Source organism: Protopterus annectens, chromosome 12.part0 (genome assembly GCF_019279795.1).
Source record: "Protopterus annectens isolate FY-2018-M chromosome 12.part0, PAN1.0, whole genome shotgun sequence".
Lineage (NCBI taxonomy): Eukaryota > Metazoa > Chordata > Ceratodontiformes > Protopteridae > Protopterus > Protopterus annectens.
In genome coordinates, this window is record NC_056746.1 from 967,029,093 (window position 1) to 967,317,450 (window position 288,358).

Consider the following 288,358-nt stretch of genomic DNA (forward strand, 5'->3'; position numbering starts at 1 on the left):
AAACAGACTGATATAAGCTAGTAACATCTAACATCCAGAAAGCTGGAAAATGCTAGTTGGTTGGGGATCTATATATATATATGTATATATATGCACATTTCAAGGATTACTTTCAGCAATCTGTAGTTATAGTGTGTAGTTGATAGGATGTATACTTAATATAATACATCAAATAAAATAGTTATATAATGGTGTTAATGCATTGTATGTCACATATGATGGTACTAATTTTATCACTTTTTTTACTCTTACCCCAACACATATCTCTTTTTTTTCTATTATGTGTCATCAAAATGTCTCCATGTTATCCATCTGTAACAAATTACTGAATGCCTCACAGCACAGTGAGCTAGACCAGTCCCAGTGGATCAGACTGCCTTCACTCCACTGACTCCAGCACCAATGGCCAGCACATTTGAGACCCAACCTGTCAGCACCACCTCTGCTGCCCCTGCACTACCTGCTTCCCCAGGTAGTACTGCCCTGTCAGCTGGTGTTGTGGTACCCTCCGGAAGCAGTGGTAGAGGTGAGGATTTCATCACCCACAAGAAGATGCCAGGGTTGGTGCATAGGGTTGTTCACCACACCATTGGTGTACTCCTACACCAGATGGAGGGGCTGCTCTCCCTCATGGTACATAGGAGGAGAAGACATCAAGCACTCCACCTGCCAGTGGAGTAAGGGGACAGTGATGATAGTCCAGTGGGTAAGGATTAGATTCTCACTGTCTCCATGTTTGATGGGCATGAGCCTAGGTTGTCCACTCTCTCACACCCGTCATGGTGTCCCCCAACCTTTTGTGTCCCTAACTATCCCTTTGTCTTGTCTTGTTTGTTTGCAGTTGCTTCCTCACCTACTGACCTGACCCAGAAATACCAATGTCCCTTACCTAACATTCTTCTCTTACTGAATTTAAAAATATGGGCACCCCCCTAAAAAAATATTGGTCCATACATAGCTCTCCATTTCGCACACTTGTCTTCTTGACACACTTGATTTGGTCCAATTGGCTATACAACATGATTACATTGTTGTCTCTCCTCTTTCTGGATGTGACAGTCCAAATTCAGCTAATATTCTGCACATATTTTCAGTTTACACTGTTGAAGAAATGGATAGCTATGGTTCTTTATTACCTCCATCCTGCGCATTCCTGTATTGCTTTCCCTTTGTTCTTCCCCCTGCTTGCTCCCTATTTCACCACTTTCCTGTTTATCATATTTTAACATCTATAATCTGGTCAAAAATAAAATCATACACAACACACATCAGTACCAGAAACAGCAATGGATACCTTCCCTTTTTGCCCCTGTGTTTAGGTGGAGTTGGCATTGCGCACCATGCTAAGCGACAATGAGCAGCTCTACAATGCTGCAGTTAGCTCCATGCAATGTTGCTTAACCCTGCTGCACTATATCAACACAGAGTAACATATGCTGAATGTACTATAAAGAATAATGTCATTGCATTATCACTGTTTATTTAAAAGTATTACATACACCTGGATTCGAACCCAGTGTCATCTAGGCTCAAAAAGAAAAGTATCAGTGCCTTTACAGCTGCTGCCACAGAGTCAGCTAAGCAGCAGGTATGGTTCATACACTCAATACTAACTCTCAGAATTTTAGCAGTGAGGCTCACGTTTGTGCACTGCTTAACTACAAACAAACAGGGAAAGTAATGGAAATGTGTATCTCCCATGACCAAATACTTTGCCAACCATTGTACAAACCCACTGCTTGCCTCTGCTCTATACAAAGTCACTAAGAGCATGTATTAGTGTTGTTTTTTACTCTTCATGTCATGAAACTACATGTGGGAACATAATAAACTGAAGACCCTATCTAACAATATGTCACATATTATGATGCAGCCATGTGTTAAATAACCCCATGGACTGCAACTCTGGTCTTTCAGCACTTGTTCACAAAAATATCAAGTATAATATACAAATTAATAAAAAATGTGTGATGTGCAATGCACATCAATATGGTAACATACAGAATTAGAACTATCTTCACAGTTGAACGTGCCTACACATCCATAAACTGACCCTAAGAACTATCGACCAATAAGCTTAACCGGCCTTCTCTGCAAGACTATGTTAAGAATTATCATGAACCTTATCCACAAGGACATAGGCAACTTTCAAAGTCTTGACCTGACCCACTTTGGCTTTGTCAAAGGTAGATCTTGCTTATTAAACCTAGTGGTATTTTTTGAGAATGTTGTCAAAATCCTGGATAAAAGAAAAACAGTACATACCACCTATCTTGATTTAGCCAGGGCCTTTGACAGAATCAGGTTTCATAGAAAAACTCTCTCATCGGGGGATTAACCCATACTAGTTTACCATTATTAGATGGGTAGCCAACTGACTTACTGACAGAATGCACACTGTCAAAGTTGGAGAGGCCACATCCATCAGTAGACCAGTTACCAGTGGAGTACCACAAGGATCTGTGCTAGGCCCACTACTGTTTGGAAACTATTTCTCTGAATACCAGGGAATGTAGATTACCTCTGGCTTACCACATTTGCAGATGTCTGTAAACTGGGAGCAGTCATATAGAGTCCCCAGTGATGTAAACATATTACAGAAAGGGCTGATACGCACAAATGATTGCTGCCAAACTCATAGACTGAAACTTAACACAATAAAAATGCCTCATTGTCCCCTTTGGCAAAGAAGAAGGCCGTGGTAATTATGATATAGATAGCACCCCTCTAAGCTCAAACTCGGTGGTGATTGACTTGGGAACACAGGTTGATAGCAATCTAAACTTTGATCAACATGTGTCCATCATAGTAAGAAAAGCATTCTACATTGTGCACCTCATAAATAAAGGCATCTCATCCAGGACCAGGGAGGTTATATCTCCACTGTACTCCACCCTTATCAGATCAGTAATTGTGTATAATTCTCCATTTTGTATGTACCTCTCCAGACAACTGCAGCAACTGGAGTGACCACAGAGGCTCTGCCCAAGAGAATCCAGTGCCTCCAAAACATGACATACATGGAAAGACTGAAAGCCCTGTCACTGTACTCAGTATCATAGGGGCTGCTGAGAGGCAACCTATGCCTGGCCTACAGAGCAGTCTTGGACCCTGCCCTAATGAAAATTCTGGACATCTGCAAATCAAATGGGACAAGAATAACTTGCTCCAGGGATCTCAACCTAGCCTGAGACATAAACAGAACATGCTGAAGAGACTGCTATATCTCCCAGCAATTGCTGCTCCTCTGGAATAGGCTCCCACTCCATGTGAAGTAGATTTTCTCAATGACCCTATGCAATGCAACCTAGACAACTGGATGGGTGACCATAAATTCATCCCAAGGGTGGCACCTATGTCCCACATGGACAGAGAAAGGTGAAGCTGATCACAAAATCTCTCTGATAACAATGACAATCTAACTAAGGTCAATAAGGGTACTTGGGATTTTATACAGCTAGGCTTGTGTGTGTGTGTGTGTGTGTGTGTGTGTGTGTGTGTGTGTGTGTGTGTGTGTGTGTGTGTGTGTGTGTGTGTTTAGCCAGAAGTTCATAAGTGTATATCCTACATTTGCCACTCCAATCCCATGAATTGAATGTATTTTCACACTTGCACATGCCTACACATCCAGTGTGTGTGTGTGTGTGTGTGTGTGTGTGTGTGTGTGTGTGTGTGTGTGTGTGTGTGGTGTGTGTGTGTCATCCACTGTATGTTGTCCTGCAGCCTTATAAAAGTCAGAGCTTTGTAGTCTGTATACATAGGTAGGGTCTTCTGTTCTCACTGCTGTAAACTGTGTGTGTGTGTGTGTGTGTGTGTGTGTGTGTGTGTGTGTGTGTGTGTGTGTGTGTGTGTGTGTGTGTGTGCGTGTGTGTCTGTGTGTGTGCGTGTGCGCGTGTGTGTGTGTGTGTGTGTGTGTGTGTGTGTGTGTGTGTGTGTGTGTGTGTGTGTGTGTCTATTTAGCCAGAAGTGCATAAGTGTATATCCTATAGTTACCACTCCAATCCCATGGATTGACACGATTTTGACACTTGTACATGACTACGTATCTATTTCATGCAGACCTCCCAACATCTTCTCTCCAACATCCATTGCTGATGTCATCCACTATAAGTTGTCCTTCAGCCTTGTAAAAGCCAGATTTGTGCCATGGTGCTTGCCTAAAGTACTAAGGTCTGTAGTATGTGTACTTAGATAGGCAAGGAGTTCTGTTCTCACTGCAGTCAACTGTGTGTGTGTGTGTGTGTGTGTGTGTGTGTGTGTGTGTGTGTGTGTGTGTGTGTGTGTGTGTGTGTGTGTGTGTGTGTGTGGTGTGTCTATGTCTATCTAGCCAGAAGTGCATAAGTGTGTATCCTTTAGTTACCACTCCAATCCCATAGATTGACAGTATTTTGTCCCTTACATATGCCTACACATCCACTTCATGCAGGTCTCCCAATGTCTTCTCTCCAGCATCCACTGCTGATGTCATCCACTGTAAGTAATTATATATACTAACTCCAAGGATGCACTACAGTGAAGGATGCTGAACTCATACGTATAACATATTTGAACCATAGGTATAATTGTAACAGCACTTTTGTAATTTATGCAGCCTTATGTCAATCCTGTGAAGGATTTTACATAGGCAAGACTATTAAGGCTTTCAAAGTGCATGTTTACCAACACATTTATGATATTAAAAAGGCCAATGAAAAAATGCCTTGGCATTGCATATTAGGAAAAATCCAGACCATTGGTTCAAATTTATTGCCTTTGACCAAGTTGTCCTTAATAACATGGGGGGTCTACAGGAATTATTTCTTGAATTTAGAAAATGTATGTGGCAGTTAAGATTTAATGCCAACAACCCACCTGGGTTAAATGATATTATTTCTCTTTCTAGTTATTTAAAATTAAAAGCTGAATATTAATTTTGATAGTGTTGAAATGCATTCACTGTTACAGAGTATTAATATGGTTACATATTTAATAAGGGGAGAATGCAATCAATATATGTATTCAAAAAAAATATTTTACAGATTTTCATGGTAGTTATGCAATGCTGAACTGTTCAGGCTTTCCTGTTTGCTTTTTTTATACACATTGGTTAGTATAAAGAATAGACACACTTTTTAATTCTGTTGTTCTAATATAGTTTTATGTCTTTATACACATTTCTATTTTTAATCATATTGGGTTGTAATGTGATTTTGAATTAGATAAGTGTAACTTTATAAATGAAATTAATGGGGGTCATGTGATGGTGCCTGGCTTTAAAAGGAAGTGATGTTGTTATTTTATGTAGTCTGATGAAGTCAAGTGTATTTACTGATGAAAGCAGTCATTCAAGGGTTTCTTCCTTCCAATACGTGGAGTTTTTCTTATTTTTTTATTCAAGTCTAGTTTGTGTTTTTGTTATTGGTCTGCCCTGTCATGAAAAGCGGTTCACAGAATGAAGGAGGTACAAGTGGTTCTGTTAATGACTTGATACATGCCATTGGGAACCTTTCAACCTTAATAATAGGGCTGACACAAAAACCTATTGGGTTTGGACTCAAACTCAGCCCTGATTTACTTTTGAGCCATAATAGTGGTGATTCTGGTGGTCCAGGAAGTTGAGGGTCTCAGATTTCACCTTCTTTAATCACCCCTGCACTACGAAGTCCGGTTTGGAACAGCCAGACACAAAAAAATGTGAATACATTGTCGGGTAGTGGAAGAAGCAACAATGAACTAGGTTCAGCCAATCAGGTGAGTGAATTTCACGTATAGGTTCATAGGTGCATAGGTAGGTACTAGGCTATCAGCCCAAGGGCCTAAGTAAGCCTAGCCAACAAGGTTCCCTGGCTTACATCACCCAAGAAAGATAATTCCCTGTGCCCCTGTTGAGCAGAGCCACAAAAGTGATCCTAGGAGTGTATTTCCTATTTCCCATTCACTCATCAAGATTTTTCTTGAAGAGTGCTAATGAGGAACTTTGCTTGACATAGATGGGTAGCTTGTTCCAGGGTACAGAAAGTCTCTGGGACAGGAATCTATCCCTCCAGCATGTCCTGTTTATTGTGGTGACAAGATTTATGTCCCTAGAGCATGTAGCTCAGAGGGACTGGGATTTCTTTAGGTGTAGCATGTCCAACAGCTCTGGGTTTAACATAGCTTTATATGTTAGGCATAGAGCACCTCTGAGTAGGCGATATGCTACAGAGTAAAGCTGGAGTTTTTTTGAGATGGTCAGTGTAGGGCATCTGTTTGAAGTCAGTAATCCTCTTTGTGAGGTACGTCTGTTGCCTTTCCAGCTGCTGCAGATGTCTTGTGAGGTACATTCCAAAAGGGGCTTTGTACTCTATAATGAGTGCCGAGTAGAGGGGAACAATGACCTCTTTTTTTCTGGACAAGAACCCTTTTGTGATGAGGTTTGCCACATAGAAGGATTTCCTGACTACTGTGGTGATATTATTATCAAAGGAGAGACTTCTGTCCACCTGGGTCCCAAGGTCTCTTATCACACATTTGGCATTAAGTAGACTACCATTTATGTGGTAGTTCATGGGCACAGAGTTTTTGGCATTGAGCTTGAGGCCATGCCTCTGACACCAGGCATCTGTCTCAATGAGGCCCTTCTGTAGGATGTCCACATCATTTGGGGACTCGACTATGGCTCCTAGTTTGCAGTCATCTGCAAATTTCGTTAGCCAGATGCCTTCTGTGTTAGCCTGCACTTCAGAGAATTAGATACCAAACAGGAGAGGTCCCAGGACTGAATCCTGTGGTACTCCACTTGTCACTGGTTTGAAGTCAGATTTGGAGTCTGCAACTTTTACAGTGTGGGTTCTGCCAGTGAGCCAGCTGGCAACCCATCTAGGCAAAACCATGTAGGGATTTATACCTAGTTTAGTGAGTTTAGCTATAATTGCAGAATGGGGGATGGTATTGAAAGCCTTGGCGAGGTCAAGATAAGCTGTGTGAACCACCTTACCCTCGTCTACGACTTTGGTGACTGCCTCAATGAAGTCGATCAGGTTCAGAAGGCATGATCTGCCTTTCACAAACCTGAACCCGGTTGGGTCCAGAGTTTGGAGGTTACCAATGTCTTTGTTTATGAGTTCCATGATGATACATTCCATGGCCTTGCAGCCCAGGCTCATTAGGCTAATAGGGCGATAGTTCCCAGGATCAGTGGTGGCTCCCCCTTTGTGGAGTGGGACAACTGTTGCTGTGCACCATTCAGTGGGCAAAAAGCCTGACGTGAGACTATGATTGAACATGGTGCTTAGGTGGGGGAGCCAGTTTGTTTTGAAGTTCATGTAAAATGCAGGCTGGGATGTTGTCCGGTCCCATGGATGCTGTGTTTATGGTTTTAGAAAGTGCAGCTTTTACCTGCATAGATGTGATTACAGGGACTCTGCATTCTTGCTGTATAGATATGGGCCTTTTAGGGGGTGACGGGGGGGGGGGGCATTAGCACTTAACCTATCTGCCAGGATGTTGGCGATATCAGTTGGTTGTGTAATTTTCGTGCCATTGTGCTGTAACTCAGAGCAGATCTGGGTGTTGGCATTGAGATTCTTGACATAGCTATAGAATGCTTTGTTGCTGCCCTTAGAATCAGTGGTGATTTTGTTTTTGTAGCAAGCTTTGGAGGATCTTATAAGGGATCTCAGCTTCTTACTGAGGCTGATCAGGGAGCTCCTCCACTCATGGGAGTTTACTCTTTTTTGCAACAGTTTCTTCCTTCTGTTGTAGAGTTTGTTTATGGCAGGGGATCACTAGATTGGCTTCCTTTTTTTGGAGGATAGCATCTTGGTTCTGTTTGGGATAGCACGATCCATGCACTCGTGTAAGTTCTTATAGAGTGCATTAGTGTAGGATTCAGCAGTCGTAACTGTATTGTCCATCTGCATGGTTGTCATAAAGTTCACCACTTCTGTCTTAAGAAGCATGAAGTTGGCTTTGGAGAAATCTTTTACCATGGTTTCCTTAATGGTGGGTGGGGGCGGGATGTGGATATCTAGGGTGATTAGCTTATGGTTGGATCTGACTAATGAGGAGTTGACTTCAGGTGTGGAACACCAGTCACTCATGTTGGTAATGACTATGTCTAGGATATTGTTGCCCCTGGTGGGGGTGGGGATAAGTTGATCCAGGGCATTGGAATTTATGAATTCCAGGAAGTGTTGAGTGAAGGAGTTGGTACATGAGTAGTTTTCCCAGTTAATGGTGGGGTAGTTGAAATCGACCATTATTAGGGTGTTTGGTTGACCCCTAATATTTTCCAGTATATCAAGAAAAGAGGAGGGGAAATCCTGGGGCATGATGGGGGATTTGTAGCAAGCTACAATTTGGATTACAGTTTTGCCCAGAGTTAGTTGCACTTGGATAACCTCGGATGCATTATGCTGCGCAACTAGCCTGGAGGTGTGGATATCCTTAAGGAATATGGACACACCTCCGCCTTTGGTGTTCTGGTCCAGGTTAGATGGCCGAAAAGTATGGTATGAGTTATAGCCTGATAATGCAGGGGTGTTCTCTAGAGCCTTAAACCAGGTCTCAGCCACTGCACAGATATCGATGTTCTCCATTTTAAGGAGTACCTCAAGTGAGTGCATTTTGAGATTTAGACTTCTAGCATTGAGTAGCATTACCCTCAGTTTCTGCTTGCCTGTTCCTGTTATAGTGGTGAATTTGTTATTTGAACCTTGCCTAAAAAAGGCATTATAGGGGCAGCAAGAGCCTTAGTCAGTATCCAGAATCCCAGGGGCGACAGGTTCAGGCCATCTCTGGCAAAGCATCTTGGTCTGTCGACCATGTGGTCCCAGGCAGACAGATACTGGATCCCCTTAGAATGACACCAGAAGCTTAGCCAATTGTTGAAGTCAATCATTTTGTCCTTGTACTGCAGTATCATTCTGGGCGATGGCAGGATGCTACTTAGGACTAGGGTCATACCTGCCCGGGCTACAAGATCGGAGAACTCTTCCATGTCTCTTTTCATGTAGTCCAGGGTGGTACATCTCTGGTTGTTCACACCGACATGTTCAATGACAGAGACATATTTGTACTTGTAGAGTATCGAGCATTATGGATTGGGGGAACAAAGGAAATGGACTATCTTTCAGTAATGCTGTATCTACCTTTTCTTATGGCACAGTGGAACAGCAATTAAAGAGTTTGCAAGCCAAATTATTCAAGTTAAAAAAACGCAAGTCGAAAATGCTTATTTGAGGGAATGCCTGGCCAGGGAACATATACCTAAAGGTTTAAGATGCTAGAAATTCCCAAATGGTCTTGTGGAAGGGTCAGAACTGCACCAGGAACTCGACATTTTGTTTAACCGACAAGGATGCCAGTTAATAGAAACAGTGGTAAGGGACAATGAAAGAAAATTAAACCAATTTAAATTAACTGTGAACAACCTGAACAAACATATTTTAAATGATTAAGCCTTTTGTACTAAACAAGCTGAATACCAAACAGTATTTGTTAATGTGGATAGACAAATTAATGTTGTGAGGGAAAAAAAAAAGATTAAAAAATTGGCTAGGGACATAAATGAATATGAAAATGGTTGTGTTTTCCCTCTCCCCAAAAATAGGGGCTCTCACAATACTAACTTTACAAATGGTGGTGTTCAACAGAATACTGATATTATTGAAGACACCCCTGCTATGACCAGCGAATATGAAGCTCACATTGCCCCTTTAGGGGAACCCCCCAGGAGATCCAAAAGGATCCACAACCAGAGACAACAGGATGCCAAAAGGGACTGGAACAACATGAATGGGCGTTACCAACATGGACAGAGAAATGGATATTCGGGAGGGGGTGGCAGGGTACAGAGATGTTTTTAATACCTGAAAACAATGAAATTGAACATGAAATGTGTACTGTTGTAACTAATGAACACAATGATTTTATGATTTACCACTATAGTAGTCAAATATTTACTGGTGAATGGGCTTCTCTATTTGAAAAGGGCATGAATTTTGTACCATTAAGAAATGCTAATATTGATAAATATCTCCTTGATTTAAAATTATATACTAGGAAATTAAATCTTAATTGTTTTTTTCAGAAGAATGGAACTTATAAACCGGTTGAAAGTTGTAAACGAACTAGTACATTCAATCCCCCACCACGCCCTACTATTCATTTATTTGAAAATATATGCATGAATGATATAAGGATGCTGTTAAACAAATCAAAAATTATCTCATTTAACTTAACAGAGTGTGAAACAAGGCTTTTTCAGAGCATTTCCTCCAATAAATCCATTAGAATTATGAAGCCTGATAAGGGAGGAGGCTTGGTGGTCATGGACCAGCAAATGTATACAGGTAAAATGTTGGGGATTCTGTATGGGGACTGTTATGTGGAAAGCTCTTTGAATGAGTTTAACATAGCTAAGATAAATTTTGATGTTATTTTGAACGGCCTGTTATTTAATTATCAGATAACAGAGGAAGAACTTAGCTTTTTAACTCAAATGTACCCCAAAACTCCAACTTTATTTGGAATCCCCAAGATTCACAAGAGCATCAGTGACCCCAGCAAGACCCATTGTCGATGCAAAAGCATGGAAAAAAACACATTTGGATAAATTTCTTGACTTTCATTTGAAATCTACGCTTTTTGGTTACTAACACATATTAAAGGACTCTTGGGATTATTTGAACAAAATCAAGAAAGAATTATACAGTGATAAACTGATTGTGGTTACCATTGACATAAAAGATTTGTTTAGTGTAATACCACATGAAGAGGGCCTTGACTTATTTTATGATTTTTTTATGTAGTAACACCAATATAAGCCATGAAAGAATACTAATGTTTAGGACCCTAATGGAACTGGTACTAAACAACAATTACAGCATATTTGAGAACCAATTATTTAAACAAATAACAGGTGTAGAAATGGGGGTGGCTTGTGCCCCCCTGTTTGCTAACATAGTATTGGTACAGTGGGAACTCACTCAGGTATTCACCTCAGATCTATTCAAGCTTTGTAAACTCTATGGGAGATTTTTGGATGACATATTAATATTCTGGGAAGGCAGTGAAGATGAATTACTTACATTTTTTGAATACTTGAATTCTAGCACAACCTTTTTAAATTTCGCTATGGAACAACGTAGTGACAAGATTAATTTTTTGGACATTCTTATTTTAAAGATGAAATAGGTCAGTATTTTAAAATTACGATATACAGAAAGCCCACATATTCATTACCCTGCTACAATACGAAAGTGGACATCCTGACTTTCAGAAAAAGTCACTTGTCAAAGGCCACTGTGTTAGACTGGCACGTATGATTAGCGACATAGAAATTTTTCATGAAGAGAGGGAAAAGGTAAGTGGTATGTTACAACAAAGAGGGTGCCCCAACTTTACTGAACCAGTTCTTAATGAGGTCACAGAAAAAAGGTTAAGTGGACATTTTTTTCCATTACTGGGGACAGATGTATCTGGTACTGTCACTCCTATTATTAACAATTTGAGTGAAGATATACTTGGGACCCAAGATTTTAGTAAGGCCCTTATTTTAACTTATAATCCACTCTTTTATGACATCAAGGACATACTAAATAAGAATTGGTTTATTTTTAGAAAAGATCAGGAATTGTTAAAAAATGTGGGCGAAAAGCCATGTGCTGCATACAGAAAAGATGCTTGTTTTAAAAACCTACTTGAAAAAAATACAGAGGGTTATAGAACTTATGGAAAAGGGTGGATGTCTAAATGTGGTCATTATACACAGTGTTCCAACATTTTTGAAACTGACATTTTACATATTCCAAATGATGGTATAACATATTTGAACCATAGGTTGAACTGTAACATCACTTTTGTAATTTATGCAGCCTTATGTTAGTTCTGTGAAGGACTTTACATAGGTAAGACTGAAAATGCTTTCAAAGTGCGTGTTTACCAATCCATTTATGATATTAAAGAGGCCGATGAAAAAAATGCCTTGGCATTGCATATTAGGAAAAATCCGGACCATTGGTTCAAATTTATTGCCTCTGAGCAAGTTGTCCATAACAACGAGGGGGGGGGGGGTTCACGGGAATTATTTCTTAAATTTAGAGAATGTATGTGGCAGTTAAGATTTAATAAAAAAACAAAGCTCGGCCAGCAGATCATGGCAAGCTGTACAAATTTATCAGCTTGTTTAAAGTACGACCGGTTTTGGCTCAATTAAATATTAGCCTTCTTCAGTGTTAAGATAAAATGAGAAATGTAGTGCCTTATATAATGAACATACAAATTAATGCTGAGTCATGATTGGTTCCTTACAAATGTTCATTCAAACCAGGTGCAAATAATGCCCCTAACTTAATTATCCATTTTTTTTTCCTTTGAATCCAAAAGGCTATGCCATCCAGCTTTGTTAGCCCTGTTTACCATGATTTTGTCAATTATTGTGAATCTGAATGTAGCATTAGGATGTTTGATTGTATGCTTGTATAATGCATTACTGTTTTTTTTATTTCTTATCCCACTAAAGTGTTCTGAAATCTGGATCCTGAGGGATCTGGACGTCTGTCCAACATAGAAGGCATGACAACTACAGGTTGATAAATAAGTAAGCCAATCTGTCCCAAAATTTGCAAAAAATGGAATCTGAAAAACATTACCCGTATTGCTACTGGAAAAATCCTTAGTTTTATTCATAGCCTTACAGTGGGTACACTGGCCACAAGGTACACAACCTGTGAGTAAGTCCCCAACTATAGTCGGTTGTCCAGAAACCCCTGAAGAGGAATGGCTAACTCAAGATGTCACTGCCTTTTGCAGATTATTGAACTTAAGAATGTTTTACAAGGATTCTGATAACCAGACATGTGAGGACAGGTTTCGGTATCATAGATCTAAGTTTATAACCCCAATGCACACCAATGTTCTTATGTTCCAGACTGCAGTTTTGAAAGAGTTACATTATAGCTCTAGGGAACATGTATGTAAAGCAAATAATCTCTCAAAGACTGAACAAGCAGCTTTACGTGAATTTGTTGACAATAAGGACTTGGTCATCTTATCAGCAGATAAGGGGGAGCAGCGGTGGTTATGAACTGGAAACAGTATAATGAGGAGGCCATGAGACAATTGGGTGATGGGCACTACTACATGAACATGTCCCTTGACCCTACTCAGAAATTCAAGAAGGAAATTGACCAGTTTTTGGCCCTAGCTAGGGAGAAGGGCATCATCTCGGATTTTGATTTACAACAACTAATGGCCCCGGATCCAACAAATCAATACATTTACTTCCTCCCTAAGATACATAAAGATCTGCATCACCCACCAGGTAGACCTACTGTCTTGGGTAGGGGTTCTATTACTGAACCCCTATAGCAATATTTAACTTTGAAGCTACAACCTCTACTTAAGTGGTTATGTTCCAGACTTCGTGACACCACTGGATTTCTCCAGATTATAGCTGATACACAATTGGAACCTGGCTGGCTACTCTGTACCCTAGATGAGTCGGCACTATATACAAATATACCTCACTGGGCAGGCTTGGATGCCCTGGAATACTGGTTGAAAAGGTCAGGTCTTTACCTCCCAGGTTTAAATACCTTGATTATCAGGCTTGCTGAACACATACTAACTAAGAATGTCTTTTTCTATTGTGATCAATGCTTCTGGCAAACTAAGGGGACTGTTATGGGGGCTTCTTTCACCCCCATTTACTCAGATTTATTCATGGCATATGTCAAAGATCTCAATATCTTTGATAGCTCCCATAATATTTACCTAAATGAAATTGACATCTGGATGAGGTTCCTGGATGATTGCTGGATGGTATGGAGATCGGGTGAGAGTTATCTGAAGGAATTTGTAAGTTACCTTAATGAAAACAAGTAGGGTATTCAATTTACTGCTAGTTATCATTCCTATAGGGTCATGTTTTTGGATGTATTGATTACTAGGAATGCAGATCATACCTTAGAAACACAGGTATATAGGAAATATCCCCAATGCAATTCCCTTCTCCATGCCTCCAGCTTTCATTCACCTCACATCTGCAAAAATATAAGTCCCAATTTCTTAGAATGAAACGCATTTGTTCCAAGCCTGATAGTTTTGTGCATTATAGGGATGACGTTATCAATAGATATAGGGACAGAGGTCATCCAATGGGTTACGTCTTGAGTGCTAGCAATACGGTCTCTTCACTAGACAGGATTGATACATTACAATACAAAGAGCAAGGGACCAACCAACAATCTGTCATCTGTCTTGTGACAACTTATGGTAGGAATACAGAGACGTTACTTAATGCTGTTCAGAGACATTGGAACATATTAAGAGCAGATGATTATTTTTCTACCATTTTGGGGGACAGGTGTTCGTTCTCATTTCGCAGGGGGAAGAAACATTGGGTTCTAGCTGAGCCATTATAAACATATCAACCACTCTTCGGGGGTTTCTGGACAACAGACTATAGTTGGGGACTTACTCACAGGTTGTGAACCTTGTGGCCACTGTACCCACTGTAAGGCTATGAATAAAACTGAGGATTTTTCCAGAAGCAATACTGGTAATGTTTTTCAGATTCCATTTTTTGCGAATTGTGGGACAGATTGGCTTATCTATTTAGCAACCTGTAGTTGTCATGCCTTCTATGTTGGACAGACGTCCAGACCCCTCAGGATCCGGATTTCAGAACACTTTAGTGGGATAAGAAATTAAAAAAACAGTAATGCATTATACAAGCATACAATTAAACATCCTAATGCTACATTCAGATTCACAATAATTGACAAAATCATGGGAAACAGGGCTAACAAAGCTGGATGGCATAGCCTTTTGGATTCAAAGGAAAAGAAATGGATAATTAAGTTAGAGGCATTATTTGCACCTGGTTGGAATGAACATTTGTAAGGAACCAATCATGCCTCAGCATTAATTTGCATGTTAATTATATAAGGTACTATATTTCTCATTTTATCTTAACACTGAAGAAGGCTAATATTTAATTGAGCCGAAACCAGTCATGCTTTAAACAAGCTAATAAATTTATAAAGCTTGCCATGATCTGCTGGCTGAGCTTTGTTTTTTTTATTTCGCTTTGAGCCGTGCAGTTGCCGTACGGGCAGGAAATTATTTCAGTTTGCAGTTAAGATTTAATGCTAATAACCCACCTGGGTTAAATGATCTTATTTCTCTTTCTAGTTATTTAAAATTAAAAGCTGAATATTATTTTTGATAGTGTTGAAAAGCATCCACTTTTACAGGGTATTAATATGGTTACATATTTAATAAGAGAAGAATGCGATCAATGTATGTATTAAAAAAAATCTTTTACAGATTTTCATGGTAATTATGCAATGCTGAACTGTTCAGGCTTTCCTGTTTGATTTTTTTATACACATTGGTTAGTATGAAGAAAATACACACTTTTTAATTCTGTTGTTCTAATATATTTTTATTTCTTTATACACATTTCTATTTTTAATCATATCGGGTTGTAATGTGATTTTGAATTAGATAAGTGTAACTTTATAAAGGAAATTAATGGGTGTCATGTGATGGTGCCTGGCTTTAAAAGGAAGTGATGTTGTTATTTTATGTAATCTGATCAAGTCAAGTGTATTTACTGATGAAAGCGCTCATTCAAGGGTTTCTTCCTTCAGATTTGTGGTGTTTTTCTTATTTTTATTCAAATCTGGTTCGTGTTTTGGAAAATGGTAAACATGGAAACTTTATTGAAAACAATCAACTTCAACTCATTGCAACAAAATAGCATAAATAAACATAAGGGCAGTGTACCCACTCACCCTTGGATAAGCAGCACCCCCCCACATGCTCACTTATCATTGCAATAACAAGGCAGTGTCCCCGCTCACCTTAGCATATCACCAATCCAATCCATCCACCCAAAGTATTCCACCATCAAATTCTTACCACCTCAAAATTCCAATTATCCTCATGAGGAGGAACAGAAGAGGGGCAAGCCTGTCCCTCTTCTCCACCCACCACACCATCACCAAAACAGGACGGGCAGGGAGGGCAACAAGATCACACCAAATGTGCCTCCCAACACTAAATCCCACCTCAAAAACCTTTAAGACCCACCCATTAATCCGACCTCACTTCCTCTCCCAGCTTCCTACTTACTTAACCCTTTCCTACTTGCTCCCTATGCACTCACTTAAAACTTATCTTACCTACCTCCTTACATCCCAGCTTCTCCCCCACACCCCACATTAAAGCTGTCCTGTAACAACTTCGTCTGTTCCCAAACTTCATTTGTCATGGCCCACTTTAGAAACCACACAGACACCCACTGAGCTTTGATGACCTTTATTGTATTGAATAATAAAATGATAAACATGGAAACTTTATTGAAAACAATCAACTTCAATTCATTGCAACAAAATAACATCAATAAACATAAGGGCAGTGTACCCACTCACCCTTGGATAAGCAGTGTCTCCCACTTGCTCACTTATCATTGTAATAACAAAGCAGCGTCCCCGCTCACCTTAGCATATCACCAATCCAATCCATCCACTCAAAGTCTTCCACCATTAAATTCTCACCACCTCAAAGTTCCAATTATCCTCATGAGGGGGAACAGAAGAGGGGCAAGCCAGTCCCTCTTCTCTGCCCACCAGCCTGAAAGGGCTGTTCCCCCTCACATAATACCCCCTTTCACTAAACCCTCCAACATTAACCCCAAATTTAAATTAAACAAATCAAGACAGAATTCACTGAGATGAACCTCATCTGCCCTGTATCACATGGGATCCCTGTCCTCAAACTCTACATGCTGGATAGTATGCACCCTCATCTTTTGTTAAATATTTTGCCAATATAAAATTAACGTACTTCTGAGCCCTCGCCACTGCGGAAACATTGTTTTGCCTCCCTCCAGACCAACCTGGGAATAATCTCAGACCAAAGCAAAACTACTGATGGATAAAGACTTCTCAATGCTAAAACATCCATGCAAATATGATCAACCAACTGCCTTTTTGGAATTCTACCAAAATCATTTCCCCCTAAATGAAGCAATAAAACGTGTCAATCCCCACTGACTCTGCAACATGGTAAATACCTACAGTATCTGACTCCACATAAACCCTCTAATACCATGCCAGGTAACCTTCAATCCGAAACATTTCAAACCCATATTCATTCCATTGCGTCTAACCGCCGAATGCCAAGCTGCCCAATATACAAAAGAATGACCCAAGATGATGACCCTTCTTTCACTTAAAAAAAAATAAATAAATTAGACTGAAACTGCTCAACCAAATTACTTAATGTAAGTCAAAAATGCATTGGAAGACCACCACCCCACCCTCTCGATAACTTCAATTGAACTTCCTCCCTTCTCTAGATCAGATCTAGATCAGATACCCTGCCCATTCTGAAAAAATGATAAGAAAACTTGGCCCTTGTAGACCAACACTACTAAGAGCCCTTCTCATCATTAAATTCAATTGCTCACCCGGCAACGGTTTACCACCTACTGATGTAAAAACTAACCCCTGAACTTTACTTCCTATAGCCAAACACAACCTCTTTCCCCACACCACAGGACATCTCCAGCTTGACTTAACCTCTTCCAAGACTATCGGTGTCCCTCTCCCTTCCTGATCCATCTTCGATGACCTCAGCCTAATATGCACTACCCAGTGTAATATAAGCACATCCTTCCATACCAAGGAACCCAACTCAGACACATGAAAAGCCCCACAATACACCCATACGCTTGCCATACTCTACATCACATAGTCATCCAAACCTTAGCAACATTCTTAAAATCCCAGTAATCACAGGCCATCTCTTATCTGTAGCAGGACCTTCAACTCTATCCCAACCGTTCAATACTCGCGCCACTCTCCATGACCTAGTCCAGTCCTCTAATCTAGCCACCCAAGCAAATGCTCCAATAGCTGCCAATGCCATCCTCACCATTTGAACTGATTTACCCTGCTTCCTCAGCATGGCTAAATAACAGGGCAACAAACTCTCAGACCAATCACACTCTTCTTCTGGTAGCTACCTCACAAAACCACAAAATCACACAATGCCCTACTGTAAGCTCTCCTTGTAGATACTGCACATGACTGTTGCACCAACCCACTGAACACTATTGCCCAATCTGCCAAATCTCATCTGGTACAACTGAGGGATGCCTTGCTGCTGGTTGGAGCCACCTGCTGAAATCTGCAAAACTGAAAACAAGACAAACTGTCAGCTATCTTGTTCTTAAACCCCAACACATGCAAACCTGTAAATGAAAAGTTAATCAACAAGCTTTGCAACATAAGTTTACAAAGAAACAATAACAAATCAGGGGATTTAGCCATCTTAACCTGTAACACTCTCACCACTGCAATATTGTCTGAATTAAAAACCACCCTCCTTCCCCTCAAACAATCCTGCATTACCACAAAAGCTGCCCAAATTAGCATCAGCTCCAAAAAGGCAATGTCCCATTTCCAGTCTTCAGAACAATGAGCAGGCCATGGCACCGAGAACCACTGCCCCGCAAAATAAGCTCCCATGCCCAAACACCCAGCTGCATCTGTAAAAAACTGCAGATCCCTTGACCTACCTAATCCGACTGTCAAAATGTGATCCCATTAAACTGATGTAAAAACTGTGTCCACAAAGCTAGATCCTCCCGAGCTAACTTATTGACCCTTACTCTGTGGTGCTTACTCTTCCCACCTTTCAAGAGAAAAGTCCACTGACTGGCAAAATGTATGCCCTGGATGCACTGCCCTGCAAACAAAATTTATCAAGCCCAAAAATTCCATCACATCCCTCACATGAACCTTATTCTTGGACATCACCCAGGTGATTTTCTCCCACAGCTGAACGACCTTTTCTCTGGCAAATGAAACAAACCCTGGCCTGCATCCATTGACAAACCCAAAAAATCCAGCATCTTCGCAGGACCTTCTAACTTATGCTTAGCCAGTGGTACTCCCAAAACCTCACACATCCTCACAAACTCCTGCATCCCCACCTGAGCCCCCTTTCTTCCTTCACCTACCAACAAAAAATCATCTAGGTAGTGAACTGCTTGCTATCCTTCTACCCTACATTGCCATATCCAATGCAGTGCTGTGCTAAACTTCTCAAAAGTACAACACACCACTGCAGACCCCATAGGCATGGCAGTGTCAAAATAAAAACTATCACCCACCGCCATGCCCAATAATGGCCAATCCTCCTCCCGCATCGGCAACAAGTGAAAAGTCGGCTCAGTATCTACCTTAACCAGCCAAGGATCCTCAAAACTCCTAATGATGTGGACCACATCATCCAAAGATGCATACGTCACTTTAACCTCTTCCCCAGGGATGAAATCATTAACAGACTTGCCTTCAGGATACGACAAATGATGAATTAAATGAAACTCACCCTGCATTTTTTTGGAAACCAAACCCAAAGGTAATACTTTAAATTGAGTAAAAGGCGGCCAATCAAATGGACCCAACAATCTCCCCACCTGACATTCCTTTTCAATCAGGACTTGTAATACATCCTCCTCCTTCTCACAGACTTCAAGTTTTTCCCCACCTTACCGTCATCCACCAAAGTAGACTTAATCGAAAACCCCCTGGAAAAAACCCTCAATTAATTCCCCAGCCATAGCCGGCAGCAGATAATGTACCAGCAACTCTTTCAAAATCTGAACCTTAATAGGTGAATTGGTCCCCTGCGTGTCCCCTACCTCCATGAAAGGACCCCACCTTTGACCACAAAAATTAGCCCTGCCGCATACTCCTTGCAGCACCATGTGAGGATCACCCCAACCTCTTGGAACTGTGAAATAGGATGCCTGACCACCAAAGTGACTGTCACCCCTACCACATTGCATAGCTGCATGTGCCTCCATACACTTAGAACAAGCATGGGAAAATCTGCAGCCTATCCATGAACACATCCCTGCATTAAAAGCCCAACATACCCCGGTACCCCCTTCCACTGACTGACCCACACTGTTACCCAAACCAAAGGTGTACATCATGGTGGAAGGGCAAATATCTGGGTGTCTGACTTCCTAATGCATGGATTTGTCAACAACCTTTCATTTACTAAACTTCTGATTGTACTAAAGCCATGCTTTACCAGGCCGTAAATGCTGTGCCTCCCATATAGTCAAAAAATAGGCCAAGAGTGGAAGGGCCAACAAATTATCCTTCCCCAAACACACTGCCATGTAGTATATAAATTCCAAGACCCAATTATCCCATGTCCTCTGCTGAAACCTCCTCACCCACTTGCGTCCTTCCCATTAGCCGTGTCTGCTTCCATCAAACACTGAACCCCATCCACATCAATTAACTCAAAAATATCAATAAAGTTCCCTTTCCAAATCTTCTCCTTCACTACAAGCGATATGTGCGGAGTTAACAGAATAGGTGCTCCCTCCTGCCATAATGCCTGCGTCACCAACCAATCCCCCGGACGCGACCCAAAGTCTGACCCTACCTCGTCTAGATCACACTCCAAATCCTCCTCTAACAGAGAATACGTATTATCAAAACCCAAATCCAGATCAGCTAGAGCCTCCAAACCACTACCCAATGCAGTGTCTTGCACACCCCCACTCAACCCCGAACAATCACTCCCCATAACTGCCCCTACAGCTTCTACCCCCTCCAAGCCTGGTGAATTATTACCTGTCGAGGCTGAAGGTGCTGCCACCGGCTTTACAACCATCGTTGTCTTCTTAGCCATTGCCGTCTGTCTGGATCTCTTTGCTCTTGATGTCTGAGTTCTGGTCCCCGTCTACTGCTTTCTTTGAGTATTCGGACCCTGCATGCTGGATGTCAGAACATCATTAGGCATCTCTCTAAACAAGTCTTCCGCTTGTGCCACGATACTCGCCCACTTCTGCCTCAACACTTCTGCCATGATTGCCACTCACCCCAAATGCAGTACCTGAAAAGAAATAAACAGTGGAAGTGCAGGGAACCCACACGCAAAAAAAAAAATCAGTTCAACATGTGCAACTAGTCCACCAACACATAAACTACATTCTTATGCAACATTTTTTACAAAATAACCATTCCTTTCAGCATTACTTAGCAATTTGTCAGCTTTCCTATATGATCCAGTACCATGCATATCTGTACTAAACAAATATATTAAATAAATCTAAAGTAAGACCATGTACAAGATTTTTTTTTAAATATATTCAGAATGCCTCCATCACATCAAGACTTCTCTTATCTTTGGCTGCATTACCTCATGCAGTTTTAAATTCCCTTGCATCCCAAAATAAACCCTAATGTCTTGATATCTGCTTCTTTAAAATACCTCCCTCTCATCTTCAGCATTTCACCCATCTTCTGCTTCTATTTTTATTTATAGTCAACCCTACTGATCTCAAATTCTTCCTTTATTCTTGCAGAACAATGTCTATCCAAATAAATTTTTCCCATCACGTCATATTATAAGCATAAACCAATGCCACTCATAATTTAGCACCTTCCGTTACTTCCTATATTATGTTTTTTTTTTTTATAAGACCCTATGCAGAGAGAGTCAACTGCACCACGTTGCCTCGTCACTGCCCTCCCACTACTCACTAATTCCTCTCTCTAAACACCCTGCCTGGCCCTACAACCCTCTGATTACTATTTCAGCAATAACTTCCCTTATTTAATTTTATTTATTTATTTTTTTTAATTTATCTAAAACTCCAACTCCCTGACTGATTTAAAAGAGTGGCATTTGTGGTGGAATTGCGCATGTGCAGTAGACACCTAGCGAGGAGCATGCAGTACCAGCTCCTTCCTTATGCAACAAACCCACTGACCACCAGGGAAACCACTAAACCTCCAACGAAGAAGCAGCCATGGACCCTGGGGCCCCCAATACCTGCACAACTAATGGACACAAGGAAACCCAGGGCTAAAAGGGATATTACTCTCTTTTTCTTTTTTCTTTTTTTTAAAACGGATCTTCCACATCACTGCACATGTGTAGGCAATGAAAAACTGCCCTGTACGGCTGCAGAAACTCACTACCACCAATGATAATCTACTGAAGGACCCCTACCTACTGACTCCATCCTCACTGCATCTCCTAGACCTGGCTAACCCACCGGAGCAAAACATAGCCCTACCTATGGAAAAGAAGCTTCCGACCAGGACATCACAACTGACCACCAGCACACCACCCACAGCTGCTTGAAAACCGACCGCTGCCACACCAGAGAACATTCCAGACCATGCTACAAGTAAGTCAATTTAACACTATATCACCAACGCATCCTAACAAACACACTCACCTTCCCTCTTAATTTAACCTAATTCTGCACGCTAACTGCCACAACATGCACACATCCCCTTGTTCTCTCCATTTTTCCTTTTCCCTCCACTTTTTTTTTATATAACGCATGTCCCTGCCCCTAAACCTATTCTCACCTATCCCTCCCTGTACGATTTCTCACTCACAATGCCACAAATCCCCCTTTGCTCCCACCATTCGAGAGAAAAAAAAAACTTGCGGTAATCATGCCTCCCTTGAACAATAGTACTCGCCTGTTTGCTAGGAAACCACCCAAGGCCTACCTTACTCCCACCTTAGGTCATCTAGGATGTGATCCTGCCTCAACAACAAGATCACACCAAATGTGCCTCCAACACTAAATCCTACCTCAAAAACCCTTAAGACCAACCCATTAATCCTACCTCACTTCCTCCCCCAGCTTCCTACTTACTTAACCCTTTCCTATCTGCTCCCTATCCTCTCAATTACAACCCATCTTACCTACCTCCTTACATCCCAGATCTCCCCCCCCCCGCCCCACATTAAAGCTGTCCTGTAACAACTTCATCTGTTCCCAAACTTCATTAATTAGTTTTGTGAAACCATATAAGTTCATGCTAGATGTAGGGGAGTTCATAGGTTCATAGGCTCATAGGTAGGTACTAGGCTATTGGCCCAAGGGCCTACATAAGCCTAGCCAGCAAGGTACCATAGCTTACGCCACCCAAGAAAGTTATTTTCCTGTGCCACTGTCCAGCAGAGACACAGAAGTTATCCCCGGGGTGTATTTCCTATTTCCCATCCACTCATCAAGATTTTTCTTGAAGAGTGCTAATGAAGAACTTTGCTTGACATAGATGGGTAGCTTGTTCCAGAGTATAGTAAGTCTCTGGGACAGGAATCTATCCCTCCAGCGTGTCCTGTTTATTGTGGTGACAAGGTTTAGGTCCCTAGAGAGGGTAGCTTGGAGGGATTGGGATTTCTTTAGGTGTAGCATGTGCAACAGCTCTGGGTTTGACATAGCTTTATATGTTAGGCAGAGATCACCTCAGAGTAGGCGATATGCTACGGAATAAAGCTGGAATTTCTTGAGGCGGTCAGTGTAGGGCATTTGTCTCAGGCCAGTAATCCTCTTTGTGAGGTACTTCTGTGGCCTTTCCAGCTGCTGCAGATGTCTTGTGAGGTACATTCCAAAAGGGGCGTTGTACTCTATAATGGGTCTAATGAGTGACGAGTAGAGGGGAACAATGACCTCTTTTTTCCTGGATGAGAACCCTTTTATGATGAGGTGTGCCACGTAGAAGGACTTCCTGACTACTGTGGCGATGTGACTATCAAAGGACAGACTACTGCCCACCTGGGTCCCAAGGTCTCTTATCATGCATTTGGTGTTAAGTAGATTGCTGTCTATGTGGTAGTTCATGGGTACAGAGTTTTTACCAAAGGGGATGACACTGCACTTTTTGGCATTGAGCTTGAGGCCATGGCTCTGACACTAGGCATCTGTCTCAGTGAGGCCCTTCTGTAGGATGTCCACATCATTTGGGGACTTGACTATGGCTCCTAGTTTGCAGTCATTTGTGAACTTTGTCAGCCAGAGGCCTTCTGTGTTAGCCTGTACTTCAGAGAAGTAGATACAAAACAGGAAAGGTCCCAGGACGGAAACCCTGTGGCACTCCACTTGTCACTGCCTTGAGGTCAGATTTGGAGTCTGCCACTTTTACAGTGTGGGTTCTGTCAGTGAGCCAGTTGGCAACCCATCTTGTGACGTAGGGATTTATACCTAGTTTAGTGAGTTTAGCTATAATTCCAGAATGGGGGATGGTGTCAAAAGCCTTGGCGAGGTCAAGATAGGCTGTGTGAACCACCTTACCCTCATCCACGGCTTTGCTGACTGCCTCAAAGAAGTTGATCAGGTTCAGGAGGCATGATCTGCCTTTCACAAACCTGAACTGGGTGGGATCCAGAGTTTGGAGGTTACCAATGTCTTTGTTTATGAGTTCCATGATGATACGTTCCATGATCTTGCAGACCAGGCTCATCAGGCTAATAGGTTGATAGTTCCCAGGATCAGTGGTGGCTCCACCTTTGTGGAGTGGGATAACTGTTGCTGTGTGCCATTCAGTGGGCACAAAGCCTGATGCGAGGCTATTATTGAACACGGTGCTTAAGTGGGGAGCCAGATCGTTCTGAAGTTCATGTAAAACGCAGCCTGGGATGTTGTCCAGTCTCATGGATGCTGTGTTTTGGCTTTAGAGAGTTAAAGTTTATTTCCAACCAACTGACATCCACATCACCTAGTAGTCTTTTTTCTTGTGGAAATGTTATGGATATCAAACTTAGGATATATTCCAATATAGCTTTATTGTCCCCAGGAGGATGTAAAGGACAGTAATACATATTTGTTTTATATTTGTTCATTTTGAGGAAAGACATAAGAAGCTCTGCTGAACATTTTTAAGTTTCCTTTAGAACAGTTAATAGAATAACAGGCTTCACAATAACATTATCTAAACATTAAGTATGGAACTCTAATATCTAGTATTATTGAATAATTGTAATCCTCAGTGAATTACCAGAAAAATTAGACATTTTACAAGGGCAGGGAAAAAATACGAGATAAAAATCAAGGAAGTTGTGTAAAATCAGGAATAGTTGAAAGGTATTGATTCAGTGAGTAAACATCCTGAGTAATCCATTCTTGCTTTTTATCTTACTTTATGCAGAATTAATGACCTGATGCTTCTGAGGCAATATGGAAGACTGAATATACAGCAGCAAAATAGATTGTGTCCAAACTACTGATAACTGATCCATTGAAAAACAAATATATAAGTATATGGCAGAACCCTCCACACCTCACAATTCTAAATGTACTAACTCTGCAATCACACAACAGTAGATAATCTCATCTCCCCACATCTCTATACATACAAACTTTGAAATGATGTAACAGCAAGGTAGGAAAACCTCATCTCCACTGCTAAACATTCTCAATAAAAAAGGCAAACACCTTCTTCTGAAACAAACTACCTTAATTGGTGAACTATGTGGTTAACACACATGCACATGTACACACACACACACACACACACACACACACACACACACACACACACACACACACACACACACACACACACACACACACTAAAACACACAAAGATATAGATGGATAGACAAATAGAGAGATGTATAGACAGAGAAATATGTAGATAGATGCCTAAAAGTTGGTATTTTGTTAATTAAAAACTGGCAACTAAGAGAATAAAAAGTAAAAGAAGTACTGCAAATGCAGTACCCTAGAGCAACAATAAGAATTATTTAACATGCAAGATGATTTAGGCAAATCATTACACTTCAGAGAAGTATTTCTGGGGAAGGCAGCCTTCCAGCTACAAGTGCAGGTCTGTGCAGTGAAATCAGTGGATAGGATTCAATAAACCATACACGGTTCGCTAAAACCACGTGTGCATCGTGCCATGATAGTGCATCAATTTGCATACACTAAGTGGCTCTACACATCCCCTTTTCACTTTGTCCACAAAAGCATACCATGTGCAACACACTGATGAGGTCATCATTTCAATAATGCACTCTCACACCACAACATTCAGACCTCTCCTCTGACATGTGCATATAATAAATTCACTTGTGTGTAGATTGTGTCAATTGATAGGTAGGGAGTTTGAATACAGCAGTGTGACTCTTCTGATGGTGTGTGTGAATGTAAATGGATGCTGCAGTGTGTTAGACCTCTTAGTATGGATTACATTTTGAATTTCACATAGCTGTAGCAGTCATTTTTGCACACACATCTCCTTTGCATGACACAGTTGATGTCATAATTTTAAAGATGCAGTATGGCTCACATGCACTCAGATTTCTCCTGCGGAGTATGCATATAATACACTTGTGTGTAGGTTGTTTAAGTACATAGATAATTTAATAGGGAACTGCCATCTGTGGTTGTGTGTTTCTTCCTCTTACTGTGCAGATTAGGCTGCAGATGCATATATGATCTATAAAGTGGGCTGTGCAACCACTTTTTAGCAGAAACATAAAGGTTATAGCACAATGGTGATGTCATCCATTGAAATATGCAATATCACAGCTGTCAAACAAATCTGCAGTTGCCTTTGTGTTTCAGCAAACCTTTATTTGCCTGTGATGTTAGCTATATAGTTAAAATCCCAACATCACTGCTTACAGTCAATGTACATGTTGTTAACAGCATTGTCACCCACATGTGCTATATTCTGGTGTAGCTGTTGTCTCCTGTTACAAGAATTTATTCTACATTTCCTTTGGAAAGGCTGTACTGAAGACCACTGCTGTCATTTGAACAGTGAAACACCTCCTCAGGACTGAAGACATAAGACGATATAATATATGTTGTTGCCTAAGTAAGGCATGTGATCCAATATGAGATTATATCCACATCAGAAGTAATTGTTGTTCTGCCATCAAAGTGACAACAGCAGTAAGCTACAGGTGTGTTTGGGTATATTTAGCATCAGGCAATGTTGTCTGACATACAGCAAAATTCTTTCCAAGTAATTACAGGGACACATTTTCCTTGATTCATACACATGATGTAATGCTTTCACATAACCATACATATGACAACTGGCAATGTTCTTATACCATGGCACATTCATTGCTCCACTATGCTGCTGATTTACTCAATGCTTAGACAAATGTTCAAAACCAGCATTGAGTGACTGTCATGATTTGTGTCCTTAACTGCTCTGCATGAAAGACATCCTCCCATTATACTTTGCACATATAGAGAGGCAGAGGCCTCCCCCATCAACTTTTAGCAGATAACATTTATGGGCAGATAAAGTGCATATGATTGAATGACCTTGCATAAGTGGAGTTCAGCAGCTGTGATAACATTTCCATCATGGCAAATATGATTAATAGCTGTCTTGGTATTTGGAGGGGTTGCGCAGCTTAATGTTCAGTTATAGCATCATGATTCAATTTGTGTGAACATACTGATGTCACACAACAACCATTACATCAGATCAGTGTTATCTCCTGATATGTTACACAAACGTGTGAATGTAGCTGTGGAAGTTGGAAATTACATATTTGTTCTGCCAGTATAATGGTGACAGTGCAGCCTTAGCACATGCAGTGAGTACTGTGGTGTACACATGTGTGCTCTTGTTCTTGTTTGGCATGGGTACAGACATACAGAGAAGCCATCCTTGAGCACTGAACATTGATATAGGACTGAGCACATTTGTGTGCATATACTCCTACAACTGCCATTAGTCTGACATGCTGATATGACATTCATTATCAGGTATCCTTTCTTAATTCACACATTAGCTTAATTTGCTTGTCACAATACCCATTGTTACCTCCTGTGGCAGATGCTGACAATGCACAGCTCTGGGGAATACACTGCATTATGGTGTGTGGTTTGTATCTGTTGTTATCTGTCAGCACAATAACTATGTCAGGCAGGGGTGCCTTACACAAGGGTACCATGTAACAGACCTACATATGGGATATATAACTATTATAATTTTGAAGTGCATAATTCCCTTCAAGGGTGATCCTCCTTGTACCTCTGTTAGGCCTCTTTCTGTAGCATACATAGTTAATACACAGATCAGTGCTGACATTGATGGCATGAGTTCAGTTCCTGCAAAAGGCGATTGTGGCTTCTGAGCCATTCCTATTTTCCTCAGGTTATATCCCATTATATATGTACTGTACTTGCAAACTGTCATCTTATGTCAGCATGTCAATGGTACTCATATGTCATGTAATTCCCCTCTTGTTGTAATGTGATTTTCTGTAACTGTCACATCCTATAATATCATGTCTGCCTTTTTTACCTACATTTGCTCAGGAATGGTGACCACTGTTATTTATTCTGACATACATATTGTGAACATTTATTATTACATGGTTGTCTTTGTGACATAAGCACCTTCATGTCAATTATCATAGTAGAACATCAACATTTACCTTCTCCTCTTACATACATCTGTGTACATCTATTTGATTTCTGTGCACATTTTCCTTGGTACTCTTTTCCATATGTTAAATTTATGTGCAGAGTACACTCAGTACACTTTCCTGCCTGTGTACAGCATGCATTATTTGCCTTATGTAGCTCTTCATGCTGTCCACATGAGCATGCTTAACAGGTTTGCTCATAGACAAGCCTGTTTGTGTACTGCGTGTGCTCATACTACTCAACACACTCTCCTAGCCACTAACACTGTTGCTGGCCACGGAAACATGCTTGTATTCATGTTAGGACGATGAGCAGCATGCATATGCAAATAGTGCTTCTGCTCATCGAGTAAACATGTAAACATTGTGCAGGCTTCAAGCAAAGCCTGCACAATTGTTCATAAATCTCAGAGTCAGTCTTTACATATTTGTTTACTACTTATTTGGCAAATGAGTATTGTGCTAATTCCAATGGATTTTTTTCAAATATAACTTACAATGTGTGTGATAGCAGGTACCACAATAATATTTGCTAGTATGTAAAAGAGTGACAGTATGAACAAGACCATTCCAGAGACTAAAACAGCATATAGTATTCTAAAATGAGAAATGCAGAACGAAAGTTGCTAAAAGTTAAACAATATGTTCCTTAACTGTTACCATCATTAAATGCTTAGTAGATTTTTCTTGGTAATTCACCATCTAACGAAAAGCTTTTCTTTGGTAAACCTAAAAGAGTTTTCTGATCATATATCAAATACAGATTTCTCTGTGAAATGCTTCCTGCGTTGAATCTTATCTGCTTTGAAATGTGCTGTGTTTCTTAGTGAAACACACATTATTTAATTGCTTACAAAGCCTTGAGATTTTCATGCTTGAAGTTTAGATTAAAAAAGCTTCAGCAATTCATCACTTATAATTATTGTACCCTGACCCACACATGTTTTGCTTGTCTAAGTTAATGATACAAGCTTATTAAAATCAAGGAAATGGGCAATTACACATTTATTTTACATTTTGAACTTTACAGAGTACTTCTGAATAAATGTTTTCATCATATCTGTTCCATCTTAATTTTTCTTTCTTGTTTAGCTTTAGAAACTTTTATATCCTTCTAATAGTACTGTGTTAACTCATTCACTCCAGTTCAGCTGTTTTGAGTGTGTACCTGTAACTCCCAGTGGGTGTGGTTTGAGCCTTTAAAAAATGAAGTTATCACCTTACAGTTCTAACAAATACTCATTAACAGAGGTCAGATAACAATACAATTCTGTTTGCCATCATGTATGCTTCAAGATTTGTATGTAGCATGGTTTTGGAATTATTAATGCAAATATGAGCAACCAATACTTGACGCCTAGAAGCGCAGTAGGAGTTAACTGCATAAACACCTGTTGCACTTTTGGCAGTAATGAAAATGACAAGGATACAATATATAACCTGCTATCAACAGAGAGTATTTTAGTAGGAAACGTTTGGTGGACATGAAATTCCCCTTTCTTTATTACTGCACACCACTGTTTTTTTTTTCTCTTTCCAAGAAGTGACTTTATTAAGGTCACTGTTTATAAAAAAGAGTTTTCTGTATGACTAACTAACGTGTAGGTACTCCCATGTCTTAGCCGATAGTATACACTTAATTTCATTCCTTGTCTCTGTCTTATCTTGTAAAGAGGAATATCACCATAGGTGAGGTCATGACTTTCCCCTAAAAGAGCACCATGTGAGTTGTTGATTTGCACAAAGGATAGCCAGTGTTTCATGTAGTCATATTATGTGCTGCCACTTTGTATTCGTGACAGTTCTTGCAGTCTGGGATGACTTTTAAACTCTAGAAAATGTCAGGAAGCAGGAAATATCTTGTAACATTCATTGCTCTACACAATACAAGAAAAGTGAAACAGGCAACATCAGCCATAATGAAGTCTGCTATAAAATGACATTGCATAATACAATTTTCAGGTTTTAATTTTTATTCATCCGCATATTTTTCTTTCTTTCTCATTGATTTTATTAATCAGATATATCTGCCTTTTGCAGTAGTTAACCAGGATGACATTTTTAAAATAAAATGGGAAGCTCATCTCAGTTGTCCAGAGAATTTCCTTACAGATGTCATTGAAAGGAATCATTGCTTAATTAGCTCTCATAGCTGCATGGCTGCCAAAATTAGAACCGTGGAAGGTGTGAGGAGTTCTGTTTCAGCTTCTGTGTCTATCTGTGCCAACGTGAATTTGCTTCTGTTTATTTTTTAGATATTTCCCTGATGTTTTTGTCCTCCCACTCAATTTATTGCCAACTGACTGAGACAGATTTCTGGGACCATCACAGTAAAATAAGAGATTTTTTTTTTTATTTATGCATCACTCATTATTTCCTCAGCTCCTCCGCAAATAATTCAGAAGAAGGAGACTAATGAGTGCTCCATATCTGTCTCTTTCCTGATGTGGACATCTCTTCATTACTAAGAAATATGATTTTTCATTGTTCCTGAAAAAATGTCTGAAACTTCTGGAATTAAGATTAAGTAATAGACTCATTTCAGATTTTCACTGAATTTGATATTTTGTGCCAGAACATTCATTCAACGAACCAGTAATTTTTCTTATTCTCATTATTTGTAATATCATCATTTCACTTTATTAACTGATCGGTACTTAGAAGCTAATGATTTTACATATAGTTATACATACATACACACACTCACACACACACACACACACACACACACACACACACACACACACATATATATATATATATATATATATATATATATATATATAGGTCTACTTTGTTTGCTAGAAAACACATTTCACTGAAACTCATTTTGTCGAAGCCTCATTTAGCTGAAAATGAATTGCCTGAGCACTATTCACTGAAAGCTCACTTCACTGAAAACTAATTTGACTGAAACTCATTTCGTGTAAACAGGTATATGCCCTGTTCCCCACTGTAGTGTGATCCTTGAGTTAGTGTATATAGTTAGGGTGGTATGTGGGGGGCACAGCTCTCCACATTGGGAATGGGGGGTGCGGCCCCCCATATAGTTTAGGTATATATTATTTTTTGGAAAGAGTTATTCATTTGACTTGTAAGAATCCATGTCTATGGTTTACAGCATTTAAAATAGGTGGCTGCTATGCCTCACACATCACCCAATGTGGGGGCCACCCCCTTATCATCAAAAGGGAAGAAAAAAGCTTTTTATTTAAATTCTGCTTAAATATTTAAATTTTCACTTATACTGACATGCTTTCTTTTTGTCCATGGTTTAGCCAAAAAAAATATCACTTTGCATTTGTTTTAGTTTGTTCTAGGAACTTAGTCTTGTAGCTTCATTTGCAGTTGTGTGAAGATTGTGTATTACTGGAAGATTTTATCACTGATTTTACAATATATTGTACTTCTATTTCCATGTGCTGAATCACATGTAAAAGGTAGGTGTCTTTGTATTTTAAACCCAGTTTGGGGCCTCATTCTTGTAGCTTCTTTTAAAGTTGTGGTAGGACTGTGAGCTACTGACAGATTTGAGCCTTGTTTAATAATTTATTACAGCATTACTGGTGAATTTCTGCATAGTTTGGTGCCTTATTCTGTGGGAGGATTGCAGAAGTAGCATCATTGTGAATTCTGCCCAGGATTTGTGATTTTGTGCTTTTTATAGTTGTATATACCTGCTGAAAGTTGAATTCCAGTTGTCTGGTGCCTTAATCTGTGATGAGATTGCAGTAGTGGCAGTATCGCAAGTTTTGCTCCAGGATTTGTGCTTCAGTACTTTTTATAGCTGTATATGCCTGCTTAACGTTTCATTCCAAAGCCTTTCTGCTTACCTTGCTACTGTTTTTTTTTCCCATTCTTCCAGTCTGCCTCACTGAGACATTAAGGTAAAAGTTTATTAATTTCTAATCATAGGACTAGAGCTACAGTTTGAATTTTTGTTCACATCTGAAATTCTAACTATAGGACTAGAGCTCCAGTTTGAATTTTTGTTCACATCTGAAATTCTAACAATAGGACTAGAGCTCCAGATTGAATTTTTCTCCAAGTCTCCAATCCTTTTCTTGCTGTGGTTTTAAAAGGCTAAGTCTCTGGCCTCTATCCTTTATGGTAATCTGACTACCAAAGTTCCCACCTCCCCCCTTTCATTGTTATTGTCTGTTGTGTAACCTATTTATGTATTTTCCCACCCACTGTTTTCCATATATCCACAATGCTAAATGCCTACCTAGCAAACCAGTATTGCAGATGAGTAAGCTTCACTTACTATAAATTGTCGTCTGCTCATTTTTCCAGAGCTCCCATCTGCTTTTCACCTGTGCTACACTCTGAGGGGTTCCAGAGTTAATCCTGTTCCATCCTTGGCAGATAAGAGATTTATTTTATTGTCTTTCACTTCAATTAACTGTTCATTTTGCTTTATTTGTTGATTTTTCCTTTAAATCATTCTAATGGTCCCTAATACTTGAAATTGCCTTGTCAAATAGTTTAATTTGTTTTGTGGTAGCTTTACCCTCGCAAACAATCTTTCTTGGTGTTATTACATCAAGAAGTTAGCAGTGCCCTGTACAGACGCAAATACCCCAAATATAAACATATCTATTAAACTTCCCTAAGAAATGAAATCTATAACTTAATATGGCTAAAACAAAGCCATTGCATGCAGACAATCTTAGAACTGCTAATTTGCACATTAAACAGCACTACTATCACATCTCAGCACAATCTGACTTAGTCTAGTGCAAATCTACAGAGACCACCCAAGACGACCTCTATATAATGCAGCCCATCCAAATACAGGTCTGGACAACATGGATATCTTTCCTTCCCTGGAATTAATCCTGGCTGTTGCACGCTCCTGGTCCTGGTGCCTGTGACTGCTTTCCCAGCTCAGCATCCTGCCTATTTCAAATCCAAAACCTAGAGTCTACCTGCCTGCCGGCTATGGACCCCTTTCAAAATAACCTGAACTCCCACTGGACTGCTATCCTAGCATCCTTCCAGTAAAGAAGTAAACATTTCCCAGCTCTGCATCCTGCCTATTTCAAATCCAAAACCTAGAGTCTACCTGCCTGCTGGCTATGGACCCCTTTCAAAATAACCTGAACTCCCACTGGACTGCTATCCTAGCACCCTTCCTGTAAAGAAGTAAACATTTCCCAGCTCTGCATCCTGCCTATTTCAAATCCAAAACCTAGAGTCTACCTGCCTGCTGGCTATGGACCCCTTTCAAAATAACCTGAACTCCCACTGGACTGCTATCCTAGCACCCTTCCTGTAAAGAAGTAAACATTTCCCAGCTCTGCATTCTGCCTATTTCAAATCCAAAACCTAGAGTCGACCTGCCTGCCAGCTATGGATCCCTTTCAAAATAACTTGAACTCCCACTGGACTGCTATCCTAGCACTCTTCCAGTAAAGAAGTAAACATGTATGTGTACTCCCTAAACTGGCAGTAAAGCAATATGCTTGACATTTTTTACTTTTGGTGATTAAAAGCTCGCTTCACAGCCAGGACAGCCAGCAGCCATAGCCCCTCTCTACCCTGTAGCTAGCATACTTTCTCTTCTCACTAGCACAAGCCCCTTCTCCTGAATATTTTCTCCCTTCCCAATTCCTTGATCAGCTTTTCTCGCAGATAGAACTTCCATTGTAATACATAACCTGTCCACTAGGTGGCACCCTTATTTCAGTCAGTCCCACACCTTATTTATTTAGCCCTCTGGTTTATAATATTAATACATCTCAACTCGGTTATTCTAAGCCCTGCTCTTAACATACTCTCAGCTTTAAATCCTACTTTTACAATTATCATCTAGCTATTCTTTAACTGGCTCTACTACTGTATTCCCAGTTATCTATACATAACTAAACTTACCTTAATAAACCTCTTCCACTGATTGTTCCTCTCGAGCTCTTTCCTTCTTTTGTGTTTGGCTCTATACTTATCTCTGACATTCTCATTCCCTGTTTGTCTACATCCTTTCCTCGCCACAAGGTTTCTATGGCTATTCTCTCATTTCTCTGTGCTTTCCCTTCCCCCTATCCAGTCTTTTACTGTTGGCTTATCTCTTATTTTAGCCTTCTGACTGCGGGAGGTCTATTTCCCCGCCCTCTTTATCTGCCCTCTCTGTTACTCCACCCCCCTTTTCCACCCCCTACTCTCCCTGTATTTTATAAATATTAGTGACTCCTCTAGGCACCATCTTTCCTTCCCTTGAATTAACCCTGGCTGCTGCGTGCTTCTGGCGACTGCGACTGCTGTAAGTGATGTATTGTACCTTCCCTGTACTTTTTAGCTGATTTCTCAATGTAGTAGCATAGAAGCGTGTTTTAAATGCTAATTTTTGCTTCAGCTACACAAATGTTGGATTTCTACTGTTGCAGCCTGGTAACGTGTTTTACTTATTAAGTATTAGAGTCTCGCCAAGCTGTGACTTGGTTCAAGTGCTTAGAAGTGTTATATTCTTTGTGTATTTCTTGCTAAAGTTTTCTAGTTCTCTATGTGCTTTGAATCGCTGTAATACTGTTCATGATTGCTAAATAACAGGACTTAATGTGCTAGACTGCATAACACCAAAAAGGCTGGTCAGTGTTTGCATCACCCACGTGGAGCTACTAGAAGCAACAAAGTGCGCAAAGGTGAAACTTCCAGTGCTACAATTGCTGTTCAGCAAATAATTTTAAATTTCCCATATGTTTTAGCTATTTGAAGGGGTCTTTGTCTAAACTGCATCTATAACTACTTGGTGAAGATTTTACACTTGATTGGAAGGCTGTGGAGTCCATTAAGCATGACGCCTTTCTTAGCATTCTAGCCCTTTACCAGGAAACGCTGTACAGCTACATGTACTACTCCTCTTATTGACCTGAATCTAATATTATGTAATAAGGTTTTACTCCAGATAAGTAGGCTGTGGAGCTATCTAAAGCACCATGCTTTCCTAGCATTCACCCCATTGAGGAACGCTGTGCTGCCAGGAGTACCACATCTTTTCCTTCGTTCATTACAGCACCATGCTTTATGAACACTTCCAGCTCAACAATGAGAAATGCTGAGCTGTTATGTCCGCCTCTTCATTTAATCATACTTGATTTTAACTTTAAATCAAAAGAATAACCCATAGGAACTAGTTCAGTTTTCAATATTCCCGATCCCACTTATGCCAAGCTACCTCTGTGAAAGAATGCTAATAAGGATTCTATAGGGGAACTAAATACTAACTTATTTAATATGGCTAAGCTTTGAATAGCCTCTAAGAAAGTGCATAACTTCCATTTAGCGTTTTGCACGTGGGCAACACAAGACAGCAGCCTTCCTATTAGTTATGAAAGAAGCTATATTTGGAAAGTAACTCTGCCTGAAGTTCTTGTTTGGTGCACTGCTTAAGGTAAATGTGCCTATTAGTATTGAAATAGTACACATGGTCAAAGTTAAATTTTTGCTTCAGCACTAGTAAAGCTGGATGTGCATATTATTACTCCTGTAAATACTGTACCCCAGGTGCCTACTAGTCAGCCTGCATATAAAAAGCCAATATAGTTGGTAGAATTTGCCTACATTAATATATCTTTATCTGAACAATGGCTCAACAATATCACTAAGATTCTCCTAGTAGCCTTATGTTTAAAGACGTAACAAGGGCTCTCTTGCAGTGTATTGACTGTTTGTTTTAACCTACATTTATAGCTTTTAGCAGTATTGAATGAATGTAACTTGATTTTTGTATTGAGAGTTTGTTTTAACCTACATTTATAGCGTTTAGCAGTACTGAATGAATGTAAATTATTGCCATACCTGCATAATATAACTTCCTGTACTAAGTTTACTTCTTTTTTTCTCCCTCTCTTTCAAAAGCTCCCAGCTGTGCATCCTGCCTATTTCAAATCCAAAACCTAAAGTCTACCTGCCTGCTGGCTACGGACCCCTTTCAAAATAACCTGAACTCCCACTGGGCTGCTATCCTAGCACCCTCCTATGAACTTATGAACATGTATGTGTACTCTCTAAACTGGCAGTAAAGCAATATGCTTGACATTTTTTACTTTTGGTGATTAAAAGCTTGCTTCACAGCCAGGACAGCCAGCAGCCATAGCCCTTCTCTACCCTGTAGCTAGCATACTTTCTGTTCTCAGTAGTGCAAGACCCTTCTCCTGAGCATTTTCTCCCTTCCCAATTCCTTGATCCGCCTTTCTGCCAGATAGAACTTCCATTGTAATACATAACCTGTCCACTAGTCCACTGTCCCTTATTTCAGTCAGTCCCACACCTTATTTATTTAGCCCTCTGGCTTATAATATTAATACATCTCAACTCGGTTATTCTAAGCCCTGCTCTTAACATACTCTCAGCTTTAAATCCTACTTTTACAATTATCATCTAGCTATTCTCTAACCTGCTCTACTACTGTATTCCCACTTATCTATACATAAAAACCAAGAAGACGGTGTTCGCAGCAACTAGATAATCAAAATGGAAAAAAATCAGCTTACGCCTCCCGCTATGTAGTCTTGGGAACCCGGTACAAACTTCTTCAATGGTTGTAACCAAAGCACTGTAAAAATCACTTCCAACCAACGAAAGCAGCAGCACTCATAAAAAAGATAAATCCACAAGTATATTAGTATAAAAATATATGTGTGTCAACTTTATGAATGTATGACACACATATATATTTATAGTAATATACTTTTAACACTAATACACACACATGAATATTCTTTCCAAAAAATGTTTTAATGTTATGTTGTTTTTAGTTTCTATTGTTTTTACTGTTAATAATTTTATAAGTGGATGAATCAATTAGACGCATTTTAATATGACTGCCTTAGCGCTACATATTAGCAGTATGCTAAAGGGCACAAATGTCTTTGGTATGGTATGTCTTTAAATTTGTATGTATTTTTTGGCGCCAAAAAAGTAATTTAAACTTGGCTGAACCAAAGTAGAAGTTAGTTCTGATGAAGCCTGCTATGTATACAGGTGAAAGCGCTTAATTAACTAACTGTGTCGTGTTTTAATAATAAATTGTGGATTTATCTTTTTTATGAGTGCTGCTGCTTTCGTTGGTTGGAAGTGATTTTTATAGCACTTTGGTTACAACCATTGAAGAAGTTTGTACCGGGTTCCCAAGACTACATAGCGGGAGGCGTAAGCTGATTTCTTCCATTTTGGTTATCTATACATAACTAAACTTACCTTAATAAACCTCTGCCACTGATTGTTCCTCTCGAGCTCCTTCCTTCTTTTGTGTCTACCCACTCCGTTCCCCTACCCTACCTCCATATCTCACCCACCCCCAGGGGTCCTACCTTTAGTCATCACATACCCCTCCCTCCTACATAATTACCCAATAGCAGCTCCTTTCTCTTCCCCCTCCCTCTCCACCCAACATAGGAATTTTCCCTCCCTTTTCCTCCCAATCATTACATTCTCACTTAAACTCTCTTCACGTCTTCCTCCCACCATAAACAATTAAAGCCCTCTTCTCTCTCCTCCTATACCTTCACTGCTTCACAGACATCCTCCTTTCTCCTTATCCTCTTATACCATTCTCCTTTTTTTCAATATGCATTTCTTAAGTCACCACTCTCTCTACACCCCTTGCTTTCTCCTTGTCTTCCTAATTCTTCTCTACTACACCAGCTCATTCTCCTTCACTGCTTATGTAATATTACCTACAAAAATAACCTCCTCACAACCCCACCTTCACCTACAATCCTTCTCACATTTCTACTCAATCTCTTCTTCACTTATACAGCCCAACCCACTTCACCTATTCCACCTTAAAATCTTTTCCTCTACAATTAAGATCCTGTCTCCTAAACTACTCCTGGATTTTACAACACTCACACTATTTAAACTCAAACGGCTAAAGGATACATCCTTCAACAATCTAGCCCTTGCTGGAGATATCCACCCCAACACTGGTCCTAGTCCCCCTACTTGCAACACCTACCCCCTACCTCCTTCCTCCTCCCACAACACCCTAAAAATCTTTACCATGAATGCCCAGAGTCTTAACAACAAAGCTCATCACTTTCAAGCTTGGCTATGCCACATCCAATCAGACATCTTAGCAATCTCTGAAGCTTGGCTCAAATCCCATATCTCAGATGCTGAGATCCTACCCGCAGGATTCAATATTCTCATAAATTACCGACCAAATAAGAAAGGGGGTGGCTCTGCCTTAGTATACTCACCTTAATATCCCCCCAAACTCCAATTCCACATTTCCAGAACACAGAACTGACTGCTGGACTACTAAAAATGAATAAACACAAAAATATCTGCATAATAGCCCTTTATATCTCTCCTGGTAACAATAGCTTTACCCTTGAGGATATTCTCCTATGGGCCTCTACTGAAATTAAGTATGAAACGTATATTTTAGGAGATGTAAATATTGACTGGAACAAAATTAATAGCACCTCTCCCTCCCTTTCCATCAACCTCTATAACTTCTCTTAGATAATTCACCCAGTTACCCGACCTAACATAGTAAATCCCTCTGGTTCCACTTTAGACTGGATCTTAGTCTCTGATCCTAATAAAATAACCAACTCTGGCACAACTCCTGATTCTATCAGCGACCATTTCCCAGCTTACATTCATCGCTCAATGACCTCTTCCCCTCACCAGCACCAATATATTTATACCCGTAACCTCAGTAATTTCAACCCCACATCATTCTCAAACAATCTCAAACAAATGAATTGGCAAATACTAAACTCCCTTCCTCTTGACAATGCTATAGAACACTTCAACTCTGTCTTCCCAGATACTCTAAACTCCCTTGCCCCCTTAGACACAAGAGGGTAAAAACTAATACAGCTCCTTGGCTATCCAAATATACTAAGAAAATTATGCACCAAAGGGACAAACTTTGGAAGCTCTACCAAAAAGATAAACTTCCCAATACCCTTGATCCAATACAAACAGCAATGTAACCTAACAAAACAGCTAATAACCATGGACAAAAAGTCCTACTACATCAAACTCTAGTCCAGCAACAACAAAAACCCCAAGCAATTCTGGAAATCAATAAACTCACTGCTTAATCCAGGATCAAAAAATAATCCTTGTCCTGACCCAAGCAAATCGGATCTTGATCTAGCCTCTGATTTTAACTTATTCTTCTTAGAAACTATTTCTGACCTGTCCAAGACCTTCCCCAACATTAACCCTTCAGCCCCTCTCTTCCTCATCAAACCCCACTAATAACTCTCACCCCTTATTCGACTTCAAACCTGCCTCTACTAACTCCATAAAAAGACTTCTATCCAAACTTAAACCATGCTCTAATGCTCCTGACAACATTCCCTCTGCCTTCCTAAAATGTGCTGCTGATGCCTTAGCTCTCCCAATCAGTATTATAATCAACAGATCTATTAAGGAATCTTATGTCCCCAAACTCTGGTGCTCAGCCTATATTCTTCCCCTTCATAAAGGAGGCAAAAACACCAGCATCTCTAACTTCTGCCCTAGCACGCTGCTTTCTCCAATCTCTAAAATCCTTGAAAAGTGCATTCACCTTCAACTTATGCCTTACCTGGCCCAAAACAATTTTCTTACACCTACACAACATGGTTTCCACCCAGGTCATAGTACTATAACTGCTCTACTCTCTTTCTTAGAAACAGTCAATCTAGCCCAAGACTCTGGACATCTAGTCTCTACTGTTCTGCTCAATCTGTCCAAACCATTTGACACTGTTTCACACAAACAACTTCTTTATCACCTCTCAAAGCTCCATCTCTCCCCAAACACTAAATCCTGGTTCTCCAGTTACCTATCAGATAGAACTTAGACAGTCAAATGGAAGTACTCTTCCTCTTCCTTCTTACCTACCCCAACTGGCGTACCATAGGGATCTATCCTAGGGCCCATGCTTTTCAATATCTTCATAAACAACATTCATGCTGCCATTCCTGATTCCAAAATTATTCAATATGCAGATGATTCTACCTTAGTCTGCTCTGCCTCTAACCTCTCAGAATTGCTGTCTAAAACACAAACTGCCTTCTCAACCACAAAAAATTGTATGCGCCAAAACCACCTCTCTCTCAATGCAAACAAATCAAAAATTCTACTTTTCCCTTCCACAAAGTCTTTCTCCTACAACAAAAATGCCTTCAAAGTGCTAAGTCAGACTAATTCAGCTATAGAAGTGGTTTCTTCCGCTAAACTACTTGGTATTATTATTGACAAACATCTCAAGTTCGATATCCTTATTCAATAAAATATTAAGAAAACCCAGCAAAAGCTAAGTATGCTGTATAGGAACAATCGCTTCCTCTCTTATACTACTAGGAATACTCTAGCCACCACTTATCTACTGCCTTTCTTATTATATGGAGCCCCCCTGCTAACTAACCTATCCTCCTCTATTTCCTCCAAACTAGAAAACTGCTATAATAAAATTTCAAAATTTGCTACTAAATCTAAACTTTCTACCCATCACTGCCTTACCCTAAGATCCCTAAAGTGGCTTGAACTCCCAAACTACTTAGACTTCCTCCAACTCACCACTGCACACAGACTTGTATACCACCCAACTAAGTGTCCAGCACTAACTAATATCCTCCCCCATTACACCCCCAATAGAACTCTCAGAACCGAGCATCAAAACCTAATTGCTATTCCCAAACCCAAAAGTACAGCAGGTCAACTTCTCCTTGCTGTCTCTCTAGGCAAAAAATGGAATTCCCTTCCTCCCTCTCTAAGAACCATCCCGAACTTAGAAAACTTCAGAACTCAGCTTACCAAACACTTGGCCACAAAATGGAAATGCAATTGCCACCATCCAACCTAATCTTCCTTAGTCCATTCCCCTGGGGGGTTTTGCCCCTCAGGTTCCTAAGCCCTCAACAACTCTTCAGCTATGATCCTGGGGGTTTTCCCCCTCAGGTTCCTAAGACCTCAATAACTCTCCTTCTACTATGCTCCCACAAGCATTTTCTAAGCTCTCCCTTCTCCATTAGCTATCAATACAATAACAATAGCTATCGATAACCTCAATAACTCTCCTTCAGCTATGCTCCCACAAGCATTTTCTTTGCTCTCCTTTCTCTATTAGCTGCTTATTTCTTATGGTTCAACATTGTAAATATTGTATATAGCTTTCCATTACTAATTTATTTTCTGAAATTGAGCATGTATAGTGTATCCTCATTTTACTTAAAAGTATGTATATTAAACATCTTCTCACCTAATATCTGAGTGTGCACACTAAAGAAAATGTATAAACAATAAGTCCACACTCAATGCTTTTCTGCTTATTATGCATATTTTTCAAGGTACTTACTTGTAACTGTTTCCATATTATGTAAGACTGACATCCATGTATTTCTGTACCTTATTTGCATTATGTATCTTGGAGCTTTTCTCCCCGGGCCTTCACTGAAAATGGGTCACTCTGACCCAATGGACTTCCTCTGTAATCAAACTGGAAATAAATAAATAAATAATATGCAATTTCCAAATGTCTCCATAGCTAGAATGGTAGGTATGGGCATCCTGAGACAATGTAGCAATTATTTCATGTTCACAACCATTAATCCTCAAAAAATCTAACATAGTATGTGAGAGATCCCTATATACTATTTCACTGGATGCAAACACCTCACTTACAAATAAGGTTGTCATAAAATACACACTACAGGGGTGTGTGGCCAATATGGTGGCTAGTTAACAGCATAGTTTCTTTGCTCTGCTATCTAGAATATATTTCTAAAAGGAATTATCAATCATTGGAGATAGAGAACATATCAATTACTGAGTTTGTCTTCTACTAGAACTTTGGAAGTCTAAATTTTAATTTTGAACTTCTAACATTTTAAATTCCTGTCATTCATTAGCAGAAAGGGCTTTGACACTGCTCAAACATAAGTTTCTCTAAGAATAATTCTCAGGACTCAACTTAAAAAAAAGGTGTTTCAATCATTACTAAACAGTATTCATGATTTATCAAAAATATGGACAAAACGGACAACAAATGGAACAGCTACAGGAGATTGTTTTACTTCAGAAAGCTCAAATTGCCAGTATGAAGGAATCATTAAATACTATACATGGCAGACTGACTGAATAAGAACATCAGGTGGAATTTTTACTTAAGCAAATTACTTCACTACTTAACAGATTCGATTATCTTGAAACGAGACCCAGAAGGAATAACCTCCATATCTATGATCTTCCTGAAAAACTTGAAGGTGATATTATGGTTAACTTCCTCAATTTTTGGATTCCCAGCATTTTAAAATTACCAGAGTCCTTTTTCCTTTAACATTGAGAGAGCACAAATATCTTTGGTGGTTCCTTCTTTATTCAGCATGGCAAATATTAAACCAAGATCTGTTACAGTAAGATTTTTCTCATTTCAGGATAAAGAACTGGTTCTAAAAACAGCCTGGTCAAATTCTCCCATAAAATTCAATGACAGTATAAGATTTGACAATGACTACTCCACAAAAGTAGTCTCCAGAAGAAAGGAATCCATTTTCTTAATAAAAAGAGTTAACAAACAAACAAATTAAATTATACTTGGTTGTTTTCAGATAGACTTGAAGTTTTTCTTTCAGGTGGAACAAAAAGCATTCAAAACCCTGGACTCTGCTTTATCCTTCTTAACAACGAATAACATTTTAGACAAAATGGATGATATGACTTGGTTCTCTACTCTTTAAAAGACTAATTGAGAAAATTGCTTGGAAAACTACAGATATGAAGAAGAAGAAGAAACTAAAAGACAAATAAACATTTAATACATTCTTTTTCATATTCTGCATAATATTCAAAAGTGTAATCTTTTTGTTCTTTTTCAACATATACTAATACTGCTGTGATACCTCTGAATTATTTAAAAAAGGGAATCTAAGCTTAAACTCATCAACCAAGGTAAAATAATTTCTTCTTTTTTTATTTATTTTTTTATTCCTTGCATATATCATTATATTTCTATAATACTTGTTTAAATATATTTACTATCTTTACTGATAAATGAATTGGAGCGCTTTCTGTGTGAAGTCTGCATGTCCTCCCCACAGTCAAGTGATGTTAAAGGCATGCAGGTAGGTGCAAGTGTGAATGGGTGTGCATTCATTGAAGGTTGGGTGTCTGGCTGGCAACTTGTCACTGTAAAAATCCCCTGCCAATCATGAGTGGACCGGAGTTCCACTGTGGCGACCCCTAACCGGGAAAAGCTGAAAATCTTTATTTTATGGATAAATGAAGATAAAACTGGGTTTATAAAAGACAGGAACACTTTTGACAACATTAAAAGAATTCTTACGCTACTAGACTGTATCAATCTCACAAAAAATAGTATGACTTTAGTGAGTCTAGACATTAATAGTGTCTTTGATTCAGTTCATTGGGATTATTTATTTCATGCTTTAGATTAATGTAGAGTCTCCCAAGATTTTACTCAATTGATAAAATAATTATATATCAAATCTTTAGTTTATTAAAAGATTGGGTCATGCTTATCCAGTTCCATTGATATTTCCAAAGGTAAAAAACAGGGATGCCATTTATACCCTTTGTTGTTCGCTCTAGTCATTGAACCTTTTGATAATTATATTAGGGTGAATACAGATATTAAAGGTATTTGTTTTAATAATAGCTTAGTTTTCAAAATCCAGTTGTTTGCTGATGACATTTTACTAACTTTGAATGATCATAGTAAGCATTTACAATCTTTCTTTGATTCCATAGATCTTTTCCAAAGAATTTCTGGACTTAAATTTAATGAATATAAAACTAAGATATTACCCATACATTGTAATAAGAAAAATATAAATAAAAACCTTGCTAAATATGTAGTTTTTGACAATGAAATTAAATATCTAGGAGTTACATTAACAAAGAATTTGAATGAAACAATAACAATTAATTTTAATAAGATCATAAATAAAATTAAATGTCTCATGAAGAAATTGAATAAATTATTTTTTTACTATGGAGGAAAAACTTTTTTTTACTTAAAATGATTATTTTTCTAAAAATGTTATATCTTATACAAGCAATTTCTATTCTTCCTCCCAATGAATATATACAACTTAATAGGTTAATGTTAAACTTCCTGTGGTACCCTAATAAATCTAGAATTGCATTAAATCATCATTTGAAAGATTGGGAGACAGGGGGAATTCACTTTGAAATGCATGCTTTATCTTCTGTCATTAAGACACTGACATTATGGCTAAGTTCATCATATTCAGCTAGATGGAAGCAAATTCAAGAACATTTTTGGCTATAATCAAATTATTCACGGTTCTCAAAATATACAAAGATTCTGACTAATACGTTTTATTTGATGGTTAGAATTTTATTCTAGATAATAAAGTTAATCATTTGTATTCCAAAAATATATCACTAACACATTAAATACTTTCAAAAACTATTTGAATAAGAATCCAGCTCTTGAGGCTTGGTCATTCTTGCTGTTCCTTATAGCATGTGCACAGAGTAATATTGACATTTTGACATTAGTAAAATGACTATACTCAAAGAGAAAACCTTAATATATTGGCATCAACACATATATTCTGGCAAAGTTCTTCAAAAGAATCAACTCATGAATAATTATAATATAGAAAATGAATTGTGGTTGCTAATACAAGAACTAAGACAATATATTATTAATAGATTAGAGTCAATGTATCATAGGTTCATAGGTTCATAGGTTCATATTAGGCTATCTGCCCTAGGGCATTTATAAGCCTAGCCAGAGTGTGTTTGGCTTTTGCCACCCATTTTAAATTAATTTTGCTATGCCCTTTTTCGAGGTTAGTATACTGTGCCTCTGTCTAACAGTGACACAGAAGTGATACCCGGGATAAACCTACGATCTCCCATCCACTCATCAAGATTCCTCTTGAAGAGAGTCAATGAGGGACTCTGCCTAACCTGGACTGGGATTTTATTCCAGAGTGAAGGGAGCCTCTGGGTTATGAATCTGTCCCTCCAGCATGTCCTATTTATTTCAGTGCTGAGGTTCAAGTCTCTCGAGTGTGTAGCTCGATGGGATTTGGATTTTTTGAGGTGCAGCATGTCCCTTAATTCCGGGTTGGACATGGCCTTATACGTCAGGCACAGGTCACCTCTGAGCAGGCGGTATGCTACTGAGTAGAGCTGGAGTTTCTTTAACTGGGCAGCATATGGCATCTGTTTGAGCCCTTTGATCCTCTTGGTGAGGTACTTTTGGGGTCTTTCAAGGTGCTGCAGGTGTTTGGTAAGGTACATCCCAAAAGGGGCATTGTACTCAATTATAGGCCTGATGAGGGATGAGTAAAGAGGCACGATGACCTCCCCTAATCTAGATGTGAATCCCTTCATGATTAGGTGGGCTATATAAAATGTTTTTCTAACCACTTTGGCCACGTGGTTGTCAAATGAGAGATTGCTATCAACTTGGGTCCCCAGGTCCCTAATTACTTCTTCTGTACTTAATGGATTACCACCTATGTGGTCATTTGTGGGCACTTTGTTTTTGCCAAAGGGGATGACTATACACTTTTTGGTATCCATCAATTAGACAAAATATTCCTAAATTTATACAATTTTTGATTGCTATAGGCAAACAAATAGTTCACGGAAAATATTATTTATCGAAAATGTATAAAGTAATCCAAAACACACAAATATATTATAATGAAAGTTACATGGATTATTACAAAACTATTAATAATCAATTTCTTGAAGGAAAAAAGGAAAAAACTAATTTTGATTTCCTCAAGGCAAACTTCTCTTTCATTACAATGGAAATTATTCTCTTGGAAGTTTATTCACAGAATTTATATCACTCCTTATAAAATGGAATTAATGTTTAATCAAGAAATATGATGTATATGTAAACTGAAATTGAATGCTAACTGGCAACACATGTTTTATGAATGTAATCTTCTTATGTTATTTTGGAAAGATATAAATTATTTTTTGCAACTGTTTTTAATGATAATTTTCAGTTGACCAAATCCTTGGTTTTGTTTAATGCACCTATAACTAAGTATGTCCTCAGATCTAAATTTTCACTTCTGTAAATTCTATTAGCTATTTCTCATAAAATAATTACCACAAATTGGAAAAGTGAGACTTCTCCTACTTTCAAAGTGTTCAAGAAGTTGACCCTTAATGTCTCTCAAATGGAAATGGCTACTATCAAGTTAAGAACAGAATGAATCACCTCATGTCACAACTCTTGGATAAAACTTAAAGAAATACTGGAGAAAACTGACTGTAATATGGTTTGAAACTGAACTTTCTTTGGAATAATGTTGTCTATTTGTTCATTTAGACATCCTTGCAAATATTCTTTTGTTGTTATGAAGGTTTTCTTTTTCTTTTCACCTTTTTGTTCCTTTTCTGGGCTAGTTGATAAATTCATATGTATGATTCTATTTCTGAATCGAGATATGTTATATGAATTTTAAACTCTAAATAAAATATTTGAGAAAAAACACACACTACATCCTCCAGGCAGTGTCCGCCACCCACATATATTAACCTATGCTGAGGCACTATAAAGCAATCTTTCCAATCATTCTAAGTCTATAAACAGCAACTTCTGTCCTTAGCAATCTCAGTAAAAGCAACCCCAAACACCACACACATGTACCTACACCCAGTGGAGCCCCAAGAGCAAAGCCCATAATGCAAGCCAACACATTACTCAGCACTCTTGTCATAAGGGACTCCATTGTGTGACACACAGATGTCCCACTCACCAGACTGAATAAGAAGATAATGGATAGTTGCTTATCAGAGCCAGGATCCACCAAGTTATGCACACACTCAAGTCACTATAACACAAGTACCAGTATGATTCTGTTATAGTCCATGTGACTGTTAATGACCTGAGACATGCTTCCATAGATTATATGAAAAGAGACATTATTGATCTCTCTGAATATGTGTTTCAGGGATTTATTTGCCTTGCATTGAGCAGCATGCTAACTTCATCAAGGATGATGCCACAGTATGAATAAAAGATGGTTGACTTCAATAATTGGCTTAATTTCTGATGTCTTTCCAGGGAGATTGAATATTTGTCATTATAGGAGGACATGGTTGACAGACCACATTGCTTTGGAATGGATGGTCTACACTTGTCTCCCCAAGGCTTCCAAATATTGGCTAAAACATTATCCACCCTTAAAGCCTCTTATAGGCAATGCCAAATTGACAAACTTACCAACATAGCAAATACAACCCAAAGAAATCTAAAGGTATTACTGGTTAATGGTTAGAGCCTAAACAAGAGACTCCACACCCTACAGGCTGTCCTTACTCTGGAGAATATAGATATCAGTGCCATCAGTGAGACATTGTTTAAATCCATGAAAAGCACTCTGGCAGAGCAAGGTGTCAGTACCTTCCACACATTTAGACCATCAGCTGCACAGACAGGGACAAAAGGTGGTGGAGTCTCAATCTATATTAGCAGCAAGCATAACTCTGTATTGGTTAAAGAGGATGATGCCCTGGAATGTATCCATGTGCAAATCACCATAGACAAAGTCCCATATCATATCCTAGCAAGTTACAGGTCATCTTCTATGTCCCTAGAATCCCATGGCTCATACCTAGACTTACTGGAGACAATCACCATTAAAAAAGCACCCTATTCATGGGAAACTTTAACTACCCTTCTATAGACTGGGAAACATACACTGTTTCATGCTTGCAGGTTGTTCAGAGACCTATACAACCATATAAATGGATGTAAAGAGGCTGCTGTACCTACTAGAAGTTAGCCCAAAACAAACACTAAAAATAAGCCAAACTGATGGGATCCTCACCTTAAAAGGGTATATACCAAAAGGAAAAAAGTCATAGCTAAAATTAGGAAAAGCAACTTTCATAATGATAGGTGCTCTTTAATTAAACTAAACACAAAACTAACAGGGCCAATTGCAAGCTCAAGATAACCTCAGAGGCTAAAGAAAACCACAAGGCCTTCTACAGCTATGTCCAAAACTTCAAAGGCAGCACACATCAGTATGGCGAACTGTTGGTCAATGGTACCACCTTCACTCAGCAAACTGGCATAGCAAATTTGTTGGATGATAAGTTCAGCTCAAACTTCATCCCCCACTCCTCTCTGCCTCCCTCCTCCATGAACTGTCTACTAGCATAACCACCCAACTATAAATGGGGAGCATGTCCAGATAGTACTCACTAAGACCAAAAACACAGCCATAGAGGACCCCGGCAATATCCCAGGATGCCTCCTAAATAGCTAGAAACATGACTTATCAGGACCACTTAAGCCACTTTTCAACTATAACCAAAAATAGACTTTGCACCACAAGAACGGAGGATTTCAATGGTTATCCCACTTCAAGGGTGAACTATCAACTGACACAGAATCTACAGACCTATTAGTCTGACTAGTCTAATATGCAAAGCCGTGTAACAAAATATCATGGAAATGATAAACAAAGACATAGACAAATTTCAGACACTGGCCGCAACCCAGTTTGGCTTTGTCAAGAGAAGCTGAAGCCTACTAAACCTGGAGAACTTCTTTGAAAAAGTCGCCAAGCCAATGGATGAGGGAAAAATGGTTCATACATCCTACCTAAACCTGGCTAAGGCAGCCGATGCAATACCACACTTGGGTATAGTTAACAATCTCACCGAACTGGACATAAACCCACACATAACTCACTAGATTGCCATCTGGCTCAATGACAGGACCTAGGAAGTCAGGATTGGTAATACCACCTCCACTAAGAGACCTGTCACTGGCAGCATGCCTTGCTCCTAACTGCCCTCTACTTCTTGGAGGTAAGGCTACTGTCAAGGGCATTTGGCTGACCAAGTTCACAGATAAGTGCAAATTGAGAGTTATCATAGATTCCCCCATGACACAAACATCTTACAACAGAGTCTAACACAGACAAATGACTGGTGCCAAAAGCCACAGAATAGAACTCAATGCCAAGAAATACATTACAGTGGCTTTTAAAAGTCCCCCCAGGCTAATTCTTCCATCAATAAGACACCCCTAAGAGTTGATCCAGTATTCAGGGATCTGGGAACATATTTAGACATTCTGTGAAAATCTTAACAATTGAGAGGTATGGGCATGGTAGTAAGAAAATCATTCTATTTTTGCCCAACTTATAAGTAAGAATATGACCTCCTTGGACCTGTATGCCACTTTATTCAGCCCTTATCTTTCACATCACTGAGTATAATACTCAAATATGCATGTGCCAGACATATGCAACAATTGGAACGCCTACAAAGGTTCCTTACCAGGAGAATCTAAGGTATAAACACATTGTCCTAAATGGATCACTTTAAAGCCCTATCTCTGTACTCTGTATCCTACAGGTTACTGAGAGGCAATCTATGCCTGGCATAGAAGACATCTTCAGATCCAACTCTGATGGACCTTTTGCACATCCATAAAACAAACATTATTACAACTGCTAAATCCAAAGATTTAAATTTTGCTTGTGACATAAATAAGAAATGTTGGTGAGAGAAATATGTGTTTCAGAGGATCCCCATGCTCTAGAACAGGCTCCCCATCTATATGAAGCAGAGTCCATCCCTCACCCTATTTAAGGATAACCTTGAGAAATTGATGGGAAATTGGAAATTCACCCCACGTATGGTCCCCATGTATCTGATAGACAGAGGCAGACAGCAATGCTAAAACTTATATCTCTTCCACATAACCTCTAAGAAACCTCCTAACTAACACACTCCCTCCAAATACATACACATGCTACATAGGAACACAGCTGGGTTGAATTGTACAACTATGCTTATAAAGGTCCTGATGGTCATTAGCCTAGTATATACCTATGAACCTATGAATCTATCAGATATAATGAGGCTTGGTCTGAAAAATACTTTCCACCTTGATTAGTTTAATGGAAGAAAGTTACATTGTTTGTTCCATGTTGTAGTCATTTTTAACTACTAAAAAAAAAAAAAAAAAAAACAGCCACTAAGTTATTTGCAAAGATATTGAGGGTTTTAAAGAGTTATCATGCAAGTCTTTAATGAGATGTAGTTTAAAAAAGTGGCAAATCTCAATTCACAAATTAGTACCTATTCAGATGTGACAATGTAAAATTGCTACAAGTATTTTGTAATGGCAAAGGATTTTCCCTGTCCTTTGACACTGCATGTCCTTAACACTGGAAAAATTAAATAGAGTGATATGAGGCCACAAAGTCTCATTTGAGAGTAGAGTGGGGACTTGCTTGTAGACATATTACATTTCTATATTCAATAAAATGTGTATTTGAACAACCTACTTTGTTAAACTGTCATTCAGCAACTTCAAGTCCAGGTTTTGTAATGGACCTGTTTTGGTAAAACGTGAAAGGGTACAGTTCCATAAATGAGTCATCTCCAAATAGCTTTGTGTATGTTACTGAAAGAAATAAAAAAGTTTGAGCAATACAATTTTGCTGAAAACATGTGAGAGAGATATGTTTAGCTGAGAATAAAGTATTTAGAATGTTTTACCTTTAGAAGTGGGCTTACGTTTCATTAAATCAGTAATTATAGTCAAGGCACAATTTAAGAATGACAGCAAAAATTCCAATATCAATAATATCAGATGGATATTTATAAGTAACTTTCATAACAAAAAGATAGGAACATCACAGTCAAAAATATGAAAGGGTATCTGAAATAAAGTCAGCTCTTGCAAGATGTTTACACTTTCCTTATGCATCTATGGTGCTGGAGGAGAAACATCCAATATAGGGGGATGTATATACTTGTCTCATGCATAATCTAGAATTTAGTTGAATATAAAAATGTGCCTGATGTAGAGCTATGAAAAAAATACTGGACCTTTGTTGTAACATTGATAGTACAGTAATGGAAAACAAGGAATGTGTTGCATCTGATATTATTAGTCAGTTATTTGGTAAAATACTTTCTCAAACAAAATGGAAGATGTTGATCAGGGATTGGCATTTAATCATCTTGGAGACAGACTTAAGTGAAATGACCCATGAGCGTACTGCTTTAAGACATTCAAAAGTGGAAGTTAGGTCACTGCATTTTCATATCCTAATGGTAAGGAACTGACAAAATGTATTATCTACCATCATTAACCAGTTTTAACGAGGTTCCCATGGGAGATTGTGTTTAGAATATCAAAAAGCATGTGAGAGCAAGCTGTGATTATTCTTGCTGAATACTACAAAATGTCTGTGAAATGAAGAAAGGAAAAACATAAATCACCAGATATGTCTTACATGTTGCTACTACAGAGATGATCCACATTATATTTGTATCACTCACTATTTTAACACTGCTCCAGTTGTCACAAACTACCACTGCAGTCTTAATTTATTCCATACCTATAAAAACACAGGTATTCAAGACATGCTATATAAAACCACTCATTTATCAAACCATTTCACAGCTTTCATTTCAACAATAGCTGATGCCCTACCTCAAATTCTGCCTCACCAATTCACTATATAAAGAAAATATATCACAACTAGTTTATTAAAAAAACACCTGATGCAAAAGCACATACTATTATTTAGGTCCTACCTACTACAACAAAACTATTCCAGAGCATGGAGTATGCCAGATGTATCCGTAATAAAGTCTCAGAACTTCACTCTTGAATAACCTACTACAAACCACATATATTGGCAATTACTGAAAAATGTCTAAAATCTACAATTAGACATGAAGAACTCCTACCACCATGTTGTCATATGATTCGATAGTACAAAGTTTGCTATGTACAGTTGTATACCCCCAATTTGATAACTCTGAAATGTTACTTGAATATGCACACATCTCTGCAGTCATCTTTCTTTTATATATATAATATATATATATATTATATATATATATATATATATATATATATATATATACACACACACACACACACACACACACACACACACACACACACACACACACACACACACACACACACACACACAGATACATTTGAAAGAATATTATCTTGGTGAATAACTACTGCACAAAATTATATCTTTATACTAGGAGGTGTCAACATAGACTAAAGAGAGTACAACAGTTCAAAACCTATACAACTATTAGACTATCTCAACTTATTTACCTGACTACAAGAACAGACAGGTCTAGTGAAAAACAAACCATTTCAGACTTGTTGCTTACATCCAACACTAATACCATTAGAGGAGCTCCATCCTGTCAAATTGCATGAGTGACCACAGCCCATCCTGTGTTACCTTGAAAGATTTGAAATTAAACAGGTCTGATATCACTATATCTGGTGTAAAAAGATATTCCAAGAATCTTTACTAAACTCCCTAGCTCCAGTCCATAAAAATACAAAATATAGAGCTGTACCATGACTATCTTATGAAATAAAACAAACATAGAACCTAACATATACAGCACTGAAAACTAGGAAAAAAAGGCAGTGCAAATTCCATCCTCCAACAATATAAGCCCCTTAGGAACAAAGTTTAGGATATGACAGATTAATAATAATAATAATAATAATAATAATAATAATAATAATAATAATAGTTTGTGATAATAGAAGCTACTGCCAGCCATGCCAGAAGAAGTAGGGCAGTGGATGTGTGACTTGTGCTAGCACAGCTAGCTGGAATTTTATAAATAATTATATGTCATTTGTATATCAAACTGATTTGTACATATGCTTGTGTTGAAAATATATTTGTGAGGTTGGCCTGCGTTAAACTTAAATCTAGTGGTTTACACCTTTTATTCACCTCATAAAAGAAATATGATTCTCAGAAGTTTTTCTTGCTCAAGATTCTTACAGTTATAAAGGCTTCTATATAGCCAAAATCTGCCAACTGGATTGGACCTGAGGTTACAATATTAGTACAGCTCTCTACAGTATCATAATCACATTTAACTGTGTGCTTATTCACCCTAAGAGCTGTCAGCAAAAGATTCTGAGAAGTACTGTTTGATAGTGGCATCTATGACCATCTCACACATGTTCTTGTCCCCATAGTAATGAAGCCAGTGATTTTTTTTTTTTTTTTTTTTGCATGTAACTGCCTAAATGTGTACAATTAGTGGGGCTACAACACCTCTTTTTGTATGTAACTGCCGTAATCTCTACAATTAGCAGAGCTATAACACCTTCTAGTCAAAGGTGTTATTAGATGACATCCATATAGACCCTCTAGTCTTATTCAGCAATATGACAAAGCTGTTAACCAGGTTCTGCTGTACAAATACTCTGTACTTGTCTTCACTCTAACAGAACTTCCTTGGCACTGAAGCTTGAGGTTACAGTTATAACAAAATGTTCTCAAAAGCTTGTACAGTTTGCTGTCTACAACTATTACATAATCAGGAAACAATGTTACAGACTTTAAATTGTGTGCATATTTATGTTCCTATGTCTGGACTGATTCAGAGTTATACTTGTTCCTGTCAGCTTTAATTTAAATTAGCAATCATATTAAACTGTTAGTTTTCAATTTCTAAACATCAGCTTGAAAATAGTAACTTTTTATATAAATAAAAGAATCCAACTTACTTAAATGCAGCAGTCTGAGTGTTTTAGCTTTACTTAAGAAGTTTGAAGCTAAGGGTGCATCTCCAATACTGTTCCCTACACTTCCTGTTGGATGCAACATAGAATGGACCAACAGCTTCCAGAAGACTTTGGGAAGACAAGGCAGTTTAAAAACAGCTTGAGGGTCATCTTGACATAAGACAAAGCTTCACCTCAAATTTAAACAACATTCTTTGAGTAGAAAATGGCTTAGTGAGGTAAAAAAGGGAAAAATAAAGCTAAAAATGGTGCCATGTTTATTAGTGGATGTTAGTGTAACAGATGCTCTAACATTAATAAGACATTAAAAAGAGTATTTAAGGTTAAATAAATGAAAAAAAAACACAGATTATCTAATGTAATTAAGTTACTGTGACACTTTATATTATGTAGTTGGTTAAACAAGCTGCATTAGTATTTTAATAAAGATTTATACATGTATGCAGCATGGACCCCTCCCTCAACTCACCTAAAGAAGAGGAGGAGTTGTCATACTTTTCTTCTCTTCCCTGACAGTCACTCCCTACATCATCCCCATACCTCAGTTTTCTACAGCTGAACTAACCCTGGCCCTCCTAAAGATTAATAACCATAAAAACATACTGATAGTTGCCATATAAATGCCACCAGGTAACAATATCCCTATACTTGAAGATATTCTTTCTTGGCTTTCATCTAGTATTTCCAGTGAAAAAATTATTCTAGGAGATGTTAACATTAGCTAGGAATCCATCCACTCAGCCTCTTCCTTCCTCAACATAAATCTATATGTTTTTTCTCAATTAGTTAACTCTCCCAACCAACCCAATAAAGATATCTCTTCAGGCTCTATCCTTGACTGGATACTAGTTTCCCATCCCAACAACATGACAGTGGCAACCTGCCTGACTCACTTAGCGATCAGTTACCAGCATTCACACTCCGCTCTCCCTCCCACCCACTCCTACAGCATAACTATATCTCCACCTGTTCCCTTACTAACTTCAACCCTCAAACCTTCTCCAACACCCTATGATAAATAAACTGGAACCTTCTGAAAACTCTTCCTGTGGACAACACTGTTGCATACTTTAATTCCTCCTTCAATAATATACTCAACAGCTTCGCTCCCCCTAGAACTAAAAGAGTCAAATCCAAAACAGCCCCATGACTTTCTAAGAATACCATAAAGGTCATGCCCACCTGTGATAAATTATGGCAATGTCACCAAAAATCTAAAACACCAAACTCCCTTACCGAATTTAAACAACTTTGAAATTTAGTTAAAAACAAATTGCCTCCAACCAAAAATCTTATTACTCCAAGCTCTAAAACAATCATAAAATTAATCCCAAAAGATTTTGGAGCAGTATCTCCACCCTCCTAAGCCCTGGTAGCAAAGACAACCATTGCCTTGATCCTAATGCACCTGACCATATCATAGCCTCCAACTTCAACTCTTTCTTCATTAACTCAACCAAACTAACCACATCCTTCCCTAAAAACTGCTCCCCCTTCTACTTCTCCCCCTCACACTCCTCTCCCTCCTCAGCTAATACTACTTTTCCCCTCCCTTCTCTCTCAAATCTATCCCTGTCAGCACTATAAAAAAAACTTCTTTATAAACTAAAACCCTGTTCTAATGCTCCTGATAGCTTACCTTCCCACTTTCTCAAACTAGATGCTGAGGGCATTGCTCTCCTTATCTCCATCCAAGAATCTTATGTGCCCCACCTCTGGAAAAAGGCCTTCATCATTCCTTCCCATGAAGGAGGTAACAACACTGACATCTCCCACTTCTGCCCCATAGCCATATGTTCCCTTATCTCAAAAAATATTTGAAAAATGCATTCACCTTCAACTCTTCCTTCTTGACAATCATCTCCTTACCCCAACACAACATGGATTTAGACCAGATGCAAAGCACAAAGCAGGAACCAGTAACAACAAGTACAAACATGCTGGAGGGATAGATTCCCTTCCCAGAGACTTCCCTTATTATGGAACAGGGTCCTGATATACATAGGACAGAGCCCCTCACTATCACTCTTCAAGAGGAACCTTGATGAGTGGATGGGTAACAGAAAGTTCACACCGGGGATCACACCAACAGCACTACTAGATAGGGGCCAAGGGTACTAGCTGCTAGTACAAGGGTCTAGGGAACTACTAAAGGGGCAGTGAATACCGCACAACGTGGCTGGGCTAATATATGCCTTCAGGCAGACAGCCCAGTACCAACCTATGAACCTATGAACAATACAAAAGCTGGTACTGAAGACACCAGTGAGCCAGCTAGAAGTTTAAAAATGTGTTAGTAATGAACCAACAAGATTAAGTGCTTTCGTGACTCACTGCTTCACTCTTACCTCTCTTCCAAATGGGAATGTTCCTGCTCCCACCCCTCCTAATCTCTATACCACACCTTCACCTCCATCTTGTATACCTTCTGCTATTCTGCTCCAAACACTAACACAACCTACCCTTTCCCACCTCTCCCAACTCTTTCATCTGCTATTATTTCTTTTTTTTTCTTTTGTCTAAGTACAAACTTAATAACTTACCTATAACTTTAATATCCTATATAAGCCATTATTGTTATCCAATGATTTTACAGTCATAATACTCTGTTTTAATCTTGTAAGCAATTGTACATTGTATTATTTTGTTTTATAATTGTTTTGTCTGTATCCATGTATATGTATTCACATGGAGCTTTTCTCCCCAGACCTCCATTGAAAAAGGGCTCAATCTGGCCCAATGGACTATCCCAGTTAACAAATTGCAAATAAATAAAAAAATAAATAAACAAAAGAAGCAGCTACACATATTAAATTTACTAACAGTACCTTATTTGGAAATCAACTCAGCTTTGTTTTTGTTTTCTTTTTGGGTATAAATTATCTCAGTATGCAATAAGATTAAACTTTTTTAAGCAATTCCTTAATATTATTGTTGTTAGTTAACTATTTGTTCTGTGCATTAAATGATATTTAAACAGCTTTTATTACCATAATGGTGCAGTAAGTATGAATTAAGAGACATTAATCACTAACAAAAAAAAAAAAGAACAAGATTTGATTATTTATTTACCAATTGATTTTTTGAGATTAATTTGTTGTGGCAGCTGAAGTCTCAGTTTTTTGTTTCTTCTTTTTGACATCATTCCATGTATTTTTCTCAGATGTTCTCTTTAACTCATTAACCCCGACTACTGTCTCATGGCACCTCTGTGGTTACATCCGAGCACATTGTGAGACGATAATGACTGCATATTGTTTCACACGAGTACCTTCTACAAGCGCATGTAACTTTGCCCTCTTATTTTACCTCCACTGTTGAAGATTAAGTTGAAAAAGTAACTTAAATTAGTCAGTTACCTTGTCATCTTAAGTTTCAGCATGAACGTTCATGGTGTTCACATTTGACGTTTCTAAGAAAACTGGCTTGCAATGCACTCTGTATTTTTGTCTCAATGGCAAGCCGATTTATTTTGCCTTTCATCATGCAAGCGGTGACAGCCAATGGGAGTCCAAGCAACCACTTCCCACCTCCACCCTGACCTAATATTTCTGAGTTCTGTCTGAATAAATAGAGGGTCCAACGGTAGATATTCCCTTTATTTTTCAGTTTTTGGTGGAATATACTCTTGGATCCCTCTATTTATCATGCCAATCAGTTCACAAAACCAGGGAATATTGCCACAGTCATGCTCTAGGAAGAAACAACTACTGTTTGTTTTGACCTCCAAGCCTTCAGAATACTAAGGTAAGACAGCTGTGCTGTTCGCAGGCAAATAATGACAGCTAATTCAGTTGCAGACCTGATATATTTCCCAAAATCGCTGCTACTGCAAAACTCGTTATTCTGTCAACATTCAAATATTGTAAATGCCTCTAGTTTTATCCAGCTTTCTAGCTCTAAGAAAAGTGTGACAAACTGTTTATTCTATCAATGTACTTTGTACGAACAATATTGTCCCTACTTTTGTCCTGCTTTCATTTACTTCTAGTCCTCTGTTTGCTCCCACGTTACAAGGACTCAAGTCTGTAGAGTATCTTGCAATGGGCATAGCCCTGGCAAAGTCTGCATTGTACTGTTTGGGTAAGCCATGTACTTTCCCCTGCAGGGATGGAACCAACTTCTACCCACAAAACGTTTGAAACTGCAGAGGTTGTTAATGTTTTGGACTGCATCTGGTAGAATTACAGTGTGTAAGTACTTGTCCCATGCTATAGCAATCTTGCTTCTTACCCCTCCCTCTCATACAGCTTGCTATGGGTTTTACGAAAGAGTTATAGAAATTTTGTTTACCGGTCGTGATTGTTTTGAATCTATGTGTGTTGTTCTCTTTGTTTTTTAACTGCTGGGGTGGGGGTTGTTGATTTGTGTCCTACGGTCCTTTTCCACTGTGAATTTTGTGAGATACCTGGGTTTAAAGATGTGTAACCATTATTTTGCTATTGTATTGTCATCTAGACCCGTGTGTCGCTGAAACATCAGACATGACTAGAAGTGTTTGGATAAATAGAAAACAATATAGTAGCATGTGTATCTTTAAAGGTGACAATCACCCTTTAATATTATGAGAAAGTGCAGCTATTAATTAACCCCTTGAACTCTGATAAAATGACATTTGTTTATGAAGCTAATAAGAGGTTGCAAAGCCAATCGTACTGCCGTATAAAGTGAAACATTATGCAAGCAGCAGTAACAGAAATGCGGTGCTTAGGCTTGTTTGACTGCTAAACCTTGACTGTTTTTTACCGATGTAGGCGGGTTGAGATTTTCCTGTTTTGAAGTCCTGGGCAGCACTTTTTTCACAGGGCTGTTAATGAGTGTGGCCAATAAGCAGCAGCGGTTGATGCCAGTTAATTGTTAATGGGCAGCATTATGTCTATTTCAGAAGTAGTGGATGCCCAATGTGTATATGTGAACAGTGACAGATAATATGAATGTACACGACAACATAAAAATCATGAGTGGACTGGTAATTCACTGTGGCTATGCCTAACCAGGAAAGCCAAAAGAAGACGCTTTATCTGAAGCGGAAATCTGTAGGGCTAAGTGTGATACACCAGCTTTTCTTACAAAATTGCCCATTCTATGAGTGTTTAGATGGGGTAAGAGCTAAACTTTGAGTCCAAATTAGTTACATTTAAAGGAATGATTGCCTTTACTTGTTGGTTGAAGTTGGGCTTGTTAGCGGAACACTGAAGTCTCAGGCTTCTTGGCTGCAACCCAACTGGATGTCATCCAGGATAGCAATAAGACGCTTACAGAGAATTCCAAAATAAATCACTCTAACATTAGAAGTGTCTACTATTTCCGGATACCCAACATCTCATGAAGGACAGTGGATATTCCTAACATGTAAACAGATAATTTTGCTTTTGCCTACTAACAATAAGGGATGCTACTTTATCTTTAAGTCTGTCAGGAGTGTAAGACAAAGTATGTAACATCCTTTCAACAGAGATCTAGCTACAGTTAGGTGCCTGGGGCAGCTGTGTAAGGCACAAGATGTCTGGGGTGTAATTCTTAGTACTGACATTCACTTTCTGAATGCTGATACTGTATTTACCTAAGAACTTCAGCACTCCATGTGGTGTTGTGCAGTACAGGCATTTAGAAATGAGTGATTGTTTAGCATTTTCTGTAAGGGCTAAAGCCTAAAGCTTCATTTAGCTCTAGCAATCTGTTTGTTAACATTGTTTTTTTGCTCTTCAGCTTAGAGTTTTGGACTTTCAACTTTCTTTACACTGTGTAGTCTGGAACCGGAAAGTGACTCATACTCTGATTAGAGCTAAGGAATAACCTCTTCTCATTTGCCACTGATGAAATTTTGTCTCTAAAATATGTATCTCTAAAGACCCAAGTAAAACTGCAATGCCTAACCCCCAAACAATCTCCCTTCCCCATTATACTCTAGTTTGTTCTCTTGGAATTGTAGTTAACTCGCTGTTGGAACTGCATACCTCTCAACACTCCAATATTTTGCAGAATGGCCAGAGTTATACTTCAAATTTTTGTAATGGTCTTCAAAATGTTGTGCTTTTCTAGTAAATTTTTGAAGACTGAAGTCACTAAATGATAATGTTTCCATTTCAGACTTCTTATCCTTGAGAAATGCATGCTAATACAAAACTGTTATCCTAGCAACTTTCTAAGTTTATAAGAGAGATATCTGTTGCTGACATCCAGTCCTTGTTCCCCCACTATTTTTGGCTTTGTCCAGAATTCTTGTACTGATGGGTTGAGAGGTATTTGAGGTATAGCTTTGTGATTAGTGTCACTTTATAAGGAGATTTTTCATGTCTTCTAGGCATTGATGACTTTGCTGTTATATAATGTTTTATCTCGTGTTATAGTCTGTGTTTTTATATTTGAAATGACCCCCTTTAAATAAGAAATTGGTGTTTATTATAGGTGGACATTCCTACTAATAGAAGATTTGTAATGTAGATATTTAAACTGATATGTTTGTACCCCTGACTTGCTGCAATATGTGTCATTTTTTCATTTGCAACAATAAGCAACAATAAGCAGTTTTCGGCGGGGGGGGGGTACTTTAATACATTCAGCTTCATAATTTAGGCAGTGCAAGCGTTATAGGCAAGGACCTGTTGTAGTGAATATTAATTTTGAATATTTTCTATATAGGAGGTTATTTTTCTTCAACAAATAAAAGAAAAGATTTCATTCAGTGCGCTTTATTTTTTCTATGGTGGCAGTTACTTTTATGGATACATGGTCACTGGTCACTTTAGTTAAAAATGCTAGGCTAAGCTTTCCTCCTGGGGAAAGGATCTTTTGTGTACTTGGTCGTGTGTTCTATTTATCTTATTATGATTATGTCAGGCCTTGTGGCTCCTGTCCATACCTCATGAGACATATTGTTAGTTAATTGACATTCATGTAAATTGGCCACAGGTGTATAGGTAGTCTATAATTTGGTGTACCGTATGATGGACTAGCGCCTGATCTAGGATTAGTTCTCTATGCCTGCTGAGTGCCAAGATAGACTCCTGTTTCCTTGTGATTCTGAATAGAATAAAACAGTTTCTGGAGAATGAAAGAATGTCATGCTGCTGTTAGGTGCACATTATTTCATTCCTTTTCTAAAATTCCAATATTTTCCTTACTTTTGTTTTTTGTACACTGGATAATTCCTACTCTGTCAAACACCAGGTATTTAGCATGACTATGCCCTGACCATGGCTTTGTGGGGAATTTAATGATCCTGTCTACTTTGTCTACTTAACCTGATCAACATCTTCAAAAAGGTCACTGAGGCAATTGAAGAAGGCAAATCAGTGCACACTGGACCTTGGAAAAGGCATCCAAAACCATCTCACACTCAAGCATCACAGATAAACTATTCCAGCTAAATGTTAATCCCTTTGTAACTTGTTGGTAAGCAGATTGGCTCACAAATAAAACATGGGAAGTAAGGGTGGGTTGGCTGTCCATTCTCCAAAACACATCATTAGTGGAGTAGCACAAGGTTCAATCCTTGAGCTACTTTTATTTGGCATATATTTCCTGGAGGTCAAAGATAATGTTAAGGGTCTGTGGCTGACCAAGTTTGCAGATGACTGCAAACTTGGTGCCATCACAAGCTCCCCAGAGGGCAGAAGAATCCTACAACAAGAGGGTCTGTAGCCAACAAATAGCTGATGCAAAAAACATAATCATACCATTTGGCAGGCATAACTCAGTTTGTAACTATTACATCAATGACTTCTTCTGAAAATTAATCCCATATTTAGAGATCTGTGAATTTATGTGACCCCCTGCATCATAGAGACGGACCTATAGCTTGCAAGTAAGTAATATGAGATTTGGCTTATGGTCATTTGAAGATGGAGAAGCTCAGGTTCATTGTCCTGTTTGACCAGCCAAGACATGTAGTATTTTAATGTAAATTCAGACACCTCCACCTTTAGTCCCTGTCTGTATAGTGGCTGGTCTAACAGGTACAGTATACAAAGGAAACATGATTTGACTATTAAGTCCTTTTATTTTTTGACAGTACTTGGTTCTGCTAGCCATTTCTGTATGATTTTGACCTGTGAAATATTGTGTTACTACTTTCTGGTATTTGACATAGCATATATTCCATTACGTAGTTAGGCCACTAATTCTAGCAACATTCCCTAGAATGAATTTCTTAGAGATGTCTGCTGACTTACTTGCTGACTATTACAAGCATGGAGCTACCATATGTGTTGGGCTTTTTTCTTAGCTTTGTCAGTCATTTGTGGAATTTAGCTGGGAGGAAGGGCTCAATATACAAGTGTTATACTATTTTCTGAATTACTCAGGTCTTCTTGCTGATGATAATGAGTCTGTGTTACATAGCAGCTGCACAAGGTAATATAATGAATGCCTACTCAACAGGTTATGTGCAGCAATTATCACCTGTGTCTGAGCATGCGTAACTTTGCATGTCATTATCACGTTTCAGGCAAAACTCTCACTGTTACTCACATAAGCAGAAGTCGTTATCACATTGTTGAATGCACAAGCCAGATTTGGGTTTTTCTGTGAAGTCATTTTGCTGAGTTACTGATTATAGTGTGGTTCTTTTACTATGTATTATATGTTTAAACCTAGCTTTGTGGGTGATATCTGTGAGGCATATTTCAGCTGTTAGAGTACTTGCATATCTATTTGGTGAGCTACCCAGGGTCTAAGGTAGCTGGGGACTCTGCCCCACAGTTTGAGGCTAGAATGACAATTGACAACATAAGAAAAATAAATTATGTACTTGCCATAATGTTCCATCTGTATTCTCCTTGTCCTGGGAAGCTATCTGACAAGATAAGTGTCAGCATGGGTCTGGGAGAAGAACCTTTTAAAGGTTAGCTCTGTCCATTAGAGACATTTGTTTGTATCCAATTGTCCAAGATGCACTTGAATTGGGTTAGGGACGAACTCTGCTTCACATGGATGGGGAGCCTGTTCCATAGATGCAGTAGTCTCTGGGATACATACATATCTCTCCAGCTTCATTTTGGTGCATGATCTTACCAGGAAGTTACTGGAGGGATTGTATGGGGACTGATTGTCCATACCCTGCTTTTTCTATTTACATCTGCACTCTCTGTGCCCCCTTGGTAGTTAACAGCCAAGCCCTAATACACCAAGGCTAGGAAAGTTCCTTTTCAGAGATTTGTGCCAACTGCTCTTGTGTTGGTGGGTGCATCAAAGGGGGGCATACCCAGCCACCACAATCTATGATCCACCTGGATTGCACTTGGAAACTTGGAGACTTTTCAGCTCAGTCCCATAGTGCTGCTGTCCTAGGTAAGCAGGGCCTTGGGGGTGCCACTGTGATGCAATGTTTCCCTCCGAGCAAGGACACATGCAAAAAGACAACACCTGGGTCATTCTTGGTCTTTTCACATGTTGTCTTGGTGTAGCTGTCCACTCAGTCTCCCTCCCTTCAGGTGTAGTAATTGTATGCAGGTCAGGGCAAGAGGCTTTGCATTAGCTCCCCCCTTTGACTTCTTATGGCCATTGCCAAAAGGACACGTGTAAATGGAAAAGGCAGCGGTAAGGCAGAATGCTGGCATTACATGCAATCATGAGTCATTGCTGCTACCAGTAGTCTGAGTGGGTAGCCAGCACCAGTATGGGACACTTCAGTCGCCCATGAGCTGAAGCCCCATGCCTGTCCTTGGCATATTAGTGGAGTGGCAGCCCTTACCCTGCCTTTTTCATTTACATGTGCCCTTTCTGTGCCCCCTTGTCAGTCATTGTGTGTAATTTGGTGTTTTCAAGGGCGGTAGGTATGTACCTCTGCAGTGTCATCACCACTTATGTACCTTATGGAAAGAATAATGCCCTTGTGGAATAGGAGTGAAGATTTGGATGGGCTAACCAGGTAATGCATATGATATACATATTTGGTAAATAACTGTGCAAGGGAGCATGTCACTGAGCTAAGTAATACCTCATTTTGAAGACAGTATTAATAGTTCCAACATGGTAAAAGAACTGTGTCTGTATGTTGTACACATGTACACATATTAAAGTTTGATTAGGACTTAGGTTATGGAAATTATGATTTTTTTCATATCTTGGTAAATAACTTTGCAAAGGAGCATCTGAATGTGCTAAGTAATACCTCATTTTAAAGAGAGTATTTATAGTTCCAACATAGTAAAATAACTTTGTCTGTATGTTGTACACATGTACAGATATCAAAGTTTGTTTAGGACTTAGGTTATGGAAATTATGATTTATTTCATATTTTGTTAAATAACTTTGCAATGGAACATGTCAGTATGCCAAATCATACCTCATTTTGAAGACAGTGTTACTCCCTACAACATGGTAAAATAACTGTGTCTGTATGTTGTACACATGTACAGATATCAAAGTTTGCTTTGGACTTAGGTTATGGAAATTATGCTTTTTTTCATATTTTGGTAAATAACTTTGTAAAGGAGCATCTGAATGTGCTAATTAATAACCTCATTTTAAAGACAGTATTCATAGTTCCAACATGGTAAAAGAACGGTGTCTGTATGTTGTACACATGTACAGATATCAAAGTCTGTTTAGGACTTAAGTTATGGAAATTATAATTTTTTCATATTTTAGTAAATAACTTTGCAAGGGAAATGTCAATGTACTAAGTAATACCTCATTTTGAAGACAGTGTTACTCCTTTCAACATGGTAAAATAAGTGTGCCTGTATGCTGTACACATGTACAGATATCAGTTTGTTTAGTCTTGTAGGATTATGAAAATTATACATTTCCAATGCTTCTCATTATTATGCCCATATCTTTGCAGGGGAGCATGGTGATGACACAAATGATGCATCATTTTGAAGCTGACATTGAACCACACAACTTGTATACTGATATGTGGCCTCTGTCTGTTAGGTGATGAGATATTATGCTTTGTTTATTTATCAGTTATGAGAAATATTATATTAATCATATTTCTGTGAATATCTCCATAAAGGAGCATCACACAGTAATAGTTAAGGTATCATTTTAAAGCTGACATTCAGAAAAAACAAATTAAATACAAATTGTATGGGTCTACATGGTACATTGACCAAGATATTGTGCTTTGCTTTTTGAAAAAGGTAAAAAATATGCACAATATCAGCATTCCTTGCCAAATAATTAATAATGACTTTGGTACACACTATCAACATTTACACTGTTGGAAAGGTCAGTGTCTGTTGAACAACTTTCACATTTACATTTTTAATCTAGCTCTTATAGTTAAAGAGTTATGAACATTTGTTTTCTGTATGGTTTTTCAAATGTATTTTCTGAAAATGAGCTCAGGCTGCACTGTTGTTCCTATGGTGGAATTAAGCAGGCAGCATTTTCTGAGCTGCTCTGGAGTGAATGAGTTAAAGAACATAGGGAAAAGTACATATCCCCTGGTATGGTCATTAGGTTACTGTTTGTTATAAAGCTGATAGCTTCACCCAGGTTATTAAAGATTCGTGTACCAGAAGAAAGGTGCATTTTGATTTTTGCTGGATACAATATTTGGGCTCTGATGTTGTTTTGTTTCAGATGTTTAACCAGTGGCCAACATTTCTTCCTCATTTCCAGCATTCTCACAGAGCAGTCATTGTCAAATCTGATGGGGTGTTGGTTAAATTTTTAATGGGGCTTTCCTCCAAGCTGTTTTTAACACTAGTTCCTTATCAAGAGAAGAGAGAACTTTTACAACAATAGATCTCAGTGTTGCTGTGGGGGATGTGGTCACCTGCTTACCAATTGCCCTATGAGCTCTTTCTATACTAAATGAGAGCCCTTCTTTAAGTCTAAAATTTTAGAAATCCTATTATTCAAAAATAAAATCATGTTCTCACCTTCTGTTTTCTTTGGTATTCCGAATATTTGAATATTGCATCTTCTATTCTGAGTTTCAAGGTAATCAATTTTATTCATTAGCCATATGTTTTGTTTGAGAAGAAAGTCTGTATGCTGTTCATCCTCCTTTAATCTTCCATCTATGTCGGTTATGGCTGTCTCCATGTCCATTATTTTATTTTGATGTTGTTGAAAAAAGGCCTCTAAAAACGTTAGAACTATTCTCACTTAAATTCCCCAGCTTTTGTTGGAAGTCATCTATCTTCAGTGTTAGTGACTGTAGAGTAGAATACACCAGCTGTATTTCTTTCCTCAGTGCAGTAGCAGATTGTGAAGAGTTGGAGCTGTTCATTTTCCTTCAAGTTTAGTTTCAAATAATTTGACAGGAATTGTTTGGAACAAAAACTTTAACGTTTGTAAAGTTAAAGTTTAGATTATTAGTAACTAGATTTTATAAAATGTAAGTGTATATATTAGTATAATTCCTGTCTATTAGATTAATAGTGCTTAGCTGGCCATCTAGGCTCTGCCCCCCCCATTTACTTTCTAATGTGCTCAAACCCCCTTCTTTCACAAATCAAAACCTCAAAAAGATCCTCATTACTATTCCAAAGCATTTCTTCAGATTATTACTAATTATTTCTTCTCCTTATTAGACCCACGTTTGAAACCATCCTGGGTATTCCTACACTTCTCATATGCCCCACATCCTCACTTACCCCATTTCATGTGCACTTATTAATAAACAAAGTATCTCCACCATACTTGACCAAATAAGTACCTTCCTTTCCCCTAACTTGTCTGATATTACCACAATGCCATAATCTTGGATCAACAAAACAGCTCTAAATGTCAACACCTCCTCACCTATTACAGTTATGATTATTATGCAAGACCAAGCATTAGAAAAGGAAGAGGTTGTCATTTACACCACAACAAAATCATCTAAAAGCCATAGTCATTGCTAGACCCAATACCACAGCACACAAATATCCCATCTGGGCACTTCTAAAGGTTCCCACTTGGAAATACAAACCTTTACTAATAGCAGCAGCCCACCTTATTCCTCTTTTCTTTCTTTCTTTATAATTCATGCAATAATCTCAGCCACTAACCAAAATAAAAATCAAAATAAAGACATCATTATCTTAGAAGATTGAAACCATTAACTTCTCAGGCTCCCAATCAAATGGCATTTTTGAATTTCTAGCCAATGTCTATTTCATGCAATTAATCTTACCAACAGCTACTCAGTTCTTATCCTACTAATCATTAATGAGCCAGTAACAGTCTCAGATCTATCCATTCTCCCTCCTAACTTTCATAACCACTTACCTATCATCTTTTAAACTAAGATCCATTCTATTACATCTCCCCCTAAACCCATGTCTTTTGGCCCAAATTCATCCAAAATACCAATAACCTTTAATAAGTACCTATAGTCTTTTAACTGTTCATGCATAATTGCCAAATAGGATCACAACTCTGCAGCAACCTCCCTAACTCAAACACTCCTCCAACTGCAGGATAAATTTTGCTCTAACTGTATCCCCTCTCCCCTCCTTCGACTCCAGCTATCACACAAGACCAAGTTCTAAAAGTGCTATCAAAAGCTAAAATATTACATCTAAGGGTCCTGATGCTATCTCTGGATGCATCTTAAATAGCATGAAGCCCAATTTAACCACACCCCTAGCAACACTGTTGAGTCTTAGCCTCCATACAGGTTTTGTCCCAAGCAAAAGGAAAACAGCTACAGTCATTCCCTTGCATAAGGGAGGACCTTCCACAGACCCAGGCAATTACAGACCCATAAGTCTGAACAACCTCATATGTAAAGCCATGGAAAGACTTATCATGGAATTAATAAATCAAGACATAGGGAACCTCCCAAAACTGGACCCATCTCAGCTTGGATTCATCAAGGGCAGGGCAGGTTTTCTCGACCTGGTGGATTTTTTTGAAAATGTCACCAAAGCAATGGATGAAGGAAAAATGGTACAGACTGCATACCTCATTCTGACCAAAGTTTTTGTCACAATTCCCCACTCAGCATCGTATAAAAACTAAATGAACTGGGAATAAACCTCTATGTCATCTGCTGGATTGCTACCTAGGATGCAGATAATCAAAAGAAGGGAACTTACCTCCACAAACAGATCAGTCACCAGTGGAGTTCCCCATAGTTCTGTGCTGGAACCTCTCCTGTTTGGCATCTACTTTTTTGAACTATATAGCAATATGTACGTATCCTTTGGGAAGTCATCTTCCACAGGGAACTACCACATTGACAATATGCCCCTAACAGGTGACCCAGTTGTTCAGGAATTGGGAACTTATGTGGACAGTGACTTAACTTTTGACCAACATGTGACTGTCACTGTAAGAACATACTTCTATATTGCACAGCTTATGAACAAAGAGCTTGTGCCTAGATGTAGGGATGTCATTATCCCCCTTTACATAGCCTTCATTAGCCAATCATTGAATATAATGCCCCCTTTGGCATGTATCTGTCCAGACACATGCAACAACTGCAACACACATAGGGATACCATTCTAAAAGGATACAAGACCTAAACAACATGTCCTACATGGACTGACTCAAAGCTCACTATACAAGGCATCCTCCAACTCACTACTGATGAATTTTCTGCAAATTAGCAAGTCATACAGCACTGGAAATACACTGCACAGGGATATAAACCTCTTGTGAAATATCAGCGCAATGATTTGAAGGAAAAGATATATCTCACAGAGGATACCACTGCTCTGGAACAGACTCCTCATCCACATAAAACAAAGTTCAACCCTGTTCATGTTCAACTTAGATCCATGGATGCCTCCTGTACTGCTAATGGACTTTAGCATTTCCTAAATGCTTTATTCCATGCATGAGTCCCCTCAAATTATCTATGGCATGATCAAAGTTATTCTCATTAAGGGTAATATATAATTATTGACCATGGGATGGGGAAAGCCAAACTATAACAAAATGGGATAGGCTATTTTGAAAACAAAAATGTCTAAGCTTAAAATAGCCTGCAAGGGCAGCTAACCTATTACTTACATATGAACCTATACATTTTTACTGCTGCACTTCACCTTTTTAAGCATCTCCAAACATCCTGGTTTGCCAGAGAACTTAAATCAGTTCTCAAGTTAAGAGAAAACATGGAAATATAACCCATCCCCTGACATCCATGCAACCTTTACATTATGAGTTAAAATTACTGTATAGGTGTAAAACCTCTGATACTTTAAGAAAAATACACCTAGACATATTTGTAACTTACTTGAAAATATTTCCTCTGATACCCATCCTGACTCAGACCACCTGTTCCTCTGCTTCATCCTTCACTGCAGAGACATTCTCATCCAGCCTCTTCTTCACCTTTGCATAACTCAAAACATACTTGGGGATTCAATAAACTCCATGTAGGCTTAAAATGAAGCCTTCATGGAGTTTGCATGTTTGTGGGATGAGCAGCAATGCTAAATTCATATGCATGCTGCACATTGCGCTTAACAAAAATGAACATGGTTTTGTGGCCAACAACAGTGTTTATGACCAGGAAACCATGTAAAGTGGCATGAACACCTACAGACATGCAGACATGTTTACATATAGGTAAATTAGTTCAGCACAATTGTGCGAACAGCCACAATGACTACCAGGATTTAGTATAAAGCAATGCATAAAGGCCGAACACATTATAGAAAAGTGTATGCAGGTCAAAGTATTGTGCAAACCTGTTTTAGGCATACTGAAATAAAGTTTTGGTGGTGATCATCAAGGGTACATAGACTGCATTATAAATAATTATTCTGGGGATGTGTGTGTATTGAAAAAGGCCACATACATGAATGTTAGGAATGAAGACAGGGGAGGACAAGCGAAAAATGGCAATATACAACAGACAAGTGCATGTCAATGTACGTACACCATAAAGGTGAGCCAGTTGTTGCATGAACAGTATGTACATACTACAGTACATACTGCAGTGTACACCTCCTGTGTGTGGGTATAATTATATTATCGCACAGTTATTGTATATTATGTGACTGTCGCACATGGTCACAAATTAATAGATATGATTGGTTGTGATATAAACACCCTGACATAATAACTGGAAAGGACATTTATCAAGGATGATATATACAATAGGGGTTATGTGCATACTGTGAAGATGTGCAAAATGAGTTGCTTGCGTATGACTGTAATGTCAGAATAGGTCTGAACCAAGTGGAACACATAGCAACAGGCTCATGGACAATAATAGCCAGAAGTATGCACAATCATGGACAATATCAGAATAATATCACAATTAATTTGTGTCATTGACATAAAATATGTGATAGTGAGTTGCTATACATGGTTCTGCATGACAACACTTGTACAACTATCATGATTTGTCAGTAATCTATAAAAAGAATCAAGGACATCTGTCTCAAACATTAACAGCATTTGGAGGTCTTGAGAGGGACACTGTTACACCTGCAGTGTAAATTATGAGCAATCCTGGTTAGCTGACAGGTTATGCATGACATATATATGCCACAATCCACACTTGCATGAATGTAACTCATAGCACCAATGTTGTCATTCAGTTATGTATTTACTGTGTGCCAGACAACACTTTACAGCTGATGATATTAGCAGTGTCTGTTGAGAAGAAGATGGTTGAAAGTGTGTCTCACATGCTGGTCCAAAATGGTCTCTTGAATATCAAGCAGGTGAACACACACTACTTGTCTGCAGCAAGAGTAGAACTCCTACCTATTTATAGAGTATAGTACTTAATGCAATGCCACAGAACACATCTATTTTTATAGTGTCAGACAACACTTTATAGCTGATGATGTCAGCAGTTTCTGTTGAGAAGACGATGGTAGTCAAAGTGCCTCACATGCTGGTCTAAATCTTGAATGTCAAGAAAGTGAACACAAACACACAGATACCAATTTACTGCATTGAGAGTAGAACCTCTACCTTATCATCTACAGAACACACTACTTAACACAAGTGCCACAGCACAAGTCTGGCTTTTATAGTGTCAGACAACACTTTATAGCTGATGACATCAGTAATGTCTGTTGAGTCTGTTGAGAAGAAGATGGTAGTAGGAGCGCCTCACATGCTGGTCTAAAATGGTCTCTTGAATATCAATCAAGTGAACACAAACACACACACACACACACACACGCACACACACACACACACACACACACACACACACACACACACACACACACACACACACACACACACACACACGCTGACCGCAGTAAGAGTAGAATCCCTGTCTACAGAACACCACATTTAATGCAAGTCCCATAGCACAAGTCTGGCTTTTGCAGTGTCAGAGAATACTTTATAGCTTATGATATCAATAACAGCTGTTGAGAAAATGGTAGTAGGAGTGTCTCACATGCTGATCTAAAATGGTGTCTTGAATGTTAACCAATTGAACACACACACACACACACACACACACACACACACACACACACACACACACACACACACACACACACACACACACACACACACATACACACACACACACACACACACACAAATGAGAGTAGAGATCCTACCTAACTAGGTACATCAGCTAGAGAACTCAGTACTTAACACATGTGTCATGGCACAAGTCTAACTTTTACTCTACTGCTGGACAACTTATAGTAGATGACATCCTCACTGGATGTTTGAGAGAAGATATTGGGATGCCTGTATGAAATGGCTGGGTAGGCATGTAAGACTGTCAAGATATGAGTTCTGCTTGTGACTGGATTGATGATAGTAGGATACACACTAATGCTACACACACAGACACACACACACACACACACACACACACACACACACACACACACACACACACACACACACACATATAGAGACACACACATATTGTGACTGCTGTGGTCATTGTAGTGGTGCCTACAATGCTGTCCAATGTGCGGAAGGGTCTATATCACATTATCAAACTTTTAAAAGTTCGTACATCATATGGTTGACACCATATGATTGAACTTTTAAAAGTTCAAACATTTCAATGGAGATCTCTACAGTGTGGAATGGGAAGATTTCCCTTTCTTGCACTGTAGTGTGATCTTGGAGTTGGTATATTTAAAGAGCTGGGGGTGTAGGGGAGCTTGCCCCCCTACTTACAATGTTCAGGTAGGTTTTTTTTCTGTTTATTTTTTTTATTATATTTTCAAACATTTAAAAGTTCGATCATATGATGTCAACCTTATGATGTTCAAACCCTGTGTGGAATGCCAGTTGCACTGGAGACAGCCTTAGCTAGAATATTCCAAGCCTCTGATTTGTATTGAGACCAGATATAGTCCCCTTGTAGTAGCCTATGGCTGTGGTGCTTTAAAATGAGTACAATGAATATTCTGGGCTCCTCCACACCCCATTTTGAGCCCTAAATTGAACACCTTCTCTTCTAGCTCTTGCCATGTCTGTTCAGGTCAAAGAGCAACAGTTAGAAGTTTTCCCACAATTTGTGTTATCTCATTTTATGGTTAGTGAGCAAACCCACACAATGATGCTAACCGCATTTGTTGGATGTTAAGAGCAGAACAACAATGCCAAACAGAGAGGAATGCAGTTTATGAAATAGAAAGGGTAATGTGACATGTGCCATTAGTTTATGGGTTAATTGTTGCTGTAACTGTTAGTTGATTTAACTTTGCAGACATGTATTGGGTGTATACATTTTATGAACTGACACATTTTTTGTGTGGCTTTACACTCTGATAAATTTAATTTGTGCAATGTGGAATTCAAACCTATGTACAGTAGACAAACATATTCTTCCACGTAGGTGTTTTTTCAGCCTTACCATGGAAGAAGTGTTTGTCAGACATGCTCATTAATTATATAGACACACTATAGAGTGAGTGGTTAACTAAATATGCATGTGATCTAAGAGGGTTCTGATTTATAATTTCATGTGTATATGAAAACAAACCAAAATACAGAAGAAGGACAAACCAAGAAGAAACAAAAAACTTACTAAAACCATGAAACTCACAACCAAATTTTATTAATAACCACAAATAAGCGCTTTTGATCTGCAAAGTTAGAACTTCATCGGATAAATAATTTACACACACCCCTCCTTAAATATATTAATTCAATCATGTAACCCTATTAAAGGAAACTTAAAACATGTTCTTAAAATATTCTAAAACATTTAAAGCTATACAGCCTGTCCCTTACCCAACATATCCAATATTATATTCAGCAATTCAAACCAGTACATAAACAACATATGCATACATTAAACATATAACATGAAAATAATCTTATTTGAAATAATGAATTTATCTTTTCAATGCTCTCAATTTCAATAAGGGAGCAATGGATATATAATCATTCAGCAGCCGGCCATCTATAAGCATTTGTGGTTATTCTTAAAATTTGGTTTCTAGTTTTGTGGTTTTAGTATGTTTTTTGTTTCTTCATGTGTATATGACTATCATTGAAGTATGAAGTCTATCTCTGGCCAGGAAAGACACTTTTAAGTAAAGAAACATAATTGTCAGTATACCCTCAATCAAATATATAATTCGGGTTTATATTAGATAAATGAAAGTTTATCTTAGCGAACGCTCTAATGATCGAAAATCCCAAACCTCGATATGCTTTTTGTGAGATTGTGGTACAGTGAAAATCAAAATATTTGCCCTTTCCTCACTGTAGTGCGATCTCGGAGTTGGTATATATATTTAGTGGTGGGTGTGGGGGGCACAGCCCCCCACAATAGTGAGTTTGAGGTCTGGGATTTTCGATTATTAGAGTGTCCACTAAGATAAACTTTCTTTTATCTAATATAAACCCATATAATTCATATGATCTCCAATGCCATACATAGTAATTGTTATTTATAATTATCTTTATATTCTTCTTTAGTTTTTAAAAGTGAGTAGATATGCATGAATAAAATTTGGAGTGTGCTAGATTAGAATCCTGGCCTACCTATATTGTGGGCATTCACATATACAAAATACTACAGGGTAGGTTTGGCTACAAGTGTATGTTTTACAGCCATTACTATGCAGAGCGGGTCTTGCAACTGAGACCTTGTTTGTCATACCTGATCATTAGTTACACATATACATTAAAGAGTTGAGTGTAACCATGTATGTGTGTGTGTGTGACATGAAGGTCCAGAAAATAAAAGTTTTAATGTAGAACCATAATTCTACTGATACCCACAGGTACACATTTAATATATATGACATCCTCTGTATGTTCAATGCACCTGCTATGCATATTTTTTGTATGTGTAATTATTTTTCTAATGTGAATTTTTATATAAAGTGAAGTGGAACAGCAGTAATAAAACTTTTGATTTTTCTGGATTAGAACCCATTCTCACCTGCATTGTAGCCTTTAGCTTACACATTGTTTACTCTGTATGTGTGCTGACCACCTCACAATGCAGCTTAATGTGCTTATGCTGTGGAAGACTACACACACTACATGTATCCATTTTGAAATTGACAAATGTCTGCTTGTTGTCTGCAGGTGTTCTAGACCTGCATGTGTTGTGGAAGCTTGCTGACTGCTGCACAACATCGCTTAGTATGTGTGTGCAATAAAAGACAAAAGCTGCAACAATGCATTCTTTTTTAAACTGACAATGTCTGCTTGTTGTCTGGGCCATTACACTATGTTTGCACAGAGGTGAGCAATGCAAAAATGAAATTAGCAAAGCTCAACATGCATTATTATTGTAAAATGTGCTTGTTACTTTTCAGCACTAAAAGATAGGCATAGAAATTGAACCTTGATCTACACATACTATGTGAGGTGTGATTCATTGTATTTACCAGATGTGCTACACAATGCACACACTTGATTCACAGGCTGTCTTTATTACAGAAGCAACTTTCATTAATTCTAATTTATTACACTATTTCACTGCATTTGTGCTAAGCCAAGTCTAGCCAAGTATTTCACCCATTTTCCTGCAAAGTGAGCACCTGTTTTCCCTGTCCAGCAGGGACACAGGTGGGATCCCAGGAGTATATTTTTTGTTTCCCATCCAGTTGTCCAGGTTCTTCTTAAAGAGGGCTAGTGAGGTACTCTGCTTGACATGGAGAGGGAGTCTATTTCACAGATGGGGGAGTTGTTGGGACACAAATCTATCCCACCAAGTTCTATTAATGTCACAGACCAGGTTAAGGCCTTGCATACAGGTTGCACAAGTGCAGTTTGCATACAAGCAAGTCCCATTTCCACCACAGTATTATACAAATATATAGCATTTGCGCACTCTCAGTTGTTTGTATGTGTTGCTTACATATTTAATGGAATGAATGATCACACAGCCATTTATGAGTATTGTTTGCATCTGTGCAGCTCTGCCTTTTCTTTATATTGTGTTCATTCTTTTCTTATCTGTGCTGTACTCTCAGACATGCAGTCTGTAGGGCATTTTGTATCCTTAAAATGTTTGAGAATATTACATGACAGTAAACACACTTTTCATTAAAGGAAGGGGAGTTTGTCTATTAATGAATAAAAACTGAGAAATGTGTGCTGAAAACATTCATTTCACAGCTTGCTACAATTACGTCTATATTTTGTAAATGTATCCTGTGTGACACATCCACTGCAGGTAAAGGAATCTAAATTGTTTGTTACGACCAAAAACAAAAGTATACCAGTGAATAACAGCTCTACTTTCCACCATACACTCTTTAATGTTTGAACAAAATTCTCTTAGTGCCTCGGCCACAGCCTTTACAGAGTAAAAAACTTTTCATACTAAAAATCACTCATTTTATACCTCATCTTAACATAACCTATTTCAATTAACCAATTAAATACAAATTGATAAAATACTATCCAATCTATTCTTAAAGTAAAAACATCTTTACATAAAACTTTGCCAGTTACATTCCTTGTTCAACCCATTGGGTTGCAGAGTGTTATATTTTATTATGAGAATGGATTCCTTTCTCCTCAGTGCATATTTCAACAACTCTACATTCCATACTGATATAATATTTGTTCCAAAACAGTTACTTTCATACTATTAATTTCCCCTTTATGTACTTTATTAAAATGTTCCGCTACAGGACTTATAACCTTATTATTTCTCACATCCCTTACATGTTCCTTTATTCTTTCTGCTAGACTCCTCTTAGTTTCCCCTATATAATATTTATTACATGAGCAGCTTATATTATAAATTACTCCCTTACTTAAACATGAATATGTTCCCAACGTGTCAAATCTTTTCCTTCCTATTTTTTCCACTTTGGTTGTAATATACTGACAAATTGAACATTTTCCACATGGAAAAGTTCCCCTTATCGTCAGATTATTCAATTTTTTTTCTTTTAAATTGTTGTTGCATATTCCTTCTTCCGCCCACTAATAACTCACAGTTGCAATCCATTAGCAACAAACACTGAGGTAGTGCCTACACTATGCTTATATCTGCTACATGAAGTCAAACATTTAGGATTCATCAATTCTAATGTGATCACACCTCATTTGCATCTTCACCATGCTCCGAGGCCTGAATCTAAACCATAGGAAGGAAACCATGTAGCTAGGGAACTTGAAGGTGAGGGGACTTGTGTATTTGTAGAACACAAGGGATTGATATTCCTTTTGATTTATCTGCACAGAAGGCTTCTGATAATGCCAAAATATTATTTTATTTTTCAAGTACATGCTTGATTTGCCAGCATGTTACAAATAAAACTTTTATATATATATATATATATATATATATATATATATATATATATATATATATATATATATATATATAAGTTTTTGGCTTGCATGTACTTTCACAGATAGACAGCCTTATTAACTGTCATCACAAATGTTATTGTTAAAACTGGTAATCTTACAGTTTTTATCTTATTTTTATGGAGATGTAAAATACTATAATGTCAATGATTCACAGGTGTTATGCATCTTAGATGGCCTATAGACACTGCCAGGGGACTGCTGGGCATAGTGAGAAGTGACTAGCAATCATATGTAATTGACTTTTGTCGTAAATGTGTACAAATTTTGTGAGAACCGTGTTGAAACATTCATAACAAGTGAATTATGTGTTATTTATCGGATTGTACAAACTGCCATTTTCCTGTTGTTTTGGGGGTGGGGGAGCCAAGTACTATTTGTGTGTTGCCACAGCAAAAGTTGGGTTTCGAGATTTTTGCTCTTGTAATGTTACAGTCATCCTGGTATTTCTGTGGTAAACAATATAATACTTCATTGGTATTCTTTAGTTTGGAACAAGCATTGGTTTGTGTGTGTGTGATATGTTACAAACACAAGAACTTTAAATGACACACCTTATGTTTAGTTACATTAGCAAGTAACAGTATGCAAGCGTCTGACATTCATTTATGTTCTTAGACATTTATTTTTATATTCCATGTTCAACACTTACCTTGATAGTCCAGCAATTACAAGTGTTTTACTTTGGGGCTGAGTCTGTGTGATGCTAGAAGTACACAGTCATTACATGGGTAAGCAAATGTTGTGGACACTGCCTGGCATTAATGCTACTGTATGCATGTGCATAGGATGCAGGTTTTACCCTCTTAGCTGGTGTGCATGCATGCTAATTGTTGCCTCTTGGAAAGGGAGATGGCATATTGTGCATGCCTATGTCTACCTACACCCACAGCGGCTGTTGCTTTCCCCTCTGACTGCTCACTTCCATGTGGCTGTGGTGACAATATCAGTTGTGGTGGGATGTGTGTCCCTTCCCCTTGATGTTCCTGTTCCAGCTGTTTTTTCAGAATAATATTGTGAAGGATGGCAAAAGACAGTGAAAATTTCAGCACACGTACAGGGATTGTACTGCTGGACTCCCCCTGATATATCTAGGCACCATAACAGTGACTTCAGCAACCCAAACCCTTGCTCTATGATAGTTCTTGTTTCAGCATGTGCCTCATTATAGCATTGTTTGGTGGGTGTGTGCATTTCTGATGGGCATCATCAACCATGGCTCCAGTGCATACACTGCATCCTCCAGTAAATGTCCCTAGGGGGATATCCTCCCCGGAAAGCCTCTGATAGAGTTGGAAGTTGTGCCAGATATGTGAGTTGTGGTAACTGCCTGGGTTAAAAATAAACAAAAAAAGGCAGACACTGGATTTTCAAGTATAAAAGGTTAGCACTTTCATCAAGTTTTACTCCACTCAACGTCTTCAGAAGCTGTATACTAATAGGTTTTGGAATTTGCAGAGGAAACTTACACTAAGTGTACATAATTGCTTTATAGCTTGTTGAATAGCTCCTCCATCTTGGATTGGTTGATTAGCATTCAATTCAGTTGCTTATGTGTAATTACCATGCCGAGATGTTTACCGTGTTTCTGCAGCTCTACACTTTGTGTAAAGCCATTTACTGAACACAAAATGGTGCGTTACCATGAAGGCTTTATTAAATCCACTCCATAGTGCCTGAGATCTGGAAAAACAGTCCTTATTAAACTTTTCTCTAAACAACCTAAGCCCCAAAACACCTGTTCTATTCCTTTTCTACCCACCCATTGCACACTTTTAGAAAATATATGGTTCTGGTCAGGCTACAGTACAATGACTGCTTTGTTGTGCCCTACAGATAACACCCCCTTCAATATGGACAAAAGCAACCTGGCAGAAGCACTCTTCATTGTCCTCACTAAGGCCTTTGACATTATTGATCACAAACTCTTCCTCCATTCACTTCTAGACCTTGGCATTTGCAACACAGCTGTTACCTGGTTCCATACCTTTTTGACAAGCAGGTTATTCAGAGTCAAAACAGATTTCTTCCTTCTCTTAAGCTCCCCCACTCATAATGGGTATACCCCAAAGATCCCTCCTAATCTTCTCAATATTTATTAGCAAACTACTTTATGACCTCCCTAATCTGTCACTCATTCTTTACATTGATGATATGGTCATTTTTAAGTCTAGACCCAATCAATCAGTAATTTAAACCCAGGTTGAAGAAGGTCTGCTTTCTCTTAATACTAAGCTTTTAAAGCACAAATTACTAATCTACCCCTAAAAAAACTAAATGTATGCTATTTAGTATTCCCCTAAACTGACCAGGTTTCCTGATTTTATCATTAATATCAGCTAAGTGCCTCAATATTGCTTAATGGCACACCATCAAAAACATCCTTCGAGTACCTTGGTTTGTTGTATAACCAAATACCAAATCTCTAGACCCATACAGAAAAAAAAACAAAGATGAAATTAATGCTCTCTTCTCTTTTAGGCAAGGAGCGTGTCACCATTTCTATCTATCTATCTATCTATTGATCTGTCTATTCTATCTATCCATCCCATGCTACAGCTAAAGGCATCCATCTAGCCCAGCTTGAACATGGACAACCCACCACAGCCACTGTATCTAAGAAAAACTCGACATTACAGAATATTAAAAGCAACATTTGTCTTTTTATTACTAACTGCCACTCTAATGAGCACCACTGCCTGAACTTCAAAAAAGCCAAATGGCCCCCAGTGAGCTCCCAGCACAGAGTACAATTTCTCCTAACTAGACATTTTGCTTTACTGCAGGTCACATCACTAAACATTTGTCACCTGGCATTGCCACTGTGATAGAAATATTATTAATAAATGTGAAAAATACTTTTCAAACTGTATCTTCTACATGTAATATTTCAGTAGCAATACTGATGTTCTACTGTAACATTCAGCAGCTGCTTCTCACCAGGCACTTCTGCTCTAATGGAAATATTATAATTTTCCTTAAGTTTTTACTATTGTTTGTGTATTTTATCAACTTTGTGAAATATTTCACTTGGGCTGCACATATAAATGGTCATTCATGACAAGTGTGCTTCCTGATAAACAAATATAAATACACAAACAAGCAAATATGCTCATAAACATGTCATGCTGAATACAAAAAAAGAGAGAAATTGACATAGAAATCAGAGAAAAATTATGATAGTAAGTCTTGAAGTAATGCAATTATTATTATAGAAATGAATGATAAATGCAAGTCTACCAGTGAAGCAATTAGATAACCCCAGGACAACGACAAGCCCTTAATTTGGAACTTCATAGTACATCAGTTGTTGTTGTTTGTCTTTCGGCTTTTCCCGGTAAGGAGTTGCCACAGCGGAATTCCAGTCCACTAATGATTGGCAGTAGATTTTTATGAAACGTCGAGGTGCCAGCTCAACGCCCAATCTTCAACGAAGGCATGCCCATTTATGCAAGCATGTCTTTCGAACGCTACCCAGCCATGGGGAGGACATGCAGACTCCACACAGAAGGCACTCCCAAGCTCAGCTGAGAATCGAATGGTGAGAACCTCTTGCTGTGAGGTAACAACGCTACTGCCATATTGTGATATAATGGAATTGCTATGAAATGTTGTTTAAGTAAATAATAATAAAAAGTACACTGAAACAGCTAGGCTTAAAATGACGTCTTGCTTGATAGCCTAGTAATCTCATATGATCCTATGGTAGATGGCATATAAAAGGGGGAGAAAAGGAACACAAAAACAAAGAGTGAACAAATGGTTAGGGAATGGATTGAGTAATGGCAGTATGCCAGCTGTCAAATGGCTCAGACAGACATTACTGAGATGCAGTAGGTGGTGGTTCTGTGTCTGGGTGGTTGGTAAAATTGGCACACCCATCCCTGGTGGCTTGAGGGTATCAACCAGCCAGTCCAGTGAATTCAATGCCCACAGTAGGAAGGGCTGATGTATGACAACCTGGTATGCCATTACCCGGTCAACTACTACCTCCCCAATACACTCCAAATGTAGGTGAGTCAGTGCAGGTGACTGGAACAAAATACCTGCCTGGAATGAGCTGAACTCCTTACTCTCTGGACCATATAGGCTGTGTACCTGTAGATCTATAACTGTTATCACAGAGATGGTAGATCATTGCAACAGGACTGTCTCTCCCTCTCTGTCTACTCTGCCCTACTCTGTCTAGGGTATGCAGCTATTGATTTACAATTACATGTGAGATGTGGTAGTCATACCTCTCAGTTGCTATGTTTAGGCATAGCACTATGATTTTGGCCCTCAGATTTAGCCTTGTTCCTCCTAGATTTATATTCTCATAAAGTTAGACATGTGTATGAGTGCATACTTTATTAAATACATAAACTAAGTGTATACAAAGATTCAGTTTCACTAAATATATAGGTTCTAGTATATAAAGCCCTACTTTTGTTAAAAATAATAAAGTTATCCTCTTTCTGAACTTCTGCTATCATTTTCAAAGGTCAGTGCTATGATTTTTGACGCCTGGAGCTTGAGAGATGGTCCACTTTAACAGAATGCCCCCCCCCCCCTCGTGTGCCTTAGTCTGTATAAAACACTACTGTTATATTTACTTATGTGTGTGTATGTATGTGTACTCCTCCTTGTTTGGGAATTGTAACAGTGCTGTATGCATGGTTGCAGTACTTGTCTGGACAGCTGTGAACACTAAAGTGCCCCCCCCCCCCGTCACAAGGTATGCTCATCAACCATGGGTACAACCACTGGGAGCACCCAAGCATGCTACCATTGAGATTACATCCCTGCTCCCTGTGTCATCCATGTGTACATGTAAACCACCATATCAGCTGTTAAGGAAGCTCCTATCTTATACAGCTTCCAGTGGACTCCTGTGTGTCAAATGCCACAGCCACATGTCCACCCTCTACTACTACTACAGATCTTGCTAGCCCCCGTGATACCCAAATGTTCAGCTTATTTGTGCCCACAATTGTTTTCATATCCTTGTCCAACCCTGCTTTGTGCTGATTAGCAAGCCAGCATATGTGTAATATTGTTAACCCACTACACCCTGACATCACCTTCCCACTAATGTAGTCTTCAGTATTCCTAGCTGTACTCAAGTCCCCATGTAATTTATATGGCATCATAGCTTGCAGGATGGGCACTGTCTCTGTCTCTCTGATATCTTGTGAATTATATATTAACAGGACATACCACTGCTTCAGAGATTACTTGTAAAACCTAGGTCAGGACAGCAGGTTGAGGTCAGCACCTATTCAGTGTCTTATGAGGATGTTAATACATAGTTTTAGTCATGGTCCCAGGACATATTAACACTATCTGTATCCTGGGTGGTCCTGCACCATTCATTCAGAGTAACACTATGGCCTACCCCACAATGCTGTTAAATACAATGCACAACATAATGGGCCACAATGCCTGTATATGGAGGATGCCCTGTGACAGCAGTAGTGCCAATGCTACCATTGGGAAAGTGCCAGCAGATGAACTCTCACATGCAGACACTTACTGTATGATGGACTACCAATAATTCAAGGCTACAGTCAGTGTCACAGCCTGTCCAGGATAATGGGGAAGCTCTAGGTATCAATCAACAAATGTATAAGGCTGAAATATGGGCACAGTCCACATCTATATACACTGACCTAGACATGACTGCTGTGGTGCTAAGTCTCTGAGAGGACATGGACAATACCATGATAGCATTAATGTAGTCTGTGGTGGGAAACATGACACTCCTGGTACCCTGCATGCAGATGTTAGCCTGTGCTACTATCAGTGGGCTGTAACTCAGTATTTTCCATGATGTAGGTGTGTGTGCATACTTGTGGTGGCTTCATAGGATGACTACCATAAGAAACAAAGTCAACGCCTACAATGGTAGACATAGTACCATACCTAACCCCTTACCAAGGGTCACCATGCTTTGTGCACTCCATGTAGCACCTGTTGCATGAGTTCTGCCAAATCTGTCTCTCATGGGTCATCTATACCATGTATTTCTAACCATCACTGGAACCCCCACTCTACCAGCATTTAATGTTTTCCCCAAATCCTGTTATCAAACCGTTGATGCAGCAAAAGCCCACAGTGGGTCTTTCTCATGGTCACATGAAGAAATCATTTATGATACTGAAGATGTGTCTCCCTGTGATCCATGTTTTTGCCTCTGTTGATAAGTAACCCTCACCCCTGATTATGTATACAACCATGTGCTCTTGTGTTCCTAGGTATCTGAGCAAATGATTATAGCTGCTGTACTCACCACCTTCTCTCCTGTTAGGCAAGTAGAACTGTCCGATGAACAGTATGACTTGATTATGCATACCCAGCATGGTATATATAACTCACTGCGTGCATCATATTGTCCTGTGTGACAGTGCATTGTTACTGTGTACTTCTCAAGGTCCACAGTGATGGACTAGATGTTGTTCCTTTGTCTGTGCTGCTTATACTGGATTCAAGAGTATGAGGAACATTGAGGAAATGATCATTTCTTTCTATGAAAAATAGAGGAGTAATTTTGTCCATTAGATTCTTCTTAGAAGTGAGGAGAGCTCACTCTGTCTTTGCATTGAAGAATATTAGTTTCTGGAGAAATTTCTGAAAATAAGATAGGCTAGAGATTGCCCTTGGAAGCACTGGTGACTCTGCTAAGTTATGGGCTTGTGTAATGGTGAGTAGAAACCTGCCTACCCATTTTATGATTAAATCTGCTGCATAGAAAGAAAGACTAAACTGTTTAAGTTTGTGTTTTACATCAGGCTTAGTTACAAGACCTACATTTGCCTCTAGGGATAATTGTATTATGAGCCCAGAGCTCCTACAAGAATCAGGACACTGAAATTAACTCTTGTAATGGTTTGACTTTGACAATGTATTTTGCTTGATTTTTCATGGCATTTTCAGTGATTGATTATTTCTTTCAGTAAAGTTACTACTACATTTTAAACCTTATAGACTGGGCTTGTGTTGATCACTATATATCTAATATATCTATACCAGTTTTTACACACACACACACACACACACACACACACACACACACACACACACACACACACACACACACACACACACACACACACACACACACACACACACGCACGCACACACACACACCTATATATAAGTCTACTACTTATTTTCAGATTTCAGATAAATACTGAATTATTTCTGGTCATGGTGTTTTAACTACCATGCTTATGATAAATTAATTTTATTTTACATCTACTGTTCAAAGCCATGGTTATAAATTAGTTAAATTTCTATTTTTACACATTTTCTGCTTTTTGCTTTAACATATTTTTTAATTGATTGATTGGGAAAAGTTAGTACATGTATGGCATTTACTGTCAACACAATGGATAGAATTATTCTAATATCTAGTATGAAGAGCGACATCCTCGGTAACAGCAGGACTAATGTCAGTAGGCATTAGTACAGCTCAGATCTCTTTTGTCATGCATCAATGAAGTATAATGTAGGCATGGCCCCAAGCTACAACATTAATCTTTCAGTAGGCTTTTAATTCAAAACTATAATTATAAATTTTTATTTGTCCTCAAATGTTTCATTTTCTCTGCCAATCCAGATTCTAGTTGTTTTGGATCTTTTTAGTTATTTTTGTACAACTATTTTCCATAGTGATGTTCCCTTCCCATGGCCATTTCTGATGGTATTTTGCTAACCCTATTAAGTTATTGAACCCTTTTATGAGTTGTATTTCTTTTCTTCAACTTTCTGCCACTTATGAAAAATGTATTTTCTTTTTCTTGGGCACTTACTTTCAAGTGTATTTCAACCCTCTTTTCAGTCACAGTGGACAGTGGTTTTAAGTCTTATGAGTGGGGTTAAAACATCCCACCATGAGATAAGCATCAGGCTTGTCTAATTGTTATGGTGAAGAACACTTCTTCTTTAATGAACCATTTGTAAAGCATTTACCCCACTACATTTCTTAACAGGAACAATCAGCTTAAGTTGCGTATGTATGAAAAACTCTTTTGTGGCTTGAACCTAAAGACTCTTCCTTGAAGCTAAAAGCTACCTGCTTCATTGCTGATATCTACCAAATCTCCCAGGAAGCATAAGTTTCACAAAAATACCAAAGAAAAAATGGTAAAAATACAAGCTACTCTCCAAGATCAAAGTTAGAAGAAAAATTGCTGATTTTGTAGCTAGAACTATTTTACATGTTAAGAATATGTCCCCTGCCAGTTCTCAAAATCAGAGAGTTTAACACTATTGAATGACAGGAAGGTAAACCAAATTCTAAGCCCTATGTTGACCTTGAAGAGATCTTCTGCTAACCTTTCCTGGAGTTCAGCTATAACAAGTTTGTGGATGCCTTGTAATCAGATGTTGCTTGCTGTTCCTGCCCCCAGTCTGCTTCTATTGCAGACCCAGGCCATTTCTCAATGCTATCACCAGTAAATGGATCTTCCAACTATATCTGACCAGCATCTTTATCTCATTTCCATTCAGGAGGTTGAACATCAGATGTCAATGACAGGGTCAAAGACCGCATGGCATTGACTGAGTTGCTGATTCTAGTGCTGTAGCACTCGAGGCAATTACTATAATATTGGTGTTTCCACTGGTGTCAGTGCTGTTTGCCCTGTTTAAGTGAGTTCAAATGAACTTCCTGGCTACAAGATGCAAGATGAGAACATCAGTGCTACATTTGATTCAGATTGTGTTTGTATCAGTACTGTGTTAATGGGTCTTGGACCCATGATATTTGGCAAAAGGGTTCTCACCAGTGAATATGCACATATTGTTGAACACAACACTGACTATGCAATCCACTTTTGTGTCTCCATCTCTAAATAGGGAGACCAGCCTCTTCAGAATCACGTGGCTGTTCTGTTTTTTCTACACCGGGACAGAGAGAACCAACAGCATTGCAGCATTTCCACAATGCCAAGGCATATGTGTTATTCCTCTTTGTCTTTAGTCTCATCCTTTCTGAAGATCACAAGGAAGGCTGCATGTAAGAGGAGGCCCACTGACTTCCCTGTCAAGTCTCCCACATCAGACATTTCTAAAGATCACAAGGAAGGCTGCTTGTAAGAGGAGGTACACTGACTTACTTGTCAAGTCTCCCACATCAGACATTTCTAAAGATCACAAGGAAGGCTGCATGTAAGAAGAGGTACTCTGACTTCCTTGTCAAGTCTCCCACATCAGACATTGACAGTGAGGAGGATGCAGATTCCACGTCATCCATCATGATGACTTTAGATTTGGGGAGGTCTTATTAACAGTGCAGAAGAGAAATGATAGTGCATGGAATCTATCTCGTGCCTCTAGAGAATGATGCAGAACGACTTTAGTCTACCAAGCAGTCAGCATTGGTCATGCTGCTTACTCAGGTTTTCCAGATCTGTTGTCATGAAAATTCCACAATTTTTATTTTGATTAAGGCACACAAAAAAGGGTTATTTTCCTGTCACAACCAGACTTCCATGTGCAGAATTTTGGTTAAGAAAATAGAAGAGAATGTGTAATAGGTTAGGATATACAAGGGAGTCACATGCCTACATGTGTCATTGCCTATCTGATGAGAGACCTGAGCTGATAGATCATAAAGAAGAAGCCACTGCTTTTGCAATATCTACCTGGGATAAGATACCAACAATATGGACATAACCCAAATATCAGGATCTTCTGTTACAGTTCATAAGTTCATAATTATAAACAAGTCTAATGACCACCAGTGCCTTTATAAGCCTAGCCATACAATCCAACAAAATTCTGCCCCTGGGTATCATAGGCATTTATTAGGAAGGGGTAAGTTAGCTAGGACATTTCTAGAGGTTATGCAGGGGGGTATGTTGACCCATGGTGGTGGTGCTGCGGTAGCATTTTCACCTCACAGTAAGACGCTGTCCGTTTCGATTCTCAGCTAATGCGTCTTCTGCATTGAGATATGCATGAATGGGCGTACCTTCATTGAAGGTTGTGCATCAGGGCTGGTAACTCGACACGTAAAAATCAACTACCAATCATTAGCGGACTGGAATTCCGCTGTGGCAACCCTAACTGGGAAAAGACAAAAGACACAACAACATGCAGGGGGGGTATGTTAATTTGGGCATTACTGTCTGCCTCTGTCTGTCAGAGACATGGGACCCAGACCTGGAGTGAATTTCCAATTTCCCATCCATTGATTAAGATTACACTTAAACAGGGTTTGGGATGGACTCTACTTTGCATGGATAAGAAGCCTGTTCCAGGCATGGGGATCATCTGAGACATATATGTTTTGCCAACATGTCTTATTTATGTCACAACCAAAATTTAAATCCTTGGATCTAGTCATTCTGATGCTGTCCATTTTGTGGATGTGCAAAAGGTCCATCAGAAATGGATAGCAAAAGGTCCATCAGAGCTGGATCCAAGGATGCCTTGAATGTCAGGCATAGATTGCTTCATAATGATCTGTAGGAGAAATTTATTGTATGAGGTTTAAACTGCCATGTTTAAACTTCCAGAATACTTTTTTCTCTGTTTGAGAATGTTTAATCTGTCATCATCAGCACAGGAGAAAATGTATTCTCTTAACAAACAGCCAGGATATTAACAGTAGTTTAACTGTGACAGTTTTTAAAATGCAAATTCACAGGTGACACACAGTCTTTGCCTGAGACTTATAGAAAAATAGTGTATATTGTAGTACCAATTAGTGGCCTTCTAAAGGGTGTGTGGATTCAAAGACAATCAGTTATGTGTTTCTTCTTAGCTGTTAGCCACAACTGAAGCGAACTCCCAGTAATTAATGCTTGCATGAGTGTGCAGCACTTGTCAATCAATACCAGCCTTTGTGTAGATGAATTTCTTACATTGGTTTCATCCAACAAGACATACAGCCCTTAACGTCATGTACTGCTTTGTCCAAAATGTAAATATCATAACCTTTGGAAGCAAAATTTGGTTGAACTTTATCACATTGGTTTAAAAATCTTGTTCAGTGCTGTGTAACATTTTTAATCTAAGAATATCATAGGTTCATAAGTTCATAGGTGTGTACACGGCTAAAGGCCCTGGAGCCTTTACAAGCCTAGCCCATAGGATTACCCTGGCGTCGTGCCACACGAACTTCGTTCTCAGTGCCTCTGTTGAGTAGAGACACTGGAGTGATCCTCGGGGTGAATTTTCTATTTCCCATCCACTCATCAAGATTTCTCTTGAAGAGGGCCAGTGAGGTGCTCTGTTTGACATGTATGGGAAGTCTGTTGCATAACATGGGCAGTCTCTGGGTTATGAACCTGTCGCTCCAGCTTGTTCATTTGATTGTGGTAATGAGGCTGAGGTCTCTGGAGTGTGCAGTGCGGAGGGATTGGGATTTCTTTACATGTAGCATTTCTAACAGAGCTGGGACAGACATGGCTTTGTAAGTCAAGCAGAGATTGCTTCTAAGTAGGCGATAGGAGACAGAGAATAGTTGGAGTTTTTTGAGTTTGTCCATATAGGACAAGTGCTTAAGGTCTAGGATCCTCTTTGCGAGGTACATTTGTGGCCTCTTCAGTTGTTGCAGGTGTCTAGTGAGGTACATGCCAAATGGGGCATTTGTACTCAATGACTGGCCTAATGAGGGAAGAGTAGAGGGAAACAATGACCTCTTTCTTCTTGGATGCAAACCCTTAGTAATGAAATGTGCCACATAGAAGGACTTTCTGACCACAGTGGCAATGTGGTGGTCAAAGAGAGGTTGCTGTCAACCTGTGTTCCCAGATCTCTTATAATGCCTTCTGTGTTCAGTGGACTACCATCAATGTGGTAATTCATGGGAACTAGGTTTTTCCAAAGGGGATGATGACACATTTTTTGGCATTGAGCTTAAGGGCATGGTTCTGACAGTAGTCGTTGGTCTCAGTGAGGCCTTTCTGTAGTTTGTCAACATCACTTGGGGAGTTAGTAATAGCACCCAACTTGCAATTGTCTGTGAACTTTGTCAGCCAGAGTCCCTTCATGTTGGCCTGGACTTCAGAGAAGTAGATACCAAACAGGAGAGGACTCAGGACCAAACCTTGTGGGACTCCACTCATGACAGGTCAGCAGTCTGACTTGGAGTCAGCTACTTTCACACTGTGGGTGTGGGTGAGTTTTTCTATGATTCCTGAGTGGGAAATGGTACCAAAGACCTTGGCCAGATCAAGATAGGCTGTATGCACCACCTTGCCTTCATCCACAGCTCTGGTGACTGGCTCAAAGAAGATGACCAGGTTGAGCAGGCATGATCTACCCTTCACAAAACCAAACTGTGTGGGATCCAGAGTCTGGAGATTCCCTATATCCTTGTTTATTAGGCCCATGATGATGCGTTCCATAGCTTTGCATATCAGACTCATCAGGCTAATGGGGTGATAGTTCCCAGGATCTGTAGTCGCTCCTCCTTTGTGGAGAGGGATGACTGTAGCAGTGCGCCATTCGGTAGGGACAAAGCCTGAGGTGAGGCTGTGATTGAACAGGACACACAGGTGAGGTGCCATATCATTCTATAGTTCATGTAGAACACAGCTAGGGATATTGTCAGGTCCCATAGAAGCTGTATTCTTGGCCTTGGACAGTGCAGTTTAACCTGTGCAGCAGTAATACTGGGTGCCTGGCAATCTATTGATTTTGTGATTGGTCCTTAGGTGGAGGAGAGAGGGGTAAAGTTGGCACTGAATCAGTTGGCCAGTATATTGGCAACATCTGTTGGCTCGGTATAGGTGGTACCATTGTGCAGTAGCTCAGAGCAAATCTGGGTATTGCTGTGGAGATTCTTAACATAACTATAGAAGGCCTTGTGGTTATCTCTACTATCTACTGCACTTCTGTTTCATAACTAGCTTTAGAGGATTTGATGAGGGATCTCAACTTTTTGTTGAGGCTTAAAAGGGAGTTTTTCCAGTCTTGGGACTTCACCTTATTCTGCATCAGTTTCCTCATTCTCTTGTAGAGTTTGTTTATGACAGGGGACCACCAGATTGGCTTCCTTTTTTTGGAGGACAGCATCTTGGTTCTATTGGGTATGACGAGATCCATGCATTTGTGTACGTGTTCGTACAGTGCACTGGTGTATGATTTGGAAATCATGCAACTATTCTCCATTTGCATGGGTGCCGTGAAGTTAGCCACCTCTGTTTTTAGGAGCCCAAAGTTAGCTTTGGAGAAGTTTTTCATGGTGGTTACCTTTGTAGGGGGGGGGGGGGGGTGGATTTCCAAGGTGATTAATTTGTGGTTGGATCTAACCAGGGAGGAGTTGACTATTGGTGTAGAGCAACAGTCTCCGATTTTAGTAATGACCAGGTCAAGGATGTTGCTACCTCTGTTGGGGGTAAGAACGAGCTGGTCCAGGGCATTGGAATTAATGAATTCCAGGAAACGTTGGGAAATTGTATTGGTACATGAGTAGTTTTCCCAGTTAATGGAGGGGAAGTTGAAGTCGCCCAGTATGAGAGTGTTGGGTTGGACCCTAATATCATGATGTGGATTTAATAATTAACATTTTTAGGGTATCAGTCGTGGGATTTAAATGCACATTTTTGTACATATTTTTCAGTAAATAGCCATATTTACCTGAATTAAAATCAGATTAAAAAATGAAATTTTATTCATAAATGTGTCATTAGTATAGTTAAATTCACAAGACACTGTATGCTACCATTCAGCAAAAAAGGCCACATAAATATCCACCATGTCCCAGTCTCAGCAGACAGTCTATGTAGCTACCCCAATCAAATATGCAAACAAAAAAAACATACTATAAAAGAATAAGAGTAGTGAAGTGGAAAAAACATCACAATCCTGCTCTTACTACTCGAAAATGAGATTTCCAGCACACCCCCAAAGATGACATGATCCAAAGGGCAGTTTTTGCTTATTTCAGTACTGAAAAGCCATGAATGCTATGTTAATGAATCTCATTATCTCTGGCCAGCATTGTGCTAACTTACTAGAACTGGCTGAACTTGTTCTGCTTCACAGCTCTACCTGTATGATAGGCTCAGAACTGCAGGTATGGAGGCTGACTGCAGCACTAAGCCTGCCATATAGATGGTGCTGCATGACTATGAGACCATCCAGCAAAGCAGATGGCCTTAGGGTGTGGTGAATGGTGAATGAAAACATGATAACCAGCATAGATGATATGCCTGCATTTTCACAGTCCATAACTTGGGACAGTCATGCAGAGTCTCTAGTATACAAGAGAATTAACTCGATTTTAACAAAATAGACTCTGCGAACCATCCCCCAAGAGTTTGAGGATGACTCACACTGCACCCAGCCATCCATGCACATTGTCCCAGGCCCCACCTCTTTTAGCTCCTAAAACCTGCACTACAGCTTCTACTGTGTCTGGAACTTGGTTCAGCAGATAGTCTGGCTTCCATCAGGTACTGCCTGCAGTACCTAGTCCCACCTACAGTAGGAGCTACTGTATCTCAACTCCTTTGCAGTGGTTCAGTGGGCATCTGCAATAATTCAACCTTGTACATTTGCAAACCTTGCCAATGTAAAATATTAAATTAATATAGCATAGCAAGCGTGATTCCCCTTTTAGAATCAAGCATAGGGCACTGGCAGTCCCCATTAGCATAGACTGAATGGGAACTGGCAAAACCCTAGTTTTGGTGTCTGGCATGTAGTTACTGTTTGGCATAGTATGCCAAGTTCTTTTCAAATCTGTCCTTATGTGTAAACAATTCCTATAACCATCCACTTTAAATATGGTATATTTGTTGTAAATAAATCTCCATCAAATTTAAAGCCATTATTGGTTACAACAGATGTAATCCTTTCTATGATAAATGCAGTGCAAGATGCTTCATATGATGGCATCTTCTCTAAAGTGTACCTTCAGGTTCAAACATCAGTGTCATGTAGCATGCATGTATAAAGTACTTTTACATTTCTAGTCAACCATCTATACTTTTTCTGCTAGGATGTTTTAGAAGGTTTATCAGTCACTGTGGTACCATCCCTAACATAGCTAGGTAAATGACTTATTGTAAGTCACAGTTCAAAACTACCTAGAATACTGGTGTTCTTATTCAGTGAGCTTCTCCATAGAACAACAGATTTTATGAGTGGGGAGTGTATACTGTTACGCATTCTAGGTAGGCCCTAAAACAAGATAAATCCAGATGTTCTTTATGAAACAAAAAATAAAAGATTAAAATAATGAAAGTACATTGCAGGTCTGAAATTTGGACATAATTTTTTTCCATTGATGCATTCATTTAAACACACATATTTACACACTTGGAACTGAAAGACTAGCCCAACAGGAGTGAGACAGATAATAGGTGTAGTGGTGTCACTGCTACAGCTAATCTTTATTTGAAATTGTTTCTGCACCAGCTGTGTGGCAAAGGAAAATGAACTGGATAAGACATAGCTTGCCAAGTACTTGTCATATTCTTGATGATGTAGTTATTGTAGAGGTGAGAATGCACATTGTCTTTGTCCAAATCTGAAGTGATGTGACATTTTCGCAGAAAAGCCAGTTCTGCATTATTGAAACTGACATAAATGGGCTGCTCAGACAAGTACAAAAACTGGTGCAGCAAGCTTCAAGGTATTACAAGGTGAAAGGAGTCTGAGGCTGCCTTGGAGCAGAAAATTACTGTAACCAATTTCTTCACTAAAGTGGCAACAGGCTACAACTGCTTAACTGCATGCTAATAATAGAACAGTGAAAGTGGGTGAAACTTGTAAAGCTCCTTTCTCTTTAGTAAAAGAGCTGATCAGTTCACAGTATGTGCTCACACATAGAGACTGTACTCCTACTATCATGTGTTATAGGGGTTGCACTGTACTGCACCCCAAATGATGAATGAAAACCCTTGTGTATTTTTTAATGAATGTATTTATTTATGTACTGCTTTTGTTTACCTGGAAAGTCTGATGAGGTGAAATACCGCTTTTCAACAGAAGTCTTTGGAAAAATGCTCCAGTAAAATAATATAGTAAAAAGACAACAGAGTAGTACAATAATAATGCAATTTTCCAAAATACAGATTCTCTAGAAAATACAGTAAAAGAAACAGATGTTGCTTACAAAATATAAACACAGTGGTATTATTAACATTGATTTAGAAAACTAACAAGTAACAGTAGTAGTGTATAATACACTGATGAAGCTTCTGTTTTATGATAGTTGAATTTAGTAGAGTGCAAAAATCATCCATTAGTTAAGAAAGTCCACAGTTTTGTATGGGTGGTAAATAAATCACATATATATCTATCTATGTTGCTGTCATTTTAAGTTGGTGACTTAAATATTGGCATTTGTTGTTGGTTTCTGTCCCACACAAAGGAATTTCCCCATAATGTGAGTGCTGCTGTACTGTTTTCTATTAAAAATGATATAATATCAGTGCACGAAAATGAATATTTAATGCAGTTGCACTTCAAGAAGAGTGAAATAAAAATAAAACCTGTGGAGACAAGACATCTCCCATATAGGAAGGCCCTCGATAACTAGTTCTATGATGGGCAGAGGCACTCAGCATGATCTAGTATTCACCATGGTTTAGGAATAGGCCTTGCAGAACCTGACTACATGACAAAAAAACTTAAATTGTATTATCAACAAAGGTATAACTGATAACACCTCACTCAGATTTAATGTGTTTTATGAAAGACACATAATAGTTTGTCTTTGGAAAACTTGATTCACTAACGGAGCTTGGATGAGGCAAAGAGCCTCGGTTTCTATACAACAAATGTCAGCACTTTCAGAAACACAGTGGCATACAGTATGTTAGTTGATAGAAAGATTCCTGCACATTGATTTTGTGTAAAAATACAATGGAATATATTTTTGCTAACAGTAGTATTCAAAACATCCTATCAAATGTAAAAGCAAATGTTGAATTGCAAATTATGAGCATGGCCTGCCCTATTGAACCACTGTGTACACAGTGATATAGTGTTGAAAGAGATAGTGTAATGTTTGCATATGTCAGGAAGCAGCAGTCATATATAGCTGGGACCAATGGGAGAAATCTTAGACCATGGAAAAATTCAGAGATGACCTATCCATGTGCCTGTACTAGTTCAGGAAATTACCCCTATATATTACTGGTCTGGCAGCTAAATACTGAGCAAATCAAAGGAGATGGAAGCAGCTGAAATAAAAATCAGAGATTAAGATACACCTAGCGATGTAGATGCCTGACTGTGCAGTAATTAAAGTGATGTATTATCTGATTAGCAATTCAAAGAGGGATGTTTTACAAATGGTGATATTGCTAATACCACAGGCAAATATCTGAAGCTCCAGGGAACCTAGACGTACACACCAGTGGCTTGCAGACGTTCAGATGTTTACTCTGAAAACTGTGCAATCTGAACCTTGAACTATCTGCCTTATTCATGTTGTACTCATTCTCTAAGTAAAATAATAATAATAATAATAATAATAATAATAATAATAATAATAATAATAATAATTGGGTCAGGCATGATAGCAGTTTTTGAACTATTAAACCAGATACAGTGTGGAACAAATACAAACCAGTGAGGTGAATATGATACCCTAAATGCATTAGCAGTTACTGCCTGTATTAATACTATCCTAGACAATATAGGAGCCCAGTCCTAATCTACAAACTCTGCAGTGTCTGTCACCATGTCCCTGCAATTTCAGTACAACCTCACTTCTCAGTCGCTTGCTAATGCTAGCATCAAACAAAAAAAAGTTTTTTATTTTCTCTTCTAATGCGTTTTTTCTGTTTTCTTTTCTGGTCCAGAAGCATAGCCCTGTTTCCCTGGTGAGGGAGTTGTCAAGTGAAACCTATAGCTCAGGTTTTACATAATTCATCTCCTGCCCTTCCCAAAGAATTGCTGTTTTACTGGCTTTCAGACAAGGTTTTTATGTCAATAGTTAGTCCTTCTAGCCCAGCTACAACACAATGCATTTAAAAATATCAATATTTCAGTGGCCAAATTCTAAAGCAAACATGTCTTTACATAGTCTTAAGACCCTTTGGATACACTGTCCACTGATAAGGATGTTCTATGGGCCAGAAGAGTGTACCTGTTGTAGAAATCACTCACCCTGTTCATTGTACCCTACTATACCTAGTGTAAATTATGGGCATGTGACAACTTATTGAATAGTGCTATACTGAAAGTCATAATTCTGAATGCAAAATGTTGAAACTTTGCAATGTTGAACTCACAATACCTATTACTAGCATACATGTACTACATACACTGCATCAGTACACACACACTCAACAAAGAATTATACTGCCCTGTCAGTGAAAATCAGAAACAAGTGCTGATATGGCTCCTGCAAGAAGGGGAGGAGTTCTCATGTAGAGGAGTTGGTAGTTTTATTTCAGTATTTTAGCATTTCAGCATCAACATTGTACATTCAGCATTAATCCTTTCAGTGGATTGCTTACCAGTAAGTTGACATGGGCCCATGAATCTCCATACAATAAACATAATTTTTTTAACTGATTAGAAAAGCTATAGCCTCATTATATACTAGTAACATTTGCAAAATAGTTCTCTGTTAATACAGTGAAGCCTGTGCTAAATATAAAACTAGAGAGGAGATTTGATACATGATCAATCAAAAAAACACGTAATGCACCCTTCTGCTAAACACACTTACAGGTCCACCTACACTTCCTATGTGAGGATCAAGCCCCCAACATTATATATATTAACTCTATAGTCAAACAACAGTGAAGGAATATGAAATTCCTCATTTAAGCATGCGTACAGAAATTTCACAGAGCACAAGTATTCAACTTTTAACCTTATTTTGCTTTGACTCGCTGTAGCCCTTCTTACGTCTTAAAAACAACCTAGCTACCTATGTATTAATGTTACTACCTCCATATATACTATTTCAGTATAGTAGTGCTTTTATCTTTTACTTACCTTTCAGAGTCTGCGGACATTGCATTGGTCCCTGTCCCTTAAATAATAGAGTCTCTGCCACAAGGCACACCTCTGCAAACTTTTTTCACTCAGATTGTTGTCATTGTGCAATGCAAGCACATTTAACATGAAGAGCCTCACTGCATATTAACTTTAACTTACCAAGTGGTCACTGTCCTTTCACATGACCATTACTGTGAGCCAGTTACTTTGTAGCCATAGTTTCTTGTCTACATTCAGTAAGTGAAAGAAAATCTATTCCATGTGTGCCTCTTTGTTAATTGTTGAGCACCAGCTATAAACTAATTGCTCTCTGCAATAAATGGCCTGAGAGTGAGAAGCCTGCTATGCTCTGCCCTGCTACACTTGGCTTAGATCTGATCCCCTCCCCTTCCCCTTCCAACACTCTTCTATCCTACTTTTCAAGTACAGTTATCCAAAACAACAGTCATTTACTCACAAATTTGGTATTAAACATAAAATCAAGCAAAAATTCCTCTACCTGCACCATCACACCTCCTCAACCATAAAACATAATGGTGACATCCACCCAAACCCAGGCCCAAGTCAGCATATTTAGACACTAGACAGCACATCCCCATCAGCTCCTTTATCATTAACAATGAACCTACAGTCCCACTCTGTCCTTCATATATATCATATCAGCTTACAATGTATTTATAAAAAACTCCCTAAAGTGCATGCATGGCTAGCACTGCATACTCCATGACATCTGCCACAGAAACTTGTCACAGCCAGGAAACAAAAAGTGAAGAAATTGCTCCATCAGGCTATAACATTATCAGGAAAGACAAGAGGCAACAAGAAAGCTGGCAGTGTCACTCCTATCTATAAAAACACACTAGATGTCTCAATTTTTCACCCACCTTATAACCACACTAAGTAAATATAATAAAGCGACAGCCAGATATCAACCTTCAACCAGATCCTAACATCCTCTCCAAATAAATTATTATCATCCTATGGTACTCAACCATATAGCCTAAGGGAGCACTTACTAATCTACACTATAAGGTAGTGAACTGTTAAATTCAGGGCAAACTACATAACCAATACCAAACACACATAAACAAAATTATACCATAGTCAACCAATTCAATACCCACTTTATACAGACAGTACATTCATTAACCAACCAGGTAACTAATCAAACTGTTGATGTCCCTATTCAATCAAATAACCTCCTTCAGCATTTCTTCTTCCAACCAGTTCCCATGAATACCATCAAAAAATACCTGAAAAATTAAAGCCTACTACAACTGCCCCTGGCAATCTGCCTGGTGAATTTTTGAAATAATAGCTGAGGCTATTGCATTTCCAGTTTCTATTCTGATAAATTGGTCCATATCTGAAAATAAAATCCCCTCACTATGAAAAAAATCATTCATTATTCTATTGCATAAGGGTAGAATTGATACAGATCTTTTAAACTCTAGGCCAATTGCCATTTTATATTCCATATAAAAAATATTAGAAAATTTATTCACACCTGACTTTTCAACTATTTAATAGATAACCAGCTTCTGACTTTAATCCAACTCAGCTTCAGTCCTTAACACAGTGCATCTACTCCTTTGCTGAATTTTGTTAATACTTTCAGCACACATAGAAATCCTGTTAGCTTATTCTCCACCATCTTCCTAGACATATCAAAAGCTTTTGATACTGTCTCCCACCAGAAACTCTTACATAAATTTTCATACTTAAAGCTCACCAAGTGTTCATTGCAATGGTTCCATAGCTACATTCATAGGTTCATAGATTAGTACTGGGCTAACTGCACCTGTGAGACATTTTAATCCAAGCCAATTATCCCATGTGAGAATCAAACCTTGCACTTTGTGCCTGTAAGGTAAACACCTTAACCATTACTTTTCAAAGGGAGTACAAGCAGTAAAATAAACAAATTATTTCTCCAGCGTCTTAACTGTAATACTGGTATCCCACAAGGATCTATACTAATGGCTTCTACAATGCTACATAATATGCTATCCTAGTTCAGTAAACTGATGACAGCCCTAATCTGCTCTGGCAAATCTGTCTCAAAACTCCAAGCAAGACCTCACACAACAATTATTCCTATCAAATGAAAAATGGCTAAATAATTCACAACTACTTTTAAACTCGAAATAAAACTAAATTACTGCACTTTACCCCAAAACTCATTTCTGCCAAAACAACAGTATTCTCAAAAACAACAGTATTCCCTATAGCCTCTGTCAACACCAAATTCATATAGCAAGTAAACCATACATAGCCAGAAATCATATAGCCTCTACTTTCTTACTGCCGTTGCTCCTCTATGATGCACCAATCTTCACAAACATTCAAGTCTCACAAGTGTCCAAACTTGAGCAGAGTTATAATAAAATTACCAAATCTGCAGTAAGCTATAGCAGTAGAACATACCACTGTCCAACCCTCATGGAATTAAACTCATTAAAACTATCACATCACCTAACTCTTCCTCAGCTAACTACAATACACAGACATGTCTATAAGACAGAAAATTGCCCAACCCTTAACTTAATACATTACTCCCACAATAGAGTTTATGTCCTAGAGAAAAATCAGTAATCACTATAGTGAAGATTAATCTACATTAAAATAATATAACTAAATTATGGAACCACATCACACTACCAATTGAATGGTTTTAGAATGCAAACTTGTTTAAAACACAACCAAAACTTCACCTATCATATCAATGGATCTGCTCCTGCATATCTCCAGGATGGGTCCACTTCACATAACTGAATCTCAAAATACTGAATTTCATTTGACTGAGATCACAATACCTAATTTTCAAAATACTGAAAACTCATTTGACTGAATCTCATTATACTGAAAGCTTACAATCCTGAATTTCAAAATACTGAATTCATCAGATGACTAATTTAATTTGCACGCTTTTGTATTTAGTCTTGAATAACAATGTATTTATTTTTAATGGTAATCACTATTTACAGAAGGTTGGCATGTCAATGGGCACAGCTTGTGTCAACAGCTACGCCAACCTTGCTTTGGCCAGTTGGGAGCATGACTTTGTACTTAAAAACAATGTTTTTATGGACCAAATTTTATATTGTAGGAGATTTGTGGATGATGTGTTTGTTTTATGGGAAGGACCTTTAAGCCTAGTAAAAGGTTTTGTAGATAATTTACACAACACCTTTTTTTAAAGTTTACAGACACTTGTTCACATCAATCTATTAATGTTTCTGGATGTAGCCATCAGTAAGACAGTAGGTGGTAGACTTAAAACACAATTTTTTAAAGAAAGAATGCAAAAAGAATAATTTATTACACTCTAGTAGCATGCATCCTTGGCATGTACCACACAATGTAGTAAAAGGGACAGGTAATAAGAACTATATATTGATGAAGTTGATTTAGATGAAGCACTAGGTGATTTAAAATGAAGTTTTGTAAAGAGAGGATACAACAGTAATGATAAAACAGTAATGAGGTTGATAAATGCATAGAAAAACTGCAGTCAGAGAGAAAAGGCTTGGGGAGACCATATTTTTCGAGCCCATGTAGACATAGATACACTAAAAAACAGAGATCTAGGAAAGAAATAATGCTATTTCTAACATACTCTAGTAATATTAATGTGATCTGTGATGTTATTAAGAAACACTGGCCTCTTCTGACGTCAGATGAGCAAGTAGGAACGGTATTGAGTGAGAAACCCAGTTTTACATTCAGGAATAAGCCATCCTTGAAGAGACAGTTATGCTATAAGAACATGAGGGATGTATATATCTTCCTATCAGATCGTGAAGGGACATTTACCTGTAGGAAATGTAAGGCTTCCAGGTTTATACATATAGGTAACAAGTTTGTGCACCCTATGCTGAATTTTGTTATTGAGACTTCCCTTTATGCCGACTGTCTAACTAAGGACTTGATCTACTTTGCATACTACATGGTATGCCATGTCTATTACATAGGGAAAACTAACAGATGCTTGAAAAATAGAGTGCTAGAGCATGTTAATGACATAAAAATATGAAAATTACAAATGCCCTAGGCCAGCATGTACTTGACAAGGGACATAATCACGGCTTTAAATCTTTAATATTAGAAGTCTTGGTCACAAATTCAAGAGAGGGAGACTTTAAGAACTTAACCGAGGTGAAAGGACAAGAGTGGGTTATACATTTGAACAGGGATAAGTCCCCCAGGCTTAATGACAGGGTCTCTTTGAAACCCGTTTTGAAAGCATGACACCTTACACACTGAAGGTTTCTCTGTTTGTTGCAACCTGTCTGAGTAAATGAGATGCCTTAATTAATGCTGCCTGCTGATTGGACTTATTAGCATAAATGAACTTAGGCTGTGTGTGGTTTAAGTTCTGAAGAAGCAGTTGTATAATAGACTATGAAAGCGCTTACCATGTATTACTGCTTTTATTGTTTTATGGTGAATTAAAGTTTTTTATAGCACTCCAGCCATGGTATACTGTATTTCGTTTTTGGAATTTACTAGCTATTGCATATTTGAATATGTTTGCTTCACTAATAGCTCGTTTGTGTTATTGTTACAGAACTTTATTCTAGTTACAGCAACAGAACAGTAAATCATGCCTGTTGACAATTAGATTCTTTTTATTTATTTATTTGTAACTTTGTGCTACTACTGCATGTGGGCTCTCTGTCCATCCATCAGCCCATTTTTTCCCTTTGCCAGGTAAAAAGAGAAAGGCTATCATCTAGGCAATCAAAAGGTGTGGTTTGAGGTTTTTCTGTTTTCTCTCTGGTTGTAATGCAGCCCTCACCCAATGAGATGCATAAAGAGGCTATGCAATTAGCTCTCCATGGAGGATGCCTCCCTCACTTCCACAAGGGTTGTTCTCTCCAAGCAGGCCTACCCTTCCACCATGACATGATAGGTGGTCTGTACAGACTTCACCAGGGTGATCCCACCACCCTGCCTTCTTCCAAGTGCACCTAAATTCACCCTCCTCTTCTGGAGAAGCAACCAGGCTATACCTCTTCATTTATCCCCACCTGCCTATCTCCTCCAGAGACACAGCCATCAGTAAAGCTCTATTCCTATGTAACAGTGTGGACTCCTTCTCTCTGCCACAGAGCAGGGTCATAGGTTCATAGGTTCATAGGTTCATACTAGGCTATCTGCCCTAGGGCATTTATAAGCCTAGCCAGAATGTGTTTGGCTTTCACCACCCATTTTAAATTTATTTTGCTATGCCCTTTTTCGAGGTTAGTATACTGTGCCTCTGTCTAACAGTGACACAGAAGTGATACCCGGGGTAAACCTACGATCTCCCATCCACTCATCAAGATTCCTCTTGAAGAGAGTCAATGAGGGACTCTGCCTAACCTGGACTGGGATTTTATTCCAGAGTGAAGGGAGCCTCTGGGTTATGAATCTGTCCCTCCAGCATGTCCTATTTATTTCAGTGCTGAGGTTCAAGTCTCTCGAGCAAGTAGCTCGATGGGATTTGGATTTTCTGAAGTGCAGCATGTCCATTAATTCTGGGTTGGACATGGCTTTATATGTCAGGCACAGATCGCCTCTGAACAGGCGGTATGCCACTGAGTAGAGCTGGAGTTTCTTTAACCGGGCAGCATATGGCATCTGTTTGAGCCTTTGATCCTCTTGGTGAGGTACTTTTGGGGTCTTTCCAGTTGCTGCAGGTGTCTGGTAAGGTACATCCCAAAAGGGGCATTGTACTCAATTATGGGCCTGATGAGGGATGAGTAAAGAGGCACGATGACCTCCCCTGATCTAGATGTGAATCCCTTCATGATTAGGTGGGCTATATAAAATGTTTTTCTAACCACTTTGGCCATGTGGTTGTCAAATGAGAGATTGATATCAACTTGGGTGCCCAGGTCCCTAATTACTTCTTCTGTACTTAATGGATTACCACCTATGTGGTAATTTGTGGGCACTTTGTTTTTGCCAAAGGGGATGACTATACACTTTTTGGCATTTAGCTTGAGGCCATGGCTCTGGCACCAGTTGTCTGTTTCTATGAGGCCTTTTTGGAGGATGCTTGTGTCGGCTGGAGAGTTGATTATGGTGCCCAGTTTGCAGTCATCTGCGAACTTGGTCAGCCACAATCCTTCCGTGTTGGCCTGTACCTCCGATAAATATATACCGAACAAGAGAGGTCCCAGGACTGAGTCTTGTGGGACACCACTTGTAACTGGTTTGGAGACTGACATGGCTCCAGCAATTCTAACCATGTGGGTTCTGTCCTTGAGACAGTTTGCAATCCATCTAGTGACATAGGGGTTTATATTTAAGCTGGTGAGCTTATCTATAATGCCCGAGTGGGGTATTGTATCGAAGGCTTTTGCGAGGTCCAGGTAGGCTGTGTGGACCACCTTCCCCTTGTCAATGGCCTTGGTGACTGTTTCAAAGAAATCAACCAGGTTTAAGAGGCAGGATCTGCCCTTAACAAAGCCGAACTGGGTAGGATCCAGTGTCTGTAGGTCCCCAATATCTTTATTTATGAGGTCCATGATGATCCTTTCCATAGCTTTGCAGACCAAGCTAGTCAGGCTTATGGGGTGATAGTTTCCAGGATCCGTTGAGGCACCACCTTTATGGAGAGAGACCACTGTTGCTGTACGCCACTCATTGAGCACATATCCTGTAGTAAGGCTGAGATTGAACAGTAGTTTTATGTTTGGGCTTAGCTCTTCTTGGAGTTCATGTAGGATGTAGCCCTGGACACCGTCTGGTACCATTGATGCTGTGGTTTTGCTTTGGAGAGGGCAGCTCTTACCTGAGCATCTGAGATGTCAGGGGGGCAGCACTCTGCTGGGATAGATATTTGCCCTTTTGGTGGGGGGGTTTGCGCTGAACCTGTCAGCTAGGATGTTGGCAATGTCTATGGGTTCAGTGTATTTTTTGTCATTTTGGACTAATTCTGAGCATATCTGGGAATTACCACCCAGGTTCCTAACATAACTAAAGAAAGCCTTGTGATTATCCTTAGTGTCCTGTGCAATTTTTCTCTCGAAGCTGGCCTTAGACAATTTTATGAGTGCCTGTAGTTTTTTGCTAATACTGATCAGTGATGCCTTCCCTTTTTGGGATTTTGCTCTATCATTTAGTAGCTTCCTCCTTCTATTGTATAATTTGTTTATGGCTGGGCTCCACCAGACAGGACGTCTGCCTTTGGAGGATTGGGTCTTGGTTTTATTTGGGATCGCATGATCCATGCATTCCTGAAGGTGTTCATAGAATGTGTTTATAAAGGATTCTGCGGTCTGGGCCGTATTTTCCACAGGCCAGGGGGCTTTGAAGGATTCCATCTCGGTTTTGAGGAGTGTGAAATTTGCTTTAGAGAAGTTTTTCACTGTGGTTTTCTGGGCAGGGGGTGGGGTCGGGATGTGAATATCCAGTGAGATTAGTTTATGGTCTGATCGTACCAGTGAGGGATACACTTCTGGTCTGGAGCATAGAGTCCCCATGTTGGTGATGATCAGGTCCAGTATGTTTTCCCTCTTTTGGGAGTGGTAACAAGTTGTTCCATAGCATTTGAGTTTATAAATTCTAGGAACCTTTGGGCTAGGTTGTTGGAGCTAGAGTAATGCTCCCAGTCTATGTTTGGGTAGTTGAAGTCACCCAATATAATGGTGTTTGGAGAGAACTTCATATTTTCCAGTGTTCTTAGGAAGGCTGAGTGGGGTTCCTGGGTTTGGGAGGGTGGTCTGTAGCAGGCTATAAACTGGAAGGCAGTTTTACCCACTGTTAGTTGCACATGGATAGTCTCTGATGTTTCGTGCTTTGCCACCAACCTGGAGGTGTGGGTATCTTTGATGAATATCGATACTCCCCCTCCTTTTGTGGTTCGGTCCAAGTTTTGGGGCCGAAAAGCATGGTATGAGGTATAACCTGGTAGTGCTGGGGTGCACTTGGGAGCCCTGAACCAGGTTTCTGTTACTGCACAGATATTGATGTTCTCCATGCTAAGGAGAGTTTCGAGTGCGTGCATCTTGAGGTTTAGACTTCTGGCGTTGAGTAGCATTACTCTTAGTTTCTTATCCCTTGTGATACCTATGGAGGTGGGTTTGTCTTTTGAGCCTTGCCTAAAAAAGGCACTATGGGGGTAGCAAGAGCCTTTGCCAATATCTGAAAGCCCAGGGGTGACAGGTGCAAGCTGTCCCTAGCGAAGCATCGTGTTTTGTCGAGCATATCATCCCAAGCTGACAGGCATTGGATCCCCTTTGAATGACACCATACAATCCTTTACTGGTAAAACCAGTAAGCACTTTCATCTCTACAATGAGATTTCATCAGACTCTTCTTTGAGATTTTATTCTAGTCATACTTCATTTTTCTTCATAAATTTGTATTTTATTTACCAGCTGCCTTTGTTTGCTTTTCTGATCAACAATTGTTTGTGATTATTTTCATTTAAGTACTTACTCTGTTAACAAATCTAAAATAAAAATAAATAAATAAAAATGGTGCTCAAGTGTTCCATCATGAAGTCTTACTCAAGTGCTTCATGCTGACAGAGAGCACACATCCTTTTAAACTTCTTATTATGCTTAGCCATTGCCACTATCAAAGGAAAACATTTTAGATCACAATTTCAGGAGGCAGGTTATGGTCTTTTTAGTGGAGTGACACAAATTTATACACTAGACTGACCCTAATTCATGCTAAGTTACTAATAATAATATCATCCTTGTGTTCATATGGATTTACAGTAGGTGGTAAGGTTACTATCTATATCCCAAAGACATGTCTTAGGTGTTTTGGCTATCTTTCATATTGCCCTTAATGTACTTAGCATGTAAATGTAACTCTGTAGATGCATGTCATGACATACTGGCATCCTTTCCAAGATTTGTTTTTTTCCTGCTTTAAGCTCATTTTGTGCCAGGATACGATCTGGCTCCCTCAACTCTGATTTTGATAATGTATATAATCGGAGAATAAATGAATGAATGAAAGTAAAGTGAAAGTAGTAACTGTAATCTTGAGAAGAATACAAAAAATGAAGGATAAATATGCTTTTTAGTTAAGGTCTCCTTATATAACAGTGTTTTAAAAGTTAAGCTGATTAATCTAGACTAAGCTGCTCCCATGCTATGTTCTGAAGATGCAGTGGTTTCATAGATTAGTACTAGGCTAACTGCCTTGTGAGCCACTTTAAGCCTAGCCAATTATCCCCTGTGAGATTCAAACCCTGTACCTTGTGTTTGTAAGGCATTAAATACCTTAACCATTAGGCCACCCTCCCAACTCTTGGAGTGCAGTGACAGTTCAAATCCAGACCTATGTAGTAATATCTCATGTATATCAACATTTTCTACTGTGTATGTCATTTGTTTCTTTTCCTCATTTCAACTACCTCTCCCTTTTCTTTTCTTTTTTCTTTTTCTTTTTTCTTTTTTTTATTGGCCAGTGTTTGCTCGACGTGCCACTTAGCACAAGAACGGGAGACAGAAAAAAATGAATTTCAGGTCTGACTGTGCTTATCTCATTTGTATGAAGCACAGCAGTGTGCAAATTGGACAATTGGACCACCCAGAAATCAGACAGGACCCAGACAGCCAAAAATATAAACTGCATGCATTCAATTAATACTACTGGGCATCGTGCAAACCTGATAAGTGATGTTGCACTGCGGTTAACAATGAGACCTTAAGAATGATTTGTAAATTATGGAATGCTATGTAAGTATTTCTCTGGCAGCAGGTGTTAAGTTTAGGGCTGGAATACAGATGGTCCTGGGTTCTAGTACAAGGTGTACAACCTTTGTCTTACTGTTGTGACATTGCAGTTTATAGCAATAAACTGCAACATAGACAACAGCTTTCACAACCTTCTTGTGGCAACAGATGTAAGTGTAGGACTGCCATACACATGGTCTTTGGTTCGAATATAGCATATTCTATAAAATTTTGCTGTTGTTCTACCTCTCATTATAGTCACTCTCACGTGTAACACTTGACATGGTGTAGCTGATATTAATTATATATATATGAGGGCTGAGGCATTAGTATTGTATCAGTTATGTATTAATTTATCCATGTACTATCACATTTATTTTCAAATGTATGACTGTGGGTATACTGTGTACTATATTCCTTTAAGTATATTTTTGCTACCTGGACTGTCATGGCCTTCACATTTGTCTAACACACACATACACAACTGCCTATACAACCAATAACATTGAATTTACTTTGCTTGCTACTGTTGACTCCACTTATCATCGGACAGACATGGTGCTCGGAGGTGCACACTGCTGAACACCATGTCTGAATGATGGGAAGTGAAGCACAGCATTTTCAAACAGTGTGCACTCTCCCAGATGATTTCCTGGAATTAGCAGGAAGCCATCACTCTCCATTGCTCTTGATCCATGGTAGACATGACAGGTGTTTCTGCAGAAGGTGTGAAATCTAGGGCATAAAGATGGCTTGTCCAGGAGTCTACGATTTTTATTGCACTCCTAGTTAAACACCAAAGTGCCAGGCTTCTGCAGGGTGACTATTCTGGCTTCCAGTATAAATCCAAAGTTTGGTATAATTCAGCACAGGCTGTAACCAGAGCCCCTGGTATCCTGCACACTGGTGACCAATGTAGACATCACTAAAATGACCTAATGTGGAGGAAGAGGAATACCCTAGATGTTTGGATCAAGGAATTTAGGACTGTGGACATCCCACATCTGTGTAAGTATCAACTACAGACAGTACTTGTAAGACTTAAAAGCTGAATATAGGCAAGACTGATATTCATAATGGTATTTTGTTCTGGTGTCTTCTGTTTTTCTACAGCCGCCATGGACTGGGAGGTCAATGTAAGAGACCATGGGGCTAGATTGGGAAGAATGAGGGAAGCATTTGATATGGGAGGTCAATGTAAGAGCCCATGGGGTTAGATTGGGGAGGATGAGGGAAGCATTTGGTATGTACGCAGTAGAAGAGTAGTGTTGATGTAGCATTAAAAGTTAAAGAGAGCTTTTTGGTGTTTTATAGAGTTGGATCAAACTGAGCATGCATATCTCAACTGTAAAAGCAAGTATGCACATGCTAAGGAGTGCTTGCTGCAATCTGTAGTATAGTGTGCATCTGTTAGGAGCTAGTAGTCTTAAAAGTAAAAGTTCCCTGTTAGCAGGGGTAGTCTTAAAAGTAAAGTTTAAGATAATAGTCAAATATTGGTATTAATGGATTGCATGTCACATATGAAGGTACTAATCTTATCTCCTTTTTTTTCTCATCACAACCCTTGTCTCTCTTCTTTTATTTTATTTTATTTCATTTTATTTTTTGTTGTATTTTATTAAATATCATTAAATTGTGTCCTTGTCTTCCATGTGTATCACATTACTAAATGCTCCACAGCACAGCAGGGTAGGCCTACCCCACAGGTTCTGCCTGCCCCCCATCCACTGGCTCCAGCACCATTAACAAGTATGTCTGGGAGCTAAACTGGCAGCACCACCTCTGCTATCCCTGCACTACCTGCCTGCTCAGGTAGTCCTGTCCCAGAGGCCGGTCCTGTGGTACCCTCCAAGAGCAGTAGCGGAGATGGTGATTTTATTATCTGTACCGATATGCCACGGTTGGTGTGTACAGTTGTGCATCACATTGTTGGTGCATGCCTATGCTGCCTGGGGAAGCTTTTCTCCCTCATTCTATGCAGTAGTAATAGTAGGAGGAGAAGGAGACATCAAGTACTGCAGCCAGCGACAGAGTGAGGTGACAGTGATGACAGTCCAGTGGGTGAGGACACAGTTCTCATTTTCACCCAACTCAACAACCATGAGTTCTGGATGTCCCCACCCTCTCCCAAATCATGGTGTCCCCGAATCTTTTGTGTCCATCACCATCCCTGTCTCTTGTCTTACTTGTCTTGCTTGTCTACAATTGCTTCATCACCTACCCAATTAACCTGACACAGACATACCTACATCCTTTCCCCAACATTTCTCTCTCTTGCAAGAAAAAAAGGGGCACCTGACCCACAAAAAAAAAAAAATTGTCCCATACATGGCTCTTTGTTTCACACATGTATCTTCTTGACACTCTTGATTCGGTCCAATTGGTGATACAACATGATTGTGTTGTGCTCACCCCTCTCTCTGGCCATGACAGTCTAAATTCAGTTAATATTTTGCACATATGTTCACTTTACACTGCTAAAGAAATGGATAGCTATGGCTCTTTCCTACCACTATCCTGCATATTCCTGCCCTGCTTTCCCTTTGTTCTTCCCCCTACTTGGTCCCCATTTCATCTCTGTCCTGTCTTCCCCATTTCTTTTCTTTAATGCATTATTGCATGATGGTGCACATCATGCACCAACAAGCAATAACGTTAATGTGAATATATTAAAAAGTATTATAAACAGCAATATTTGAACCCAGTACTATCTGGCACCAAAAAGGAATGTATTACTGCATTAATTGCATTAACATGTGGTGCCACAGAGTCAGTTAAGTAGTAGGTGTATTCCAGAGACTCAGTACTAATTGTCAGACTTTGTTTTTCCCACTGCTTGCTCCTCATTTCACCACTCTCCTATTTACCCCATTTTAATACATTCAATCTGGTCAAGAAATAGAATCACATCCAACACACATAAGCAACAGAAAAAGTAATAGATCCCTTCACTTTTTTGGGCTCCATGTTTGTGAGGAAGCATGCATCACATACTAATATGCAGTGACGGTGAACGGTGTGCCAAATTGCTGCTATTTCCATGCAATGCCGCTTAACACAATTCTGCTATGCCACCACACAGCAACGCATCTTGTATAACAACTGATGTCATTGCATTATCATTCTGTAATGGAAAGTATTTTACAACAACAACAACAAGATACACCTGTATGCAAACCCAGTACCATCTGGCCCAAAAAAGGAATGCATCAATGCATTAACCTATGCTGCCACAGAGTCATTTAAGTAACAGGTGTAGTTCATAAACTCAGTACTGTCAGGCTTTAGCAATGTGACTCATGTTTGCACACTGCTTGCCTACATGCAAACGTGTATTTTGCAGTGACTGCATTTTGCTAACCATTGCACAAACCCACTGCTTGCCACACTATGGAATTTCCTGTGTATGACATGAAATTACATGTGGAAATATTACAAACTGAGGATCCCATCTAACAGTATCACATATTTAGAATACATCCATGTGTTTGTACACACCCCCAACACTGGAATCCTGGGGTCTCAGTATTTTTTCCACACATATATCAACCACACTATAAATTTTAATATCAAATGCTGTGTGACATGCAATGCACATCAATGTGCACATCAGTCTGGTAACATGCAGATCTACAACTATTGACCCATATGCCTAAAAAGCTTTATCTGCAAGACTAGTGCAGGAATTAGCATGGACTATATCCACAGGGACATAGGTGACCTCTCACACACTTGACCCTACCCATTTTGCTTTTGTTAAGGGTAGATCTTGCTTATTGACACTTGTAAACTTCTTGGATAGTGACCCTAAAGTCCTGGATGAAGGATAACAGTACATAATGCCTATGTTAAGTTATCCACAGCCTTTGACACTATCCCCCATTCATGTCATAGTGAAGATCTCTCATCTGGGAATTAGGCCATACATTACCAGATGAATAGCCAACTGGCTCAATGGCAGAACACACACTCTCAAAGTTGGGGACTGCGCCTCCACCACTAGTCCACTCACCAGTGAAATACCACAAGGATCTGTGCTGGACCCTCAACTGTTTGAAAAATACTTCCCTGAGGCACATGCAACAGTAGATGGCCTGTGGTTTATCAAGTTTGCAGATGACTGTTAACTGGATGCATTCATATACAGTCCCCCAATGATGGTAACATATTACAAAAGGGGCTGACACAGACTAATGATTGGTGCCAAACTCATGGATTAAATCTTAAAGCATACAATGACTCCTTGTCCCCTTTGTCAGTGGTACCCCTGAAAAGTATGATATACATAGATCCCCCCCCCAAGCTGAAACACAGTGTTGTGAGACTTGGGACACATGTGGATAGCAATCTACACTTTCATCACTATGTGCCCATAGTGGTGACACACAATCTTCATTGCGCACATCATACATATGGACATTACATCCAAAACCAGGATAGTCATACCTCTGCTGGACTCTACCCGTATCATACCAATAATGGAGTACAGTACTAACATCTGTCTGTACCTTACCAGACACCTGCTGCAATTGGAGAAAACATAGGGTTGTGACTGGGAGAATCCCAGGTCTCAAAACATGACACACATGGAAAGATTGACTTACCTGTCACTGTACTCAGTATCTGCAGTCTGCTGAGAGGTGACCTATGCATACCCTGCAGACCAGTCTCAGACCTTGACCTTCTGGAAATGATGGACATCTGTAATTCAAATGGAACAAAAATAATTTGCCACATGATTCTCAAGCTAGCCTGTGACATAAACAGAACATGCGGAGGAGACAGATATATCCCACAGTGATTCACACGCCTCTGTAATAGGCTCACACTGCATGTGACGCAGTGCTCCTCAATGACCTTGTTCAGTGCAACCTTGAGTACTGGTTAGGTGATTGTAAAGTCATCTCTGGGCAGGCAACTATGCCCCTCATTGACGGGGCCAGTTGGTGCTGCAAAACACGCTCTGCTAAACGCGACCATCCAACTATACTCAATAAGGGTACTTGTGTTTTTACACAGCTAGGCTTCTAAACACCCTAGTGCTGTTAGGCTAGTGGCTTCATATGAACCTATGAAGGTATGTGCCTATGTAGGCCTCCCAACCTGTTGTCCCACACAGGGCCTACTGATGTCACCAAATAGGTAGACCAGTGTATGACATATGTGGCATCGCACTAAGTTGACATGTGTGACATGACATATATCTCAGGTCCAGTGAGCAGGTCAGTACATTGGGGTGTCTGCTATGCCCTTTTCTACCCAGTAGATAAGTGACAGACATCACAGATGACATACACATGCTGTGTCCAAACAGCTGCCTGAAGGGTCACAGCTAGTGAGCAACCACTGACTCCAACTGTGATATTAGTGTAATACAAACAGTATCAACACCTCCCAAAAACTACTGCCACAGCAATGACAACACCTGCATTGACAAGAAACATGGAAGGATTTGTTGAATCAGGAAACAGACACACCACCCAAGCATAATGTAGACATTACACTTTATATTCAGACCAATAAGTATGTGACCTGTGTCCTGGGGTAGAGGGTATGTGGTACATTCACCAGCATGTGGTCACAGTGCTGACTACTCCCTTGAATGTAACACAAGTACTGCGTATGTGAAGGACATGCACATCAGAGGGAATACTAACATCATGGTTCCCAACCTTCATCACACCAGTAACTGAGTACAATGCACTCTTCTCCATGCACCTCCCTACACATCTTCCAGTGACATGTAACTGAAGTGCACCACTTTTGTCACAGTGCACTGCCACACAGCTTATTGTCCATACCCAGGTATTCTTTCTGGGGAATATACATGACTGTCTGATGGTGCAGAACACCAATCATGTTGTTATACCAGATGCATGTGTGCTACCTGCTCACCTTATGCACACACTGCATATATAGGTGTTTGAAAGCATTAATGGCATGTACATCATTTGTGACAGTGTGAATTGTACCATAGATATATGCCATGCATACAAGGCAACTAGCCTGTAGTGCCCATACTGTCACATACAGGTATAGCAGCGTCCCTTCTAACACCTCCTGTAGATATTACAGTACCAGGACAGTGTGCTTAGTTACTCACCTAGAGTGTGGATGTATCATACTAGCTGTCCAGTGTGTGTGCAGACTCATCTGTTATCACTCCACATTACATATGTTATGTCAGAGGTGTGGGATTACTGCTGGTATTATTCTGATATTGTCCATGATTGTGGCTGGTTCTTGAAATGTTTTCCATGATCCTTTACCTATGGCCAGCTTGCTGGAGACCTCTGCTGAGAGTACACTCACCTTCAGGTATATCAGTTTGCACAGCTTTCACAATATGCACCCTACCTCAATTGTATGTCAGATCTCTGACAGATTTCCTCTGCATTATTCATGTAAGAATGCTTATCTCACACAAACACCCTCCCTATTGTTATGTCACCTTGTGAGGCATTCACAGACAAAACATTTTACTGTACAGTCCATATTGTACCATATAGATATGTGCTTGGTCTGCTGCTGCAATCATCTTGCATTGACATGCCCTGCTCTGCTGTACATGCAGGAGTTTCACCTGTCCTCCTTCCTTATTTTCATTCCTGCAATTCATCTGTGTGTGTCCCTATTCATTATACACAATTCCCCTCAGTGATCATTTTACATGGCAGTCCATGTCCTGTTACAGATCATTAACACAGCTTCAATACAGAATGCCAGGAATGGGATATCACAACACTCTGTACTGTAGGTAAACAATCCTTCACATTCATAACTTTCAACTGCCCAGATATTGCCAGGATGTCCAGATGTTTTCCTTATCAAGTATGTGGCTTTCTGCCATATCACTGGGATGATCTCTGGACTGATGTGACCCAATACTACATACATTTAAGTGCATACATCTCAGCTGTCCAGATTTGAGCAGAATGTCCAGTTTTGTCTCATATTTGTGATCTTTTCCTCATAGCATGCTTGTTTCTGGCAAATCATTGGCATATCATTGCGGAATGAAGACAGAAACTGATGAGTGAGATTTGAGTTTCAAATTTCATGCTTTTCAGAAAGTTCATGCTAATGTATTGCCTATTAATTCTATCAACTTTCTAAGTTTGGAAGTACAATATTAAAAATCTGTCCCTATTTTTGGGCCTTTGTCTCTCCCCATTATGTATGCCTTTGTCCCTGTATCTTGCTCAAAGAGGATGAGTTTCATTCTGTCACATGTCTATGTGACATCTATGGTGAATATGTCTCTTTAACTGGTTAGATGTCCCCGTATCATGTTGGCCTTTGTGGAGATATGTTGCACTAACAGATTCACAGCTATCTGTAAAAGCCTGGTGGTCATTGTGGCATCCCGCTGAAATCCATGGACAGTAGGTGCTCTGTTCTACATGGAATTGATATCCACATTCACTTACATGGTTTTCTGGCCGGCAACACTGTTGCCAGCCATGAAACCTAGTTTAGGCATGACAAGCTTCATTAATATGCATTGTGCGCTATTATGTGCTGTGCACCATCACTCTAATGTAAACTCCATAAAGGCTCTGTGTGAAGCCTACATAGAGTTTATTGAATCATGGGGACTGTCTTTTTTATTTCATGCCAATTTTGTTTCTGTTGCCAGATGCCACGATGATGTAAAACGCAGAATCTGTGTATGTTTTCTATAGAAACACACATTTCTTTTATGTACAGTGATGCAGACTTATTGATAGACTAATGAGCTGTCTAAAATCTTTACTCAGAAGTATATTACTGTGATTGCATTTTCATCAACATAACACACCATTAATTTCAGAACATATTTTTTTCTGCACATAGTGCTGATGGTGCTTTTACTTAAAACAGAATTGTTTTGTTTTTGCAGCATGTAAAGTAATATATAATTGGATTCCAATTTAAATGACCAGAAACAGAGGGCATTAGAGGGTGTATGTTTCAGAAAAAGAAAAAGTGTCTACAGATGAAACGGGAGAAGATTTATAGAAACAAGCATTTCTGTTAATCTGAACAGACTGATTCATAGTTCTTTCATGTTACAACTCTAATTTGCTGTGCAGAAGTTGCTAAATTACTTCAGTAAAGCAGAGATGGTTGTGAATGTTTTATGTGCCTCTACATCTTCAAATTAATATATACAAACAAAATTATTCACAGCATTGGCCAAATATGAACTTAGTAACAAGAAACACTTGAAAGAGTTTGCTGTTAAGTTTAAAGTAATTAAAGCACTAAACAATGATGACCATTACAAAATAATATAAAGCAAAACCATTATTACTTTTTTTCTGAACTGAGGCCTTTCAGATAATTTCCATAGCAACCAGTGCTGCTTGAAAAAAAAGTGGGTTAAATCTGGACTGCAAAACATTGTATTCATACAGTAATTCTGAGTTTAATAATTACTGTAATCCTACTGACAAACACTAATAATAACAAAATGTGAATGATTTTAATGATGGTTGGTAAATTAGGAATAGGTCTACTATTTGAAAAAAAATCAAATTAGTATAATAGTCCCATATATATATATATATATATATATATATATATATATATATATATATATATATATATATATATATATGCAGATAGAGAGAAAGACAGACAGAGAGAGAGAGGGATATGGGTCAATGTTTAATCATCAAATTAGTGGGGGTGTGGGGACACAGCCCCCCACATAAGTAGTGTCCGGTGTTCACCGAATACTCCTTATGTGGACTGCTGTGCAACCCAACCAAATGCTAATTATATATACCAACTCCAAGATCGCACTACAGTGGGGAAAGGGCAGGTTTCTTTATACCTAAGTTAATAAGTAAGTACTACATCCCACTTCCTTTATGTTAGCCAACTATCATTGTTCGATGTAAATCTTCATGATGATATGGCCTTTCGATTAAAGGAAGTTTTGATGATTAGAATTCTATGAATGGCTGCTTGATGAATGTGCCATTTGATGTGTAACTATAGACCCGATATAGATACATAGCTATATCTAAATCTAGATGTACACACACACACACACACACACACACACACACACACACACACACACACACACACACACACACACATATATACATTTATATATGTGTATGTGTATACAGTACCCCATCATTGCAAGATTATCCATCCTACAGTTTATAACTTAAAAGGTCCTCATGTCTCCTTGCTAAAGTTGTTTTAAAACACCTCTTTTGAGACTGCCAACCTTTACCCTGAGTAAAACAACAGATAAAATGCTGTTGCTCTTTTCCCACCAGGCTTATTTTTTTTTAATTTTCTGATCCACAGCACTTATTTTCCAGAATCAAAGCAAATGTTTTGAATGGAAGATAGATTCTGTAATTCCTTGTTCTCTGGTCAGCACACCTGCATTCTTCATTTATTATTTAGCCATACAACTTTAAATCACGTATTTTTTACACAGTTTTCTTTTCTAGCATGCTGATATGTTATAAAAAGCTAAAACCATATAGCAGAGGCAGTCATACAGACATACACATCTTGCTATGTCATGGAGTTCTGATAAGGTTAGAGCATAAGAGAATATCTAAAAATTTTGATGTGGCTTTTAGTGTGGAGGATTGAGGCCATGAGTCCTTAATAAGGAACTTTCTGTAGTGCAGGGTTTGATTCCCTTAGTCTCTGTTTGCCTACTATGTGTCTCAGTAAGTCACTTTAGACAGTGCTCTGGTGTAACTGAGCTAGGCTCCTCAACAATCTCCTTAACTGCATACCTAGTAAACATGGACCTATATCATGTCTTCAAAATCCTGACAACACAACATCTTGGCTAGGTATTGCAGGTGAATATATATTGGCTCAATATGTGGACAAGATACTCTTTCTCTGATTAAATTAAATAGCATTGAATTTCCAGTTTATTTTCATTTCCATCCTAACTAAGCCAGAGCAACCTAATCACATTTGTGAGTCAAAAAAGCATGAAACAATACATTTCCATTCTACACCTGTAAAATAAACTTGGAAGCACAAAATGAGCAGACAAGCAATGAACTGCAAGATTTAGTAGCTTGATGTTGACTGTTTTGGGAAGTGCATAGAAGAATGGAGGGGGGAAAAGCAAGCTCCTAGTTAAAAACAGAATGTGGTACATGACTGCAGAAATTATATTTTATGGTGTGCAGGCCAGCAGATGGAGTGTAAAATATGTGTGTGTGTGTATGTATATATATATATATATATATATATATATATATATATATATATATATGCAAATTAGTTGTGTTACCCTAATAATAGTGCTAACACTAGTCAGAAACAACAGAAACAACTGTACTGCATAATAAAACTGCCAACAGAAACTGATTCACATCATGGTTCAAAATTGTGCTAGCAGTAGAGAATACTCTGTATTCCTACAGAAGCAAAGATCATGATCCCATGTCACTGTGGTTAGCAACGTAAACATGAGATGCTCAACCACCATATAATAAACACACACACACACACACACACACACACACACACACACACACACACACACACACATACACACACACACACACACACACACACACGCACACACACACACACACACACACACACACACACACACACACACACACACACACACACACACACACACACACACACACACACACACACACACACACACACACACACACAAACATAGGTAAGCAGCTGCACAGACAGACATACACACATATTTGGCACACAAGTTAGGTCAGATTTCTGTAATTTTACCCATACAGAGCTGCTGCTCCTCTTTTTAGCAAAGCAACATCACAACTACATTGATATACAGAGGGTTGGCTTTACATACAGCAGCAGAACACATCAAGGGCCCCTTTTACATGGCAGAACCTTTATTACATTAGTCATAGAGTATGATTCCTAAATAAGATGCACATGAGCAATTAATTGTATTGGCATGGGTAACAATCACAGTACAGTCATATATGTTTCTAAACCTTATATCTATGCTTATATCTGTGTAGCAGTCAGGCAGCAGTGAACAACACTGTATACAACCATCCCCAGCATGCTACACAAAACAGATCCATTCCCAAATACATGACTATATGGGCACATAGATGCCTTTCTGGTGTAGGTGTGACTCTTACTATAGATACATATCCTTGTAGAGAATTGTGTGTTCTTGAACTATAGGGTACACTGGTCAGAGGTGTAGCTAGGATGAGGTGAAGGGAGGAGATACCCTGAGCTTAAGGTGTCAGGGGCACCACTGGTAGATGCCAACAGGTGGAAGTGGAGTACTGGCATTCAGAAACTGAATGTTGATATCGGATGTGCAGTCATGGCTGAAGCAATATGGCTTCAGTGATCCATTTGTGGTATTTGGAATGAATGTAGCAAGCTGCTTGTTACATTTGCAGCATGAATATTGCTACAACTATTCTGAAAGAAGAACCTTTTTTGCTGTTGTGCTTCAAACTGGAAAACTGAAAGATGTTTTTTGATCTCTTTTCATTTACTCCTTGACTCAATGGAGAAAACCTCTTTTTTTCTTGAGTTCAGGTGAGGAGTGCCAGATCAAGGAGCTATACCAGGTGCCACAGCAGCCAGCTATGGCTCTGGTACTCACAGCAATGCTGTGTATCACCTTCAGCCACAGAATCCCCCTTGCAATCACTTGCATTGTTGTGTTATAGAAGGTGCACAGATTATAATTTTGTATCCATTCCCCAAATCACCATACCACACAGAGACTATGCAACTATAAAGTAGATAGGCCCACCCTGCTGTGCCCTCCCTAAGTCATTTAATAGTACTCAATAAACTCTGTGTAGGCTTCATGTAAAGCCTACATGGAATTTACATATGTGCACGCTAATGCGAAGAGAGCAGCAGCACTCATTGCATATTCATGCCGCGCACTGCATTTAAATGTAAATAAGCAAGATTTTGTGGCTGGCAACAGTGCTGCTGGCCAGAAAAACACGTAAGTGAACACAAATAGCAATCTTGTTTAAATCACAGCGCTGAAGGTCCCATGCCACAATGATTGCAGGGCATAACAGGTAACTCTCAATCTCTTATTGCAAGACATCTGCACAAAGACCAAACTATTGGAGGTACAATGACCTAGAAATAGGGACATATTTGACATATTTGCTCTTTAGAAATGTGCTTGAATAACCAGGGGGGTTTGTTAAGATACATGTTCTGAAGGATTTTAAGTCTGAAACTCAAATGTATGTAATTAATGAGTCACATCAGTCCAGAGATCATCCCCAATGATATGGCAGAAAAATACAAATTTGATAAGGAACACAGCAAAAGATATAAAGGCAAACATCTGGACATTCTGTGAAAATCTTGACAGTTAAGAGGTATGATTATTAAGTATATGGTCCAAAGACGGTACAGGACAGTATATCTACAGTACAGATTATTGTGAAATCCCATTCCTGTCATTCTGTACTGACGTTGTGTAAATGATCTGTAAGGGTACATGGACTGCCATGTAAAACAAACACTCAGAGGAAGTGTGTGTGTACTGAATAGGGACACACAGATGAACTGTAAGAATGAACATAGGGAAAGAGGTCAAGTGAAACAACTTAATGTACAGCAAATGAGGACAGGTCAATGGAAGAAAGTTATAGCAGCAACACCAATCACATATCAGTATGGTCCAGTAGGGACTGCACAGTGAATATGTGTATTATGTGACTGTCAAACAAGGTGACATAGCAATGGAGCAGATGTCTGTGTGAGATAAGCATCCTTATATGAACAGTGCAGAGGACATCTATCAGGGATGTTCTATAGAATTGGGGTAGGGTACATTTTGTGAAGCTGTGCAAAGCAATTTGCCTGCATATGAGTGTAATCTCAGCAGACGTCTCCAGCAAGTGGGATACAGGTCAAGGCTCATGGACAACATTAGAAGAAGCATGCAGAATCATGGACAATATCAGAATAATACCACCAGTAATCCCACATCTCTGACATAACATATATGATTTAGAGTGATCAGAGAGGGTTTTGCACATATACACTTGTACAACTATAATGACCTGTCTGCACTCTATGAGGGTAATCATGCGCACTATCCTGATATATATATATAGCACAATCATCACTGGAACGGGTATCACACGTGCATCTTGGATAACAGCTTGATGGGGTTTACACACCATCAGACAGTAATTTTTATACCACAAAAAGACACCTAGGTATGGCCAATAAGATGTGTGACAGCTCACTGTGGCAAAAGTGGTACTCTTCAGTTACACATCACTGGAAGATGTGTAGTGAGCTACATGAAGAAGGGTACATTGTGCTCAGTTATTGGTATGATGAAAGCTGTGAACTGTGGAGGTATTATGGACTGTAATGTGGCTGTCCTTCACATACTCAGCAGTTGTGTCACCTACAAGGTAATAGTTAGCACTGTGGACACATGTTGGTGCACATCCCACATACCATTTACCCCAGGAGACAGATCATATGCCTATTGGTCTGATTATTATGGGATGTGATGTCTACATTATACATGGATTGTGTGTTTGTTTTCCTGACATAACAAATCCCCCCATCTTTTTCTGTCATTGCAAGTGTTGTCATTGCTGTGGCAGCAATCATTGGATACTGTTTGCATTATACTAATATCACTGTTGGAGTCAATGATTGCCCACAATCTGTAGTCCTTCAGACAGCTGTTTAGACACATGATCTATATGTCATTTGTGATGTCTGTGACTTAAATAAAGGACAGGAAAGGGCCTAGCAGACAGCCCTCATATTTCCATGCCATTTATGTGATACAGTGGTCTCCCCCCTTGGTGATACAGGTGTTTATGGTCACATATAACAGTGGTGAGTGAATACCTCAGTGCAGATTTGTGTCAAATGCCTTGGGTTCATCAAGTTCAAAAGGATGACAGTGTTGTCATCATGCATGCCCTCAATGACCTCTTTGAGGACATCTAACAGATGTAAGAGACATAATGTAGCATTAACAACTGACAAAGGGCTGTTGCTCACAGCTGGGATATTACTAGCAGGGACATCAGGAGGCATACTCACTTTACGTACTTCAGTACAGTGTTTGTGTGGAGGGGTGGCACAAGGCAGGCACTAGGATCCAGAAGAAAAAGCTAAAGTGGCATCTTCTCCTTTAAGGAAAACCATGCCTGTGTCACATGCATGCTAACACAGATGTAAACCTATTTCACACTCTCACCTGCAATTTAAAATAGTCATTCTATTGAGAGAGGAATAAAATAAGTAAAGTGTGTGTGTGTGCATGTGTGCTGCGATGTGCGGTGCTGTGTGTGTGTGTGTGTGTGCGTGCGTGCGTGTGTGTGTGTGTGTGTGTGTGTGTGTGTGTGTGTGTGTGTGTGTGCAGTTTACACTAGTGGTTGCATTCATTTTGTATGAGAGAGAGCAAGTGTGTGTGTGTGTGTGTGTGTGTGTGTGTGTGTGTGTGTGTGTGTGTGTGTGTGTGTGCGTGTATGTGTGTTAGCTACTATGTGAAAGAGTAGGTGTGTGTGTGTATGTGCTCCCTTGCAGTGGTTTTACCATGGGAAGATTCCAGATAATTTTACTTAGTGTTGGCCTGCTATATAGAAAGTATGCTACTAATTCAAAAAGTAGAGTACTGTATTAAGTTAGGTGCTTATATGGGAAAACAAAGTTTGAATGCTGATATTGTTTTAAATTCTGAAACCACTATAGTGTTTTATGCATATGAGTGTAACAATTATGTGTAAAATATAAGTATATAGGTAGGTGCTTTTACCTAATTGTCACTGGTAATAAATATGCATATATGAGCACATGACAATCTGTCAAAAATACAACTGGTCAGGCATCAAATGATAAATAATCAAACCTAACTTATGTGTCCTGACCAGCTGAATAACTACTAAAATGCACAAATACTAAATATTTTGAGGAGCAAAGATATAAATGCACTACTTCCATATGAAACAGTGAGCAAAATGAAGCATGGCCTTACAACACTGTTTTGCAATTGCATTCCTGGAAAAAAAATTTGTATTACCACAGTCTGATATTCCATGATAGTCTACAGAATATATAAAAAAAAATTAGCAATGATTTTTGCAGGAGGACAAGCCACCCTGGTTCTTCCATGTGAGGAGCTCCCACAATCACACATCTCTAAATATACTAACTCAAGGACTGCACAACAAAGGAGATAAGGGCAAATTCTGTAGATTCTGCTATACTACACTGTGTGATATTCTGTATCAGCACTGAGCTGTGATTCTGCTACACTAAACTGTATGATATTCTGTATCAGCACTGAGCTGTGATTCTGCTACACTAAACTGCATGATATTTTGTATCAGTGCTGAGCTGTGATTCTGCTACACTGCACTGTATGATATTCTGTATCAGCACTGAGCTGTGATTCTGCTACACTAAACTGTATGATATTTTGTATCAGCGCTGAGCTGTGATTCTGCTACACTGCACTGTATGATATTCTGTATCAGCACTGAGCTGTGATTCTGCTACACTAAACTGTATGATATTTTGTATCAGCGCTGAGCTGTGATTCTGCTACACTGCACTGTATGATATTCTGTATCAGGACTGAGCTGTGATTCTGCTACACTGCACTGTATGAGATTCTGTATCAGCACTGAGCTGTGATTCTGCTACACTACACTGTGTGATGTTCTATATCACCACTGAGCTGTGATTCTGCTACACTACACTGTGTGATATTCTGTATCAGCACTGAGCTGTGATTCTGCTATACTACACACACTACACCTTATGAACATTTGACTCACTGTGACAGTAAAAAAGCACCTCAGAGAGGTGTGCAATTGATCAAGTATATACTATATATATACATATATATATATATATATATATATATATATATATATATATATATATATATATATATATATATATATATATATATATACATATATATATATATATATATATATATATATATATATGTCTATTTCACATCACCTAACTCATTTGACTGAGACCAAATCGCCTAATTTTCAAAAAAATAATGAAAACTCATTTGACTGAATCTCATTTCATCAAAAGCTTACAATGTTAAATTTCAAAAGACTAAATTTAAAACCACAGACATACACACTTGCTACACTAATCACTACCTCTTTACAGAATTTAAAAACTGCTTACTTAGCCTCTTAACAGAAACCAGACAATATAAATCCAAACTAGGTGGGGGGCTGTGTCCCCCACTCCCTTAGCTATATATACTAACTCCAGGATTGCACTACGGTGAGGAAAAGGGCATATACATTTTACTTGCCTTACAGTACTCTACACTCTGCCACTACTGCTGGGAACACACAACACATCTGCCATATTACTTTAGATATTTCCCATAAAAATGTAAAGACACATACTCACATTTAGAAACACTACAACTCTACTTTTTACATGACTATTGGTTTTCTGACAGTCAGCACTGTAGGTTACAGAAATTATTTTTATCACAAAGAAGTCACAGGTGAAGAGAAACCCACATCATGTCTATGTCTTACAATTCAGTGAAATGAGATTCAATGAAATGAGTTTTCAGTATTTTGAAAATTAGGTGATTTGGTCTCAGTCAAATGAAATTCAGTGAAATGAGATTTAGGTGATGTGACGTAGACCTATATATATATATATATATATATATATATATATACATGTATATATATATATATATATATATATATATATATATATATATATCTGTTCGCGTGCGTGTGTGTGTGTGTGTGTGTGTGTGTGTGTGTGTGTGTGTGTGCGTGTGTGTGTAATTTAAACTAGCCATTCATTGCTGCATGAAAGACAAGTCCCCGGATTTACTATTCCTTCATGCAGGACTAGCTTAGTCCTGCACGAAGGCGGCTGTTTAGGATCAGGATGGCAGCGCCTTACACGGAGCATGTAAGAGTGCAGGGGCGTGTCTGAGAGCAGAGCTCTCAGAATATATACGCTCCCACAATGAAGAACAGCAGAAAGGTGTAAGAAATGAGCCAGACCACTCATAGGTTCTGCATATCCGCAACAGTCCCCTTTGTGTACAACAGCAAAAGTATACATAAATCAAATTAACAAACCCTTTTTTCTTTTTTTAATATCCCATGAAAGCTAACCGTAGGTGCGCGGGTGTGCCCATCGCTTAGTTATGGTTAATGCAGCTTAAATGGCTGAAGAGGATAACAAGGAAGATATATGCAAATAAAGCAGCATAGCAATAGTGTAGTGGGAAGAGCATTCATCTTACGATCAGGCATTCCTGGTTCGAGTCCCACTGTAGCACATTCCATTTCCCATGGCAAAGCACATTATGATCAATATTTATGTTGTAAAACCCACTAAATTACATATTTTTATGAACTGGAGTACTGCAGTAAATGCACATATGAGGTGTCAGTGTCATAATGAATAAAGCACTAGTAAGCAGGTTTAAGCACCAATAAACAGTAGTAAACATATTTAAGCACTAGTAAGCGAGTTTAACCCTGTTTGTGTGGGGGTAAGCAATGTGCACACAGGTTAAGCAATTTTAAAGCTAACTCTCTGTAAGCATATGTAACCAGAAGGTAGCAGTACTTACCCTCATGCAAACCCGTGCAAACACGCTTACAAATGCTCAAAAGTGCCTTAATCACTCTGTATCCAATGGCCCTTGTTCTGGCCATCAACAAAATAAACAGCCATAAAGGTCTAGAACCCAAGACCCTATACACCATATTCATAGTAATTAACCACAAGCCATCACAGAAGTACAGAAGAATGAGGTATCAGCAAACAAGTCCTCACTATAGTAAAACCAAACTGAACCTGTGAAAGGAATCTGTATACAGACATATGTGCCTTAACCCACTACATAACATAAATATGTGAGCCGGAGTACAGCAGTAAGGCCAGAAGTCAGGTGTAATTGTAATAGAGTGTTGAAGGCCCCAATGAAACACAAGGACCCCATAGAGTGTACATACACATTAATCATAGATACCAGGCATAAATATAAGGTGTAATGAATAATATCTCAATGCCAAAAAGGAATTATAATGCAAAGTCTAATCTAAGCAACACTAAGCATTGCACAGTCCAGCTTAGGAGGTGTAAGCAATGTGTAGGCCAGCTAACTCATTTTGCCCAGTGGTATACCCCTTTAAACAATGCCAACCTTATGTAAGCAGGTTTGCCCATAGCTTAGCCTTTTCAAAATCGGCCAATCATGGAAAAGTGCAGGAAATCGGCCCTACTTAAACCCAAGAGGCAGGAATACATCTCATAACTGGTTGTAGCTTCCCATTGCAGGCACTATGGCAGTAAGGGGAGAAAGTGTGCGCTTTCGGGCACAGCACTGGTGCATCCAGAAGTCCAAGGTCATGGCAGGACTCCTTGTCAAAGACCATGATCAGATACTGCTGCAGGGCCAGTACCAAGGCTCCCAATATAAGACAGAGGCCTGGGACCATCTCACTTGTGACCTCACCAGTGCCACTGGCATACCCCAAACTGGTGAGCAGGTCAGGCACCAGTATGCCAACCTGAAGCGGCATAAGGGGCACCTCTTGGAGGAGTGGTTCCAAGAGGCTAGACTGGCAGGGGATGTTCCAGTCATGTGTAAGTATCACCCCAGTATGTGTGTAATAATTGCAAGCTCATGTATATCATGTATAGGTATAGCTAAATATTCCTCTTATGTCCCTCACAGCTGCAATGGAGCAGGCCGCAAACCAGGAGGCCCACATCAGTCACCTGGTGAGGTTGCAATGGGAGGCAGGTCAGTAATACTCATGCGTTTACTGTCATAGGAAATAAAACTAAAAGTAGTAGTAAATTAATTGCCTGTATAAAACCTGTATTGTTCAAAGCAAGTACTACATACACTAGAGAATATGGCAGGAAAAGTCTCATATTGTGTGTATGTTAATAAAAGTGTAATAGCCGGACAATAAAGGTCTAACTGCTGGACTGCATGTGTATATTCTGGTATCATATAGTAATGCAGATTTGCAATCATGTAATAGTACTGTCATATTAAGCACTGTTACCCACATCGTGCACCATAAATTGAATGTGTAGGAATGCCTGTATATGACAGGTTTAATCCCCAGAGGCCATTTAGTACAACTAAGAGACACATAGACAGTAAACAGGGAAAATGCAGACAACAAAAACCAAATAGCACATGCAACTGAGATGTGAACTATTGTTTTTGCAGCACACACAGCCATGGTTCGAATCCTGCCAGTGGTAGTAGTCTGCATACAGAATCATACCCCACAACTGTACAGATATGTCCAGAATGTCCAGTAAAGTGGCCCATATCTGTTGCCTATCAACCTGTCCCCCTGGGAAATCAGTGGGATGATCCCAGACGTATAGGCAGCAAACAGGAACTACAACTGATTGGCACACATCTATGAGAATTAAGCTGGCACACTAGCAACTCCCCAATACCTTATGTGACTAAGAAGCCACATATGTCCCATTTACACCCCAACTTGTCAAGCTGTGGTCAGAGTGTATACAGTAACAGAGTGAGATGTATGTGCATAATAGTAATGTGGAATCGGGTACTGTATGTGGGAACATTCATGTAGTGCTAATAAACATTCCTCCCAGAGGTCTGTCAGATACCAACACTGCACCCAGAAATACAAGAATGATACCCAGTACTTGTACTGTTCACAGTGGTATTGTATGGCATTGCGACTGATGCAGTTCCTCTGAATAATGAGGTATTACACATCACTGTTGCCCACACTGTCCTACAACACATAACTGTCTAGGAAATCTGTATAAGAGTGTTGGAATACAAGGTCAGAATGCAAAAGCACAGGGGATTAATAAGACAGAAAGCAGATAGCAGACATACAGCAATATCTATATAGCAGACACAACTGTGATGGACAGTGTTTAAGTTTTAGCAGACACAGTCATGGTCTGAATCCTGGGAGTGGAATTAGGCTGCATACAGAATCATACCCCACAACTGTACAGATGAGGCCAGAATGCCCAGTATATGGGCCCATATCTGCTCCCTGTCCCCCTGGTAAGTCTGTGGGATGATCCCAGATGTTTAGTCAGCAAACAGGGATTACAAGTGATTGTTGAATATCTATGAGAACACACCTGTCACTGTAGCAACCCCAAAAACTGTGAGGAGAGTAATATTTCAAGTATGTCCTAGCTACACTCCCATGTTGTCAAGCTATGGCCAGAGTGTGTACAGTAACAGAGTGATATGTATGTGCATAATACTAATGTGTAATCTGGAACTTTGTGTGGCAGCAGTCAGGTAGTGCTAACAAACATTGCTCCCACAGGTACGTCGGATACAAACACTGTGCTAAGAAATACAGACCATTATAACCTGTACTGGTACTGTTCACTCTGGTATTGTAGGAAATTGTGAGTGTTGCAGTTTCTCTGAATAATAAAGTGTCACTGGTCACTGTCACCCACACTGTGCTACATAATATAACTGTGTAGGAAAGCATGCATATGTGTGTGTCAGGTCACTAAAGGTAGAAGAGGGCAATATTCTAGATATGTCCCTGCACACCAGCATGTGGTCAACAAATGGCCAGAGTCTGTGCAGAAAGAGTTGGATAGCAATGTGCACAACATCAGCCCAGAATCTGTATGTATGTGTAGAAACAGTTAGTTAGTGTTAACAAACATTCCCTCCACAGGTATACCAGGTAAGAGGTGTATACTGCAGGCAAAACCAGTTCATGTGTAATGATGACGACAGCCATATCACTGTCCAAACTAAGGCTATAGGGTAGTGTAGTAAGACTTGTAAGGTACAAATAACAGCACTGACTAGGAAAGTAATGTGGACTACAGGAATATACTAGTTGTTAATTGACATCCCCCCCACCATATCTCCAACAATAATCAACATACCCACTCCAACTGGTATTTATGACACCTATGTTCTGATAATGTCCAATTGTTTGATACATATTTTAATGGTTCCCATGCATGTGCTATATTGAATTATTCCAACATTAGTGGCATGGTGTCATCAATGTACCTGCATGCTCTTTTTATTACCACTGTAGTCCCATATATGCATATGTTCTGTTTGCTATGCAACTGTTCCGTATCTGGTGTCTGGGTTAATGGGAATATCTATGCATGCTGTTATACCTAACCCTGGAATGTGTTAAATATTACTAACTCACATATGATGATGAAATCTAAATACTATAGTATGCTTGGTAAGGCCAGTCCCAGCGGACCCACCTGATCCCACCTGAGATGGCCATGGCGCCAAGCACCAGCATGTCTGAGGCCCAACCCAGGACCTCCCTGTCTATTGGTTCTGCACCACCTTCAGGTGGAACTGCCTCAGGGGATGGGCGTGGACAGGCACCTGTCACCCTTCGCCAGGTCGGGTTTGTGGTGCGTAGAGAGATCAAACAGCAGTTTGGGGATCTTCTACGGCAGCTCAAGGGCCGTGTGTCATGATTAGAGAGTCGGTCTGGCTCTGCAACTCAGCCCCCAGCACAGCCACATTCAGGGCTGTGAAGGTGCAGTGGTGACTGCCCATGGGTGGGGATCTCAGTCCTACTGTTTCCACTAGGAGGCTTGTGGGCTTCTGATTTCCCAACACCCCTCCCCATCAAGGTGTTGTTTACCCCCAACATGTGTCATATACCGCCCCTGTATGTGTCTTGTTTGTCTTGTCTGTTGACCTACCCAACCTACCTCCTCAAATATACCTACTATCCCTCCCCAACATCCCACTCTCACCTGAAAAAAAAAAACGTCAATCTGTTCCCACACAAAAATCTTGCCCCATACATAGCTGTCCATTTCAAACACGTGTCCACTGGATACATGTAATCCAGCCTAATTGGCATCACAACTTATTTTTGTTGTCCTCACCACCTTCCAGAGGTTTGAGTGTCTAAATCTACCTCCATATTCAGTGTATATGCACAGCTGTTGCTGTAGAAGAAATGGGCAGGTATGGACCTTCCCTACAGCCTTTCTGCACATCCCTGGCTGTTTTCCCTACTGTCCTTCCCTCTTTGTGCCCATTATTTTACCACTTTCCCATCAACCCCTTTTTCTTTTCTTTTAAAGAAATTAGCACGGGGTAAGCAGGAGTAAGCACTTCTAAACAGCAGTAAGCGGGTTTAAGCCTGTTAGTGTGGGGGCAAGCAATGTCTACACAGGTTAAGCAATTTAGAAGCTAACTGAGTATAAGAAACTGTAACTGGAAGTTAGCAGTGCTTACCTCCACGCAAACCTGTGCAAACCCACTTACAACTGCTTTAAAGTGCCTTACTCACTCTGTATCCAACAGCCCATGTTCTGCCCAGTAACAAAATAAACAGCCTCTGCAATTCTCAAACCAAATACCCTGCACACCACATCCAAAGTGATTTACCACTAAGCCATGTCTGATATACATAACCCTGATGTTTTCAAAAACATATCATCCAGCCCAGTCATTCAACAGTACAGAGAATGTATTCCAACATTTAGATGTATATGTGTGTGTACATATATTAAAATCTAAACAGATACAACATATCTATATATGTAGATATCTATCTATATATATATATATATATCTCTATATCTATATATATATATATATATATATATATATATATATATATATATATATATATATATATGTACATGCAAATGCCTACATCTATAGATATATATGTCTACACCAATACATCTAAATATACACAGCAAGTTACATATATTTAAGCAGATATATATCTATGTAGGTATATACGGACATAGTTATAAATATGTAAGCAGATATATAGATATATATATATATATAGATATATATATATATATATTTATATATATATATATATATAGGTATATATGGACATAATCTGTAGATAACAATGGGAAAATAACTAAAACATATATGTCCACATGCACCATTAATGGGGATGAGAGGCCCCAAACAATATACGTCTTGTACGAATAGGTATACCCCCCACAGCCCACTACAGAACAACCCCTGACAGCATGTCATATGTGCAAAGCATGGAATGTAGTTGGAGGACAGAGGCTGGAACACAGGCCCATATGTGGGAAACTGTTGCCATACACTAAGCAAGTCGCTGGTGTTACAGGATAGTCTGCAACATACCCTTAGTCAGGGATTTGAGGTTAGAAACATAAATGGATGTAGCCATGTACTGATACCACTCAACACACGCACTGACAGTGAAATATCTGACACAGGACCTGTGTGGTGAACAGACAAAACATGATAGACACACCTCTGGCCACCAAGAGGATAGGCCCACAGTTGAGAGCTATGCAGACAGACTACATTCCAAGGTAAACTAGTATGTACACACAAACCATGTAACACCAGTACTATACAAAGCATAACACAACTCTACTCACACTCTGTCGGTAGTTCTGGAACCTCATACAAATATGTAGCTGGTCTGAGTGTGCCAGTTCTCCTGTAAGAGGTATTGCTACCTGCTGTCTGTAACACTGATGCCCACATGCAGGAAGGATGTCAGTCACACAGGAAAGGTAAAGGGACCACGCCCACATGATGTAGGGATTTATAGCAGGTGATTGCCATAACAGTGGTAATTGGAAGTACTACACAGCAAGCTGCATGCAGTTAGCAAGTGGAGGACACTGACTGGTGCAGAGGCCATCACCTGATCATGTGCATCACCTACTAAACCCATGATGCAATCTATTCAAAGCAGCTCAATCCATTTACTGGAGAGAGAGAGAGAGAGAGAGAGAGAAAAGAAAAAAAAAAGAGAACGAAAGACAAAAATTTTCAAAAAAAAAACCTAAGTCAAAGGCATTTAGCCAGCATTCATTCATCAAGACATCATTCCCACAACAGGTATGTGAAGTATATATGCATGTAATAGAATGTAGTACCTGGTCCATAATAATGGGATAGATGATGTGGAATGATTTATATGTGCCATCAGGTGTTGTTGTAATGATGCCCAACTGAACAACTGCTATGGACAATAGTGTCTGCCCCTGTGGGTAGTGGGCCATAGTCATCATCTGTGCAGGTCAGCACTGACTGACAAGATGTAAGCCATCATAGTGTGTGTTGTGTAATGGGAAGTATGTATATTACATGGCCAGTAGCTGGTGGTGGAAGTAATGCCATTATGATGGACACGTGGGACCCATGGCCCACCACTGGCAGGATACTCAGGTTAATCTGTAATGTAGCATGCCAGAATGCCATAGGTGTGCAATAGGGTTACCTGTAATTTGGTCCTACATATACCCCCCTAATGTCAGGCCGTGTCCATATGTGGCACCTGTCTGTGTTATAGCAAGGCAGAACAGTGCAGCTGTGCAGGAAGGTGTTGTGTGATTGTGGAGCTGATGTCTGAATGTACCCCACATATAGGTATGCATATGTGTACATATGTCACATGGATCTACCTGACAAGATCAAAAGCTCACAATACCAACAACCACATGGCCGACACCACAACACTGACAAACGAAATCTCGACATCGGAAGAAAACCATGAAAAAGGAACATAAAATCCCCTATCAACTGCTTCACCCCCACGCCCCCCCGTAACTTTAATATACCAATTCTGAGATCTCACTACAGTGCAGGAATAGAAATATTTCCATTCCGCATTATAGTGAGATGCCGGTTCTGCATTATCAGCATTCCGAATGTTGATCATATGGTGTTGGCCATATAGTTGTCGGCATTCTGGAGTGTCGGCAATGTCAGGTAGACCCATGTCACATATATAATATATAAAGATATATATGTATATCAGCATGTATGTCCACAAATATACAGATACCCATGTGTAGACATATATATGTGCACATATATACAACATCACATATATCTACACATATATAGATACATACCTATATGCACATATCTACATATATACAAACACACACACAAACATATATATATATATATATATATATATATATATATATATATATATATATGTATGTAAAGATATGTCCCCTATAGTACTACCACAGTGATGCGTGCTATGTGTGAGGCACCAGCACACACAGCAATATACACAGATATCTACAACTGGCAGTGTGTGCAACATGGATGGGTATGTCACATGTTAGTCCCATGTTGGTACCACCTTGCCCCTGTCTGTGAAGTATGCAATGGGAATATGGGGAAGTATGGCAGGTACACTTGTGGAGGTGGTCAGGACTGGTAGATACAGAGGACAGTCTACAGGGGTTGTATGTGACACATGTGGTGGGTAAACACCCTGGATGGTGTGTGTGTGGTCTGTGATGTGGATGCCCCATGAACCCCAACATGGGCACAATAGGAACAAGCCTCCCACCCACTGCTACTCACAACAGCAGTCCACGTCCTGAAGGTGCCTGGTCTGGAGGCTGAGCAGGAGGAGCATTTTGGCCCTGTGAATGTGTACTGGGTGCCTCAGACTGATGTAGCACATCTCACATGTGTCTGTGGAGCCCAGTATGGAACAGACCCTAGACCTGACCTCAGGGGACAGGAACATGTCTGTGTGTGCCCCGAGGGGGGGGGCAACATCCCCTGGGTGGTTCACCTGATGGTATTGCTGGACCAGTACATGAGGAGGCCCCAGGTTGGGACACACATGTGATGTGGCCAGGGATCATGGGCAGATGGGTTTGGAGAGGTGGATCTGCTGGCCAATAGAACATATACATGTTATTGTGTCACTGTTATAGAACATATGTTGATAGTAATAGTCTACACAATCCCGGTACATATCCAACAGCATGCATAGATATCCCCAATAACACAGAATGTCAGATGTGCAGCAATCCTAGAGCAGCCATACCACTGGCATATATGGAACCATAATGGCTGTGACAATGGCATGCAGGTGAATAGTCTGTAACAGGCCAGCAATGATAGTGTCCACACAGGGGACATGGCTACAATCACATAGCAGAAAGTGTGGTACAATACAATAACTGTCCCACTGGTAGGTAAGTTGTAGCCATACCTAATGAGTTGTGTGTACAGTTTGTTGAAGCTGATATGGTGGGGGTTTGACAGAGATGTGTATTACAAACTGTGGTAACCTTGCAGTATGAGTTGCTCAGACTTGTTTCTATCTTTATGTCTTTCAGCCAAGATGGCACATGCATGTTTGACTCCCTATTCCCAAGCTGAGAATAATGTGCTGATTTCACACTTAATCCAGCACTATCCAGTGCTGTTTGGCAGGGCCACACATGAGCAGCAGGAGTGGACCGCCCTGTGGAATAACCTAGTCCACAGGGTCAATGATGTTGGACTGCACAACCACAGTTATGAGCAGGTCTGGCATCATTGTACTGTCCTGCTTTGTAATGCCCTTCAGCATGCATCTGCAGTCTGGGGGATCACCTCACTACAAGGGGGGGCATGCCATCCATCCCTCCCTTACACGTGTGGAGGAGCTCTTGGCCAGACTTGTGGCACTTGCCCATCCAGACAGCCGTCAACTGCTGGACTCCTTCATGGAAGTGGGTGTCACCCACACACCAGCCGAGGAGCGTGCAGGTAAGGACACAGGGCACATCAGTAGACCACTGTTTAGTATACATCTGCATTGGTACAGGTAGATTCTTCATATCTGACATGTCATAGATATATTGTGTTGCTGCATTGTAGTGATAAACAGATGTCCAGATGTGGTAGTATTGTGGGAATGTACCATTAATGTATTGTAATACTGCACCCACCCTGTAGCACTGCCACAAATGTGGCCACTGACATTGCATCTCTCACCCTCTTATGTAGGTCCCTCCGGGATACCACCAGGGCAGCAGCCTATAGCTGGTGAGTATGTTTTATGTAGATGCTTGACAACACACTGGGCATGTAATGGTGTTGGTATATTCCATGCACAAATCTAACACACCTACCCTGAATGCATGCTGTATATGTGCATGTATTGTTGCTGTGAAATGCATGGTCTCACAGGGGTGACCATGATGAGGTATTGGAAGGGTATGTCAGACACCTGCATGATAACTAACATCCCATCATTGCGGAATGTGTCCACAGGGAGTAACATACTGGTGGTAGACATGGCCTACAGTAGGGACATGTTCGAAACAGCACCCATATACAGTGAAACACCAGTGTATATACCTGTAGGATAATGGCAACTGCTGCAGAGATACACTATGGCATAAGGCATTACAGTAGTCCACATTATCAGCTGGGTCTAGGCTGCAAAATGTGGTGTTCAGTGTATGGGACACTCCAAAGTGACACACATGTAGGGCTTACTTGTCGTGCATCTGCATAAAGGCTGAATGAGGGGGGTTCAACATAACACTACCAATGCACTGCAGCAGGGATCCTAAAGATGCTTGGAATGGCTCTATCTGCACATAGTTAGGTTCAGGGCCTGTGGCAGCCGTAACCCTACCTCCACAGCAATAGTGATGGCAGTGTGTGAGTACCATGGAATGTGCACATGAGTAGACCTTTCAATCATGCAGTATAGGCGGACATGTGTAGGGCAGACTAAACATACACTGGCAAATGCAGATGGCCCATGCTGGTATACCCCTGCCAGGAGCAGTGACTGCTGTAGTACACAAAACAAGAGGTGTGATAAACCATCATGATAAGGGTGTGCACATATATGCCCACAGAGTGTGTATGCATTGCAGTCAGCAGCTGCACACCTAAAATAAGCTATAGACACTGCATGTGAAAGTACAGGACATATGTCACATATCGGGCTCATGTACTGCTACGTTATGCGGTGATGTGGTCCAATGGCAGGTCAGGGATATGTGTGTCAATCAATAAAGGTGTATACACCCCCATAGCCATGGTATGCTCGGATGGTTGTCAGTGTAAGAGTATTGGAGTGGACATACATGATCTGTTGATGTTGACAGCTGTAAATCAGGCATCAGGCATTCACCAATGACAACTGTCTACATATCATCCCAGGTATGTGTTGCTGAAAAACATAGGGGATGTGAGAAGTAAAGCTGACATAACTGACACAGTACTACACATTCTGCAATGGTTTGTACATCTGTGAGTTGTGGTGCACAGTACAAGGCAGGGTGCAGAACAGGTACACAGCAATACTGTGTACATGGGTGCAGTGGTATCCAGGGGAAGGGGCATCACCTAGTGACACAGCACATGCATTACACACATGTATACTGTTGCTAGCATGGACTGACTATAGCTGAACTGCATGCTGTTCTGTACCATATGTTCTGCATGTTGGCAAATGGGTAATAGGAGGACTGTGTCTAACATCATTGTGCAATCTCACCTGTGTGTGTGTGTGTGTGTGTGTGTGTGTGTGTGTGTGTGTGTGTGTGTGTGTGTGTGTGTGTGTGTGTGTGTATGTGCATCCTGGTGGTTAGTTAGTCTGTCTGCAGGGTCAATCTGGTGAAGTGGAGGGAGGTAGATGCATGTAGGATGTGTGTGTGCATGTGTGTGTTTGTGTGGGTGGCCATGTATGCACATGTGTGATTGTGGGGTGTTCATATGGCTGTATGTCCCTGTGGGACCATGCAGTACATGGACATGGACTGCCACATTACACACCAGGAATACCTGTCATGTGTGTAATCACAGGACAGCAAATAGTATAATATGGTCTATAGCATGGAACAGGCCTCCAGAGGGTTGGTAAACACCATGTACACCCTTAATATAGCAGTCAGCAGAGAGGTCACCTACAACCCACATATGCAGCTCTACAGATGCATTGGGGAAGTACTAGTCAACACCAGGAAGTGTATCCAAATAGTTGTCACATGATAGGCTGAAGGGGCAGCATATCTGCCATGTACTGAGCATTACATACACATGACGCACCAGTGTGAGATATTATGGATACAACATAGTAGCCCACACACATATAGGGGCTATGCACATCATTCCTGGGCATACAGAGGGTGCATACTGAATGACAGTAGTGAGGCCATCTAAAGCCACTACACACAGGTCAAGCAGGTTAAATAGCAACAGGCCTTGTGTTGTGGCCTCTTGTGTGGGCATTTAGAGGATTGAGATGTTAATGAGTGGTATCAATGTGTGTATGTTAACAAGTGTGATGCAGGATGGGGTAACACATGGACATATACATGGGACTGTCTGTAAAGGCATGGACAGGTAGGTATTATGGAGGTGTGTATGTGCGCGTGTGTGTGTGTGTGTGTGTGTGTGTGTGTGTGTGTGTGTGTGTGTGTGTGTGTGTCTTCTGTTAGGCAATGCTGCACAGGTTTTAAAGTGTGTTTATTGTTTTCCTCCACAGGTGGCAAGGTGGGATAGAGTCCCTCCTGCATGCTCTCTAATGTTGGTGTCCATACAGACACCGAAGATGATGATATTAATGTTGAGGCACAGGTGGGGTTGTCAAGGGCCGACACTGTGCCAACATTTAACATCCCCCTTTTAGCCACCCTAATCCTGCACACAATTTCAGTACTTATACACACCCCATCACCAGTGGCCATAGTAGAGGAACAGCTGGTATTCAGTGGCAGTGCACAGGAAAGTGTGGTAACCATGCCTACTGTGTCCAGTTGCAGCAGGCATAGCCGGATGTCTGGCAGGCCACCACATAGGCAGATGTCCCAGGGTGCACTTGGTAGGGACACGGGACATCATGCCTCTGGCAGGGGCGACATAGCTGGTACCAACAGAAGCATGTTTCAGACTGTCATGGAGGTGCAGGCACATATAGAACATTACCACAGACAGGGCCTGAGGCTGCAGAGGGCTGCTCTCACATCTTCAAATGACAATGCCCGTGAACTGGCTGGTGCCATCGGTGGATTAACTGAGTTCATGGATAGATGTTCTGGTGAGATGATGGCCCTCATCGACCATGGTTTGTCCGTGCTTGAACATTTGATGGGAGTGTGGTGATGGCCACGTGGACACAGGCCAGCAACACCAACAGCTGGCAGTCAACATGGACATGCTAGGATACCAAGGGGTTCCTGTAGAGGCAGTAGCAGCCCCGGCAGTGTAGCGGGTGTGCTGCCCACAACACACCACAGCAGGCCACGTGCACGTGGCCCTGGCCAGTCCAAGGAGGGACCTGATACCAGCGGACAATTGTCATCAGCAGGTGAGAGTAGCACATTGAGGCCTGTACCTGGACGTGCCCACAGAACCCCTGGAAGGCACAGTCCACATGTCTGTGGCTGGAGGCAATGAATGGCACACCATGCTAGGTATGGTCTGCAGCTGTCCATGAACACCTGTGTAGGGCAGCCACATGGCAGAACTGTGTGCATGCATACCCACACACTATACAAACACACCTAGGGCAACCCCATACCTACACACACCACATCACTTCACCTAGCTCTCCACAGTATACCCCTCACCCACACACATGGTGTTAAATGTATGGCCCACCCTCGGTCTCTGGCAAACCAACATCACACAGTGTGCATATGATGATACTTGTGCCCCATCCCTGTCATCCATACCATCAATGCATAGACAGGCTGATATGTTTCTGATGAACACAGTGACTGTACAACAGTGTACCACAGTACTGCAGTGTAACATGTTGCAGGGAGTAGAGTGTAATGCATATGTGGCAGGCAGTGTAGCCATCCAGCAATGATGCCTTATAGCTGTTAGCAACACTGGTTGAATGTGGTCTCTTTAATGCTAATCATTTGTGTTGTAGGTGTACATTTGTCAGCATTTGGATGCCCGGTGCATATGATGATTCCTGTGCCCCATCCCTGTCATCCATACCATCAATGCAGGGACAGGCTGATATAGTTCTGATGCACACAGTAACTGTACAGCAGTGTACCACAGTGCTGCCATGTAACATGTTGTAGGGAGTAGAGTGTAATGCATATATGGCAGGTAGTGTAGCCATCCAGCAATGATGCCTTATAGCTGTTAGTAACACTGGTTAGATGTGGTCTCTTTAATGTTATCCATTTGTGTTGTAGGCGTACATGTGGTAGCACGAGGATGGTATGTAGTCATATTCCACAACGGGATATGTCACTGTGGTGACACCATGGCTGTGACATATCTGGGGTACAGTCGCACACATGTTACAGGTTACTAAACCGGTTATAGTCTGTGCCACATGGATGGGTGGCCCACTTAGGCATGTATACCATGCAACATGATGTAGACCCAGCCACATACATGCACAGTTACTTGACAACGCTGGGAGTAGACCCCTACCTAGCTATGTAGTGATACTGAAATGTGTGGCTTACATTGCACACACCACACAGCATTTGGGATGAGGTGCATCTCAGGTTGCATGTTACATGCAGAACATCCCCAGACATGTACAGTATGCTAATGGGAGATGTGATGGGTGTATTTGGACAATACATAGTGTGACATACCACCATATACACATTTACAGACACATAACAGCCAGACACACATCTGAGATACCAGGGCCTATCACTGCTAACTAACCTGACTGTTTGTCCAATGTGGTTCAGGTAGGCTGCACACATCACATGCATAATTGGCTTGGATTGTGGTAACAGTTACCTGTATGGTTGATGGTGACAGTGGTTACCATAACATGGTACATGGGACATATATCAGGTGTACCTTGGTGTAATGACAGTGTACACAGCACCCACATTCCCCAGTGGATATTGTACTCCCTGAAACCCATGATGACACTCACCATCACACATTGGCCTCAACTGCAATACAACCCATAGTATACTCTAACAGTGGTACTACAGGGATATGCATCTCATGCACATGCTACACGCGTAGTAGGGTGTTGCATTGTCATGCCTCACCTATGGGTAGCAACAACACTAGCTGTACTACTGCATGACAATGGGTATTGTAATAGGAGTATGTGGCCTCAGAATGCTGTCCCCTACAGATATACGGACATGCACACCTACACACACCTTCCAGAACACAATGGGTATCCCATGCCTATCACCCCATTTGTAAAACACTGTTGTGCTGGTACTGCAAGGCTAATGTACCCAGTATGGGGTGGAGCTTAACAAGGTACATGTAATGTCCCATACAGCAGCAGCCACAACTGACTATGGAAATGGGTGTTGCATTGGTTGTGAAGGCCCTCATGGCATTCCCAAGTACAGGTGTGCTAACACACAGACACTGCTATACTCAGTCATGCACATGTACATATGTGTCAGTACAGGGGTGCATCCCTGCAGGTGGTCATAGCTGTGTACCTAGCTATTGTCCAAGGGGAGATGGGTTGTGTAGGGGTAGCATGTACAGTGTTGTCCTGCCAGTTGCCAGGTGGCAGCTGGCATCTATCGAAAGACACTGCTGTGGTGACCCTCAGGGTGTGAATGACATGCATCAGCCAATCCTCCAGGTGCCTCCTGCACATGGCCACTGAGGTGATCAAGTTGACATATATGCAACCTGCATTACAACACATGGTTATTGTCCATGATGGTGACCTGTACCCAAGCATGTTCAGTTGACTGTGGTAGTGTAGTGGAGGTACCTGAGGCATATGGTTCATACAGGGTGACATCTCCTATATGTGCCACTTCTTACAAAGCTGGGCAGACATGTCAGCGTCAATCAAGCTGAGATTGCCTGTGCATATCCCAGCTGGATATCTGCCATCTGCACATCTGTACACAGACTGACAGTCATCAGCTTGGCAAGTAGCTATGCAGTATCATGAGTGTGTTAACAGATAGATGTCTGAAAATAATATGTATGCCATAACTACATGTCAGATGCCCTCAGTAGCATGTGCTGAACAGACAGTAGTCTACAGTTACATTCCACATGACAGACGGGCCATTACCCAATAAGGGGTATATACTGTGACACAGCTCACACACCAGGGATACAACAGGGAGGGCTCAGAGTCCAGCTATGCCTGCAGGTGTGCCTGTTGTCAGTTCTACATTTAGCACTCTGCTCTTGCCTGGGTAAGCACTGTCAACAGTAGTACTACCATGGTACACTACATGCCAGTGTGACAGCATGTACCCTGGGCTACTACCCCTGTATGTAACACATTCACATGGATAACAGTGCTATATGGGCCTCATTTACATCTGTGTGCTACACATGTCACTCACACCCCTTGCTACTGTAATGACAGCACATAGGTGCATGTAATGCACATGGTATTACAGACACTTATTACAGATGTCATAACCCTGCTATGTTATCAGACTGGGTGGTGTGACCTAGTTACCAGGGCTAAGCCGTGCTTAGCAAGTCTCAGCATTTGGTGCACTATAACAGTTAAGCTGATTTGAGCACTGGTAAGCAAAGCCTACACTGTGTAAGCATGCATACATTTACCCATAGCTTAGCACTGTTTAGCTTCATGCAAACCTGCACAAACACACTTAAAGCTGATCAAAACTGCCTTAACCATTCTGTATCCTACAGCCCTTGTTCTGCTGAGCAGCAAAATGAACAGCCCTTGCAGGTCTTGAACCCAGGACCCTGTACACTATAGTCACAACACCTACCCACTACACCTTGTCCACTGTGACGACAGCTGGTTGTTTTACTAATATAGTTGTCAATATACATACTGAGTAGTATTGAACATTTGCCTTTACTTCCTAAATTGCGTAGTCATTGTTATTAATATGACTGTTGCATCACATATGTTGTTTTATCATAATGTACACATAGCAGATACATACAGTGAGATACATCTGGGAGGATATACACAATCATGAGGTTTACACATGACAGGAATATGGTTATATACATATAATAGGTCTATATATGTCTACATGTAAATACACATATATACTGATACATATGTCTGTATACACATCTGTATAGTGCTACTTATATATGGCCATTTGTACATCCCTTTGTATGTAAATATAAATATATATATATATATATATATATATATATATATATATATATATATACATATATGTATATATATAGCTATATATGTATGCACATCCTATGTGTACAGATATGCCTAGTTATGTTGGTATATACGTAGATATGTACAACTAAATGTGCATACATATCTATTCTGATATACCTACTACTGTCAGTATATATGTAGATATCCATATGTATATGTGCATATGTATCTCTATCTGTATATATGTAGACATATATTCCTCTGTATATGTATATATCTGAGTGTTTATATGTATATATATGTACATATACATATCCATCTATGTATGTCGATATGTATATGTGCATATATCTATATAGCTATATGGATAATTAGATATACTTATATGTTCACCATATGTCCTGAACATTTAGTGGAGCCCTACTTCAGCCCTAATAGTCCCAACTTCATAGTACAAGGGGATGTCAGGTATGTATTGCAGGTATATTGTAGACTATTGCTACTGTAATAGGGATTGTCTTCACAGGCATAGTGTGTGTGGGAGGTCACCCCTGCTTTTAACATGTGCACCATTGGCTACTGACCGACATCCTAAGGACATCATAGTACAGTACCACTGCTAGCACAGTTATGCTCCTGTGGACTACAGCAGAGATATGGCCAATATATGTGGACAGTCATACACAGTCTGGACAGTCCAGAGGTATACAGAGAACCCCTTAGTGCAAGACATTTGGGCCAAGTGTGACAATGTGGATGTTAACAGCCATGTAGATGGGTACAACACATAGCTACTGGTATACATATGCCCCCATAGGTTATGCATTCACACACCCCTGTCTGTCCTGACACATAATAACCACTGGTACAGAGGCGCCATGGCCACATACTACCCACTAGTTATTGACATACATCTGTACAACATCCTACTGCTTTGTCTGACATACATGACTGCTATGGTGGCCCGGCAGCTGTACATCTGGCAAGTATCTGGGCATGACATCTCACTGGGTAAGTACACTAAGGTGCTAGGCATGTAACAAAGCACTATACAGGCTACAGGCAGACTGGTTCAAAACTGGCCTACATTTCATATGGGGGAATACACATGTACCTGCATATATAGCAGGCTCTACAGGCATGTCACAGCACAGAGTAACAGTCACCTGTGTGAAAGTGCATAACTGCAACCAATGTGAACACAGCCAAAGCCAAATATGGTAAGCTAGCATACTATTACAGTATATGGACTATCTGTTCAACATCATCCTCATATGTGCCACTCAAACACTAACCCTGCATATACTGGGCCACTACACAGTGTGGTCCGATGCCTGTCAGTGGTATGGGACATGTGTGTGTTTGGCCCTACAAACATGTCAGCCGATAGGGTAATGCATGTAACATCAGATAGAACAGGACCAAGAACAATGACATCTACCACAGTCAGTACACAGGCCAAGGTACATATTAACAATACACATACTGTTGACAATCACCATAAGTACACAGACCTCAGTACTGTACACACAACCACAGAATGTCCAGGTTATGTCATCAAATATAACCCCTACTGTACATAACATGTGTAGCAGTCTGATATCTCACTGGCTTGTTATCAGATATGATGTCAATAAATATGCTGTACAGCACATATGCACCTCTTACTGCATGACATATGTCCAAAGGTTGGCAGAGTTGTGGCTGGAGGCACAAACACAGGGCCATTATTGACATGTTGCTGTGATAACTGACTACATTTACTGTTGTAACAGGGTTTGTTGCAACATATGTCCTATTAGGGAAATGAAGTGAGTAACTCTCATGGCTGTCACTCTCTACAGACTGCAATACTCTTACTACATTCTGCAGTTCACAGATAGGTGCTCTGTGGGTAACACAAGAAACAAAAGGAACCACACACTGCCCAGTCTGCAGATGACCCTACTGGTGGGGGTTTCCTCATAAACATAGTACTGACATGGCAGGTATTAAAACATGTAGGACAGCCACATCCACACACACCCTGTTAAACCAACATTACTCCAATTGAAGTATAGCAGCACTTACAGTCTGTAGTCAAGTTAGGCATATCCCCCTCTTGTGTGTTGGCCTGTTTCCACAGTGTATGTTGTTAGAGGTAAACCCCCAATCCATCTGTTATGCTGTTTTCCAAGCAACAGATCTAGTTCCTGCTCACAGTGAATGAAAAGGCCTAACACCAACATGATGTTCCTAGATATTGGAGTATGTTTCCATGCAATTAGATATGGGAATGTTACCACAGCTGTTCCACATGCAATCAGCTAGAGGAGGGCTGCAATTCATTCAAAGGCCATCAGCTGATCAAGAGCATCACTTACAATACACATGCTGCAGCCCAAGCAAAGCAGATGTAGGTCTCCACATCCATCAGAGATGGAGTGAGAGAGGTGGACAGAGGCAAAGTAAAGTCAGGGAGGAGTGGGAGAGTAAAACTTAAGCATGTTTGTGTCACACACCTACCGGCACAGGGTATCAAACCCCTGATGACTATGTAGTGCTATCACATTTCGATGCAGTTACTGGATGCACCACATAGGTTACATGTTGAGGAGCCCTCAAAACATATATGTGATGGTAAGTGGCATCTGCTACAGGGATATGGTAGCTATACGGTAGGTGTACTACATGTGTCTGTCTGCATGAACAGGTGCCAGTATCAACACAGCCACACTCTCACAGGGACACACACACATTGCCACACATGGCAGGGCCAGGAATACAACTCATCACTAGTGAGATTGCCACAACACATTACTGTGCAGGTATCACAGGGGTCATACAGAGGTTATATGGGCAAAGGGTATGTGGAGGTGTCTGACATTGGACAGCATGCTTTAGTATGCCAGTGGGGGTTGTAGTGAGTGTGAATGTGATCATACGCATCATACAACACACACACACACACACACACACAAACACACACACACACACACACACACACACACACACACACAAACACAGGGTGCCAGTACTGACATGTATGGGTGCATTGCTTCATGGGTGTGTAGTGGTCAACTGTTCCAGACAGCTATACAAGGCTAAGTGATGAGCATACCTTGGCATCTGCCAACATGACACTGGTCTGCATTGTGGCTCAGGGGTGTAGTTTTAGGATTTGCCCACACATTCACCATCCAGTCACCTGGGTGGCTAATGTGTGTGGCCAATGCTGTGCATTGCTTGCCATGTATGTGTTCCTTAGTCCATGATGGTGCCTGTGATGTGCACACCTCCCACATGCATGTACAGTGACATGTGGAACTGTATCTGGGGTGTCTGGCCCATGTTGTGTACACAGATTATCATCATATGTGCCAGTCCTGGCCTCATGTGGCAGGAACTGGTAATGGACAGCATGTTTAGCCTGCACCTACATTGATAGCATGATATCAGTATTCCTTAGTGTCAGTGGCATCTGTCCATACAGGGCATGTTTTCAGGCATGATATGTCCTTTGTGGGTCACATTTGATGGCACCATGGGTGTTGCCAGTGGGGAACATGGGGAAGGTGCACTGTTGGCATCTATGTGCCTGTTGGACAGATGGACAGGGTGCCATGCCCTCTGTAGCCCACTGCAATCACACCATAGTTACTATCAGTGGGCAACATGCAGGGTACTACCAACATAGTGGCTGTTGCCAAGGCAAGTGTGTGTGTGTGTGTGTGGGGGGGGGGGTGTGAGACATGGGTTGAGAGTGTTCTCTGGGTAATACTAGGGTTGATAACTTTGTTTGCCTGGCCTTGATATCACATGTATGGCCATGGATTTGCACCCTAGCCTCTCAGCTATTTCACATCTGTTATCCCTGTATGGTGGACATTGTGATATATACTAGGGCCAGCATATAAGAAATTTGCAAAACCCACTCCACATTGAGGCCAGTTATTACACACTCACAACCACCTCCACACAGGATACAAGTTACAAACACAGACACACACACACACACACACACACACACACACACACACACACACACACACACACACACCTGTCATGTCTGGGATTAGAACTCCTACCTAACTAGTTTATTACACTACAGCACTATGCAGTTATAGAACATGCCACAAAGATTACTGGAGTACTTCCCCAAAAGTGTATTTCACATTGCATGACATCAGCAGGATTGCCAAAGTAGGGTATTTGAATTGTAGTGAGTGTGGCTAGGCTAAAATGCATATTCCCTACACAGACATTGAAACACACACAAAACATCCACAGCTGACATGTGTGTATATAGAACCCCTAACAGAGTTCTATATCACTATAACAGCATGAAGCTGTTATAGGATGCACCACAGGGATTGCTGGAGTACTCCTTCCCCAAAGCTGTATTTCACATTGAATGACATCAGCAGGATTGCCAAAGTAGGGTATTCGAATTGCAGTGAGTGTGGCTAGGCTAAAATGCATTGCTCCCTACACAGACATTGAAATACACACAAAACATCCACAACCGACACATGTGGGTATAGAACTCCTAACAGAGTTCTATATCACACTACAGCATGAAGCTGATATGCAACACACCACAGGGATTATTGGAGTACTCCTTCCCCAAAGGTGTATTTCACAATGAATGACATCAGCAGGATTGCCAAAGTAGGGCATTTGACTTGTAACGAGTGTGACTATGCTAAAATGCATTGCTCCCTACACAGACAGAGAAACACATACACACACACACACACACACACACACACACACACACACACACACACACACACACACACACACACACACACACACACTTGCCATGTCTGGGATTAGAACTCTTACCTAACTAGTTTCTCTCACTACAACAGTACTCAGTTATAGGACATGCCATGGAGATTACTGGGCTACACCTTTCCGAAAGGAGTATTTCACAGTGTATGACATCAGCAGCCTTGACACAGTAGGGCATTTGGATTGTAGTGAGTGTGACTAGCCTAAAAAGCATTGCTCTCTACACACACACACACACACACACACACACACACACACACACACACACACACACACACACACACACACACACACACACACACACACACACACACACACACAGAGTTGCCATGTCTGGGATTAGAACTCCTACCTTAGTAGTTTATTACACTACAGCAGTATGCAGGTATAGGATGCGCCATGGAGATTACTGGGCTGCAGCTTTCCAAAAGGTGTATTTCACAGTGTATGATATCAGCAGCCTTGACAAAGTGTGGCATTTGAATTGTAGTGAGTGCGACTAGCCTAAAAAGCATTGCTCTCTACACAGTGAGTGTGGCTATGCTAAAATGCATTGCTCCCTACACAGACAGAGAAACACACACACACACACACACACACACACACACACACACACACACACACACACACACACACACACACACACACACACTTGCCATGTCTGGGATTAGAACTCCTACCTAACTAGTTTATCACACTACAGCAGTATGCAGTTATAAGAAGTGCCACAGAGATTACTGGCCTACACCTTTCACACAGGTGTATTTCAAAGTGGATGACTTCAGCAGGCTTATCATAGTACAGCTATGGGGAGGACAGTGTGTGTGCATGGGTCATAACCCATTCATCTAGAGGTTTATGTACCACATGGTGAGCACATGCAGGGTTATATACCACAGGTACATGTATACAGCTGCTACATGACTACTTCCTTGTATAGTCATGTTGCACAGCTTGCACTTGCACCACATAGTCCGTCATGCTGACAGATACCAGTGGCTAAGGTCTAAAGTGAGTGATATCCGAACCTCATGTGGTTGTAGCCATTTGGCTGTATGCTGGGTGGGACAGGTCTCATAATGGATGTCTCCTTGTGACAGTCACTCTATTCCACACATCTGTATATTTTTGGCTTATTATTGTGTCTTGTCCTTGGATATATGCCTGTATTCCTATCCAGTGTGTGTGTGTGCAAATCATGAGTGCTGCATACTGAGGAGTGTCTGCATTAACATCTGCAAATGCCAGATATGTCTGGTCCACTGTTGTTTGCAGACATGGCCTTCATTTGTTTAAGTGTGTGAGCATGCCCAGTATGCTAATTGAATGTGTGGATCGATTTTAGGTAGTTTGTACTGCAGTGCAGACATTTGTGTTGTACATCTACAGGTAGCATATTGTTTCTGCAGGGTATCCATCAATCATTTGGCAATATGGGGACAAACTGTGCAGGGGATAGTGTGTACTGTATGGCACTGCTGTGGGGCATTAGGTGTTGATGCAGGCCAGATGTGGCAGGCCGTTGCATTCTGTCAGTCTTACAGTCCCAGACCACCATACAGTATATTCCCCTGGGGTGACAGAGTAGATGTGATAATTGTTCATGCCAATGCCTTCTATTAGCCTTAATCATGTGGTGTGGTTCCTGGCAGGGTGCTACCTACAGCTAGTGACATACCTGTATGAAACACCTGCACTGCTGCAGTCTTCTGCTATTGCCATATACAGGTGGGGTCGTACTATACCCATTCCCCACAGCAGGGATATTGCCAGAGAGGTGCCTGTGGGTGGTGTTTGCACGGCTGAGTGCATGTGTGCTATGGACACTACTGGCATGGCACACAGATATGCATGGGGCATTACAGTTATGCTGGCATGTGCAGGTACTGATTCCCAATAAATCAGTCCTATCTCCTTTGTGATCTGCAGGTGTTCAGGCAGACCTCACCTGTATCCCCTAGTTTAGGTCCTGTTACTGTAATGCATTCCTAAATGTACAATTCCAAGGGTGTCACCATTTCACAGTGACACAATATATACTGTATGTCTGGGGTGTTTTCCCCCATGTACTGCTTGTATATCTAGCCCAACAGCCATGCCATGTTATTCTTTCAGATGGTGACACATATTACCACCATACATTTACAATGGCTTACTGCTTGCATGTAATCACGATCCTCTGTTACTCCTCCACAAAAACCTCTACCAAAAAATCAGAACATCCGCTGGCTTTACCATAAAGGGGGTGCCCTCCGACCAGTTCCACAAATATACACCAACAATTGTGCTTAAATGAATAAAGCACAACCAAATGCACCAAGGCAATGCTTCAAAAATTGCAGTTCCACTCCTCAGGAAACAGCGAAAAATAGTTTAATAATTAAACAGAATACAGCCACAAACACAGAACTGGGATTGAGCGCGCTTTCATCTACGATACATTGACTTCATCAGAATCCATTGTATGAACAAATCAGTTACCTTAAATACTTACTAAAAAATGAATTAATTGATTAATAACTTAATTAACAATTCATATTGAAGGCTTAATAAAGGAACAGTACTCTCTACACATATTTTTTCTCCTTCATTTTAAATGATCTGCCACAACAGGTTAAAAATCTTTGCTATATGTTTATAAAATTCATACCTTTTTTGTGTATATACTATTTATAATTCATAAGCTATTTATAATTCATATTGTTTTTGTCCAATACTAAAACAAAAAAGAAAAAGAAAAGCAGAAAAAACAATCATACATAAAGGCAATAAAGATGCTTCATGTGGATAAAAATACACAGTTCCCATACACAAATCAGTACCAAAACCCTATAAAAATTGTATGTAAACACATCTAGTTATAAATATATGTGTAATTACATAAATAATTAATAGTAATGTTTTTTATTCCTATATTAAAAACAATTCAACCTATCATATTACATATATTAAAACTTGTGAATCATAAATATAAATATAAAAAATATATATATATATAAAAAAATATATGTATAAAAAATATATATATATATATATATATATATATATATATATATATATATATACTATATTTACTTTATTATTGAACAAAAACAATATGAATTATAAATAGCTTATGAATTATAAATAGTATATACACAAAAAAGGTATGAATTTTATAAACATATAGCAAAGATTTTTAACCTGTTGTGGCAGATCATTTAAAATGAAGGAGAAAAAATATGTGAAGAGAGTACTGTTCCTTTAATAAGCCTTCAATATGAATTGTTAATTAAGTTATTAATCAATTACTTCATTTTTTAGTAAGTATTTAAGGTAACTGATTTGTTCATACAATGGATTCTGATGAAGTCGATGTATCGTAGATGAAAGCGCGCTCAATCCCAGTTCTGTGTTTGCGGCTGTATTCTGTTTAATTATTAAACTATTTTTCGCTGTTTCCTGAGGAGTGGAACTGCAATTTTTGAAGCATTGCCTTGGTGCATTTGGTTGTGCTTTATTCATTTAAGCACAATTGTTGGTGTATATTTGTGGAGGGTGGCCACAGTGGTGCAGTGGTTAGCATTGCTGCCTCACAGCGAGAGGTTCTCCGGTTCGATCCTCGGCTGGGGTGCCTTCTGTGCGGAGTCTGCATGTCCTCCCTGTGGTCGCGTGGGTTTCCTGGGTGCTCCGGTTTCCCACATCCCAGAGACATGCTGCAGGTGGATTGGACACTCTAAATTGGCCCTAGGTGTGCGTGTGAGTGTGCCTTCTGTGGAAGGTTGGGCGCCGGGCTGGCAACTCGACACCGTAAAACTCCACTGCCATTCAAATGTGCGGACAAGGTGATCCGCTGTGGCGACCCCTAACCGGGAAAAAGCCGAAAGAAGAAGAAGAAGTTGGTGTATATTTGTGGAACTGGTCGGAGGGCAACCCCTTTATGGTAAAGCCAGCGGATGTTCTGATTTACTGCTTGCATGTGTTATACTGTTGGGGATTGCCTTTGGCACTGCAGTCGTGAGGGCTTGTCCCTGTTATCAGCAGTAGTGGGCAATGGCCACCAGGTCTTACCTCAACATGCATACATACTGACCACTCTCACGCGTTATGAAACACACACCATCCTAACACACTCAGACCTGCATATTTTGCAAATGCTGCAACCTATCCTGCTACCTTGGCCACCTCTGGCCATCTGTGCTCCACTCATGTTATACCTACTCATACATGTTACTACATTTCTACACAGGATTGGGGGGCAGATCTGAGTGTCACTACATTTCTACACTGGATTGGGGGAAGGGGCAGACCTGTCTGTTTGTAAATTTCTACACAGGATTGGGGGGCACACTTGACTGTTACTACATTTCTACACAGGATTGGAAGGGCACACCTGACTGTTTCTACATTTCTACACAGGATTGGGGGAACACCTTACTATTTCTACATATATACATAGGATGGGGGGCACACCTGGCACATGCACACATTTGTTATGACTGTACTGGTATGCCAGGTACTCCATTTCATTCTGTATTCTAACCTATCATACTGACTAGAGGCATATCAGTGTACTACAGGTCTTAGCTTTGGTTGCCCTACATATTAGTGTCTGACTTCCTACCCTTCAGAACTAACACCCCACTGCCTGACCTACTGTAGTCTGTCTGTGTAGGCCTGGGGGGAGGTTACCCATAGGCATCATTCAGAGGCCATAGCGCAGGCTCTGTTTGGGTTTGTCTACACCTGTCCTGCTGCTGAGACTGTTGTTGGGTATGTGAATCTCCCTTACTGGCATGTGTGAGTCATATGGACACACATGTCACCCAGCATATTTCCTGCAGTATGTTATGTCACCCTGTGTACTACTGACTACTATGGTTACTCCAGTATGTGTTACAGATGTCATGGTGCCACTATGGGTGTCTATTATCTGCTGCCATAACATTCAGCCACCCAATTCCCTTGCATGCTCACATCCATACCATAGATACAGGTAACAACACACTCTACTCCATTTGGCAATTGGTAGGTTGATTGACTTACCTTGTGGGTGTGCCAGGATTGAAGATGGTGCTGGAGAGCTGCCTATGTCAGATGCACATAGTACACTCCCTATACATGGTTGAGCACAGGTAGTGTCATGTTTGGCATCCCTTTTACTGTATGTGCGAGTCAGAGAGAGGTGTCATTCCCTGGGTCCCTACTGTGTCAATGTATGTGCTATGCGTTGTCTCTTTGCCATGGCCTCGGCATACCGGGCATGCCTCCATCTGCCTACTGGGGCAGGCTCAGGTTGTTCCTCCTCTGAGTCACTCTCTGCCTGTGCAGGCCTTGGCATTGGTGGGGGGGGGTTGTAGCTCTGCCCCGTGCTGCTCCTGCTGCAGCTGTTTCCCCAGGATTATATTGTGTAGCATGGCACATACTATAACAAAATGGGTACATGTAGCTGGTGAGTACTGCAAGGCTCCACTGGATGTGTCCAGACACTGGAACCATGACTTGAGCATCCCAAACACACGCTCTATTATAGGTCTGGTCTGTGCATGTGCCTCATTATGCCATTCTTGTTCAGGTGTGTGTGCATTTCTGATGGGTGTCATTAGCCACGGCTTCAGTGTGTAACCGGCATCCCCCACTAGGTGACCATAGGGGATGTCTCCATTGGCAAATCTCTGGTACAGCTGTGTCAGATGCCAAATGTGGGAATCGTGATAGCTTCCAGGGCAGCCAGCACACACATTCATTATAATGCCCTGGGCATTGCAGATGACCTGGCAGTTGATGAAGGGGATGCCCCTGCGATTGATGTAGGCCCTACCCTGATCACTGGGTGTATGTGCGTGCAGTCTATAGCACCCACTACCTCAGGGTATTCTGCTATTTGGTGGAAGAGATGCATATTGCTGGCCAACACCTCATGGGTGTTGAGGAAATATATGTGCTCACCGGCATGTGCTGACATGGCATCCAGGAACTGGTGGAATACTCTAGATGCTTATGCTTGTCAATCCCCATGATATCCCCAGTTGAGCTTTGGGAGGTACCTGTGGCTAGTATTCTTAGGCCTACACATACCTTGGTATCCACTGGGATGGGTTCCCCTTAGTCAGTTTGGTGTGTCAGATGTGGCCGGCACAGCTCAACAATTTGCTGTAGAAGGTCTCTGTCCACCCTCTAGTGCTCCACTATCTCCAGCTCATGTAGCCCCTGGTAGGTTACCCTGGATCTGTACACTCTTCTCCGTCTCCTCACTGTGGGTTGATCGGCAGCATTCACATCCTCACCACCCTCAGACTCTTGCACATGTTATTCTATGTTGCCTGCTGCAGCCCCTCTCATTTTGTAGGTTTGTTTGTTAAATGTTCCCTGCTTGTATACACCAGTGGTGTAGAGTATGGGAAAAAACAGAGGGGAAGGTGTTTGCATAGTTCATAGTAGTGTTCTGGGCTGGGCTGGGCTGGTGCTTGTGTAATTGGGTGGTTCTGATACATTTCACCTGCCAGCTATGCTAGTTCTCCTTGATTACCTTCCTACTGCTGTTTTCCCTTCCCATTGTCATTCTGTTCAAGCCTGGGGGGCGCGCCGTGCAAACAGAGTGCTCAAAAGTGCACAGTGCTGCTATTTCCTGGTTTAACTTTTTTTCTTCTTCCATTAAAACCCAGTGCACAGCATGCACACCTGCTTAAGCAATGTAAAGAGTGCTAGGCAGATTCAGACACACCCCCTAGCTTAGCTGTGCTAAGCTAGGAGCAAACCCGAGCCATAGGGCTCCAATCCAATTACAGTATGCCTGACACCCCCCCATGATGTCAGCTAACTCCTACGCTTGCACCAAGCTCTTCTTACTCTTACACTGTTGGGACCTGACTAGCATGCTAGGGAAAACTGGGATTCACTATCATTCCCCTCATTTGCATAGGATTGCCTGCTAATGCATAGTTACATGTCTCACACTGAGCCTCCCCTCTTAGCAACCACTACTCACTGGCCATGTTGTCTTCTGCCTGCCATTGATTTGCATGGCAGAATAGTGATTTTAGTTAGAATGCTTATTTTAGGTTTATTTTGTTATTTTCCCCTTGATCCCATTTGCGCGCCACTACCCTATGTTTAAACAGCCAAGATTGGCTAAAAAAAAATAAATGTTGATTTTTTTTTTTTATGTTGCTTGCAATGCCAATGGTTTTATACATGGCCATTAGCATGCTTCCTGACTGATATGCAGCTTTTATTTGGAGCTGTCATGGCAACATTTTGGATTTTGCAGAAATGTACTCGGTTACTAACCGAGTACATTTCTGCAGATTGCACTAGTCCTGCATGGCTGGTTGCAAGTTTCCTGGATCGTAATTTCACCTCATTTGCATGGATTTCTCCTGCAAATGGGGTGATTTGCATACAGGGGCTTAGTCCATACAGGACTAGTGCAGGAGCGCTCATGTGCTTCCTTGCAGTCTGTTCCTGGATCGCACGGCAGACATATTGCCTGCTGGAGCTCCTGCACCGATCCTGCACACCGTGCAAGGCATAAAGAATCTGGTGGAAGGTGTGCGCGTGTGTGTGTGTGTGTGTGTGTGTGTGTGTGTGTGTGTGTGTGTGTGTGTGTGTGTGTGTGTTGCTATGTGAGAGAGTAGGTGTGTATATGGAATGTAAACTAGCCATTTGTTAATGTATGAAGGAGAGGGTGAGTGTGTTGCTATGTATGAGAAAATAGGAAGGGGTGTGTATGTGTTTAACACACCTCTCAACTGTCCAGATTTAGCCTCATAGGTTTGGTCTGTTTCTCATAAAAATTGTGGTTTTCTGACAAATCACAGAGGACTGAAGTCACTAAATAATGACATATATATCATATCCTGCAGAAAATGCATCCCAGTAACTTTCTAATTTAAAAAGAACAATATTTAAAATCTATCCCTATCATGCCTCTCAACTGTCCAGATTTTCACAGAATGTCCAAATTTTTGCCTCAAATTTTTGTTCCATTTCTCTTAAAATTTGTGGTATTACAAATTAGTGGATAACCATTGAGGACTGAAGTGAGAAAATAATGGCAAAGAGTTGAGTTTCAAACTCCATATCCTTATGAAAATCAATGCTAATGCAAAACCTGTAATTATATCAACTTTTTAAATCTGTAAGGGCAATATTTAAAAAAGTTTAACTATTTTTGGGCCTTTGTTTGCCCATTACTACTAGCTTTGTCCAGATTTCTTGCTTGAAATGGTTGAGAGGCATGATCCCTTTTTCCAGTCATTGTATTTCCATTATTTCTGGCTTTGTCCAGATTTCTTGCAGTGAGAGATTGAGACATATGTGTACTTGTCAACCGTCCAGAATGTCCTGACTTTTGCCTCATATTTTTGGCCTGTTCCTCAATATTTGTGGTTTTCTGGCAAATCACTGAGGACTGAAATAACTAAATGTCATACATTTTAGTTTTAGACAATTTAATTTAGAAAATGCATGCTAAGACAAATGCTGTTATTCTAGCAACTTTTTAAGTCTGTAAGAGCAATATTTAAAATGTGTCCCTATTCTGGGGCCTTTGTCCCCCCATTATTTTTGGCTTTGTCCAGATTTCTTATGCTAAGAAGTTGAGAGGTATGGAGGTATGATGTGTAATGCTTTAGTTAAGGGGGAGGGAAGGTTAGTCAATTAACTTGATCAGGCTTTACACTGTAACTTGATTACAAGAGACAAGAGTCTGAATTCTCTATACCAACTACCAGACTGCTGACAGAATTGTGAGTTTGAGTTTCAGTACATTTTCTGGGAATTATGAGTTTTAGTGCATTTTCAAGGGATGGAGTTTCATTTCATTTTCATGGAATTTTAAGTTTCAAGGGAAGATAAGTTTACTGTTGCTCATGCGAAGTCTGTTTTTAATGTGCAACTAAGTGTTTTTTTATCAAATGGCAGTCACTGTTTTTTTGTAGAATTTGAAAGCAATGTTAATAGCATAATTGCCTTTGGTGCAGAAGCCAGTGGATTCTACTTCCACACTATGTAAATGGAGTGCTGATATTGCAGTTCCATTTCGATTGTTGATTATCTGGTGCATTTTAAGGGGATAGGAGTTCTGCACTGCTGAGTGCGTTCTCCTTTGTATGAGATGGCTAGTAACTATAAACTTGTCACTTTGTCAGTCATTCCCTATTGCAATATTACCACATTACCATTTTTTAATGTTACATCAGCAATTAATTCTTCAAGGGCAACAGGCACTGAATTTGTAGATGAAACACTGAAATGTAACGTTGTTTGCCAGTAGCAACCTCCTTGTTAGTTACAGATCTCTTTAATGTGGAATTATTCTAATGATTTTTACTTCTGTATATATTGTGCTTATTGAGTAATATTGCTGGATTGTAATGACAAAGGTTTTAGTGGCCTTTTATGGTTGAACTTTTCTGATATGGGTATTTTTGTCATTATTGGTTCATATATTTTGTTTCATTGCTTACTAGAAGAATATTCACAACTACAAATTTAAAACACCAGTCTAACAAATGGTGCTGTATTTTACAAGGAATATAATTTAATAAATCAGGAGAGTGAATCAAAAAACATGTGTGCATGGCCCTATAAATGTGTGCAAGGAGCCTATGGTTTGAAAACAGATCAAAGGTAAACTTCATCCTCCACTGGCCAGATGCATTTTCTTTTAATGTGGGTTTTCTTGCCATTTCAATGAATGTAAGTTTCAAGGGCAGAGAAGTTTACTGCTCATGCTAAGTCTGTTTTCATTGTGAGACTGCATTGTTTGTTTAGCAAATGGCTATTAGTGTCTGTGCTATTTTATTTCAATATCTGTAATCATTGTAGAAGTAAATAAGAAAACAGGTTTCTTGTGTCTTTATTTAAAATATCCATGATGATTCTTTCCATGGCTTTACTTACAAGACTTGTCAGACTTATGGTCTGTAGTTATCCAGGTCAGTAGAAGGTCAAACCTTGTGCTGAGGATTAACTGTTGCAGTCTTCCATTTACCAAGCATGAAACCAGTTAGGAGGCTAATGCTGAACAGTGATTTTAGAAAATTTGATTGCTCATATTTCATGCTATTCAAGAGGTATCCCAGGGAATTATTAGGGCTCATTTAGGATAGTATTCTTTGCCTTGGAGAGTGCATTGAAGACTTGTTTTGCTAGTGCTAGCCAGAAGAGTTATGGTTGAGGATATCTCCTGAGAGGTAATTAGGGGAAGAAGGGGTAAAACTGGAATTAAATTTATCAGCCAGCAGGTTTGCTATATCCTCTGATTTCTGTTAGGTGGTTCCACTTACAATTTGTTCAGCACACTGTTGTGTTACATTTGAGGATGTGGCAAAGCTGATGAAGGCCTTGTGGTTATCCTTTGTCTTTGAGGATATTTCTACCTCAAATTTGGCTTTGGTGGGCTTGATAAGATTTTTGAGTTGCTTTTTTAGTTTGAAGGGTTTATCACCATGCTGGGTATTGCACTTCCTAGTTTTGGCTGTGGTTTTCCTCCTTTTGTTATACAACTTGTTGATATTGGGATTCCACCAGGGTGGATTGTTATTTGAGTTGGTTCTCTGCTTATTCCTTGTGGGTACAGCTACCTCAGTGCAGCTGTTTACACGATGGTATAGGGTTTCTGTAAACAATTCCCTACTGGTAGCAGAGTTCACATAATTTGGGGGGATGGAAATTTTATCATGGTATAAGTCAATAGTAGGAGGTTTGCTTTGGAATAATTCCTAAATTTTTGAGGATTAGATGGCATCCACTTGTGACATGTGTTTGAACAGGTACATACCAAAAGGGGCATTATACTCAATGAGTGGCCTAATGAGTGCCAAGTAGAGGAGAACAATTATGTGCCCAGATCTGGATGATATAACTTTAGATATAAACACAGGAAAAATACAGACCACTCCAAAACAAGTCCAAGGAAAGCCAGCAAAGCAGGAACAAACAACTTTAATATCGACTAAGCGCTTTCACCAAACAAACTGTGGCATCATCAGAGTCATACATCTGTTCAAAAAACACATACTTAAATACTCATTACTTACAAACCAATAATCCAATAAACATTAATTGACACAATCATTCAATCACTCACACACCCCTTAAACAATCTCAAGTATGTGTTTTTTGAACAGATGTATGACTCTGATGATGCCACAGTTTGTTTGGTGAAAGCGCTTAGTCGATATTAAAGTTGTTTGTTCCTGCTTTGCTGGCTTTCCTTGGACTTGTTTTGGAGTGGTCTGTATTTTTCCTGTGTTCATTCCTTGCTGCCCTGTATTGGGTTTTTGAAACTTGTTGTAACTTTAGATATAAGCTGCACAATGAAAAAGGATTTTCATACAATAGCAACTATGTGGTGCTCAAGGGACAGTTCATTTTTTACATAAGATCCCAGTTGAGACTAGTTAGGCTTATATGTATACAATTAGTTGGGCCCATTGAAATCCCACCATCATGCAAGGGAATGTCCATTGCAGTTTTTCATTCATCCAGTACAAAACCTATTTTGAGATTGGTATTGAATAGCCTTTGTAGGGGGTTTGACATATCAGGTTCAGACTAACCAGTAGGTAGCCTAGCATGTTATCCAGTCCCAATAGACATTATCTTCTTGGCCTTAGGTAGTAACTTCAGAAATTGTTGAGAGATTTGAGGGGGTTATAGATGTAAGTATTTAATGTGAGAATATTGGAAGATGGAGGGGGGTTAAAGTTCAATCTAAATGAGTTGGCCAGTGGATTGGCTATATCCTCTGGTACAAGTATTGATATCATTTCTTATTAGCTCACTGTAATGCCAGTCATTGTTTGATATTTCTAACACAGTTAAAAATACTTTGTGATGATCTTTTACCTGGGTTTATATTTTTACCTCATATCAGGTTTTGGTTGATATAATCACAGTTCTGAGTTCCTTGTTTAGTTTAACAAGAGTGTTTTTGGCTTTCTGAGAGTTACATTTATTTTTGCATGCAATGAGTATTTTTTCTTTTACTATGCTGCCCATAGGGTTTGTTTTAGAATTTAGTGTCATATTCATTTCTGAGAGGAAGATGTGTCTATGCAACTATTTAAATATGCATAGAGCTTGGCAGTAAATTATTCTGTACAGTGGAAGTTTGAAAAATGCTTAATAGAGGGACCCCATCCTCAACTAATGCCCTGTACCCAGCATAGTCAGAAACCAGTACTACTCAGTTATGTGCACATAAGATCACTTACACTAGCTTACAAGTGGGCTGAGAACGGTGTGGTAACTGCTTACATTTTTCACAATCAAACCTGAGTGTCTTCATTTGTTTTTCCAGCATGTAACATCATAGAGCTATACATAAACTAACTATGTATTTATTCTGAGGGAGGGTAGAGAGGCAGCCTGCATTTGCCAATATGCTTTTTGTCTTTAGAAGCTGTTGTCTTCTCAGCATATTGGGTAGTATCATGTCAAGTTTGAACATTAAGCTTTGGACAAAACTTATTTCTTCCTTGAATTTCTTTACATTTCTTTCCAGTAATTTTGTTCAGACTATCATTGGATCATAAGACTAGAAAAAAACTCCAAAAAAATGCCTTAGTGCATGTACAGTTCCATTGATTCTGGGGCATAGGGTAATTTTCTTGCTTTAACCAAGTTCCATTCAGCAAAGGCTTGAGAGGGTAGTAAGACTGTAACTTTAAACAGCTTCCATTTTTGCTTGTTTGACTCCCATGGGTACACATCTTCATTTACTGTCAGTGGCAGTATGACTGAGTCCAGATAAAATGTATTTATTGTTGGGAATGTAAGGTTTACTATTCCAAAAGGTTTAGTGTAAGTATAGGCTATAGGATTTAACAGCTATTGCCACATGACCCACGTGGGTGGAAGGGAGGTAGTTGTGGCTTATAGCTTGGGTGTTACCTAGGGAGAGCACTATATGTTGTACCTACAGGCCACAAAACTGTGGAGCATGTGCTGCCTACAGCCTGTCAGTCCTTTAGTCAGCAGCACTACTGGAGCTCTAATGAGCCACTACAGTGGTTAGGAGCTGCAAGGGGAAGAACAGTAATCTTGGGGCGGGGGTGCAAACTGATTGATCTACCCTAGTGTAAATGGAAAGGTATTTTGTTTTTTGAGTTAAGCAAGATCCACTTTTGGAAAATATGTTCATGCTGCTTCATCATGTAAGTAATTACTACCCTGGCATATACTTGCCAGTGATCTGTTCAGAGATCAGCAATATGAAGGGGGCTTGACATATACTTGCAGTGATCTGTTCAGAGATCAGCAATATGAAAGGTGTGGCATATACTTGCCAGTGATCTCATAGTAAATGCAAATCCTAGTACGACCACCATGGCTGTAAAAATAATAAAACTTTATTCACAAAAAAGGAAGGTAAGCACGTTTGAGGTTAAAAAACGCTTCTTCAGACCAATAACACAAAGTACAAAAACAGATCTAAAACTTTAAATAGCATAAGCAAATCAATCATATACTCTAGGATAAAATATGCAAAACACCCACTCTCATAAACACCAATAAAATCAGCACAATGACCTTCCAATCAAAGTATGATTCATCTAGTAACCCTTTCATAATTGGTCTACCAGACCACTGTTGTCCAATCCTAAATCATGTGTAAATACTTGTTTTTGCTCGTACACTATATCAGCTTATCTCTCATTGGATACCATTAGTTATGCAGACCTATTAGGATAGTGCCTTTTTATGTATGGTTCTATTGGTTTGAAGAACACAGGAACTATGAGTGGTAGACATGATACAGCTGTTGAATAGTATTTTAACCACTGTAGCAACACCACTAGATTTAGTTGTATTTTAGAGTCTTTATGGTGTTGTGTTAATATGATCAATTTTGAAGTATTTGCACATGATTTAATAATGAAGGCTGAACTTGCTGTATTAAAGTATAAGCAGTGTAATAATACTTACACTTTCAAATGATTGTTGACAAAGTCACACAGGCTCTAAATAAATGCAAAAATGTGTCTTTATTTTGTCTTTCTGCAAATTGGAATTCCTGCTAATTACAACATTGAGAACAGTGCCACTATGCATAAACCCAGTAATACAAGCACTGGGAATACATGTAGATAGCAATCTGAACTTCAATCACCATCACCAAGTGTCCACACTGTTATTAAAAGCCTATGTTGTGCACATCATAAGTCACACCATCATATTCAGATCTGAGAATTATATTACAGCACTATAGTTGAAACTCATCAGAACACTTGTTGTGTCTTTCTGCTTTTCCCGGTTAGAGGTTGCCACAGTGGGTTAAGATAAATATCTTAGACTCCTGGACACCCCAGCTCTGTGCCCTAAACTTGGTACCTTCCTCTGCAATGCCAGCTATGTCTACCAGCCAAACTAGAGCAATGGAAACTGATGCTTTCCTGCCAAGTCCAGTTATCGCATTTACTGGTAGTGCACAAACCTGAGCAATGATGCCATCTGCATTTGCATGATGGTAAGCAGAGCATAGCAGTGCCAGCAAAGAGGAATGAAATAACTGATATTGGAAGGTTAATCTGACACTTGGCCTTAGTTTGAGAGGTATCTATTGATGTAGCCAGGAAATATATATTTGAAATTGGAAGGTAACTGTTAGGTAAGTTAAGTTTGTAGACATGTTTGTTTGCTCTTCTTTCAGCTTTTCCTGGTTAGGGGTCACCACAGTGGAACTCCAGTCCACTACTGATTGGCAGTAAATTTTTACGGTGCCGAGGTGCCAGCTCGATGCCCAACCTTCAACGAAGGCACGCCCATTCACGCATGTCTTTCAAACGCCACTCAACCATGGGGAGGACATGCAAACTCCACACAGAAGGGACTCCAACCGAGAATCGAATGGGAGAACCTCTTGCTGTGAGGTGACAATGCTACCGCTGCACCACCACGGCTTAATGTGATGACATGACACATTTGTTTTTGCCTTTATACACTCAGAAAATTGATTTTTATACTATGCGATTCAAACCTAGGCATAAGGGACAAAACATTTTCTTCCATTTGCGTTGATTTTCCATCTTTGCCACAGAAGAAGTGTTGCTCAGACATAGTCAGGAATGATACATAAACACAGGTGACAATTTGAGCAGTTACACATGTATGTGTATGATCTGACAAGGTTATTGGATATAGAGCCAGTTGTGTATGTGTCATAGGTAATTGTGAAGGCCACACAAGTCAAGACAGCAGAATTATACTTAGAGGAATATAGTAGACAGTATACCCTCAGTCATACATCTAAAAACACAATAATGCTGCCTCATTCCACATACAAATAATTTATATCAGGTCCACTATCTAAAGTGTTATAAATATGAATGAATATAATTGGATGTGGAACAACAGTGAAAGTGTATGGAATATCCTGTATTAGAACCCAGGACCATGTGTACGGCCATTCTACAATTACATCTGTTGCCACAAGAATGTTGAAATAACACTTGTCTGTTTTTCAATTCATTGCTATAAACTGCACTGTCACAATGGTGAAAAAGGTTGCACACCCTCTACTAGAACCCAGTACTATCTGCAGTTCAGCCCTAAACTTACTTCTGCTGCCACAGGACTACTTACATGACATTCCCTAATTTCCTAATAATTCTTAAGGTCTCTCTGTTAACCACCATACAAAACTGCTTAGCGAGTCTGCACTGTACCCAACAGAATTAATTAAATGTATCTGGTTTCAATTACTGTCTGTCTGAGTCCTATCTCCAGTGGCTACAGCTGCTGGGGAACCTTGCTAAGCACCATGCAGTACTGCTAAGCACCGTTGTGTGATGAAACCTATAAATTGCAACAATGGATTGTTTTTGACATTTGCCCTTTTACACATACCCTGTTTGCAGGTGTTCTGTCTGGCTCCTGGGTGGGCAACTACTCCAGTTTGTGCACTTTTGCACTTTGTGCAAACAAAATAAGCACAGCAAAGCCTGACATTCATTTTCTTCATTGCCCATGTTTGCACTAAGCCACACATCATGCAAACAATGCCCCACCCCCCCAAAAATAAAAAAAAAAGAAGAAAAAAGGGAAAGTTGAAATGAGGAAAAGCAATCTAGAACATACACACTACACAATGTTAGTACACATGACATATGTCTACATAGTTCTGGGTTTGAACTCTCAGTACAATGAACCTTCAGAACACAGTAAGGGTGTCTTATCCCTCTTTGCCACACAAACAGCTTTGCAGCAGGGAACTGAAATATCAATAAAAGGGAAAGTAGTTCAAATGAAGCAAAGAAATCTATGAAATAAACACTACAAAATGTTTGTTAGTACACATGAAATATTTCTACATAGGTCTGGATTTGAACTCTCACTATAATGAACATTCAGAACACAGTAATGCTACCTTATCCCTCTTTGCCACACAAATAGCTTTGCAGCAAGGAACAGAAATCATTCTGCATACAACCAACTACAACATCATCTACAATAATATAAAACAAAAGAACTGTTATTTGTGTATTTATTATTTTTGGATGTATTGCACTAAGCGATCACACAACCAGTTATGAGTATTGCTTGCAAATATGCAGCTCTGTCTTACCTCTCTGTGTTTGTTGGGCATTCTTCTCTTATCTGACCAGTAATCTGAGACAGGCAGTCTGTAAGCAATTCTATATAATTGTCTTTAAAATGTGTGAGGATATTAAATAGCAATAATATCATATGCAGTTGCCAACAAATGAAGGGGAGGTTGGATGTTAATGAACAGAACCTATGAATTGTGTGCTTCTTACTTACATTTCCAGCCTTGACAAAATTACATCTAACATTTTGTAAGTCTAACCTGACACCAACTGGATATATGCCAGTCTGCATTGCTGTTGCATTTTCCCTCTCCCTGTCAGTAATTAGTCACAGTTGAAATCCATTAAAAACAAACACAGAGGGAGTGCCTAAACTATATTTACATTTGCTACACAGAGCCAAGTATATGGGATTCAACAATTCTAATGAGTTTACACCTCACTTGCATCTTCTCCATGATAACAACCCTGAATCTACACCATAAAAATGTAACCATGTGGCTAGGGAAACTGAAAGTGAGGATATTTATTTGTTTATGTGGAGAAACACAGAAAAGAAGCTATTAATTTGGGATATATCTGTATAGAGGATTATTGAATGTGAGAAGGTATGCTTGCATTTTCTCTGCTATATACTGCATATGCTGGAATGTAATTAAGAAAAATCTGTTTAATAGTTTTATATAGATATTTTAATTAGCAAAGGATTTTTTACACCTTTATCTGAATACATTAGTTAGAAGTTTACTGATGGCATGTCATGTTTGTCAGGGCATTTCACAGGTATACATGATTGGCAATACCTTAACATGGAATGCTCTGTGTTAAATCTGTATTTGTGTTTCAAGGACAGTTCATTTGATGGCATGTTTAGCATTTCAAAGATGGTTTGTTAGCAAAATGTGTGATTTACCTTTTCTTTTGGGGGTGGGGGAGCAAAGCTGCATTTCTGTTATGGCACAAACAAGCATATGTTGCTATTGTTATGTTCTCTTTTTTTGCATCCAGCCTGTTGTTCATATTTCAAATCTATAGATAGTTGTATGTTTTTCCACTGGGTAATACTGAAATCCTACCTTTTCTGTTTCATCTGAGAACAGTTATTTTGCAGTTATATGATATGTATATGTGTATTATCCTACTGTTATCTTGCAAGGCAACTAGGACTATGCCATCCAGGCATTTCAATCCTTGAAAACCACCCTTCATTGACTCTGAAAATCAGGTCATTGTTGAAGCTTTTAGGTGACATGGTGCCTACCTGCTTTGAGAGGGGACATGGAGATATGTCAGGCAGAATGCAGATTTGGCAGCAGATAGTCACAGACTTTAATGCAGTGGGCTAGCACAGCAGGACATATGACCAGGTGTGCCGTACAGGCACTGGCATGATCTCAACTGCACGGAGAAGAGCAGTTGCACTGGGCCGTGATCAGATGGATACTGAGGGGGTTGCTACAGAGTCACCACTAACAACAAATGAAGAGTTCCTGTCCACTGTCAGGGATCCATACAGCTTCCAGGAAAGTGCAGAACAGTATGTCCTTGTGTTCCAGTTAGGCTTTTGTATCTAAATTGTTAAATACCATTGTATAGTAAAACAACTTAAATCAACATGTTAATTCTGTCTCACAAGAATTCTTTGGGGGAGGATTGAAGACTGCTACAGTTAACAACATATTCTGATTGACTGCACATGGGTTTAGGTTGGAGTTGTCATCCAAGTTCTTGTTGAAAGTACAGTTAATGGACTTATAAAGGATGAAAAATGCTTAAGATTGTAGATGTGGGAAAGGCTGACATGCAACTGCCTCCACCATGTTGCCAATTCAATGGATTGGATGAATGACATGTTGGAACAAGCAGTGTCTGCGATGGAATGTCTGCTTTGAGTGGGGCTGGCATTCTTGTGGGCATAGGTCAGCCACATCATATGCTGTTAGCCAATGTGGTCATGCCTGATCACGCTTCCATACTGGCAGTACTTCCACTGCTCCATCAGTGGGTGAGTTGCCCACACCCAGCCATGGCAGTCCATGGGGTCATGGTCCTGGGCATACCCATGAAAGGAGCTCATCCAGCAAATATCGGTCACATTCAGGTAGCAGCAGTGCATCTGAGAATAGGCATGGATGTGCCAGTGCAATTCCTGGCAGAGCCAGTTCTCGCGGTTGGGGACAACAACGATGAACTCCAACCTCTACTATGCATGGGTCACACTTGTCTGACATACAAAGACATAGAGCTAGCACAGAGCTTGGCTGTCTTCATGCAGACACTGTCAATAACAGAACAAAAACTGCAGTAGACCACGTCCGTTAAACCAAAAAGACAGTAAAATAAGAAAAATGAACAATAGATATGTTTAAATAATTTAATAGAACAAATCTTTTGGGTTTCCCCTTCTTCAGTGTATGAACAAATAAATACAAAATCAATCTTTTATATTAAGAGCATGACACAACCCACCAATCAAAATACTAAAATAATTAAGTAATTAAACAACCAATTAAGAATCAATTAATGCAACATCATCTGTTTCTTCTGAAAGATAGGCTTCAGGCTGACTGCCCCATTCTAGCCTGGTATACTATTTGCATTCAACCCTAAAATCCATACAAGTTTGCATTTTCTAAATTATTATTCATATTACCCCCTCTTATATTCTTATACAGGCATTTAATTACTTTAAATATAAAATGATGTTTAGTCCCTTTTTCAAACACATGTTTAGCCAGAGCGTTTGTCTCTATGCTCCTATTAATGGCAGACTTATGTCTTATAATACGCTCCTTTAACATCCCGGAACATTTCCCTACATAACATACAGAGCACAGTGTGCAAGTAGTCAAATAATCTATGTTTGTTGAAGTACAATTAGCATAAGTAGCAAAATTATAACATTTCTGAGTAATTGGATGTATGAATGTAGGATCCGTGTCAATGTCTTTGCAACAACTGCATCCATGACAAAGAAATGTACCTCTCATTGTATTAGTTTGCCTACTACTCACCTTTTTTAATTCATTGTAACAGAGTGTAGATTTTAAATTTCTTTCATTTTTATAGGTGAATCTTGAATGGTCATATAGGATGTTTCTTAGTTCAGGCATAGTTGAAAGTACATTCCAATATTTTCTAATAATATTTTCTACATCTTGTGTTCTATTATTGTAGGCCAAAATATATCTTAACTTATTCTCAATATCATTATGTCTGGAAGAGTTATTTATCCCATTTCATACTCAGGGTAGTTAAAATAGGGACATGCAGATACTTACACACCAATTTCACCTGGAGGATCCCTACAGACACACACACAATAGTTACACGGTTCATCTGTGCAGCTCAAAACTCATTTTGTCTCACTGGCCATTTGTTACTTTATCCAAATGTCTTTCTGCTTCTCTTTCTTACTCTCACACAATAATTGACCTTTTGTGTCAGCCTAAGCTCCCCCCCAAACTCTGTGCAAGTGATGATAACTGTGCCATAGCTCTGTTTTGTATCTTTTGGATTCAGGGATACATAAGGTTTGTGTCTGATGATCAGGGGGCATAGCTGATTTAGTGCTTAGTATATCTGCATTTGTGATGTTGAATTGGTAATTCCACCTTTGACTTATATTGCTCTTAGAAAGTTAAGCAGTTGATAGCATCAAAGTTTTCCAACTTTATTGTGTGATTGATCTTGCAAGGGTTGTGAGGTCTGAAATGGAAATATGTATCATTACTTTCTAACTTCTCTCTTTAATGATTTTCCAGTACAAACGTATGGTGCTAAACTGAAGGCATGCAGTGACCATCACTATTTTTGAGCAGTATGACTGTGTGAATCTTTGATGTCTAAGGCCTACTACTAATAATGGACACATATAAGTCAAGTAAGTCTCTGCTGTCACATGTTAAGGTCATTTCTGTACAAATCTCCCAACTTTTACTTGCTTACACTACCAAGTAACAACATGCAAGGATAAGTCAGTCATTCAGATTATTACACAATACACTCCAAGTTCAACACTTACTTGTAAATCCAGCAGTTGCAACAGTTTTAGCTCAGGGCTGACTCTGTCTGATGCAAGCAGTACACAGCCAATATATATGGGGAGGTAAAGGTAGTGAGAGTTGCCTGGCATCAATGTTACTATATGTATGTGTGCAGGAGGAAGGTTTTAGGCCTTTAGGTGGTGAGTGAGTGCGCTATGCATTGTCTTTTAGCAAATGCGAGGGCATATTGAGCATGTTTACATCTGCCTAGACCCAGAGCAGCTGTTGCTTCTCCCTCTGACTCCTCACCTGCAAGTGGTTGTGGTGACCTTGGCATTGGTGGTAGGATGTGTGCTCCTTCCTCTTGTTGATCCTGCTGAAGCTGTTTTCTCAGGATGATGTTGTGTAGTATGGCACATACTGTGAATATTTTAGTACTTGTCCATGGATTGTACTGCATGACTCCCCCAGATGTATCTAGACACTGGAACTTCAGGTTCCTATCAGTTCATCGAAATGTCAGCAGTTCGAACACCATATGTTCGAACTGTGACATCCGAAAACTGATTATCGCGAAGCCGCAGAACACCGAATTCTTTCCCAGAGAAAGAATTTGGTGGGACGTTTCTGTGGCTTTGCTATAGTCAGTGCTGTGGTGGAAAGTTACGGGTCGGGTTCAGGTAAGTGTGCGATTGTGCAGACGTTAGGGTTAGGGCACAGGTTAGGTGAGTTAGGGTTAGGGTGCGGGTGAGGTGGGTGTGTGATAGTGACTGATTTTAGGGTTAGGGTGGGATAGATGAGTTAGGGTTAAGGCACGGGTGGTGGGTGTGCGATAGTGACAGACTTTAGGGTTAGGGCGAGATAGGTGAGTTAGGGTTAGGGTGCGGGTCAGGTGAGTGGGCGATAGTGATGGACCTTAGGGTTAGGGTTTGGGTTATGGTAAGTGGATAGATAGTAGTGTATGTACAGTTTAGTGTAGGGTTAGATGTAGGATTTTAAGTGTATGTGCATGGATTGCTGTTTTTTTGGTGTGCTTGTGTTGTGTGTGTGTTTGTTGGAACAGCAATTTTTTTCCCTGGGAAAAAAAATCGCTGTTCTAAGACTTCGATGTTTTTGCACTTTGAGGTTAGAAGTTTGAACATATGGTGTTCGGACTTCAGACATTTCGTTGAAGTGATATAGACCCAGAACCACGACATTGCAGCCCAAACACACACTCTGTGATATTTCTGGTTTGAGAGTGTGACTCATTATGGTGTCCTTTAGTGGGTGTGTGTGCATTTCTGATAGGTGTCATTAGCCACAGTTTCAGTGCATAACCTGCATCCTCCAGTAAATGACCCTGTGGGATATCCCCCCTGGTGAACATCTAATGGAGTTGTGAGGTGTGCCAGATATGTGATAACTGTCAGGGTTGCCAGCATACACATTCAAAATGATTCCCTTGACATTACACACAACTTGGCAGTTAATAGAGTGAAAGCCATTTGTATTAATGTAATGCCTTCCCTGTTCCCCAGGTGGTGCCTTAATTTCTACATGTGTGCAATCTATGGCACCCAGTACTTCAGGATAGTGTGCTACAGAGTAGAACTCCTGCATATTTCTGTCCCTATCCTCAGGAGTACAGGGAAAATATATGTGGTCACTAGCATGTTGGAGCATAGAAGTCAAGAAATGATGGAGGATCCTGAATACTGATGCCTGTGACACCCCCAGCGTGTCCCATGTTGATCTCTGAAAGGTACCTGTAGCTAAGATTCAAGTGCTACACATATTACTGCCTCCACTGGGATGGGTTCCCCTTGGTTTGCCCTGGTTCTGAGTTCAGGATGACAGAGTTTGCAGAGTTCCTATAGTGTGGCTCTATCCACCCTGTAGTGCTCTACAATTCCCACATCATGCAGGTTGTCATAAGTTACCTGGGGTCTGAAAACTCTTGTCCTACTTGGCCTTGGCCTATTAACAGCAGCAGCAGCACTGACTTCAGCCTGTTGCACGTACATGTGAATTAAAGTAATAGCAGATGCCAACATTGTTCCTGTGTAGACTCCTTTTGGTGGCTGTATCCTAATAGGTTTTGGAATTTGCAGAAAAAAACAGCACTGAGTCTACACGGTTAATTTATAGCTTGTTGAATAGCTCCTCCATCTTGGATTGGTTGATTAGCATGCAGTTCAGCTGCTTATGCTGTAATTTGCATGCTACAGTGTTTACCTTATTTGTGCAGCTCTGCGTGGCTCTATACACCACGAAGAGATGCTTACCGTATCCAAAACGGTGCGCTACCATGTGCACAACATGGCGCGGTGTGCACACGGTGTAAACAGACCGTGTAGGCTTTATTGAATCTGGCCAAGTGTCTTCATTTTCAGTGTGTTATACTATACCTGGTGCTTAGTGAAGAATGAAAATGAATGAAACATCATGCTGTTGTGTTGTGCATTGTTAATTTTTGTTCTAAGCACACAATGCTAGCTGAAATATGTATATCTATGCTCTGCATGTCAGTTGCCATCCACACTACAGTTTGTTTATTGTGACTCTGAATGTCTCCTTTACTCTGTAAATAAATGTAGAACATGAAACCCTACACCTATCAAAGTTCATGTTATAAAGAATATACACAGACAACACAAGGAAAATCAATGCATCAGAGCCACATGGACAAGAGCAAAGTAAAGGGAAGTGACAGGAACCCTTTGACAAGAACCAGGACAAAACATGAGTAAAAGAAGGAAACAGAGATGAAATAGTCAACCTCACTAGTTGGGTCCTGAGAGTAGCAAAGCTCCAGGTATTTGTGAAGCCCAGAGTAAGAATTATGTATATGTATCCTGAATGGACACCTACCTGGTTAACAGGAAAAATTATACTTCAAGAGTAAACCTGGCAGCCATCTTAAAAAATATAGACCAATAACTTCCAATGACATAGAAATGTATATACTGGAAGCTGATGCTGACAGAGTTTAGTTATTTAGAAAAAAAACTTGGTTATAGCAATAGAACAAAAGGGTGACAAAGGAAAGTCATATGGAACAAAGAATCCTTTACTAAATAAAACTGACAGGTCCCCCCTTTTTACAAATTTCTAAGTATGGCATGGCTAGATTAAAAAAAGCTTTTAATAGCATCCCACATTCATGGATAAAAAACAAGCCAAAGGGTTAAAAGGTCACACAGACAAACTATTAAATAAAAATTCCAAGAAAAAACATAGCCAAGATAGAGTTCTCACTGATACCTTAAACCTCCTGTAGTGTAGGCCCATGAGATATATGCAAATTACCCCATATGGACAGTGTTTCAACTACATGTCTTCTGAATGTCAGTGACTTGTAGATTTTATGCCTTAACGGTTAAAAGGATTGCTTACAGATGTACACAATGAGTCCTACATTGATGAATTGTATTACTGACCATGTTTAATCATAGCTGCACCTCAGGCTTTGTGCCTACTGAGTGGCACACAGCTACAGTTATCCCACTCCACAAGGGGGGATCAACCTTGGATGCCGGGAACTACAGTCCCATCAGTCTGACGAGCCTGATCTGCAAGGGCATGGAATGCATTATCATGGAACTTACAAACAAAGACATTGGCAACCTTCAAACACTGGACCCCACCCAGTTTGTGTTCGTGAAGGACTGGTCTTGTCTCCTGAACCTGATTGACTTCTTTGAATCAATCTCCAGAGCTGTGGATAAGGGTAAGGCAGTCCACACAGCCTATCTGGACCTCGTCAAAGCCTTCAACACCATCCCCTACCCTGGAATCATAGATAAACTTACTAAGCTGGGCATAAATCCCTACGTCACTCGATGGGTTGTCAACTGGCTTACTGACAGAACCCAGACTGTAAAAGTAGCCGACTCCAAATCCAGCTCCAGCAAGTGACAAGTGGAGTACCTCAGGGTTTAGCCCTGGGACCGCTCTTGTTTGGCATCTACTTCTCTGAAGTACAGGCCAACACTAAGGGACTCTGGCTAACAAAGTTCACAGATGACTGCAAAGGTGCCATTATTGAATCCCCAAATGATGTGGATATTCTACAAAAGAGCCTTACAGAAACAGATACTTGGTGCCAGAGCCATGGGCTCAAGCTTAATGCCAAGAAATGTATAGTTATCCCTTTGGGAAAAGAGATGTACCCATGAATTACCACATAGGTGGCAATACACTAAACACCGAAAGTGTGATGAGAGACTTAGGGACATAGGTGAACAGTGGTCTCACCTTTGATAACCACATCGCCACAACAGTCAGGAAATCCTTCCATGTGGCACACCTCATCATTAAGGGCTTTACATCCAGAAAAAAGGAGGTCATTGTCCCACTGTACTCATCCCTTATTAGACCCTTTATAGAGTACAAAGCCCTGTTTGGTATGTACCTCACAAGACATCTGCAACAGCTGGAAAGGCAGCAGAAATACCTCACTAAAAGAATCACAGGCCTAAAGCAGATGCCCCTATGCTGACCATCTAAAAAAACTTCAGCTATATGCTGTGGCATATCGTCTACTCAGAGGTGATCTCTGCTTAACATACAAGGCCATGTCAAACCCTGAGCTGTTGGATATGCTCCACTTAAAGAAATCCCAATCCCTCAGAGCCACATGCTCCAGGGATCTAAACCTTGTCATCACAATGAACAAAACATGCTGGAGGGATAGGTTCCTGACCCAAAGACTCTCCATACTCTGAAATAGACTGCCCATACATGTCAAGCAGAGTTCCTCCTTGGCCCTCTTCAAAAGGAACCTTGACGATTGGATGGGAGATAGGAAATTCACCCTGGGGATCATGTCAGTCACCCTGCTAGACAGTGGTCCAGGGAAGTAAATATTGTGGGAAGAAATATCCAGGGAATTGTTATGGCTAGGCTTGTATAGGCCCTAGGGCCAATAGCCTAGTACCAACCTATGAAACTATGAACCCATGAAACAGTGGCAAAACCACTTTCCACCCAAGCCGTGACAGAGTAAATTATTATTACAGGCATAAAAATTCAAAGGGGGACATTCCAGGGTGACTCTTTTCTGCCGCTGCTTTCTTTTTTTTGTCTTGCTTTTAACCCATTAAGCTGTTTACTTAACATATTAGGCCATGGTTACAATTTGTCTCTCAGAAAACAACCCTTGTTTGAAGACTTCTTATCTACTTTCTGTGGATGACTTTAAATTGTACAATCCATCAGATGAGGAGTTGAAAGCACAACTGCAAGCTGTTAAAACCTTCTCAGATATAAGAATGTCATTTGGTCTTTATAAATGTGCAAAAGCAATGTTTAAAGCAGGAAAGCTGTAACAGCAAGAAAATATCAATCTGCAACAGGGAGTTTGGCAGGCACAAGGTGGTGTTTGATTCTCACATGGGTAATTGGCTAGGCTTATAATGGCCCAAAAGGGCAGTTAATCTAGTATTAATCTATGAACCTATAAAAAGTCTGAACTTAACTTTTCCTCCAGTAAATATAACAGCCTAGTTTCACTTCTGTGTTATCTAAAACCCTATGTCAGGAGACAGGAACCTAAATCTAAAACACTAGTTCTAAGTAAGAGTGAAACCCAGAAAAACAACCACTTGTTGAAAAAAGTGGCATATCTAATGATCTGTCAACATTTCCATTTCTATTTTCATAAAAAAAAGCATGGGATAAAAAGATAGGGAGATGCTGAATAAATTATTCTGGAAAAATATTACATTTTACCTCCATCTGAAGCAAAAACTCTCAACAGCCTTCATTATAACACCAGCATTAGGATTATGAAGGTAGACAAAAGGAGGCCTTATTATTTGTGATAAAGTACCTATCATTACCAGGGGACTGATGAGGATGTATTCTGCTAAGTATGACTTAATGTCTCTAAAGAGTCAGACTCCATGATTGAATACTTGGTTGAACCCCTGATATCGATAGGTTGTACAACAAACGAAAGAAGATGCTGTTGAGAAGTAAGAGGGAATGTGCACAACAGAGCAAACTGCTCATTAGTCTAACAAGTAAAGCAGGGAACTAGTCAAGTCTCTGAAAGCAGACTTTGAGGTAAAAATAGCTTCCAAAGCTAAGGGTAACCATAACACATTTTTCAGTTATGTTTGCCGTCTGAAGGGCAACACCCAACAATGTGTAGAATTAGCAAAAAATATATATGGTAGCAGGATAAAGGTTGGTAAGACAAAAATAAGAATAAAATAAATGAAGAAATACCAAACCAACAGGCTAAAATCCAGGAACTTTAATAGATGTATCCAAAAGAGTGGTAAGCACTTTCACGGTGACCACACCGCTTCATCAGACAACATTAACTAAGAAATACAAGTCTTTTATACAAAGTATGACCCGTAAAAACTCCCTTAATTATGATGTCATCAAAAAGTTACAAATTTTTTAAAAAGAACACATACTGCAGAAAACACATTCATATATCATGAATAAAACAGCTATAAAAATCTATGCAAGCATATTAAACTTATGAAAATATATATAAAAATAAGACATATTATTTATGTCTAAGTCTATGTCCTTTCACGAAGGGTTTCAGTGAAAAAAAACTATTTAGACCAGGGTGGTTTTTCTGCATTCAACAATAAAATCCACTTCTGTTCTTTAGTTTCAGTGCGGTTTTTAAAATCACCTCCTCTTAAATTAGTGTCTAAAACTTGCAATACAAAGAACCTAAATTAGTGTGTGGTACCATGGCTCATAATATGTGCTGCTAAGGCATTGCTATCTTTTTTATTCTTTATGTCTCTCTGATGTTCAAGGATCATATCCTTAAAGGGTCTATTTTTCTTGCCAACATAAAATGCATGACATAGTTGACAGAAAGAAAAATATACAAGGTTACACATTTTGCAGTCAGCATAAAAATCAACATTTTACCTAAAGCTAAAAACACAGCTACAGTAGGGCCTGATAATATACCAGGTTGCCTCATAAACAGCTTAAATCAGGACTTATCAGACCTATTAGGGTCCCTCTTTAACTACTCCCTCCTGCCTGCCTTTTTCCCAATAGAGTGGAGGACAACAACAGTCACCCATCTGCATAAATAGGGACCAAATTATAGGCCCATAAGTTTGACTAGTCTTATATGTAAGGCAATGGAACGAATAATCATAGACCTGATAAATAATGACATAGGAAACCTCCAAACACTAGACTCAACAAAATTCATCTTTGTCAAGGGGTGTCATGAGTAATGAATCTGGTGGATTTCTTTAAGAAAATCACTAAGGCCATGGATGAGGGTAAAGCAGTACATACCTACCTCAACCTAGCAAGGTAGCTCCAACACCCTAGCCCAAAGGTTCCCAGAATTTATAAACTCAAATGCTATGGAACAACTTGTTACCACTCCCACAAGAGGGGAAAACATACTGGACCTGATCATCACCAACATGGGGACTATATGCTCCAGACCAGAAGTGTATCCCTCATTGGTAAGATCAGACCATAAACTAATCTCACTGGATATTCACATCCCGACTCCACCCTCTGCCCTGAAAACCACAGTGAAAAACTTCTCTAATGTAAATTTCACACTCCTCAAAACCGAGGTGGAATCCTTCAAAGCCCCCGGGCCTGTGGAAAATACGACCCAGACCGCAGAATCCTTTATAAACGCATTCTATGAACACCTTCAGGAATGCATGGATCATGCAATCCCAAATAAAACCAAGTCCCAATCCTCCAAAGGCAAACGTCCTGTTTGGTGGACCCCAGCCATAAACAAACTATACAATAGAAGGAGGAAGCTACTACATGATAGAGCAAAATCCCAAAAAGGGAAGGCATCTCTGATCAGTATTAGCAAAAAACTATGGGCACTCATAAAATCGTCTAAGGCCAGCTTCAAGAGAAAAATTGCACAGGACACTAAGGATAATCACAAGGCTTTCTTTAGTTATGTTAGGAACCTGGGTGGGCATTCCCAGATATGCTCAGAATTAGTCCAAAATGACAAAAAATACACCGAACCCACAGACATTGCCAACATCCTAGCTGACAGGTTCAGTGCAAACTTCTACCCCCACCAAAAGGGCAAATATCTATCCCAGCAGAGTGCTGCCCCCCTGACATCTCAGATGCTCAGGTAAGAGCTGCCCTCTCTAAAGCAAAAAACACAGCATCAATGGGACCAGATGGTGTCCCGGGCTGCGTCCTACATGAACTCCAAGAAGAGCTAAACCCAAACATAAAACTACTGTTCAATCTCAGCCTTACTACAGGATATGTACCCAAAGAGTGGCGTACAGCAACAGTGGTCCCTCTCCACAAAGGTGGTGCCTCAACGGATCCTGGAAACTATCGCCCCATAAGCCTGACTAGCTTGGTCTGCAAAGCTATGGAAAGGATCATCATGGACCTCATAAATAAAGATATTGGGGACCTACAGACACTGGATCCTACCCAGTTTAGCATTGTTAAGGGCAGATCCTGCCTCTTAAACCTGGTTGATTTCTTTGAAACAGTCACTAAGGCCATTGACGAGGGGAAAGTGGTCCACACAGCCTACCTGGACCTCGCAAAAGCCTTTGATACAATACTCCACTCGGGCATTATAGATAAGCTCACCAGCTTAAATATAAACCCCTATGTCACTAGATGGGTTGCAAACTGGCTCAAGGACAGAACCCACATGGTTAGAATTGCTGGAGCCATGTCAGACTCCAAACCAGTTACAAGTGGCATCCCACAAGGCTCAGTCCTGGGACCTCTCTTGTTCGGTATATATTTCTCGGAGGTACAGGCCAACACGGAAGGACTGTGGCTGACCAAGTTTGCAGATGACTGCAAACTGGCACCATAATCGACACTCCAGCCGACATAAGCATCCTCCAAAAGGGCCTCATAGAAACAGACAACTGGTGCCAGAGCCATGGCCTCAAGCTAAATGCCAAAAAGTGAATAGTCATCCCCTTTGGCAAAAGCAAAGTGCCCACAAATTACCACATAGGTGGCAATCCATTAAGTACAGAAGAAGTAATTAGGGACCTGGGGACCCAAGTTGACAGCAATCTCTCATTTGACAACCACGTGGCCAAAGTGGTTAGAAAAACATTTTATATAGCCCACCTAACCATGAAGGGATTCACATCTAGATCAGGGGAGGTCATCGTGCCTCTTTACTCATCCCTCATCAGGCCCATAATTGAGTACAATGCCCCTTTTGGGATGAACCTTACCAGACACCTGCAGCAAATGGAAAGACCCCAAAAGTACCTCACCAAGAGGATCAAAGGGCTCAAACAGATGCCATATGCTGCCCGGTTAAAGAAACTCCAGCTCTACTCAGTGGCATACCACCTGCTCAGAGGCGATCTGTGCCTGACGTATAAAGCCATGTCCAACCCGGAATTAATGGACATGCTGCACCTCAGAAAATCCAAATCCCATTGAGCTACGCGCTTGACAGACTTGAACCTCAACACTGAAATAAATAGGACATGCTGGAGGGACAGATTCATAACCCAGAGGCTCCCTTCACTCTGGAATAAAATCCCAGTCCAGGTTAGGCAGAGTCCCTCATTGACTCTCTTCAAGAGGAATCTTGATGAGTGGATGGGAGATCGTAGGTTTACCCCGGGTATCACTTCTGTGTCACTGTTAGACAGAGGCACAGTATACTAACCTCAAAAATGGGCATAGCAAAATTATTTTAAAATGGGTGGCGAAAGCCAAACACACTCTGGCTAGGCTTATAAATTCCCTAAGGCAGATAGCCTAGTATGAACCTATGAACCTATTATAAATAAACTCACAAAACTGGGCATAAATCCCTACATCACCAGATTACTAGCTAATTGGCTCATTGACAGGACACGTGGTTAAAGTGGGTGAATCTAGATCCTGCAAGAGGCCAGTTACTAGTGGTATGCCACAGGGCTCAGGACTGAGCCCATTACTTTTCAGAATGTACTTCTCTAAAGTCAAGAACAAGGTGGAAGGCCTCTAGATGACAATGCTTGCTGGCAACTGCAAGGTGGGCTAACTCATTGAATCCTCCAGTGATGTAGATATCCTTCAGGAGTGTCTTCATCACACAAATGATTGGTGCCAAAACCATGGCCTAAAACTAAATGTGATAAAATGCATACACTTTGGGAAGTCAAATACCCCTGCAAATTACATCAATAGCCTACCCCTAAGAGTAGACCCAGAGGTGAGAGATCTAGGTACACAGATAGACAGTAGCCTGAACTTTGACTGCCATGTGCCCACAGTGGTGATGAAGTCCTTCTATGTGGCACAATAAGTAGTGGTACAGTATCCAGATCCAAGGAAATTATAGTCCTGCTGTACTCAGTCCTCCTTAGACCAATAATCAAGTACAATGTGCTATTTGGCATGTATTTGACTAGGCACTTACAGCGGCTAGAGTGACCAAAGAGGTTCCTGATGAAGAATATACAGGGTGTACACAACATGTCCTATGTGGATTGACTAAAAGCCTTATCCCTTTACTCTATCTCCTACCAACTGTTAAGGGTTGACCTATGCCAGACCCACAAGGCACTCACAAATCTAGCCCTGCTTAAGGTGCTACACATGCACAAACACCACAAGGGTCTCCTGATCTAAGGACCTAAACTTAATCAGCGACTCAAACAAATCATGCTGGAGAGACAGATATGTTTCTCAGAGATTACCCCCTTCTTTGGAACAGGCTTCCTATTCACATTAAGCAGAGTCCTTCCTTGGCCCTCTTCAAATGCAGTATGGCTAAATGGATGGAGAATCACAAATTCACACCTGGGGTAGAGCCTGTGTCCCTTATGGACAGGGGCAATCTGTAAGATACTCAAGGCATAGGCACAAACCCATGCCATTCTCTTGCCCCCTAGTGGCCAAATATTGGGTAAGAATGGATTATATTTTATAGACTTGTATGGGGTGTTAAGCCATTACCCTAGTCATCTCCTATGAGCCTATCAATCTATGTAAGAACAGACGGGTCACCAACTAAAGGATTTCTCTTGCATTACAATTTCCCAGGATACCAACATTTTTGTAATCTGTAAGGCACATAGTTTTTAGATAAGGAAATACAAACAAGAGTGGTGAAGGACAGGTGAAATAAGAACAGAAAACAAGAAGAAAGAAATATTCTATTAATGCTAAAAAGAGACTAAACAGTTGAAAACGTGGGAGAAATAGGAGATGTGCAAGTGACTGGTAACTAAGAAACTGATACGCCAATCACATTAATGTTCCCAATAGAAGACCTGACAAACTAATTAGTCAACAAACAAAACAAGGGCATCTACAAATCAGAGCAATGAAAAAGGTAAACCAATTGAACAAAGACTGTAAAATAAATAAATAAAATAAAACAATAAATAAAAAAATGCAGTCCTATCCATTGTCTGAAAATTGCTATCCTATCCAAGTATATTGTTAGAGTAGCTTCCAGTGACTGTACATCTCCAAAGTTTACATTTGACTCCCTTGCACTTTTCTTGCTTATCACATTACATATATGCTCTATGCTGTTTAATTTGCCACTTTATCTGGCAATTTGGCCATTTATCTTTTAACATTTAAGGCTCCTCTGGAAATGTCCTCTTACTGCACTAATGAAAACTACTTTAATCTTCCTTTAGGTTTATGTTATCAGGTACTTCACAACAAAAGATTCCTTATTACCTCTAGCTTCCATTACTGACTGATCAGAAATCTTTCAACTAATTGGTGACTTAACCTTCAGGAAGGCACCTGATTGTTTTAATCTCTGATTGGCAACTAACATTTGGAGCAGTTTTGACTGCCTCATACCTTCAAACCTGAAGGCATGGTATCTACCTTCCATAATGCTTTCCTTAGTGTGTATCCTAGGCTCAGAAATAGCATGCCTTTATTCTCTAGTGTTTTAACTAAAGAATCTAACAGTGAACTGGACTTTGGAAGCTGGTGAAAATACTTCTATTTTGTTTTCTAGTTCCAGTTTGTTTACTGCTAGAAAGCTTGATTTTATTTATCCTTTTAAATCGGACCATAAAAATAACTAAACAAATGTTTTGATATAGAGTAGGCTTCATTGACAGCTACGTTAAGTGCTGCTATCATATGCACTATTTGGTATTAATTAAATGGCTCTACGTGATGTGTAGAGCCTCAAAAAAAGGGAAATGGCAGAATATGCTAAGGAAAGCATAAAGAGCTATGCTAATTAATTAATCCAACATGGCAGAGCGATTCAGGAGGCTTTAAAGCAACTGTGTATGCTCACTGCTCATGTTTGTCCTGAACTGAAAAACCCTTTGTGTGTAATGGCATGATTACACTTAGAAAAAAAATGTTAGGGGTTACTGCTGCCATCATTATGCTGCACGGACAACAGGCATTACATCAAGGTGCTGCTGTTGCCAAACCTTAGGCTAGAAGAAGAAGGGTGTTTAGACCTTGTTTGACATCATTTACTGCATAACACAGAAATTGCAGTGACACAGGGTGGACAGGGAAACACTAGAGGAACTATACAATCTTGCCACCCCCACCTGAGGCCCCAGGAGAAATTGTGGAGAACTCACCCCACTGGAAACAAAGGTATGTATAGCATTATGTATACTAGCTATTACTACTTTCCAGAGATCCACAGGAGATTTATTAGGGGTGTCACAGACATCAGCCTCTAGAATATTACAGCAGTTTTTTAAATGCAATGCTGCAACATGGAAGGGTTTGATCTGTTTCCTATGTACCCAACAGGAGAGAACAAGAACTATGCAGGAATTTTAAGCAATAGCACACTTCCCTGAAGTGTTGTGGCCCATAAGTTGCACACACACATAGAAATAAAAGCCACACCCAGTGAACAGAGCAGGAGGTACATCAGCAGAAAAGGATACCACTCTGTAAACTGTCAGGATGTCTGTAATGCCTAAGGGATTATCTGCTGAATATCTGAGTTGTATGGCTGGCTGCTATATACCTACATCACCTGTAGTACAAGCTCAGTAAAGTACAAACTTGCATTGTTAAAGATAGTACTGCATTTTATTTTTCTGTTTATTTCTTTGTTTTACTGAATATTGTGGTCTCTCTGTGTCTCTGCGGTTAGTTTCTTGCCCATCCTCCCTGTTCTTGTTGTGGTATTAATCTTAGTGGCTTTGGAATTGCCCGCCCATCCTGTAAATTTGTGTTTGAACACTCCTCCTGGGTCCATCTCATTTGCTCACTCAACCAAGTACAGTGAGATCATATTTTGATTTCAGACACTCCTACCAGTCCCATCTGTTCAGCTTTATCCCAGCTCTAGCCTAGTCTAGTGTCATTAGCAAAGTCTACCTAATACAGAGAGAACATTTGAGAAGGCCAACCCATTTAGGTCCTTAAACCCGAATTATCTTCTGTTTCTCCTTTCTCCCTTTCCACTTTACTTAAACAAAATAATAAAACTTTGCTAGAATCTCCTTGTGGGCTGACTGAGTGTGCTTCTCAGCTGATAAGTATATTTTTTGACACTTTTTAACTGTTCAGAGTTGAATAAGATAATAATTGAATTCAGTTCAGAATACAGTTTGAATAAATTGCATTTATTTAAACTGTACTTGCTTTAATATTGCTACACACTCAAGTGTGCTAGCTTGCACTGCACTTGAATTGTTTTAGTGCTGTTTTATCTGCTTTTCTGTAAAAAAAAAATTCTAAGCTTGTTCCTGCCTTTCCTGTAACTAGTCTAGTCCAGATACAGATTTGCTGTATCCAGGATTGTTTGCAAGCTTCTGAGCCACCCCACAAGCCTTTCTGTATTGGAGGGAAGCCTTCTAGCTTATCAGTGGGAGTGGTAAGCACTAGGTAGCCTATCTACCACAAGAGTGGATTCTGGCCCAGAAATTGTAGGTTATTGGCCGTTTGGGCAGTTCTTCCATCTCTTTCAACTTTCTGGTCTAAAAGCCTGTGTTTGTGCTTGTTTCCCACCTTTCCTGTAGTTAGTCTAGTCCAGATACAATTTTGCTCTATCCAGGACTGTTTGTAAGCTTCTGAGCCCCCCAAGCTTTTCTGTGTTGAGGGAAGCCTTCTAGCTTATCAGTGGGAGTGGTAAGCAGTAGGTAGCTTATCTACCACAAGAGGAGTGGTTTCTAGCCATTTGGGCAGTTTTTTCCATCTCTTTCAACATTCTGGTTTAAAAGCCTGCATTTGTGCTTGTTTGCCACCTTTCCTATAACTCGTCTAGTCCAGATACAGATTTGCTGTATCCAGGACTGTTTGCAACCTTTCCTATAACTAGTTCAGTCCAGATACAGATTTGCTGTATCCAGGACTGTTTGTAAGCTTCTGAGCCCCACCCAAAGCCTTTCTCTGTTGGAGGGATGCCTTATAGCTTATCAGTGGGAGTTGTAAGCACTAGGTAGCCTATCTACCATAAGAGGAGTGGGTTTCTGGCACAGAATTTGTTGTTTATTGGCCATTTGGGCAGTTTTTCTATCACTTTCAACTTTCTGGTTTATAAGCCCACATTTGCACTTGTTTCCTGCCTTCCCTGTAACTAGTCTAGTCCAGATACAGATTTGATGTATCCAGGAGTGTTTGTAAGCTTCTGAGAGGTGCCAAAGTCTGCTCTTCAATTTTTCCCTTAGATCTGCCAGTTGTCTCCTCTCCTGCACGTCTACTAGCTTATTGCCATACCAGACTTCTTGTAGCATTTATTGTAGCACAAAAAAGTGCTACCAGCACTAAACATTCTACAAGGAAACAGCTCCAGCACTTACTATTAATGCCCACGCTTCCAGGCATGTCTAAAGGCCAGTTCCCTGTGCTTTTGCCTATTAATCTGGTGAACTTGGGCATCCTGAGGCAATGTAGCAACTGCCTCATGTACACAGACAGCCCTCTCCTCTTACTTCCCAACACTCAGACTTCTGAGAGATGCACTTATATATCCAAATTGGAAGCCACACACTCTCCAGCCAAGACTGGAATAGCTGGTCAAGAAGAGAAGTTCAACACTTGCACCACACCACATGGAACACATAGCTCTCCAGAACACACACCAGCACTGCCTTCACATAAAAACACAAACCACATACCCACCATTTTGGAGGCATTCAATAAAAATCTACCCAAACAGCAGAGACCTCCTAGGCAGAAATGCACCTGACCACCACAACACAACACTAATCACGAGGCACATAACTCTCCTAAACAGTGTGCCACTCATCCAAAGTCCCTAAGGAAAAACAGCATGCCCAGCACACTAGACATAGATGACTTGATAGTGAGGCACACTGATGTCCCACTCACTAGGTTGACTGAGGATAAAGTAACAGTCAGCTGCCTGTCAGGTGCCAGGATCCACCACATAATGCATGCGCTCAAGTCCCTCAACAACAGGTACAAATATGACTCTGTCATTGCACATGTGGGTGTGAATGACCTGAGACATACCTCCCTGAACTACAGGAAAAGAGACATGGAGGAGCTCTTGGATTATGTAGCTCAGGCGTGTATGACCCTACCCCTGAGCAGCATTCTACCATTACCCAGAATGATACCACAGTACACACAGAAAATTATTGATTTCAAAAATTGGCTAAGTTTCTGGTGTCATTATAAGTGATCCAGTATCTGTCTGCCTAGGATGACATGATTGACAGATCTCGATGCTTTGCCAGAGATGGCCTGCATCTGTTACCCCTGGTCTTCTGGATACTGGCCAAGGCTTTTGCCACTGCTATAGTACCTTTTTAGGCGGTGTTCCAAAGACCAAATTACCACCGTAACAGCTACAAACAAATGCAATCTGAGGGTCATGCCGCTCAACGTTAGAAGTCTAAATCTCAAAATGCACTTGCTTGAAGCACTCATTAAAATGGAGAACATCAACATTTGTGCTGCAACAGAGACCTGGTTCAAGGCAGCAGAAAGCACCCCTGCACTACCAGGCTATAACTCATTCCATATGTTTTGGCCCCAGAGCTTCGACCGAAGCTTCAAAAGTGGTGGTGTTTCCATATTCATAAAAGATGCACACACCTCCAGACTGGTAGCCCAACATAATGCATCAGAGATACTTCAGGTTCAGCTAATATTGGGTAATACAGTGATTCAGGTCATAGCTTGTTATAGGTACCCAACCATGTCCCAAGACTCACACTCCACATTCCTAAGCACCTTGGAGAATATTAGGGTCCAACCTAACACTCTCATACTGGGTGAATTCAACTACCTCTCCATTAACTGGAAAAACTACTCATGTACCAATACACTTGCCCAATGTTTCCTGGAATTCATTAATTCCAATGCCCTGGACCAGCTCGTTCTTACCCCACACTAGAGGTATCAACATCCTTGACCTGGTCATTACTAACATGGGTGACCATTGCTCTACACCAATAATCAACATCTCCCTGGTTAGATCCGACCACAAACTAATCACCTTGGAAATCCACACCCCCCCCCCCCTGCAAAGGTAACCACAATGAAAAACTTCTCCAAAGCTAACTTTGGGCTCCTAAAAACAGAGGTGGCTAACTTTACAGCACCCATGCAAATGGAGAATAGTTGCATGACTGCCAAATTATACACTAATACACTGTACGAACACGTACACAAATGCATGGATCTCGCCATACCCAATAGAACCAAGATGCTCTCCTCCAAAAAAAGGAAGCCAATATGGTGGTCCTCTGCCATAAACAAACTCTACAACAGAATGATGAAACTGATGCAGAATAAGGTGAAGTCCCAAGACTGGAATAACTCCCTTATCAGCCTGAAAAAAAAGTTGAGATCCCTCATCAAATCCTCGAAAGCTAACTATGAAAACAGAATTGCAGCAGATAGTAAAGACAACTACAAGGCCTTCTATAGTTATGTAAATAATCTCCATGGCAATACCCAGATTTGTTCTGAGCTACTGCACAATGGTGCCTCCTATACTGAGCCAACAGATATTGCCAATATACTGTCCGACAGATTCAGTGCCATCTTTACCCCTTCAAAGGACCAATCATAATAACAGTAGATTGTCAGGCACCCAGTATTACCTCTGCACAGGTTAAAACAGCATTGTCCAAGGCCAAGAATACAGCTTCTATTGGACCTGACAATATCCCTGGCTGTGTTGTACATGAACTACAGAGTGAACTGGCACCTCACCTGTGTGCCCTGTTAAATCACAGCCTCACCTCAGGCTTTGACCCTACCGAATGGCACACTGCTACAGTCATCCCTCTCCACAAAGGAGGAGTGACTACAGACCCTGGGAACTATTGTCCTATTAGCTTGACAAGTCTGATATGCAAAGCTATGGAACACATCATCATGGACTTAATAAACAAGGATATAGGGAATCTCCAAACTCTGGATCTCACACAGTTTGGTTTTGTGAAGTGTAGATTATGCCTGCTCAACTTGGTCGACTTCTTTGAGTCAGTCACCAGAGCTGTGGATGAAGGCAAGGTGGTTCATACAGCCTACCTTAATCTGGCCAAGGCCTTTGATACCTTTCCCCACTCAGGAATCAGAAAAACTCACTAAGCTAGGTATCAACCCCTATATCACTAGGTGGATTGCAAACTGGCTCACAGATAGAACCCACAGTGCGAAAGTAACTGACTCCAAGTCAGACTGCCAACCAGTCACGAGTGGAGTCCCACAGGGATCGGTCCTGGGTCCTCTCCTGTTTGATATCTACTTCTCAGAAGTCCAGGCCAACATGAAGGGACTCTGGCTGACAAAGTTCACAGACGATTGCAAGTTGGGAGCCATTATTAACTAGCCAAGTGATGTTGACATCCTAAAGAAAGGCCTCACTGAGACCAATGACTGGTGTCAGAACCATGGCCTTAAGCTCAATGCCAAAAAATGTGTCCTCATCCCCTTTGGGAAAAACCCAGTTCCCATGAATTACCACATCAATGGTAGTCCACTGAACACAGGTTGACAGCAACCTCTCTTTTGACCACCACATTGCCACTGTGGTCAGAAAGTCCTTCTATGTGGCACATCTCATTACTAAGGGTTTTGCATCCAGGAATAAAGAGGTTATTGTCTCCCTCTACTCTTCCCTCATTAGGCCAATCATCAAGTTCAATGTCCCATTTGGCATGTACTTCACTAGACACCTGCAACAACTGGAGAGGCCTCAAGTGTACCTCAGAAAGAGAATCCTAGGCCTTAAACACTTGTCCTATATTGACAGACTCAAAAAGCTCCAACTATTCTCTGTCTCATATCGCCTAGTTAGAGGCGATCTCGGCTTGACTTACAAAGCCATGTCTGACCCAGCTGTGTTAGAAATGCTACATCTAAAGAAATCGCAATCCCCTCGCACTGCATGCTCCAGAGACCTCACCCTCATTACCACAATCAACAGAACATGCTGGAGGGACAGGTTCATAGCCCAGAGACTGCCCATGCTATGGAATAGACTTCCCATACATGTCAAACAGAGCAACTCACTGGCCCTCTTCAAGAGAAATCTTGATGAGTGGATGGGAAATAGAAAATTCACGAAACAAACAGGTCCACATCAAGAAACCAGAATTTATTGCTGCAAAGCTTTCAGGATAAAACAACCTTCCTTAGTGCTATTTAATTACAATTAATCCATACAGTTTAAATAGGAGTATCTTAAAAGAAGACATAATATCAGCCAGCCTATCATACAGCTTCTTTAATCCATCCCCCATTTCTAAAATTTTAAATAAACATTTAAATGCATATCTAGAAACCAGAAACATAGCAGATATCAATAATGTTAAAACAATTATCAAAAGTATCAAAGTATTAAAATACTTAAATATTATAATATAACAGATCACAGGTTTTCCCTCTGTCTTTTTATTAATATAGGTTTTATGTTAACTGCATTGTTTAAACCTGGTTTAAAAATCAGCCTGTAACCTTACTATTCATTCATATTGTTTTGTTTCTAGAATATTGTTCATATCCCCACCTCTATTTCCTATAGACACAACATCTATTACTCTAAATTTAAAACAATGTTCCTGACCATTTTCTGTTATATGTTTACTTAGAGCATTTGTAATGATATTCCTTCTAATATCCAATTTGTGTTCCACATCTGCTAAGTAATAAATGTATGGATTAATTGTAATTAAATAGCAGTGAGAAAGGGTGTTTTAACCCGAAAGCTTTGCAGCAATAAAGTCTGGTTTCTTGATGTGGATCTGTTTGTTTCATTTATATCTGCATTATTCCTGTATTATAGTATTGGCTTGTTCTACAAATAGAAACTTCACCCCAGGGATCACTCCAGTGGCTCTACTCGACAGAGGCACTGAGAACTAAGGTCGGGTGGCACGATGCCAGGGTAATCCTATGAGCTAGGCTTGTAAAGGCTCCAGGGTCATTAGCCTAGTACACACTTATGAACCTATGTCTGTGCAGGTAACTTAAACAGTTTTCACAACTCATGCATATGGCACACCTGTGAGCTGTATGCAAGGTTTTTTTAGGGATAACTTTCCACAAGAGCCTCTAGTGGATGATGCAGGCTATGCACTGGAGCTTTGGCTCATGACACTCATGAGAAATCCACACAACTTCACCAAGCAAGGATACAATGCAACCCATGGTCAGACTAGGAATGCCATAGAACATATGTCTGGATTGCTCAAACCAAGGAAGATCAGGAGGTGTCTGCAGTATGCCCAAAGCATCTCTGCCCACATACAATCCTTGCCATGTTACACAATATAATTCTCAGGAAACAGTTGCAACAAGGACAGCAAGGGCCAGGACCACAGTTTCAAAGTTCAAAGGCAGGGCCAAAAGCAGCAGCAGCAGATACAAATGAGGAGTCTGAGAGAGAACTACTAGATGCAGATTGTGCTGGCAGACAAAGACGTGCACAGTATGCCATGGCTTTGGCTAAGAGGGAAAGGATAGCACACACACACACATACACACACACACACACACACACACACACACACACACACACACACACACACACACACACACACACACACACACACACACACACACACTCTTTCACTACCTATCTTAAAAGTAAAGATCCCACATACACATACAAATATGAAAATAGTTGCCTGTCAAACTCAAAAACCTTTACTTACCCATGTGGTTGTTGTCTTCTGCTAGCAGCAGACTGGGACAACCCCAAGGTAAGTGTGGAACCTGTAAGAGAAAAGAAATTATTTAACCACTTGCTGTTATATGGAAATATGTATATGATGCCCCCTAGCACAGCATTTGTCTGAGGTGTACATGTATGTCAGTAATAGCATATATGACTTGATGTTTGCAATATACAGTTGTGTATTTTATCCAGTACTGTGCATCAAGCATTTCATTTGGCCACTGTCTATAAACCATGGGGCAGGTCAGTTATACCATCATTTGCACAAGTATAGCAATATGCAAAACTGAAATACCTACTGCTTTGACTGATTTACTTAGAATACTAACTGAAGCACAATGAAGTTCAACAGTTATATAAACAATCAATCACCAATGAGTATGAACAAGAAATCAAGACCTTTTCTTCTGCAATACATGCAAGCTTGTAAGTAAGCAAGCTGTAGCTGTTCATTGTGTGCATCATATATATATATATATATATATATATATATATATATATATATATATATATATATATATCTGCAACCCTAAGTCACAAAGATGTACGCAAAGGGCAGGGGTACAGTCATCATCATTTGCACATGGTAGTTGGGGGGGGGGGGTAGGAGGCAAGGCTGACACCAAAGAAATGAGTTTGTGGCAGACAGAAATAAATGTAATTATTAAAGTACGCAGTGATTACAGCCAGAAACAAGAGTAGAGCATTCAACGGTACTGTGTAGATACCTTGTATGTGTGTGATGTGGTATGAACAATCTTTTTTTTACATATGTGCACATGTGTCAGCATGAGCACAGTCAAACACTGTGCTAGCACTAGGTCCTGACATCTTGGACAGGTGTGACTTGTGAATGGTACTGTAGGCAGTTCAGTGTCATCAATATTGACTATGAGAACTACCTCGGCCAGGAATTGCACTGCTGCTTCAACGACCCCGGCTAGAAGTCAGGTGCTACCTGAATGTAAGTGATATATGTTGGATGAGCTCTTACCATGACTACATCCAGGACAAGGACCCCATGGCCTACTATGTCTGGGTATGGACACTGCGACCACTGAAAGAGCAATGGAAGTAGTCCCACTATGGGATGAGATCTGGCATGGCCACATTGCCTAACACCAAAAGATTTAGGATCTCTCCAGCCACATGAATGCCCAGCCTCCCCCTGTGTTCCATCACAGACACTGCTTGATCCAGTATGTCATTCATCCTATCCAAGGAGACACCAGGTGGTAAGATTTCCACAGTCTCACTATCAGGATCACCTATGATAACAAGTAATAAGCACAACAAAAGAACAAATAGAGAACGAAAATAATCAAAACTTTGTTATACAACAGTTATGTTAAACTATAATAGAGGCTAAAGAAATACAAATATTAGTCTCAGTTAGAACTAAATCTACCTATAGCAATAAAAACAATGTGCTTACCATGCGCAGGTGGTCTTGCAGACTGCAATCTAGATGTCCCTATATCTAAGGAAGGGAAAGGAAAAAAGTCTGATAAGGATCAGAATGCAAATGAATCAAGAAACAGAGAATAATTCCATTTACATATACAGATTAAGAATCATCTCATACAAAACTCTAGTGACCAGTTGAATCCTCCCCAAACATTCTCTATCTCTTTTGTACTGTGCCATCTAACTCGCTGTTATCATTGACTCTAGATATATCAGTCATTAAAGATAAATGCATAGAAAGATATATAGAATGATAGTTACATTATTTTCATTTTGCATACCTGACTTGTTTCTGTTGCACTTTCAATGTGACTTGATACAATGTCACATTCTGAGTATATCTAAACACTTTTTTCTTTGCTAATATATGTCTTTGTCTGAGGCAAATATGGGAAATAATCTGGAATGATTGTTCTTAGTACCCTGGCTTGATGGTTCAAATCCACATAGGTTATTGTTGCAAGATAAACTTGAGGAAACATCAGAAATGTACATTTAAAGAACTTGTTTCAAAATGTGCTCTTTTTCCTTTTATCCTTGTGCGCCATCTCATATTACTCTCTGTTGACTGGCAGCGGTCAGTAACAGAGAATGGCAGTTCACTTCCTAAGGTAAAAACTGACAAATTTAATTTGGAATGCCATCAGTAGCAAGATTGAAATAGGCATTGGTGCACTTTCCCCAGCACTCTGGAAAGTACTTAACAGAGAAATTCTAGCAGTCATATACCTATCTCTGTAGTGTAAGGTGCAACTGAAGTGAGCTTAGAGAAACAGTACATATGATGCAGGGTTCAAAACCTGTTTAAGATTATTTTACTGAGGAAGGCCATAATAAATATTGGCACTCATTTTGATGTATGCATGTGTTGTGGTTTAAAACTCAAATAATCTCAGTCTTGAGTAAACATGACAGGCAGCTATGCCATTTGAAATGATGTCATTAATTGTGTTTGCTATGTGAAAAATGAAAGCATTTTTGCTGCTCCCTGTCCATTTTTCCATTACCATGGCATTACCATAGAGATGTGAGAGCCCTGAATGTGTCAATGTAAAGCAGAAGTAGCTCTGCTCATTAATATATATGCATTGATATACACATTGATTCAATGATGTTATTATATTTGTCATCTGTCACAATAATGTAAACTCACCTGAATGATGTGAATGAGAATATGTATAATGAATATGTATATAATCAATGGGAACTAAACTAGGCAGTATGTAAATGAGTGTCTTGCCAAAATAGGTGTTGTGTTTGTTCCATTTCCATTTCCAAAATACTTCTTATGTTAATTACATTTTTATTGTTTCTAGTACCACCTTTCTTATTTTTTTTTTTCTATTTTTTCATTTCTTCCAATTGTCAAAATTCAGCTACTCCATCCCGTAGCCTATTGACTACTTCATTTTTCTAACCTCTTTATCAGATGTTTTACCTCCTCTATCTAGAGATAGCTTTTAGCTGTAAAAAATTCATCCTTATAAATATTTATCTCAGATCGCTAATCGACTGAGCCTGATCATCGCCCTTTAATGACATTTTTTTTATGATTGGGATGTAAGCTGTCTCTATGTAGGTACTGATTGGTGTGAAACATGGCTTTCTAAAGACTTTACTATGAAGAATGTTTTATTATTTAATTCTTCAACCATAACAGTTTGTTCTCCATCCCATGCAAATGTTCCTGCTCCCAGTCTGCCATAACAATATGGCAAAGGCTGGAGCCAAAAAAATTATAAAAAAAAAATATCCCATCAATGCATAATCTTTGAATCTTTTTGAGCTTCTGTGTGTTGTTGTGTGTCAAATAATTTCTTAAAATGTCCTAGTAAGTATTTACTACATCAAATAAGGTTTTGTCTTTCATTAACTAGATAGTGTTTTGAAATTTTAATTTCATTTATAACTTTGAATAACTTTATCTTTTCACTTTTTAGATGACACTTTTTTAATGTAATATAAGTGTCATATTTGATAAAAAGTTTGTTCAAATGTGTTTTTAAAAAATACATTTTATTATTGTGACAGATGATGAATATAATAATATCATCATTTCCTGTTTAGGGGGTTAAAACCAGGATGTTGGGAGGCATCCTGGTTTTCTGATACACATTGATTCATTTCATGATACTTTAAATTGTTATTCAAAACAAATTTTGTAATGTTTCTTTATTATTGCCGTCTGCATTTGCATGTACTGTCAAGTTTCACGGCTTAAGGAAAAAAGTGAAAATTTTAATTTGGCTTGCCCTCTGTAGTGCAAATAAGCCTGGTGTTGGTGCATGACTATCAGCACCCCAGATAGTAACGACAGCAGTTAATGCACTTGACAGACACCCAGCTCTGTGGCACTAGGACTAAATGAAATGAATTGAAAGAAACAAGACAACTGATGCAGTTTTTTGAATCCTGTTTTGAGGTTACATTTCAATTATCCTCAATGTTTATTCTTTTTAAAAAAAAAAAAGTTGTAATATGTATTTGCACACTGCTCAGCAAAATGCAACAGAGTTCACTACTGAAGAAAAACAAAATGAAAAATTTAATTTGTCCTGCCTTCTGTAGCACAAACATGCCTGGCTACAGCACATAGACATCAACACTTTGGATAGTACTTAGTGAATAAAATCCATATGTCAGATAACTATCCCTGTGGCACAAGGTATAAGTGAACTAAGTTGAGAGAAATAAGACAGGAAATGCAGGTTTCAAATACCATTAATTATTAATTTTACAGAGGAAGTATGAATATATATTTACACACATTTATTTTATAGCTGTGTTCTTGTGTAAAACTCAACTGTTCTTAGTAATGTTAACAGTATGTGTGCTGTTGTCTTTCCACTCCCACTTTTTTTGTCATTTGTCTGATAATGTGTTCTACAAGTGCATTTCAGATGTTGCAAGCAGATGTGAGAAGGATGAATGTATCATTTGAATGCACATCTTACTCTGGTCATTGCTAGATATACCCATTGATTGAATTCATTTTACTGTCAGCTTTTTCTCTCCCTCATTTATTATTTTCTAGTGCCTTTTGTATTTGCAAATTTAGTCAGTCAGAGGCCCTTGACATTGGTCTTGAGTTCAGAGAAGTAAATACCAAAGTGGAGATGTCCAAGGACTGATCTCTGTGGGACTCTACTTGTGACTGGCCTCTTTGTAGAGGTGGAGTCCCCAATTCTAACATCTTGAGTGCTGTCAATGAGCTAGCTGGCTATCCACTGGGTGACATAAGAGTTTTTTACCTAACCTCTTGAATTTGTCAACAATGCCCAAGTGGAGTATTGGGTCAAATGTTGTGGCAAAGTCAAGGTAGGCAGTGTGAACCATTTTGCCCTCATCAATTGCTTTAGTGAACTTCTCAAAGAAGTCCACTAGGTTAAGTAGGCATGACTTGCCCTTGATGAAACCAAATCCGGTTGGGTCCTGTGTTTGGTAGTTTCCTATGTCATTACTGATCATTTCCATGCTAATTCTTTCCATGACTTTGCATATGAAACTAATGAGACTTATGGGTCTGTAGTTTCCAGGGTCTGAAGATGGTCCATCTTTGTGCAGAGGGATGACTGTTGCTGTTTTCCATTCATGGGGCATGAAGCCTATTTGGAGACTACAGTTGAATAGCAGTTCCAGAGGGCCTGATAGGTCATGTTTCATGCTATTTAGAATGCATCTGGGATATTGGCTAGGACTATTGATGGAGTGTTCTTGGCCTTAGAAAGAGCACTGAGAACCTGTTCCCTAATGACAGTAGGGGAGTTATATGTGAAGGTATTCTTGAAGGGAGACTGAGGGGAAGAGAGGGGTAAAGCAAGAGGTGAATTTGTCTGCCAATTGGTTTGCTGTATCTTCTGGCTTTTTAATTTCTCTAAGGCCTTTGTGTTTCTAATAGCATGACAGGAATGGATTAAATTCTTAAGTCAAAGTATGATTAAAGTTCAAGAAATTAGTGTTGGTTCAATTTTTTTATGTTAGCCAGAGGTACTCTTCACAGCACCTGCAATGTGCCCAGTAATGACTCATTCTGTAGTTCATATGGAGTTAAATCTATTGGTAACATATCCAAGTATGATTGCAAATTCTTTTTTATAAGACCACTTGCTCCTCCTACTACTGGAACTGTCTGGGTATCTTTCGTCCACATTGCCCTCATTTCTGCCTGCAAATCCTGGTATTTTATGATTTTGTGTCTCTCTTTATGTAAGACACTATAGTCACTGTGTGTAGTAATTTCAATGATCAATGCTACTTTTGTCTTCTTTTCTTAAACTACTATATATGGGTTTTTTCGCATCTATTTTTTGAACTTTTGGTAATGGATGATCCCATATAATATAAACTTCCTAATTTTCTGTGATGCTTTGGGGCTCATATTTCCAGTGTTTTTAGTTACTTCAATATTATAATGTTTGCACAATCCCCAATGCAACCATCTTGCCACATTATTATGCCTTTCAGTATACAGTTCTTCTGCCATTAATGTATCACAACTAGCAAAAAGATGTGTGACTGTTTCCAGTTCTGTTTTACAAAACCTACATTTGCCTGTTTTTCCCACATGTTCAAAGGACTTTGTAAATCAATGTGTACGTAATCAGCTATATTGGAGTACCAATATTAATCTTTCATCTTTTGGTTTAAATTCACCTCTCCTTAACCATTCATGCATTCGATCCTGATCAACATGAGGTTGTTCCAAGAGTTTTATATAGTTGTAACTACATTTATGCATTTTCCAAATTTCTTGTCTTCTCATCTGATCCTTCACCTTATATTCTTTCTTTTGTTTTTAGCACATTCACTTTCTGCTTGATTTTTATCTACTTCTGGTTTGATTTCCATTCTCACGTGATGTGGATATGCTTCTGCTAAACTAAGCAGGGAAATCATCTTAGACTTATTTTCCTCATGTCTCAAAACTTTCACTACATTTGGGTCTTGTGAGGTCAGCAGATATGTATGCAGTCCCATGATTGCAGATCTATACATGTAATCAATTTTGAAGAGGCCCATACCTCCTTCAGAACAGGGAATATATAATCTTGGTATGCACTGATTTTTATAAATCATTTGATGAGCATGAAGCAGCTTTCTTGTTTTCCTGTCCAACCTATCCAACACCTTTTGGGGATAGTCAATCACTCCAAAAATGTAAGTTAGGACAGGGATAGCAAATTGGTTAATAGCCTAAAATTTGTTCTAGGTGTTAATGCTGTTTTCAGTACTAATTTAAATATTCTAAAATATTCCTTACTAAGTTTTATTTGTATTTGTTCATGTTTTATTGTTGACCCTTCATCAATTCCCAAGTATTTATACAGTCCCTCCTGCTCAAGTTATTTTATATCAAATTCCTGACCCAAACTGATGTTTTTTTGGTGTTGCAGCTTTCCTGCTTTAAAGGTTGCTTTTGCACATTTATCAAGACCAAATAATATTCTTATATCATCTAAAAACGTTTTGACCACTTGCAGTTGTGATTTCAGGTCCTCATCTGATGAACTATACAGTTTTAAATCATCCACAAAAAGAAGATGAGAAGTCTTTACACTCTATTGTTTTCTGTGAGCCAAATTGTAGCCATTAACTAATTTGTTAAGTAGACACCATAATAGGTTAAGGGCAAGACAAAGTAGCAGTGGTGACAGAGAGCCATCCTGGCTCAGTATAGGTGGCTTCATTAACAATCAAATCTGCACACAATTTTGTGTCAATTGTGAGGTTATATTTATAGCTAAAGAATGCCCTGTGTTTGTCCTTGGTCTGGGAGGCCAAATTAAACTCAAATTTGGGTTTGGTAGACTTGCTTTGCCCTCTGAGTTGTTTGTTTAGTTATTTGAGAGTGTGTTTCTGCTGCTGGCTGCCATGACCTAATATTTGCCATGATTTTCTTCCCTGTGTTATACAGCTTACTGATGCTGTAATTCTGTCAGAGTGGGCTGTGTTTGGAGATAGTTTTGTACTTCTTCCTGATGGGTACAGCTACCTCTATGCAGCTATTAACATGCTTGAATAAGATTTCTGTGAATAATTCTGTGTAGGCAACAGTGTTCTTAGGATTTATGGAAGCTTGAACATTTTCCAGGTTATCACTTAATAATAGGATGTTAGCCTTAGAGTAGTTCCCAAATATTCCAGGGTTAGCTGAGGTTCTGTGTTTTATTTTTACTTCAAAGAAGACTGTTTTGTGGTCTGACCTTATCAGAGAAGACATTACAGTAGGGGTTGTGCAGCACTCTTCTATATTAATGAGGACCAGATCCAGTATGATTGTGTCCCTGGTCAGCCCATTGACAATCTGGTCCAGGGAGTTTTTGTTCACAAAATCCAGGAACCTCTGTGCCCTCATGTTTGGTGTAGTATATGATTCATTCACATTTAATAGTGGGGTAATTAAAGTTGCCCATGAATATGGTATTGGGTTGGATGGTGAGTGCATCCAATAAGCTTAAATACATGTTATGGGCTTCCTGGGTTATAGGGGGCATTTATAGCTTGCTACAAAGTGATATGGGATTTTGCCTATGATGATTTTAATTTGGAAAAGCTCAAGTGCATTGTCCTATTTGACATTGTTGATGTAAATGAAGACACCTTCACCTTTAGTCCCTATCTGTGTAGTAGCTGGTTTAAATGTGTAGAAAGCATTATAGCTTTGCAATGCTGTTCTGCATTCTCTGTGGGAAGGAAAGCTTGTGGGGAGTGGAGCCTCTTGTTAAGACTCCTAGAATTATGCAGTAACATCTTTAGATTTTCTTGGTTTTGATTTTTTACGTCGGAAACACTTTCAGTCTGGCATTGCCTTAAACAGGCACTATGGGATAGGATAGTGTTTAAGCTAATATTTGAAAGCCTAGAGGGGAGAGGTACAGACCATCCCTGGCAAAGTGGCATATTCTGTTGACCATTTCCTTCCACACTGACAAATATTGTACTCCCATAGAATGACACCAGAAACTAAGCCAGTTACTAAAGTCAGTCGTCTTCTGTTCATATTGTAGCATCATCCTTGGGGAAGGTAAAATGCTGCTCATTGCTAGGCTCATACCAGCCCAGGAAACATATTCTGAGAGCTCCATTATGTCTCTCTTCATATAATCTAGGGAGGTATGTCTCAGGTTATTTACACCCACATGGACTATAACAGAGTCATACTGATAGTTGTGGTCCAATGACCTGAGTGCATGTGTAATGTGGTGGATCCTGGCCCTTGATAACTAACTGACTGTGACTTCCTCCTTTCTCAGCCTGGTTAGAGGGACATCATTGTGTCTCACACTGGAGTCTCCAATGAACAGAATGTTGGATTGTGTGATGGCCTCCCTTACGGGCTTAGAAGTAGAGGCTCCATGAGATGTGGCAGTATGTGTCTATGTGGGTCTGGCTTTGAAAAAGTGCATTCAGGGCTGCTGAGGGTATTTCTTATGCCTACTTCATCTCAGAGGCATTTGGGCTTTAGAAAGGTTACATTTAAATGCCTCAGCATATTTGAATCTATGTGTCTGCTTTGAACTGTGTGTGATGGGTGCAACGTATGTAATATTGACAACTTGATTGACATAATGAGTGCATTTATGTGATAGATTTGCCTCCAGTGACATTGTGTAAATACATCACTCACATACCTTATCAGTTTGTTTGAGAATTAGTTCTCTATCAGTAAACATGAGGCAATTTCTACATTGCCTCAGGATGACTCTATCCACCAAGCTAGTAACGGCGATAGTGGGCAAGTTCATATCCATGGAAACAGGCCCTTTTTTTACTGATTTGATGGTTGTGCTGAGAATATAAAGTAATGTCAGGAGTATCTGGTTTGCAGCTCTGAGGGCAATGCTTGTCACTGCAAACCAGCCACCCTGTGCGCAACTATGTACTGCTGAAATTTCAAGGGTGCTTTTGCATGAAAAATGTCAACACTTGAGACAAAACTAATACGTAGACACTGATGATTAATGGATGAAGTATTTGGGGAGATATTCTGAAGTTAGGTTAGAAAGTAACTAAACAAGCAGTACTTACTGAAAAAAAAAATTAGCTTTGTCAAGAATGATGAAAAGAGATGATTCACTTGATTAGCTATTGCCTGGCTACTACTAGTGTTGGTCTCACCACAGATTCATGTTGCTGGGATACAATATTCCTTGCTTCCTTTCTCACCAGAAGCAAAACCATAGCACCAATCCCAAGGTGAGAAGAAGGCCACAGGCTTTTTGGTGATCAACCATCTTGTCCAATATGATGCAGGCTTTCTGTTGATCAGCAGTATCCAGGAAATTATGTCCCTATTCTTCTTCTTTCACCAGGATCAAAACAGAACCAATTAATTCCAAGATGACTACTGCCAGGCAGAATGTGGGCTCTCCAATAATTGGTGGCCTTGGACTAGATGTTGCTGATTTTAAAGGAAAAATAGAAAATGGGTTAATATCATAGGAACTGAAGTGTGCACTAAGCAGTTAGATGTAAAAGGGGATAACTCAAGGGGAAAGCCACTAATTTTAAAACAGCAAGATAGATTGGAAAGGGGGGGCACATAGTATTCTGGCTCTATGGACTACAGTGGGACTGCCAATAAATTTAAGTGGTTGAAAGGCAGTGCTTTCAAAAAATGATTATTTTGTGCTTACTGATAATAGCCAGTGAAAGAGGAGAGAGATGGAAATATGTGGTCAAATTAACATAAGGGGTGGGCCTGGGCAACTAGAGAGACAGTTGAAATTTAATTTCTGTGTGACTCACAAGAGACTCAAGTGATCTCTTTCCAAGTTTAAATATGCAATTTAAAGCAAAATACAAGTAAAACACAATGTAAAGGAAATGCACCACAATGTACAAAATAGAATAAGACAATGTAGCAATACAAATTACAAGAAAGCAAAAACAAACTAACCTTTCTAGCAAAACAATCAGTCGCAGTCATGCAACTTCAGCCATCTGAAATATATTTCAACTAGAAATGCTGCCTTTTACATTGGAATACATTTCCAGGACTATTTAAAACAGACATACAGGCATCTCTAAAGTACACATCCATTCATTCTGAAATTAGTATATATCTAATTACTATGCATAAAATGAATTTCTCCTATGACAATGAGAATTAATAAGCTAAGATTCAATGTTTGCATTATTTATCCAGTAGGTTTGATGCCCAGATGGTAAAACATAATTTTAGCAGTTTGTAAGTCTCAACATCAAAATATGTCACAATTCAGCCCATTTATCTTTCTATGTACAAGGATTACCAGCCAAGCCATTAAGCATTTCATTGTTGAATATTGTAACATGTATCAATAGGTTGAGCATCACACATGGCAAAACTCATTGCCATGTTTCACACCTTCAGTGCTATTTGATGTAAGTACTGCCAATGTGTCTGCCAAGGAATCCATATGCTTGCAGTTGTGCAAATGCAGTTGGCAAGGCTATGCAGCCTTGCCTCCAACCTGTTAAATGTGAGATCTGAATCGGGCATCAATTCAGACATATGTTACTAGACTGACTTCAGCAGATGTGGCTGGTGAAGGTGAGAATGGTGCTAAATTTAGAGCACAGAGGTGGAATGTTGAGGATTCCAGGATTTTTAGCACTCCTTTTTAGCTGTAGGCTGTTGCATTAGGATTATACTGGATCTCAGTATAAGACTGCGGCTTGGAATAGCTTGGTCAAGACTGTCTCCAATGCAGCTGGCATTCCACACACTAGGGAACAATATTGTCAGCTATAGTGACCTGAAAAAGTGCAAGCAGGACCTCCTAAATGAATGGGAGGATGCCCTTCAGTTGTGTAAGTATACTGACCCTTTAACCAGTATATGATATGGCATTAATTATCCAGCCAGCAAATGCAGTTATTAATTATATTATTAGTTTAATTATACATTCCAGAATGCCGACAACAATATGGCCGACACCATATAATCAACGTTCAGAATGCCAACATTGTGAGAGGTCCATAGAAAAGGAAAATAAAATTTATTTTCAACTGTTAACAGGGGGGCTATGCCCCCCTGCACCCCCGTGGAGGGCTCTGCTTTCCACACCCCCTGTAACTTTAATATACCAACTCCGAGATCGCACTACCATGCAGGAATGGAAATCTTTCTATTCTGCACTATAGTGAGATGCCGGTTCTGCATTCTGAATGTATTTTGAATGTCGAACATATGGTGTTTATGGTTGTCGGCATTCTAGAATGTCAGCAAACTGAAGGGGACCCCTATATATATATATATATATATATATATATATATATATATATTCATTGTTTTCTTTTTCTACTGTACAGATGCAGGGAAGATAGTAGAAAAAGGGAGACTACCTCATTTCAGAGAGGCATGGGGTTAGTATGCCTCCTGTCCAAATGCAAGTCAGATAAGTATTTTTAGTCCCTCACTCCTTAGCATCTTGAGCATGTATACCTTGATAATAAGCATGCATTTTTCTCTAATAGCTTTTACTGCTTGTGTTAGACAATGGGAACACCAGCTTAACTATGTGTGGATTCCATACCCAGAGGCAGCAACTATGTTTTATTACAGAATAATATTTCTAAAATATTAACAGCAATAATTAATGCCAGGAACAATTCAGATATAGTAAGTGCAATCATTACATTTGAATACATATATTGTATATGGCATAGGGAAATAAAGGCTGTTGTTTATTATATCCTAGCAGTGAGATTTCTTCATTTCTGTAAGACATCAGTACGTTCCTATCATCATATCTGGATGTGGCAAAGGTGTTCAGTAGTCAATTATCATATTTGTTTTATGTATTGAAAAAATAAAATAATGTTACATGCTATGGATCTAATTATTGGGCCTCAGTGTCTGAATCAACAGGGTTGAAAAGGTTGTGCATCACATTGCATACATCCAGCACTGACACAGACAGCTGACACATGAGACAGTGAAGACAATTCTGAGGGTGAGGACTAGATTTTCCTTGTTCGCATGCTGGATATGGATGTACCTCATGGTGTCCCCCAAGCTTTGGTGTCCATCACCATCCATGTTTGTCTTTTATGCCCTATATGTCTGAACCTGGTTCCTAACTTACCCTACCAACCTGACCCTTACATTCTTAAGCCCTTTCTCCAGCATTCCTCTCTCTGTAGAAAAACAAGAAAATGGGTACCTGTCCCACAAACATTATGCCCCATACATAGCTCTCCACTTCACCTCCATGTCTTCCTGATAAACTTGATTTGGTTCAACTGAATACACAACATTATTCTGTTGTCATCACCCATCACTGGTATCATGACTCTACAAAGTCATGAAATTCTTTGTATAATTCTACATTTATATTCTGAAGAGTGGATAGCTATAGTGCTATCCCACCACCCTCCTGCAAATGCCTGCATTATTTCCCCCTGTGTCCTACCCTCTGCTTGCCCTCATTTTCAGCACTTTCATATCAACCCCTTTTTCACACTTTTAATCTGGTCATAAAATAGAATCACATACAACACACATGCCCAGAAATAGCCCTTGGAAAAATGTTAATTTTTTGCCCTCAACATTTGTGCAGAGGTTGATGTAAGGCAGCAATGCTGAGTGATGGTGAACATTGTTTAATTTCCTATGGCAAAAACTGAAGATTTTAATTTCAAGTGCAGTAGTATAGTAACTTTTGTACAAATGTGCTTAAATCTGCTGCACTATGGGGATACAGACTAAAGGCAGACTAAAGGTCAGTAGTGTGAAACAGATACACTAACAATTACTAGTTTGCTGGATGTAATAAACTAGAAGTTCCTATGTGGTGTGTTGAGATAATTCTACTGTTCATAAAATGATGGGGTGAATTCAATAAAGCCTACATGTTTTTTTTTTCACCATGCTCATGTCTCAAAGTGATGCAAACATGGCCGCTGGAAGATTTGAATTTGGTAAGCTCCATGTAGAGGTTTGCACCTCTGCAGAAAGGAGTTAAACACTGTGGCATGCTAATTAGTTGCACATGTAGCTGAATAGCATGCTAATCAACCCAGGAGACCCCATGGAGTGATTGAACAAGGCAGAAATTGACTGTGTAGACTCTGTGCTGGTGTTCTGTCTATATTCAAAAACTTTTCAAATACAGCCACAGAAAGGAGTCTATATGGCATATCTCTCAACATCTTAGAACAAGAGGTCTGGGCAAAGCCATCAATAATGGTGGGGGAGGGGCAAAGATCCAAAAATGGGGATATATTTTAAATGTTGCTCTTATTAACTTAGAAAGTTGCTAAAGTAACAGGGCTTGTGTTAAGAACAGAAATGCAACTTTGCTTCTCTGCTCCCAAATGAAAAGTACAGTAATACAGACCATACCTCTCAACTTGTTATGGCAAGATATCTGTAGAAAGCCATAAATAATATGGGGGGGGGGCAGAAATAGGGACACTTTTTAAATACTGCTGTTATAAACTTAGAAAATTGATAGAACAACTCATGTGCAGGCATCAGCAGCAATTAACAGCTTTGCATACCTCTTAACCTCTTACACATCTGAAATAAGGGCACATTTTAAATATTGCTCTTATTAACTTAGAAAGTTGCTAGAAGTTAGCATGCATTTTCTGAAGGTTATGAAATCTGAAACTCAAATGCCATATTATTATTTTGCAACTTTAATTATTAGATCATCCCAGTGATTTATCAAAAAAAGATTTTTATGAGGAACAGACCAAACATATGAGGTACAAACAGGGCATTCTGCAAAAATCTGTACAGTTGAGAGGTATGCTAGATCAAGGTATCTGGATAAGCTTAAAAGAAACAGGGATCAAAGGGTGAAAATAGGAACATTTTTTAAATGTAATACTCTCCCTTCTGTGTTCAACATTCGGCTCCCCTTCAGTTTCCCCTAGCCACATGGTTGCTAATGGTGTAGACTCATGGCTCTCAGCATGGTGAATATACAAATGAGGTCTGAACTCATTAGAATTGCTGAATCTCAAAAAAAATTGGGTCTGTGTAGGGATGTTCACATCGTGTAGGCACTTCCTCAGTGTTTGTGTTTATGGGATGGCAACTGTGATTGTTTACATCATCAGGTGGGTGTGTTAGGTTACACTTGCAAAGTGTTACATGTAGTTCTGTCAAGGTTGGAAATGCATGTAAGCAGTGCACAATTGTTTCATTAACATCTAACTTCCTCTTCATTTGTTTGCAAACTGTGTTTTCTCTGTCAGTAGAAAAGAAAAAAAGAAGAAATAGTTGAAATGAGGAAAAACAATCTATTACATACACAACAGAAAATGTTAGTACATGAGATAAGTATACATAGGTCTGGAGTTCAACTCTCACTTCAATGCACTTTCAGAAAACAGGATGGGTGTCTTATCACTCTTTACCACACAAACAGCTTTGCAGAAAAGAACTGAAGTCATTCATCACACAACTAGCTGCAGCTGAATGTACATTAATATCAAACCATAATTGCCTTACAGACACAAGGTGCAGGATTTGATTCTCACATGGGTCAATTGGCTAGACTTAAAATGGCCCAAAATGGCAGTTAGCCTAGTACTAATCTATGAACATATTTATTATTATATTTGGATGTAGTGCACTTAGTGATCACATAATCTGTTATGATTATTACTTACAGCTATACAGCTTTGTCTTACCTTTCTGTGTTTCCTGGTCATTCATCAGTTATCTGACCAGTACTCTGAGACATGCGGTGTGTAAGCCATGCTATATCATTGACCTTAAAATGTGTGCAGATATTGACAATCAATAATATGATATGCTTTTACCAACAACTAAAGGGCAGTTTGGATGGCACAAACAAGCATAGACTGAAGTTTTTGGGGCAGGAGCAAAGGTGAGTTACTGCTATGGCACATACAAGGGTACAACTGTTCTGTTGAGGGAGGGCAACAAAGCTGAGTTACTATCATGGCACATACAAGCATAGACTGTTCTTTTGGAGTGCGTAAAGGTGAGTTACTGTTATGGCACAAACAGGAACAGACTGTTTTTTGTGGAGAAGCAAAGGTGAGCTAATGCTAAGGCACATACAATGGCACTACTCTTTTGCTGAGGGGGAAATAAAGCTGAGTTACTGTTATGACATATACAAGAAAAGCTTGTTCTTTTGGGATGAGCAAAGGTGAGTTACTGTTATGGCACAAACAAGAATGGACTGTTCTTTGGGGGGTAGCAGAGATGAATTACTGTTATGGCACAAACAAGAATATGTTGCTCTTGTTACTCTCCTTGTTTTGTATCCTGCCTATTGCTAGTATTTCACATCTCTATACTGTTTTATGCTTCTCTAACTACCTTTTCTGTTTTATCTGGAAACAGTTATTTTTTAGTTATGTGATACTTATGTGCATTATACTTCTGTTATCTTTTAGGAGACCTACAAGTATGTCACTCAGGCATGTCTATCCACAGTGACCCCCCTTTACTGACGGTGAAAATCAAGTCAGCAACATGGTGCTTTTCTCCTGGAAAAGGGACATGGAGATATGGCCCACAGGATGTGAATATCACAGCAGATTGTTCATGATGTCAATGTTGTTGGCAGCCATGGCAGAACATATAAACAGGTGCAGCACAAGGCCACTGACATGATAACATCTGCAAGGAGGAAAGCAGCTGAAGTGGTCCATGACCAAATGGTTACAGGAGGATGGCCTACTAAAGACCACCACTGCCCCCAATGAAGACCTCCTGGCCAATCTGAGAGATCCAGATAGCTCCCAAGAGAGTGCAGTACAGCATGTCCTGGAAGTGGTGGCAACACCTTCCAAGACAGCAAGCACATCCCAGGATGACCTTCTAGGTAAGCTTTGATATTTGACATGAATAAGCTAATTCTACATCATGTCTTGTTTTTTTGGGGGGGGATGAAGATTGCTACAGTTAAAAGCTTAGTTTGGAGTTGTCAGCCACATTCTTGTTCAAAGTACTGTAAATGCACATATACAGCGGTGAATGTATTACCCCTGTGTTATTGATAATTGTGATGATGTTGTCCTTACCTCATACTTAACCTATTCCTGGACCATCTGGAGTACAGTGCAGTATGTCAACTGTTTATGTGTGTGTGTGTGTGTGTGTGTGTGTGTGTGTGTGTGTGTGTGTGTGTGTGTGTGTGAGAGAGAGAGAGAGAGAGAGAGAGAGACACTGTCATCTTGTCCTCAACAGACACTGCTGATGTCATGAGCTATATTACATTTCTGTATATGCAGTACTTCCACCAGGGCAGGGACAGAGACTGGCCTAGGGGCCAGTCAGAAGTCATGTCATCATATACAATAGAGTTTACAGTGACATGGCTTTTAATCTATCCACATACATCATGGCATGGTGTTTAGGCACTGTGTTATCCTGCTGAGAAAACCCTGTAGTCTCTCCAGCTGCTGCATGTGTCTGGTGAGGTATATGTGAAAAAGAGCATTGTACTCTATCAGTGCCGTAATGAGGCTTAACTATAGTTCTGTCATGCAATCCAAATATGTCAATATGATGGCATGACTTATAATGTGCAAAACATGGGCTTTCAATAGCAGTGTGGCCACTTGGTGGTTAAAGTTCAGATTGCTATCTAAATGTGTTCCAGTACTTGCATCACTGGGTTTCTGCATAGCAGGACTGTTGTCAATGCTGTGATTAACATGGAACTTCACTTTTCAGACAGACATTACAAACACACATTTCTGCATTTATTTGTAGATTGTCTGCCTTCATCACCATTCAGTTGTGTGTGTTAGCTCCTCCTGAACTATGTTGTCACCATTGGTGGACTCAATGAGTGCACACAATATGCAAGACTCAGCAAACTTAGTAAGCCAAAAGGCCATATACTTTAGCCTGAACTGTCAGAAAATATAGTTCAAGCAGTCAAGGGCTCAGCACAGATCCCTGAGGTTTGCCAGTGGTAACAGCTCTTCTGGTACATGTTGATTCACCAACTGTCACATGACATATTTTGTAAGTGAGTCAGTTGTTTACCCATACCTAATGCAAGGTTTAATCCCCAGCTTGGGGGGTTTCTCAATGATGCCTGCATGTGTGATTGTGTCAAAACCCTAGGCCAGATAACAATAGGCAGTATGCACTGTCTTACCTTTCTTCAGGCCTATCACATGGAAACAATGTGGTATGGCAACATCAGAGATAACCTATGACATCCCCCAGCACATACACTCCTGATACAGTGGAATACACAGCCTATATTCCTTCCTGTACAATAATGTACATTAACATGCATCCACCTGCATGCATATATAGAGACATCCTGACTCTCCTCAACTGTGTGGTAGACCAACATGTCATCACAGACCTATTCTACATGTACACTAGTAAAATTCCAGGTGTATGCAACAGAGCTGTTGTTATTGCGACATCAGGTCTCTTACATCTGATAGATGTCCTCAAAGAGGTCACAGAGGGCATGTATGATGACAACAATATCATCTTGTACAACTTAAACAGGTGAAGGCATTTGACAAAAGTCACATTGTGTCACATGTGGACATAAACAGCTATATCACTGAATGGTTAGACTAGTGTATGACATACGTGGCATCTCACGATGAAATGTGTGACATGACATATATCTCAGTTCCAGCAATCAGGGCAGTACATCACAGGTGTCTGCTAGGGCCTTGCCTGCACCTTAGTTAAGTGATGTACATCACAGATGAAATGCACATGCTCTGTCAAGACAGCTGCCTGAAGGATTACAGCTAGTGGGCAATGATTGACTTCAACTGTGATATTAGTATAGTACACACAGTATCATTACATACCAAAGACTGCTGCTGCAACCATGACAACACCTGCATTGATGAAACACATGGGAGGATGTTTTGCATCAGGAAACAGACACAACACTCAAGTATAATGTGGACATCACACCCTATAATCAGACCAGTAGGTATGTGGCCTGTGTCCTGGGGTAGAGGATAAGTGATAGATCCACCAGCATGTAGTCACAGTGCTGACTACCCCCTTGACAGTAACACAAGTTATGGGTATGTGAAGGACATGAACATCAGAGGGTATACTAATGTCATTGTTCCCAGCCTTAATCACACCAATAACAGTACAATGCACCCTTCTTCATGTACCTCCCTACACATCTACCACCTTTGTCACATTGTGCTGTCACACAGCTTATTGTCCATACCTAGGAATTCTTTCTGGGGAATATACATGACTGTCTGAAGGTGTTACTCTAGATACATGTGTGCTACCTGTTCCCCTTATATACACACAGCATATATAGACATTTGAGAACATTAATGACATGTATATCATTTGTGACAGTGTGAATTGCACCATAGATATATGCCATGCACACAAGGCAAGTAGCCTGTAGTGCCCATACTGTTACATACAGGTATAGCAATGTTCCTCCTAACAACTCCTGCAGCTATTACAGTACCAGGACAGTGTGTGTGATTACCCTCATAGAGTGCAGATGATTCATACTAGTTGTCCAGTGTGTGTGCAGGCTCATCTGTTATCATCCACATCACATATATTGCATCAGGGGCATGGGATTAGTGGTGGTATTATTCATATATTGTTGTAGTTGGTTCTAGTAATGTTTGCTATGATCCTTTACCTGTGGCCGCCATGCTGGAGACCTCTGCTGAGAATGCTCTTATATTCATTTATATCAGTTTGCAAAGCTTCCCAGTATGCACCCTACCTCAGTTGTATGTCAGATCCCTGATAGATGTCCTCTGGATTATTCATGCAATGATGCTTATCTCACACACACACACATCCTCCTCATTATTATGTGATCTTGTGTGATAGTCACAGCCAACACATTTTCACTGTAGAGTCCGTAGTGTACCATATGGATATGTGTTTGGTGATGCTGCTAAAACCATCTTCCATTGACATGCCCTCCTCTGCTGTATATGTGGAAGTGTCACGTGTAGTCTTTCCCTGTGTTCATGTCTACAATTCATCTGTGTGTCCCTATTCAATAACACACTTCCCCTGAGTGATCATTTTACATGGCAGTCCTATGTCCTGTTACAGATCATTAACACAGGTTCAGTACAGAATGCCAGGAATGGACTATCACAATACTCTGCACTGTAGGTATACTGTCCTGTACTGTGTTTGGACCATATACTTCACATTCATACAGCTCAACTATCCAGGTGTTCCCAGGATGTCCAGATGTTTGCCTTATCAAATATGTGGCTTTCTGCCATATCACTGAAATGATCTCTGGACTGCTGTGACTCAATATTACAGACATTTGGGTGCATTCTTCTCAACTGTCCTGATCTGTGCAGAATATCCAATTGTCTCATATTTATGATCTTTTCCTCATAACGTGTTCTTTTCCTGTCAAATCATTGGCATGTGATTGCAGAGTGCAGTGAGTAACTGATGACTGACACTTGAGTTCCAAACTTCATGCTCTTCAGTAAGTGCATGCTAATGTACGACCTATATATTTTATCAACTTCATAAGTTCAGATGTGAAATATTAACAATCTGTCCCTATTTCTGGACCTATGTTCCCCCATTTGTATGGGTTTGTCCACATTTTTTGTTTTAAGATGTTGAGTGTTACATTTGAACACAGTCCCATGTCTATGTCAAATATGTCCCTATTACTGGTTATTTGTCCTCTCATTAAGTTGGCCTCTATGCAGATATGTTGCATTAACAGAATGGCAGCTATATGTACTTCTCAACTGTCCAGATTTTTGCAGAATGACCAAATTTTTTACATATTTTCGTCTGTTCCTCATAAAATTTTAGATTTTCTGGTAAATTAATGGGATGATCTGAGGACTGAAGTGACTAAATAATGGTATACGTTTGTGTTTCAGACTTCATACCTATAAAAAAATACATGCTAAGACAAATCATGTTATTCTAGCAACTTTCTAAAGTTTATAAGAGCAGTATTTAAAATCTGTCCTGATTTTTGGGCGTTTGTCCCCCATTCTGTCAGTCTTTATTCAGATTTTTTCACTAAGAGTTTAAGAGGTATGTGACAGACATTTGAGTCTCAGACTTCATACCCTTCAGAAAATTCATGACAATGCAAAACCTGTCATTCTATCGACTTTCTAAGTTTTTAATAGCAGTATTTAATACGTGTGTCCTTAGTTGTCATCCTTCCCCACATTATTTATGGCTTTTATTTCTGGCTTTGTCCAAATTTCTTACTCTAAGAGGTTGAGAGGTATACTTTTGTCTATATTTTTTGCTCTAAGAGTTTGGGAAGTTATGTGTACAGCTCTGGTGATCATTGTGGCATTCTGTGGAAATCTGCAGACCGTATGTGTTGTCCTTTACACAGAATCGATATCTGTTTTCACTGACAAGGTTTTGCAGCCAGCAATACTGGTGTGGTCCATAAAATCTGGTTTAGGTGCACCACACCTCATTAATATACATTACATGCTGTTGTGCACTGAGCACCATTGCAGTGGCACGTACACTCTGTGTAGGGTCTATGTGAACCCTACACAGACTTTATTGAATCCAGGGGGATGTCTTTGCATAGTGCCATGGGTCCGAATTACAGCTGCAGGTTAAGTTGTTACTTCATGACATTTCATATTCCTGTCATATAGTTGACTACAAACATCCGTATCTCCCTCTCCATTTACAACATTTTATTAACATTTCATTTGAATATTGAAGCAAGACATCATTTGCAAAAACACTGCAGCCTCAACAGGGATACTAAGTAAGCTGACCTTACCCTGCTTATATGTTTATGTTGGCTACACTCTCCTACTCCTTCTTTCCCCCTGTAGTAAGCACTTTGTTTTACAGAGCATGACTGTTTAGTAATGAGTAATAAGTAAGAGTAACACACAATACAGATGGTCCTACATGCCCCACAAAAACTATTGTTGCTATACCTCTCTCCATCTGTCTCTATCACTCTCTGCTCACACCTTCTACTTTGTAAGTTGTCACTGTCCTTCAGTTGTGTTATTTAAATGGTTCAAAATATGTAATTCCTTTGTGGCATGATGATATAATGCTCACCTGTATAGATAGCTTTTTGACTACTTTCAACGGTTCTAATTCAGGTATTAGCTAAGTGTTACTGACTGTTTTTAGTACACTATTTTATGTGTAGCTGTTGGCTATATATTGCTATGAGCCACTATTATCCTGCTTCTGTCATAAGCTACTTTGTCCCTGCCTCCCTCTCCCCCGTCTGTGTATCTTCTGCCTTCTGTGTCGTTAGTCTTCCCCCTCTGTATTTGCACAATGTCTGGTATTGAGCACCAAAGGCATCTGAGGCTAAATGGAAGTACACAGTTATGGCAAAATCTTGTGAGTTTTTGCCTTCAGCCACATTACTGTGGTGCCCTTTGTGATACTGGATTTGGCTAAGTATAGTCCATTTAATCTATTTTTCAACAAGCTGAAGAGTTAAATGCACAGCTTACAGTTGTCAAGACTGTAATGAAGAGTAATAAATACATTCTCACTTTATGCAATCTGCTGTCACATGGAAACTTTGTAAAGGATGGCTTCCTATGCCATGCGTTTAGATAATACTCGGGTATTACGTTTTTTCTTGGAGTTCTCTCAAGGTTTGAATCCAGATGCATGCAAAAATGTTTGAATGCTTTGTATGACTCTTGTGGCTGTAAATGTCAGCTACACATTTCCTTAACACACAATTATCTTGCTGCTGTGTTAATGTGCTTGTTCCCTATTGTGAAGCCTGTCTTGTACAGATCTTGCCTGAATAATTATGCTGATAAAGCAAACGGTAAAACAATACAAATATGTTAAGAAATGAAATATGCAATAGTGTGTTATTATGTCTGTATTGTATATTCCTGTCAGAAACTGTCCATCTCTTCCCACCATTTCTGTGTCATCCAGTAAACCTCTTTGATTTCTAAATGTTTCCAGAAACCATGTTTCCATCAGCAATAACATGTTTGGTCCCTCATGTGTTTCACAATACATTTGTAACATTCATATAAGGATTAACTAAATGCAACTGTCATGGCAAATGTGTAAATCATTAGGCATGAAACATGACCATATCACATATCTGTTCAGTTTTCCAGCAGATTCACAAATGGTTGTGTGCATATATTGCTTTTTTGTGCAAAAGTCAACAAAGAACACCAAAGACTACTAGTAATTCCTATTCTAAGTTCAACAACTCAATATATGATTATGCATGCACTAATATGTCGCCATCAGCAGCACAACTGAGCTTGGTAGCACTGCTCTTCATGCAGAGAGTACCAAAAATAAGTACAACAAATAATTCTTTGTTTAGGTTTGCATGACTATATTGAATTTTGACAACAAGTTATCTTAATTTCAGAGAGACATTGATTTAATAAATTCAGTGTGTTAATAAATGTCTGCTCGCCACTGGTTGCACTTGCAACTATGTTGTAATGTTGGTTAATCTACTCACACATAATCCATCACTGTTATTCTGCAGAGGAATGTCCTATATAGGAAGTGTCCATTTGTGTTGCCAGGGCACATTCTGCCAGCATGTGACATTATAAGTGCAAACATCCTGGCATGAAGTGACAGGAATGTTTGATAATCCACTTGTTTATAAACTGTGATTTTCTTTGGCACATGCATACTTTGAAACAGTCCTGTAGTATGCAAGGTTTCAAAATCTGCTTTAGGATTCCCTTTGTGTCATGTTCATATGATGATGGATGAAGTGTACATCTAATATAATGTAGAAACTGTCCTTACTGTGAAGAAGCATACATTGCACACTTTTCAAGATATCCGTCCCTGCACAAATAGTTAGCATATCAGCTGAATTACACTAATTATTTCAAAAGATGTACCAGCCCTTGTATATACAATGAACTTGTGATTTGCAGTGAGGCCTACAAAACAGCTACTAGTTGTGGAAGTGTACTGAGGTAGGCATTACAAATACAATTTAGGGAAGACACACCCCCAGATTTAATAAACTGCATGTAGGAATGCTGCAAGCCCTACACTGGGTGTACCATGGCCGCGTCTGCAGCTCCCCCTCTGCAGCTTGCCTTGCATATTAATGAAGGCACGCTACTGAGTGACACCCATGTACACAGTTACTGTATCAGTGTAGGGGGTTTGTTGCAGTGCCCGGAGATGTGTAACCCACCTCCTGTACTGTCAAAGTGCTAAACAGCACTGAAATAGAAAAGTTAAATGTGTTTACTTGACCTTTTTTTTTTATTTGTAAGAGGTGTGTTACAGTGTCCTTAATACACCCCCTGCACTGTCAAAGTTCCATAGGGCACTGAAATAGAAAAGTTAATTGTGTTTACTTGGCCATTTTATCTTATTTGTAGGGGGTGTGTTACAGTGTCCGTAACACACCCACTGTACTGTCAAAGTGCCAGACGGCACTGAAATATAACTGTAAAAATGTCATTTTCCCTTTAGTTTTTTTGTTTTTTTTCTTGTGTTTGTGCAGCACTTAGCAATGAACACATGCCAGACATCTAAAAATAGAAACCAGATGCTTTTAATTTTAATGGAAAAGGTCAAGTTTAAGCATAGCTCAGTGGGTTTGGATATCACGATGCATTGCTCAGTAGTGCTTAAATGTAAATGAAAGCTATATAGAAATGTATAGCTGTAATTTTCCCATCTGCATTAGCTGAATGGTTAGAGTCACGACCTTGTGTGCAGTAGGTGCATGGTCTGAATACCCAGACAGGCCATTCAGCTTTTACATCTGATATCATTAATATATTAATGTTTTTTTTTTTTTTATGGAAGTAGTTAGTGACATTTATTAACTAGGTTAGTCCGGCTAGTCCAGAAGCCCATTTTCAGTGGAGATACAAGGAGAAAAGCCCCAGCTTCACACAAGTGTCCAATACATTACAGTCACACCCCAAGATAATATAATTAAAATACACAAGATTAGGTCATGTACAGTAAAATACATATACATAATAATAAAGTATCATTAATGAGCACTTCATGTGAATATATATTTTATTTATTATATAAAAGTCTGGTTTGCCCTTATCTAAGCTCTGCTAAGCACTGCTAAGCCAAGCCAATCAATTCTTAAACAAGACCTGGTTTAACAGTATTTAGCAATGCACAGCTCCACTTAGCTGGTTTGGGCATTGCTAAGCAATCCCAGTTTAAGCAGTCCTCAGCTCAGTTAAGTGGGTTTGCACACCACTAAGCATTGATAAGCATTGCTAGTTTAAGCACTGCTCAGCTAACCTTACCAGGTTTGCATGGTGCTAAATGGTCCAATGGAGACAAAGGTTGGCAAAACAGCTTTTTTTAAGCTGAACAGGTGGGAATACAGCCAGAACCTGTTGGAGTTTAATCACTGCAGAAACTATGGCTGGAGATGGAGAGGGTGTGCACTTCCAGGTGCAGCGCTGGGGCATTTTGGAGTCCATATTGGGGTGCTGGGTTGCTTACCTGACCCATATACATTTACAGATGGTATTTCTGCAGTCTACAGCTATTACACTTTCAAACTTGCCTGCATGGTTGGGCTCCTTGTCAATGACCATGGCAACTGGCTGCTGCAGGGCCACTACCAGGGCTCTGAATACAAGTCAGAAGCTTGGGACCGGCTGGCATGTGACCTCACCACTGCAACTGGAATCGCTTGCACTGGTGAGCAGGTGCATCATCATTATGATGACCTGATGTGAAGGTAAGGGGAGCTCTTGGCCCAATGGATCCAAGAGGCTCGGGACTGCAATGCCCCAAAAGTTTGTAAGTATGGGAACCATTGATTTACCAAATTCTTGTATGAATATCTGATAGACAGGTGTGCATAATGGTGTGTTTCCCCCCCACAGATGCAGAGGAGAGGGCTCACAACCTGGAGCCCCATGCAGGGCACCTGGCCAGGATGCACTGAGAATGTGATGAGTACAAATATATCTTGGAATATATAATAATCTAATTAAGAAAGAATATAGTAGGTATAGTCTGTTGTGAGTGTACTGCAATGAATGTGTACATAGACCTGGACTGATATTACTGAGTATTGCCAGGTACAGTTCAATATAAATGTAAACATGAAACATGCAATTGTTACAGAAAGAAAATTAATACAGCATTAATAATGTTTAGGAATAATGGGTATACTGTATTAATAATACATGTTCTGGTAACGGCATTGAAAATGTGAAGGGAATAAATTAACTGCATTCCTAACCTACAGCAAATATGGTACAATTGCAGTCACAATTGTGAAGAAATAAAGATAGTACTGCATAGAGTGTGTAATAACAGATGTCTTCCAACACCTGCATTATTTAAAGTGTAGAACAATAAAGATTGTCAGCTGTATACAAACCACTGTGTCATTTCACCCTCAATAAATCTGTGTTCTGCCAATTGTTGTGTGTATTCTGGGCTGTTGTTCAAGAAATCAAATATTATAGGTTTTGTGAAGTAAACATGGTATAATACCATGAAGTGACTGAAGGATGGCCAATAAATAACTGTCATGCTAAAGTGTAGATGTAGAGCTGTACTACAAGATATGATGCAATATAATATCTGTTCTGCACTAGGATCTAAACCATACTTCCCAACCATCCTGAATTACTCGGTTTTTACCAAGTTTTGGGGTCCAAATAATGGGATGCCACGATTCCCGAGTGGCACCCCTTAATTTCCGATTTCTCACTCTGTTTTCAAATTTTCGGACTTTGACTGACGGCATCACATACCCGATGATGTCAGTCCATGAGCCAGCCAGTCGGAATTGAAGGTTTAAAGCATTTCCGGCTGTTTCAAACAAGCGGGAATGCCAGCACCAGTAAAGAATATGAATGAACCACCAGATTTCGCTTATTCTAGCAAATGCCAAGAGGAATTACTGTTATTTGCGAGCGATGCTCGCAAATATGAAATATCTATTTATTCGTGTCACAAGTCATCAAAGGGGAAGGGAATATTTGCGACGGACAGATGACATGTTATTTGGGAACTCAGTGCTGTAGTGAATTTGTGCTGCAGAGTAATAAAATTGCTGAAAAGCTATGAAACACATCAGTTAGGGTGTGTGTGTGTGTCCCAATAGCAAGACAGGCACAATGTGATGCCGTCAGTCCATGAGCCAGCCAGTCGGAATTGAAGGTTTAAAGCATTTCCGGCTGTTTCAAACAAGCGGGAATGCCAGCACCAGTAAAGAATATGAATGAACCACCAGATTTCACTTATTCTAGCAAATGCCAAGAGGAATTACTGTTATTATCAATGTAACTCTGTTGGAGCTTTTCCTCCTCCGCTGAAAAAGGACATGTATCCAGTCGGACCATCCCGGTTAACAAATGTAATATAAAATAAATAAAAATAATAAATAATAAATAAATTCGTGTCACAAGTCATCAAAGGGGGAGGGAATATTTGCGACGGACAGATGACATGTTATTTGGGAACTCAGTGCTGTAGTGAATTTGTGAACCAGGGAATTCTGTGCTGCAAGCAGCTATGAAACACAACTCAGTTATTGCAAGTAATTGTAACAAAGGGTGTGTGTGTGTCCCAATAGCAAGACAGGCACAATGTTAATGCCACGATTGCTGCAGGAGAGAGACAACGTTAATGGTAGGATAGCTTTAGCCATTGAGATGGGGGTAGACCAAGCAAGATATACACATATTAGTTCTAGGTGTGAGGTCGTTTAAGCAGCAGAAGGCAGCAACCAAATGCTACACTGACACTTTCCTTATTCATGCACATCTGATAACAGTTCTTTCAATATCTTATGCAGTTTTTTCCTTGGGTTTGATGATGGCATGTTAAGGATTTGTCATGATTTCAATGATTGGTACTCATGCCAGAAGCCCAAGTACTAATATTGCAGTGCCACTTGTTTATTTTTGATTACCTGAAGCCTTAAATATAAATGCTGCATGTAATATTATTTTCATACTCCTCATTTGTGATTTATATTATAGCTCAGAATCAGGGCATTTTGTATGTGTGTGTGTGTGTGTGTGTGTGTGTGTGTGTGTGTGTGTGTGTGTGTGTGTGTGTAATGCCCCATGTAAATATATCTGGTGGCTAGAGTTACTCAGGCTCAAAGCCTGAATTCCCTACCCACCACCACTTCTAAAAAATTCCAGATTTTTGCCTCATATTTTTGTTCTGCTCCTCATAAATTCTGTGGTCTCTATGATAAAGCAGTGAAGGACTGAATTCCCTAAATAATGATAGGCATTTGAATTTCAGACTTAATATTCTTCAGAAAATACATGGGTAACACAAAACCTTTTATTCTAGCAATTTTCTAAGTTTATAAGATCAGTATTTGAAATCTGTCCCTATTTTAGGGCTGTATTCTCCCATTATTGGATTTGTCCAGGTGTTTTGTACTAAGATGTTGAGAGCTATGGTGAGAACTGAATTCACTAAATGATAGTCATTTAAGTTTCATTCTTCCTATCTTATAAAGAAACAGCTGAGTTGGCATAGTGGTATGTTGTTTTGACTATAATGCACAGGGCCCTGGGTTCACGATTTGGAAGGGAAATGCATGGTGGTAACACAACACTTTAATTTCTAGCAACTTTCCAAGATTATACAAGCAGTGTTCAAAATGTTTCTCTGGTTTTGGGCTTTTGTCCCCCCCCCCCCAATACATTTTGGCTTTTTTCCAGATTTCTTGTGCTGCAAAGTTGAGAGATGCAGTTGAATGCTGAGTGAATTTTACAAGGAGCTAAGAGCTTCAGGGGTAGAGAAGTTTAGTGCTGCTTATGATGGTGAGTCTGCTTGCATTGTTAGTAGCATAACAGGTTAATACTTGCTTTTGATGCAGAAGGCTGTGTTTTCTACTCCCACAGTATGTAGATGCATTGCTGATACTATACTATGGTGTACTTTTAAATGGGTGGATGATGCAGCCCTGAGAATGTCTTCTTTGGCGGCGATGACTAGTAACTATGAACCTGTTATCAGGTTGTCATCCATTCCCTATTGCAATATTACTAGCTTATTATTTTTTTAATGTAATATAGACAATTTATTCCTCAAGGGCAACAGGCACTTTGTAGATGAAACAATGACATATAAAGTTGTTTCCTAGCAGGATCCTCTTCATTATTTATAGATCTCTTTAACGGGGAATTAGTTAGATGAATTTTACTTCTGCAGAGATTGTGCATATTTACTGATACTGGTGGATTGTAGAAGTTTGAGTAGATTTATGATGGAAATGTTCTGAATAGGACAGTTTTGTCATTATTGGTTCATGCATTTTGTTTCATTGCCTACTGGAAAAATGTTTAAACAATACATTTAAATGCTATGCTATGTAACTTAAGTCTAACAAGTGTGCTGTATTATACAAGGAATTTAATTTAACAAAGTCAGGAAGGTGTATCAAAGAATGCATGTATGTTTGTGTGCAAGGGGCCTATGATTTGAAAACAGCCCAAAGGTAATCTTTACCACCACTGGCCAGGTACATTTTCATTGGATGTGGTGTGGGTTTCAATCAATATGAGTTTCAGGGGCAGAGACGTTTTAATTCCAGGTCTATTTTCATTGTGAGACAGCATTGTTTTGTTTAGCAGATATCAATTAATGTTTGTGCATTGTGCTATAATATGTAAAAATAAAATCCAAATAATCATTGTAGAAGTAAAGCAGTATGCACACATTAGTGTTTATGGTAAATGGGGTGAAATAACTAGGGACATTTGAATGCCTGCAGGGGGACTCTGGTGCTATATTTTGGCTCTGTTCTTCAATTTACGTTTGAAAGTTGGTACCCCACAATTCCACTGGAGTGGGTGCGGTTATGTAATTATGTATGTAAATTTTATGTTAATCAGCATACAGATTTGTACCTATTTTTCATGGGCCTTGTCCAGATTTTTGATGTTTCCAGGTTGAGAGGTATGATCTGAACCTAGAGTAGCACTGTCTAATGCATTATAGTGTGTTTCTCCCAGGATTGTCTTGTGTTAACCTTTGCATTTCAGCTATATGCATCCCTGAACATAGGTATGCTGATGCAGGCAAGTATGAAAGTGTAATAGCTGTAGACTGCAAATATGCCATCGACAAATGTATATGGGACAAGTAGGCAACCCAGCACCCCAATATGGTCTGTGCAGATTGCAAATATTCCCATCCACTAGGGGTTAATTGTGTACACCTGCATTCCAAGTATTAATACACAGATCACCTACTATCTCTGTCATGCATGAATCTCATGCATGTATGTTCAATGGTCACAGCAGTGTTATGTGACACTCTACCTTTAATACCAGGTCACACTTTGTCATCAAGTGAGCTTTAGGTACATATCACTCAATCAACACACAGCAGTGGCCCATGAGCTCAGTGTGATAAGCAATATATATGTTGTCCATTTTGCCACACACAGACTGGGGTTTGAATCCAGGGACAGGTACTAAAATATATTTACAATAACAGACAAGTAGTACTATCTATTTATAGAAACAGTTATGTGTTGTTAACATATTTTCTCCAACCCACAGGACCTACAGGTAAGTAAATGTCTGTAGTAGCTATATAAAGGGTTTAGTAATGTCTGTGTCCAGATGTAGTAGGGCGTAAACAGCATTTCTCAGCAAGGTGATAAGACTCCATTAAATAAAACGACATGAAGTGCAGTACTATTCCAAGTTAATAAGATAAATTCATGGTCTATTGTTGGTATGGCTGTATGCCTGGTGTGTCTGTGAATGTCTGCTGATAATCTAACCCCATGCCTGCCAATGACAGCAGGATAAGAGTAAACTCTCTGTACTGTGCACAATACATGCCTCTCACGTGTCACGCTGTCACTGATAGTGATCATGGCTGCCAAAACCCTTGGACACAGATATAAACCCAGTTGAAGTATACCAGTCGCACACTCACACAACATCAGTGCAGAGTACACTTTGGTAGTCATATATGTTCCCCTGACATGTAATAGTCCCCTGTAGTTATGTGTCTGTAGGTGTTACAGCTTGGCTAATACCATCCCATTTGGATAGCCTGAGAGGTATGTACATACTACGGAAGCTATAGGGCATTTGTAGACATAAAGTAAGGGGGATCTGAAGAGTATTGAGCAGTACCGTTGTGAAAAATATAGCCTATACAGTTGGTAATGGAATGTCTTTCTCTCCCCCCACCCCTTATCTGAATCACAAATTATTATTTTTATACTATGGGTCAGGTCCATTTTCACATATGTTGTTCTCAAAAGCTAATGTTGGGCCTTATTACAATGATTGCATACTGACATACCTTGTTGAAATACCAATATTGTTAGCCTTTTGCTATAACTGTTACTGGCATGCTGTTACAATAATGACTGTTATTCCATTTATGTCTGTGTTCTGTATGCTATGCAATTCTATTGTTCTGGCTTAATTGGAACACCCATGCATGCTGTTATAACTAACATTGAAATGTTCTGTTCATGACTAACCAATACACTTTGACAAACCTCAACACCATAGCATGACTGGGTAGGCTGGTTCTGGCATATCTGCTTATCCCACTTCATCTGGCCATGGCAACTGGTCCCAGCACATCTGGGATCCAACCTGGAACTGCCTCCTCAGGTTGGTCCTGCACCACCCATGGGTGGAACCACCTCAGGGGAGAGTGACGTCCCCATATATTATAACAGTACTAACAACATCCTAGGCATGCAATGAGTTGTGAGGGATCTGTGCACATAGGTCAATGGCAACATGATATTTCACCACCGTGTTGCTTCTGTTGTATGGTATGCCAAGGGAAGAATGTAGGTGCTGGACAGCACACTAACAGCAACAGGTCATTCCAAGATATGTTGTTGAGACCTACTGTTGAAATTCCTATTTCAGATGACTGCATCCCCCCATTTGCATTCCATTACATGGTTAATTCTATGACATACCTGGTATAGTGCTGTACTCCTTTGTGAGCAGAAATCCAGTAATAGTTTTCCTTGGAAATTGCAGCCTGTCTTCATGAAGAAAGTCACAGACTTCTTTACCATAGGCAGCAACTTGCCTTACTGTAGGTAATGCTCATGAACAGGTGATTGCCTGTACACCAATCTGTTCTCACACTTGCTAATAGCATCCAGAACAGCTGGGTTACATTTTCATTAGCCAATGGCATGGCATGGCAAGACAGTGCTATAATTACATGTAGGCCTTAGCCTTTTCCTGGCCTGTGAGGAGGACATTGTCAAGGTGTGAGAGCTACAGCGTCACAGAAGGTAGGTAGAAATACTGTTCATTGTTTGGACTGATGTGGTATGTCCACAGTTTTGCATGTTTGGCCATTGTTAACAGGCTTTCTGATTCTGTGCCAGTTTACTGTTTAAGAATGTGTGTTGGGGTTAGTAAGGAGAAAGGCAGATGTGAGTGTCATACATAATTTTTTATCTGAATGTGCATGCTGCTGCAGTTGATGCTGGTCTATAAGAGGCCCAAAAACAGAACAACAGGTTACACTGCTAGTTATAGGTCAACAGTTTGAGTTGGGTTCCCCTATGTGGATTACTTGGGTTCTGTCAGAGCACCAGTGTGCTAAACCTATGGTAAATTATGGTGTGATGCATACTTGGGAGTGTATATCTATTAAGGCCAAGTGGGTTATAGTGTCAAAGGCTTTGTCCAGGTCAAGGTAGGAAGTGTGCCCTGTCACCCTCCATCCATGGCTTTGGTGACTGTGTCAGAGAGATCAACCGAGTGTAACAGACATGATCCCTTCCTTCACAAAGCCTAGCTGTGCGTGATGGAGTGTGTGGAGGTTGCCAATGTCCTTTTAATGAGGTTCACTATAAACTGTGCTATGACCTTACAGAACAGCCTAGTTAAGCTAATGGATGTATAATGTGACAGATTGGTGGACACCCCAACTTACTGCAGTAGATGTCAACAATGTGGGCTCTGGGTTTGCTGTGCAGGTTTCCAGGAGTGATCCCATTCACTTGTTCATGCTAAGGAGACATTACTCCAAAATGGGCACCATACTGTGGTGTAGGATGGCAGGGTATGATATGGGAGTTAGCAGTGGATAGTGTTGGCAAATGTGGATGTGCAGGGTGTGTACATAATGGTGAGCAATGTATGCGGTCCTGTGATGTGTTCCCGTCTTCATGTCTTTCAGATGGGATGTACCACTGTAGGAATCCACCTTTCTCAGAAGCTAAGACCGCTGCCATAATTGATGCCCCAAGACTCTATCACCAGGTACTGTTTCAGGGAGTCACCACAACCACCAAGAATGTGCTGCACTGTGGGCAGACCTCATGGCATCTGTTACTCATGTGGACCAGTATGACAGGAGCTATGAGCAGGTCTGACACTGGGCCACTGATCTCATACATCAAGCATGGCAAAGGGCCGCAGCTGTGGCCAGGGACTGTAATGGCACCAGTGGAGGGCCTGCTACATAGCAATCACTCTTGGACATAGAGGAGTTCCTGGAAAACCTGGATTCAGCAACCATTTCCCAAGAATCAATAACACCATATGTTGTGGAGGTGGGTGGCACAGCTTCCAGAGCTGAGTAGCATCCAGGTAAGCATCCAGTTGTCCTCACGTTAATACTGTAACATTCATAGTGACAGCCTTTGCATACCTGTACACATATGTCAGGTCAATCTGCATTTGTGGACGGGGTTGTAATGCATATGTGGGCACACATATTGTGAATGTCAGCAATGTGGGTGGTATCATAGTTTGTACTGTACATGTTGATATATGCAGATATTATACTGTACCAATGACACATTTGAGTCTGCTGACAATACCTCTCCCACACAAATCCATAGGTACCTATGGTGTAACCAGGTTCCATCATGCTGTAGCCGGTGAGTGTGGAACTGTTTTGTTATGGCTCACATATACCCTAGGCATGTTAAGGGCTGCCAATTTGCCATGGACACAACTGATAAGCTTAGCCATATTGGAATACTTGCCCGTTCACTTGTGGAGGGGTTCACTGCAGTGCATTACATTGGTAATCACAGTAGCATATTTGCAGGAGCTGTAACACATTAGCATGTATTTTTGTGAAAGTTTAGGCAGTCTGTTATAAAGGGGTGCATTACTATTGTCAAAACAGGTGCACTGTGTTTTAGGTGAAGGTGCATCACATGGACTGACATGTCACTTATCTCACGGGTGTATAGTACTAGCAACATTAACTGGACATAGCTTCACTGCATGTTGTTAAAGCCCTGTCTTGTGTGTGTCTGTTGTGGTCTACTTGTGTGTTGTGCATGGCATCAGTCATAATGTGTGATCTGTATAATGCATTTGTGGCAATCTCCTGTGTGTGTGTGTGTGTGTGTGTGTGTGTGTGTGTGTGTGTGTGTGTGTGTGTGTGTGTGTGTGTGTATGTGGATCAACAGACATTATAATGCAAGGATTAATGTAGTCATGTTGTCTTCCCCTCACAGGTGACCATGGGGTTTGGAGTGTGTCCCCCCTCACAACCTGATGTCAGTGTCTCTTTGGACTCTGAAGATGATGATAGTTGTCATAGTGAGGCACAAATGGGGTTGTTGGAGGCTGAAATGGTCCAATTGGTTACCATCCCACTTCCTCCCCCAGTGTCCCCACATACAGTCAGTATGCCCACACATACCCAGTCCCCAGCAGCCACAGATATTGGACAGTCAGAGGGGTGGTGGCATAGAACAGGAGACTGTGGCAATTATGGCATCTGTGACTGTAGATACTAGACATAGCCAGAGAGCTAGCAAGGTCCCACACAGGCAGATTGACAGAGTTGCTTAAAGGAGGACTGCTGCCCATCCAGTCCCTTGCCAGAGGTGCCACAGCACGTGTCACCCGACGCATGATTTGGTCCATCATGGAGGCACAGGCACATTGTGAATGGTACACCATATGAATGCTCAGGGTCATGGATGCCACACTGCCTGGCCTGCATGACTCCATCCATGGCATTGCTGATGCCTTACGTCATTTCGCTGATGTAGTGGATAGACGGTGGGGTGAAACATTGTCAGTCCTTAACTGTGCAATGTCTGTGATTGAAAATGTGGTGGGAGCAGGCTGTTGGACATGTGGATGTAGGTCAGCATCAACAGCAGCTGAGAGCTCACGTGGCCATGTACAGTCACACCCTCATAGTGGCAGTACCACCAGCACTACCGAAGGGAGGGTGCTGTCCACACCACAATGTAGCAGGCCATGTGCACATGGTCCTGGGCAGTCCCATGAGGGACACAATATCAGCAGACACTGGACACCATTAGAAAATAGTACCATATCTGTTCCTGGACATGGTGATGCCAGTGCCACTCCTGGAGGAACCAGTTCCCATATCCGTAGCCAGAGATGGTGAACTGTTCATTATTCCATGTATGGTCTATAGCCTTCCAACATACCCTCATGTAGGGCTTGACTGTGTACATGCATACACTCAGACATCACTGTCACATGCAGGTCACCACCAGACACATACAGCTTCTCTCCATGGCCCAGCTAACCAGCACCCCTCCAGACACACACACATGATGTCAATTGTGTGGCACAGTCTAGGCCTTTGGCGACCCCACACCACACACTGTGCATGTGATGATACATGTATCACATCCCTGTCTTCCATACCATTGATGCAGAGACATGCTAATATGTGTCTGATGCACAGGGTTACTATAGTACAGTTAATGGCAGTTTGTAGCACAGCAGTGTTATGCCCTGTAAAGTGTTGTCTGCTGGCAATTGGCATGCATACACATCAAAGTGTATGTGCTATTGTGCCATGATGCTGTATTGCTGTTAGTATTGCTGAGTGACTGTTGTCTCCACACCTTATTCTGTTTCTGTTGCAGGTGTCTGTGTGTGCATGTCATGGGGACCTACTGCCAATACAGCAGCTCAGGATGGCATAGTGGCAATGCAGAAATATGACATCGGCAAGGTACAGCTGTATATCTGCATGGTTATCTAGGTGTGTATGTGTAGAACAGTGTGTGAGGGACAATGGGGGTGGACAGTGTATTCCTGCATGCATACCCCTTGACACAGTATGCTACTCTTGATACATGTCACCTGAGAGTTTTGTAGGATCACAAGTTCATAGGATCATAGAAGGTTACTAGAGAAATGACCCTGGGTCCCTTACAAGCCTAGCCATTACTTTTGCCCCAACAGAATCATTGATCAGCACCTGTTTCCCCTGTCATTGAGGGACACAAGTGAGACCCCTTGGACAGATTTTTGGTCTCCCATCCACTCATCATGAATGCACTTCATGAGAGTCTCCATGGTACTCTGTTTGACATGTCTGAGAAGTGCATTCCTGTGACAGGGCAGCCTCTGGGAGACAAACCTGTCTCTCCAGCAGGTTTTGTTGATGTTGCATATCAGATTCAGGCCTGTTGTGCTGGTAATGCATGAAGAGTTAGACTCACATATATGGGCCAACTGTTGATGGGCTGGGCACAACACTGCCATGGACAACCTGTCCAATACTGAGTGTGCCACTACTGATTTGAGGCTGTCTGCATGGAACAGGTGTTGGAGGTCATGGATTACCTTTGTGGGTATTACTATGGCATTTGTAGTTACTGCACATGTCTGGATGGGTACATACTGAATGGGCCATGGCACTAAATTATTGTTGTACTGACTGAGGACTATACAGCGGTAATGTCCACCTTTAGTCTGGATGCACTCCCTTTACCTATGTGGTGAACCACGTACAAGCCTTTTCTGACTATTGCCGATACTTGATGGCTGAATGCAACAGTGTTATCAACCTGACTACCCAGGTCTCTCAACACAGGTTGTGTATTTATTGGGTTTGCCCTTAATGTGGGAAATAGTGGGGCCATGTCCTTGCCATATGGTATGATGGCACTGTTTCTGCACTCAACTTGATGCCAGGACCTTGGCACCATTCCAAATCAGATGTTTGACCCCGTTGCAGTGAGTTAGCATCAGATGGTGTGTCAATGACAGAAAGCACACTACTTAGAGTTGCCACAGCCTTAGGCAGTACCTACAAATGTGGGTGATGGCAGTTAGCATTCATGCATAGATACATGCGGGCCATTGGGGACAGCAGCTACTCACAGTGCCTCCACATCTCCACATATTGCATACACATGGGAAACACAGATTAGGGTTGCCACTTTATCAAATGTGCAATGTAGGACACTTCTTGTAGTATCATGAGAGTTGGCAGGACAAACCATACCCATGGCAAGTGCAACAGACAGGAGTTCTCTAGATTTTCCAGTATGACAGCTTCTTTGTGTCACATTTCCATAGCGTATGCTATTTCTCATTACATTAAGGTGCTTCTGATGTAACATAGCTGCTTTATGCAACTATTACACAACTTTAGGGAATGTTTATTGTCCTACACTCTTGGGATCTCTGTATTGTTTGAGCTGTTTTTACAGATCACACCTGACCAAACATGGGCTGCAGTCTGCAGGCTTGGACATGTGGTGGCCATAGTTCTAACCTGTACAGATTTATGCAGAATGTCTTGATTTTCGCCACATATTTAGGTCCATTGTGGTTTTCTGGCAAATTAGTGGCACATGATTAAAGACTGATGTCAGACAATAATGACAGATATTTTAATTTCAGACATCATACCCTTCAAAAATGCATGTTAATGCACAACCTGTTATGCTATCTACCTTCTCTGTTTGTAAGAGCAATATTTAAAGGTTAATCCTAATTTTGGGCCTTTGTCACACTTTTCTGTATGGCTTTATCTAGATGCCTTGCTCTAAGGTGTTGATGTGTACGGTAGTGGCCCTAACACAGTCACACTGCTGCAAGGGGATATACATACATACACACCCATCCACTCATGAACTGCCCTTGTTGAGAGTAGAACCCATACCTCCTGGGTTTTACATATGATAGTAGTATATACATAGAGCATGTGCCGCGGACCTTATATGTTTTTGCAGTGTCTGCCCTACTATTCAGCTGGGTGACATCTGCAGATGCTGAAGGATTGCCAGTGGGAGATTAACAGGCCCTTAAATGGTATAACTGTGAGACACACACACACACACACACACACACACTACTGCAGGGGTATATGCATTGAAACACACATACACTCACAGAGCTGCTACATTTCAGATTAGAGTACCTGCCTATCTAGTTATGTACTCTATAGACCGATGTAGGTATTGCATGTGCCACAGTGCTATTGTGTTGAAAAATGTCTAACTGTGCTTCTAAGGTAGATGATATTAGTAGGCCCTGAATAGGTTGCCAATGGAGGGTTAACAGGGTGGAGCAAGCCCACAAAATAGTAGAACCATTGCACACACACAAGGCAGCCATGCTGCTGCAAGGAACATGCCTACACAGACACATACATTCACACAGCTGCCAGTATTGAGATTAGAACCCCTACCTATCTAGTTATAAGTACTATAGTACTACATACTTATCACATGTGCCACAGAGCCTATATCGCGAGAGAGTGTCCAATGGTCCATCTAAGATGGATGACATCAACAGGCTCTGTAAAGTAGTGCAATGGAGGGTTAATAGGGTGGAGCAGGCCTCAGAATCGTACAACCAACACACACACACACACACACACACACACACACACACACACACACACACACACACGACATACACACTGCAACAGGGGATATGCTTCACACACAGACACATATACACTCATACAGTTGACAGCATAGAAATTAGAACCCCTGCCTATCTAGTTGTATTCACTATAGTGCTAAATACTTATTGTATGCACCACAGAGCTTGTATTGCTAAAGAGTGTCCAACAGTGCATCTAAGGTGGATGACATCAACAGGCCCTGTAAAGTAGTGCAATGGGGGTTAACAGGGTTGAGCACCTTAAAATGTATTGGCATTGCACACTCATGGACAGGAAGTATGCACAGCCACAACAGGATATATTTAAACACATGCACACATGCGCTCACTGAGTTGCCATTGTTAGGATTCAAACCACTACCTATCTGTCTACACTATAGTGTTACATATTATTGCATGCACCACAAGGCTTATGCATGTGGAGGATGTCTGCCACTGCTGTTGAGGTGGATGACATCAGTAGCTGCTGACAGGTATGCCAATGTTGTGCAGGACACAAGTGACAGGGCTATAAAATGGGTGACCATAACACATATATAGGCCTGTTGGGCATGTGTATTCTGCTGTATGTGTAATAGATACAGAAACACACATACACACACACACACACACACACACACACACACACACACACACACACACACACACACACACACACATATATACGGAGGGTAATGTGGGATTACAACCCCCACCTAACTACTATTACACAATGGAGCTCACCATAGCATTTGCACATGCCACTGGTTACAATTGGTGTATGAGTGGCTGCAGCACTGCATCACTCTATGCTTTTCGGGGTCTCTCTCTCTCTCTCTCCCCCGTCTCTGCCTCTCTATAAATGATATATTTGTATATATTACATATATATATATATATATATATATATATATATATATATATATATATATAAGATACGGATATATCTTATATGTACAACATACAGATAGATGAGGGTAATCATGTCTGATGGGGTGGGAAGAGACAGTTAAGGTGTACATAGCTCTCTGTATGCACAGGCATATATGGATGTCACAGTTCTATAATCAGATGTGGGTTCAGACATGGGCTGAAATTAGCTAAGTGTAGGAGCATTCCCAGTATGACCATCAATATTAACAGTGAGATTCCAAGCTAGACCTACCTGTACTCTAGTCCAGGATTTTGTGTGCTACAGCCAGTTGGCTGATGAACCTATTTAAACAGTCCAGCACCTCACTGATATACTGGCTAAAGGATCTCCTGGCTGTATGCTATCCTTATTAACTGAGACATATCTAGGGTGGGTAGAGAGTATATTGGACTGAACAGAGTTTTGATTAATATGTGTGGTACATTTTACATAGCACTGTGATTTCCTGGTATGTCAGTGGCAGATCAGTATAGATTAATGTGAGGAACCGCTGACAGACATTTGGCTACTGACTCCATACTCTGCAGGAAACCCATGCTACTGCATGAATTATTGTAGTCTGCATATTCTACATTTGTCTGGGCAGTGGTTCCTCCTTCCTCTTATATGTGGGCCTTTGTCCTGCTCTGCTCCAGTTCCAGGCTTTGCCCACATTGCTGCTCTATGTAGTTGTAGGTATGCTGTGATTGGGGTAGAAGTTGTAACACCACACACAGGGTTATGAATTTCACACCTCTGACTGTACCTGTTTTGCAGGTTGTCCAGCATTGTGTCCCATACATCTGGTGCAGACCTGTGATGGTTTGTGTTGCACTGTTATTATAAGGCTATATGTTGGGCATACCTCTCAAACTCTTACAACCAGACATCTGGACAAGGCAATATATAACAGTAGGACACAGGTCCAAACATGGGGACAGGGTCTTAATATTGCTGTTACAAATGAAAACAGTTGGTACACTGATTTTGTATTAGCTTGCATTTTCTTATAGGTATGAAGTCTGCATCCCAACTTTCAGTCATTTACATTTTCACATCAACCTTTTTTGATTTGCCAATAGTTTGCCTGACAAATGCAATGCTATGACAAACAGAACAGATATATGAGGCATATGTGTGGGCATTCTGTGAAACCCTGTCATTCATTGGGTATGGATGGTGCCCACTGACTTGTTGTCATTACTGACATAGTTACATGGCAGCCTTTATATCCTGGTGCTACACTGACTTGTCACAACCTGCTATTCTACTAGGCATCATCTAGGTTACTCAGAAGTGTGTACTGTCCATATATGTGACCCCTGTCCCTCCATTGTCTCTGGCTTTGTCCAGCATTCCTGCAATAACAAATACTGACATCAGAACAGTATGTAGAACTCCTACCGTAGGTTTAGCTCACATGCAAAATAGTAGGTGCAGTCAATCTCAAACCATGGACCCCATGAACCACAGTAATGTACTTAACCCACTAAGCCATGACAGCCACCAGTCAGTGCAGTCTACATCCTGACATTATTAACCACACACATACATAACACATTGACCCCTGCATATTGCAGAAATGGAATATGTTAGCATGTTGATTGGGACAGCCCTGGGAATATGTGGTCTGCTGCTATTACCTTACAAACATGCATGTTAATGCAGTTGTATGGGAACACCAGTGTGTCGTAAATAGTGGACCATACCTCTTAACTGTACAGAGCTTCACAGAATGTCCAGATGTTTGCCTCATATTTTGGGTCCCTTTTTCATAAAATTGTGGTTTTCTGGCAGATTATTGGCCAATCATTAAAGAGTGAAGTTAGAAGATAATGACATACATTTGACTTTTAGACTTCATACCCTTCAGAAAATTCATGCTAATGCAAAACCTGTTATTCTATCAAGTTTCTAAGTTTGTAAGTGCAATATTTAACAATTGTGCCACTTTTGGGGTCTTTGTCCAAATGTAATTTATGGCTTTGTACAGATTTCTTGCTCTAAGAGGTTGAGAGGTATGTAGTGAACTCCAGCATTGACTTCCATGCATCTGTCCTATGACCACACTGTTTGTAAGTCCCTCACATAGTGCAGTGGATTTTGCTGGCTTGGAACCTACTGTATATTCTGGGGCAGTCAGCATTTGGCAGAGAGTCCCTGTTGTCCCACATAGTTGTCAGTTGTCTGCTGCTGTCCTAGTAGCCCACTCCATTCCTTTGTATACATGCAGCAATACCATTTATTTTATTTATTTATTTATTTAACATTTGTTGACCGGGAATGTTCCACAGAGCCTTTCCAGAGGCGGAGGCCCGGGAGAGGAGAGGAGAATGAGATGCATGTCTTTGGAATGAGGGGAGGAAGGAGAGGCCCGGGAGGAAACCCGTACAGAGACAGAGAACATGCAAACTCCACACAGAAGGCACCCCAGCTGAGAATTGAACTGGAGAACCTCTTGCTGTGAGGCAACAACGTTAACCGCTGCACCACTGTGCCGCCCAGCATACATATGCTACCACAGCCATCTATCACATTCCTTTGTTGTTAAGAAGAATGACTTACCTTGTGCCTGCAGCAGTTGAGAGGACAGTGCTTCAGGGCTGACTCTGTCAGATGCACACAGTACACAGGTTATACATGGTAGGGTACAGGTAGCTGTAGTGTGGCTGGCATTCTTTTTACTATGGCTGTGAGTCAGAGAGAGGTGTCAGTTTCTGGGTGCCTAGGTTGTCAGTGCATGTGCTATGTGTTGCCTCTTTGCCAAGGCCAGAGTGTTCTGGCATGCCTACATTTGCCTACAGGGACAGGCTCAGGGGGTTCCTCCTCTGAGTCTCCCTGTGCCTGTGGGGACCTTGGCAGTGGTGGGGGGCTGTGTATCCTTTCCCTGTGATATTCCTGCCACAGCTGTTTCTGCAGGATCATATTGTGTAGCATGGCACATACTATGAATATGTGTGCACATGTGGTTGGAGAGTACTGCAGGGCTCTACTGGATATGTCAAGGCAGCAGAACCATGACTTGAGCAGCCCAGACACATGCTGTATTATGTTACTAGTTTGTATGTGTGCCTCATTATGGCATTATCCAGTTAGTGTGTGTGCATTTCTGATGGGTGTCATCATCCATGGTTCCAGTGTGTAGCCAGCATCCCCCAGTAGATGGCCATATGGGACGTCCCCCTGACAAATGCCTGGTACAGGTCTGATGCATGCCAGATGTGGGAGTCGTGATAAATGCCAGGGCTGCCAGCACACATATTCATGATGATGCCCTGGCCATTACACATGACCTGGCAGTTGATGGAGTGATACCACTTACAGTTAACATAGACTCTACCCTCCTCGCCAGGTGGTGCTTTGATGTGCACATGAGTGCAGTCTATGGCAGCCAGTACCTCTTGGTAGTGTGTTACATGATGGAAGAGATGCATATTGCTGGTCCTCTCCTCAGGGGTGCGGGGGTAAATAAATGTGCTCACTGGCATGTGTTAGCATGACATCCAGGAACTGGTGGAGTACCCTGGATGCGGATGCCTGTGAGACCCCCATCATGTCCCCGGTATGCCTTTGGAAAGTACCTGTAGCTAAGTATTCTTAAGGCTACACATACCTTTGTTTCCATTCAGATGGGTTCCCCCCTGTTAGCTCTGGGTCTGAGGTAAGGGCGGTAAAACTTGGTGAGTTCCTGTAATAAGTCTCTGTCCACCCTGTAGCACTCTACTATTGCCAGCTCATGTAGCCCCTGAAAGGTTACCCTGGGCATGAACAGTCTTCTCCTTCTCAGTCTGGGCCTATTGTCAGCATCATCATCATCACTGACCTCAGCCTCTAGCACATACAGATGTAGCAGAGCAGCAGCAGCCATTATCATTTTGTCTGTTAAAATTCCCAAGTGTGTACTCCAATGATGCAGAGTATGTGGGGAAAAAAACAGATCGAAGGGTGTATGCTTACTTTATACTGGTGTGTTGCAGATGCAGCCTGTGTGATTGGCTGACTATGATACATTCCACCTGCCAGGTATATCACTGAGGGGTTTGAATGGGCCAGTGTCAGTGAAACAGGGTTTATCAGTCATTTATACTTGACTGGCTTTTCCAGGCTATTTCCTTTTTTTTTTTTTTTTTTTTTTATACTTTCTTCCACTGCTAAGCACTGTGCCATGCTGCACAAACCTGAGGTGCTAATCTTATCCTAGCTCAGCAGTTTGGACTATCCCCTGTACACGGGCATACTCAGTTTTTCTTTAACCATCTAAAACATGCACCACAGGCCTAGGCATAACTTAGAAGCCTCATACATGCTCCCCTACTTAGCTGTACTTAGCTGAGCACAAACAGGCACCACTAAGCTCCAATCCACTTAAACATGGTGTGACACACACCCCTTTTGATGTTAGCTTTCATTCTGCCTACACCAACACAGTTCTAGAGCTACCATGGTTACTACCTATTGACATGGTGGCATGACTACTATGCAACATCCACCCCTTTTTTGGAGCTTTTAGAGCTGCTGTTTAAAATTTATACTCTGGTACATGGTTTGTAACCGTGTATATTTGTTAAACTGCCACGGCAGCTACACGGGTGCCTTTCTGCTTGCTGAATTGCAAATTCACTTCATTTGCATGGTTCTCCCCAGCTTATGAGGTGATTTGCATTCCACGGACACCTCTGTGTCTGCACAGTTTCCACACGCTCATGCACTCCCCCAGCCCTGTTTCCTGGATCACTTGGCAGCCATGTTTAGTGTTCGGGCCGCAGCACTAATCTTACATGAAGAATCGCTCCATGTAGGATTTATTGAATTCTACCCACAAACATTAATGTACTCAGTGATAGCTACATTTGCATTCTTGATCACATTTAGATTTAAACCCTGGCTCACCTGTGTTCTGACCAGTAGTTCACTGTTCTTATACTCTGTGCTACAGAGAAAGCTAAAAAGCTAGATAACAGGCATATTTTCTGTACTCAGTACTATCCAGAGTGCTGACTGCACATCACAGCTGAGTCTGTTTATATGAAGGAAGGCTAATCAAACTGAAGTTAAGCAGAGACCCAGATTTGCTCAGTGCTTAACATCATGCAGACATCTAAGACAAGGCCAACAGTTATGTATGGAATAAAACTTTGTTCTCAATATTTCAGTTAGACTACAGTGCGCACATCACACTAACCGCCAGCAATTTCTCCTATAACGTATCTGTCAAGTTTGACACATGAAACATTAACAACAAACAAATGCATTTTGCAGTTAACCCCAATCAGATCAGTTGTTGTATATCCCTACTTGTGCACAATTTAGCAACATGCGCCAGTGGACACTGCTACTTCATAAGTCCAAGCTGAATTTCTAAAATCTGAATCATGCATACACTGATTCATTGCCATCATTTGCACAAATCAGTTTCTCAACAATGCGCTATGTGAAGAGGTGTTTAGCAAGTCTAACTCCGGTTACTATGAAGTAATTCTCCACTATATGGAAATGCAGTCGTAGCCACAAGAGAAGGGCAGTAACATGTGTTCTACACTGAACACATGCTTTCTGATATTCATGTGTGCCCTGCAGCAATGTACTTGCAAATGATATATCAAGACTTGGGCAACTGTCAAATAGACTCTAGAATTATAGAGCGTAACTGCATTGTTACATTTGGTAGGGGTGCATAGTGACACTCTACATTGGTCATTCATGATTATATCCCACTGATATTGCCAGTAACTTGTATTAATGTGGACATACCTTCATCTGAATATGAAGACACATAACTCAATCATTGCAATACTGCTGTTTCCAAAGTATGTATTTTTGCATGTGCGTGTGTGTGTGTGTGTGTGTGTGTGTGTGTGTGTGTGTGTGTGTGTGTGTGTGTGTCTGTGTGTGTTTCTGTGTGTACCATCTACACAACATCCTGAGAAATAGGTACATCTGCCTCACTTCTGCAATATGCATTTATGACTGTTTCTTTCACCTAGGTTGCCAGGATGTATTTATATGTACTTATGCAAATTCTGCTCACACTGTCATATCACAAGTCCTGGCTTTGCAAACAAGTCTCGTAACAGTATATGTTACCTGTGACACTATGCTGATGTCATCACCTATAAAGTGCACTCTGACACTACAAAAATCAGACTTCTGCAGTGGTGTGAGTGTTACGTAGTGTGTTTGTTAGTATTTATACTTAGGTAGGGGTTCTGCTCTCACAATAATCAGTTTGTATATGTTTGCTGTCAGAAGAGTGTAACTAGATAAGTTGGAGTTCCAATATCACTCCAGTCAAAGTGTGTGTGTGTGTGTGTGTGTGTGTGTGTGTGTGTGTGTGTGTGTGTGTGTGTGTGTGTGTGTGTGTGTGTGTGTGTATGTGTGTGTGCAGTCAGAGGAGCTTGAGTCCAGGTCTTGTTACCCTTACTAAAGAAGTAGCATTCAGAAAATACTTTTACACTGCTAAATGACTCCACAGCAATGTTAAGTACTGTGTTCTCTAGCATGTGTAATTAGTGAAGTAGCAGTTCTAATCTCAAAACAGTCAATGTGTGTGTGTGTGTGTGTGTGTGTGTGTGTGTGTGTGTGTGTGTGTGTCTATATCTGAGTGTGTTTAGTTAGAAGAGCAAGAGTCCAGGTCTTGGCTCACTCAAGTAGCATTCAGAAGACACTTTTACACTGATACATGACTTCACAGAAATTTCACACAGCCCTCCCAACACTGTGGCTGTCTGTGCAATATCGCTGAACAGGTTTGCTTCTAAAAACATTTGAGTGCTTCTTGTTTCTGTGCTTATGCTGCTCTGTACAGTTTCCTAGCTGCAGCACTGTTGCTGGCCACAATCCTGTGTTTGTATACATGTAAGCATGATGAGCAGCATAAATATGTGATTAGCACGGCTACTTATCATGCTAACATGTAAACTTCATGTAAGCTTTGCAAGAAGCCTACACTTAGTTTAATGAATTCCCGGGTATGTCTATATGGTTTGTTTTCATTTATATTAATTTGTAAGTGCCTATGTCACAAGTAATAAGTTAATAAAGATACTTCTTGTTTAAAAAAAAAAAACATGTATATCACATACATTCCCCTTTGTTAAACTGTAGCTTCATGTCTCCCTCAAGTTTTGTAGCATGTCATCAGTTTTTATTTATGTGCATATGTCAAGTATCATCACTGAGATTAATTATCATTACGTGAATGTGTCAGTATTTTTGTTATAAATGTTTCTTTGACGATTCATCACATTTGTCTGCAGTATTCAGTGCATTTTCCCCATTTCCCCTTCCTTCTTAATTTCTTCTGCAGCACAACCAATGTTATTTCTGTACAGTTCCTCCATTTCACTTTCCCGCCTTCAGAATTCTTCCACTATACTTGCCCTTAGTATTTCTGGGCTACAGCATGTGCTCGCATATTAGATTTGCCTATAGGCAAGACAGTTGGTTTACATTCTGTGCTCATGCAAACACCTTTGCATGGCCACAAAAAGGATCAATATTAAATTAACACTGGTGCTCATTGCGCTAAGACACTTAAATTGTGTAGGCTTAGATGCAGTGTGTGTGTGTGTGTGTGTGTGTGTGTGTGTGTGTGTGGATACACACACACACACACACACACACACACACACACACACACACACGTAGATGCACACATACACACACACACACACACACACACACACACACACACACACACACACACGCATATATATATATATATATATACACACACACACACATATGGATCTACCTCAGATGTTCGACATTCCAAAACGTCGACTTTCATACGGCCGAAACCATATCATCGACATTTTGAAATGTTGAACATATCCTACAAAACATAAAACACAAAGAAACATTTCACTAACTATGTTTACTAGGGGGGCAAGCCCACCTGCACCTCCCACATCCCCTGCTACTTAAATATCCCTACTCTACAGTGCAGAAAAGGGGAATTTCACGGTTCCGTGCTGTACAGGGATCTCCGCTATACATGTTCGACGTTATATAGTCTCTGCCATATGAATGTTGGCATTTTGAAATTTTGAACATCTCAAGTAGACCCATATATATATATATATATATATATATATATATATATATTTATTTTATTTTATTTTATTTTACATTTGTTGACCGGGCTAGTCCAGCTGGATATATGTCCATTTTCAGTAGAGGCCCAGGGAGAAAAGCTCCAATGGTTATTACAAGTTTAAACAGAAATAGGTAATACAAGATTACAATTTCTAAACAGAGTTAGTTAATACATGTAATACACAAATATGATAGGAGCAAAAACAAAAGAGTAACAATAATATGTCTTAAAAAAATGAAATAAAAGTTTTTTTTTTTTTTATGGATTACAATGGTCATACAGTATATATGAGATGACATATATCTACATAGATGTTATGTAAAGGGAGAGCTATCAAGGATACAGGGAGAAGAGAATGAAAGAATTATGGTATAAGAAAAGAGAGAGAGGAAGAAGGAAAGTTAATCTGGGTTGGTACAGGAGCAAAGCCAGTGTTTATTGAGATGCAATTTCAGTTGTCTTTTAAAAAGTGGGAGTGCAGACAAACATGAGATATCAGAGGGTAGTTTGTTCTACATTTTTCCAACAGAGTTGGAAAAGAGGCAGTCCCCTGCAGAGTTATTGGGTTTGGTAATATTAATCAGTAGTTTGTTTGAAGAACGTAGGTGTTTCATGTTATTGTATGGTGTAATGAGGTTAGAGAGTATTGGTATTTTAGTTGGTTGATATGGAATTTTGTGAGCTATTAAGAGCTGTTGAAGTATGAGCTTGTTAGGAAGTTCAAGCCAACCTAGTTGTCGTAGGTTCAGGCAGTGGTGAGTTCTAAACAGGGATCTGTTGCAAATCGAGCAATATTATAGTAAGATGTAGCAAGTTTCTTGAGGTTGTTTTTGGAGAGATTAGTGTAAATGGGGGAAGCATATAGAAGAGTAGAGATAAGGTGAGATCTGGCTAAGGTGGTCCTTGCTTCAGGTGTAAGGAAGGGTTTGATTCTGTAAAGGGATCCGATTTTTTTGTTAACTAATTTTATTGTGTTGTTGATGAGAAAGTCAGAGCTGAGATTATTGTCAATAGTTATTCCTAATAATTTTGTAGTTGAATCTGGAGAAATAAGAGTGCTATCAGTGGAAGTACGAGTGAAGTTAAGTGGGGTAGATTTACGGGTAGGTGAGAACAGTAACAGTTTGGTTTTCTTGGGGTTGAGGAGTAGGCAACGGTCTGAGAACCATTGTTCAACAGTGGTAAAAGCTTTTTGGGTAAGAGACTGGAGTTCAGTTTGAGAGGTAGCAGTGCAAATTATAGTAGAGTCATCTGCATATTGTATGCAGGTAGTGTTAGGGATACCTGACGGGAGGTCATTAATAAAGATAGAGAATAGAAGGGGGCCTAGGATAGAGCCTTGAGGTACACCTAAAGAGATAGGAAGGAGATTAGATAGCAAATTTTTCCAGAGTACTGCCTGCTGATGGTTTTCTAGGTAAGATGTAAACCAAGTTAAGGAAGGGGGATCAAGTGAGAGAGATTTTAGTATGTGCAGAAGAAGTTTATGATTAACCATGTCGAAAGCTTTAGATAAGTCAATGAAGACTGAAGATGATGGATTATTGTTGTTACGATTATAGTTGATGGAGTTAGTAAAGGAGAGTAAAGCAGTGGTAGTACTGTGGGAAGGTCTGAAGCCATGCTGACAGTTAGCAAGTAGGTTGTTATGGAGAAGGTGGTTAAGTAGTTGTTTATGGATACATTTTTCCATGATTTTAGCTATAGGTGATAGAAGTGCTATGGGGTGATAGTTTGAGAAGTCATTAGAGTTCCCTCCTTTGTGTAGTGGCATGATGTGAGATATCTTCTAGATAGAAGGGAAAATTCCTTCATTTATAGATCTATTTATCAGAATAGAAATGGGATAGGCAGTGGCTTTGGCTCCTATTTGCAAGAATTCTGCAGGAAGTTTGTCTGCAGAGGGGGTGGTAGGTTTTAGTTTTTGGAGCAGTGATGAGACAAAGGAGGTAGATACAGGTTGTAAGTGAAGGGAAGGAGGAGTATTTAAAGTAGGTAAGAGTAGCTTAGAGGTGTCAGGAGATAGGTGACTAGCAAGAGTTTGGATGGTATTAGTGAAGAAAGAATTAAAGTCATTGGCTATTTGTGTGGGATTGTCTGGGTTACAGTCCTGAGGGTTCGGTGTGATAGACTGGCCTGGGGATAAAAGATTATTAATACTGGCCCAGAATTTTTTAGGTTCATTTTTGGAGGTTTGTTGTAATTGAAGGTAATAGTTCTTTTTATCTGTCAGGATGGCTTTTTATGTGCTGTTTCTAAGCTCTCTGAAGTTTTGGCGGTCAGTTAGATTCTTAGTGGTGCGCCATTTAGCCCAAGATTTGTTTCTGAGAATGATTTTTTGCCTAGTATTGTTGGTCAGCCAGGGAGCTACTTTAGCTTTGGTTCTAATAGTATGACTTGGGGCATGGTGATCAAGGATAGATAAGAATGTGGAATTGAAGTATTCTACTGCTTCATTAAGTGGGAGATATTTTAGTGGGGACCAATTACATTGTCTTAACTCAGCTTGAAAATGTTCAGAGTTAAATTGCTTTTTTGAATGTAGTGTTCTGTAGGTAGTAGGTAAAATTAGGTTGGTTTTATGCCTAATGACATAAGTTAGTGAGTGGTCGCTTAGATCATCTGGAAGGGTACCTGATTGGTAGGTTTGTTGGGGAGTATTAGTAAGAATCCAGTCTAAGGTGGTTTCATTATTGTTGGTTTTATTAGTTCTGGTAGGACTATTAATGAGTTGTATAAAGCCATATAGGTTTATATGGGAGGTGGGTTTGTATTGTTACAGGAATACCAATCAATTTTGAAGTCGCCTAGGACTAATGCTTCTTGAGGGAGGTTGGTGGAGAGTGAACTGAGGATACATTCGAGAGTGTTAATGTTATTTCCTGGAGGAAGATATGCACAAATGATATTTATGGCTTTACTAGTGTTGACTTGAAGTTTGGAGCTGATTACTTCGGCATTATTATCTAGGGTAAACGTCAGGTTTATAGTACTAATTTGGAGTTGTGTTTTGTAGAGAATTGCTACCCCTCCTCCCTTTTTGGCAGTGCGATCAAGTCTAATGATGTTATACCCGGGTGGGGTGATTTCATTGTCTTTAATGGTAGGCTTTAGCCATGTTTCAGTTAAATATAAAATATCAAATTGATGGACTTCTAGAAGGGCATGGACTTGAGAAATTTTGTTACAAATACTTTGTATATTGAGATGGGCAATAGAGAGAGAGTTGGTAGGTATGGAAGATGATAGAGAAGTAGCTTTGTCTTGTTTTTTGTAGGCATTGGTATTGGTATGGTGTGGGCCAGGGTTAGGATGAATATCTCCATCCAACAGTGTGTGGAGGACTTTAAAATATTTTGGTTGGAGAAATTTGTTAAAACAGTCGAATAGTTTCCTAGATTTTAGTTTGCTTAACTTGAAGTGTGCTAGTCTGTGGTATTTGGCTAGTAGGTAGTTAGGTTGAGTGGTAAGATTTAAGAAGGTAGGAGAGAAAGGTGATATAGGTGTAGAGGTGTATTTAGAGGGAAAAGGAAGAGTAGAGTTAAGTGGGTATTCATAGGAGGTTAAGAGGTAAGTAGTTACAAGAGAAGATAAAAGTGATAAGCAGATGAGTAGTTTAAGTTGTGAAGGGATGAATGTTGTACACATTTTAATGATTGGGGAGGTGAGCGAAGAGATGAGAAGTAGATTGTAGGTACAGGTGAGGAGTAGTAGTGTGACTAAGTAAATAGGGGAGGAGGTAGGTTAGTTAATTAGTGGGTGTGATGTACAATAAAGAGGGTTGGGTGAGTTTATGATGTGATCAATCTGATTAGAGTGGATATGATAGGGGTGTGTTTACCAGTGGTATAAATGTAGGAGCACTGGGGGCGGGTGGAAATTGGGGGCAGGGTAGGGGAGCGGAGTGAGCCCGAAGGGCGAACGGAGTGGGTTAAGACAAGAGAGTGGACTACTAGGAAGACAATCAGTAGAATGGGGGAATTCTGCATGTAAGTTTGAAAGTGAGAGAAAGTAGAGGTAAGTTAACAGGCAAGTATAAGGAACGTATACAAGTCAGAGAGTTCAAGTGTAGAGAAAGTGTACTCTAGGACAAGGGTGGGAGGTGGAAAACAACATCTATGAAGAGAAGAAACTGAAAAGCAACAGGGTTAGGAGGTCTAAGAAGAGAAATAATTGTAGTGAATTGAGATACAGAATGGTAATGGTAAGGCTCCACCTAGTGGCCAGTGACGTAATTGCAACAAATCGTTCATATACAAGGGTAGCAGGCTACAGGTGAGAGGGAGTTGGGCTACCTTTAAAAACAGAGAGTATAGGCTGTATATGAGCATTTGGTAAAAGGACAGAAAAGATAGTTGGGGGGTTGTAGGCTGCTGGCTATCCTGAGTGGGAAACTTGCCTAGCATAGCAGGGTTCTTAGATCTGAAATATTGGTGCAAAGTTCTAGTATCTAGAGCAGCACATACTTTCACTGTCTTAATAAAGCTGGCCTCTCAGGGAGCTGGTGGGTAATTTCTTAGTTTGGACTAGTTTCCATAGACTTCCAGGAGGGTAAATTCAGGTATTTAGGTACAGGAGTGTACTGGTTCACCAGGCTGGTAAAAGTGGGAAGAGAGAAGATAGCGAGGTAGGTAATACTAGGATTAGAAGGCAAAAGAAAACAGGCATACAGATACAACTACATATAGTTGACACATAAACATTTAAATACCTAGATTGTTCTAAATCATCTAGACATTAAAATACTTAATTTGTTTTAAATCATCTAAAGAGTACAGTAAAAAACACAGGTACAGCTGTGATTCTAATAACTTTACTAAAAATACATACATATAGCTAGGTTGGAAAGAGCTGCATTAGCTTCTCTTAGCAGGCAACTTGTCTTAACAGAGAGATAACAGTTGGGATATTATCTAATGTAAACTGTGTCTGAAAATGTGTTTAACAGTATAAGGCAGTGATAAGTCATACAGCAGCCCACTTGCATGTCACTATCTATGTTTGCGAGGGTATGGTACTTTGAAACACTATGGAAGTAGTCATTTAGATGCTAAGTATAATTCCCTAGGAGTGTTTCTAGAGCAGAATCTGGGCTATGCCTAAGGCACAATACTCTGCTTGTACAGGCAGAAATACTGCTCGTTAATAATAGAGTCGCTTCAGCGGCAAGTAAATAAAATAGGAATATAATACAGGTAGGCCACCTACAACAGCTCCAGCAGAAACAATGCTAACTGTGTTTAAGCTGGAAAGGAAGATCCGTTTTATTTAAAAAGAGGTTAATGGATACGACAGAAAAAGACAACAATGTGTAAAATCAAAGGGCATTACTAAGGGTGATCTAGGCTAAGTAGATTCAGTATTAGATGTAGAATTAGTGTAAAAAGTACAGTGATAGAATAGTTTCATCTTAATAAAGTGTGGAATTAGCAGAACCAGGCAACTGGGACGCTTATAGCATTCCACGTGTACAGCGCTAACTATGTTAAGTAAGTATGAATATCCTAGCTATGTATAGTAGGTTTCCAGAACCCTTAATCAATTAAAGCCCCTCCGATGTGTTCCTTCAACTAGCCAAGTTGAGTGGGGATGGTATCTAGTAGTATATCGATGCTATAACAAATGAATTAGATGACAAACACACTAAACAAGTCCAAAAATAGGTTGCCAAGGCAAGTGAAATCAGGCACTAGAGTCAGCTGGTAACAAACAGTTTAATAATTAAGCGCTTTGCGTCTGTACGTTGTACAGACTTCTTCAGACAAAAACTCAACATAAAAGTCACTTTAAATAAGTAAAAGCAATTGTTCTAGACCAATCATATGCAGTAATTAATTAATAGAACACATAAATCCATTTAAAACATTATTCAAACCAACTACTCATTTACATGAAAGTAAACAGAGGTAGCTCAAGAAAATACATGATGAAAAACTTTACAAGCTCTTCAGGATGATAATGGTAGCTAAAGTTGCAAGAGACCTTTAGACTTGGCATTATAAAAAATAAAAAATATGAAAAATAATAAATGAAAATAAAGTCTTAAATAGCACAAAAGTGTAAGTAAAACACAGGCACCCAGCATGTGCACTGCCTTACATATAACCCAAATTAAATTCCAAATAATCAACCATATAGGCATAAATACTTATCTAAAATTATGATCTAAAATTAAAATTATAATCAAAAATTAAGAATTGAGTAGTTAAGAACACACCTACCAACAACGAAGAAGAAAACTAACCAAAACCACCTAGTTTTTACCTTTTCAAACTCTGCAGTTTCAACACACTGCTAATCGAACACGACTCATTAAGACCAGGGAATATGCACGCATTTAGTTTAATTTGCCAACTTAATTCTAATTCCTCCAATAATAATGGCATAGGTGCCCCCCTTTTGTTAGTAGTCACCTGGTCTATTACTAAAAATCTAAAACTATGGTTCGTGTATTTGGATAAATGCTTAGTAAGTGCGTTATCCAGTTTGTTTCTACTTATCGCGTACTGGTGTTCATAAACGTGCTCACGGAGCCTGCGTTCAGTTTTACCAACATAGAATGCAGGACATCCTTGGCACAATGCTAAGTAGACAACCATTTTAGAGTTACAATTAAACCTAGATTTTAATTTGCATTGAAAGTTCTGTATACTGTCCCTGTTCGTCTCCAAGATGTGTTTACAAAAGTTACAATTTTGGCATTTGTACATGCCCACAGTTCTAATAAAATTATGCACTGGTTGTCCCAAAAGTGATTTCAATTTTTTACCCCTCCTAAAAATAACAGTAGGGTATTCTCCAACCTTTGCATAAATAGATGAGTTACTTTTAAACAATGCCCAATTTTTCTTGATACTTTCAGTGCATTGATAACTAAATGGGCTAAAAGTTAGAATAAGTTTCGTGCCCATATGTTTGACCTTAGTCTGATTAGTCTCCAAGCAAACCTGTGTGGATACCTGGCTGTTGATCGTAACCTGAAGTAAGTGACCTTCCTTATAGGTCAGTAAATGTTTATAAGTCCCGTTAAGTCTTTTGGCCGTGACTTCATTAATCAATTCTTCCAATAATGTGGTGGGGTAACCCCTGTGAATAAACATGTTCCTCAAAAGTACACATTCTGTGTTGAAATCGTCATCTAAAGTAACTATACAGGCCGCCCTTACCAGTTGTCCCTTTATTACTGAACGTTTCTGATAAGTCGGATGGCAACTCGAAAAATGGAGAAAAGAATTTGAATATGTAGTTTTCCGGTGTATATTAGCCTTAAAACTACAAGCCTCACTGTTTTTTGATAACAAAATATCCAAGTAGGCTATAGTTGCACTACTAAAAGTAGATGTAAATCTTAAAAAATCTGTAGAGTTATTAAATTTATCTAATAACAAATTACTAAACACGTCACCTTTAACTAAGATGAAAATATCATCCAGGTAGCATGCGTAAAATACAATATGTTCCATAACTTCAACATCCTTAAATACAAATTCTGTCTCCCAATACGCCATAACTGCATTGGCTATACTAGCCCCGCATGGCGAGCCCATGGCGACACCGACTTTTTGCAAAAAATAATTCTCATCAAACATAAAATAATTATTGTACAAAATTATTTCAAGCAACTCCGTTACCACAGAAATTTCCATATTGGAGGCCCCATTTTTCTTAAGGACCAAAGTTACCCATTCAATGACAGTGTCATGAGGGATACAGGTATACAGGTCCTTGACATCAATCGTAATAAAGTTATGACTGTTGTCAAAGCCTAAATTATCAATTTTTTCTAAAAAGGACCATGAGTCTTTACAAATCTGAGTTTCCAAGGCCAAATACTTCCGTATAATAGAATCTACAAATTTGGCACATGGATAGGTAGGAGAGCCGCGACCATCTACAAATGGTCTCATTGGGGAGTCAATAATACTTTTATGAATTTTAGGTATCCCGAAAAGATACGGGAACCTAGGAAAAGTAGTGGTCAAGTAATTATAAATTTTCTGTTCAATCTTACCTTCAATAAACATGTCCTCAATGCTGATTGAACATAATTTCAAGCTGTAGGTTAAAATTAATGTCCTCTGTGTTTAGTTTACTTACTCTACCAAACTGTGAGGTTACTACACTTCTAAAAACATGAGGTGCATGCATACTCTGGAAATGTAAGTACCTCCCTGAATGTACTTCTTTCTGATGTACGGTAGTGTGAAAAAGATCCTGTTTCCTATATAATATCAGATCCAAGAAAACTATTCTTTCACTTGAACTTTCCATCTTAAATTTTAAAAATTCAGAAGTATTATTCAAATATTGTAAAAATTGTTTTAATTCAACCTGTGTACCTTTCCACAACAAAAAGCAGTCATCTACAAAACGCTGATAGAATACAACTTTATCAGTAAACTGATTACCATCATTAAATATGAACTTTTGCTCCCAAACATATAGCACTAAGTTGGCGTAGGTATTCGCCGTAGATGTACCCATGGCTACGCCAGATGTTTGTAAATATAGTTGTTGATTAAACAGGAATATGTTATTTGTTAAAACTAAATCTAACAAACTACATATATTCTCTACCTTGCGAGATGTTAGGGGTGATAGTGTTGTTAAAAATTCTCTAATACTGTCAATTCCATAACTGTTAGGTATTACCGTAAAAAGTGATGTTATATCTAATGTTACAAACAGTATATCTCTCTTAACTATGCCCTTTGCTAGTGTGGTATGATGCCATTCTCTTAGCTTTAACAAAAAATCAGTTGTATCCTTTATAACTGTGCTACAAGAGGTCAAAAGTGGATAAAGTTGTTGCTGTAAGTAAATAGATATTGGTTCGGTAATCCAACCACCCCCTGACACTATGGGTCTCATGGGGGGCTCATTTATGGATTTATGTATTTTGGGAACGCCATAAAGGCATGGTATAACAGGACATGGAACCGTGAAAAAATTAAACAAATCTATATCAATATCATTTTGTATTTGTAAGTCATATATTACCATATTAATGCTACTGATACACTTCTTAACATCAGCAATGGTAATCTTTTCAAAAGTTGATTCATCATTAAGCAAAGACTGTACTGAATCCATATATTTAATCCTATTCATAAGTACAATGGCATTTCCTTTGTCTGCTGACTTGATAATAATATCTTGATTACTAACTAAAGATTTAAGTGCCTTATACTCTAAGTAAGTTAAATTAATATTCTTAGGCATCTGAAAGTTTTTATACAACTTCCTAATTTCCAGTTCACAAATATCATTAAAAGCAGTTAATACTGGTACATTACTAGGAATAAATGTACTCCGCCTTTTACATAGAGCTCCTACATTACATGTGTTACCAAAAAGCATTTTCAGTGTTACTGTTCTAACAAATAGCTTAAGATCAGTTAATACATTTACAACATCGTCATTAGCAGTTGGTATAAAGTTCAGTCCCTTTTTCAATAATGAGTAATGTGACTCATTCAGTTCAAAATCAGATAAATTCAAAATACCTTGCTTCATTTTCGAATTTGTTTGCTCAGTCCTAAAGGGCTCTGGTTTTTCCTCTTCATTGGGGTGGGACTTCTAAATGTTGTTGTTCCCATTTTAGATATACTCCGTTCAGTTACTGCTTCAGCTTGAGTAAGTTGAAAACGCGTTAGATTTATCATTGTTTGCTGTAGCCTTCCTCGTTGTGGGACTCCATTCTCCTTCTTGTCTTGTGGGCGTTTCTCGGTTTCAAGCACATCTACGTCAGCACCATGTGCATTTGTGGGTGTTGCCAAGATCGCACTCTCTGGTTGGGTACTATGTAGAGCTATAGCTGTTACTTCTCGTTGCTTGGAGCTAGTCGGTGTGTTTTCAAAAGTATCAAGTGTGTCAAGATGCATTCTAGTGTTATTTTTATAGTTAGCCCCATTATTAACGGAGCCCTGTACGAGTGGTTTAGGCCAAGGGAAGATTTGACCTAAAGCAAAGTCATTTATGTCATGTAGCAGTTTTTTCTTTTTGGATTCCTCAAGACGTTTATCCAGGACACATACTCTATTGAACAACTGCTCATACATGATTTTATTGTTCTGAAATACTTCTAATTCATGTATTTCACTGTCCAAGTTACTTAATTCTTTTTTTAAGTCTATTTCTATTTCAGAAAAGAAGTCATTCATTAAAGTCATGTAGTCAAGACTCAGCTTTATGTTAAGCTGCTGCCAGCGTTTTAGTAAAGTTGGATATACATTCCCATAAGAAGGCATCTTCAGTATCCTGAGGCCTCTTGGGACAATTCCTCTATCTAAATAAGCTGAAAAGCTAAAACGCTGCCATTGCAAGCGTTTAAATGTACATAGTTTCTTTTCAAAATGTTGTAGCTTTTTCACTAGTTCAGCAGTACTTTCAATGCTTTTAGGAACATTACCTTCCATGCTAGGATTTTCCATGATGTCAAGTTGTAGCAGTGGATTAGTCTCATTGCTAATAAGAGACTGTAGTGAGAAGTTTATAGTTGTTGCTTCCATGATATCAACGATAAAGGCTGCAAAAGACCTCGTAAGATATCCCCAGGAACAGATTACGAATAAAAAACTTGTCCAAAAAAAGTAACAGTCAATGAAGCATACACGAACTGGAGAAATCACTTTATAAAAAACACAGCAAAAATACAGCAAAGCTTTCAGGCATAAAAACCCTTCTTCAGTGCATTACAATTCAATAGTAAAAAACATGCTGATTTTATAGGGGGTCATCGTCACATGACCAGCAGCCCAATGGTCATATGACTTGCATAAAGAATAATTAAAATTCATATTAAATTCATGTTAAATCATTACTAAAAAAAGTTAATACATATAAAGCAACCAAATAAAAAACACATTATATGCTGATGTATAAAATCTGACTATTACTTTAACTTAGTTTGTTGTAAATGCTTAAGGACAGGTTTTAATGTAACAACATCATTAAGTCCTGGTGGTCGATCTGCCTCTAGCCTAACTATCCATTCATATTCTTTTAAACTCTTAAACAAAAATTATGTTATAAGGATTTATACCTTATTCAGACTTCCACGGTTAATAAACCAGGTACTTATAAATGTTTTAATTGTTCTTGCTGCTGTGATATTCTTGATTACACTAGTCATCAGTTTAAACACCCAGTAACAAATAAAATATTTAATTTTAACTTAAAAGCCACATGTAATACTATATCCGTTGTATACATGGCTACTTGCTCCCAATGTTCATCTTTCTATATAGGTAAAACTATAAGAAGACTTAAAGACAGAATAGTTGAACATAAATCAGAAATAAGAAGGGCAGTAGCCACTAATGCACTGTATAAACATATATAAGAATACGGTGATCAACATACATTTTCTTTTAGAGTTATATATACTGCTGGTATAACAGTTCGAGGAGGAGATATTAATAATATGCTTGAACTAAAAGAATATGAATGGATAGTTAGGCTAGAGGCAGATCGACCACCAGGACTTAATGATGTTGTTACATTAAAACCTGTCCTTAAGCATTTACAACAAACTAAGTTAAAGTAATAGTCAGATTTTATACATCAGCATATAATGTGTTTTTTATTTGGTTGCTTTATATATATTAACTTTTTTTAGTAATGATTTAACATGAACACTACTCAAGCCCAAACACCCTAGCCCAAAAGTTCCTGGAATTCATAAACTCAAATGCCATGGAACAACTAGTCACCATCCCCACAAGAGGAGAAAACATACTTGATCTCATCATCACGAACATGGGAGCACAATGATCAACACCGGAAGTATACCCCTCACTGGTGAGATCAGATCACAAACTAATCTCGCTGGAGGTCCTCATCCCACCCCCACCTGAAATAAAAAAGACCACAGTAAAGAACTTCTCGAAAGCCGACTTCACACTTCTAAAGACTAGTGTGGTCTCCTTTAAGGCCCCGAGCCATGGAAAACAGTACTCAAGCCGCTGAATCACTTACAAATGCCTTCTACCAGCACCTGCAGGACTGCATGGATAAGGCAATCCCAAGCAAAACAAAGACTCTTTGTACCAAAGGCAAGCATCCAGTCTGGTGGACCCCAGCCATAAACAAACTCTACAACAAAAGGAGGAAGCTACTACAAGATAGAGCAAAATCCTTAAAAGGTAAGACACCCTTGATCACTATAAGTAAAAACTAAGAGCTCTCATAAAATCATCCAAAGCAAATTTTGAGAGAAAAATAGCTAAAGACTCAAAAGACAATCATAAGGCCTTCTTTAGCCATGTTAGAAACCTGGGAGGAAACTCCCAGATATGCTCAGAACTAGTTCAAAATGATGTGAAGATTACTGATCCTACAGACATTGCCAACATACTGGCTGACAGGTTCAGTGCAAACTCCCCGCCCCCAAAAAGAGAGATATCAATACCAAGCGATTGCAGCCCCCAAACATCTCCAACGCCCAAGTAAGAACTGCTCTCTCCAAAGCAAAAAAACACAGCATCCATGGGACCTGATGGTGTCCCAGGCTGTGTGCTCCACGAACTCAACGAGGAATTAAACCCACAGCTAGGACAGCTGTTTAATCATAGTCTTACCTCTGGATACGCACTCCAGGAGTGGCGCACTGCAACTGTGGTCCCACTTCACAAAGGCGGTGCCTCCACCGACCCTGGAAATTACCAGCCCATTAGCTTGACAAGCCTTATCTGCAAAGCCATGGAGAGGATCATAATGGACCTCATAAATAAAGACATAGGGAATTTGCAAACTTTGGATCCATCCCAGTTTGGCTTTGTCAAAGGCAGATCATGCCTTCTAAACTTGGTTGACTTTTTCGAAACAGTCACCAAAGCCATTGATGAGGGAAAGGCAGTCCATACAGCCTACCTCGATCTGGCGAAGGCCTTCGATACAATACCCCACTCGGGTATCATTGAAAGCTCATCAGCTTAAATGTTAACCCATACATCACAAGATGGGTTGCAAACTGGCTGAGTGACAGAACCCACAGGGTCAGAGTTGCTGGCGCCATGTCAGACTCAAAGCCTGTCACAAGTGGTGTACCACAGGGCTCAGTCCTGGGCCCACTCTTGTTTGGCATCTACTTTTCCGAAGTACAAGCAAACACAGGAGGGTTATGGCTGACAAAGTTTGCAGATGACTGCAAACTGGGCGCCATAGTAGAAAACACATCTGACACAGATATCCTTCAGAAGGGTCTCACAGAAACGGATAACTGGTGCCAGAGCCATGGCCTAAAGTTAAATGCCAAAAAATGCATAGTCATACCCTTCGAGAAAAACAAGGTTACCCCTAGTTACCAAATAGGTGGCAATCCACTGAGCACAGAAGAAGTTATCAGGGACCTGGGGACCCAGGTTGATAGTAGTCTGTCATTCGACACCCATGTAGCTAAAGTAGTTAGGAAGACCTTCTACATTGCCCACCTTATCATGAAGGGATTCTCATCTAGATCAAGGGAGGTCATAGTCTCCCTATACTCATCACTCATCAGACCAATGATTGAGTACAATGCCCCATTCGAATGTATCTGACCCGACACTTGCAGCAGCTGGAGAGGCCACAAAAGTTCCTCACCAAAAGGATAAAGGGTCTCAAACATCTGTCCTATGCTGCCCGACTGAAAGAACTCCAGCTCTATTCAGTCGCCACCGCTTGCTCAGAAGTGACCTTTGCCTAACATACAAGGCCATGTCAAACCCAGATTTGATGAATATGCTTCACCTCAAAAAATCTAGATCCGTCAGAGCCACAAGGGCCGGAGACTTAAACCTCGACACGGCTATTAATAGGACGTGCTGGAGGGATAGATTCATCACCCAAAGACTCCCTATGCTGTGGAACAAAATCCCGGTATATGTGAGGCAGAGCACCTCGCTGGCCTTGTTCAAGAGAAATCTTGACCAATGGATGGGAGATCGCAGATATACCCCAGGGATTACCTCAGTGTCACTGCTCGACAGAGGCACAGCAAAATAATGGGTATAGTTCCCCATACTAAAGGGGTGGCTTAAGCCACAAAACTATGGGCTAGGCTTGTAAATGCCCTCGGGCAGATAGCCTAGTATGAACCTATGAACCTATGAACCTATGAATTTAATATGAATTTTAATTATTCTTTATGCAAGTCATATGACCATTGGGCTGCTGGTCATGTGACGATGACCACCTATAAAATCAGCATGTTTTTTACTATTGAATTGTAATGCACTGAAGAAGGGTTTTTATGCCTGAAAGCTTTGCTGTATTTTTGCTGTGTTTTTTATAAAGTGTTTTCTCCAGTTCGTGTATGCTTCACATTTCTATATAAGTCATATTAATATTCACAAATGACATATAATTATTTACAAAATTTGGTTAGCCGAGCTAACAGTATTTCCCTTTGTCATAAAAAGACCAACAGATGAAGAAAAAGAGTGATTTGTCTGTCACAAAATTAATTAAATATTTAAAAAATGCTGCCAAATAGTAGTGACTACAATTAATAGCAAGAGCAAGAAATCAAGTAAATTAGCTTACCTTAGCCTGGATGGCCTGGATGCAGTAGAAATACTTAAAGCTGTCAGGCAGGGTTGCCAAACAAACATTCCTGAGCTCTGTGGAAGTGAGCACACAGCTGTGCAAGCATGCCTAATTTATAGCTAGCAGAAAAAAAGAACATAAAAACTTCCTCCTATGTCCTCTTGACAATAAACAACTATACATTGACCTCTGCTGGAGTGCTTCCCAAATCAGAGAGACCAAGCAAACACTGTTTGTCGTATGATGGATGGTCTTGGACTTTATAATGTAAATGCACAGCAAAAAGGACTGTCAAGTGCAATTCAACAACAGACAACTAAGTGCATGGCTTACAGTTTTCATATGTATTTCCCAACTCAGATAGATCAGACCACCACTCAATGCCATTAGACGGACTATCCCAGCACTCTTAATGTAAAAACACAAAAATGATTGCTTGAGAGTGTAATGCTACCTCAAAACAACTTAAACAAACTAGCTAGAGAAGGCAATTATGAGGATTAGGGACATTTAAATTATTTAAAGTGCAAAATCAAGAAACAGTTAACTGAAGTGCTTTATAATAAAATACATCTCTTATCTGCCAAGGACAGAGCAAGATTAATTCAGGACCCTGTAACAGTGTTCAGGGCTTTCCACACCTCTCAAAGTCTTGTATGTTACAGTCAGGGGTTTTGAACAGGTAGGTGTTGTGTGATAGTGACAAATGTCACACAGTGCAGTACCACCAATGCAGTCCTGACTGTTGATTTCCAGATCATTGCAGGTGAGGCTTTTGTTTATGTTTGCATTAGTAACAACTCTATGTGATATGTATATATTGTGCAAGTAATTAAAAGACATACATGAAAAGATATACACCGCACTCATTAATACCGGTCTGCAAATATCTTTGTAACTGTACCACCTCAATGGAACACACGTGAAAGGAAAATGTGAGAGATTCCAACAGTCAGTTAGATATAATAGTACACTGACTGCATTACAATGGGCTCCGTACATCAGGGATACAATAATACAATAAAACATACAATTCTCAGAGGACATTTACATTATTTCAGTCTGTCAGAACTGCATACTGAATTGCACTATTGCTAACTTCATTTGTGCAATCAGTGGCAAAGTATTTCCACATGCATCATTATTTTTTGAGTTTTTTAATAGAGGACAAGAACTAACAGTACGCTACGCTAATCGATACTAAACATAATTAAAATGCTGTTGACAGAAGGAGAGATTTCTGTATATAAGTCATTCCTGGCCATGTTTGTGTGGTGCATGAATCTGTTTTGGATGACATTAAAAGCATGAAATGATGTTTTTAATTCAGTGTTGGAAATCGGGAGCAAGCAGAGATTGTGACTCTGGTGGAGTATTTAAGGAATAAGCAGGATGGTGGTGGAAGAGTGCCATATCTATTCACTTCTTCTCAAGGTAAGACTGTATATGTACATTTTTTTCTGTAAAATTTGTCTACAATGCTGGTTTCATACATCTGCCTACATCTGTCAACATTTTCTGCACACCTGTGGATTAGCTGCTCCCGCTACAGAGAAAGTCATATCCCACTAATCGGAAATCACACAGTTGAAGGGAGCATGACAAATGTATGAAGGCAGGGACAATGTGATTTGTGAATTATGCAATAGTAATGTGTGCATCAGACTTTGCAACATGCTGTAGTGATAAATGAAACATCCCATCAGCTTTATATTGGACCATCAAGCCTGCTGTACATATAATGATGCCTGACTCCTCATAGTGATATCAATATTTCATTCTGTCACACAGTGGGGTTAATTCTCATAGTTTGAGGAGCACCATAAGAATGCAGCAGAAGAGAAAATCTGATCAGTTTTTGCCATGGGGCAGGAAACAGCAGTTACCGTTACATAAATATGGGTAGCAATGCAGCTCAATTCCAAGTGCTGCAGAAAACACTGAATACAGATATAATTTTGTATGGGTCATTTCTTGCCATGTGTGTGTGGTGTGTGAATCTAATTTTTGACCAAATTAAAGGTGTTTAATGGAGTTGATAAGACAGTGGTAAAATTGAGGAGCCAGTAGAGGGCAGAAGATTTGGGGTAAGGATGGGCTGGATGATGGTGGGAAGGGCTATAGCTATCCACTTCTTCACAAGTTATCATTGTATATGTGCAAAGAATTTTGAAAATTTGGATACTCACATCATAAAGGATGGATGACAGCAACTTAATGTTTACCAGTTGGCGCAAATCAAGTAAGTAATATACACACATATGTGAAGTGGAGAGTTATGTATGGGGTGTAATTTTTTTGGCAAGGATCACACATAATATGCCACATAAAAGTGCACTATTCCTCATGTGGATTTAAACTCTAATTCAGTAAAATAAGGTGCCATACAAGTAGTTGCAACTGAGGTTTTCTTCATTCATTGATGTTAAAAATGCAAAGTAAGATATGCCAGCATCAGTCACAATTGCATGACTGATGGATATCTCTTTGTGCATGCAAAATACATTTTTGGGCTTTTGCCATTTGCCATGAACTGTCATTTCCTGTAGGAAATCAATGACTGACACTGTTATGCAATGCCAACCATTGTGCATAGCATGAACCCAAAGTAATACATAAACTGCTAAAATTCAGAGTAATGAAGTCCCGACTTTGTGGGCTTCTACAAGTAAAATATTGACAGTGCTGATCCCTACTTTCATGGAAACACCTTCAGAAGATTTGACCCCTGCACCTGTAGCATTATAATGAAACAGGGACAACAGGAAAAATTCAAAGCAAAGAATAATACTATGATATTTACAACATATACAGTCAGGGATGAATAGTGATGAAGGTATGAGAAGAGGGAGGAGTTAAAGGGAGGAAAGTAGGTAGATGTGAATTGGCAGGAAAGAAAATATTTGACCTGTTTGATGGCATAAAGTGACAACATTGTAGAGGTTAAAAAGCTAATGTAATGGTAAAAAGACAAAAACAGTAATGAGATTGTGTAAGAGAAACAATGCAGTGTGACACGTATTGCCGGGTGATTCTTTAGGGAACATTTACTTATGGCAGACTTAGTGAGGTGGCTTACAAGAGAAGTTCTGAATTTTGGATAAGTATTAATATTTTTGACTGAACAGGATGGATTCCTATGGCTTATGGCCAATAAGAGAGAGACAACAATCACTTTGGGGTAGTTTGAAAAAAGCAATGTGAAGGGCGGGAGCACAACGGTATACTGATCTTAGGTTTTAGTGTGCTTGCCTTACTGAGAAACAGGCAGCGACTTGGTAGAAGGATTTTGATGGTATTAGTTTGAGAAGGAGACATCCAATGAGTAGGTCGCATCTTTGCTGTATTGGGAGCTTTTTGGCTTTTGAGAGGACACATCACTTATGTTCTCTCTGGAAAACTAGGCTGATGAAATGATAGCTTCTACTAACAGTTATTCGAAGAGAGGGATTTTTTTGGAGGGGGGACAGCTATTATTAGAAGATAATACTGCAGCAAGGGAAGGTATACACCTTTACCAATGGCACTTCTTCCTTTTAGATCAAGGAAGTATGTGATTATTCTTGCCCAATTGACAAACTTATTGAGTTCTAGCCTTAGTTTGCTGTATATGGAATTGGAAATCAAGTTTTTAATCCAGCCATATTCCTAGATAATGAAAATGATTGATTGTGTCTAAGAGTTTGAACTCTTTTGCAGACAAGTGCCAGTCAGGGGGTAGAGATTTGAGTTCATGGTGAGCTCCAAAGATCACTGTCTTAGTTGTGATGGTGTTTTAGGATAATATGATCATTTTCTATCCATGATATCAATGTGGAGAGGTCTTGTTCAAATAGTTGTTTAATTGTAGAGGAATCTGTGCTATTTATGTCATCAACATATAAGATCAGATTAATACAATGGCTTTTTGCAGGAAGTTGGTTGAAGAATAATGAAAAGAGGAGAGGGAGAAAGATAGAACCCTGCAGGACCCTGCAGGACTCCTTCTTAGAATGGAGATTATTGTGATTTTGATGTACCTGTTTTGACAAGAAACTGTTATATTGCTAAGGAAGTCTTTTACCAGTAGTAGCCATGGGGTTACAATAAACTCTTCTAAGAGGTTTATTGAGTAGGCAATTGTTAACTAAGTCTAAATCTTTAGTTAAGTCTATAAAGACTGCTCTACTGAAATCGACTTTGTCCATATTTAGAATAATTTGATTAGTAAGATGTGGACAGCAATCATTGTGGTCTTACCTGCCCAGATCTTCTGTTGATGTAAAAAGGGATGACATAGTAAATAGTACAATTTTCCAAGAATCTTGCCTAGTCCATGATGAACAAATATGGATTTGAAGTTAGAAGAAGAATTTGTTTTAGGAACTTTTGGTATGGGTGCAGTTTGAGCTTTTTCAATTATGAAGGAATGACAGCAAACAAATGATTGGACTGTTGGGCTTTTACACTGCTTTGGGAATGAAAGTACTTAGCTTCAACCCTATAGATGGCAGAAATGGGCATATAGGGCACAGTCACATTGGCTGGTAAAAAATGAAGTCTGCTGAAGATTCATCCCCATATACTGTCAAGATATGTGCCTCTTCTTGATATTCTGTCCTTCTAACAGGTATTCCAAATTTTCCTGACCAGCACCCATGATATCAATGGTGGTACAAGGGTCAGTGACATATTCTGCTGTTAAAGCAGCTTCCTTTAAAATGTCTCCAACCCTTCAGAACCCAGTGGTTCATCCCTCTGACAAGGAGGTGAAGACAATGTTTCTTCTTGGTTAGTGAACAAATGCATCATCTGCCTTTTCTTTAAGGGCCAAAAAATACATTTCACACATAACAGAATTCCAGTGATATCTGCTGAGTGAAATGTACCATTCACTTGACCTGATGTCAGATGGACTTTTGAACAAAAGCTCTAGTCTCACTCAACAACTGTGTTACCTATTTTAAATGTCACCATAAGAGTTAGGTTCATAGGTTTATAGGTAAGTACTAGGCAATCAGTCTACAGTGCATTATAAGCCTAGACAATAAACCACATTCATAAATTCCCTCTAGCTCAGAGATTTCAACATAAGATATAAGAGGGAAATAGGAGGCTGCTCATCAAGTATCTGTATTTACCATCAAGGCAGCACAGCTGCTACTCCGCTTGACATGTAGTGAAAGATTTTTTTCCAGAGGTAGGGGATAATTTGGGATATGAATCTATCATGCCAACATGTCTTGTCTTCACTTGTTTATCTGTTGGTGAAGGTTTAATTCCTTTAGTGGGGTAGATGAGGAAACATTTGTTTTATTAAAGAATGTGAGATCAAGGAACATCAGTTTTTGATGGATTGGAAGGCTAAGTACAGGTCCTCACAGAGGAGTCTATAAAAAACTACATCCAAACAGATGACTGCAGTCTGTATTGATGAGTGAAGGTCTTGACATCACTGATCATTTTATTTAGGAATCTCTGAGGTCATTTAGGCTGAGTGATATGTTTAGAAAAACATATGGTAAGATTTGTCTATTGCTCGGCTACAGATTCAGCCCTAGCTGCTGCAGCCAGTTTTTTCATATTTTGGTACATTTAACTTGGGCTCACAGACTTCACCTACTTTGCCTGGTATGACAAAGTGACTTTGGTGAATTGACCATATCAGGGCCATGCACTCTAGCCATTATGTTAAAGCTCACTTTGAGAATGTGGTGATAGAGGATAAAACCCTCAGTGCTGCTTAAGTGAAAATTCAGTTTCTTCATTATCCCTCTTCATGGACGCAAAGTAATCCTCACCAAATATGTAGTCAGCATGGTCAGCAGCAGTGAGACCAGAAATCAGGAAAAAACCAAAATTACAATGATAACTTCCGAAAAAGATGTCCTCCAGAGGGTGGAGTGAATAACAAAAGCAATATAACCATGCTCCACATTTGAGTGGTCTCCAGCAAAATCCCAAAGGTTTTCCTTGAGGGTCCACTCTATCATCAGTCAGAGGTCATCTGTGGCTCCACTTTTCTGCATTGCTGGCTACCACCCAGGAACCATGGATAAGATCAACAGTTTCTAGGAGTAGACAATTCCTTTGCACATCCTAGTGTGTCTCTGATCGTTATCCTTTCCTAATATCCCTCCCCATCAAAATGTTGCAACAAGAATAGAGTTATTAAATCTGCTAGAAAATTATCCATCTAAGAGGTCCCTTCAGATCACAAATTATTAGAGTATTACTCCATATTCCTTTTAGTAGTAAAGAAAGCAAAGCAACTTCATCAAATGTTGAAATTAGCGGCCCAAATATTTTCCCATGGAAACCTTTTTGGAAAGTCACAGTTCAGTCTATCTTTCCATGCTTGTGAGAAGGAAACTGAATGTGCTGTTCGAACTTCCAAGTTATTTGTCTTCACGTACAAAACAGACAACAAATACAGGAGGTATCTTTACCCCTAGGTAGAATCCTATCATTATCATTTCAAGATCAAGCCATTTGGCCTTACCACAGTCACTAGCATTTTCAGCTCATGTATATCTGTAGTTGTGATGCAGTTGCTGAAAGATGCAAAAATTTCTCCTGTGCTGATGACTAACCTCTGAATGTTTTTGTCATGAGCACTATGACCTCTCTCCTTGGAAGTCTCTGATCTGTTTGTTTCAATCCTTATGAATCAAAGGGAACACTATGAAGTCTTAGATATAACTCATCAGCTACTCACATTCATTGGTTGCATTAAAGACACAGTTAATGTGCACATCTCACCACTCTAGTACATAGCTTTACAGTCCATTCATTTCCAATCTGTTATGGCCTATCTTTGCCAAATAACATTATAATGACAGCAGCAATTCTGTTCATACTCTTTGCAAGGTATTATATCAGAATATTGCATTAGACACAGATAATACACTGGTCACAGATATCTGATATTATGTTCTAGCAATTCAGGTTCTCAAGAATCTGCAAGTCTTATCTGCTATAGTGACTGTATGTGCCTATTCTGGCACAAGGCAATCAGATGGAAATTCTCATTCTGCTAGTGTTAGTTAGCAAGGCTGCATATGTTGTATGGCGGAGTGGCACTGTCAAGGTTAGGATCTCCAGGGTCTAATATTCTACAGGAGAAGATAGTTATTTTAACCCTCCAAGCCTTATGGGACATGCTGTACTATGTGTGATTGCCATCCACTGTGGTTTGGTATATTAACATGCAAGGGAGATTCTACTTCTTACTTTTGTGTGGAGATGCATTAACATTTTGGGAAAGGGCTATGTCATCCAACTACTTTTAGAAAGCAAACTATATTTCATTGGAAGCTAACTCACTAACTGACAGTCTCAGCAGCTGTCTGCTGATAACAAATGAATGACCTCTCAGCTATTCAGCAACAAATAAGCTGTTGCATCACCAGAGGAAGACTTGATGTGACTTTTTTGCTTACCAGACCAGTACCACGTGCTGCAGCGTCTATTCTCACATCCTTCTTCCAGGAAGGAGGCCAAGGGATTCTGTCATCCAGACAAGACCCCCAGGACTCCAGTAAGCCTTCCCTGTTTCCACTGATAGCAATGTTCATCTAGAAAATCAAGCAATACATGCTTCACAATCTTTCTTTCAGCACAATCATGGCTTTGACAGCTATAGTGTCCCAGGCTCATGCTTTAGGAAAATTCTCTCCACATTTGTTCCTTCTTCAAGATATTATTATCACATTTCTCTAGCAAACTCCTTCCAGCTCTAAACTCTCTGATTGTATTCACATGATTTCTCAGTTTTTATTGATAGCATTAGTCCCTTCTTTCCATCTATGATACTGCAGATTATGACAACTGCCAAGAAACTTAATACTAGAAAGACTTTTGCTACATGGGCTTCATTGAATGAACTCAGCATTTTAGAACTCCTATTCCTTCTGTTTTTGAAATCCATCCATCCATCTATCAGCAACCCCTTTCCCAATCTGTTTTGAAATGTTTAATATAAATCTTTGACTCTGGACTCAGTCATTCATTAGTGAAGGCTTATTTTACAATTTCTCTTGCTTCCATCAAGATGCAAATTCTTTGTCCTTGGCCACTCTGAAGGTTGGCAAAGCCTATCTGAAGTGGGACTTTCTGTTGATACCACCTATTCAGGATTCCATTCCTCAGTGGGATTTTATTTTGTTCTGGGTAAACTTAGACATTGTCATCAGCTGAATTATATAGGTTTTGTCCTGTAAACTACTTTTCACTGAGACCACCATATCAGCTAAAGGAATTTCTGAGTTGCAGGAGCTATCAATGGATCCACCTTATACTTGCATTCCTAAAGACAGATTATCTACATGAACAAATCCTTCCTTTTTGCTTAGGGTGACTAGTGAGACTAATGTCAGCCAATCAATTTACCAGTTTTCTTTGTATGCTGCTATATGGGAGGATAATATTTCTTGCATTAAATGGATATAAGTGAACAACACAGACTTAATTTAAGTTTACCTTAAAATAGAGACAAGTTTCTCCATATAAAGGTCTTCTTTAGGGGATTCAGCAATCAGAGGTATATTTCCATGACAGAGACCATCCAGAACTGGCATGGAATATTTGTCTGCTGTTAACAAGAATGGTCCATACTTATTAATATGCATACCCCCCCCTATCATTTTACTGAATTGATCTGAAGATTTACGTTTGTGTTAGTTTACTCTGTATGGTATACTAGACAGCTGATGAGAAAGATCTCAGGTGATGCATTTTAGATAAATCAAAGGGATTTTGCATTCTGGGAAAGTTTAATTTGGTGAGGTATTCTAATGACTGTTGGCATTTGCTATGCTGTTAATAATAGTGGACTTGCTAATCCAGATCTATTGTTATGGGAAGTATATAACTTTTATATTCTCAACACTTAAAGTAAATAGCAACACAGATCAAAAGGAAGCAATATTTACTTCAGATTCTTGAGGTACTTGCTGCTATGCCTGTGTTTTTCTCTGTGGTTCATGCTGGCTAGGAGATCTGGCAGATTTAGGCTAAATGTAAAAAGAAAGCAATTATAAGTTCATAGGATCATAGATGCATACTAGGCAGACAACTACTAGGGCCCTTAAAAGCTTAGTCATGCAACCCAAATGTGACCCACAAATTTGATTATATTTGATTTATAGGGGGTGATTTACTGACTGCCACTGTTCATCAGAGACATAGGAGTTAGACCGGGGTATATTTCTGATTACCCATCCATTGATCCAAGTTACACTAAAATAGGGATAGGGAATAACTCAGAAGCCTGCTCCAATGGTAATTCTCTGAAAAACATATCTGTCTCTCTAATAAATCCTATTTATGCTGCAAGCAAAATTTAGGTGTTTCCATGTAATAGTTTGAATGCTGTTTGTTTTGCAGATGTTCAAAAGATTCATCAAAACTGGGCCCAGTAATGCCATGTATGCCAGGTAAAGATCACTTTCAGAAGTTTGTATGATACTGAGTAAAGAGACAAAGGCTTTGAGTTAATCAGAGTAGGACATAGTGTTTACTCCCTGTATTCTTTTTGTAATTAACCTTTGTGGACATTCTTATTGCTGCATGTGTTTGGTCAGGTACATGTTGAAGAGGACATTAAACTATTTGATAGGCCTGATGAGGGTTGAGTACAGTGGTATGATGACCTCTCTAGACCTAAATGCCATGTCCTTGGTTGTAAGTTAAGCAACACAGAAGGATTTTCTTACTATCTTGGACACATGTTGGATGAAGGCTAGGTTAAACTATCTATGTGAGTTCCCAGATCCCTGACTAGTGGATCAAATTTTAAGGGTGATTTATTGATGCTGTAGTTAACCGGGGTGGCAGACTTCCAAAACATTCTATAATGCATTTCTTAGTATTAAGTCATAAGTCATGAATTTAGCACCAAACATTTGTTTACTTGTATTACACCTTTCTAAAGGGTGTTCTTGTCTTGGGGGATACAATGTCCACTTCCAGTTTGTAATTATTTGCTAATTTGGTGAGCCAGTCCTCAAGATTGGAGACATCCACTTATTAAACCTGTCTTTAAGGGAAAGGGGAGTAGGACAAACACAGAGTCATATAGGCCCTTAAATCTACTTTCATGTTTTGGAAAAATAATGGAGAAGGTAATATTGGATAAGTTGTCAAAACTGGATAGGTTGGGACTTGAAACCATATATCATCATGCATATGTTGAAAATAGATCTATTACCACCTGTAACATGATGTTCTATGACGATATAATAAAAGCTACAAATTAAAAATTGTGCTGTAATGTAATTTATATAGATTTATCTTCAGCATTTGACAGAGTCATACACACAACACTGATCAATAAATTAGTACAACTAGATATTGACATACTCTTGTTAAGATAGCTTACAAATAGGATATGGCAAGTATCATACAGCAACTGGACAGGTGAAATCCTTGGTTACAGTCAGGGTGTCCCACAGGGCTCTGTCCTAGGCCCTTACTTGTTTAGAATGCATCTTTCAGACCTAACTTTTTCATCTGAGGTGTTCTACAGTCTATATGCAAATGACCTGAAATTGGGTAAACTGATAACATGTGTTACAGATAAGGCATGTCTGCAAAAGAACTTGAATAAACTGCCCATTCGGGCACAGGAGAATAATATACTGATAAATACATCAAAATATAAGCATATGAGATTTGGGAGACATAAATTGAAAGGTGAGTATTTAATAAAGCACACAGTAATTGAAACTGTAGACTCATTTAAGGACCTGGATATATGGATAGATTCAGCAATGACTTTTTATAATCATATTAACCAATTGGTTAATGATAGTTATAGAACTATAGGTTGTATAAAAAGATTTATAAAGTCTAGAAAATCAAAAATGATAAAGTCATTGTTTGTTAGTTACATTAGACCCAAACTTGAGTATGGAATAACAATATGGAAATGCTATAAGAAAACAAGCATGAGTAAACTGGAAAGAGTACAGTAGAAATAGGGTTCCTAATAGAACGATGAAAATGCATTTTGTCGAATGTGTTTTCGTCGACACATATAGAACAAACAGGCAAAACAGTGAAGCGGCTGTTCAGCGAATTCTTTCCCTGGGAAAGAAGTCGCTTGACCGCTTCATTGCTTTGCTGTGTTCTGCAGTGTAGTGTGGTCCCTTGTCCGGTATAGCTCCCAAGCATGAATGTGCAACAGTTGCTGACTTTAGGGTTAGGGTGTGGGTTAAGGTAAGTGCATATGTATGAAAGTGTCTACTGTTTTTTTATTTTGTGTTAGATGTATGGTTGAGTTACGTGTGTATGTGTTTTCAGCTGTTTACTTTTGTTTTGGGAGGTAGAATTAGGGTTAAGGTAAGTATGTATGTGTTTGGAACTGTTTATTTAAATGTGCTAGAGTTACTGACCTTAGGGTTAGGGTACGGGTTAAGGTAAGTGCATATGTTTTTAAATGTTTATTTTTTTTTTCGTTAGATGTATGGTTGGGTTACGTGGATATGTGTATTTAGTTATTTACTGTTTTTTGGGGGGTGGGTATAATTAGGGTTAGGGTATGTGTTCGGAAGTGTTTAATGTTTTTTTTTTTTTTTTTTTTTTTTTTGGAACAGCGATTTCTTTCCCTAGGAAAGAAATCGTTGTTCTGTGGTTTCGACATTTTCAGCTTTAGCTGAAAATGTGTAGATGAAACATCGTTCGCTATTTTCAACATTCGATGTTTCACTATAGACCCCAGAAATATACCAAGGGCATCCATGGATGTGAACATTTAAGTTATTATGAAAGAGTAAAACATCTGAACTTGTACAGTGTCTCTTACAGATATCTAAGAGGAGATCTTATTCAGGTATATAGGGCATTTAGAGACAACTACCTCTGGGAATATTTGGGGTTATCAAAAAGTACTAGAGAATAATCAGACAATGTATATAGAATATTCTATAGGAATGAAAAGTGTACTAACTGGTTCTCTGACAGAGTAGCTGATGCATGGAACAGACCACCAAATTATATTAAAGTAAGTAGTAGTTTAAATATTTTTAAGAACAACCTGGACACTTATTAAGGGAACAAGTGTTTTGGTATATTGGCAAGCTAGAAGGGCTTTAATGCCCATGCTTGAAATATTTGTATGTATGTAAGTATGTATGCATGTATGTATGTATGTATGCATGTATGTATGTATGCATGTATGTATGTATGTATGTATGCATGCATGTATGTATGCATGTATGCATTTATATATGTATGTATGTAAGTATGTATGTATGTATGCATGTATGTATGTATGTATGTATGTATGTATGCATTTATGTATGTATGTATGTATGTATGCATATATGTATGTATGTATGCATGTATGTATGTATGTATGTATGCATGTATGTATGTATGTATGTATGTATGTATGTAACATATTTCTTTCTTATTTAGTTAATATGGGGTTGCTGTGAATGAAAATAATGAAATGAATTAATGTGAAAACTAGTTTGCTGACCTTATATATGGGATTCAGCAGTCCCTAGCAATAAAATTAAAAATAAAAGAGTAAAAATTTGTATCCACATTAAACACTAACAGTAACTAAATGAAAACTCATTATACAGTGAAATTGTAAGATAAAACTTATCTGTGCTAGTTTGTTTTATCAAGTATTCCAAACTTCTCTTGTATGCCCTTCTTTTAAGGTCTATCAGTGTGAGACTTCAGTCATATGCAGGCTTTAGCCATATCCCCTTTTTTCACCTAAATCACAACCCTTGAAATTCAGAAGCCTTCATAGATTCACAAGGCTATTGGTCTATGAGGATTTTAAGAAGTCTAGCTTTACATCCCACTGTAGTTTTTAGCCCTTACATTTTGCATACAAATAACCTAGAGATGGGCCGAACAAGGATAAATTGGGGCATTTAGATGTTTTCCCTGTCAAGACAAAGACTTATTTTTAAAATCTACTTGGACAAATACAACTATAAAAATAGGTAATAATATTTGATAATGGTTACTACTCTAAAGTAATTTCTAAGACAGAAGCCTTTTTGCTGTTAGTTGAAGACATTAAGAAAGCAATCATCAAAACTCATTTATTATTTCCTTCTAGAATTAGAGCATTTGTTACTGAAGGACAGAAAACATTTTACACCATTGAGGATGCTGTTTTTTTATCAATAAATAAATAAATAGACAAAATCTTAGACCAGATAGAAGATCTGGAATGGCATGCAGCTTCACTAAAGTGGAAGAAATTAATGGAAATCTGTTAAAAGAACCAAAAGAGCTAAAGGACAATATAATACTATATGACTTGTTGGAATCTTATCAGTCTTTGCTTATTAAAGTGATATTTATAAGGCTTTGCACTTGATCCCACAAAAGTATTATAGGTATATTTAATTTTGTCTTTCTGCTTTTTGTTTCCATTATGTTATGTATGAGATATTACTCCCCCCCCATTATACTAAACATGTATTCTTTGTTATATGTTTCCATCTTATAGACTAGTACATTCAGTAGCTCAGTTCAAAGTGTATGTAAAAGACCTAAGATTATCTTAAACACATTTTTAAATATTCAGTTTTATAAAATATTTATAATAGTTGTTTATATGCTTCCTACAAAACTATTGGGAACATCTGGGGTCAGCTTTACTGTTATTTTCCATCAGTAGATTAAGTGTTGTCCCATGTTCTATAGTTTGGATTTGTTTTATTCTGTGTGATATTGTTTTTGGATGTGCCTCCTGGCAGTCTTCTTTCTCTGGTTTGCTATTTGTGTAGGGTTGATGGCAGTGTGGCCATAATTTCTTACTGTTAAATTTATTTATAGTTTATTATCTTTTAATTTGTGTGGAAAAAATGTCTATTAAATTTCGACTTCTTGTGAGTTCTTATGGTATTGTATTGATTTGTGACTAATTTGCAAGGCTAAACAGCAATTTCTGTACAATATGCTTTAAAGAAATATCTTATTAAGAATTTTTGTACCAAGTGCAGTGAAGTATTGCCTGCAGACTTTGGAGTAATGGGGAACTGTATGATGATGTCACAATGTTAAGATCATATTAAAGATCAAAAGTAAACCAGGAAGTGACTGTATACGAATACAATGTGAATGTAAGCAGTTGTTTAAATATTTCCATTTGTTTTTTCTACTTAATGTGAACTGGATTTCTAAGTTCTGTTCAGTTTTAAAGTGTAAAGCATTATTGTAATGTGTTTAAGTCGCACTATTTTTTATGTTTAGTAGAGTATATAACATTGATGCATTTAATGAACAGAGTGCCCCTTTAACTACTGAGTAAGTGCAAAGACTTACAGACAGATGTTTATGTCATTTCTGATTTATAAGAATATCACCTTTGCAATCAGATGGGATTTATGACAATCATGTAGGCTTCGAACAAAACCTACACAACGTTTATGTGTTAGTGCGATGAGCAGCAGCACTAATTTCATGTCTGCTGCTCCTCACTTTTCCATGGCAAGCAACAGTAAAACATGTTGAGCTGAACGAGCACAGACAGTAAGCAAACAGGCTTATCTATGAGAAAAAGTGATAAGCGTGCTTAGACAGTACAAATAACTATATAAGGTAAATAATGCATGCTGTACACAGGCAGGGAAAGAGTGTACTGTGCACATAAAAGAAACATATGAATACACTAATACGTAAGAGTGGTTAAGAAATGGCAAGGGTAACTATAATATGTGGGTTACCAGACAGGAGAAGTGTACTGAGGACAATGTGTACAAAAATCACAGAGATGTATACAGGAAGATGTAAGAGGGGAGAGTAAATATTCAAATTCTAATCTGATAATTGATGTGAAGGTTCTTATTTCACAAAGGCAACTTTATAATAATAAAACTTTGCAATATGTATGTTAGAATACTTACTGGTGCTACCAAATCCTTAGCAAATGTAGGTAAATGAAAGCAGATATGATATTATAGGATGTGACTGTTACACATATGATTTCCATTGACATGCTAAGTTGAGATGACAATTTGCAAGGACAGTGCAAACATAATGGGATATCTACACAGTGTGCAATAAGCCTATATAAGATGCTGAAAAGCAGGAATGGCACAGAATCTACAATCTACTTTTGCAAGAATTGAACCCATGTCATCAATGAACTATGTATTAACTTGTAGACCACAGAAATAGGCCTAATACATGTATAAGGAGGATCACCTTTGAGGGTAATTATGCACCTCAATATCATAATAATTATGTGTCTTGTCTGTGTGGTGATACAAATGTGTGAGCAGAGTGAGACATACATAATACCCTTGTGTAAGACCAGATGCAAACCTTACACCTTGATGCCATGAATTCCCCAGAGCTGTGTATTGTTGACATCTGTCTTAGGAGGTAGCAATGAGTATTGTTACAAACAAATGAAATTAATATGTAAATTAAGAAAAGATCCCTAATAATGAATGTCACATTAGCATGTCAGACTTATGGCAATTAAATGAGTATGCCCAAGTGCACACAAATGTGATCCATCTAATATAAATGTTTCGTGGTCAGGGATGACTTCTCTGTATGTCTGCACACATACCACCCAAAAATTGGACCACATATATGTATGCCACAGTAGTCAATGCATGTGCCAAGGTAGCATTCTCACCATTACATTGGCAGAACAGATGTGCATGTTCAGGAAATTCAAAGCTATGTTCATATGTATTTGTGTTAAGGGAATTTGAAAAAACAGCCACGAGGTATTAAAATAAACCAGTAAATCAGTCCAAGGCACCACAAGACCAATAATATGCCAGAGTTCTTGTAAAATCCACTTTAATATAGACACATGAACACATACATTAAAAACCAGCATTTTTGTTTAAATCACTTCATCAGATGTGGGTCAGAAAACAAATAATGCCTTTTATAATCCTCTAAGAAGTAAATTAACCAATAAAAAACATCCAATTAAAAACATCATGAATGCTCATGAATATTCATATTAAAACCATGCATACAATAAAAAGACTACAAACCACTGAAACCATTGTAAAAACTGTTCATAAATGTTTAGGAAACAGTAAAATGCATTTTACAAACTTAGAAAATACATAAATGAATTTATAAACCCCTTACAATGCTTAAATATCTTAAATAACTTAAATAAATAATTTCTGTTAAAATGAATGTAAAATGATTTGTTAGCACACTCTAGTGGTGAAAGTCAAAATTACATCTCAATGTGAATGTGAAAGAAAGGGAAAAAGCCCCTACTTTCTGCCTTTTCCCTTTCTTTCATTCACATTGAGATGTAATTTTGACTTTCACCACTAGAGAGTGCTAACAAATCATTTTACATTCATTTTAACAGAAATGATTTTATTTAAGTTATTTAAGATATTTAAGCATTGTAAGGGTTTTTTAAATTCATTTATGTATTTTCTAAGTTTGTAAAATGTATTTTACTTGGTGGTGCAGCGGTACCATTGTTGCCTCACAGCAAGAGATTCTCCCGTTCGATTCTCGGCTGGAGTGAGGGGAGTGCCTTCTGTGTGGAGTCTGCATGTCCTCCCCATGGTTGGGTGGGCATTCGTAAGACATGCGTAAATGGGCGTGCCTTCGTTGAAGGTTGAACGTTGAGCTGGCACCTCGGCATTCGTGAAAATCTACTGCCAATCATTAGCGGACCGGAGTTCCACTGTGGCGACCCCTAACTGGGAAAAGCCAAAAGATAACAACATAACTGTTTCCTAAACATTTATGAACAGTTTTTACAATGGTTTCAATGGTTTGTAGTGTTTTTATTGTATGCATGGTTTTAATATGAATATTCATGCGCATTCATGATGTTTTTAATTTAATGTTTTTTATTGGTTAATTTACTTCTTAGAGGATTATAAAAGGCATTATTTTTTTTCTGACCCACATCTGATGAAGTGATTTAAACGAAAATGCTGGTTTTTAATGTGTGCGTTCATGTGTCTATATTAAAATGGATTTTACAAGGGCTCTGGCTTATTCTTGGTCTTGTGGTGCCTTGGACTGGTTTGTGTCAAGGGATAACACTGAGGTGATTTAATTGCTATTGTGTGATGTCAGTACATTCACACAAAATGAATTCCTATGCTAAGATTGAGCATCAAGCTGTACAATTCCTCCAAATAACAAGACAGCTATTAATCACATTCACCTCAGTGAAAGTGTTATCACAGCTGTGAACTCCACCTATGTAAAGTCATTCAATCAGCTGTACTTTATTTGCCCATAACTTGTATCTGCTAAAATGGATGGGGAGGCCCTCTGCCACTCTATTCATACAAAGTATAATTGGGAGGGATGTCTTTCCTGCAGAACAGTTAAGTACACAAATGCTTACAGACACTCAATGCTGGTATGGAACACTTGGGAAAGTATTGACAAAATCAACACCATAGTGGGGTCAATGAATGTGCCACGATGAAGTAAGTGCATCACCAGTGTAGTTATGTGAAAGCATTACATCATGTGTATGAATGAAGGACTATTTGTCCCTGTAATTACTTGGAAAGAATCTTGCTGTTTGTCAGACAACATTGTCTGCTACTAGGTAGCCCTCTGTTGTTGCACTGTGATGGTAGAACAACAATTATGTCCAGTGTGGATATAATCCCATATTGGAATACATGCCTTACTTAGACAATAACATACATAACATCATCTCATCTCCTTAGCCTTGAGGAGGTGTTTCACTGCAACTGTGATGGAATGATAATATAGTCAGATAACAGCATCAGCCTTCAATACAGCCTTTCCAAAGGAAATGAAGAATAAACTCTTGCTATGGGAAACAACATCTACACCTCAACATAGCAATGTGCTATCAGAATTTTAACTATATAGCTAAAATCACAGGCTAATGAAAGTTTGCTGAAATACAAGGACAAATATAGATCTATTTGACAACTTCAGCATTGCACATTTCAATGGATGACATCACCATTGTGTATTACTTTCATGTTTCCACCAAGTACCTGTTCAGCACAAGCACACTGTACAGATGTACCTCATGTATGTATTTTCAGCCTATTCTGCACAATATGAGGAAGAAACACGCAACCACAGATGACAGTCATTCTAGTAGTTGAATTCCTTACCTATGTACTGAAATAATCTACACACAAGTGTGTTATTTCCACATGCCACAGAAGAAATCTGATTACATCTGAGCCATACTGAATCTTTGAAAGGATGACATCAGCTGTCATGCTAAGGAGATGTGTGCACACAAATGGCTTCTACAGCTATATGCAATTCTAAATGTTGTCAACACTAAGAGGTGTAACACACTCTGGCATCCTTTTACATTCACACACACACAGTCAGGACAGTCTCACTGCTGTATTTGAACTTCCTATCAACTGACACAATCTGCACACAGGTGTATTATACTCAAAGACCACAGCAGATGTCTCATTTTAATGGTGTGAGAGTGCATTATTGAAATGATGACCTCATCAGTGTATTGCAGACAGCATGAGTTTGTGAACAGGGAGAAAAGGGGATGTGGAATTGATCTGACCAAGTAAATGTTTCTCATGAGTGGGAGTCAAATGAGCACACCTGTTGAACTAATCTGCCAGTGATGCAATGAACCCACCATCATAAATAAAAGTTGATTCTTGTGAGAATAGAATAGATGATAAAGACAGCACCCTCTTTGGAGACCGAAACATATGCCACCATGTTAACAATACTAGCTGGAGGTACATGTACCTAACTCGAAGAATACCTCATTTCTGTAATATACTCTCCTTGCATATCAAACCAAGTACCTCAATGACAGTCTTTAAAATCAGCCTTGATGACTGGATGGATGATCATAAATTTCCAAATCAGATAAGGGGGACAGTACACTTAATGGGGGGGGGGGGTACTATTAATCTCCACAATATTACATATGGATGAGCTTCTCAATGGTCTCTCGGGTTGTAATCGAAGTGAGAACCTATGAGCCTATGGGAATATGACATGCAGTAAAAGAGATTATGGGCAAGTAGTCTGGGAAAGTTTCATATGTTGAATTGTTTAATAATTACATGCATGAGTCTTATTTTTGACAAGTATAGACCTCTTCATATCAGATTTGTAGTTGTTATATTGTATTTAGAGTACTGTGTTTGCAGTCTAAGAAAATTTGTAAAAAGTCTAGAAAACAACATTTATTATCAGTGAAACAATGTACAACAATGTATTATTCTGAGTTCTAGCTTTTATTATAAAGGCATTTGTCATCTCACTATCTTGCAACAGTACAATAAGTACTGCTCAAACAGTCATAACTTGATATATTACTTTACTTATAGAAAGACTTTCAATTTCATGACATATAACAAGCATTTCTTGCTGGATGTAACAGCATTCATTGTATTTATTATTTTTTGAAAAATATGTTTGCAGTTATAGCTGATATATTGCTATCAACCATAAGGTTGTAGTCATTAACATAAAAGTCTCTGTTTTTAATATTTATTGAGAGACCTTTGAAAATACATATAACAGAGATTGCTGTTAGTCGAGTTGTACTGGTTAGAATTTATATCAAACTGCAATCAGCATCATTCAGTGATTACTGACTCTGGGATGTGCATAATGAAATCATTTTACCCACTTTGCAGGGGGGAAAAGAAGTTTGAAAGTTAACATTATGGATTCATTAAAAACTCATGATTATTTAGAGACATAAAATAAAATGTTTTTTTCCAGGGTTTGGAGAGAACGTGAAAACCAGGATACTTGTGAACAATTCTTTAAGATGCAGTCCAAAAATTGAAGGCAGAAATATTCACACTTTCAGACTTTCGCTTTCGAACACCATCTCCTATTACTTTTCCAAAGCATACCTCTCAAATGTTCAAAATTTCACAGAATGCCCAGATTTTTATTTCATATTAATAGTCTGCTTCTCATAAAATTTGCGATTTTCTGGCAAATCATTCAGGATTAAAGTCAATAATGGCAGACATTTTAGTTTTAGACTTTCTGTCCTTCAGAAAATACACGCTAATGCTAGCCCTGTTATTCTAGCAATTTCTAAGTTTTTTTAAGAGCAATAAGTAAAATCTGTCCCTGATTTTGGGCCTTTTCCCTTATTATTTTTGGTTTTGAACAGAATTATTGTTCTGAGAGGTTGAGAGGTATGCTACACAAATGCAATACTTACAGAAAGCACAATTCACTCCTGTCATTCTAGCTTTCAGCATAAATTTTCACACAGAATAGTTTTTCAAACACAGGACAATATTTCCTCCAACAAACCTTACAGAAACTTTTTCCAGCTAACAGGGCTCTTTCTCAGTCCATGAAGATTCTTTCTAAGCCTCTTCTGTAGGAATCTACCACTTTCTTGCAGCAGTAGCCATCATATATGTTGCATTCAGGTAGCCTTATCCGGGGTTCCAAGGAACTTTTACTGACTGCTTGGGGGAAATCATATACATTCCCTCACAGACCTGCTTTCTCTTAAAGTTAATCATATACATTCCCTCACAGACCTGCTTTCTCTTAAAGTTATCTCCAGTTTCAGTATAAAAGTCCCATGGATGGGCTGCAGTTACAACCACCATACTACACGGACATTCAGCACAGAACCACTGATTCTAACTACAGGAAAGAGTTGTAGGCCCAGGCCAACCCATCATTTAGGTGGTTATGTCCTGGATTGTACAAAATCCTAAAATTAAAGAGTTACAGGAACAACACCTACCAAAAAAGTTTAGGGTTCCCATCTCATTGTCAAGTAAGGGAGTGAGAGTGGTTTGTAAATAATGCAAATTATCTGCCCAAAGCATAATACATCAATGTATTAATGACTCACTTGATCACTAAATATTCTCTTTTTATCTCTGATTGATGCTTTTTAGTGTTATTCAGCTTAAGGATAAGATAGCAAATGGGATGTAATTCCCCTACTATATTTTATGACAGAACTACCTTGATTCCTATATCAGCAGAGCCATTAAAAAATAACTTGCTTGGAAAACTCTGGCTCTTTCAAGATGGTTTCTGATATGGACTGTCCTTCAGTTACGGAAATGTTTGCTCCATGGCATCTGTCTATTTAACATTTAGTGGGGCTCTACCCTTGGTTAGATCAGTCAAGGGACAGTCAATAGACACAAAGTTCTCCAAACCCAAGAAAGCCTTAACCTATATTTTTGTTGTGGGCTAGGAACAGATCCATATTGCATCTACCTTTTTAACCTGAGGCTGTACAATTCAACTGCCTATTATATATATATGCCAAAGTGCTGGCATGTGACAAAAAAAAAATGCAAAACAGCCTTCACCTTTGGCAGATGATTCTCCTATACCTTGAAGAAAATGATCAAAACATTCAGAGAGCTGTTAAATTTCTTGCATGGGGTCTATGTACCATGTCTGTGAGCCTCTGAACTGCCACTGGTACTTCATAGAGACCTTCTTCTTCTTCTCCTTTTGGCTTTTCCCGGTTAGGGGTCACCATAGCAGATCACCTGTCTGCTCATGATTGGCAGTGGAGTTTTACAGTGTCGAGTTGCCAGCCCGGCAACCAACCTTCTACAGAAGGCACACACACTCATGCCTAGGGCCAATTTAGAGTATCCAATCCACCTACAGCATGTCTTTGGGATGTGGGAGGAAAATGGAGTACCTGGAGGAAACTTATGCGACCACGGGGAGGACATACAGACTCCGCACAGAAGGCACCCCAGCCGAGAATTGAACTGGAGAACCTCTTGCTGTGAGGCAACAACGCTAACCGCTGCACCACCATGGACGCCCGGTACTTCATAGAGACCAAATAGCATAAATCCATTGTATAACAGGACATCTGACAGGACAACATCATTTTCTCCTACTGGGAGAAGTGGAATTTCCTGTAGTCTTTAGGTAGCATCAAAGTACAGAGAAACCTGGCCAAGCCTAACCCTGTCATGAGTTCATTCACTCAGGGCATAAGATATAAGTAAAATTTGAAGATGATGTTTACTTTTCTGAAGTTGTTGCAAAGTCTGATAGATCCATTTGGCTTAGTGACCAGTAACATGAGATAATTCTACTGCCTCTGATTTCTCTATAGCTTAGCATTTGTATATTTTCTTTAACTGCTATGCATCAGGAGTCTGATATTGTGTATGGTTTTAGATTTATCTTTTCATCAGGTACTGTTTTAATGCTGTACTGGATCAAACTGGACATGCCAGACAACTCTGAAAATATATCCTTATTTCTTCTGGGACATTGATTTGACTTCATGACATGTTGTTGGAGCCTTAACTCCTTTCATAAACATGTTCACTGCAAATATGTCTGTTCTTTCCAAGACTTCAGAATATTTATGTGGTGGATTTGTTCTAGCATCCTTTTTCCAGGTTGTCTCGCATTATAATTTACTTATTTTTTTCTATTCTATAACTTCAAAAGGTAAGTGACATTTTCTGATGAGTATGTTCTTGGCAATGAGCACCAGTGAAAGTACTTTATCACTGCTCTTAACTTTCTATAATGTATTATTTTCTATGTTTCCTTGCCCTTTCCATATGATTTTTTACTATAGGCATTATAGCTCTTTACCGCCCCTGCAAGCATATAAGATTCTCTATTACACTTGAAAATGTGGAGCTTCTTTTCCCAAGTTCCATTTGCCATATCTAGCAAGCCTCTGGATGACAGTTCCAATTGAGATAATACAACTGAGGAATGGTTAGTTCCCTCATGGCAAAGAGTAATTATGGGAGCAAGCATTTCATTTTTTTTCAGTTATGTTCTATGACTTTCCATAACTAAGCTTTAAGGAGTTATTAAAGCGTTCAACTAGCCGATATGTTTCTGGATGGCATACAATGGAAAGGTCATTGCCTACTTTTCTTAATGAACTGGAAGAGCTAATGCATTGCTATTGTCATGAATATGTCTCATTGGTACATATACATTTCTGAGGGAAATCCTAGTCTTGAAAATGTAGTATTGTTTTTTTTTCCAGCACAGACTTGATATTATCTCTTGAAAAGGCTACTTGCATCTCAAAATTTTGTTGCTTAATCAAATATTAGCAGAATATACCCATGACCTTTGCTCATCTTCACAAGTATACCTATATTGTCCATTGCTATTAGACAAAATAGAATTTGCACTATAGGCAAGGGTGTAAAAGATTTTATAAACACTGGGTTAGGTGTTGTCATCTGACATTCTGGGCAAGCTGCTTAAAAAAATCTATTTCTTTCATATTACCAGGCTACCAAAAGCTGGTTAAAACTCTCTGATTTATTCATCCCCTAGATGATCTCACAAAATATATCTATCAGTAGGATTCAATAAACTCCATATTAGCTTCATGCGAAGCCAGCACAGAGTTTATATGTTTGTGTGATAAGCAGCAGCAGTGATTGCATATTCATGTCACACACCATATTTAAACATAAACAAGCATGCTTTCATGACTTGCAACAGTGTTGTAGAAAGGAAACCATGTAAAGCAACAGATAGCAAAGCTGTGTACCATAGAGCACAATAGGTTAGTGGGATTGCAAGGAATGCCAGCATGATTACCAGGGTTTATCATTTAGCAATATATATGGTTCAAACACAACACAGGACAATGTAGAGTATTGTGGAATCCCATTCCAGGTATTCTGTACAAAAGTTGTGCAAATGATCTGAAACGGTACATGGACTGCCATTTAAAATAAACAGTCAGGGGAAGTGTGTGTATTGAATAGGGACACATAGATGAATTCTATGAATGAACACAGGGAAAGAGGACAGGTGAAGCATTGTAATGTACAACAGATGGCATGTAAATGGAAGGCAGTTGTAGGAGAAACACTAATCACATCTCGACATGGTACAGTATGGACTGCACAGTGAAAATGTATATTATGTGACTGTCAGACAATGCGACATAACAACGGAGAACATGTCTTTGTGATATAAGCATCATGACATGAATGATGGAGGACATCTATCAGGGATGTTATATACAACTGGGGTTGGGTGCATATTATGAAGCTGCACAAACTGATTTGCCTGAATATGATTGTATCAGCAGAGGTATCCAACAATTGAGACACAGGCTTGTGGACAACAGTCAGAGAAGCACACACAGTCATGGACAATATCATATGTGCTTCTGATTGATCATAGTTGGTTCTGGATGTACACACTTGTACAACTATTATGACATGTCAGCAATCTGTGAGGGTAATCAAGCACATTGTCCTGATACTGTAACATCTGCTCAAAGTGTTGGGAGGGATACTGCTATACCTGTATGTGACATTATGATCAAAACAGGCTAGTTAACTGGTGTGCATGGCACACACACACACACACACACACACACACACACACACACACACACATATATATATATATATATATATATATATATATATATATATATATATATATATACATGGCACAATCCACACTGTCACAAATGTAACCCATACCATCAATGCTGTCAAACAGCTATGTATATACTGTGTGTATCACTGGAACAGGTATCACACATGCATCTGGTATAATACCTTGATATGGGTTCTGCACCATAAGACAATAATGTTTATGCAACAAAAAGAATACCTAGGTATAGCCAGTAAGATGTGTGACAGCTCACTGTGGCAAAGGTGGCACATTTCAGTTACACATTACTAGAAGATGTGTAGGGAGGTACATGAAGGAGGGTGCATTGTACTCAGTTATTGGTGTGATGAAGGCTGTGACCTATGGCAGTATTATGACCTTTGATATGGATGTCCTGCACATACTCAGTTGTGTTACATACAAGGCAGTAGTCACCACTGTGGCCACATGCTGGTGGACATTCCACATGCCATCTACCCCAGGACACAGGTTACATACCAATTGGACTGCTTATAGGGTGCGATGTCTACTCCTTGGGTTATTCATTTGTTTTCATAATGTAACAAATCCCCCCCATGTTTTTTTTCATGACATGTGTTGTCACGACTGTGGCAGAAACCTTTAGTGTGTGTTGATACTGTCTGTATTATATTAATATCACAGTTGGAGTCAATTATTGCCCACAATCTGTAGACCTCCAGACAGCTGTTGGGACACAAGATGTGTATATCATCCTTGATGTCTGTGCCTTAAATAATGGACAAGAAAGGGCCTAGCAGACAGCCCTTATGTATGGACCTGATCACTAGACCCAATATATAGGTCACTTCAGACATTTCAACATATTTAGATGCCATGCATGTGATCCAGTGGTCTACCCACTTGGTGATATAGGTGTTTCTGGCAACATCTGACAGTGTTGAGTGAATTCCTCAGTGTGGATTTGTGTCAAATGCCTTGGCCTGGTCTAGTTCCACAGGATGTTAGTGTTGTCATCATGCATGCCCTTGATAACCTCTTTGAGGACATCTAACAGATGTAACATACATGGATGAGCATCAACAACTCACACATGTCAGTTGCACACAGCAGGGGCATTACTAGTGTTCATCTAGAAACGGTCCGTGGTGACATGGTCTATCTCACAGATGAGGAGAGTCAGAATGTGTCTTTACATGCATGCATCAGGTGCTGTCTCCTCCCAACCCAGATGGATGAATGTTGATGTACTCCCATCTATGTGAACATAGTCCATCTGCAGGATGTGTTGAAGTGTGTATCCAACTGTGGGTATGTGTATGTTCTGAGTCATGCTATAGGTGATCTGTGATGTTGTCACCACCCATTGATTCTGTGTGATAGGCCTGGATGAAGGTAAGACAGTGCATACTGCCTATCTTCATCTGACCTAGGACATAATGCCCTACCTAGGTATCATTGAGAAACTCTCCCACCTGGTGATTAACCCTTTCATCACTAGATGATCACCCAATTGGCTCAGCAACAGAACACATACTGTGAAAATTGGTGAATCAGCCTCTACCAGTAGAGCTGACATGACTAGCATACAGCAAGGATCTGTGCTGGGCCCTTTACTGTTTGTAATGTATTTCTTGACAGTCCAGGCTAAAGTGTATGGTGTTTGGCTTGCCAGCTTTGCTGATTCTTGCATATTGGGTATAATTACTGAATCCACCAATGATGTTAACATACTACAGGGGGGGCTAACACAGACAAGTGATTGGTGCCAAAGCTACATGGTCTACAAATAAACACAACAATGTGTCTTTATTTTGGCCTTCTGCAAAGTGGACTTCCCCACTAATTACAGCATTGCCAATACTCTCCATATTCTGAAAGCCAGTGGTGCAAGATCTGGGAACACGCATAGATAAACCCTGAACTACGACCACCAAGTGTCCACAGTTATATTAAAAGGCTATGTTGTGCATCTCATAAATCAGGCCATTGTATCCAGATCTGAGGAAGATATAACATTGCTGTATTCAAACCTCATCAGAACACTAACAGAGTATAATGCTCCCTTTTGCATGTACCTCACCAAACAACTCCAGCAGTTGGAGAGACCACAGGGGTTTCTCACCAAGAAATTACAGGGTCTAGAAGCAAGCCATGACTTACGTGGGTAGACTGAAAGCCCTGTCCCTGTAATGTGTATTTTATTGGATTAAGTGACTTGTGCCTGGCCTATAGGCCAGTCTGTGACCCTGCCCTGGTGGGAATACGGCATATCTGCAAATCAGTTATAGCTGATGATATCAGCAGAGTCTGGTGACAGGAAGATGATAATAGCAGCATCCTACAGGCTGGTGTAAAATGCTCTCTCTGTCAAGCAAGTGCACAAACACACACACACACACACACACACACACACACACACACACACACACACACACACCAGCTGACTGCAGTGAGAACAGAACCATTGCCTAAGTGCACATACCACATAATTCTGTATTTAAAGCAAGTGCCACAGCTCAAGCCTGGCTTGAAGTGTATCTAACAACAGTTTATAGGTGATGACATCAGCAGTGTCTGGTAACGAGAAAATGGTAATAACAGTGTCCCACATGCTGGCGTAGAATGCTCACTCTAATGTCAAGCATGTGCACAAACACACACACTTCAGCTGACTGCAGGGAGAACAGAACCCCTACCTATATAAGTACACAGACTACAGAACTCTGTATTTTATGTAAGCTCCATGGCAGAAGTGTGATTTTTACAAGGCTGCAGGACAACTTATAATGAATGACATCAGCAGTGGATGGATGTTGGGAGGCCTACATGAAATAGATAGCATTTTACCAGGTTGATGAGTATGCAATATGTAGTATTTGGTGGTTCTGTTTCCAATGTGAAGGTATACTTTAAGAGACAGCTTTACAAAATATGTAAACAGATGTTCATGTTACTACAAGTATTTGAAAATATGAATGTGTATTATCATTCTAGAGATGTGCATGGTAAATGGTAAATAAGACAACATTTGTTATTTTTTTATGTAGTGTAGTTAATATATTTGTGGATAAGTACTGAGAGACCAAGGTTGCAGTGCATGGGCTGAGGTAACAGATGGCTGCATTGTAAATATGTGTCCTTTTCTTAGATAGCGCCTTCATTTTGTTTGTGTTTGCAAATGTAGTTTCATGGCATGAACACTAAATGGACTGTAAACAGAAATTATACATGCTATTGTCCACTATGCATAGCACACCACCAAGCAGAGGGTTTGCTCAAAGGTTGTCAAAGTGTTTGCACATGTAAGAAGCACATTTCTTCTGCGTTCCCTCTTTTCACATAGTAAGTAGTATGCATACACAAGCCCCATTGCTAAAATTTTGAGAGTTTTCAGTATTGACAGTATGAAACACACCTGCTGCTAAGCTGATCCTGTGGCAGCAGGTGTAAATGCATTGACACATCTCTTTTTCAAGCCCTAGATGATATGGGGTTTAAATCCAGGTGCATGTAGCACTTTTACATAAGTAGTGATACTGCAATGAAATTATTCTTTATACTACATTCACCACGTGTTACTGTATGTTGATGTAGAGCAGCATATTTAAGAGGTATTGCATGGAGGTAACTTACTGCACCACAGAAGATCCATTCACTGTCACTTGAGATTGGAGCATGATGCCAAACTCCATGCAAACATAGAAGCCAAAAGATGAAGGGCTCCATTGGTTCTTTTGGTACTTATGTGTATTGTGTGTGATTCTATTTTTGACCAGATTCTATGTGTTAAAATAGAGTAGATAGGAAAGTGATAAAATGTGGAACAAGGATGGGGAAGAATAAAGGGAATGCAACATAGAAATGTGCAGGAGGGAGGTAGAAAAGAACCATAGCAACCCATTTCTTCTACAGTGTAAAATGAAAATATGTACAGAATATCAGCTGAATTTGGACTGTAACCTCCACAAAAAGGGATGACAACAATACAATCATCTTGTATAGCCAGTTGTGCCAAGAAGACAGGTGTGTGAAATGGAGAGCTATGTATGGGATGATATTTTTTGTGGGACAGGTGATCTCTTTTTTTAAAAAAACTTCAGTAAGAAAGGAATGCTGGTTAAGTGATTTTGGTATTTCTGGGTCAGGTAAGTTGGTCAGCTGAAGAAACAAATGCAAACAAACAGAACAAACAAGACAAGACACAGGGATGATGAGAGACACAAAAGGTTGAGGGGCACGATTATTGGGGTGAGGGAGGGGAGTATGCAAGCCCATGCCCATCAAACATGGGGACAGTGGGAATCTAGTCCTCACCCACAGGACTGTCATCACTGTCCCCTTACTCTGCTGGCTGCTGCAGTGATTGGTGTCTTCTTCTCCTATGGACCAAGAGGAAGAGCAGCTTCTCCATCTGGCATAGGCATACACCAATGGTGTGGTGCATGATCCTATGCACCAACCCTGGCATCTCCTGGTGGGTGATGAAATACCCACCTTTGTCAGTACTCCTGGAGGGCACCACAGAACCTGCTGCTGTGGTAGTGTATCTGAGGACACAGGTAGTGCAGGGGCAACAGAAGCAATACTGCTAGGTTGGGTCCCAGATATGCTGGGCATTGATGCTAGAGCCAGTAGAGCAGGGGCAGGTTGAGCCACTGGGGTTGACCAACTCACTATAATGTGAAGTATTTAGTGATTTGTTGCAGATGGTTGACATGGAGACATTTGGATGACCTATAACAGAAAATAAAAAAAGAGATAAGGATTAGGGTGAACGAAAAGATATAATTCATATCAGCTCCACTATTTATAATTATGTATAAAGTATTACAATTAATATTTAGTATAATGTGAACTGGAAAAACAGTAAAAATATCTTGAATTTCCTTTATTTGAACCCAGGACCTTGTGTATAGCAGCCCTAAACTTACACCTGTTGCCATAGGAATATTACTATAGCACTTTGATATTTTCCTGTTCATTACTATAAACCGAACTGTTACAGCAATAAAAATATTTTGCACTTCCTGTATTAGAACACACAACCATCTATATTCGAGCCTTTCACTTACACCTCCTGCCGGAGAAATAGTTAAATAACAGTTGCATAATTCCCTATTCATTCTTAACTTCTGTGTGTTAACCACCACACGTTGCTACTTAGCATGTTTGCATGGTACCCACCAGAATTAATAAAATGTATGCATTTTGAAATTGTTGACTGTCTGCTTTCTTAAGTGTCATGCAAATAAGATAAGCAAAGCTAAACATCACATTCATTGTGTGTGTTTCCCTTGCTTGGGCTAAGTTGTGCACAGTGCAAACATTGGCATTAAAAAAGGGAAAATTATGAGAAAGCAAGGAAAGAAATCTCTTAAGTAACACTACATGAATTTATGTTGGTACTCATGAAAATATTTTCACACAGGTCTGAATTTGAATTCTCATTCCAATAAACATGCAAAACACAGTAACAGTGCCTTATCCCTCTTTGCCACAGAAACAGCTTTGCAGGAGATAATGAAAATCATTGTGCATATAAGCAACTACAATATCATCCACAGTACTAACAAAACATGACAGTTGTTTGTACATGTATTCATTTCAGAAGTACTGCACTGAGTGATCACACAACCATTTATGACTATTGCTTGCATAAAAGCAGCTATGTCTCATCTCTCTATTTTTGTTGCTCATTTTTGTCTTATCTGACCAGTACTCTGAGATATGTAGTCTGCAAGGCATTCTGTATCATTGGCCTTAAAATGTGTGAGGATATTAAATGGTAATAATTTGCAGTTGTCAAGAAATGCAGGGGAAGTTGGATGTTTGTGAACAGAAGCTGTGAAAACTGCACTGCTTACGTACATTTAAACCTTGATACAATTACTTCTATACTTTTTCTAACCTGACTGACACACCTACTGGAGGTAAGGGAGTCTGAACTGTTGTTGTATTCTCCTTCTCCCTACTACTAATCATTCACAGTTACAATCCATTAGCAGCAAACACTGATGGAGTTCATAGGTTCATAGGTTCATACTAGGCTATCTGCCCTAGGGCATTTATAAGCTAGCCAGAGTGTGTTTGGCTTTCGCCACCCATTTTAAATTAATTTTGCTATGCTCTTTTTGAGGTTAGTATACTGTGCCTCTGTCTAACAGTGACACAGAAGTGATACCCGGGGTAAACCTACGATCTCCCATCCACTCATCAAGATTCCTCTTGAAGAGAGTCAATGAGGGACTCTGTCTAACCTGGACTGGGATTTTATTCCAGAGTGAAGGGAGCCTCTGGGTTATGAATCTGTCCCTCCAGCATGTCCTATTTATTTCAGTACTGAGATTCAAGTCTCTCGAGCGCGTAGCTCGATGGGATTTGGATTTTCTGAGGTGCAGCATGTCCTTTAATTCCGGGTTGGACATGGCGTTATACATCAGGCACAGATCGCCTCTGAGCAGGTGGTATGCCACTGAGTAGAGCGGGAGTTTCTTTAACCGGGCAGCATATGGCATCTGTTTGAGCCCTTTGATCCTCTTGGTGAGGTACTTTTGGGGTCTTTCCAGTTGCTGCAGGTGTCTGGTAAGGTACATCCCAAAAGGGGCATTGTACTCAATTATGGGCCTGATGAGGGATGAGTAAAGAGGTATGATGACCTCCCCTGATCTAAATGTGAATCCCTTCATGATTAGGTGGGCTATATAAAATGTTTTTCTAACCACTTTGGCCACGTGGTTGTCAAATGAGAGGTTTCTATCAACTTGGGTCCCCAGGTCCCTAATTACTTCTTCTGTACTTAATTGATTATCACCTATGTGGTAATTTGTGGGCACTTTGTTTTTGCCAACAGGGATGACTATACACTTTTTGGTGTTTAGCTTGAGGCCATGGCTCCGGCACCAGTTGTCATTTTCTATGAGGCCTTTTTGGAGGATGCTTGTGTCAGCTGGAGTGTCGATTATGGCGCCCAGTTTGCAGTCATCTGCAAACTTGGTCAGCCACAGTCCTTCCATGTTGGCCTGTACCTCCGAGAAATATATACTGAACAACAGAGGTCCCAGGACTGAGCCTTGTGGGATGCCACTTGTAACTGGTTTGGAGTCTGACATGGCTCCAGCAATTCTAACCATGTGGGTTCTGTCCTTGAGCCAGTTTGCAATCCATCTAGTGACATAGGGGTTTATATTTAAGCTGGTGAGCTTATCTATAATGCCAAGTGGGGTATTGTATCGAAGGCTTTTGCGAGGTCCAGGTAGGCTGTGTGGACCACCTTCCCCTCGTCAATGGCCTTGGTGACTGTTTCAAAGAAATCGACCAGGTTTAAGAGGCAGGATCTGCCCTTATCAAAGCCAAACTGGGTAGGATCCAGTGTCTGTAGGTCCCCAATATCTTTATTTATGAAGTCCATGATGATCCTTTCCATAGCTTTGCAGACCAAGCTAGTCAGGCTTATGGGGCGATAGTTTCCATGATCCGTTGAGGTACCACCTTTGTGGAGAGGGACCACTGTTGCTGTACGCCACTCTTTGGGTACATATCATGTAGTAAGGCTGAGATTGAACAGTAGTTTTATGTTTGGGTTTAGCTCTTCTTGGAGTTCATGTAGGACACAGCTCGGGACACCGTCTGGTCCCATTGATGCTGTGTTTTTTGCTTTGGAGAGGGTGGCTCTTACCTGAGCATCTGAGATGTCAGGGGGGCAGCACTCTGCTGGGATAGATATTTGCCCTTTTGGTAGGGAAGGGGGGGAAACGTTTGTGCTAAACCTGTCTGCTAGGATGTTGGCAATGTCTGTGGGTTCGGTGTATTTTCTGTCATTTTGGACTAATTCTGAGCATATCTGGGAATTCTCACCCAGGTTCCTAACATAACTAACGAAAGCCTTGTGATTATCCTTAGTGTCCTGTGCAATTTTTCTCTCAAAGCTGGCCTTAGACGATTTTATGAGTGCCCGTAGATTTTTGCTAATACTGATCAGAGATGCCTTTCCTTTTTGGGATTTTGCTCTATCATGTAGCAGCTTCCTGCTTTTGTTGTATAGTTTGTTTATGGCTGGGGTCTACCAGACAGGATGCCTGCCTTTGGAGGATTGGGTCCTGGATTTGTTTGGGATTGCATGATCCATGCATTCCTGAAGGTGTTCATAGAATGCGTTTATAAAGGATTCTGCAGTCTGGGCCGTATTTTCCACAGGCCTGGGGGCTTTGAAGGATTCCACCTCAGTTTTGAGGAGTGTGAAATTTGCTTTAGAGAAGTTTTTCACTGTGGTTTTCTGGGCAGGGGCTGGGGTCGGGATGTGAATATCTACTGAGATTAGTTTATGGTCTGATCTTACCAGTGAGGGATACACTTCTGGTCTGGAGCATATAGTCCCCATGTTGGTGATGATCAGGTCCAGTATGTTTTCCCCTCTTGTGGGAGTGTTAACAAGTTGTTACATATCATTTGAGTTTATAAATTCTAGGAACCTTTGGGCTAGGGTGTTGGAGCTAGAGTAATGTTCCCAGTCTATGTTTGGGTAGTTAAAGTCACCCAATATAATGGTGTTTGGAGAGACCTTCATATTTTCCAGTGTTCTCAGGAAGGCCGAGTGGGGTTCCTGGGTTTGGGAGGGTGGTCTGTAGCAGGCTATAAACTGGAAGGCAGTTTTACCCACTGTTAGTTGCACATGGATAGTCTCTGATGCTTTGTGCTGTGCCACCAACCTGGTATGAGGTATAACCTGGTAGTGCTGGGGTGCTCTCGGCAGCCTTGAACCAGGTTTCTGTTACTGCACAGATATCGATGTTCTCCATGCTAAGGAGAGTTTTGAGTGTGTGCATCTTGAGGTTTAGACTTCTGGCATTGATTAGCATTACTCTTAATTTCTTATTCCTTGTGATACCTATGGAGGTGGGTTTGTCCTTTGAGCATTGCCTAAAAAAGGCACTATGGGGGTGGCAAGAGCCTTTGTCAATATCCAAAAGCCCAGGGGTGACAGGTGCAAGCAGTCCCTAGCGAAGCATCGTGGCTTGTCGAGCATGTCATCCCAGGCTGACAGGCATTGGATCCCCTTTGAATGACACCAATACTTAAGCCAATTGTTGTAATTGATCATCTTGTCTTCATATTGTGGCATCATTCTTGGTGAGGGTAAGATGCTACTCAAGGTCAGGGTCATACCGGCCTGGGCTACATGCTCAGAGAGCTCCTCTATGTCTCTTTTCATGTAGTCCAGGGAGGTACATCTCAGGTCATTCACACCAGCATGGACAATGACTGAGTCATATTTGGACTTGCCTTGGAGTGACCTGAGTGCTTGTGTTATGTGGTGGATCCTAGCGCCCGACAGGCAGCTCACCATGACCTTCTCCTTGTTCAGCCTGGTGAGCGGGACATCAGTGTGCCTGACGATAGAGTCACCTATTACAAGTGTATCAGGTGTGTTGTTTAGCCTTAAGGGCTGTGACTGTTCAGCACACTGGCTTTGTGAGCTATGTGTTGCACGTGCTTTGCTTTGGGGTAGCGGTTGCTTGGGTGTCTGCTTTGGAGGTCTCTGTTGCTTAGGCAGATTTTTATTTAGAGCCTCCGAGTATGTTTTTGTGTGTTTATGTGTTTGGTTTGCTGTCGTGGTAGGTTTGTGTGAGACTGGAATTGTAGTGAGTGTGGTTTCCTTCTCCTCCTGACTGGTTACACCAATACTGAGTTGAGAGAGGCTAGCCTCCAGTTTGGTTATATGGTTGCATCTCTCACATGTGCTGGAATTTGTTGGGAGGAGGAGAGGGTTGTCTGTGTACATGAGGCAGTTGTAACATTGCCTCAAGATTCCCAGATTCACCAGCTGGAGATTGACAACTGACCTTTGGACATGCTATAATAGTATTGGGAATTCCTTTATAATTGAAAAAAGGGCCAATGGGGAACAAGGTACTCAAGGGGAGTTTGTGAGGGTGTAGTGCTTTTAATTTTTTAGTGCTGACTTATATAATTGCTTTAGTGAGCAAGTGCCAGGCTTTAAAGTAGGAATAGGGTGTTTATTATGATAACTAGATCAGTTCTAAGGGAAAAAGTGAAGAGCAGACTTTGTGGAGCCGAGAATGGTTTAAACCCAATTAAGCGGCATTGCCCGATGCTGCGCTATGTGCAAAATCGCACAAAGCCGCGCTAAAGTGGGTTTTATACAGGGGGGACTTGAAAGAGCTAGAAATTGGCCCAAAACGGCCAATAGACTACCAGATTCTTGTGCTGGGAACACTCCTCCAGGGATAGATAAGCTGCTATAAGCTCCTCACTGCCACTGGTGAACAAAGAAGCCTCCCTTTATCCAAGAAAGGAAATGGGCAACACAGGAACTTTCCAAAAGTCCAGAATTCAGCAAAGCCTGTATTTGGACTACTCTAGGTCAGGAAAGACGGGAAACAAGGATAATTTTTTTTTTCTTTTTTGCAACAAACAGCAGGAAAATGCAATAAATATGTAACACATGCTAGCGCACTTGAGTGTGTAGCCTCAACAGGTAAATGCAACAAACAGGACAAACTTTAAAAGTGCAGGTGCAAAAACAACTTTAAACAGTTTTAAACAGTTCAAAAATGCAGAAATACTTGCAGTTTAGCTAGATCGGACAGTCGCCCAGGTAGTAGCAGGAAAAAAACACTTTTATCAGGTTAGCAGTCACTCTTTTAGCCTCTCTGCTGATAGCACCACTCTGCAGGAACACGAGGAGCTTGGCTGAGTAGTAACAAGCGCAAAAATGGCGCCAAAGCGGGTTTTATACAGGGGGACTTGAAAGAGCTAGAAACTGGCCCAAAACGGCCAATAGACTACCAGATTCTTGTGCTGGGAACACTCTCCAGGGATAGATAGGCTGCTCTAAGCTCCCCACTGCCACTAGTGAACAAAGAAGCCTCCCTTTATCCAAGAAAGGAAATGGGCAACACAGGAACTTTCCAAAAGTCTAGAATACAGCAGTGCCTGTATTTGGACTACTCTAGGTCAGGAAAGGCATGAAACAAGGATCATTTTTTTTTCTTTTTTGCAACAAACAGCAGGAAAATGCAATAAATATGTAACACAGGCTAGCGCACATGAGTGAGTAGCCTCAATAGGTAAATGCAACAAACAGGGCAAACTTTAAAAGTGCAGGTGCAAAAACAACTTTAAACAGTTTAGAACAGTTCAAGAAGCAGAAATGCTTGCAGTTTAGTTAGATCGGACAGTCGCCCAGGTAGTAGCAGCAAAAAAATACACTTTTATCAGGTTAGCAGTCGCTCTTTTAGCCTCTCTGCTGCTAGCACCACTCTGCAGGACCACGAGGAGCTTGGCTGAGTAGTAACAAGTGCAAAAACCACGCCAAAGCGGGTTTTATACAGGGGGACTTGAAAGAGCTAGAAATTGGCCCAAAACGGCCAATAGACTACCAGATTCTTGTGCTGGGAACACTCCTCCAGGGATTGATAGGCTGCTCTAAGCTCCCCACTTCCACTGGTGAACAAAGAAGCCTCCCTTTATCCAAGAAAGGAAATGGGCAACACAGGAACTTTCCAAAAGTCCAGAATACAGCAAAGCCTGTATTTGGACTACTCTAGGTCAGGAAAGATGGGAAACAAGGTTAATTTTTTTTCTTTCTTGCAACAAACAGCAGGAAAATGCAATAAATATGTAACACAGGCTAGCGCACTTGAGTGTGTAGCCTCAAAAGGTAAATGCAACAAACAGGACAAACTTTAAAAGTGCAGGTGCAAAAACAACTTTAAACAGTTTAAAACAGTTCAAGTATGCAGAAATACTTGCAGTTTAGCTAGATCGGACAGTCGCCCAGGTAGTAGCAGGAAAAACCACTTTTATCAGGTTAGCAGTAGCTCTTTTAGCCTCTCTGCTGCTAGCACCACTCTGCAGGACCACTAGGAGCTTGGCTGAGTAGTAACAAGCACAAAAAACACGCCAAAGCAGGTTTTATACAGGGGGACTTGAAAGAGCTAGAAATTGGCCCAAAACGGCCAATAGACTACCAGATTATTGTGCTGGGAACACTCCTCCAGGGATAGATAGACTGCTCTAAGCTCTCCACTGCCACTGGTGAACAAAGAAGCCTCCCTTTATCCAAGAAAGGAAATGGGCAGCACAGGAACTTTCCAAAAGTCCAAAATACAGCAAAGCCTGTATTTGGACTACTCTAGGTCAGAAAAGATGGGAAACAAGGATAATTTTTTTTTCTTTTTTGCAACAAACAGTATGAAAATGCAATAAATATATAACACAGGCTAGCACACTTGAGTGTGTAGCCTCAACAGGTAAATGCAACAAACAGGGCAAACTTTAAAAGTGCAGGTGCAAAAACAACTTTAAACAGTTTAAAACAGTTCAAGAAGCAGAAATACTTGCAGTTTAGCTAGATCGGACAGTCACCCAGGTAGTAGCAGCAAAAAAAGAACACTTTTATCAGGTTAGCAGTCACTCTTTTAGCCTCTCTGCTGCTAGCACCACTCTGCAGGACCACGAGGAGCTTGGCTGAGTAGTAACAAGTGCAAAAAATGTGCCAAAGCGGGTTTTATACAGGGGGACTTGAAAGAGCTAGAAATTGGCCCAAAACAGCCAATAGACTACGAGATTCTTGTGCTGGGAACACTCCTCCAGGGATAGATAGGCTGCTCTAAGCTCCTCACTGCCACTGGTGAACAAAGAAGCCTCCCTTTATCCAAGAAAGGAAATGGGCAACACAGGAACTTTCCAAAAGTCCAGAATACAGCAAAGCCTGTATTTGGACTACTCTAGGTCAGGAAAGACGGGAAACAAGGATATTTTCTTTTTTTTCTTTTTTGCAACAAACAGCAGGAAAATGCAATAAATATGTAACACAGTCTAGCGCACTTGAGTGTGTAGCCTCAACAGGTAAATGCAACAAACAGGACAAACTTTAAAAGTGCAGGTGCAAAAACAACTTTAAACAGTTTAAAACAGTTCAAGAATGCAGAAATACTTGCAGTTTAGCTAGATCGGACAGTTGCCCAGGTAGTAGCAGGAAAAAAACACTTTTATCAGGTTAGCAGTCTCTATTTTAGCCTCTCTGCTGCTAGCACCACTCTGCAGGACCACTAGTAGCTTGGCTGAGTAGTAACAAGCGCAAAATATGTAACACTGGCTAGCGCAATTGAGTGTGTAGTCACAACAGGTAAATGCAACAAACAGGACAAACTTTAAATTTCAAGGGCAAAAGCGCGCTAAAGCTGGCTTTAAAGCAGGGGGTTAGAAGAGATAGGAAATGGCCCAAAACGGCCAATAAGCTACAGGTCACTGGGCTGGAACCACTCCACAAGGGACAGATAGGCTGCTCAGAGCTCCCTACTCTCACTGGTGAACAAAGAAGCTTCCCCCTATCCAAATAAGGATATGGGCAACACAGGAACTATGACACAGCCCAGAGATCAGCAATACCTGAAGACTGGGCTATTCTAGTTCAGTAAAGGCGGGAAACAAGGATTTTTTTTTTTTTTTTACAGAGTAGCAGAAATTAGGTGCAGCAACACAGTAAATGCTTTAATTCGGCTAGCATATTTGAGTGTGTAGCCTACCAGTTAAACTAAGCAAAAATAAATTTTAAAAGTGCAAAAAAACTCAGAAATACAGGCAGGAATGCAATAAAACAACTTTGCAGAGCTTATTTAGTTAAAGAAACAGAGAAGTCTGTATATACAGAAAATCAGCTAAAACACACAAACACTTCAGATGCAGTGCAACCTAGAGCACTTGAGTTGTAGCAATATTAAGGCAATTACAGTTATAATAAATGCTCTGAAATATACTCTCTATATATATTTTTTCCCTTTTTTTTGAAAGGGAAAAAGGAGAAACAGAAGGCCTTTTCAAATGTTCTCTCTGTATTAGGTAGAACGAGCTAATGACACTAGACTGGGAGGAGTGTCACAGATCACATTTACAGTAGGGGCGGGCAACTGCAAAGCCACCAAGTATAAGAGCAAGACACCAACTGTGAGGGAGGGGACAGACAGTAAGCACTACAGAAAACAAATGAAAGTTTTTAAACAGATAAAGATTTGTAAAGGTACAGAATGCTTTTAACTGCAGACAAATCAGTTACTTGTGCAGATTTGTTAATAGCAATAAAATACACTTGAAGACTAAAAAGCAGACAATAAAAGTGCTATATATTAATTGTTAGAAACAATAATCTGTATAAATAATCGAAAAAAAGCAGGATACTTATATATCTCAGTTAACTGTTGCAGTCAACAACTCTCATCCACTCTGCTCAAGGGATGGAATCTGTGTTGAGTTTCGGCAAGAAGATTGTTGGAGAGGAGATGTGTTAGAATCTGAGCATGGATACATTTTTCCAGTATTTTAGCCAGTGGGAAAAGTATAGCTATAGGGCAGTAGTTTGTTAGGTCAGTGGAGGTGCCCCCTTTGTGTATTGTATAATGTAGGAGATTTTCCAGAGACATGGCATCTTTTGTTCTAAGATTGATCTGTTATGGATTATAGAGATTGGGAAGGAAATGGCTTTGGTGGCTATTTGTAGGAATTTGGCAGGTAGCTTGCCTGCTGTTAGGGTGGTGGGTTTAAGTTTGGTTAGGTGTCTATAGATGGTATAACTTAGTACAGGTTGAAGGTTGAAGGAGTTGGCATTATTTGATGGGTTATATAGTATAGTGGGGGTTGAGGAGGGTGGGTCTGTTGATAGCTTTCATATAGAGTTGGTAAAGAACTCATTGAATTGGCTGTCTGTGTTTATAGAGGTGGTGTCTATGTTTGGATGAGGAGTTGATGATTTACCTTGTTGGAAAATACTGTTTATAGTGGCCCAGAACTTTTGTGAGTTGGTATTGTGCTTAGTTTGAATTTAACTATAGTATTTTGTTTGTCTAGTATGATTTTTTATTATTACCGTGTTTCTCAGTTCTAAGAATGTCTGCCTATTAGGAGTAGTTTTGTTTGTGTACCAAGTGTCCCATGCATTGTCCCTTTGTTTCATAAGTTGCCTAACACTCTTGGTAATCCATGGGCATAGATGGGTTTTGTGCAGATCTGTCTTGGTGGGGCAAGTTAGTTGAGAACTTTTGAGAAGATAGTATTGAAATACTCAACTGCTTCAGCTAAAGGAAGTGTTAAAAGGGGTACCAGTTAGAGTGTGTAAGGGCTGTATTAAGGTCATCAGCCCTGAAGTTTTTAGTTCATGTGTTTAAGAGAGCTAGTTCTAGTGAGTTTAGTTTAGTCTCTGATGAAGAAGGTTGGGAGGTGGTCATTTAGAATGTTGGGTAGTGTACTGAAATTATGAGTGGAAGATGGGTAGTTAGTGATAATCCAGTCTAGCATTGATTCTTTTCTTTTTGAGGTTTTGTCTACCCTAGTAGGGGGCTGTATAAGCTGTGAGAAGCAGTAAATATTACTATGATTTGAGGGCTGGGGTGAGTTAAGTGAGATCCAATCAATATTGAAGTTGCTTAGTATAATGGTTTTGTGGGTGAGAGTTTCTGATGCCAGTGGAGAAGAGATTCTAGGATTTTGTTGTTACCTCCTAGAGGGATATATGATCCAAGGTATTTAGCTGTTTTTGTGTATTTAGTTTTACTGTAGCAAGTAGGGTCTCTGCATTATTAAATGCATGGAATTCTGTGTTAAATAATTCAACACTGATGCTGTTCTGATATAGGAGAGTGACTCCACCTCCTCTTTTAGCTGCACAGTCTTTTTGTAGTATATTATAACCACGGGGAAGTGTTTCTTCATTTTTAATGTGTGGTTTGAGCCATGTTTCTGTGAGGAAGATGATGTTGAGTAAGTTTAATGCTATGATTGCATGGAACTCAGTTTTTTTGTTAAGGATGCTTCTTGTGTTATGATTTATTGTTAGAATACTGGATGATTTCTAGGCTGAATTTGGTGATTTGTTGTTGTTGTTACTGGACCTGGGTTGGGGTTGATATTGCCACTGCAGGGCAAGTGAGAGGCAATTTTTATTATGGTTTGTAGGTATTTGGAGAAGGCTATGTCACGTTGCATGTGACAATAGAGGAGTTTGTAGGCATGTAGGTCATAGGTGGTGTGGTTAAAGAGTGAGAGTGAGACATGTAAGGGGTGGTTAGTGAATGCTGGAGGTGAGGTTGAGGTGGGGTGACTTATGTTGAGGAATTGTAATGTTATTGAAGCAGGGTGAGGTTAGATGGGCTGTGGTGGTGAGTGCTTGTGTTAGAATTATTTTATGGGAGTACATGTTTGGTTTGTTAGAAGTGGTAGTAGTGTTTGGAGATAACCCTGTGGAATGTGTAGGGGTCCTGATAGTAGATTGGTAGGATGGACTGCAACAATTTTCTGAGTGGGGAGGTACTATGTGTAGAGTGTGTAATATAAGAGCAAAGGAGGGGGAGAGGTGGTGGTGGTTATTTGTATGACTGGCTGAGGAATGGCCATTTGGTGTGGGTGTGGTAAGGTTAGCTATAAAGGAAATGAGGTGGGGTGGGTGGGAATGGGGTAGGGTAGAGAAGTGGAGCGAGCAGAGCCCTGCCTAGGAGGTAAGAGCTGAAAAAAGGTATCAGGAGTCTGACTAAGTAATGAAGGTAAGCAGTGTTGTGCCTTATTCATGGGGATTGTGCCAATTACTATGTTTTCTCTATTTAATCACTGTGAATGGAAAAATAACTGCTGTGAAGGGACTTGGGTGACATTACAGTATACAGAAATATTGGAGTATTTAAACATCTGTAGACCATTGTCCTGATTACAGGTCAATCTGCTTATCTAGGCTAAGATTCAGCTGTTTGCTGGTGATTCAACTGCCACCTAGTGGCAGTTAATTGCAATGACAGAGAATGGAAGGAGGGGAAAAGACCTTCCAAGTGTGCATGCTATGGTGATATAATAGATTTAAGTAAAAGCACTAACAACTAGATGCAATAATTAGTTAACAGGGAATACACTTATATAAGAATATTTCAGAGAGTAAAAGTCCCAGTAGTGAGTCCTTTTGCCTTCAGTTGTTTGCAGGATAATTTTCAGAAATTGTTCACTTGGGAGGGAGAGGGGCAGCCATGAGTGAAGTAGTTCTAGAGCTGCATGCAAGCAAACTTCAGGGGACCTGGTGGAGAGATGCAATAGAAGCAACAGACCCTGGACTATTTTGCTAGTTTTCAGGAAAATGCACACTTTTAGATGAGGTCTTGCTTGGAGACTGGTGCATGTGAGTCAGATGTATAGCTTACTAGTTCTGTTAATGACATATGTTCTAGTGAAAGAATTAGCATTTCAGAAGACTGATTGCCACTATGAAGCACCTATTTCTTAATTTATGAGGGTATGCCCTATAACATTTGTCTACAGCTACTATTTCAATTTTTTGCATCATTTACATCAAATTCTAAATACAACTCAACTATATGCATGAAACCAGCCATTTGTGATCTAATGAATTTTGTTCATAAGAAATATCCAGTTCTGAAACTTGAAAGCCTGCTCCTCAGTTGGCGACAAACCTTGCTAAAGGTTCTTTTTTCAGTTTTTGATAATTATGTACGTCAACATCTTTCAAGTCCATATAGGCTTTTGGGGACTTCCCAGTAAGATGTAAAGACAGAATCATGACCAAGTCCACATGGGACCAGTTTTTTTCTCATCTCATAGCTTTCAAATTCTACTACACAGGCTTCAAAATCATCCTTTATCTGAGCATCTTTTATGTGTTGCCACTCTTTAGACTACCCCCCGAGCAAGAAGGACTTTTGAATTGCTAGGATGTTGAGTTGTTTTTCTAGGTTTAGTGTGTATTGATCCATCATAACCCATCAATTCCTGAGAGCTATAACAGTTTGTGTCAATGTATTGAGTACACTTTCCACTTTTGGACAACAGCAGAGGCAACTTAAGTACAACAAGAGGTAGAGACCAGTCAGTAACAAAAAAACATTGTTTCCCTCATGAAAATCCTTTTCCAAGCTTGGATTCCTGAATTATCACATAATTTGTGCAAGACTTTGCAACAACCATTTTTTATTGGCATGAAAATCTCAACACAAATTCCCATGTTGTCACAATGATAATGCACAAAATGGTGACTTGTTATTTTCGTGCATAGGGATGGAGAAATAAAACTTCAGGGAGAACAGTTTAACCATGATGTAAATTAGAATGCAGAAAATAAAAATGTGGTAGTAAAGTTTTGTGTTCTCATCCTTCATATGGGGACTTATCAGATTGTGAGTGTAACCAAAAGTGACGCGTTTTAAAAGATTAAAATATTGAAAAACAAATATGTCACATGATACATCAAACGAT